Consider the following 227,891-nt stretch of genomic DNA (forward strand, 5'->3'; position numbering starts at 1 on the left):
TCTCCTGCTTCAGCCTGAGTAGCTGGGATTATAGGCTCCTGACACCATGCCTGGTTAGAGTGTGTGTGTGTGTGTGTGTGTGTGTGTGTGTGTGTGTGTGCACACGCACGTGTTTAGTAGAGACAGAGTTTCTCCATATTGGCCAGGCTGGTCTCAAACTCTTGACCTCAGGTGATCCGCCTGCTTAGCCTCCCAAAGTGTTGGGATTACAGATGTGAGCCACTGCCCCCGGCCTTAAAGAATTATTTTTTAAATGTATGAACTATATGCCAACAAATTTGAAAACCTAGAAGAAACGGATAAATTCTTTTATACTGTTTTTAAATAAATATATAATATCACAGGAAAAAACTCTCAAAGATAAATAGAACTTCCATTATGTTCCAAAGGCCATTTTCCACCTATATTTTACTTAAAACATTTTCTGATTATGTAAAGAACAGATTTTTATAATAGAAAATTTGGAAACTACAGAAAACAATTGAAAATAAGTATCTAAAACAAGATATCCAAAATAGCAATTATTAACATTAAGTATTTTCTTTTAAAAAAGTTTGCTTTTTTGCTTTTAAGCACAATGTTCAAGAAGTAAAACTTATTCTGATACTTTATTAGCTAGTAAAATTAAACTTTTTTTCATTTGCCTAAAATCTATTCATTATTGTTTTATTCTGAGTTTGTTTTAGGATTATCAAATAGCATACTTTTTGTTTTTTTAGAATAAACTTTGCCAAAAAATTTATTAACTAACTAATAAGGAAACAAGCAGGATGGTAAATTTGCTTCAAAGGAAAATAAATTGAGGGAAGCATACATAGTAGTTAAAGGAAAGAATATCTGAGTAAGGTTTCCAATTTACAATTCAAAAGAAAACCATAGATTTGAGCTTGTAATCTACTATACTGGACAAAGCCCAGAAACTATTAATATCTCTACAAGAAAAAATTAGTTTGCTTTCTTCGAGTAAAATCCATTTGCATAAATACCAGTTCTCTACAAGATAACATCTATCCCTACAGCATTGTAAAATGCACTAATCGGTACTAAAGAGTAAATCAAAGATATCCACACTTATAAAGAATCAAATAATCATAGATAGGCCTGCTAGATATACCTACCAGACTCTGAAGGAACACACAGTAATTTTTTTCTCTATTATCAATTTTTGAGCATTTTTTTCTAACAGTGGTTCTTGTGATCATAAATAATCTCCAAAGATTATTCTTGGGCACAAAAAAGAGTGACAGTGATGAATGAATGGTACAACTGTTTACAACAGGCATTTCCTGTTATAGAATAAACAAATAGAATAAAACTATATTTTATTATTTTTTTAAGAGATGCAACAAGAGGTTTTTTTTTTTTCTTTTTTATTATTATTATTATTATACTTTAAGTTCTAGGGTACATGTGCATAACGTACAGGTTTGTTACATATGTATACTTGTGCCATGTTGCTGTGCTGCACCCATCAACTCGTCATTTACATCAGGTATAACTCCCAATGCAATCCCTCCCCCCTCCCCCCTCCCCATAATAGGCCCCGGTGTGTGATGTCCCCCTTCCCGAGTCCAAGTGATCTCATTGTTCAGTTCCCACCTGTGAGTGAGAACATGCGGTGTTTGGTTTTCTGTTCTTGTGATAGTTTGCTAAGAATGATGGATTCCAGCTGCATCCATGTCCCTACAAAGGACACAAACTCATCCTTTTTGATGGCTGCATAGTATTCCATGGTGTATATGTGCCACATTTTCTTAATCCAGTCTGTCACTGATGGACATTTGGGTTGATTCCAAGTCTTTGCTATTGTGAATAGTGCTGCAATAAACATACGTGTGCATGTGTCTTTATAGCAGCATGATTTATAATCCTTTGGGTATATACCCAGTAATGGGATGGCTGGGTCATATGGTACTTCTAGTTCTAGATCCTTGAGGAATCGCCATACTGTTTTCCATAATGGTTGAACTAGTTTACAATCCCACCAATAGTGTAAAAGTGTTCCTATTTCTCCACATCCTCTCCAGCACCTGTTGTTTCCTGACTTTTTAATGATTGCCATTCTAACAGGTGTGAGATGGTATCTCATTGTGGTTTTGATTTGCATTTCTCTGATGGCAGGTGATGATGAGCATTTTTTCATGTGTCTGTTGGCTGTATGAATGTCATCTTTGGAGAAATGTCTGTTCATATCCTTTGCCCACTTTTTGATGGAGTTGTTTGTTTTTTTCTTGTAAATTTGTTTGAGTTCTTTGTAGGTTCTGGATATTAGCCCTTTGTCAGATGAGTAGATTGCAAAAATTTTCTCCCATTCTGTAGGTTGCCTGTTCACTCTGATGGTAGTTTCTTTTGCTGTGCAGAAGCTCTTTAGTTTCATTAGATCCCATTTGTCAATTTTGGCTTTTGCTGCTGTTGCTTTTGGTGTTTTAGACATGAAGTCTTTGCCCATGCCTATGTCCTGAATGGTACTACCTAGGTTTTCCTCTAGGATTTTTATGGTATTAGGTCTAACATTTAAGTCTCTAATCCATCTTGAATTAATTTTCGTATAAGGAGTAAGGAAAGGATCCAGTTTCAGCTTTCTACTTATGGCTAGCCAATTTTCCCAGCACCATTTATTAAAAAGGGAATCCTTTCCCCATTTCTTGTTTCTCTCAGGTTTGTCAAAGATCAGATGGCTGTAGATGTGTGGTATTATTTCTGAGGGCTCTGTTCTGTTCCATTGGTCTATATCTCTGTTTTGGTACCAGTACCATGCTGTTTTGGTTACTGTAGCCTTGTAGTATAGTTTGAAGTCAGGTAGCATGATGCCTCCAGCTTTGCTCTTTTGACTTAGGATTGTCTTGGAGATGCGGGCTCTTTTTTGGTTCCATATGAATTTTAAAGCAGTTTTTTTCCAATTCTGTGAAGAAACTCATTGGTAGCTTGATGGGGATGGCATTGAATCTATAAATAACCTTGGGCAGTATGGCCATTTTCACGATATTGATTCTTCCTATCCATGAGCATGGTATGTTCTTCCATTTGTTTGTGTCCTCTTTTATTTCACTGAGCAGTGGTTTGTAGTTCTCCTTGAAAAGGTCCTTTACATCCCTGTCAGTTGGATTCCTAGGTATTTTATTCTCTTTGAAGCAATTGTGAATGGAAGTTCATTCCTGATTTGGCTCTCTGTTTGTCTGTTACTGGTGTATAAGAATGCTTGTGATTTTTGCACATTAATTTTGTATCCAGAGACTTTGCTGAAGTTGCTTATCAGCTTAAGGAGATTTTGGGCTGAGATGATGGGGTTTTCTAAATATACAATCATGTCATCTGCAAAGAGGGACAATTTGACTTCTTCTTTTCCTAACTGAATACCCTTGATTTCTTTCTCTTGCCTGATTGCCCTAGCCAGAACTTCCAACACTACGTTGAATAGGAGTGGTGAGAGAGGGCATCCCTGTCTTGTGCCAGTTTTCAAAGGGAATTTTTTCAGTTTTTGCCCATTCAGTATGATATTGGCTGTGGGTTTGTCATAAATAGCTCTTATTATTTTGAGGTACGTTCCATCAATACCGAATTTATTGAGCATTTTTAGCATGAAGGGCTGTTGAATTTGCAACAAGAGGTTTTAACATATGCATGCCTTTCTGTCTTTATAGAGTTTAGCAACTACTAAGGCCAAAGAATTAACTTCTCTTAGGAATTTTAAAAGTGATATAGGGATGTATTTTAGATAACTTGTCTCACACCAGAGATCTTTTTTATATTATTACTATCATTCTTTGCTCTTTTTCTTTTTCTTTTGAGATTAAGAAGTCTAACCCAACAAGACTGTCTCCACTAGATTTCACTTATACTACTTATAAATAAGGCTGCATATCTCCCTCTCTCTGAGGTCCCACAAAACTGTTAAGTTTCTTGGCCTGGCAGAAAGTGACCTTCCTTACTACATAAAATACAGAGCATAGTAAACCATTAAACTGACACCACTCAATTTTTCTGAGTAGGCTTGGTGGAAATTGTTTCACTGAATAAATATAACTCAATTCCTTTAACTCAATTCCTTTTCATACTTATTGAATAACACATATTCTAAATTTTCTTGTAAAATTGACATAAAGAAAAAATATTTCAGTAGATTAAAATCTCAAACATATACTGTGTGATCAGAGTGTAAATAGATTAAAATAACATCAATAAAGCATCTCCAAAAGCAGTGAATATCCAGAAATGAAACAACTTAATTCTAAACAGCTAATGTGTTAAAGAAGTTACAAAGGATATTTAAAAATACTTAAATTTCAATAATAATGAAAGCACAACTTACCAATTTTGGGGGGAAATATAAATCTATACTTAGAAGAAAATGTATAGCTTTAAAGATGTATATTAAGAAAGAAAAATATTTAAAATCAAGAATACAGGCTTCAATCATTAGAAGCTAAAAAAAGGTAAAAATATTATCAAAATATGTAGAAAGAAAGAATAGATAGGAGTGAAAATAAATTAAATGAAAAAAGAAGACAATATGAATAAAACACTTAAAAAGATGTTTTGTTAAAGTCAGTAGAATTGATAAACCTATATGTAGACTCAGAGAGAAAGAGGGAGAACACAAATTAGCTATATCAGAAATGAGAAAGGGGTCACCACTACATATTGTATAGGTAAGAAGAGAAAAAATACTACATAAATACTTATTCCACAGATAATAGAAATTTTAAAAAAGGAATGTGTATATACAAATACAGGTATATGTATTAGAATTTTACTCCCAAGGATTTGAAAAGTTAGATAAAGTGGAAAAATGCCTTGAAAGAGAAATGTTATCAAATATACCTCAAAAGGAAACAGAAAGTCTTAATAGACTTATATTTAGAAGAACTGAATTTGTAAACAAAAAATTTCTCACAAAGAAAACTTTAAGCCTTGAGGAATTCACATGCAAATTCTATGTAATATTAAATAAAAAACCAATACTAATCTATACAAATTCTTTTAGAAAATAGAAGAACAGATGTTGGCAAGGATGTGAAAAAATAGGAACGCTTCTACACTGTTGGTGGGAGTGTAAATTAGTTCAACCATTGTGGAAGACAGTGTGGCAATTCCTCAAGGATCTAGAACCAAAAATACCATTTGACCCAGCCATCACAAACTCCCTCATGGCCTGTAGGTTTCCATTGAGAACTTGTTTCCAGGTGAACTGGGATTCTTTTATATGTTAGTTGATTCTTTTATCTTGCTGCTTTCAATATCATCTCTTTGTCCTTTACTTTGAGTTTGATTATTGTACACCTTGGGAAAAATCAATGATAAAAATAGATGTGTCGGTTACAAAGCTATAAATATATGTAATTATTTGGAGTTTTATAAATTTTGTCTTTTTGTTTCTTTCTTCCAAAAACTTTATTGTAAGGTGATGGTGCCTCAGATTGGAGGAAATCTAGGCTATCTTGGCTTCTAAATAATTCTGCTAGTATAAAATATCTCACCTAGAGATCTTTTGATAAGTAAATGACTATTTAATTTTAAAAATGTAAGCAAGTTACATGTATTGAAAGCTTCCAGTTTTAGATAGTATACGAGGCTTTATCCGACCAATAATAAACATAATATTTTCTCTGCTTTTGAGGGGCAAACAATATTAGAGGTAGACAAACTAGATATTGTACTAGATTTTGAAATTTATAAAAGGATGTAATAGAGTAAGAAAATGTCTCATATAATTGCATAGAAGAACTAAATTATTCTGCATAATATTTGACAGATGAAATTACATTTTTCATCTGTTTTTGTTTTTAACGATGCATAGGAAAAAATAACCAAGCAGTGGGCAGAAGATAAGAATTTGGGCAGGTATATGGTAAAATGAAACTTCTCTAAAACTTAAATCTTCATTATGAATGGACGATGAATATTACTAACATATGAACATTGAAGAGCTTGTTAGAGCTATATTTTTTTAGGGTTATATACACTATCTTGCTGGGGAGAAACTACTAAAGTTTTAAATGGAAAAGGTGACATGATTATGTCAGAGAGTTAGAGTAATAATTTTGGGCACTTTGCAAAAGTCATTTTTTTTGTTGCTAAAAGCTAAAAAAGCTTTCTGTTGTACGTTAAAGAAAGAGTGGATTGAGAGACTATTGTAATAATCCAGGTGATAAATGGCAAGTTCTTGAAATACAATAATATCCTTGAAGATGCAGGAGAAAGTATAGAATAGAAATCTATTTGGGTAAGTAATAGCTTCTGTACATTTCCGAACAATATTTCTAATGATATTGCTAAAAAACACCAAGACATTACAGTGAATGTTAACGCAAAGAAGAGCAAAATAGTAGGCAACAGGAACAAATGAGTGAAAACAACAAACAAGAAAAGAATATTATGTCAAAGATGGCCAACTAGAAGTCATGGCATTCAGAGGCTCCCAATGAGAAAACCATAATAAGCATGTAAATCTTCACCAGCAACCAAGGTATCCAGGTTCTCTCATCAAAATTGACCGGAAGGCTGCTATGACCCATGGAGAGAAGGAAGAGCAGTGTGATGTGGCAGCCCACCTGAGAGTCACAAGAGGAAGGGGTACCCCCCTACCCCCAGCCAAGGGAGGCAGTAAGTGAGGGTGCTACTAAGCTGGGGAAACTGCTTTTTCCACGGAACCATGCAACCCATGGATCAGAAGATCCCACTCGTGAACCCACGCCACCACCAGGGCGTAGCACCCCAACCCCAGGTGGGTTGCACGGTTCTGTGGAAAAAGTACGGTTTCCCGTGCTGGGTGGCATCCTCACTCACAACCTCCCTTTTCTGGGGGAGGGGGCTTCCCTGCCCTGTGTGCTCTCAGGTGGGCTACTGCACCACACTGTTCTTCCTTCTCTCAGCGGGTCACACCAGCCTCCTAGTCAGTTCTGATGAGAGAACCTGGATATCTTGGTCGCTGGTTAAGGATTCACATGCTTATTATGTTTTTGGTTTTGGTTTTGTTTTTGTTTTCGTTTTTTTTGATGGGAGCCTGCGAACACTGATGCTTCTAGTTGACCATGTTTACTCAACCCTTGAATTATTTTAAGAGAGGGAAAACCCTGTTATTGCCCCAGCCAGTTCCTTGAGAATGGTCTGTGACAGTGAAGCATGAGAGAAAACTAGGGAAGAGCAATGCAGACTCTCTAAGTGGAGGAGGCAAAAATAAAAACTATGTGAGCAGAACTGTAAAAGAGAGTACTGGCAAAGACAGAACGACATGGAAAAAGGGCTCTGGAGATTTGGAAAGGGCTCCCTTAAGTATTTAGCTGAGTATAATTAGTTTATGAGTATTCAAAATCTAAAAGAAGTCAGGGAAAGCTATTGAAAAGTTTTAAAGTTAACCATGCCCATCTGCCCCACAGAGCTGGGATCAGTGTCTGTTAACTTCAGGCTAACAGGACAACAACATGATTCTCAGAGAATGTGATCAAGTGCAAAGAAGGGTACTGCTGCCGATGTGGAAGAGAATTAGCTTTACAAGGAATACCGTTCCAGGCACACCTAACAAAACCAAACTCTGGTCAAGTAAGTGATTCCATCCCCAAACAAAACTCAAGAATAGTTATAAACAAAAATATCCAGCAATCCTCAAGGTAAAATTCAGTGTTTGGCATCCAGTTAAAATTATCAAGGATGCAAAGAAGTAGAAAATACAACTCATAACTAATAGAAATATCATTCAGTTGAAATTGGCTTAGAATGGCACATATATTAGAATTAGCATATCAGTACATTAAAAGATTTATGATAACTGAATTCCATATGTTAAAGAAGTAAAATACAAATATAAAATATACAATAAGAAACAAAACTTCTAGAGCTAATATTTTTGTGCTGTTTAAGTCATTAAGTTTGTTGTAATTTGCTGCAGCGACAATACGAAACAAATACACCCCACCTTCTCATTGCAATTTAGGGTAGATTTCTCCACTATTTGTTTAATTTCATCTCTTTGTACATGCTTCTATCAGAGATTAAAAACATTTTTGTGTCAGTTTTATCCAATTGAATAAACACACACAGGGTATTTTGCTGTATTTTGATCTCTTGAGTAGATTACAAGCTTCTTTAGTTCAAGACTTATGTCTTTCATCTCTATAAACATAGTTACTTTATCTACTTATGCAGTTGGAATTAAATTGCAGCTGAATAACAGATATATGAATTTCTCAAGCCCTCCAACCTGGAAGTTACCTTTCATTCTTCCCTGTCCTTTATTCACTACAACTCATCATCAAATTTATTTCTCTACCATTGAAAAAAAAAACCCTAGAATATGAAAATTTTTAGTTTCTTCACCACTATCACTCTGTTCCAAATCACTATGATCCCTAATTGGACCTCATAACTTGCCAAAACTATTGCAATATCCTCATGATTAGTTTTCTTAACTATCTTCTTACCTCTTTATTGGTTTATTCTTAATCTACTACTCTCAACCCAGAGTACTTTTGTTTAAAAAATTCTGATTATTACATTCCTCTGTTCCAATGCCTCCAATGCTTAAAGTGTCACTTATAATAAAATCAAAAGTCCTTTTGATATATCAGTTGCTACATGATTTAGCCCAGTGATATTTTGATGAACGCATCATCTCCCTTATTCCACTGGATCACTTTGTCTTGCTATCCTGGTCTTGTAAAACCAGCATAATTGTCTCATAGAACTGATGTTTACGGCTTCTTTTGATGACACAAAACAATTGACCCTCCCAGTCTTGAAACTTGAGAAACTCAAATTTGTTTTATCTCAGTTTCTTTCTCAGGAAACCAACCATCAGTCATCCCAGATAGTATCAAGGAACTGAAACTTAGCAGATCACCACATTTGGACAATGAGATGCCATACTCTTCACCCATCATGATTGCCTATTCAACCTCCTGCTTCCTATTGACCACCTCCACTTCCTTACCGCTCCAAAATTCCTGTGTTTTCACATATAGTTACATTTCTTCCTTGCTATATAAACCCCTACATTTAGTAGGTTGAGGAGATGGAATTGAGACTGACTTCCCACTTTCTCAGCTGAGGGACCCAAATAAAGCCTTCTTCCTTGGAAATATTTGTTTTAGTGATTGGCTTTCTCTGTGGTAAGCAACAGGACTTAGACTTTACCCTGGTGTTTCAGTAACACTTGCTATGCAAACAGTTAAGGCACTCTGAGATCCTTAGCACTAAAACTGCCTATTCCTGGAATGCTTTTGCCCATTGTATGCTTTATTCACCTCCTCTTACTTCACTTAAGTCTCTGCTCAACTGTGCCTAATATAATTGTTCCTCTGCGACCACACTATATGTACTCACACATTCCACTTAAATGTATCCATCTTCTACGGATTTATTTTTCTTCCCAACACTTATCGTGACATGATACTTTATATATTTATTTGTATCCTGTGTTTCTTCTCATTATAACATAAGGTCCATGAATGGAGACACATAGTCTACTGTTTTATATACAAGCGCACCCCCTATACCTAAGCTAGTTTTTTAGAAGTGCTTAATAAATGTTTGTTGAATAAAGAAGTAAATTACATTGTACAAAAGCATTTAGAATTACTAAATGCCATCTTATATTGTTGAGTGGAAAAAGCAGACCTTTCAAAAATATTTTTGTGCTATATGTTTATAAATATTTACATCAACCAGAACATGCATCACATTTTTATATAGTTGTTTCCAGTTTCAGATGCAATGTTTCCAGTTTCAGATGCAAAGATGTGTTATATTTGTGTATTGATATTTTATAATTACAAGGTATTAATATAATTGTGTAACTAAAAAGCCTATTAAAGTATGACAAATATAAAATTATAGTGGTCTAATATTTCTGTACATATTCATTATTACTTATAACAAAAATAACCACTTATATACAAAATGTTAACATTAGCATTGTCTTAAAAAACTTTGAAATTGTTTTAATATATTTGATAGTCTCTGTGCATTAAAATAAAAATTAAAGAACAGGGATAAAGTATGACTTCATATGGTATGGACTTGCTTTTTACACTTTGTCATTATATATATAAGCATATTATTATGCAGTACTTGTTGCTAATAGTAGCATGTATACTTTGTTGGAAAAATACTGCCATGGAGGTATTATCCTGAACTGTGCCTAATTTTATCATCTAAATAATCTAAAAACGTATAGCTGAAATTTCAAATTAGTCAATAATAACACATCTAGGGAGATGTCAAAAATGCAAATATAATATTATTCTGAGTATACAGATAGGTAAATGAATCAAGTAAAATAAATCTTTTGTTACTTGTATCTAAATTATTTCAAAGAATCATACACTGTACTCATGAAGACAAAAAGAATCACTTCCCATGTAGTTTTAAACATACCATATGCTTAATATAAATATTGGTAAAAACCGAACATGAGACATGTCCTATAGGCATACTTAGTAAACTGCATATGCTGCCATCAAGGCAGGTGAAACCTCCCTTGCTGTCAAATTAATTTCAGGTATTAAATGTTGTTAATGACTCTAGCAGTCTTGACTGATCTAAAATTGGACTGCTTTTAGATTTAAATTTGTGCCACTGTTTTCTTTGTAGTGTGATACCCTATTATTAACATGAAGTTTCCATAAACACAATTTTGTGTCATCTGATTACTGAAGACACCACTATCTACAAGGTCACACTCTAGTGGAAATGAAAGTAATTATGGAGCTGTGTAATATGATAATTTATCTTTTGGTCAAAGAGGACAAATGTAGAACAGCTGGATTTTCTGTTTTAAAATTCCCATCAGTCAATTATAGTACATTGATCTGAAAACAGATGGCACTGCAGTCAAGCAACATTATCCAGCATTGAGAATTAACATGCAGGAATTTTATTAATAAAAAGTGTTCACTTCATAAAATATATTCTGTATGACATTTACCATTGATATATTACATAATTAAATGGCTTTTTATCTCTTAATAAAATTAACCTGATTTTCTATTATTGAGTGATATGGCATTTTATTAACTAATTCTCTATACTTAGTGGCTACTTTCCCTGGAGAGAAACAATGGCCAAGTCCTCAGTGGCCTTTTTTTGACCAGATGGAAATGAAATGGCAAGGTTTTTAAAAATGAATACTGAAACATCTGTTCTCAGTATTGTTCTGCTCTCAATAATTCAGCTTGTTAGTAGGTGAGGTTCCCCTATCTATGAGATATCTCCCATAGTTAAGTACAGACTTCCAGGATTACATTTTGTAGAAATAAAAGAAATAATTGGTAGCTCTCTTACGGAAAATATATAGATTTATTTTACAAAATGTTCACACCACACTATAGATGTTCATTTAATGCATCTCTTTATATTAAAATAAAATAAATCATTTGAATTCCAACCAAATGTGAATGCCAACATTTAGCATATTGCATTCATCGCAAGCAAATTAATTCTAAAATTGATATGCATCACAGCAGAACCTAAGAAAGCAGGTATACTGATTCTACTACTTAGCAACTACGTTCAATGTAAGAAAATACTCACATATTGAGATAAATATCATTAAGAAAGGAATACTAGCAAAACACGACTCTTTTTTTTTTTTTTTTTTTTGAGACGGAGTCTCGCTCTGTCGCCCAGGCTGGAGTGCAGTGGCGCGATCTCGGCTCACTGCAAGCTCCGCCTCCCGGGTTCACGCCATTCTCCTGCCTCAGCCTCCCGAGTAGCTGGGACTACAGGCGCCCACAACCGCGCCCGGCTAATTTTTTGTATTTTTAGTAGAGACGGGGTTTCACCTGACCTTGTGATCCGCCCGCCTCGGCCTCCCAAAGTGCTGGGATTACAGGCGTGAGCCACCGCGCCCGGCCAAAACACGACTCTTATAAGAAATATAACTCTCAATATTTCAGTGACATAGGTACAAATAAATCAGAAAAACAAAACAAAAACATTTTAAGGAATACTGAAGGATTTCTAGTTCTAGCAAGACAAATTGTTCCTTCCATGTGTCTCCCATGCATAACTAAAACACCCTGGACATAATCAACAAACAAGTATAGGAAGACTATGATGGACTGTAGGAAGAAGGAAGTTAACCTGGGGGCTTCTGAACTTGATGAATGATACAATAGTGAGATCCTTATTGCTTCCCATATATCCCATTAGTATATTTCAGAGCACCTACAACATACTAATAATACTTCTAGATGGTTACAGAGAAGAATATTTTCCTAAGTAGGGTAGACAAAGACTGCTTTCCAAATAGACCACAAAGAAAGTTATTTTTAAAAAATAAATAAAATTTTAAGTAATCAAGAATTAGCATGGAGAATGAAGGGGCTACCTACAAACTTTGAAAAGACATTCATACATCATGCAAGGCATAAATAACATATTCTGAAAAAAATGTATATACAAATATGTTTTTTAAAAATATGTATCTACAGGCCGGACGCGGTGCCTCACGCCTGTAATCCCAGCACTTTGGGAGGCCGAGGTGGGCGGATCATGATGTCAGGAGGAGATCGAAAGCATCCTGGCGGACACGGTGAAACCCCGTCTCTACTGAAAATGCAAAAAAATTAGCCGGACGCGGTGGCGGGCACCTGTAGTCCCAGCTGCTAGGGAGGCTGAGGCAGGAGAATGGCATTAACCCAGGAGGCAGAGCTTGCAGTGAGCAGAGATCGCGCCACTGCACTCCAGCCTGGGCGACAGAGCCAGACTCCGTCTAAAAAAAAAAAAAAAATTAAAAAAAATTAAAAAAAACCAGTATATACACTTTTTAAAAAATGTATAAAAAACAGAGTAAAACTTTGAATAGGTATGTCACAAAAGAAAATATTCAAATAACTAATAAATATATGAAAGGGTGTTCAATCTCATGATACAGAAATGCAAATTAAAACAATGAAATACCACCACATACCCTCCAGAATGATGGATGCAGAGCTGTCACGTTGAAAGTAGTTTTATTGGACTGAACTACATATTTAAATAATAATAAATTGGTTTTTACATGTTATCACTTTTTATCATTATTTATGCCCCAAAATGGGGTTTTAATGAGTTGTGATACAACAGACTTTACTATAGCTAAAAAGAAAAACTTTATTTTGAATTAAACACTTGGTAGAAGTCTTTAAAAACACCAGTATTTTCTTTTCCTAAGGAAATTGCAACTGAATATCTGGAGCTTTCAATTAATAATATAATTTCAAATAATAGAAAATTGATATTACAGATGAATTGTACTGAACTAAAAGTACCAATTGCCTAGTAGGTCTCACTGAACTTTTTTTATGAAGGATGCCATATATAATTACATTTCACAGTCAAAGGAAAAACCCTTTTAAATGCTTGTATTAGCATGATAACTATACATTTTCAAATAGAATACAGTATCAAGCTTTCTAATAACATTTCTGTTTTTCCCACTCAGAATGGCATTGTCAAATTGTAGTTAATGACCCATTTTGAATCCCCGAAATTATAGAGTGAATGATGTGAGTTAATGTGCTCCATTACCTTTTTAACATTTCTTAAGTAGTTTTTCTAAGTTTTTTAAAGAGAAAATACGTTTCAGTCACATTAAAACTTATGTTCAACTTTTCCACATATGAAGAGTTATTTTCTAACTTTATTTTTTATAATAGATTTAGAAGCACAAATAAAGCAATATCCATAAACATATCACTGGATTTCATTCAGGCAAGTGAATTACTTTTAAGAAAAAAATCAAAATAACACATTTCAGAACCAGAATGTTTTATGACAGGAAGTAACATTGGTTTCAAATAGAGATTTTCCCCTGCATTATCCACTCTATTTAACTAAGCAGTATGATTATAATATGACAACACTTTTTTTTTGTCATAGTGACTTCTATTTCCTATAAGTAGGTCTTTCTGTATCTTCTGAACATTATCTGCAACTTGACACAATGATGAAATCATGGGCACTAATTTATATTTAAAGGGAATGCCTTACAGGATAGAAGTTGGCCATATTGTACTTAACTAATAGGAAGTTCTTCATGGAAGTTTCTTCCTGGACGTGCAATGGCAGCTTGTGCGTATAAATTTTAAGAATTACAGCATGATGCCCATATGTATGGGAGGAAGAAGACATTGTTTAATAAATAATAAGTGGAACAGAATATTTTCATCAAGCATTTACAGTTGTAACAGCCACATAATCAGCATAATTATTTTAACCTCTAGGGTCATGGGGAATATACCTATGGTATTCTTTTTCTTTTGTTCAGTAAGTGCTTATTGTCTGCAGTTGCCAAGGACTGAGCTAGGCATTTATATTTACGTGAAGTGATTAAAAAATAAAATATTTTTCAAAGTCTGTAGGTAGAGTTTTAAAATCATGATTTATTACAACTCTTGTTTCCTTTTCTTCTGTAGATTTAAACTGTGAATTGTCTCTTAATGTGAATTGAGTAGAAAACTTTTCTGAACTGCTTAAAGAGATTGAGTTATAGAATATTTTGTGGTTATTGTAAGATGGTGGATTAAAGAAATCTAAATATTTACCTGCCATAAATATTTAGAAATCCTACATAATACCTAACAAATCTATTTTAAATTCAAATCTGCTTTGACCTTAAAGAAAAGTAAGTTTCTAGTTCCAGAAATAATGTGAAAACTGAGACCTACTCAGAAAAGCTGATAAGTTTATCCTGTCATGCCCCAGGTGTCAGGGGATAAGAATACACATTAGAAGGGGATTACATACCCCCAAGACCCAGGAGATTAGTTCTTGTGCCCATCTAGGACATAAGGTAGAAAATAAGATCACTGAATATAAACCAGGAACCCCAAGTGTCTATAAACCTTGAAAAGTAGGTAGACAGTAAGTGCATGGAAACCGTAAGCTGCACTGTACCTGCATAGGCTCTAGGTGAGAACAAGAAAAAGCAGTCTTCTCAGAAAACTCAAAATTTCTGCTCAGCCTTTACTTCTTCAAGTTTGGCCTCGACATGCTTTAAGCACATATAGGCCATGAAATTAACATAAAAATGGTCATTGGCTTTTGAACTCCTAAGATGTCTCATGAAATTAAACCACAATCTACTACGGAGATACACTCCAACTCTCAACCCACACCATCACAGGTTTCTCCCAGATAAAATTTAATAGAAGGACTTCATAAGACAATATTGCAAACATCTAAGATAACAAGGCCACATGAGCAAGAGACATCAGAAACAACTAAGAGTATAATTTTACTTTCAAGTATTGTTATTCTTATATTAATCATTGAGCAATCTGCTAGGAATAACAATATGAATATTTTAAGTACATACATATTAAATAAAGACTTGCAATCAATGAAAAATAAGCAAAGGTATCTGTGAAAGTGAACAAGCATGTTCTGAAACACCTTTCTAAACTTTATATGCTCAAGCTGCCATTGCACTTCTAGGAAGAAACTGCCATGAAGAACTTCATATTAGTTAAGAACAATATGCCCAACTTCCATACTGTAAGGCATTTTTTAAAATATAAATTAGTGCCCATGATTTCGTAATTTTGTCAAGTTTCAGACAATATTGGGAAGACAAAGAAAGACCTACTCATAGGAAATAGAAGTCACTATGACAAAAAAGAAGTCTTGTCTTATTATAGTAGTAATACTCAGTTAAGTTGAGTGGATAACAGAGGGGAGAATCTCAAATGGGACATGAAAAATTTAAGTAAAAAGACAAAAATAGATTAAGGAAAAGATTCAAAAATAAATACTGAATTAAAATACATCTCAAATTACTTTCCAGAATAAAACCGTGAGATAAAGTGATGGAAGATATAAAAATACAGGTTAACAGAAATAGTGGTTAGAATGATAAAATTCTGCTATAGGTGGAATATAGTTTGTTTGTCTCTATCAAATCTCATGTAGAAATTTGGCTTCCTTAGTGTTGAAAGTGGATTTTAATGGAAGGTGTTTAGATCCTGAGGGGACATCCCACATTAATAGAATAAAGCCCTCCCTGAAATAGGGGAAAGGGTCAGTGTGTTCTCACTCTGTCAGTTCCCATGACAGCAGGTTGTTAAAAAGAAACTAGCATATCTTCTCTCTCTGTCTCGCTTCCTCTCTCACTATGTTATCTCTGTACACACTGAATACCCTTTTCCTTCTGCCACAAATGGAAGAAGCCTGAGGCTCTCACCAGATGCAAATGTACAAACTTGAACTTCCCATCCATTTGAAATTATTTGCCAAATAAACCTTTTTTTAAAATGAATTGCCCAGCCTCAGGTGTTCCTTTATAGCATCACAAAATGAAATAAGACAAATCCAAATATATATATTTGATATGTCTTAGTTCAAAAAATATATAGTTATGTATATTAAATTTATTTAACGAAGTAGTTACAGTTTTAGTAAAAAAAAAAAGAACAAAATATTCAGATATAATGACATAGCATTTACCAGAATTGAAGACTTTGCAATGTAAAAAAGCATAACAAGCTACAAGCAGAATGAATTAATAAAAGTCAACATCTGAACGTACTGTTGTGGGACTTTTCCTCAGTTCAGCTAAAGACGGGGTTATTATCAGAGGGACACGAAAGATTAGGCTTGCAGACAATGTGAAGGGTGAGTAAGGCAGGTTTTTATTGGGTAAAAAGGGAAAGAAAGGGGAACAGAGACCGTCCAAAAAGCCAGGTCCCTGCTGGTGTGCTTCCCACTTCACAGTTTGAATCCCAGGTAGCACCTAGAAAGAGGAGGGTCCAGGCTCCTCCCCGCTGCAAACGGTGCAAATTTCTGTGGCTCCACCCCAGTGCACATTCCTCCCAGTGCGCAGGCTAGTTGGAGTTTCTCTGGGGATCCCCTTTCACCTGGCTATCTCATTGCCCTTCTGTAAAGAAGTATATCTAAATGCCCTTAGAATAAGGATAAGTACAAAGACAAATCTTAACTGCTTCCTGCTGACAGGGGGCGCTGTTTTGGGGAAAATAACATTCAGAGCTTCCTCAGAGATCTTTCTAAGGGTACACAGTAGAAGGGGCTATCATCAGAGGCTTTGGTTGCATGACCATTTGGCATTTGATGGCCTGAAGGCAAGAAAAGACAAACGAGGTTATTAGAAAACATGTTATCAAAATGAAACAAGGGAACATGTAAGGACAGCTCAAAAATCTGGAGTCCTTTTACCAGTTTGCAGAGAGAGAGGGAGGCCAAAAGCCTGACTGGTAAAAACAAAACAAAACAAACAAAAAAAAAAACTTTACCCTTTTGGCAGCATGTTGGGCTTCTGGATTTCCTTCGCTGACCCTAATCTTAAGCCAACCAGTTTAACGTTTGGGAAATTAGCTCTTTCCAGTTTGGAGGAGGCATCCGAGGGGAGTGTCCTGTAGTACAGAGACACAATTACCTATCTGTGAAGAGAGAACAGAGGAAGAGAAAGGAAAAATGAGACTGGCCTCATACCTTTGTCTACACAGTCCCTATACAGGGCTCTGATCTGTGGTCAGTAAAGAATGTCACTTTTCAACAAGCTCCAAGTTTATCTTGGGACCTTAAGAGGAGAGAATCACCTAACTCATAGGTATTTGAGGTTACAAACCCATGGCTGGGCTCGCCTTGTAGAACAGAATTCCATGAAAGCCAATCCAAAAGGCCTATATAGAAATAGTTACTCTATTTCTTGCTGCACTTTATGCAAATAATCAAGCCAAGTATAAAATTAAAGTCTATTTTGCAAACAACTTGGTCCTATTATGATTTGTTATTTTAATAAACATAAGGACTGGAGAAAGAGAAATTATATTTCAAACCTTATCATACATTTGTCATTAAATTCTACATGGATTACTTGTTTTTAAGTTTTCTCCTACAATTTAGGCTAATCCTGCTGGTTCCTGTGAACCAACCAGCAGTCTCCGGCTGCAGCTCAGAAAGAACAAAAGGGATGGGTAATGTAGAAATCTGGATCAATATTCTCGTTTTGAGCAATTATTCTGCAAATCCTCCCAGGTGATGGGAATCAGCGAGCCATGGAGACCAACATCGACCTTCCTGACCCTCAGGAGTGATGGGGTGAAGGCATGGTTTCCCCTACCCTCAGAAGTCCAAGGATGAAAAGACTTAGAAGCAAGAGGGAAAAATATTGCTTGGTTTGCAGCTCAGTCACTGCTTCTCGACCCTATGTTGCAACATTTTCTAAAATATTGCAGGACATTTTCTTAGTTCAGCTAAAGATGGGGTCCTTATCACAGGGCCACAAAAAATTAGATTCACAGACAATTTGAAAGGTAAGGCAGGTTTTTATTGGGTGAAAGGGAAAAAAAGGGAAGTAGGGATCCTTCATAAAGCCAGAGTCACTGCTGGTGAGCTTCCTGCCTCAAAGTTTGAATCCCAGATACCACCGAGGAAGAGGAGGGACCAGGCTTCACCCCACTGCAAATGGAACAAACTTCCACGGCATCACCCCAGTTTGCACTCTTAGTGCACAGGCTGGTTGGAGTTTCCCTGGGGACCCTGGCTGTATCAATGTCTTAGTGAAATTTTAGAGTACTAAAAATAAAGATCTTACAAACAATCATAGGTATGAAATAAAAATTAGGTATATGACAAAGTTTCCACGAGCAACTAGAATCCAACTGGATATCTTTAAAGCTCTAGGGGAAAAAAAAGACAAAAATAAATTTTTTTTCTATCAAAATATGTTTATCACTGGTAACTTTCCAATTAAAAAATGTACATGTACTTTAAAAAGTAGAGAATTGGATATAGAGGGAGGAGACTAAAGAAATTCCTAGAGTGTGGAGTGTATAAAGCAATAATAAATATAAAAACATAAAAATTAACACAATGAAAACATTGTATAGCAGCAACATGTAAAATGTTTATCAATGTTCTGATATTGTAAAATGTTTATCAGCTCTAATATTGTTTGGGATGAGGCTATATCTCCTGATTATCTTTATAATTTAAAATTAAGTATATATAAGGAAAATTTAAGAGCAAGCTTTAGTAGAAGAGAAAAAATGTGTAGCTTTAGATCACTAGAATTTAAAATGTCTATCCAATAGAAAACTAAAAATCAGTAACATAGAAGCCAAGAAAAAACATTATGGACCATTTCTGATAGCAAGAATACAGTATATATATCCCTCAAATCCCTGAAAAGAGGGATGGAGACAGAGACAATCAGCATAGCACAGAAAATCCTACCAGCAACATCCTCATTGAAACTTGGTAACAAGACAACTCAACTTATTATATATATTCAGGCAACTCTAGAGTACATCAAGACTAGCCTATATATTGCCACAGCATCAATATTAATATGAAACCATAAAGTGTTAATGGTACAGGATCTTATGAATCACAGAAACCAGAAACCAACAACAAATACCCATAAAAGTCATGCCACCACACTTTGTGAGAATCTGGATAAGTAAACCTGAGAACAACGAGTGAAATTACAAGAATTCTTCTTAGGCTCTAAGTTGTGGATGATTGCAATAAGACCACCACAGTAACCACTATGGGGCCTCAACACATATATACGGTTGGGAAGAACAGTTGTGAGAGACTTTAGAACGTTTTATCGTTATTTAAAAGCTGTAAAAACAAACAAAATAAAGCAGGACAAACCCGACTAACTGTATGAAGCAAATGACTTTTGTCTATAGTCTATTTAACTTCCAAGGTAGAAAAAGTTTTATTACCAATTTTATTTTCTATATCATTGGAACATATTAATTTTCATATGTTTTTATCTTCTTTTTGAATATAGAGCAATTGCTCTTTCTCTATATATATATATTTCATATAATATATATACACAAACATATATAATTCCCTAGTATACCAAACATCCATTTACCAAAAAGCATACTATTCTTCAATTTTTTTTTCTTTTGTCAAAGAGGACTTATAGTTCTGTATGATCCTACAATGTTAGTAAATTGCACCATTTGGCAGTGGTTGCCAAGCAGATTCTATATTCTTGATGTGCTGGAATGTTTTGTTCATTTTAAGTGAAACTATTTCCTATTTTAGTTCTAAAATGTCCCCAGAGACTAAGCGCAGTGAGTCACGACTGTAATTCCAGTACTTTGGGAGGTAGAGGCGGGCGGATCACCTGAGATCGGGAGTTCAAGACCAGTCTGACCAACATGGAGAAACCCCAATCTCTACTAAAAATACAAAAAATTAGCCAGGTGTGGTGGCACACACCTGTAATCCCAGCTACTTGGGAGGCTAGGGCAGGAGAATTGCTTGAACCCAGGAGGTGGAGGGTATAGTGAGCCTAGATTGTGCCATTGCACTCCAGCCTGGGCAACAGAGCAAGAGTCTGTCTCAAAAACAAACAATCAAAAAATGTCCCTAGGTGACAATAATATAAGCAAAATTTTAAGGAAAAAAATACCCTTCTTTTTGTAGAAGTCACAATGATTACATATTATAGTACAAAATGATGTTGTATGATGCACTAGTGGTGTTAAACATCCCTTGACATTTAAGTTGTATTCACACAGGGCTAGTCAATCAAATAAGAACCCAGAACTCATTCTCCTTTCTCCTGAGCTCTGCAAAAATAAGAGTTTTACCCATCTCACAAATAACAATGGAAGAAGAAAAATCTGTTATCATTGTTTGGTCATTAAAATTTTCCTTCCTAATTAATGACCAAAAGCAGGAGAAAAAATAACTCCTTTAGAAAAAGTTAAAAGTGTTGTATGGAAAAGTACTTCTAATGCCCATAAGACAATAGAGAACAATTTAGATCATTAAAAAAACAATAAATGAAAGCTATTTATTTAGATTAAAAATATAGTATAAGTGTAGACAGGGTCAATGTTCTTTTTTAAATTAAATATGTAATGTGATAAAAGGGTCTTTGCCAAAGGATCTTTGTACACTAAAAGGCTCACCTTTGTAATTCCAATCTTCAGAATTCTTTGAACTGTAACTGCTGCTAACCTGATCCTGGAAGTTGAAGTGAGTAAGGTTATACTTTCTTTATAAATTATGTTATCTGGATTTTGATCCTTTATTTCTAATTAGACAAAGATAAATAACAATTTTCTCTTATTCCTTTGATGCCAGGATCGTGCATTGTTCTATTCCCTTTAGTATTATAGGCCCACAAAGTAACAATGTAAGTGAATAGTGCTTTTCTAGCCCCAAACTTTGCTTGTGTCTTCTTTCTGTGTTGGCCAAGCTACTTAGAATTAAAAAAGAACAAAGAAGCATGGGTGACTTACAGTAATAGAATTAAAATATATTAATTACAAGTAGGAATGAATGTCAAGAGAAATTATTTGCAGTAGTCTAATTTTTCGGGTTCACAAATTTCTTAACTTCCCTTAGGATCGCAAACATTATATGAGTAATGTGTCCATATGTTTGTTTCTTATAAACTTATTTTTTGTTAAGGAGATTTATGGGTTCATATAGTTTTTATAACATTTATTATGGTTCCAGTTTTAGAGAATCTCTCAAAGGAAGCTGTGCAATAAAATTGTCCATTACAAATACTTCATTAAATCTTTTTATTTTATAATTTATCATACCATGAGAAAGATATGTCAAAATATATATTTAAAAATAAATGTTCTAAATATTAATTCTTAATTATTAAATCTCATAATTTTTATTTTTGCATATATCTTTTTATAGAGATGTAATCAGAGTGCATGTATGATATGTTTGCTATTTTTTTCATAGATTTAGGCTTTTTCTAAAAACATTTTAAATTGTTGCATAATTTTGTTATTTAATGAGTGCTTAGTTGTTCATTGGTTCTTGATCAAATAAAGAGTATTTCTTTTGTGAGTCTGTATATTTATTTTCCTCCTATTCAGGTATCAGCAGAGCCCCATTTATTGTAATAATAAAAGATGACATATGTAAGTATTAATAAAATGAGCACGTAGGCATTACCATAAATTTATGCTCATTCATGGACTTTGAATATGCATGTGCTCAGATTTTTTTTTTTTTTTTTTTTTTTTTTTTTGCCAAAAGTAGAAAATAAAAGTGTATATTGGGTGCTCACTATATTTGACAAACTAACTTTTGAGGAAGAAAGAGAGAGAGATGACCAGGACCCATTCCAAAAGAAGCTTATAGTCTAGTCAGGGTACAAGGAATACACAATTAATTTAATACAGTGTAAAACATATATCGACTAGTATTTGTACTCATAGTTATCCTTGAAGAAAATTCAACAAGTTATGTATTTCTTGAACATAAATAAGGAGAGAAAGATGGATTAGTATGAGATGAGGTTGGAGAATCAAACCATAGAAGGGCAAGTCAGGATATGCTAGAATCTTATCATTTATTCTGTAAGAGATGAAAAGTATGTAAGTTATGATAATAAGAGAGAGAAAGACTGAATTTGTTTATGTCACTCTCTTCACAAAATGTGCATTATTTTACTGATCTATAATATAGTAGCATAATAAAATATGTATACACTATATAAAAATATAGAGTGTCAGAGAGCTCAATATATTTTTACCAGTGAGGTGAAGATTGAACACGAAGGTATGCAATTAATTAAGTTTGGAGACTACATATTGATTTAGAAGAAGAATTTGAGAAATAGAGATGAAAGAAGGCAGTTATGAGGGTATGGCAAGAATCTGGAGATAATTACAGACTAAACTAAAAGAAAAAAAACGATCACCAGTTGAGTCATCCTGTAGGTCATCCTATGAGGCCTTGGACTCCAGGATCTGTCCTAGATGTCCCTAGCTATGATATAACTTATGACATCTGGTGATTGAGCATCATGTCATGGTCCCTCTGCATTCATGCATTAAACATCATCGCAGCTCTCCATGACTTCAGGTTATTTAGACAATGCATTTTGTGTTCTGCTGTCTCCAAGTCTGTCAGCCCACATAGAGACAGTGTTGTTGCTGCCTTTCTGTGCCCTATGGGCCAGCAGAAATCTGGAGAACTGCCTAGCCCTTTGTTCCTATCAAGTTCATAATGTTGCCACAAGGTTGCAGACAGTAAGCAGGAACAAGTTCTCTCTTCTTATATGTAAATATTTATTTGAAGGTTTTTGTCACTTCCCAGGTTTTGATCTGAGAGGAATGAGGGTGAAATTATCTGAGGGGAGCTCTCTTTAGTACAAGGATGAAGGATGGGTAGAGAAGGAATTGTCAACTGGCAGAGAAAAAGAAAGAAAAGAGAAAGTAATAAAGAAAAAAAGAAAGCATCTAGTGCTCATTTTCAGGGACTCACAATTTCTTAAGTTGGATTCCAATTTCAACTTTAGAAAAACCTGTGACATGTGTGACCTGTGGCCTGTGGCAGTTGTGTCATTGCAGTAACCATAATCATGCAACAAATGACCTTTTAGCCTTTCCATAAACCTTTATGGAGAAATGAAAGTATTCGCTCTAATTTGATAAACAAAGACAATGCTGCACTGTCCAATAACCCAATGAAATCAGAGTCCATCACAAATTTCTCCATCATTGGAAGATTGAACTTGTCAAAATCTTTCAGTAGGTCACAGGGTCCATAATACATCCATAACAGAACCAATTGTTTTATTTCTCAATTTTTCTTTCCTGGTAGTAGTTTTTTAAGGATTTCAAGATGTCATTTGACCATAAGGCCAAAGATATCAAGAGTGTTGTTACTTTTTTTCTGAGTTGTAGATGGTGCATTGGCATTTATATGTTTTAAAATAGAGCTCATCTTGCAATGCACATTTTCTATGAAGTAACAGCAGTAATCAAAGTGCAGTAAAGAAGAGTAGGTTTATTTAGTTAGTGGTAGTATACCTATAGCTTTGAGAAAATATTTCTAAAGTCTATCGGTTACTAATCATTTTCAAAATTGCTTCACACTATAATAATTTCACCAAGCTTAATTATTAATATTAAATTATTTCTAAAAAAGGGAAGTAGAATGGGAAAAATACATTTTTATATTACATTTTTAAGGTATTCTCAATATTTATTATATCCTAAGACAGAAATACCATTAGAGGAGGTTTTGGAAACACAATAATTTATAATTCCCAATCTCTTTTGAAATTTATGCAAAATCAACAATATGATAACTAAGGATTAGCTAGTAAGCTATTTGTTGATTTAACAAATATTTATTGAATGATACTGCATACTCAGCTCTGTTTTCTGGTGCTAAAATACTGCAGCAAATATAGTAGATAAAGTTCTGCCCTCGGTTGTTTAGACAGACAATGATTTGATCAGAGAGTGATATGTTAAACTTTCAAGTTAAAGCTAATGTGAATCACATTGCCTACGATGGGCAGGTTGAAATCATCGGAGCTCTCAACCAATACACAATAATGATATAAAGTATAATTATTCCAAATTGACAATTGAAGAAACTGAGGTACAAATAGATTAAAAATATTACAAGGTTTGTATGTAACTGAGTCAGGGTTAAAACCTTCTTTCTTTCTGTAAGGCTCATGCTCCTTCTCTTAAATGATCCTCATGACTCTATGCTCCAAAATTATGATTTTCTTTAAAAAGTCTAGCTGCCTATTGGATGTGGCAGCTATTTCTGTGTTGTTTTAGGTTGAGGCCTTTGTAAGTGGCCTGTAAAACAAATAAAACTGGTTAGCATTTTTCAGTAGCTATTAGAATTGTCTGTGCAAGATGTTTTGTTAAAAAATACCATAAATTGCAAGAAATGAAACTTCTTTCTCTTTTTGGTCTTTCATTATTACTAAATAACACTCTCATCTGGATGCCAGAAAGAAAACAGGCTAAAAAAATAATAGACTGGCCTCCGGAACGTCATTTGTTTCAGCAAAGGAGTTAAATAGGTGTACCTCCATGATCAAACTACGTCACATCTTAGAATGAGAGTTTGATCAACTACCAGAGTGAATGGTCCCTGGTAAAAACTAAAACTATCTCCTTCCACCAAGCATTGTAAGTGATTTTAATAACCTACTTTATGGAATATTAGTGGATATCTGATTCTATTCTATGAAGTTTACAAAGAAAAGAAAGTTTAACTTCTTTCCTTTTCTTAAACCTCTTTATGAGTCAGATTTTATAAAAATGAGAAAAACATTGCTAACAAGAAGTATGAACATAAGTGATACTGATTGTAGATGAGCAGTGATGACTGAAATATAATTCTGATCCTGTATTCACCATATGTTATATTGCAATGTAACAGCTATAACAGCACATAGAATTTGTAGTAAATAAATGACATATAAGGTAAGTAAATTCAGTAGTTCTATATGATGGCCAAGTTCACTAATAAATAATCTAACCTAATAATAACTAGGTTAAGAAAGCAAATAAACAATGAAAAAAACCAGCCTACCCTGAATACATATGCTATCACCTTCTATCTGCTGCATTTTATAGTAAACAGTCATAGAAAATATGTTTAGAAAAAGCCTGTTAAAAATAACATTTGAATGGTAAGAAAAACAAATAAATATAACATGTTTCAATTTACCTAAACTCAATCTCATTTTTGGATTTTTAAAAAATAGGCTGGACTATAGCATAGACATATGGAATGTCTAGGTCATATGGAAACTGAAGACAATATACAATGAGAAGAGCTTCATTTTGATTAAATTTAGCTTTTTAAACAGAAAGGAAATATACTTTTCCATAGTGATTTATTTAGTTTGCCTAGTCCAGGAATAATTGTATATCTACCAAACAGAAAGAAGAGGAAAAACAGTGCATTAATTTCACATATCTGTTTATTGTAGACTTTAACTGTGTTACAAGACCTTTCAAATCTCAAATAGAAAGAGACAAATAAAACAAGGGTGCTGGGTTCATTAGCATTTAATGAATAACAAATTAGCTTGCCTGGACTAGTAATCTGAATTAGTTTTTCTCCTGAGTTTTCATTTATGTTATCTTCTTTCATGCAAATTAAGGAACTACACAAACACAATTAGAGGTGGCAGCTATCTCTGTAGCAAGTAACGGGAAATACGCTTTACAAAATGAATTATAGATATATTTCTTCTCTTACCAACAACAATCAAACACTTTAGTTCAAGCACATTTTAGACTTCTTTTCATCATCTCCTGTAAGTTAGAGGATAAGGTAATATAAAGTAAATGTTTTAAAGAAAATGAATTTAGTTGTTTTCCCCATTCTATTTTCTCTCATGAATAGTTGATTTCATGAAGTCTTGGGGGAGTAGTACTTTCGAGCATTTCTGCTGAATCCAAGGTTGTACTCACCTAGAATCTACAACTCCCACCAAGCACAGCCCAGTAAGCACAAATGTATGGTTCCCGCTTGCCCACATGATTTGGCTTTATGCCCTTGGCAACAAAAGTTGGGCTCTTCAAATGAAAGTAAAACTTGTTTTCCGTTCTTCAGCAATACACTTTTCAGACATAAATAAAAAGCGGCTGCATCATCACACAATTGGCTCCAGGTGAAACTGTAAAGTAAGCAAAGCTTGTCTATAGCTGTTATAATAGTGTTTCACTTCTGTAAAAATGTTCCAGGCATTAAATTTACTTTACTTGAACAGTGACTCATTTTGCATATGTTAAATAATTTAATTCTCTCCATAACTTTATGAAATATGATTAGCTAAACTAGAAATTTTAATTCAGAAAAGTATGTGGTAACCTATTGCACAGTCAGTAAATGGTAGACCCAGTGCTTAAACATAAATCTGAATAACTCCAAAATATGTGTTCTTGCCTCTTTATCACACTGCCTGCCAGGAAACTGGGCTTTTCACAATTTTTTGAACGTGATTATTTGTAGTGTAGCTTACCTCCTGGGTCCAGTTCTTAACTAGGTTAATACTGTTGGCCCTACTTGTGCCTCTCCTCCTTTAAACCTAGAAGGCCTATGTCAGCCAACATTAAAACCTACTTTACTGTACTGTAGTTGCTGATTTTTAAGCTGCTTCTATAAGCAGGGTGTTATTTTAGCATCAAAGGGCATGGTTTCTGTGCTAAAGTAGTTTGGAGTCTAGAGGGGCAACATATAGATGAAGAACTTCTGGAGACTGTGATTACTATGAAAGTAAAGGTTTTCAGGGAAGGCTGTGGAAGAACAGTCTAATTCTTTCTGGAGATTTCTGCCAATGTCCAGGGAAAAAGTCTACTCCAAGATGGTCATCTCTGGCTCCAACGCCATGACTGTTTCTTTGTTCAGCACCTTGACAACATTATTTTTTTCAGTAACAAAAATACAAAACCCAGGTTTTTTCTTTATATAACTACACACAATAAAATAAAACTGCCATCCTAATCCTGAATGTGTAACATTATAACTAACTAAAGAGAAGAGTTAACTCAAAACAAAATGAGCAATGTTAATCAAGTGTTACACATTTTTGGTCTTAAAGATTCTTCACTGCTCACTGTGTCCTTACTATACCCCACTCTGTCTTTTTTCCCTCTCTTCTTTCCTTAATTTTTCCCGAGCATCCCTTTTTTCCTATTTGTCCTGCCAATTTGAAATCTCATGAGCAGGCCAAGGTGGAAGGATCACTTTAGCCCAGGAGTTAGAGAGCGGCCTGGGCAACATAGGGAGACCTCATCTTTACAAGATTAATTTAAAAATATTAGCCAGACAAAGTTGTGCATGCCTGTAGTCCCAGCTGCTCAAGAAGCTGAAGTGGGAGGATGGCTTGAGCCCAGGAACTCAAGGCTGGTGTGAGGAGCTGATATCCTGCCACTGCACTCTAGCCTGGGTGACAGAGCAGGACCCTATTCCTGAAAAAGAAAGAAAGAAAGAAAGAAAGAAAGAAAGAAAGAAAGAAAGAAAGAAAGAAAGAAAGAAAGAAAGAAAGAAAGAAAGAAAGAAAGAAAGAAAGAGAGAGAGAGAGAGAGAGAGAGAGAGAGAGAAAGAAAGAAAGAAAGAAAGAAAGAAAGAAAGAAAGAAAGAAAGAAAGAAAGAAAGAAAGAAAGAAAGAAAGAAAGAAAGAAAGAAAGAAAGAAAGAAAGAAAAAGAAAAGAAATACAACAATCTAGTTTAGTGTGTTTGTGTGTGTCTCTTCAGGTAGGACATTATACCATCACATTCTCCTAAGCACAAGCTCTTTCTCCCTAATAGAAACTTCGATGATAGCTCTTGAAGCTACATAAGCTATATATATATATAGAGAGAGAGAGAGACAAACAGCAAATTTATAAGAGTGGTCCATGTATGACAGAAAAGGATAAAAATGAGCTTATTGGTGAGTTTCACAGAAGCAAAGAAAAAGAAAAACTTTCAGGGAAGAAGACTGAGTAAACAGTGTCAACTGCTAGAGAGATGAAGGGCAAGAGGGAAAACAGGATGTTGCCTCTGGCAATGTGGCAGGTATAGTTATTGCTGACTTCAGCATAAACAGTTTCAATATCATATGTAATGCTGACAAACTGTTATATAGATTCATCCTAGAGATAAGTACTGTTCACAATGGAAAGGGTTTTTGTTTGTTTGTATGTTTTAAACTCAGGTTAAAATAAAACAGAGCTTGGATAATATCTTAGGTTAAGCACATTATTATTATTAATAATTATTATTTGAGACTGAGTCTCAATTTATCACCCAGGCTGGAGTGCAGTGGCATCATCTTTGCTCACTGCAACCTCCACCTCTTGGGGTTAAAGGGATTCTCCAGCCTTACCCTCCCGAGTAGCTGGGACTACAGGCATATGCCACAATGCCCAGCTAATTTTTGTATTTTTAGTAGAGACAGGGTTTCACCATATTGGTCAGGCTGGTCTTGAACACCTGACCTCAGGTGGTCTGCTCACCTTGTCCTCCAACAGTGCTGGGATTACAGGCCTGAGCCACTGCGACCAGCCTAGTATAATTTTTTAAAAGAACTCCATGTAGATCTATAGCTTTCACAAGACAAGTGCACACAAACAATCCCCTTTATCTTGAATAAAAGGAATAATTTTATTACTGCATACAATTTCAATTGTTATAGTTTTTAGGATTTAAAAATATCTTACCTATAGTTGAAGCATGAAAAAGGTAATAAAGACTCTAATCATAACAATTAATGAAAAAAGAGGGCATTTATATATGTGAAAAATAAATTAGGAACATTATTGACAATATAAGCATAACATTCTTGATTCATTATTATACCTCTTTACTCTTGAGCATAATTGTGGATGATGAAGATGTGGAGATTACAGAAGCTCTGAGAAGCTGTATATATATATAGCCAAATAGACCAATAGAAACGTTTGTAACAGCTCTTGAAACTATATAAGTTGGTAAGGTCTCTCTAAGAACACACAAAAAAAGAAGACAAACAGCAAATTTATAAGAGCGGTCCATGTATGACAGAAAACGATAAAATATATATACATAGTCTCTACATAGACTATGTGTGTATATATACAGCCAAATTTGGTACCCATTTTTATTTGGCACATTGTCTATTCACATAGATTAACTTATATACCTTATTATAATCCCTTCTTAATTCTTCACACATTTTTTAAATTTTAGTTAATTGTTCCTTTTTCTCATCTTTATTTTCCTATGTTAATTAAGGGGCTAATTAACTTTTTCTCTTTTGTTAAAACGAACTTCTGTTTCATGTATTTTAATTTTATTTCCAATGTCTTTCCCTCTCCTAGTGCTGATAATCTAATACATTTCTCTTCCTTCATATTTTTTTCAATCCCTATGAGAGGTGACAACGTGCTGGCAGCCCTCACTCACTCTCGGTGCCTCCTCGGCCTCAGGGATCCACTCTGGCCACGCTTGAGGAGTCCTTCAGCCCGCAGCTGCACTGTGGGAGCCCCTCTCTGGGTTGGCCAAGGCCCGAGCCAGCTCCCTCTGCCTGCCGGGAGGTATGGAGGGAGAAGTGCGGACGGGAAGTGGTGCTGCACGCACGCTTATGGGCCAGTGCAAGTTCCAGGTGGGTGCAGATTTGGTCCACCGGCACTCAGAACAGCAGGCCGGCCAGCGAGGCTGGCCTCCCAGGCAGTGAGGGGTTTAGCACCTGGGCCAGGAGCTGTGGAGAGTGTGCCAGGTCCCCCAGCACTGCCAGCCCAGACGCCATGCTCCAATTCTCACCCAGCCTCAGCCGCCTCCCCATGGCGCAGGGCTGGGAACCTCTAGCCCGCAGTGCCCAAGCCGCCTCCCCCAGCCTGTGGGCTCCTACATGGCCAGAGCCTCCCCTACAGGCACGGTCCCCTGCTCCACTGTGCCCGGTCCCATCAACCACCCAATGACTGAGGAGTGTGGGCACTGGGGTGACTGGGCAGCTCTGGCTGGTACCCCAGCACGTGATCCACAAGGCAAAGCAAGCTAGGCTCCTGAGTTAGGTGGGGACTTGGAGAACTTTCATGTCTAGCTGGAGGATTGTATATGCACCAATCAGCACTCTGTGTCTAGCTCGTGGTTTGTGGATGCACCAATCAGAACTCTGTATCTAGCTAATCTGGTGGGGACTTGGAGAACTTTTCTGTCTAGCTAAAGGATTGTAAACACACCAATCAACACTCTGTGTCTAGCTAAAGGTTTGTAAATGCACCAATCAGCACCCTGTCAAAACGAACCAATCAGCTCTCTGTAAAATGGACCAATCAGCAGGATGTGGGTGGGGTCAGATAAGGGAAGACAGCAGTGGCAACCCGTTCAGGTTCCCTTCCAAGTTGTGGACGCTTTGTTCTTTTGCTCTATATAATAAATCTTGTTGCTGCACTCTTTGGGTCTGTGCCACCTTTATGAGCTATAACATTCACTGTGAAGGTCTGCAGCTTCACTCCTGAAGTCAGTGATACCAGGAACACACCAGAAGGAAGAAACTCCGGACACATCTGAACATCTGAAGGAACAAACTCTGGGCACACCATCTTTAGGAACTGTAACACTCACTGCGAAGGTCTGAAGCTTCATTTTTGAAGTCAGCGAGACCAAGAACCCACCAATTCCGGACAGACCTATCTCCCTGTACTAGTTTGCTAGAGATATTAACACAAAATTACATAGACTGGGTGGCTTAAACAATATAAATTCATTTTCTCGCATTTCTGGAGGCTGGAAGTCCATGATCGAGGTGTCAACATGGTTGATTCCTCTTGAGGCCTTTCTCCTTGGCTTCAAGAGGGCTGCTTTTTCATGTCCTCCTGTAGCCTTTTCCCTGTATAAGTGCACTCCTGGTGTCTCTTTTTCTTTTTAGGACATCAGGCCTATTGGATTAGGACCCCCACCCTTATCACCTCATTTAATCCTAATTGCTACCTCAAAGTTTCTATCTCCAAATAAAGTCATATAATGACTTTAAGTTATGTGCTTTGGGGTATGCAATTTGATCCATAGCATCTTATATATTCCATCTGTGAGATCTTCACGATATTTTTACTTCTGCTATCTCTTACCCTGACTCTGGGGGTAAACTTTGAAATACTTTAATTATCCACTTACTCTTACTTCACTTTTGATGAAATGGCTTAATCCTTTAAAATATCTCTTTGTTTAAGAATCCCTTTTATTTCAAGAATACTTAGCCTTCAACTTCCGCAGAATCTGCTCAGTTACATATACACATTTGTATCTGCAAGGTTCACTGCTCAATACTTCTCCTTTCAATTCAATTGCTCATCTTAAAGGCCTTTGTCTTTTGTTGTTTGGTTAAACCTTTTCTTAGAGTAGCCTTTTTGGTTGTTGTAAATGGGCAATAGATTTACTGAAACCCTTTAAGCAAATGTCTTCCATTATAACCAGTGAATAATGATGTATATCGGTTAATAATCCTCACATTGATGTTTTATTCTCTGGGTAATCTCTACATGTCATTCTACCGTGTTCTGTTTTCTAGTGTGGCAGGATGACAAACTCAATGCCTTTTTTTTTTTTATCTCTTTTAATGGCTAAAGTTATTTCTGTTTGAGGTTTTGTTCACAAAGTTTGTTTTTGTATAACAGTATGTAGTTGCATTGTCAATGAGCAATTTGGGGAATTTCATTCCATTTGCCTCCACAACATTTATTCATGTCTCAGTAATAACTCTTCTTTTCTTTAGATCATCTTCTAAAATTTTGAAAAGTTATAAAATTTTTGAAGTTTTCTAAAACAACGTGTTGATTTGGTGTTTTTGTTAGGCTAGTTGTGTATATTAATCTCCTTAAGGACTCTTGCTATTTTTCCAAAATAGCAGCTCCCAATATATCTGTTTAATTAGAGACCTTTTCTGATAGGTGTGTTCAATGTTCTCTAGGTCACTAGTGAGTGCCTTTTCTGTATCTGCTCATTGGGGTTTAATTTTAGTGGCTACCGTTCTTAAGGTGCAGAAGTTCACAGAGTGATTTGAGGCTCAGTGGACTCTGCTCCTGGGATAGCATTATAGCTGTGGGGAATTCCTCAGTGCCTACTCAATCACCAAGAGACATGTTTACTCCATACTCTCCTCCCACCTTTCTAGCTGCAGGAAGTGAGATAACCCATCACATTTTTTGGCAAATACCCAAGCTTTTGGGAATCAGGGAGAATGAGTACATCTAAAGAAGCCACAGCTGACCTTTCTTAAAGTGTGCAAGACATCTCTGGTCCTAGGAGGATTTAGTACTTTCTTATCCTAGTCCTGTTAATCTTCTACCCTGTTCCCAGTCTCTCATCAGGATCAGAGGTGAAAGTATCCTGCAGCAGCTCTCTTGGTTACATTCCCCAGATTTGACCTGACTACTGGAGACAAGAGTGGAGGATGGCTGAAAGAGAATTTGGGGGAGGAAGGGCAGGTAGGACATACTTAGATTGCCAGTTTCCAGAATCCTTATACCTTTTGAAAGATCTAACTTTTACTACAACATCTACATGACTGCGTTTGTTATTAGCATATATTGAAATTAGGTTATTCATAATTGTTCATTTGTTTATGCTTCATTGTATGCATTATTATTTCACAAGGAAAACACTGCATGTTCAATGATATTCTAGATATTCAGTATTACAAAAAAGAATATTATTGTTATGCTTGTTTCTTTTATGTTTGGCCGAATGCTCACCAAATACCTGCTAACATAACTTGACAGAACCTTAATGAGGATTCTCTCCTTTTCCTAGACCCCTGAACTTTGTCCCATCCTTGAGCTTGAGCACTGAAAGTTAGAACAATGTCCTATTAACGGCCTCTGCTGAGAATCAGCTGACTAGAAAAAAAATTTTCTCTTCAGTTCTTTTGTCATGCCACCTGCTACCCCACTCCTCCATGTGTGGTTCTTTCCTGTCTTGTTATTACTTATCTCTATAAAAGAGGTAAGTCCTTTTCTCCTTTACTTGGAAACACTTTGGGATATTATGGTTACGGCATTCTCCCTTTGTAATAGTCTTTTATGTGGTGTCTTAGCTTATGTAAGTCTAGACTTCTTTTTATTTTGATATATTAAAATTGTTTATATGCTGAGTTGACCTTGAATAAAGTTAGGAGAAACACTTTTGAGAAAATAAGAGATGTTTGTGTTGAAGAGAGATTTCATTACTACACTGAAATCTTTAATTTAAAAAGATGAAGAATTTTAGAATGTAAACTAGCATTTTAATGTTGACAAAAGGCAGCTAAATAATTCAACTAACTATTATTGAGTATCTTCAGTGAGACAGAAAATGTATTTTATGCTTCCAAATACTTTATCACCTTCAGGTTTCCCATTAACTCTATGAAATCTTAGCCCATTTTCTCTAAGAAGAAAATGAAACTCAGAGATACAGTCATAATATGGTTTGACCAAGGTCATACAGCTAGCAGTAATGTGGACAGTTGCCATTTGAATGCAAGTCTCAGGATGACAAGCCAAATGCTGTTTACACACAACAGCTGCAGCACAAAATGTGTATACCAATTGCTTGTAAAAGGGGAGAGGTGAGCTGCTTTGTATAATATTGAAAGTTGAGCACTTTCAAAGTCATCTAGGGATCTACAGGCTCAGAGAATGTTGTCATTAAATGAACAAACAAAACACATTAAGAACACTGAGGAAAGTTTTTCTCCATATACAAAAGATGACCCTACTTGTGGATATTTTGCAGTGTTTCCATTTGCTGGTGGTATTTAAGAGAACCGAGAATCCTATTTTCAGCCTGTGAGGCATTTTGGAAGTTTGCTGCAGAATTATTCTTCCTTTACTTGTGACGATTTTTTGCTTTGTATCCTGCCGTTATTTGAAAAAAAATTATGAAATATTTAAAGTGTTTTGAAAACTGGTGCTGGTTACATCTGATTCTTACTCAAAACTAATTTGTGTAGAAATCAAGGGACTAAAGAAAACCTTTTGTGTGTATGTTAACACCACTTGGTGTTCTTAAGTCTTCCCTACTTTGTAAAAGAAGCAATAAATTATTTAGATCTAGTCAAAGAAAAGGGTAATCATTTATCTTGACAAGATTCTAAATAGGTTGTTTTACATTTCAAGGTCACGGGTGCTGTGGCACAATCAGGCAATTTCTCCAGTCTGTGTTAGACTGAGAGGTAACCCACACGGCTAGATTACAGACCTTGGACTTTGGATCTGTTGCAGTGATCAAGTACAGTTCAAAGAAAAAAAAAATAGCTTCACAAAGACCACTTGTTGAGTAGTGTACTTAGAATAATAAAATCATCTCTCTATTTCTTTCCTCCTCTTTCATTCTTTTATTAATACTTTCCTTATCATTTCCGGTTTGTTTTTAGTAATGTGCACATTCTATTTAAAACAGTTTTACATACGCAAGCCTTAGTTTGAGGAAACATATGGAAATTTTCAAGTGCTAAGGCCGAAGTATTTTCATCGGCTGCACATTTCAATAAATTGATTTTGTGATATATTTAAGTAGAATACTATTTAGTTTTAGAGACTATATCTCTCCTAAGAGGATTCAATTGTTTTCATATTTCTACCCATTTACCATTTCATTGTGTCTTATTCATGTTTTTATTTTATTTCAGTTTTAATGTTTTCCTGAGTCATGTTAGGATGGCATCCTTTAAACTTTTCAGCAATTTCTTATGTCATGGAACAATCAAGGTCATTCATTCATTCACTCAATACATTTTTATTAAGCATTTACTATGTAACAAGAACTGTCATACCCACTAGAAATTAAATAGTGTGTGTGGGGGGCAGATAATGTACCAATTCTCTTGAAGCTTACACTCTCTTAAGGGGAAAAGACAAAAAATGAACAACAAATATATAATGTACTATCAGCTGTAATGAATACTTTGCTGAAAAATATACAGGAGACAGAGATATCATGCTCAGGTGGCAATGAAGAAACAAATCTTTTTAGTTAAGGTAGTTAGGAAAAGCATCTTCAATAGGAAAATATTTGAGCACACACCTAAAGTGACAGAGGTGGAAAAAACAAACGAACAAAAAACAGCAACAAAAAAATGCATTCTAGACAGAGGGAACAGAAAAAGTGGGAAGGTTCTGAGGTGGGAATGTCTTTGGTTTAATCAATGAGTATCAGCCAGACTCGAAAATGCTACAGCAAAGTGAGAAATGAAAAGACTAATGATTTCATAAATAGGTAGTAGCCCACATTAGATCTTTGGTTAGAGTTATACTGATGTTAAGAATATGATCAATGAAAAACATGAACAGAGGACAGAAAGGTGATGAGATTTACTGAATCTAAGCCAGAGTGCTACTGAGGCAGATCTAAAATCAAGAATGTTCCATTAAAAAAATTAAGCATGGACCGGTGCGGTGGCTCACGCCTGTACTCTCAGCACTTTTGGAGGTCGAGGCGGGCAGATCACGAGGTTGAGAGTTCGAGACCAGCCTGGCCAACATGGTGAAACCCCATCTCTAGTAAGAATACAAAATAATTAGCTGGGCATGGTGGCAGGTGCCTATAATCTCAGCTACTCGAGAGGTTGAGGCAGGAGAATCACTTGAACCTGGGAAGTGGAGGTTGTAGTGAGCCAAGACTGCGCCACTGCACTCCAGCCTGGGAGACAGAGCAAGATTCCGTCTCAGGAAAAAATAAAATAAAAATAAAAAAATAAAAAAATTAAGCATGGATTTGCCCTCGCTTTGATTAGGATTTTCGAGGCTTCAATATGATAAAATAAGTAAATATAAATACAAAAGCAGGCCATCTTTGACCATGTGCAAAAGGAGCATCTGAAAGTGTTGCCATAAAAACCCCTTTGTCATCAGAGAAGCAGAAATAAAATGAACAACACTGAGGAGGCAAAGTCTGATTCTTGACAATTTTGAGCAAGAAATGGCCTATGAAAATGTTCCATAAAGTGGAATTGGTTCAGAATACCTTTATTATTTCCATTCAAAACAATAAATGTGTTTAGTTGACCCTAAAAAAATGTGTTTTATTATTATTATATTTTATCCTATTTTTTATTCAAATTATTATGCATTTTACTATATTTAGAGTTATAAATGATTATTTCGATAAAATTTAGGAAAACATAGGAGGTCATATTTTGGCATTTAAATGACATTTCCATGAACCCTTAATTTTCTGCTCTTTCTTATGAAAATGTATCTTAATTAAATAATTGATAAGTGTTTTGGGAGAGCCCAAGGCATCAGGAAATGGGTAGAATGAATTTTCACAAGAATTACTGGGGAAATCACTATAAATACAGAAATATCATGTGTAAGATGAAAACCAGTTGAAACTTAAGATGTTGAACCAAAGTCACAAGCAATTAAGATGATTTTGCATACTAAATTCACATACTAAGTCCAAGGTTGAGGGGCTGCATCTGGTAAGGGCTAGTGAAATTCTCCACAGATTCCTGAGGTGGCACAAGGCATCACAAGACAAGGGGGCTGAGCAGACTGGCTCAGGTCTCTCTCCTCTTATAAAGCCACCAGTGCCCTACCCTATGACCTCATCTAATCCTAGTTACCTCCCAAAGATCCAAGCTCTCAAATACCATAGTTGGATTTCCTCCTCTTTTAATACTATTAACATAGGGATTAAGTTTTAACATGAGTTTCAGAGGGGACAAACATTCAAGCCATAGCAAAATCCAGTATTGGTAATTTAATTAATATTTTCTCCTCTAATAAACTCATGAGTAAATACATATGTGTCTTTTAACCTATCATTTTATTCACTACCCAGTGTTCACAGAGTAGTAGCCAAATAAATCTGTGCATTTGAATCTGGTCTCAGCAGAATCTAACTTCCCATGTCACTCTTCCAATAATTCATATAGTTTAAGCCTCTTCCATTTTTTTCTGTTTCATGACCCAGCAATAGGACCTCACATAGGTGTCTAAGTACTGGTTTAATCAGGCTTGTCTTGGACTTACATAAGAAAGAAATCTTATAATTTACCACAAAACCACGATTCTAAGCCTGTTCTATTACTACCAAGTAAGAATCTAAAATGACTGAAAATATAAAAATAAAAATCCCAAACTGCTTTGAGATGGAAAAGCTATAATAGAGAAACTTCGAGGTTGCAGAGATCAAGCAGAAATTCTGGCAGTGCTTTAAAGTCTTTATACCACCAAAGTAACATAGGAAAATAGTGAGTAGCTGACAAACCCAGGGTTAAAGACTGAAAATTACCTTCTAATATAAAATGTTTTCCTCTAATATTTAGCAATAGAACTCTCCAAGTTTTAGCCAAGCCCATGACTTAAAGATTGTATCTCCCAGCCCCCTTGCAAATCCATTTGGTTATATAATTAATTTATTACCAGTGGAGCACAAGCAATGTATATAATGACTAAGTGTTAACCATTAAGTAATTGAAAGGGTAATCCCTCTCTCTTTACACCTTCCCAAAGCTGCAATATTATAGAATACACTATTGACATAGATTCTAAACTGACTATGAAAATGATGTAACAGATACATAACCCAGCAGAAGGTAGAACTAACTTGGGTATTTAGGTGACCTTGTAGAGCAGAACTACCTGTAAGTATGTATACATGTACCTTCTCAATATCCCTGGCCAGTTAAGCAGAAAGGAAATAAGACACTAACTTGATAAAGACTTAAAGTTTGGAGTTTCAGTGCAGTTAAGATTATGAGGTACTTTAAGTATTACAGAGATGTTTTTGTGTGATAAAGAACAAACACAGGGGCAGAATACCAGCTTCCAATATTTATTTATTTTAAGGTGGTTGGGCATGAAATGCCAAAATAAGCACAAAAAGTATCAAGTCCAGAACATATTTTTCAAAATAAGGGGAAATAATCACATTTAATATTTGCTTCAACTGAGTCAAACAATTTGCAATACCTAGAGACAAAAGTTGCAAAGTAACACCTCGATTAAGTGTTAGGGCCATTCTAATATGTCAGAAGACGTGGGTTGTGGAAGAGATAAAGGAACAACAACAATCTTTACACTTTTTTCAGACATTTACCTCAAATGAAGAGACCTTGGGAAGCAGTAGGAAAGTTAAGACCATGGCACTTGACACAATCATTTAGACTGAAAATTTATGGATTAACTGTAATATATTGTAGTCCTAAGCCCCCATTGTGACTGTATTGGGAGATGGGGCCTTTGGGGGCAGTGGGGGTAATCAGGGTTAGGTAAAATCATGGGAATAGGGTTCTCTTGATAAGATTAGCAGCTTTATAAAAAGAAACTCTCTCTCTTCACCATATGGCAAGACAGTGAAAATGTGGCTGTCTAACTCTTCATAGGAAGTAGGTCCTCATCAGGAGCTAAATTGACATGCATCTTGGTGTTGGACTTCCCAGACTCAAGAACTGTGAGAAATAAATGTCTTTTTTTTTAAGCCACTCAGTCAAGGGTATTTCGCTATAGCAGTCGGAGCAGACCAATACAATAGACCAATGGTCAGACAAAATGCAACAGTAATACATACATTTTTAAGTCAATTTAAAGAAATCAGAGAATTGCTAAGACATCTAAGGCTTGAAGGTCCAAATCTTGGAAGAAAGAAATTCCTTTGAGATGAATCTAATTTTTTTTTTTTTTTGGTACAGTTTTTCTTCAGGAATTCGTTGCCAGCAGACTGCACTAAAAGAAATATTTTTAAATATTTCTCTGGATGGAAAGGTGGGCTGAGCAACCAAGTGAAGGTTGAGGTCAAGGTAACCATGACATAAAAGATCAAGATCTTCACATATCCCCCTACCCAGAAAAGATCCCAATCTGAAAAAGAATGGAGGTAATTAGAGGTAAGGCTGTATGCAGCAGTTTTCCCCTTGACGGTTTTGCTGAATTCTAATCAAGCAGGGCAAGACACAAATAAATCAAGAAGAAAAAACAAAACAAAAATACAGAACAATTTTTGCACTCTTATAATATTAAGAAAGAAAACTGTAGTTTAGAATTCACCAAGAAATAAAGGTGCCAATAAACACTCCAAGTTTGCAGCCAAAATGATTGGAGGCTTATGCCATAGGAATTATTGTTAACAAGAGATAATGTCATGTTTCCAAAGTGAAATCCCACTAGAGTCAGCTTAGACTGTAATTTGGGATAATCTCCCTTGTATAGCTCTTTGATGAAGGACGAAGTAAATGTTTTCTGACAATAAATCAAATAAGTCATAGTCTCTAAAGTTTGACATGGACAATGTTAAAATATTGTTAAAACTATCATTCATATTAACAAAAACAGCAAAAACAAAAAAAGGAAACTAGTTTATAGAAACAAACTCAGAGGTGACACATATTTTGAACTAACTGGTAATAAAATTTTTAAAACTGTGATTAAAACAACGAAGACAATAGTAAGCAATATATAGAATTTTACCAGGGAACTAAAGACTACAAGAATTGAATGGAGATTCTGACATTTTTTTAAAGAATGGAAAATTTAGAATGAATGTATTCAATAACAGATTGGACATAGCAGAAGACAAATTAACTAAATAGAACAGTAGAAAATGATTCACCCAAGAAACAAAGATTTTTAGAAAGGAAAATACAGAAGATATTAAACACATGGGACTTGATTTAAATCTAAATATATATATTATTAGGGTCCCAGAAGAGGAAGAGAATGGAATAGAGAAGCAACCTTCTAAAGAAGGAAAGGATGAGAATCTTCTAAATATAAAGACAAACATCAAAATAAAATCTTATGAAAATCAAGGAAGATAAACATACAGAAAGACAAACTAGTCAAAATGTACAAAAAGCTTCTGAAAATCAAAAGGTATATAGTGAATTTTAAAAGTAACCAAATAAAAGAGATACAGTTGCTCTCTGGTATTCATGGGGGATTGGTTCCAGGACCTCCCAAATATACCAACATCTATGGATGCTCAAATTCCTAATATAAAATGAAGTAGTATTTGCATATCACCTTTGCACATCCTCCTGTATACTTTAAATCACCTCTACATTGCTTATAACACCTAATACAATGCCAATGCTATGTAAATAGTTGTTATACTAATTCATTTAAGGAATAATAAAAAATAAAGTCTGTAGGTGTTCAGTACAGATGCAGATTTTTTGTAGTTTTTCCATTTGCAGTTGATTGAATTCATGGATATAGAACCCACAGATACAGATACAGAAGACCAACTGTATGTCATTTTGAAAGATGAAATAATAAAATTGACAGTTTATTTCTCAAATAATTCCATAAAAGAGAAGAAAATAAATGATACCTTTAAAGTGATGAAGAAAATAACTAGCAAACCTAGAAATAATACTTCCATCAAAAATATCATTTAAAAGTAAAAGCATTTCCATACAAATACAAACAAACAAAAATTGTTTCCAGAAGATTTTACGAAAATAATTATTTTACAAAAGTTCTTCTGACAGAGAAAACACAATCTCAGACAAAAGTAACAATATGCAATAAGAAGTGAAGAATGACAAAAGGGGTGATTTTGTGAGTAAATGTTAATAAATATCTATTGTATAAACAATATCATTGATACATATGGGTTTTTAAAATGTAGAACCATAAATGCATGAAAACAAAACAAAAAATAGGAGAGAAAAATTGATTTAATGAGTTCTAATGTATTATTATCCTGGGAAGCAAAGTAATCAGTTATATTAACCCCTAATGATTCAACTGTGCTTGTAATTTCTAGCAGTAATGAAATGTGTATCTCTCTAGCTAGTAGAATGACAAAACAGAATACTGAAAAACACTAATTAATAAAAAGAAGACTAAAAGAGAAAAGAAAACAAGAACATACAACTGTTGTATCAAGTGGAAAACAAATAGAAAAATAGTAGGTACAAACCCCACTACAGCATTACATTTTTTACGTATAAATAAACAGTATACTGATTTAAAAATGAGTGTGAGAAAATAAAACTACTCTTGATTTCTCAGTGTTCCTGTATAAAGTCCTGGGCTCCCAAGACAAGGAATATTCACAATATAAATATTAGATGTTTGCTTTCATTTCTTCTAGACTACTTTTCACATACCTTCAGAGTTAGATTTATAGCATTTAGCTATTTGTGTACTTAATTATTGTCATTCAAGAAGACCAAACAGTTATAGCCCAGAATAGGTCCCTAGCTTAATCCCTAGACGATAATTTAATTAGATCACTGGCATCCTAGATATTTTCAATTCAAAATGTATGGAATCTACACCTTGGAGGTGGCTCTAGGTCAAAAAGCCAGAACCATTGGATCCACTTGCCCTTTGTAAAGACTCATTTAGATTCCTAACATTAGGCTAATAACTCATGATCCTTTCCATCCCATATCAAAACAAAAACAAAAACAAAAACAAAAATGAGTTCCTTTCTTGTCCTTTTCATTCGCTCTCTCTTTTGGGCAGGAAGGGAATAGTTATTTTTCTCCATCCTTTACCAGTAAAGCTACTCATGTAGGAGAGATTTTCATCATGTTGCCCAGGGATATGGCAATTTCTAGGGCAATTTGGTCTAGGGCAATTTTATGATGAATAAAAAGAAAACACATTTCTATTCTGCATACAAAGGACATCCATTCAATACAAGGACACAGAGGGTTGAAGAAGAAAGAATAGGAAACATTCTCTATATAATACATAATTTTTTAAAAAGCCAAAGGAAGTCATACTAATATATGATCAATTGTATCTAAATTCAAGGAGTGTTACTAGAGATAAAGAGGAACAGATAAAGTCAAAAGGTCAACTCGTAAAGTAGATATAACAATATATTTAAAAACAATGAAAATATAGAATAGAGAATAGACAACTTTACAATTATTGTGGGAGTAACTCATCAAACAGCCAGACAAAAAATTCAGTAATGTGAACCTTGAAAATTTGAGACAGGTCTCAGTTAATTTAGAAAGTTTATTTTGCCAGGGTTGAGGATGCACCTGTGATACAGCCTCAGGAAGTCCTGAGGACATGTGCCCAAGGTGGTCGGGGCACAGGTTGGTTTTATACATTTTAGGGAGACACGAGACATCAATCAATATATGGAAGAAGTACATTGGTTCCATTCAGAAAGTCAGGGACAACTTGAAGCACAGAAGGGGCTTCCAGGACACAGGTAGGTGACAGACAAACAGTTGCATTCTTTTGAGTGTCTGGTAAACCATTCTAAATGAGGCAATCAGAATATGCAACTATGTCAGTGAGCAGAGGGATGACTTAATAGGATGGGAAACAGATTTTCCCTGAGCAGTTCCCATCCTGAATTTTCTCTTTAGCTCAGTGATTTTGGGGGCCCAAGATATTTTCCTTCCACAGTAACTATTTAGAATACCTGAAAAATATTAACAAACTTGACTTAAATTGCATATATAAACAGGGGACTAAGAAGTACATATTCATTTAAAACACATGGTAATTTTACTTCATCGATGGAATACTAGAACACAAAACAATTCTGCACAACTTTCAAAGTATTTAAATCAGGTATAGCACAATTACAAAAAATAATAATATAAATATAACTAGAAAAGCCCCACTGTTTGGAATTTAAGAAAATACACTTATAAATAACCCATATATAAATAAAAATTAGAAAATATTTTTAAGTGAATGGGAAAAGCAATACAACATATACAAATGCTGTTTATAAGAAAATTTATAGAGTTAAACTACATATAAAATATATACATTAGAACAAAAAAGAATGAAATTCATGATTAAAGTGAAAATAAGATAGTTTTGTAATTTTATGAAAAACTGGTAATTAGGGAGATGAAAAGATCTCAAAATTGAGCCAATCTATTAAAGTGTTTAATCAAGTGCTAGTTTCTGCCCTCAGCATAGAATAATCTGTACAGTTTTTAATGCTATTTCCATTTATTTCAGTAATGACATTACTTAATAGGGACAGAAGAATGAACATAATAACAACTAAAAGCCTTTTATTTCCATTGTTCCTTCCTTTTCCTTAAGGATATCTTGTCTAGAATCTTCTAAAAGCTTATTCAAATCAACACTAGTTGTCAACAAGACTAGCAGCAAAGTTTTCATTCTGAGAGCAAACACTATTGCCATTGATTTTTTTTTTCTATCTTCTCTATTGGATTTACTTGCTGCTTTCCTTTCTATTGGATTTCTCATTTCCTCTATCACCTGTATTTTCTTTTCTTAGGTAACCCCACTGTTTTATTAGAGTATATCATTCATTATTCACTGTTAGTTCAGTTAGGCTGCAAACATTTTCAGCAGAAAACACAACACAGGTTTACTTTTCACTCATATTAATTCTGGTATGGATTAGGTGACTCATCAGGGCAGCAGTGACTTAGTGAATTGGGCTAATTTATTTTTGTGACTGTGGCCTCCCTTGCCACTTTGGAGGTAAAGTGGAAAGTGCAGAAATTCCCCATCAACTCTTCCATTCTTAGTCCACAAAGTGGTCCATGTTATTTCCACTCACAGCTCAGAAAACTAGGTTCAGAATTTGTATGGCATCTATGCAACTGCAAGGAGGTAAAAAGTATAGTCCATCTAGGTTCCCAGTAAAAACAAGAGAATCTAATGCTGGTAGACAACTTACATGTTTACAGCAAGAAATTTTTTGAAATTTTTGTATATCTGAAAACAATTTTATTCTACCATCAGTTTTTATTGGTAGTTGATGTTGATATTAAATTCTATGAAATTAATTTAACCAAAATATTGAATACGTTTTTCATTGATTTATTTTTTCCAGTTGATACTCTTGATAAATCCAATATCATCATGATTCTTGGACCCTTGAATTCTATAATTGTGCAAAAACGTGTCTCATGATAGACATTAAAGTTGGCATAAAATATCACCCTGTAGATCAACTTCCTTCGATTCCAGAGATTTTTATTTCTTTGGTTATTGTTCACAACTTTGTATTCTTTCTGTAAATCTTACTATTTATATTAGAGCAATAGATTGAGACCCTATACTAATTAATCAAAATATTTTAAACTTCTGAAAGCCTTAAATGTATCCCTCCCCTAAATGGGTTTCATGTCTGAACACTATTGAAAAAAGAAGTGAAAGATAAAATAAATGTCTTAAATATTATTTATCTTACAGTTGATGAAACATCCATCTTATCTATTTTTCTCCTCTCTCTGAGGCATAAACATCGGTTCTGTCCAAATCTAATTACCTCACTTAACATTTTTGCTTGCATCTTCTAACTCTTTTATACGCTTGTTACTCTGTAAGATGACTTTTGAACTCTACCCCACCTTCCTTAGAAGTTGTATATTTGTTTTTTATTGAGGTACAATTCACATAACATAAAATTAATCATGTTAATATAAACAATTTGGTGGTGTTTAGTATATTTACAATATTGTACAATCACCATATCTGTCTAGTTCCAAAATGTTTTTATCACAAATCCCCCAAATTCATAATACAAATATTCGTTCCCCTCCTCCACTCCCCCATGGTCCCTTCAGCCCCTGGAAACAAACTGCATTCTCTCTGTATGCATTTATTTTAAATACTTTCTATAAATGGAATCACATAATGGTAATAATCATATAACCATAAAAATGACATTTTATGTTTGGTTTATTTTACAAAGCATGTTTTTGAGGTTTATCTATATTATAGCAAGCCTCAGACCTTCATTATTTTATGGCTGATTATTATTGTATCATATGGATATACCACATTTTGTTTGCCCATTTGTCGGTTGATGAACCTGGGTTGTTTCCATCTTTCGGCTATTGTGAATAGTGCTGCTGTTAACATCCATGTACAAGTTTTTGCTTCAGTATCTGTTTTTACTTTTTTTGGTAAATACCTAGGAGTAGAATCCTGGGTTATATAATACTTCCAAATTCAATTTTTTGAGGTACTGACAAACTTTCTCCCACGTGGCTGAATAAATTTACATTCCTTTTAGCAAGGTTTAAGAGTGTCTCTTTCTCTATATCTTCACTAGCATTTGTTATTTTCTGTTTTTTGTTTATTTTTGCTTTGTGTGTAGTTATAGCCATTCTAATGGATATAAGATGGTATCTTATTGTGGTTTCGATTTGCATTAGTCACTACGGTGACTAAAGATGTTGAGCAACTTTTCATGTACTTTGTGGGCATTTGTATATCTTTTGCTCATACTTAAATTGGATTATTTCACTTTTTGTTGCTGAGTGGTGAGAATTATTTATATATTCTGCATATAACACCTTTATCTTACATGTGATTTTCAAATATCCACTCCCATTTTATAGGTTGTATTTTAATTTTCTTGATAATGCCTTTGAAGCAGAAAAGTATTTCAGTTTAATGGGGTTTAATTTATCTGCTTGTTTTAGATTTTGATACTTGCATTTTTGGTGTCATATCTAAGAATCAATTGCCAAACTCAAGGTAATAAAGTTGTAATCATTTTCTTCTAAAAGCTTTATAGTATTAGCTCTTACATTTAGGTTATTTAATTTAGTTAATTTTTGTAAATAGTATAAGGAAGGAGTCCAACTTCAATCTTTTACTTGGGGATACCCAGTGATCTCAATAGCATTTGTTGAAGACAATTTCCTTTCCACGTTGTGTATTCTTTCCACTCTTGTCAGAAATCAGATCAAAATAGATGAATAGATAAAAATGTGACAAATAGATACAACAGATCTTTTTGCCTTAGAAAAAGAGAAGGATCCTGCTATTTGTAACATGGATGAAGTTGGAGGACATTATGCTAAGTAAAAGAAACTCGTCATAAACGGACAAATACTTCATAGTTCCACTTATATGAGATAGTCATAATGGTCAAACTCATAGAAGCAGAGAATATTGATTGCCATGGGCTGGGAAATAGGGGATATGGGAAATTGCCAGTTATAATAGATGAATAATAGATCTTCTGTACAATATAGTACCTATATTTAATATGGTATTGTGCACTTCAAAACTTGTTTAAAAAGGATATCTTGTGTTGTGTCCATATGCTCTCTACAAAAAAATGGACACAAGGTAACTTTAGGAGATATTGGATATGTCTATTATCTTGTTTGTGGTGATGGTACCATGGATGTTCATGTATGTGCAGGTTCATGAAACTGGACACATTAAATTTGAGCAGTTCTTTGTATGTCAATAATACCTCAAAAAAACTGTTAAAATTGTGTGACATATAAGAATAATGAAGATATTAATTTAAATGTCATAGAATACTATCAGTATGTCAGTGTATTAAATAACTTTAAATGCTCATAGCAACTAGAACAGCGCCTACCACATGATCGACACTAAATAATTATCAATTTTCTTCTTTTTCTCTCCTTTCATGTTTTAGTTGGTCAATTTTAAAAACATGCATTAAAGAAGATTGACAGTTGTTGTCATAATTATATTTTCTTTCAATTTTGCTATGAAGTTAAATGTAGAGGACTTATATTTCCTTCCACATTAAGAAGCAGATAATCTATTATTAGATGTCACTGTCATATAAGTACATATTCTTTATTTTTCACAGAATACTGAATCTTATTCTAGTTAAGTATTTGTCTAAATGCTTTTAATTCATGTGACTATATGATTATACTTCATATATTAACTCATGTGACAGAATGAAAAAAGTATTATTTCAACTTTTTTTAAAACATTTTTTCTTACAATAGTTTGCAATTATTGAGAAAAAATGAATATATTATTGTTATATATAAGGACACTGTCATAGAAACTGACCACAATGCACATTAAAACAAATTATTAAAGAAAATAATCATCAACTTCATCACTGTCACCTAACATTTATATTGTACTTATTACACATGATACACTGTTCAAGTCCTTAAGATGTATTGTTATTCAATTCTCTCAATATCCTTATATTAAGTATTTTTCTTTTATAGATGCAAAACCTGAGGCACAAAGAGCTTTTAAAATCTTGCCCAATATTACAGAGCTTGGAAGTGTTAGAACTTACAGCTCAACTCAGACAGTCTTACTTCATTGTTTCTGCTCCTAATCACTTGACTAATAGGTATTTTTCTATTTGTGTCATTATTTAAGTTAATATATTTTACTGATTTGTGAGTGGAATAAAATTTAAATGAGCACATTATTTTTCTAAAGTTGGTACTAATTTTATATTAAAATATACTTTCATTTTTTATAAATTTATGCAATTCTAGATTCTGGGAATTACTAATTGTTTTTGGACCAAATTAATAGAGAGAAAATTATTCTTATATTTTCTAAGGAATAGTTTTGTCAGCAGTTTTTTTTTTTTCTGATTGCTTAAGTGTCATTTTGAGGAATAAACTAGATAATGACTTTAAGGGAAAAGTGAAAGATTGAATTTGCTCTTAAATACTAACAAGTTTAATATGTTAATAAAATAGCATAAAATATTATATTCCAGTGGTAATTAAAAATGACAATACCATTAAAACTGCCATCTTCAAGTGAGATTTTTATATGTTTATTTTTGTTGCATTTTATGTTTTATCTTTCCAATAGTGAATGAATAGTAAAATACCCTAACTAGTGACAGTAGTGTTCTGTTTATGTTATGTGCATTTCAACATCAAATATCTAGAGAGTGACAAAAAGTGGTGATTTTTCAGAGTACACTACAAAAACCAAATTTGCTAAAGGTTAAATAGTGCTAACAAAGAAATATTAACTACAAGGAAAATGACATTTATAAACCTGTCCTAGAATGCACTTTGTGTTAATATTTGTAAATTTATATATTGGTTCCTGAAAGGAGATCAGGGGCTATTTTATTTACATAAAATAAAACAAACTATTACTATTGATATTAATATTTCTAAGTCCTACTTTAATATAGAAAGTGATCATATAGAGTCTGGAAATTATATTTCTAAAATATCACCAGGTATTATCAGCTGGCATAATCCTTACCTGTTCCTTCTTTTGGAGGACAAATTAGGACATGATTGGGGTTCACATGATATGCAATTAACGTCTCTGAGTAATCAGGACTTACAGTACCCTGATTGCTCCTATCTGATTCTTCCTGAAAGAAAATTACCAGGAATGATAAAGAGGTGATCACTTATATGGTTAATTACTTTTAAATTTCCATTTATTTATTTAATCTAATGGAGAAGTCAATATTAAAACTTTTGAAATTGTCCAGTTGGCAATAAGTAATATAAGATGCTTTTCTGTCTTAAACTACAGGTTCCAAAAACTTCTTTGATGTGAATTCCACTACCTCTATCTAAGCAGAGAAATTTGAGAAAAATACTTTGCAATATAAAAAATATTAACATTATTCACTAATATTTTCAACTTGTAAATTTGAATGACAATTATACTGAGTATTTTTTATAGTGAATAGAATTTCTATAAGATGTGTGAGCATTTTTGCTCTTATGAAAACACAATATACATTTAGTTTGGATTGTAAAGACATGGAATTTAGTCAAAAATATGTCTCCTTCTATTCCTAACTAGATTATCACCACTTGTGGCTTCAATAGGAACCTCAAACTTACTGAAGCCATTTTCCAGAGAAGCCAAACCAATAGGATAAATATAGTTATACAATAAGCCCTCACTTAACTTTGTTGATAGGTTCTTGGAAACTTCAACTTTAAGCAAAACAATGTACAGCAGGTCTTCAAATAAGGTTGTTTCCTGCTTCCTTCAATGTTGGTTGTTTCATTATAACATCAATGAGAAGAAAAACATTGGCTTTGTTACACATATTTTTGCTTAAGCTCATATTTTCCAAGAATTTATTAATGATATTAAATGAGAATTTAATGTAGATAAGAGAAGATTTATTAGGAGAATTGAGTCATGCAATTATGGGGGCTGAGAAGTCCCATAACATGCTCTCTGCAAGCTGGAGACTCAGGAAACTTGATGGTATAATTCAGTCTGAGTCCAAAAGCCTGAGAACCAGGGAAGCCAATGATGCCACTCCCAGTTTAAGGCCAAAGGCCTGAGAGCCAGAAAGTGGGAGCAGGCACTGCTGTCCCAGAGACTGAAGGCTGAAGGACCAGGTGCTCTGATGTCTAAGAGCAGAAGATGGATGTTCCAGCTCAAGAAAAGAGAGAAAGCACTAGCACTTTCTCCTTTTGTTCTACACAAATTCTTAATGGGTTTGGTGATGCCCACCAACATTGGTGACAGCAGATCTTCTTTACTCAGTGTACTGATTCAAATACTAGTTTATTCCAAAACCACACTCAGACACACCCAGAAATGTTTTTCCAGCTGTCTGGCATCCCTTAGCCCAGTCACATTGATACAAAAAATTAGACATCACAATTATTATTTATATAATATTCATCAAATTGTTCTCTCTCAAATATGTTTTTACTTAGTATTCACAATATCATGGCAATATTCTTTTCCTAACTAGTGATGTCAAACATCTGCGAATCAAATTATATGAATCTATTTTCCTAATGTCCTCCTTCAAATCTTAATGCAATTTCTTTTTTCCTTTTTTAAAATTTTTTTATTCTATTTTTTATTTTTTTGAGACGGATTCTAGCTGTGTCATCTAGACTGGAGTACGGTGGCGCAATCTTGGCTCACTGCAACCTCCGCCTCCTCGGTTCAAGCTGTTCTCCTGCCTCAGCCTTTCGAGTAATTGGAATTAGAGGTGCACATCACCACACCCAGCTAATTTTTGTATTTTTAGTAGAGACAGGATTTCACCAAGCTGGCCAGGCTAGTCTTGAACTCCTGACCTCAAGTGATCCACCCACCTCAATCTCCCAAAGTTCTGGGATTATAGGAGTGAGCCACTGCTACTGACATTGTTTTCTTTTTGACTTTATTTGCAATAATTTATCTTTAGTGATACACTTTTTAAACACAGATTATCTCCAGCTCTTGTTTTTCAACTTTTATCTCTTTTTCACTTTTCACATTAAGACAAGAGTGTTTTCTTTTTCTAAAATGCAAAACCGAAGTCATATTCCAAGAAAAAAATTATCTAAAATTTCCTGCTGCATATAGACAAAAGATCAAAATTTTCTAGTCTACGATGTAAGACCCACAGGCAAAACATTCTGGCCTGGTCTACTAGCCTCTTTCATTTTATGTTCAAAATGTAATGAATTGTATCAGTTTCTTAGTCATGTCAAGTACTTTCATACGTTATCCTAGGCTAAAGGAAAAGGCCATGTGGCTTTCTAGAAGAGACCTAGATAGATTTTGGAAACAACAACTTTGTGGCCTGTGTTAGGTCCTCGATACTGAAACCTTATTACAGTGACTGACAATCATTTTGTTTCAGGTAATTTCCTAAATACCACTGGGTGATGGGTTTTTATAAGAATCTTAAATCCTACCTTACACCCATTATCACATGTTGATCCAACAATTTATCCTATGTCAAAAGGAACAGGAGGGAACAACTCTAATCTAATCACAGTTAACATTTTCCATTTTCTGATCAACAGAATTCGTCAATAACGCAAACCTGAAGCACCAGATTGATATACTCTGCCCTTCCATAAAATGGGGCTGATTGCAAAAGAGAAAATATTAATTAAAATAAATGTCCCCGGGAGCAGTTATTAACTAGGTTATAGTGTTCCCTACTGAAAAATGGTCAAGAAAATTAGACAAGGTCATTTTGTGACTGTGGTGGAACAAGATAAATGAAAGACCATTTTGTAATCATACCCAAATATTATAGAAAAGAAGGATTCTATACCATCATAAAATGATCAAACCATTTCTTCTTCTGGCTGAAATGAATTACTTCTTTTTCATTATCAATGAGAAATCTAGCTGTAAGTACTTACACCCATCTCTTAGATATAAATTATTTGGAGATCCAGTCATCAAATTGCCCTCACTTTCTGTCAGCACTAAATCCTTGAACTCTCTTCCAATCACCTAATTAACACATTGTAATTTTTTTCTTACCAAGATGCTCCTCTGTATGTAATTCCTCTTGGTATAGATAATTAATATACTTAACTTTGCTTAAACACAGTCAATATATTTGTGGCATTCTTTGCACACTGGAATTAAACAAATCTTCATTCATTTTTCTTCTTTAGTCTTATACCCAATCAATCATAAGTTCTTTCAATTGTTTTTCTTAAATTTCAGATATTTCACTGTTTTCCATCTCCATCATAACCCATTGTAGCCACCTGGTTCATCCCATGTCCATTATTTTCTGATTTATTAATCCCTAAAAGATCTCCCTAAACTCGAGATTTGACCCCTCTGCAATGCAGTGAAAATGAGTGTGATAGCTATTTTTTTTTTTTTTTTTGTCAACTTTACCAGGTTAAGGGATACTGAAAGAACTGGTAAATCATTATTTCTGGGTGTTTCTGTGAGGATATTTCTGGAAAAGATTAATGTTTCAATCAGGTGACTGAGTACAGAATATCTTCCCTCACCAATATAGGCAGGCATCATCCAATCTGTTGAAGACTCAAACAGGAAACAAAATTTGGAGGAAGCGTGAATTTGAAGTAGGAGATGGGACTCAACTCCAAAGGTGGGGCTTGAACACGGGACCAAATTGAAGACTAGCTGAAACAGGTCAGGAGTGGAAGCAGCTTTCCTAAACACATGCCTACCAGTATGCCATGTCAGTTTACCATTGCCATGGCAACACCCAGAAGTTACCACCCCTTTCCATGACAATGACAACAATCTGGAAGTTACCACCCTTTTCCCAGAAATTTCTGTATAAACTGCCCCCTAATTTGCATATAATTAAAATTGGATATAAATATGACTGCAGAACTGCCTCTGAGCTGCTACTCTGGGCACACTGCCTACGGGGTATGCCTGCTCCACAGGGAGCAGTACTTGTGCTGCTGCTGCTGTACACTGCTGCTTCAGTACACTGCTGCTTCAATAAAAGTCGCTTTTTAATACCACTGGCTTGCCCTTGAATTCTTTCCTGGGTTAAAGCAAGAATCCTTCTGGGCTTAGCTGCAATTTGCGGACTTGCCTGTCCTGTAGCAAATTCATTGTCTCTTCTTAAGCTGGAACATTTATCTTCTCTTGCCCTCACCCATGGGCCGTTCTTGATTATCAGGAGTTCAGCCTTAGACTGAGAGTTATCCCACTGATTCCTGTGACTCTCAGACCTTCAGACTTAGACTGAATTATACCATTAGCTTTCCTGGGTCTCCAGCTTGCAGATGGCATATCATGGGGATTCTCAAGCTTCCACAATCACATGAGCCAATACAGTCATGAATTGCTTAACAGCAAGGATACATTGTTAGGGAATTTCATCATTGTGGAAACATTACCAAATGTGCTTACATAAACCTAGGTGGTATAGCATACTACACAGCAATAGATAGAGCCCACTGCTCCCAGGCTACAAATCTACACAGCATGTTACTGTACTGAATATTGTAAGCAATTGTAACACAAAGGTATTTGTGTATCTAAACAGATACAAACATAGAAAAGGTACAATAAAAATACAATATAAAAGTTAAAATGGTACACTTGTATAGGGCACTTACCATGCAGGGATCTTGCAGAGCTGCTTCTGAGTAAGGCAGTGAGTGGTGAAATGAATGTGAAGGCCTAGGACATACTGTACGTTATTGACACTACCATAGACTTTATAAACATTGTATACTTAGGGTACACTAAAATTATTTAAAAATATTTTCTTTCACCTATAATGAGTTAACTTTAGCTTACTGTCATGTTTTTACATTAAAAACTCTTTATTTAACTTTTTTGACTATTTGGTAATAACACGTAGCTTAAAACACAAATACATTGTGTAGTTGTAGAAAATATTTTATGTTGTTATTCTATATGCTTTTTTGATTTTTGTTATTTTATTCTTTGTAAAATTTTTTGTTGAAAACTAAGACACAAACATACACATTAGCCTGGACCTACACAGGATCAGGGTTATTAACATTACTGCCTTCCATCTCCACATCTTGTCCTACTGAAGGTTTGTAGCGGCAAAACCATGTATGGCACTGTTATCTCCTATGATAACAATGCCTTCTGTAAGGTTCTTCTTCCTGAAGAACCTGCCTAAGGCTCTTCTTAAGGAGGTGTCACACTTTTCAAAAACACGTCCATGGTGGTTTGCTTGGTTTGTTTCTTTGTTTCATCATATATTTGCTTCTTGGCACATAATGCACCATTTTTCTCTATTAATAACAACCTTTTGCTTTTGAAGTCCATGTTTTTAAACTTTTCAAGGAGCTTGCTGAGGTCTAAGAAAGCTTCTGCTAAACCATTCACTATGAATTTGGGGGGACTGCTCTTTTTATTTTTCTTCTCTTGCAGTTCTTTTCTTTTGTCTCTTCTTCAGCTATCCATTCCTGTTCCAGTTCCAACAACTCCTCATTAGTCGGTTTCTCAAGAACCGTCTCTAGGAGATCCTCAATTCATCCTCATACACACCCGGGTTAAATTTGTTTGCCATCTCAACCACAGCCTTATTTCTTTTTGCAACCTCATCATCCTTGACAAATCCTTTGAAGTCATGAACAAACTTCTTGTGTGTCTTCTTCCACATGCCATTAATACAATCTTTGGTGACATCATCCTAAACCCAAGCAAGGTTCTCCATTATAGAAGTCCTTCCACAACTGCATTAGTGTCTTCTCAGTGTCTTCCTTAGTTACAGCAATAGTCTGGTTGAAAATCTTCCTCAGGTAGTGATCTTTAAAAGCTGCTATAGCTTGTTAATTCTTTGGTTGGATCAAAGTGATTTCTCCCTCCAAACATCATTTTGATGGTTGGATGAAGAGTACCAATACAAAGAGGATGTTCAGGAGCATTAAAAACAATAAGCAAAATATTGAAAGCTATGTTATTCTCCAAAGAATACTTTTCCATTTTGCTGGCATAGCAATTCAGGGGGGCATCTTAGAAGAGGAGTTGATTCACCTATGTCTTCATATTGCTCCTGTGGTAAACTGTCAGTGAGTGCCTACTGATAAGCTGGAAGGTCTGTTTTTGTTTTGTTTTGTTTTTTAACTGTGCCAAATCATAAAGGACTTCAATTTACAGCCAGCATCATTGCTCCCCAAATAAGACTGCTATTCTGTCCTTAAAAGCCCTGAAACATGGCATTGATTTGGCCTTCTTATAAATGGAAGTCTTTTTAGTCATCCACTTCCAGAACAGATAATTTTCATTCATATTGAAGATCTGGCAGGTAATTTTCCTCCACAATAAGTTTATCTAGTTTCCAAACATTCCTTACCTGCCTTCACATTTGAACTTACAGACTCAACATTCACTTTCAAATTATGTAATTAATAACAATTCTTGAATTGTTTAAACCACCCAGAGCTAAGAATAAATTCAATATCATAGGTGGGTTCAGCTTTTTCTTTCAACATCACAAAGAATCTTTTTGCTTTGGCTATGATTATAAACGTTCTGAGAGAGATACATATCCGGGTCTAGTCTTCAATCCTGGTGATTAGAAGTTTCTCCATATCTGATATAGGCCCTTCTCAAATTGTTGTTACTCCCCTTGTCTTCAGTAAAACAGATTCTTTAACAACTTCTATCATTTTATTCTTGTTCTTCAAGATTATAGCCATGGTGGAAAGGGATGTGCCTGACTTGTAATAATCAGCACTGATTTTTTCACCTTTGTAGTTCTTAATCACTTTTTATTTTCAGGTCAACCACTCAATTGGGCCTCTTACTGGCAACATTAGCAGTGAGTTTTGTATGCTGGGAGGCCATGACAAACAAAACTACATGAGATCAAATCAAACACAAGAGGAAATGATGCAACCAAGAGACACAGAAAACAAGATATGTATGAAGCCACTGCCAATGTAACATGGCATACTGTTTCTCAGTGAACTTGTTTTAATAAGTAAAAGGAGTATACTCTAAAATAGCAATAAAAAGTATAGTATAGTAAATATGTAAACCAGTAACATAGCCATTTATTATCCTTATCATTATCAAGCATTATGTATTTTACATAATTATATATGCTTATATTTTCATATAACTGGCAGTACAGTAGATTTATTTACACTAGCATCACCACAAACACCACCACAAACACATTAGTAATGCATTGAGCTATGACATTGAACTACCATGTCACCAGAAGATAGGAGTTTTTTAGCTTTATTATAATCTTATGGGACCACCACCATATATGCAGTATTTTGTTAAACAAAATGTCATTATGCAGTGCATGACTGTATATATTCTACTGATTCTAACTCCAGAGAATCCTGACTAATACAGTGCATTTCTCTTCAAAATCCTCCTTAAAGTATATTCATGGTTTCTCCCTCCTTTCCAAATCTGATTTACACAAAATGTTAAGATCTGGGCTGTAATCACTTCTCCAACCTTTTTATTGGCCATCCTACCTTGCTCTGTATACTCTAATCTTAATGATTATTTAAATTCTCTGTTTTCCTCATGGTGTTGTTTACCTGTGGTCTATCTCTAAACTGTCCTCTCTCCATACCTTTCCTACCTATTTTTTAGATTTCAGTGTGTATATTACTATCTTTAGAAAGACATTCCAGAGTATATATGGATCCCTCAAAATAATTGCTGTATATCAATACGTTATGTTACGAACTTCTTCCCCAACTCCCCTTTTCCTCAACTCTTGGAATTCTATGAGGGCAAAAACCTTGCTTTTCTTGATCACCTTACTGTTTACATCTGAAAGGATTCTTCTTTTAATGCTTCTAAGTCCTTTGGAAAATGAATTCCACATTTTATTATATTTAATATTAGGTAAAGTGATTAACAATCCTTTGTGTGAAAATAATTGGGTAAATGTCTGAATGTACTTACCTATGGTATAAATTTTCACAAGTCATATAAATGTCATAGGATTCTATTTACTTATCAAAAGAGACGAAAATAACTATCTTGGAGATATTGTTTGAAATATTTAATTTAATATGTTAATTTTTGTATGTGTATAAAAATTTACAGTATATGTAAATTTATGTATGCAGAAATATAAAAGTGAGCTAGCTTAATCCTTTGTTTTTTTCTTATTGATATTCACATGGATTTTTTCCTTTTAGACAATTTGTATATTTTAGATTAATAACTCCTAAATATCTCTTTTAAATCCTGAGATATTTTCAATGAAACTCCTCAATTCTCAAACTTTTTCTTTAAAAGATCCTTCTATTTTCATAAATATTATTGAGGACCGTAAAAGTATTTCAGGGTGTGAGGAGAGAAACAATTAATGGGTACTGGGCTTAATACCTAGGTGATGAAATAATCTGTACAAGAAACCCCCATGACACAAATTTACCTATGTAACAAACCTGCATTTGTACCCCTGCACTTAAAACAAAAGTCAAAAAAGTATTTAATCTGTGTGACCTATATTTACTAATATGTAATGCATTGGAAATACATATTAAACAGTTTAAAAGTATTTACTAATAGTTCATTCAAAAACTAGACTTACTCTTGAACCATATGTGTATAAAAATAACGTTTTTATGAAAATAACTACCATGTGAAAAATAAAGAGGGGCTTTTTAATTTTTTTGAAAACTTTTTGAATATCTGGAGTTGTGAAAGAAAGCTGGAATTTCTATCTGCTGTGCATTCAATCTTTTGCAAATGCATCATTTCATTTAAAATATATCAAGAAAAACAGCCTTTAACAGATAAATAGTAGGTTAAAGAGGAGTATTTCAATAGACTTTTCAGATTATGTGGATACACTTCTTTGATACTACTTCAAAATTAACAAGCAGTGACTTCTTTGAGACACATTTTAAATGAGATATCCGCATCCATATTAATACTACATTAAAATCCATTGATTTGTCTTGCAATTTGAATGGCCCTTTTTCTCACGCATGGTTTTGAAACATTATGCATTGGTCACTTGGGAAATATTGGTTCACTGAATAATAAAAATTTTCCAATTATCAACATATTTTATTACATAAGATAAAACATTACATTCATTAATATCATTATTATTCCCTTCAGTAAAGTCTCTTTAAGTACTGGGAAACTGTGAATGCCATAGTAATGAACATATTTTCCAAAATTTTAATTTTAGCTTAAAAGCTTACATTTTATCATTGGCAAAACAGCTTCATTTTAAAAATGGCAGTCTCACTTCATCTGTGTTTGAGATCTAAATAACCATGGCTTTCCAAATAAAAATCGTGTCAATAAAAAAAAAAAAGTTGTTTAGCTCACAACTCAACAATCAAATACATTCTTCTCCTAGAGACAAATACCATAGTTCTATATGAAGAAACTGGCTTCATTCATATCTTTCATTTTGTCTTTTAGACTATTAGAAATGTCTGTAATCAAGGATCAGTATTTAATAAAATCAATTACTTTTATTGCTTTATCTAGAATGTTCTTAAGTAATATTGACATTTTAAAAATTGCTATGATGTGATAGCAAAAAATACAATCATTATTAACAACTGGGATGTGCAGAGCTTTTCACCTAACTGAATTTGTTGTAGGACTACTACTGAATTTACAGGCAAATTTGAGCCAGTCTACAGTACTGTACTTAGCAGCATAATAGTTGGCAAAGTGTGTTAAGTAGAAAGCCCATGGAAGACGATAGATTAAGAATCAAATAAAATATTTGAAAAAGTGTCAACACAAAGAAAGGCAATAAGACATTAAAAAAACCCCAAATATTCAAAGCAATTGATCAATAATTATAGGTAGCATACTAATGTTGGAAGACCACTTAAAAGTAGAGCTGAAGAGATTCTTTATGTTACTATCTAGAAGCAAGCAGCCACTTATGAAGCAGAGAAGGAATCAATGTTAGTTGCATTGATTCCAGTTTGCCGACACAAAGCAAGTGTGTGGAAATACAAAAGATTTAGAATGTTGAGCATGCTGGCAAGAACATGTTAACAGTGTTGCACCATGGAATCTAGACTACATAAACTGAAATAAAGCAATAAGAAGACTGGTGGGTGGAGGTAGAAGCACTGGTTTAATGAGAAAAAAAAATCATATGAACGTTTATTAACTTTTATAAATTCAGTAAATAACCACATTAATAGGAGTGGAGGAATGAAGCAACAAAAAGAGATAGTCTACAGGAGATTTGCAGGGTGAATAAACGTTGTGACTGAGTACTGGACAAGTAGGTCATTTACATAAATGTTATACTTTTCCAAAATAAAAACTTTACTTGGATTAGAAAGAAAAGCTATTAACTGGGTTCCAAAGCTATTCAATGCTAGTAAACATGGAGGGCAGAAAGCAAACAGGTAACATTAAAAAAAAAAAAAGACAAAGATATAAACAAACATACGTATAAAATGAAGAGAAGTTTTTATATTTATATTAGAGGAATGTAAAGAGTTTGAAACTGATAGTGGGAAATAAGGAGTGTGCAGATACTGGTTCTGTAGCCTAGGAACTGGGGTGAGTGAACAAGATCTACATGAGCATATTTATGAGAAAATGCTGTTCTTCTGGGAGAACCAGGTTTGTTATGGGAAGAAAGAATATATATATCGACTATATATAGGAATATATATAAGAATGAAAGTTGCTTTGTGAAGAATTAATTTGTAGAGGTATTAACCTAGAGAAGGTACAAAAAATGAAATGTCATCTACAGATGAAGAAAAGGGGCATGTAGGAGAATATAGGAGCATATGTAAAATTATGTGATAATATTGACTGGAATTGACTGGAGGAGTTTACATTTTGGAAAGTGGATGATGTTTACACAGATAAGTACGATCATGAATTTACCTGGCCCCAAGATGCATGCAGAGCCCAGGTAGTCAGGTGAGAGTAATGAGTGTTCCAACTACAACACTGGTGAAAATTTTTTTGGAAGCTCTTGAAGAAAACAATTATAGCGTGAAGTGACAAGGACAAACCTGTTCTTACATCATTTTTCTAGGTGTTTGTCAGATGAAATACACTAGCTCCAAGGAAACTCACTGTCCAGGGAATTAGTCACTTAAGTTCATAAGCAATAATAAACTAATGATAAAAAATTACTCAGATGTATTCTTGGTTCTGTTTGTCATCTACTGGTCTCATTTATCTGGCTGTTGAATATGATTCTGAGTTTGGACTATCACTACAAAGATGGTGTTAAAATGAGATGAGGGTATTAGCACATACATGTTAAAATGTATTGACTAGTGATTATTAAGCACGAATTACTGATTAATTCACAAATGGGCACACGATTGGAAAACTGGAAGAAGGAATCCATCAAAAGTGAGACAAAATTATCATTTCAGGGCTTAAAAATAAGGTACTATTTTTAATCACCTTAATCAAATAAAAAAATTCCACTGAGTTAAATAATGAAGTTAAATCTTTGGCCAAGTTAATAAAGTGACCTATAATAGTAGTTATGTAATATGACTGTTACCCAATAAATTATTAACTAAATATTTACTTGTAAATTTCAGAAATGCAATATCAGTATCTAACAGTTTTGTTTTAGCAGAAGTGCTCTCAGTGCTAAGTATATATGTTCCCCTTGCTTATACAACTATTGATATATTATATAAATATTTCTAGATGAATCTGTCCTCCAGGAATTATAAAATAATATTAGCATAGCTTATGAAAGGTCTTAGAGGATTTTCCTCTATACTCCAAAAAATTTCTTGATTTCTTGTCTGTGCACTTTAAGCCATTGCCTATTGATAAATTAGAGTTTATAATAAAAATTAAAATATGTATCTGTAAAAAATTCCCATGGAGTTTACATTTTCATTAACTGTAACATAACATCATTTCTAAGGAACCTCAATAACATTAAATTTGACCACAAACTTTCATAAGGAGAAGAAATAATTCTTTGATGTAATGTTTCTTTTTATTCGAAATCCATTGAGTTATTGCTCAGAGTGAAAAACTAAGTCCTTATCATTAGGAAAATGGTTTCCATAATCAGAATATGAATCAACAACATGGATTACATATTTATAATATAGTCTGAGAGAATAATTTAGTACTTAATTTATGCCCAGATGTCAGAATACTGTAAAATGTAAGAATGTAAATAATTTTTTAAAGTCAGCCTTTATTGTTATACATTCCACTTATTTCATTGTTCTTATGCCAGTTCCAGAACATGACGTTTGACTCCTGGAGGGAGGGCACATTATGAAATCAATGTGTTGTCTGAACAGTCACAATTTAACTTTCTCAGAATATATTATTTTTACTATCACTGTAGGTGATCAAAATTAAATTTCCCCTGGGTATTTTTAACTGCCATATTAGAATATACAAGAGTAGTTTTCTGACAAGAGAGATAACAATAATGATGTCTGAATTTCATTTTGATTATGACAGATGTTTCTGAGACAAAAGAGGAATGCTAAATGAGTCTTTGGGTATTATCATTATAATTTCACCTATTGCAATATTTGAAGTGTCTGTAGTGCAGATACAGAAAGAGAGAATACATATTCACTGCAAATATCTACATAGCTTATTATTGTACTATCTTCCTAAAATGTACTTTACCCATTGCTGGCTTGATTAAGCTTCCTAGTTGGCAACAACAATAAAATAGCCTGGGTAAATATACATTAACATTTTGGTGTCAATTATTTATCAATCAATGTGAATTTATTTATTAATCAATATGAACTTATTAAATCCAATGTAAACAGTTATGTTGTTTTTAATCAAGGCATGGCTTTTAATCTATGATTTGGTACAAGTTTAGAAAGGCAACAACTTGGCTTTTACATTTCTCTGAAGTATTATACAGTAGTCCCCCTTATCTGAGGTTTTGCTTTCCACTGTTTCAGTTACCTGCATTCAACTGTTGTCTGAAAATGGGTAAGTGTAGTAATATAAGATATTTTGAGAGAAGACAAAGACCACATTTACATAACTTTTATTACAGTAAATTGTTATAATTGTTCTTTTTAATTAATATTGTTTTTAATCTCTTAATGTGTCTAATTTATAATTTAAACTTTATTATAGGTGTGTATGTACAAGAAAAAAGAAAACATATTATATATATCGCTCAGCACCATCAATGGTTCCAGGCATCCACTGAGAGTCTTAGAACATATCTCTTGTAGATAACAGGGACTGCTATACTACAAAACTTGGCACTTTCTAAACGAAGTAGGTCTCAAATTTGGTTTATTGTGAATTGTTTATCTTTCTTTCATCAAGAGTGCCTCTAATATAATAATGTTTCAAATTTTCAAAATTATACAGTCTATTAAAATACATTTTAACATGATTCTAATTACATGAATCACCTTTGAAAACAGGTTGCAAAGTGTTTTAGGCCACAGGAAAAAAATTGGAGATAAATCTAAAAAACAGCTGAAATGTTTATCCTTTTACCTCTATTACTGTTGTTGCTTTTATTTGATTTTTTGGGAGGAATTGTTCAAATGTTGCAGCCACAAATAAGACAGATGGCACAAAAACTGGTTTAAACAAGAAATGCAATGATGACTTAGTTTAAATGTAATATGTGTTGGTTATTCATCAAATTCTATTTAAAAAGTACCTGGGTTACAAAAGCATTATCTTTCTAGAACATGTAATAATAGGTAAAGTATTACTAAGACATTCATATGCAATTATTATAGAGTACAATTTTTACATTTAAACTGCTCCCAGCTATAATAGAATACTTTTTGTTACAGGCAAAATACTATTCATTTAAATAGTGTAATTCAACAATTCCCAAGGACCGTCTAGACAATATGGCCCTCTTCCTTAACAGCTTTCAATTTCCAGTGAAGACCTAAAATATACTGATAATTTCCATTTATGTAAACCATTAAGGACACACATGAAATAAAACAAAGTTAGATTTATTTGTTTGCTGAAGGAAGAGAGAATACCTAGCCGTGAAACTGCGTGGTGCCTCTGCAGGGAGCTAAGATGGTCTTGTTATGGGATACGGGCTTGAGCTGAGTGATTCTCAGGAGAGATAAGAAGCTGGAGTCTGTTGTGAATTGGGTGCTATTAGGAAGGGGGACCATCTTCACAGCTTTCCTGAGCAGAAGCATGCTTCTCTTAATGAACTCAAACCTCTAAACTATCACAATGTAAAAGTGCATAGACAGTATGCATTAATTTCACACACTGGTGGTGTGGTTAAGGATGATAGTGACGGTTCCAATCCTATTTCTATCATTGACTACAAAACCTATGCATTGTAACTACAGGGTGCATAGCCCTGTTTAAATCAATTATAGGTTTAGCACATATACCACATTTTGGAAGACAGCACCCACAGGTTGTCATTCATAAGTTGGCCACTTAGCCAAGGCCCTATTACTATACTAAGAGACTAGCTGCATCTGAGTGATTCATGGTATGGAAATAACAGTGGATTGTTTGTTCATATGCCTATTGCACACCTTCTTTGCAATGAAACCGGACATCTCACTGAAGCATGTCATACTGGTTTATTAGGCCATCTGTTAGCCTTTAGACAGTGTGGTGCTGACAGAAGCACTCTAGGCAGAGGACAAAAACTATGTCTGAAATATGTATCAGTTTCGATAAGGACCAAATACAGCCCCATGGAAGGAGATCAAATGTAGTCAAACTGCCATACAATGGCTGGCTAGTTCAAAAAATTTCATTGTTCTAACCAATTCTTTAGTGTATAAGTGTTTTTTTTTTTAATATCAAATTCAATCTCTAGAAAGACCATTATAATTTCCCTTAAATTATAGAGAACTTGATCATATAAAAGTTTTTATTTGTTTGTTTGTTTTATAAATCCTCTTATTATGACTTACACAGACAATTCTTGATATGCCTGGACTCTCTGGTTTGTCCTGTCCTGAACGTCCCTCTTTATTAAATAACCAGTCATTTTATTCTAGGACAAAATTTACCATACAAGATTTTTCTCATACAAAATTAATTATTTTTAAGCTTTCATACCAAAAAATACCTCTTTATTTGTATAACTTTCATTACATCTCTCTTATTTCCTGTTTCCTTTTACCTTGTTGTATGCATAACTTTTAAATAAGCTTTGAATTAGAAAAAAATTCACTCTTTTAAAAGGACACGTTTTTAGAAGGAATATTTTCCTACAGTATATTTTTATTGAAAAATACCTAAATAATGAAATGTCAATTATTTAATTTAATATAACTTTAGATGCTAAATATAACAAGTTTATCCGCAAGTATTTCTCCCATTATACTTACTTATTTTATTTTAATTGTTTACCTAGATTATTCATTAAAACCATGATAATCATAATTTAAAGTTATGAAACTGCCATAACTGAGACAGTGAAAAGATCTGATCTAACCGACTCCATCTTCTTTCTAACTTCCAAGCTGCCCTTTTTCATTCCTGGGAGTTGGCGCAACTAACTTTGGGAGGAACTTAGTTTCTAGTTTACCTCTGAAACAAAGATGATAACAGTCCTTTCCCAAAACAAACTTCCTTCCTGCCTATGGACTAGACTGCCTAAAGCCACAAGATTAGAAATTATGGTGATTTTACTAACTAACTCAAGATGTAGCTATTGTCAGTAAACCAATATCATTGTCTTATATATTTAAAATTACACAAGCAAAAATCATTCTGTTTGGGGCTGAGTTTATAGTTTTATGACCCCTATGCCAAATTTTGACTCCTTATACTATTTGGCAGGGATAAGTATAAAATTTCTTGATAAATAAATGCAAAGTAAAATGTATGTTGGCAATTCTTAAGACACTTCTAATATTACTTTACTAATAATTTTAAAGCAACCTTATTTAATAAAGATTTTACTTAAGACACATAGACTTAAAAAGCATTTGACTAGTCTCCTTTTTTCTGATAAAGTATTTAAGTGCTTTTATTTTTCTTTAAGCAAATTAGAGCTCTTTTATATATTTTTAGTAGTTGTATATACAACACATAAATACATAGACGTATTAGGCATACCCATAGAAGTACATTTTATAGATTTCTAAGACCTCCTTTTCTTTTTTGTTTCCGATCTTAGACTTACAAACTCTTCATAACTGGTTTTATCACCCTGGCAGTTGTCAGCTAAATAGCTCTAAATCTGCATGTTGAAGGAAACAACTCTTAGATGAAAAATCAGGTAACAAAATATGTATCTCAAGGTATGGAGAGAAAACGTCACGTGGTGCTAGAGGGAGACTAAAGATGGATGCCAAATCAAACATAAAATTACAGAAATCTATTATAAGATTGAATAAGGAGACCAATTCTATTTAGCTAGGTACTACCAATCTTTTAACTGGATCTCTGAGCTCTGGGCAGAGATCACCCTGAATCCTGAATCTTCAAAAAGGGAGAATTAAATTTTTATTTTTAAACAAAGACATTTGTAAGTGTCTAAACTACCCACTTCCTTAAAAATCCAAGAGTAGCCCCTTTTGCAATAGCTATTTTAGTCAAAAAATCAGGTAACACAATACAAAAGCGAGCCATTTAAGAGCTAAGACAAGGTTGTCTCTTTACACTATTGGGATTCCATAAGGAAAAATAGAGGTTTCTCCCCAAAAGGGAGCCTGGTGCCTTCTCCATTTTCTTTAAGGAACCTCAGGCTGTCATAAACTATTTTAGGTCCCTCATGCAGCAGAGGGTGCAAGAGAAAGGAGAGACAGCAGAAGTAAATGAAGAAAACAGAATTCATTTAATTGGAAGAAAAAAACTTTTGCTGAAAAAAAGACAAGGTCCTAGGAGACAAAAAGACAACAAACAACAACAAAAACATAAAGGCCTTTCAAACACAAACACACACAGGCGCACATACACACACACACATATCTTGGATGTTAGCTTTTAATTAAGCTGACTTTTAACCATTAAGCTCCTTTAAAAAAAAAAAAACTTTAAAAATTTCATTACCATATTTAAGCAAGGAAAAATTGCTGCTATTTCAGAAGTATCAAGTATCAAACCACAAAGGGCTTGACTTAGGAACTAAACCCAGGCTGTCATGGTGGAAAAAATGAAGGCAGAACCTTAACTGTGGAACTGCAGCCTGGGGCGACTGCCATTGCTCTTTCAGTTTGGCCTGGCTAGCAGAAAGTTAGCCCTGTTCTGTAAATGAAATAAAGCCCTTAACGAGTCAAAAAATATTTTATTTTATTTTATTATTTTAATTTTTATTTTTTTGGCAATTTATCCACATCAGAGGTCTTGTTTCCATAATTTGGAACTTTCCTTCATAATTGTTCAAGTCTGATAAAGTTGGTCAAATGGGAAAAAGACAAAAAGAACAATAAAAACAGAAGCAAACAAACAGCAACAACAACAACAAAAAAAAAACAGTTAAGCAAAACAAACAAATAATCACACAACTTATAGGATTATTGAGCTCTCTAATAGTAAGGAGAACTTAATACCAGCTGATTATTAATCTTCACTTTAGCCAAGACAAACTCCAATTCAGTAACTTACCTAGGGATGGGTCTCAGGCTGAAGGCTGCTCTCTACCATCCTAGAAGCAGGAAAAAACCTCAAACTCTTCTTTCCTGTTGGGAGTTCAAACCCTTAAAGAAGTTAACTGCCTTCTATCATCAGGAAAGCAGGAAAAACTTGCCTTCCTTGTATTGGAAGCAAGTAAAACTCCAAAAAAAACAGAGTTGTACAGCAAAATGAACTTTAGATTTGGAACAAATTTTGGGAGATCAGGGATTCTCTTGAAGGGTTGTGTCCAGACCTCAGCAAACTGTCCTATTGGTTTGAGCCATAAAGACAGCTGAAGCTGGTACCAGCACCTACAGAAGATCTGTCAAAAGTTAGCACTCCTCTCAGAATCCCTTCATGGTTACCAAAATGTAAACCTCAAATATCTGAGATAGATCTCAGTTAACTTAGAAAGATTATGTTGCCAAGGTTAAGGACTCATGCCTGTGACACAGCCTCAGGAGGTCCTGACGACATGTGCCAAAGGTGGTTGGGGCCCAGCTTTGTTTTATACATTTTAGGGAGACATGAGATATCAATCAATATATGTAAGATGTACATTGGTTCTGCCCAGAAAGGTGGGTCAATTTGAAGCAGGAAGGAGGCTTCTAGGTAGGCGAGAGATAAACAGTTGCATTCTTTTGAGTTTCTGGTTAGCCTTTCCAAAGGAGACAATCATATATGCATTTATCTCTGTGAACAGAGGGATAACTTTGAATAGAATGGGAGGCAGGTTTGCCCTAAGCAGTTCCCGGCTTGATTTTCCCATTATCTTAGTGATTTTGGGTCCCCAAGATGTATTTTCCTTTCACAGTATTTATCTTACGTCTATTTCTCCTTCCCTAACAGGGATGGTAAAGCAAACATATTTTTGTTTTGAGAGCACTCAATATCTATTCAACTTTTCCTTATTAGTAGTTTTGCAAGTCTACCAACATAATTTAATTATACATAATTTATTTTTTCTAGATGTGAACAGATAGAATGTATTTAATATAATGTCTTAATATGAGTTCATATTTAAGTGAATTTTTAAATTACCTGATTTAAAAAATTGTTCAATGGAAACTATGTCCTTTTATTGCATTCTTTCTAATAACTCAAAGTGATAGCAAGTGAAAATGTGCTTTCATTCCTATTTAGTTTATTCTCTTTCAAAAAAATCACAGGGGTATTGTTCACAGATTTGCATTTTATTTTCAGATATAAATCTCAAATATGCACGTGGTATGTTTATGTAACTGTGTTTTTTTATGTGGGGCATTAAAATTTACTCTAAACTTAGCATTTACTTCTAGCTTTTTCTCTGGCATGTTGTTTTAAAAATTAATAAATTAGATAGAAAATTTGAGAATTGGTAAAATTTGGGGTTAAGAAATAGAAGGAAGTAGAACAAAGGGGAGTTTTAAAATCAGAGGGGATAATTTGAACAACACGTTAAAATGCATAGGAGTTAGCAAAATTTCAGTGCTTGAATAGAGGGGCAAAATGTTAATAATTCTAGGGAAATACTATATTAAGAAGTGGTTACCACTAACTCTCCAAAATGCATAAATAAAAAGCCCAAATATGAAAAACTCAGAAAAGCAAAGGATAAAGTGTAAACTTGCTGTAATTGTTTCAAACCATAATGAAGGAATAGCCGATACTGCCATGTTAGCAATACTGTTGCAGAAAAGATCATCAGACCTGTAGCTTTGAAATATCATCTATATGCTTCAGTCCGACCCCTTGCCCGAATTTCAATTTCCTGTTTTCAACTTTCCACTCTGCATCCTCAGCTGTATGTCTATTAGACAAGTTAAACTCAGTATGTCTAAAAGTTAAATATACTCTAAATATTTACCATCTATGTGATGGCATAATTTCATTTTTTAGTAGCTCTGACCAGTAGCTAGATATTATTCTTAATTTCTTTATTTCTTTTACACCTTACATCAGATGAATCACAAAATGCATTGATTTTAACTAAACATATACCCAAGATCCTATTACTTCTTCCACCTTCAAAACTATCAGCTTGCTCAGCCACCATCGCCTCTTACTTGGAATAAAAACATAACATCTTAACATTCTTCCCTATGCTGTATTTGCTCCTATTACATTGTATTTTAACAGAAAATAATTTCTAAATATGCCATTTCAATTGCCGCTTCGCTTAAATAAAGCCCCAAATCATTGCCATCTTCTAGATGATATAACCCCCTCCTCAGTCCCTTAGTATAGCACACCCTCACATTCTCTATACTGCCCATGTTGCCTGTTTGAGTACACCAGATATACTACAGCGTTTGTGATTTAGCTTTAGTGGTTTTCCACTATCTGCAACATTCCAGCCTCATATATATGCACAGAAGTCCTTTACTTTTAATTACAGTTTCTCAATAGTCACCATCTCAAAAATTTCTATTCTTATCCCAATAGGTAATGCTATACCCTGCACTATCTCATTCCACACACTCACAAATCTTTTTCGCTGATCTCTTGTTTATTTTCTACCACAAGAGTTATCAATCACCTTATAACATGCTAGCTTATCTTTACTTTTTATTATACGCCTCTCCTTGTTAACCTTTAAGCTCCAGAAATGCAACAGTTTTTGTTTGAATTATTCATTAGTGTATCCTGAGTGACTAAAAGAGTGTCTGGCACATGCAGTATGCACTCAACTAATATTTGTTTTTTTCTCTAATAATCATTTTTATTTCTCTTTAAATTATTATTATACTTTAAGTTCTAGCATACATGTGCATAACATGCAGGTTTGTAACATAGGTATACATGTGCCATGTTGGTTTGCTGCACGCATCAACTTGTCATTTACATTACATATTTCTCCTAATGCTATCTCTTCCCCAGACCCCCTCCCCTCAACAGGCCCTGGTGTGTGATGTTCCCCTACCTGGGTCCACGTGTTCTTGTTGTTCAACTCCCACTTATGAGTGAGAACATGGTGGTGTTTGGTTTTCTGTCCTTGTGATAATTTGCTCAGAATGATGGTTTCCAGCTTCATCCATGTCCCCCGCAAAGGACATGAACTCATCCTTTTTTATGACTGCATAGTATTCCATGGTGTATATGTACCACATTTTCTTTATCCAGTCTATTATTGATGGACATTTAGGTTGGTTCAAAGTCTTTGCTATTGTGAATAGTGCCACAATGAACATATGTGTGCATGTATCTTTATAGTAGCATGACTTATAGTCCTTTGGGTGTATACCCAGTAATGGGATCAGCAGGTCAAATGGTATTTCTAGTTCTAGATCCTTGAGGAATTGCCACACCATCTTCCACAATGGTTGAACTAGTTTACACTCCCACCAACAGTGTAAAAGTGTTCCTATTTCTCCACATCCTCTCCAGCATCTGTTGTTTCCTTTTTAATGATCGCCATTCTAACTGGTATCAGATGGTATTTCGCTGTGATTTTGATTTGTATTTCTCTGATGATCAGTGATGATGAGCATTTTTTCATATGTCTGTTGGCTGCATAAATGTCTTCTTTCGAGAAGCGTCTGTTCATATCCTTTGCCCACTTTTTGATGGCATTATTTGTTTTTTTCTTTTAAAAATGTTTTAAGTTCTTTGTAGTTTCTGGATATTAGCCTTTGTCAGATGGATAGATTGGTAAAATTTTCTCCCATTCTATAGGTTGCCTGTTCATTCTGATGACAGTTTCTTTTTCTGTGCAGAAGTTCTTTCGTTTAATTAGATCCCATTTGTCTATTTTGGCTTTTGTTGCCATTGCTTTTGGTGCTTTAGTCATGAAGTCTTTGCCCATGCCTATGTCCTGAATAGTATTGCCTAGGTTTTCCTCTAGGGTTTTTATGGTTTTAGGTCTTACATTTAAGTGTTGAATCCATCTTGAGTTAATTTTTGTATATGGTATATGGAAGGGATCCAGTTTTAGCTTTCTACATATGGCTAGCCAGTTTTCCCAGCACCATTTATTAAATAGGGAATCCTTTCTCCATTGCTTGTTTATGTCAGGTTTGTCAAATATTAGATAGTTGTAGATGTGTTCTTTCTGAGGCTTCTGTTCTGTTCTATTGGTCTATATCTGTTTTGGTACCAGTACCATGCTGTTTTGTTTACTATAGTCTTGTGATATAGTTTGAAGTCAGGTAGCGTGATGCTTCCAGCTTTGTTCTTTTTGCTTAGGATTGTTTTGACTATGCAAGCTCTTTTTTGGTTCCATTAGAATTGAAGGTGGGTTGTTTTTTTTTTTTTTTTTTTTTCAATTCTGTGAAGAGTCAGTGATAGATTGATGGGAATAGCATTGAATCTATAAATTACCTTGGGCACTATGGCCATTTTCATGATATTTGTTTTTCCTATCCATGAGCATGGAATGTTCTTCCATTTGTTTGTGTCCTCTTTTATTTCATTGAGCAGTGTTTGTAGTTCTCCTTGAGGAGGTCCTTCATATCCCTTGAAAGTTGGACTTCTAGGTATTTTATTCTCTTTGTGGTAATTGTGAATGAGAGTTCACTCATGATTTGGCTCTCTGTTTGTCTGTTATTGGTGTATAGAAATGCTTGTGATTTTTGCACATTGCTTTTGTATCAGGAGGCTGCTGAAGTTGCTTATCAGCTTAAGGAGATTTTGGGCTGAGACGATGGGGTTTTCTAAATATACAATCATGTCATCTGCAAACAGAGACAGTTTGAGTTCTTCTCTTCCTAATTGAATACCCTTTATTTCTTTATCTTGCCTGATTGCCCTGGCCAGAACTTACAATACTATGTTGAATAGGAGTCGTGAGAGAGGGCATCCTTGTCTTGTGCCGGTTTTCAATGAGAATGCTTCCAGTTTTTGCCCATTCAGTATGATATTGGTTATGGGTTTGTAATAAATACTTCTTATTATTTTGAGATGTGTTCCATCAATACCTAGTTTATTGAGAGTTTTTAGCATGATAAGCTGTTGGATTTTGTCGAGGGTCTTTTCTGCTTCTATTGAGACAATCATGTAGTTTTTGTCACTGGTTCTGTTTATGCGATGGATTACGTTTATTGATTTGTGCATGTTGAACTAGCCTTGTATCCCAGGGATGAAGACAACTTGATCATGGTGAATCAGCTTTTTGATGTGCTGCTGGATTCAGTTTGCCAGTATTTTATTGAGGATTTTCACACTGATGTTCATCAGAGATATTGGCCTAAAATTCTCTTTTTTGTTGTTGTTTTTGTATCTCTGCCAGGCTTTGGTATCAGGATGATGCTGGCCTCAAAAAATGAGTTAGGGATGATTCTCTCTTTTTTATTGATTGGAATAGTTTCAGAAGGAATGGTACCAGCTCCTCTTTGTATCTCTGGTAGAATTCATCTACAAATCCATTTGGTCCTGGACTTTTTTTGGTTGATAGGCTATTAATTATTGCCTCAATTTCAGAACCTATTATTGGTCTATTCAGAGATTCAACTTCTTCCTGGTTTAGAGGGTGTATGTGTCCAGGAATGTATCCACTTCTTCCAGATTTTCTAGTTTATTTGTGTAGAGGTGTTTATAGTATTCTCTGATGGTAGTTTGTATTTCTGTGAGATCTGTGGTGATATCTCCTTTATTATTTTTTATTGTGTCTATTTGATTCTTCTCTCTTTTTTTATTTATTAGTCTTCCTAGTGGTCTAACTATTTTGTTGATCTTTTTTTAAAAAAAAACAGCTGGATTCACTGATTTTTTGAAGGGTCTTTTTTGTATCTCTATCTCCTTCAGTTCTGCTCTTATCTTAGCTATTTCTTGTCTTCTGCTAGCTTTTGAATTTGTTTGCTCTTGCTTCACTAGTTTTTTTAATTGTGATGTTAGGATGTCAATTTTAGATCTTTCCTGCTTTCTCTTGTGGGCGTTTAGTGCTATAAATTTCCCTCTACACACTGCTCTAAATGTTTCCCAATTTTCTGGTACATTGTGTCTTTGTTCTCATTGCTTTCAAAGAACATCTTTATTTGTGCCTTCATTTCACCACTTACCCAGGTGTCATTCAGGAGCAGGTTGTTCAGTATCCATGTAGTTGTGCAGTTTTGAGTGAGTTTCTTAATCCTGAGTTCTAATTTGATTGCACTGTGGTCTGAGAGACAGTTTGTTGTGATTTCTGTTCTTTTACATTTGCTAAGGAGTGTTTTGCTTCCAATTATGTGGTCAATTTTATAGTAAGTGCAATGTGGTTTTGAGAAGAATGTATATTCTGTTGATTTGGGGTGGAGAGTTTTGTAGATGTCTATTAGGCCCGCTTGGTCTGAACTGAGTTCAAGTCCTGGGTATCCTTTTTAATTTTCTGTCTCATTGATCAGTCTAATATTAACAGTGGAGTGTTAAAGTCTCCCATTATTATTGTGTGGGAGTCTAAGCCTCTGTGTAGGTCTCTAAGAACTTGCTTTATGAATCTGGGTGCTCCTGTATTGGGTGCATATATATTTAGGATAGTTAGCTCTTCTTGTTGAAATGATTCATTTGCCATTAGGTACTGGCCTTCTTTTTCTCTTTTGATCTTTGTTGGTTTAAAGTCTATTTTATCTACCAACATGTATGGACATTTTATATGACACAGCTATTAAGTATTTATTTGCTTATCATGTTTGCTACACCTTCTATGTCCCAGAGAGAAGACACAATTGTGACCAAGATAGTTATGATCTTTAATGAGGTTCTCCTGCCTCAGCCTCCTGAGTGGCTGGGATTACAGGTGCCTGCCACCATGCCTGGCTAATTTTGTATTTTTAGTGGAGACGGCATTTTGCTGTGTTGGTCAGGCTGGTCTCAGGCTCCTGACCTCAGGTGATCCGCCCGCCCTGGCCTCCCAGGGTGCTGGGATTGCAGGCGTAAGCCACTGCACCTGGCCACCATAAATAAGAAAACAAAAGTAAGATACATTTATTATAGGTAATTGGAAAATACAGAAAAATAAAAATAAAGATCATTTGAAATCTCAAAAATAAAATAAAATAAAATAAAGTCTACTTTATCAGAGACCAGGATTGCAACCCCTGTTTTGTTTTTTTGTTTGTTTGTTTGTTTTTTAGTTTTTTTTTTTTTTTTTTTTTTGCTTTCCATTTGCTTGGTAGCTCTTCCTCCATCTCTTTATTTTGAGCCTATGTGTGTCTTTGAACGTGAGATGGGTTTCCTGAATACAGCACACTGATGGGTCTTGACTCTATCCAACTTGCCAGTCTGTGTCTTTTAATGGGGGCATTTAGCCCATTTACATTTAAGATTAATATTGTTATGTGTGAATTTGATCCTGTCATTATGATGGTAGCTGGATACTTCGCCCATTAATTGATGCAGTTTCTTCATAGCGTTGATGGTCTTTACCATTTGGCATGTTTTTGCAGTGTCTGGTACTAGCTGTTCTTTTCCATGATTAGTGCTTCCTTCAGGAGCTCTTGTAAGGTGGGCCTGGTGATAACAATATCTCTCAGCATTTGCTTGTCTGTAAAGAATTTTATTTCTCCTCCACTTATGAGGCTTACTTTGGCTGGATATGAAATTGTCAGTTGAAAATTATTTTTCTTTAAGAATGTTGAATATTGGCCTCTACTTTCTTCTGGCTTGTATTGTTTCTGCCAAGAGATCTGCTGTTAGTCTAATGGGCTTCCCTTTGTGGGTAACCAGATCTTTCTCTCTGGCTGCCCTTAACATTTTTTCCTTCATTTCAACCTTGGTGAATCTGACGATTACGTGTCGGGGGGTTTCTCTTCTCGAGGAGTATCTCTGTGGTGCTCTCTGTATTTCCTGAATTGGAATGTTGGCCTGCCTTGCTAGGTTGGGGAAGTTCTCCTGCATAATATCTTGAAGAATGTCTTCTAACTTGGTTCCATTCTCACTGTCACTTTCAGGTACACCAATCAAATGTAGATTTGGTCTTTTCACATACTCCCATATTTCTTGGAGGCTTTGTTCATTTCTTTTCACTCTTTTTTCTCTGATTTTTTCTTCTCACTTTATATCTTTAATTTAATCATCAATTACCGATATCCTTTCTTCTGCTTGATCGAATCAGCTATTGAAGCTTGTGTATGCTTCACGAAGTTCTCGTACTGTGGCTTTCAGCTCCATTAGGTCATTTAAAGTCTTCTCTACATTGTTTATTCTACTTAGCCATTCTTCTAACCTTTTTTCAAGGTTTTTAGCTTCCTTGCAATGGGTTAGAACACACTTGTTTAGCTTGGAGAAGTTATTACTGACCTTCTGAAGCTTACTTCTGTCAACTCGTCAAACTCATTCTCCATCCAGTTTTGTTCCCTTGCTAGCGAGGAGTTGTGTTCCTTTGGAGGAGAAGAGGCATTCTGACTTTTGGAATTTTCAGCATTTCTGCTCTGGTTTCTCCCCATCTTTGTGGTTTTGTCTACCTTTGGTCTTTGATGTTGGTGACCTACTGATGGGGTTTTGGTGTGGATGTCCTTTTTGTTGATGTTGATGCTATTCCTTTCTGTTTGTTAGTTTTCCTTCTAACAGGCCCCTCAGCTGCAGGTCTGTTGGAGTTTGCTGGAGGTCCACTCCAGACCCTGTTTGCCTGGGTATCACCAGTGGAGGCTGCAGAACAGCAAACATTGCTGCCTGATTCTTCTTCTAGAAGCTTTGTCCCAGAGGGGCACCCACCTGTATGAGGTGTCTGTCAGCCCTTACTGGGAGGTGTCTCCCAGTCAGACTACATGGGGGTAAGGGAAACACTTGAGGAGGCAGTCTGACCATTATCAGAGTTCGAACACCATGCTGGGAGAACCACTGCTCTCTTAGAGCTGTCAGGCAGGGACGTTTAAGTCTCCAGAAGCTGTCTGCTGCCTTTTGTTGAGATATGCCCTGCCCCCAGAGGTGGAATCTGGAGAGGCAGTAGACCTTGCTGAGCTGCAGTGGGCTCCACCCAGTTCGAGTTTCCCTACCGCTTTGTTTACACTGTGAGCATAGAACTGCTTACTTAAGCCTCAGCAATGGCAGACACCTCTCCTCCCGCCAAGCTCCAGGATCCCAGGTCAATCTCAGACTGCTGTGCATGGGACCCACCAAGCCAGCCATGGGAGGGAATGTCCTGGTCTGCTGGTTGTGAAGACCATGGGAAAAGTGCAGTATTTGGGCACAGTGTACCATTCCTCCAGGTATAGTCTTTCACAGCTTCCCTTGGTTAGGAAAGGGAAATCTCCTGACCACTTGCACTTTCTGGGTGAGGCAATGCCATGCCCTGCTTCAGCTCTCCCTCCATGGGCTGCACCCACTGACCAACCAGTCGCAATGAGATGCACCTGGTGCCTCAGTTGGAAATGCAGAAATCACCTGTCTTTTGTGTCAGTTTTGGTGGGAGCTGTAGACCAGAACTGTTCCTATTTGGACCCAAAATTTGTTTTAAAAATTTAGAAGTAAGTAGTTAGTAGCCATAATGCATATTTAGATGACAAGGATGATTGCAGTATAACAACAGCTCTACGGATCTATACAATAAAAGACCAAATGTTGTAAATAAAGGCTTTGTTAGCAGTTTTATAAGTACACTAGACTATCAACACATGGATTAAGTATGTAGATCAGAAGTGTTACAAAAATTATTAAACAAGAAAAACCATAAACTAAAATTGTGTAGTCATAAACTAAAATTGTGTAGTTATGTATTACTACAGAATTTTCTGATTTTCATGTATATTTCATGTAATTTTCCACTGGTAAGGTCAAAATTGTTTTTAGTTGATTAACTGCATCAGTATCACTTAAAATGCTTATTTACAATGCAAGTTTCTTTGGCCCAAATATAGACATAACAGTATCAGAATTTGAAGGAGTGAAGTGGCTATCACATGGGAATATAATTTTTTTCAACATTTCTTTAAATAATTTTTTGTAAGCCAGTGTTTAATACATTTTTATTTGAGTCTAATGACACAACAACTAAATTCATCTGCCTTCCCTCCTTTTGTTTTAATTAATTCTTCTCATGATGCAACACCATTTATTTGAGATTCATGCATCCTAATTTCTCTTCTAATATGCCGAACCAATTATATCCTGTGTTTTTTCCTCTCATATTCTCTGACGTTTTCCCCATAGAATATAAGCAAGATCAAATCCCACCAGCTCTTTAAAGCAAAAAATCTAAATTATTTGCAATTCCATAAAACTTCCATGGTCTCTGAACTTATATAAAGCACTAAACTGTTAAATCAGACTTACCTGTATCAGACATCTTGTCCAGTGTTAAACTTTACTAAATTTCAAAGATACAGGAAATTAACAGCCACAGATGGAGCAGAGAGTAGCACGGGATTCTTCATACATCTCCCCAGCTCCTGCTTCCCTTTATCAGATGCAGTTTATAAGTGATGTGGGTGGTTTACATCACTTACACAGATGAAACTAACTTAGTTATGAAAAAATATACATTTTATATTCAGATAGTTATATTGCTTATTTGACATTTCACATGGAGATTACCTTTCATAAATCTATACATTTCATGTTTGTTTACCATAAACAATCAGTCCATAGGCAGTTAGACTAAAAACATTCCCTAAATAAGAATTCTTCCAATAACAAAAATAATCAATTTTCCAAGCAATTGTTTATCAACATGTATGTAAGAATATTAGACTGGGTTATCTGTCGTTTTCCCTTCCCAGGAGCATACTCTCCCCTTAGCACAGGAGAGAAATAGTTTGCAAGCCAGCTGCTTCATTCCTTCCTTTTTAGTCTAATTCTTTAAATTTGCATATATTATTTTTTCACTATCATATATTGACCGCTTACCTTTTCTGTTCATTGAATTACTATTTTCAAGAAACAAATATAAATTACTATTCATTTTGATACATAAGATAATTTTTCCATTTTATTTTACAATATTCTCTCGAAGTAAATAAACTTTTTTTCCTCAAAATTTATGCCAAGAAGTGACAAGATCCTAGGAAACAAATTTGCTTTTTACCTTATGAACACTATTATGCTTTTAAGTTTCTGTTTCCATGTTGCTATGCTTTACATATCCGATAAAGTATTCAGTGTAATAATCCCAACCTGGCTTTAAATTGCCTTCTAACTTTCACTAGATTGTTCCATATTCTCATATAACTTATTTTTATTAGTTTAAAAACTTCTCACTGTTTCTAGGTATCCAATAGCTAAGAACAGTTCTCAACTAATAGGTAACAAGAACCTAAGTCATATGGTCATAGGGAAATAAATCTTGCCAACAGGAGAACTTGGAGGGGGACCTTGAGCTTCAGATGCACTGTAGTCCTGGCTCACATGTTTGATTTCAGTCTGGTAAATTCCTAAGCAGAGGAATCAGCAAAATTATATCTGATGACCCTAAACGTGTGTTAAGTGCTAGGTTTATAGTAAGTTGTTACACAGAAATAAAAAACTAACGTAAATTTTGGTGCTAAAAGTGGGATGGTGTTCTAGCAAATACCTAAAAATATTGCAGTGGCTTTGAACTGGCAGTGGGTAGGAGCTGAAAGAATTTTGAGGAGTGTGATAGAAAATGCGTAAATCGTCTTTAAAACACTGTTAAAAATGCTGCTGGTAAGAACCAGAAGGAAGTGAAGAATATGCTACCAGAAACTGGAGAAAGGTGGACACTTGTCATATAGTGACAGTAAGCTTAGTAAAATTGTGTCCTGCAATTATGTGCAAAGCAGAACTTGTAAGTAACAAATTTGATACATTTCTGACTTTTGGCATCTATTACCAGCTAGCGAGGCTGCATATTTCAAAATCACCTAGCCTTGGTGATTGAGTGTGATGCTTATGTATGTGCCTTGGGGTGGTTGTCTTGCATAGTACCTCACCGGAGTTTTCCCCAGAAGCACACTTCTAAGGATATTTTACGTATCTTCATCCACAACTGTGATAAAATGGCCATAGTAGGTGCAGGAGAGACCGAGTAGGTGAGTACTATTTCTCTCTACCAATTGCTAGTAGTAAAGAAGAAGGGGGACATCAGAAATTAGGAATGCGATTAGAGAGTTTCCCAAAAGTCAAAAGATTCCTTCTATAATTTATTTCTCTGTTCCTCAGTACAATTGCAGCAATAGAATCTCTTTTTATCTATCAATAGCTTATGCTTTCCAAAGTTTACAAAGCAATCAGTTTCGTATATACTCTGTTCTCTTGGAAAAACTCTTTGAAAGTTTACCCAAATATATCTGTCTTCTACCTGAGGACATATGTGAAATCAGTAATCCTAAAACACTCTCCTTCTTCAAGAAATATAAAGTTAATGTGAAATCAGAATCCAGATAAACTTATTTCCCAGGTTCTTTTTTTCCTCTAGACATATCACATTCTGTCTACTCCAAAGCCCTTCCTCATAGATCTGAGTTGTACAATCCCCTATCTGTATCTGCAATTTTTAAAATCCGTTAGTCTGTTGCATTATAAGAATTTACAAAACCATAATTTGATTTCTATATAGACTTTTCTAGTATCCTAAAGTTGTGCCAAATTTTAAAAGCCTCATGACATATTTTGGTAAATTATTCAAATTGTGTACTATTTGGTTATTTTATTGCTATTTATCATTCTCCATCAATCTGAAAACCTTACTCTTTTTTTCTGTTGGGAGTTGACATAGCAAGCTTCATTAAACTAAGCTTTTGAATTAAATGGTTATACATTTTCCTGTCCATAATTTTTCTTTCTTTGGCTACTTTACAATAGTTTCTTATTTTAGCCAGCTTTCCTATTAATTTATCTTATCATTTCCTGTAAATGCAAATATCAGTACATAAATATCTGAATACAGTGATATGGACAGAGTTTAGTATTTGTTCAAGTTTTTTGTTTTGTTAGTTAATATAATAGTGACATACAATAAAATGAACAAATCCTAGGTGTACACTGGCTGAGTTTTGATGAATGAATATTCCTAACTCGCATCTTATCAAGATAGAGACAACTATTGTTACCTCAGATATTGCCTTAATCTTACCTCCCACTCAATTCTTATTCACACCCTTTCAAGGGCAATCATTATTATAACTTTTTTTCTGATAAGCATTAGTTTCATCTGTTCTACAAATTCATATAAATGAAATAATTCAGCATACATTCTGGACAAGGCTGCTTTCAACATTTTTAAATATTTTTATATAAAAATATAATATTTTTAAAAATATTTATCCATGCTGTTTTGTATATCACTAATTTGTTCACTTTCATTGCTGAGTAGGAGTACATGGTATGAATTATCACATTTGTTTAACAATTTTCCTTTTGAAGGACACCTAGGCTGTTCACTTTTTTCAGCTATTACTAAAGTTGCTGTGAATATTCATCACACTTCTTTTTTGAAAATAAGTTTTCATTTCTTTTGAATAAAGCCAAGGAAGAGAAGGCTATGTCATGGATTGTTTATTTTTTACTTACAAAGGGGAAAACAACTCCCAGATTTTCTTCTAAAGTGGTTTTAGCATTTTATCTTCAACCATGTATGATAAGACATGTTATTCAATGTTTCTGTCGACATTTGAAGTTGACAGTCTTTTTTGCTGCAGCCATTCTGATGGATGTGTAGCAGTAATTTATTGTAGTTTTAATTTGTGTTTCCCTGATGACTAATGAGGTTGATCTGTGCTGCCTAGACTTGACCTCACGTGGTTGCAGAGTCAGCTAGAGATTTTATCGGAATTTATACATAGAATTCAGAGCTCCTCATCCCTGTATTTTTTAATCTAACATTTCCATTAAAATTTCTTTCATATTTTCTCTGTGCCAGTATCAAATGTATTGGGGCATTTCTCTTGTATCTGCTATAGGCAACTATTCCATCAGTACAACTAGTCTAGCAATCCCGTTCATTTCTGCAACTCTTTTACCTCTCAGTCAAGCAAGAAATTTTAAAGGAGGATAACTGACTCAGGTTGGGAAACTGTAGAAAACAGTATTATGTTTACAATGTACTAAATGTTTGTTGGAGAAATGAACTCCGAACATTGGTTTTGCCTAAGCTTACCACAGCGACTGAATCCTTCCACATGGGTAGGATTAGTGAAATCTTGTATTTTTAATGCTTAAATATAACTTAAACTAGTGTAAGTAAAAAATGAAAAAATATTTACTATATGTTTAGAACATTTTTAAATGTACATGATAATTTTTTTAGATCAAAGGAAGTGGAAACTTTAATTTCAATTTAATTTTAAAATTCAGAATTTAATTCTGGAAGGAGAATGGGGAACAAAATGGGTGCACATAAAATAAGTACAATATGCAAAATGATTTCCATCTGCAAAAAAGAAAAGATTTGAGGAGATACAATATATTTGTACGTATATGGCAACAAGAATAAATGTCTTAAATTTTTATTCAAATTAATATTTTATGAATGTTTAGCCTATGAATCTGTTTAGCCTATGATTAAAATCAATTTCAAAATCATATTTCTTGTTTCCATTTATAAAGTCCATATAAAATGGACTTTATATCTTATGTATTATATCTTATGTATTAATGTTGGCACAGCTAATCCAAGTTTTAGAAATAATATACATTATTTAACTTAAATAATAAATAAATCTTAAACTGTGATTCTTTTACAGGTATATTGCTTTTATTATACATGTAATTATTTTACAAGTATATCATTTTGATTATATATTTTACAAGATTAAATGAAAACAATACAATTATATTTTCAACTTACTCCATGAGTATTTTAATACAATGAAAATCATATTAAACTTAACACCACGGTGGAAAAAGGTCTTTCTGTTTAGCAAAACTGCATCTTCCTTATGGTTCTAATTTCATAAAGCTTTTCCCATATCCTCACTTCATCTGATGATTTCATGACATGTCATTCACTGAGAATTAATTACATGTTATCTTGTGATCTCTCTTTTATTTGTAGTATTATTTCTGTTTTTCATATAGATATGTCCTGTTCCCCTAAATGAACTTAATATTCTCAGAGAGCTTATGTAGTAATTCAAGCTATTCCCACGCAGGAACACATAAGAGACATACACATGTGGTCGGTTGACTGCATATGAAAATGAAACATATCTTTGTTTAAAAACATAAGATACCTCTTCTAATATCATTTTAAGTGCTTAAATAAATTTTCAGCACTTAATTTAAATTCATTAAAATTAAATAAAGTTGAATGTAAAAATGTCAGCTTTTACATTGACAACCAAAAGTTATGTTTTGTCAATGTAAAAGTTGAATTGATAGGAGGCTAAAACAAAGATTTGGTATGAAAGCCAGCCAATGTCAGATTAGGCATGTCACAGGGAAGACAGTCAATATGTTAGTTCTGGGAGAAAAGATTCAAGGAAGGCAAGAACTTCCATATTTTAAACCTGAGATAGATGCTAGTGCTGTTCCAAAGTATTACAGAAAGTTGAAGGCCCAGTAAATATAAATAAGAACAGAGTATAAGGTGATTTTAAGGCTATTGCCTTTTGAATTTCTTACAACCTCAATTATTATTGTTATTATTATTGTTTCAAATGGGGTCTTGCCGTGTTGCTGAGGCTGGACTAGAACTCCTGGGCTCAAGGGATCCTCCTATCTCAGCCTCCTGGATAGCTGGGACTACAGGCACATGCCACCATGCTCAGCCTAACTCAATTTTTATTTCCTGCTTTGGTGCTTATCACAAAAATTAATGATAATTCACAGCAAGAGGTACATAAAATTATATATAGTCATCCACCACATGATGACGTTTTGACCAATAATAAACTACATATATGATGGTAGCCCTTTAAGATTATAATGAAGCTAAAGAAATTCTTATCACCTAGTGATGTTGTAACAATCATAAGTCATATCGCAGCTAATTACTCACATGTTTTTGGTAATGTCAGTGTAAATGAACCTATTGCACTGCCAGTCAAATAAAAGTATAGTACGTACAATTCTGTACAGTACATAATACTTGTCAATGAAAATTAATAACTATGTTACTGGTTTCTGTATTTACTATACTATAATTTTATCATTATTTAAAAGTGTACACTTTGAACTTATAAAATAAATGCGTTAATTGCAAAACAATCTCAGACAGTTCTTTCATGAGGTGTTCTAGAAGAAGGCATTATTACACTAGGAGATGACAGTTTCATGTGAGTGATTGCCCTTAAAGACCTTTCAGTGGGACAATATATGGAGGTGGAAGACAGTGATATTGATGATCCTGATCCTGGGCAGTCCTAGGCTAACATGAATGTTTATGTCTTTGTTTTTAACACAAAAGTTTTACAACAAAAAAATTAAAATGCTAAATATAGAAAAAAGCTTATAGTGTAAACACATAAAGCAAATGTTTTTGTACAGCTGTACAATGTGTTTGGGTTTTAAAAGTGGGCAAAGGATATGAACAGACATTTCTCAAAAGAAGACATTTATGCAGCCAACAGACATATGAAAAAATGCTCATCATCACTGGCCATCAGAGAAATGCAAATCAAAGCCACAATGAGATACCATCTCACACCAGTTAGAATGGCAATCATTAAAAAGTCAGGAAACAACAGGTGCTGGAGAGGATGTGGAGAAATAGGAATACTTTTACACTGTTGGTGGGATTGTAAACTAGTTCAACCATTATGGAAAACAGTATGGCGATTCCTCAAGGATCTAGAACTAGAAGTACCATATGACCCAGCCATCCCATTACTGGGTATATACCCAAAGGATTATAAATCATGCTGCTATAAAGACACATGCACACGTATGTTCATTGCAGCACCATTCATAATAGCAAAGACTTGGAATCAACCCAAATGTCCATCAGTGACAGACTGGATTAAGAAAATGTGGCACATATACACCATGGAATACTATGCAGCCATAAAAAAGGATGAGTTTGTGTCCATTGTAGGGACATGGATGCAGCTGGAAACCATCATTCTCAGCAAACTATCACAAGAACAGAAAACCAAACACTGCATGTTCTCACTCATAGGTGGGAACTGAACAATGAGATCACTTGGACTTGGGAAGGGGAACATCACACACCAGGGCCTATCGTGGGGAGGGAGGAGTGGGGAGGGATTGCATTGGGAGTTATACCTGATGTAAATGACGAGTTGATGGGTGCTGACGAGTTGATGGGTGCAGCACACCAACATGGCACAAGTATACATATGTAACAAACCTGCACGTTATGCACATGCACCCTAGAACTTAAAGTATAATAATAATAATAATGTCAAGAAGTTAAAAAAATTTTCAGTGATTTAAAATCTGTTTTATATGATATAAGAATAACGACTTCTGCTCTTCTTTGTTTCCCATTCAAACATAATTATATAATATATAGAGAGAGAGCTATGCTTTTCCATCCACACAAAAACCTTGTTGATTCTCTAGAATATGTAAAAATAGCACATTAAATTCTGAATTACAAATTTATTTAGTGCTAAGTATATATGGCTTGCTTGTGTTTGAAAGTGCTGTGATGTTTAAATTTAGCTATTATAAAATACAGATGTGTTATAAAAACCCTCGCAGACTATAAGTTTTAATAAAAATATTAAATTATTTCCTCACTATTGCTCATGTCTTCTCATCCTCTCAAATTTGTGAGGGGAATCCCAGCATCCTTGAAGAGCTCTGTAGTCACTTTTTACTGTAGGTCAGAAATTACAATGGTAACTGCTGCAATAAAACAGGAATCTCTAAATGCAATGGGGATAATAGGATCCTAAGTGGCATGGTGCAAGTGGTGGCACTTAATTATTAAACACAAGGCAAGCATGATTACTGTAACAGACAGCAGATGTAAAGCGGTGATCAATAGATTGACTCACAGAGATCTATGATGTTGGCTAGTTGACCATGGCTTCCCTAGAAAAAAATATAGATGGCAGTCTCTTAAATTCTTTTTTGATCTGTGTAAATGAGGAGTTCTGGATCTACCGAACAGAAACGCAACTTGTCACCAAAACGGACTCATGGCCCCTTGTTTCCATTCTTGAGCAGTTTACATACCAAGAATCTCTTGGTTGAAAAGAAGGCTGAGTTCCCTTAAGGCTGGGTCATATTGAGGAAGGACATAATTTTAACATATATATTTTTATTTCAAAAGCTTTTGAGGTACAAGGGGGTCTTGGTTACAGGGATAAATTGTATAGTGATGAAGTCTAAGATTTTAGTGCAGTTTTAATGTAGGTTTTTGCAAAACTCCCACCCTCCTTACTTCTAAGTCTCCAATAGCCATTGTACCACTCCACATGCCTTTGCATACCCAAAGCTTAGTTCTCACTTCTAAGTGAGAACATACAGTATTTGGTTTTCCATTCCCAAGTTACTCCACTTAGGATAATGGCACCCAGCTCTATACAAATTGTGCAATAGATATTATTTTATTCATTTTATGGTTGAGTAATATCCCATATTACATATATATGTAATATATATGCAACATATAATATTTTATATATATATGTTATATATATATCACATCTTCTTTATCCAGTTATCAGCTCTTGGGCACTTAGGTTGGTCCCATATGTTTGCAATTGTGAATTGGGTTGTAATAAATATATGCGTGCAGGCATCTTTCTGATATAATGATGACTTTTCCTTTGGGTAGATACCCAGTAGTAGGATTGCTGGATTGAATGGTAGACCTACTTTTATTTCTTTATAAATCTTCATACTGTTTTTCATAGAAGTTTTACTACTTTACATTCCCAGCATTGTATGAGCAGTCCCTTTTCGCCACATCCATGCCAACATCTATTGTTTTTTTTTTTTTACTTTTTAATCATGGCCATTTTGGCTGTGTTAAGGTGGTATCTCATTGTGGTTTTAAGTTGCATTGAAGAAGGACATAATTTAATGAAGAAGATGCTAGATCCCTTAAAGAAGGATGTAATTATTTTCACATAATTAAGTACCTGCAAAAATAATGGTTACAGTGATTATCAAGGTTATGCAAAATAAAACATGATAAATTAAAAATGAAAGCAAATCTAAAACATGTTCACAATATTTAGACCTATTAGAGGATAGTAAGATCATATTTGAAATGAGGCACCTATGTAAATGAGGACACATGGAATAATTTAATCCATGAATTACAAACATTATCTGAATTTTCTCACTTAAATAAAACAGTATATTTTTTGTATCTTCAAAATCACAGCAAGAAACAATAGTTCTAATGGTCTTTAAAATTTGGCTAGAATTTTGAAAAATTACTGTTTTCAGTATGGAATTCCTAAGCCAAAATGAAAATATTACGAGCACCTTCTATGAGTCAGTAGTTGAAAATAAGTTCACTGCTTTTTGTACAAAGAACTCAAATACATTTAGAAGAAATATTTATAAGTCAACTAAAACCCTTGACACTGTTAACCAGGAGAAGGAGACAGACACCCACTGAAACTTAGTAAATATGACATAAAATAATTACACTAAGTAACATACAACATATTTATGTTAAGTGAAAATGGGTTAATTTATTACATTTAAAAAAACAAAATTTCAAATCACCCACAAAACAAAACCCAACAGTTTTCTGTATGTAGGAAATACATGTAAAACAAAATGATTAAGAAGGTTTTAAAATAGAGAAGTAGGGAATAATGTGACAAACATATGCAAATATTAATATAATAGAAGTCAGTTACTGATATCAGACAAGGGAAAATTCAGAAAGAAAAGCCACAAATAAGGGAGGGAAGAATGCAGCGTTTTGTTTGTTTATAATTTTTTTTTTCTGTAGAATGTCTCCAAAGGTCTTTATTATTCCCACTTTCATTACTTTTGAAACCATACTAAAGATAAAGCATTTCTCAGGCTGTTCACTAATTAGGTGAAAAAATGCAACCAAACAACACCAACAAAAACCCATAACTTGATAAGCAGCTTCCTAAAATAACATTGTGATCCCCTGCAATGTTAATATGAACAACCAGCTGGCAGAAGATGATAAGGATGCAGTAATATTTTTAATTGGTGCTTGTTCTGGATACATATTAGAATAGTTATAATACCAACTACATGAACAATTATTCTAATGTTAACAAAAAACAAATTTCTCTTAATTCATTATAATAAGAATAAAAAGTAAAGAAATTATATAACCACAATTAGAGGCATCCTATTTAAATGAATATTTATTCTTTAAAATTGGAGAATAGTTACATTTTTTGTGGTTATTGCATTTAAAGTAACAAATGTGTTTGCTTAAAAAGCAATCTTAACTCAATGCCAGTTTCAGTTTAATAAATAGAACTGATCCAAAGTTACATGCTTGAACAGTTAGCATTATATTTTCTTAGCTGTATGATTTGATGGAAAACTGATAGAAGACTTGAGTTTTAATACTAAATCTCCCACTAATCTAATTTATAATTTTAGAAGATAATTTCATTTTACTGAGCGCCCGTATTATTGTTTATAAAATTAAAATGTTCAATTCAATGATGTTCCATTGTAACTTCTGTTCTAACATTTTGAAGGGTTTCACATTTTAGAATATTTTATTGACATATAAATACTCATAATCAATCATCTTGTGTCACGTTCAAACTTTCCCTCCTTAAACTCATAATACACACATCACATATTTATATAAGCAAAGTATGTAAATTATACATCTATACTGAAAATAAATTTGCATAAGTTAATATTCTTACTAAATCTGAAAGACACTATTCTGTTCTTTTCTCATTTGCTTTACTTTAAAAAATATTACCCTTGGCATCAGCTTCTCTTCTGCTGAACCTGCCCATTGCTTCCTCACAACTTTCTCTGGTAAATCTCACAAACTTCTCTAGTCTTTCTTTGTCTAAAAAAAAAAAAGGAAATTACACTTGACTCACTCAGTTAATATCACAAGTTACTAATAGTTTGAGATTCTCCATTTAACAAAATAATTTTATCTTCATGCAGATTTGTAATCTCTATACTATGATTAATTTGTGGATACTGGCAGGTTTTATAAGCATCTGTGCATGAAGGCTGAACAATCACAAAATCTTCTTCTGTAAAGTTTGTAACAAATTTATGATTTACATACCATTAAGTAGATAAATGAATGAGAGAAATAGATCAATAGCAAGCCTTACCATATTTTTACTATTCTATAGCTCATGTTCTTAACATTGAACATGAAAACAGCAATTTAGAAGCTAAAAATGTGGGATGCTATCTAAAAGAGGGCAGTGTCAATTAGAAGAATCAATGCTCAGAAATGAATGCCCTCCTTCTCCCAAAAAAAAAAAAGGAAGAAAGGAAGAAAAGAAAACTGGAGATACCCTACTGTAAACACATTGGCAATGTCCATTTAAACAGTGACCCCAAAATAAATAAATAATGTGCTTACTCATTTGCTGAAGTGGCATTTATTTTATATCTACTAATGAGTCCTGTCTACTTAATAGTAATTAGTGGGCACTGTTCTAGTTATTGAAGAGTGCACTGAACAAGAAAGATGAAAATCTTCTTTAAAGATTTTTCATATTGTTGTGATGAGCCAGATAAAACAAGACAGAGAAGTACAATAATACACCAAATTTCACTTTCAGTTAAAAGGGGGACTGAATGCCTACCGACAATTCATATATGCAGAATTTCACCTAAATCGAGTATTTGTTAGCCAAATAATAAAAGTCTCTAAGTTTCAAAACTATTTATCAAAATATTATATTGGCTGAATCAGTGTTTCTGGAATCCCCAAGACCACCTACACCTCTGGTGATTCCTAGGACACATGGAACTCCATATAAAGTTATGTTCACTTCTAAGATTTATTACAGCATAAGAATACACAACAGGATCAGCAAAGGAAGGAGTCTGCAGAAATCCATACACAGTCTTAGGATGTTCTCCTTTTCCTTTTACATGACCACCTAGCATGCTCCTTTCATTGGCAGTGAAAAGTGCAGTAAAGTGTATGCAATGTATCTGCCACAAAGCCCATTAGACACTCAGAGCGTGTATTAGTTTGCTAGGGTTGCCATAACAAACTGCTGCAGGGCGGATGGTTTACATATCAAACATTGATTTTCTCACAATTTTGGAAGCTATCAATTTGAAATTAAGGTGTTAGTAAGTTTTCCCTATGTATACAAATCTCCCCTTGTTGTAACAACACCAGTCATATTGGATTAGAGCCCACCCTTATGACCTCATTTTAACTTAATTGCCATTTAGAAGTCCCTGGCTACAAACACTGTCACATTGTGAGGTACTTGACATTACAATTTCAACATATAAAGTTTGGGAGACATAATTCATCCCATAACAGAGTCCAGGATTTTTATGGGGGCTGATCATGTAAGCACCTGCTTCTAGCACGTGTAAAAATTCCAAACTCCTAGAAACAAGGCAGGCATTCAGCATAAACTGCATTGTTTTTGCAAACCATGCAGGAACAATGAACTAGTGTTATCAGTTTGTGAATGGTTTGATTGCCAAATTCCCAGGTGCCAGCTAAGTGTGAACCTTGCAAACAGGTTTTTCTTTTATTATTATTATTATTATTATTATACATTAAGTTCTGGGATATATGTGCAGAACGTGCAGATTTGTTGCATAGGTATACATGTGCCATGGTGGTTTGCTGCACGCATCAACCTATCATCTAGGTTTTAAGCCTTGCATGCATTAGGTAATTGTCCTAATGCCCTCCCTCCCTTTGCCCCCCACTTCTGACAAGCCCCAGTGTGTGATGTTCCCCTCCCTGTGTCCATGTGTTCTCATTGTTCCACTCCCACTTATGAGTGAGAACATGGAGTGTTTGGTTTCCTGTTACTGTGCTAGTTTGCTGAGACACACATACAGGTATGTTTGTTGCAGCACTATTTACAATAGCAAGGACTTGGAACCAACCCAAATTCCCATCAATGATAGACTAGATAAGGAAAATGTGGCACATATACACCATAGAATGCTATGCATCCATAGAGAAAATGATTTCATGTCCTTTGTAGGGACACGGATGAAGCAAGTAGGTTTTTCTGAAAAATAGTGGTGTCAGGTCTACTGGGTTAAATCTTTTGTGCATAGTTAAGCTGACAAGTAGAAACTTGTTTTCAATTTGTGGTACATTTTTATACCAAATATTATATATAACATATATAATGTGTGTTGTGATTTTTAAACTTTGTTTTGATTTGTAAAAGATACGAAAACTATAAAATTTTACAGTTGAGTCCATAATAAGTAACGTGGTCCATTTTACTCACCACTTTTGGTCTTTTTACACATCACCTAAACTTATATTTTTAAAAATAACAGGCCGGAGCACGGTGGCTCATGTCTGTAATCCCAGTACTTTGGGAGGCCAAGGCGGGCGGATCATGAGGTCAAGAGATTGAGACCATCCTGGCTAACACGGTGAAACCCAGTCTCTACTAAAAATACAAAAATTAGCTGGGTGCAGTGGCAGGGGCCTGTAATCCCAGCTACTCGGGAGACTGAGGCAGGAGAATTGCTTGACCCCAGAAGGCAGAGGTTGCAGTGAGCTGAGATCACACCATTGCACTGTAGCCTGGGCAACAGAGCGAGATTCTGTCTCAAAACAAACAAACAAACAAAAAAAACACCTGAAAACTATCTATGGACTTTGTTGACAAACTACAAGTTTCTTTAACAAAAAATGGAGAGTAAAATTTGGGGGAAAGGAGAGAGGACTCTCTGTTATCTCTGAAACAAAAGAAAATTATATAGAGAAAAAAATCGTTTTAGCTATTAGGTGAAACCACAATCTAAGAAGATGGTCTATCCAGTACAGAAAGAGAACACTAATTGCAGGCACATAGCTTCTCAGATGTTCATTTCCAGGAAGATAAATTATTGTAACCGCTTTGAGGAAAGCATGGCAATACCTCTAAGGAAAAAACCCCATAGAAATGGGGGTATCTTTTAATTCAGCAATCTATCTAAAAGGATGCTTACTGTAGAATATTTGTAATGTAAAAAAATGAACATTCATAAATAGAAGACTAGCTGAATAAATTATGGTAATTACAGCATTAAATAGCACATCCATATGGTTAAAAACTAAATTAAATCCTAGTGTGCTTATATGGAATGATCTTCAAAATATATTGCTCAGTTAAAAATGTACCAAGTGGAACTCTGAAGACTTAATATTTTATAAGATATTTTTGCATGTGTATAATAATATACAAACTACTGCTGTTTGTTTCTGGGTTGAGAGTGTCAGAATCTAGATTTAAAGAGTGAGTTATTTTCCTTTTTACTGTGTAGATTTTTTCTCACATGTGTATTATTTTACCAATATAGAATGTGCCTTTTGTGCCCCTAGGGGCTACCAAAATGATTAAACCAACTGCTAGAAGGATGAAGTTTAAGAAAAGCTATCATATAAATCAACACGTCTTGGAATTTAAAATAACAGAAAGGATCGGATTGATAATTCAGACTCAAGGACTCAGAGATCTTATCCAGTATCAAGTTTTTCTAACAATTTCAAGGTCACATGGAATCATGAGGCACAGGTAAGGAAAGGTGAGGTCAGGATGTCTGTGTTTATTTCAGTTGACTGAGTCCTATCACACAATATCAAAGACATTTCTGGCCCAAGTGAACAGATGAGTTTTCTATGAGGTATGCAGGCACCTCACTTTCATGAAAGGAGACAGATTATAAAACATTTATATTTTCTACAGAAAGAGTTACATATATTATAAAACATTTTCCAAGGAGTCATTATGCATAAGTCCATATATTTCTGTTTGCTTACTATAAATAATTCTAGACAATTAAGAACATTCTACTAAAAGCTTCACATAGGAAAAGACTCTTTTGTTAACAGAAGACCTTTATTGTTATTGTTGTTGTTTTACTGGGAGATTTATCATTAGTATGTCTATAAGAGGATTAGTTCAATTCACTTGCTTTCTTTATATTCCAGGAGCACCTCAGGGAAGGGAGAGAATGTACTGCAGAAATGCAACTTAACTTTTTCCTTTCCAGATGGCATGGATTAGTTTCACAGACATGCTGATCAAATATAATTACAAGATATAATCAAATATATTTACACTAGAATTTATACTAGAATAAGAAATTAGTAATTAGTATTTCATGCACAATGTTGTTAATTTATATTATTCTTTGTTCATTATAGAAGATTGCTAAAATAGATGAAAATAATGATAAATTTTGATAACAAATTGGCAAATGGAATCAGTGGATTATTGAAGTGCATAAAATAGTTTAATGATTGTATTTTTAACATGTGATATAGAATCAAGAAAAGAAATTGTTATCTCAATCCTTTCATAACTTGCCCCTTATGCCTCTGCCAGGCTTTATCAGGGTCATGGTGCAGAGTGTGGATGATGAAGCTCTGCCCATGTGGTGGTTTTAATGTTGGTTTTCCATTCTTTTTTTCTAATTATATACTGATGAAATCCAACATGAGAAGCAAATATCTACATAGTTTTCAAGATTTAAGGTGTAAGAAATAATTTTACTTTAAAAAATGATGAGGAGAAAGGAGAACTATTTGTTGGTTAAGAATGATCCCTTGTAATACAGCTCATTTCAAAGTTTTATGATGACAGGCACATTATTTAGTTTCTTCCAATCCAAAGTTCCTCTTTGAAAAATAGAGATTGTAATAACTGTCTCACAGTGTTAATGAAAGGATCACATACTTTGTCAGCTGACTACAACAATGAATAATAAATTGTAAAGATAGTTATCCACTTCTATAAAATGAATTGTTCTAAAACCTAACCACTCAAAACAGCAAACATTTAGTATCCCACAGTTTTTGCATCTCAGGAGCCTGGGCATAGCCTAGCTGTGTGCATCTGGCTCAAAATGTCTTACAAGGCTGTGAACAAACTGTTGGCCAGGGCTGAGGTCTCATCTGGAGGCTGAACTACGAGAGGATTGGATTCCTAGTCCCATCACCTGAATGTAGGCAGAATTCACTTCCTCAAAGACTGCTGGACAAAGGGCTCATGGTCATCCCTGGTTGTAGGCTAGAGGCCTTTCCCAGTTCCTTGCCATATGGTCTCCTCCTTAGATAGTTTACAACCTGGCAGCTGGCTTCATTCATAGTAAGTGAATGAGAGAGTAGAATAAGGTGGGCAAGATGAAAGCAACATTTCAACAGTCATCACCTTCTCGAACATTTCAAAATCATCACCATATTATATTTGTTAGAAGCTAGTCACTAGGTACAGTTCACTTTTAAGTGTTCGAGGTTACATAAGCGTATAAATATCAAAAGGCAGGGATAATTTGGAACCATTTTAAAGGCTTCCTAACTACAGTAGACTTATTGAGGAGTAAATGGGACATGTTATTATTTGTATTAATATAGTTTTACTGGAAATTAATTATATAACAGTAAATTGCTTACTCTTCACTTATATATAAAGTTAATAAGCAGAAAGACTTTTGTTTTATAATATTTTTGGAAATACGACAAATTGTAAAAACAAACTGCAGCCATTTGATTAATAAAACAAAAATACTCATTTTGCTGGATGATATTTTCTAGCTATTTTTCAAACTTTTTTCCCCCAAACACCTAACATATATAACAGTGACTGAGATTGTAAGAGCAATTTATTCCAATAATTATAAAGAAAAAAAGCTATAGAAAACAGAAAGTCCAGCTCCTCAGCGTCTTTCTGTGATTTTAAGCTACATAACATAACATGGTACAATGATCAGGACTACACAGAGACGGGCAGACTGATCACTCTAAATCATTGTCCCCATTGATGCTACCCAATCAATGATATCATAAGATTTGATATTTTAGAGATGAGGAAACAAGTCAAGAGATGAAATAAATAGGGTTTAAACACAGGCAATCTTACACCTGAGTCTGTGCTATTAAAATTGCACTATATTTTCTTAATGTCTCTTACTACCAAGAAATTTTCTCCATTTATGATGTGGTATATGTCTCACTACCTTACATTTTAAGCTTGAACTGAAAATGTATTTAGCATTACCTTTTATTTTATATTTCGTGTGTGTGTGTGTGTGTGTGTGTGTGTGTGTGTGTGTGCGCGCGCGCGTACGCATAGAGAGACAGAAGAGACAGAGAGAAAATAGATGAATAAGTTTTCCAACCAATATTTAATTTGGGCCCTTTATTTAAGGTGTGAACTACTTAACAGGTTAGAAATCTGTGTTCAGTATCAGTTTTTCTACACCACTAAGATAAATATATTACAAAGCAATGCAAAGTACAATGCAATGTACTTTAAAGAGTGAGATGCTGGCAAAGATATATACCTCATATTATCAAAGGGTACTGTGTGGTTCCTAACTATATTTTTAATATAAGTTTTCATTTTGTCTTTCTTAACAATGATAATTATTTGAAAACTACATAAAACATCATCAAAGGAGTTATTTTCCAAAAATACAAAAAAATAGGTACTCGTAATGAATCAATTAAACGAGTCTTGGTGGTTTCGTTCCATCTGCTCTTCTGCAGATTCTGGAATCCTTTAGAAACTCACATACATCATGAAGATTCTGATATCTATATTTTTGTTATTACTAGACAGACTCTTGAGTCCTCTGTCAAATCGATATCCTTAACAAAGTCTTTAATGACATGCCAATATACCGATCTTACCTCATCAGCAAGATGTTCTCTCACCCTTTGTCCTTAAATGGATCCTCATAAAATTCATGTACACTCAGAACCTCAAAATGTGAAGTTATTTGGAAATAGAATATTTAGATATGTAATCTGGCCAAAATAAGGCCATACAGGATTAATATGGGCTCTAATCCTATGATTGGTATCCCTGTAAGAGAAGATAAATGTGGACACATGGATACACACAGACAGAAGCAGCCATGTGCAGACAGAAGCAGAGATTAGAGTGACATAAGAAATGCCAAGGATTGCCAGCAATCACCAAAAGCAGGGAAGAAATAAGAAAAGATTCTTCAAGAGAGCCTTCAGAGAGACCATGGCCTTGTCAACACCTGGATTTTTGGACTTCTAATCTCCAGAACTGTGAGGAAATAAATTTCAGTTATTTTCAGATACCCAGCTTGTGGTACTTTGTTACAGGAGCTCTAAGAAACTAATACACTCTTCTAATGTGGTGTTTACATTTCTGTGATGGAATTTATATTACTATGCCCTTTACTGTATCTGCATATACCAACTTTATAGCATTGAACCTTAATCTAGTTAATGTTCAGCCTTAATTATTATAGATTTATATATCTATTCTTCTTTTCCTATTTATTTCTCAGGCTTTTTTTTTTTTTTTTAGATTTTACATTGTAATCATTACTGTACATTTCTGGAAAAAATCCTTTAAAACCTTTGAAACTTTCTGTCATTTTAGAATGTTAATGTCAATTCCTCAAGTTTCTTAGTTTCAGTCTATTCTGCTATAAGTAATTCTATTACATTACAATATACTAGCTACTATTACTAGCAATTTTAGATATGCTTTATGTGCAGACTGCCTTTTTAACTGTTAAATGAATTATGATCACTACAAGGTAATATCAAAAACATTTTATTATGTCTACTTTCTGATGAATGTATTAATATTAATTATTTTAAGCTGTCAGGTTAAATTATTGAACCTGGACAATATAAGATAAAGTAGACAAGTAATTTTAAACAAAAGTTTACTTTTTATTTTTAATTTAAAAATACCTTGCTTAGAAAAAAGAGATAAGGTTATTGTGAGATATCAGTCAACCAAATATTAATTAAAAGGTGGCATTATTAAGAATATATGTCAAATATTAGATGAAAGCAAAAATAATCAAATGGACCCTTAAGCATTCAAGAAATTAAGAAAGTATATATAACTACATATGGTATACATAACTATGTATAGTATATATAACTACATATAGTATATATAACTACATACAAATTAAAATAAATGGAAAAGTTTATGGCTAGATTGAATCAACATAATAGTTCATTAATTAAATATTGTGTTTTAAGGAGTATAACTTAAATTGGAATGCTTTTTCTAAATTAAAACGATTATTTCTATTTTTTGGATTCAGAAATTAGCTCCGGTTAATGAAATAGACAGAAAATGGAGATCTGTGAGGTTTAATTCTACATATCATTGTGGCTGAGATCCAGCACCCAGATATTTGGTCTAACATTTGGAATATTTCTATGAGGGTGTTTTCTGGATGAGACTAACATTTAAAACAGTGGACACTGAGTCAAGTAGATTGCCCTTCACAATATGAGTGGGTCTCATCCAATCAGTTGCAGGACTTAACATAACAAGTACTAATTTTCCCCAACCAAGGAGAAATTCTGCCAACAGACTGCCTTTGGGTTCAAACAGCAATTCTTTCTCAGCTTGCTGGGCTACTGGCATATGTAGACAGCTCTCAGTATATAGAGAGAGGAATATACACACACACAGACACATAAACACATATCCCCTGTTGGTTCTGTTTTTCTTGAAAATCCTGACCAACAGAGGATCCGAAAGATCTTGTATTTTATTTCTCAGTTAGACATAAGGAGGTGGTAAAACCCAAACATTTAAATATTCTGCTTATATAGTTACATTAAGAAATGATAAATAAAAATGAGGAAAACCTGGGAGTACAGTGATTATTATATAAGCTAGGACTTTGGGTTGAAAGTAATAGAAAACCAGCCTGGCTAACCTAAAGAGAAAATATTTGAGAAAGCTCAGAGGATATTTAAGAAGGTCTGAAATAATCCAAGTTGAGGAAAATGGAAACACAACATAAAGCCACAGATGTAGTTGGATTAAAATGTTTTTGCTTGTGCTGTAACCAGACATTAACCCTGACTTCATGGTCCTTAGCTGTACAAGAGTCTTTGAATTAATTCCTTTTCAGACAAAGTCACATGCCCTTGACCCTCCTCCAAGGCATGCCAAATGAAAATATGTGCCCCATCTTAATTTCAGTAAAAAGTGGATTGAACATCTACTAACATTCATATATGCAGGATTTTCTCCAAATAAAATAATTATTAGCTAAAGAATTAAAAACTCTACACTGATTATCACAAGCAAAATTGAGTTGTATTTCCTCTCAAGACAGAGTACCATGGAGAAGATATGCCCTGAAACATCTAAAAACAAACAAAATATATGAAGCAATAATTTTCAAGACACTAGATCAGAGAATGGTCAATGATCTCTGAAAAACAATAAACAAAAGAGGTGAGGCATATTGATAAAACTTGAGAGAACTTTCAAACCACAGCATAAGGAGGGAGAATCCAGATGGAGCTCATCTGACTCCCTGAGTTCAGGAGACAGAACCCAGAGCCCAGGAAGGCAGATATAATTAGAGTATGCAAAAGCAAAGTAGAGAGAGGACAGCTGCATGGAACAAGAACTTTCAAGATGTGTGGAGAATTGTCGTTGAGTATTTCCTGCCTATTTGTCAGAACACTGTGAGAAAACTACCATATGCCATGGAAAATAATCACTCAAAAGAGATAGTACTGGGCTTTCACCAACAGCTGTAAACATTACCTGTTCCCACCAGCTAGGCTGGAAAAGCTTCGATGGGATGAGTCATTGGGTGGAGTGTGGAGAATAAAGCAATAATTAATCCTAAACTGAGGTCTCTTCTGGTCTTCTCTAACAGTTCTCAAAAGTAAGACCCAAAAGGAGAAAATTTTCTCCTATAACTTTGAAGGAGCTGATTCCAGCTATTAGTCTTCAAGTCTGTCAGCTGAAGTTCCAAACATCATAGAACAGAGAGCAACTGTCTCCTCTGTGCCTCATCTGAATCTCCAAACCCAAAGAGAAACCACTAGACACAATAAGTAATTAATGTTGCTTTAAGCCTAAGGTTTTGGAGAAATTGGTTTTTCATATATAGATTATTAACCCAACTTGTTTTTTAGTTCATAGGTCTTTGAATTCATACAGGCAGTATTCAAATAGCTGTCCATGGACATAATTGTAGATTACAAAACACTAAATTTTTAAGCCTAATCACATTACTGAATGAGACTCTTGGTAGTCTTAGGAGAGGTAAGTGTGTTTTGAATATAGAAGGAATGTGAATCATTTGATCAGAGAGTGATCTTTGGTAGATTTCTGAGGCAATGAGCCCTATGAATGGGAGCCTTAGTGTATCCATGTCTTTATGTAGCTAGTTTCCTTCTATGTCGGACAATAACAAACGTGATGTGAGTAAATACTTCAGAAGCACATAAGCACATTAATGTTTATTCAGTCTTGATGCTGGAAGTCTTGAAACTAAAATGTAAAACCATATTGCCTAACTTCCTGGAGAATGAAAAGAATACATGTAGACAGTGATCCAGCCATCTCAATCATTCCAGCCTGTTTGTTTTTGTCTGAGAGCCCAGACATGTGAGTGAAGCCATCCTAGATGATCCAGCCCTAGCTAAGCAAACGCAAACCCAAACAGCACCAGCAAACCCAAACAACACCAGCAAACCCAGAGAACTGTGAGAAGTAATAAATCATTGTTTAAAGTTACTAAATTTTGGAAACGGTTTGTTATGTAGAAAAGGACAATAAAGTCTCCGAAAATACCCCAATGTTCATAAAACCTCAGTTTTATGAACTGAGTTCATAATGAACAATGTTCATAATACTCCTCTAACTTTTCCAAGAATACAACAAATTCTCCTTTACATATAAATGTCATAGATATTTTATCTACACTGTAGACTTCTTCTTTTCCATTTGCTTTCCTTATAAATAGAACTCACCTATTTGATGTGGATTTTTCTTTCATTTTTTTGAGAATTCATTTTTTCTGGCTTACCTATTTCCTCTGGAAATTCAAGCTTGTCATCCACCACCGTCAGCTTCTCACAGCAATGATTCCCACCAACTCTGTTCCTTTAAAAGTAGGTGAGATGAGGAAGAGCTCAAAGTTTTGAAAGTTTTCTTCTTAAAATTTTCTCAAATCCATTCTCTGCATGTCTACAAATCATGAAGTCTCCCAGATCTTTATTCTCATCCCCATAAATCCACCTTCAAAATTGTTGCCAGGGTGTTCTTCTAGAACAATAATTAGCTTAAAAGTTTTCAGTGGGTTCTCATTCATGTCTGACTAGGTCAGGAAACAAAATTTTACTTAGTGCTCACTAAGTGCTTGCTCAGCACTATGCTAGGTGCTGTGCATACAAGTCGAATAAGCCAACCCCTGCCCTAAAGGAATTTATATTCTAGTAAAGGGAGACTGACAGGTAAACAGATATTCTTGCTGTAATGTGGAAATGTTAAGATGGAAGAAAGCACAGAGAGAGAGAATTTGTCAAAAGCTTAGAAAGTCAGAAAAACTTCCTGGAGGTGTAACACTTGAGTTGTTTTAAAGGCTGATTGAAATTAGCCAAGCAGTGAATTGAAAGGGGCTGTCAGACAGAGGGGACGGCATAAACAAAGATGCAGAATCATGCATGAATAAGCAGGCCCCATGTAGAGAACTAACCACAAACAGTTTGGTGTCTTTTGAGGTTCAATTCTGAGAGGTAGTATAGGGGAGTTATGTCTCAGAAACGGACAAAAACAGGGCTGTGCAAGGTAGTATAATAGTACCCCAAAGATGTCTATGTCTTCATTTCCAAGACTGAGTATGTGACTATTTCATAGCAAGGAGGAATTAAGATTGCTAATGGAATTAAGGTTGCTGATCAGCTGATATTAAGATAGATAAATTAGCATGGATAACCTAGATGGACCCTATGTAATCACAAAGATTCTTTAATTGTATAGAAGAGAAGGAGGCAGAGGTCTGAGTCAGAGAGAGATTTGAAGATGCTACATTGCCAGATTTAACCTGTGAGGAAGAGGCAGCTTCTAGAAGCTGGAAAGGTCAAGAACATAGGCTGTGATCTAGAGCTTCCAGAAAAAACACAGCACTTCCAATACACTGGTTTCAGCCCAGTGAGATTCACTTTGGACTACTAACCTCCATCACTGTAAGATAATATATTTGTGGTAATTTAAGCCACTAAGTTTGTGGTGATTTGCTAGCAATAAGAAACTGATAAAGACACCAAGTAACAGAGGCTATTACACACTTTGTGCTGAGGGCAGTTGGGAGTTTAAAGTGAGGAAGATAAATGGTCAGTTTGCCATCAAAAATCAAATTGATATAAGATGGATTGCTGGGATAGAGGGTGGCAGGGAGATGTTATAAGGCTGTGGCAATGGTGCAAATAAGCAAAGAATGATTAGCAGCTTAACCAAGAGAGTAAAGTAGGAGTAGATAGAATGAGGCAAATTAATTTTAGTGATAAAATTAGTGGGACTTAGGGACCAACTAAACATGGTAGAAAAGGGGAAAAAGGAGTATGTGGAAGCATTCCTTAGTTTGGCTTGGGTAGACTTTGGTATTGTCACTGAGATGGGAAATGCAGGAAGAAGCCTTTGCTTTTTTCCTGGTTTGGTGAAGGGTGTGTGTGTGTTGAGATCTGAGTAGACTGAATTTAAGATGACTGTGGGATATCCATATGGAAGCTGGCAATAGACTATATCCCAAGCTTAGATTTCAAATTTAAGAGTCCTAAGCACATGTGTGAAATTACAACAAAGAGAGAAGAGTGCACTGATTAAGAAAACAGTCTCAGGAGCCACCATTTAAAAGCAATTGTCAGTCTTCCTCAATCTTTGAAAAATAAAGGGTAATTATTGATAAGGCTATTACAATAAATAAATGTTTAAAAGGGTGTTTAGCACAGTATATGTAAGCTAGTAGATTCTCAAGAAATGGTAACTGTTATTACTAGTCGGGCCAGAAATAAAAGAGAACAGCAGTGGCCCAAAGAAAGTATGAAGCTAAGTCTAAACAACAGGTGGGTTAGACATACTGTCTCTGCCCTCAGAATACTCCCAGTCTAGTTAGCTTCTTACAGGCAGGGGCCATATTTTACTCACGGCTGTGTCCTACCCAGTGCCTAGCTCAATGACTGGCCCAGAAGGCTCAAGCACTTTATAAATTTCGGCTGGATGGTTGAGGAGAAAGAGTTAAATAGGATCAAGCGGCAGGAGCAGAGAGGAGGCAGTGGGAGAGTGGTAAAGAGCGCTAGAAAGGAGAAGGAAACCTAGGGGACAGAGGAGGCAGGAGGAAGGCAATGAACTCCTGAAGCCAACGCGTCTGCCTTGTGGACCTGGTGTGGGAAGAAGTTGTGGGAGCCTGGGGTTGGGGTGTGGCCCCTATGGGGGAAGATGTAGAAAGGGCGAAAACAATCACTCGGGAATTTTTATTGAACGGAACAGGACTCCTCGGAGGCCAGAGGAAATGAACCAGTTACCCACCAACAAAGCTTATACTTTTTCGTTAGGATTGGCTAAGGGATGATGGTTTCAGAGAAAGATGAAGTTTCAACTGTGCTCCTCTCAGATCCGGCCTCTAGGACGGACTTTCCCAGCTCAGAGGGCGCTCTAGGCACTGGCGCGAGCCGCCCCTCAGGAGGCCACCGCCCTTCTGGGGCCGCTACCATTGGAAGCCTGGAACGCGGGGGGCGGGGCTGCGGTCGTTGGGTTCTGGCCATTCTTGGTCAGGTCGGGACAGAGGGACAACGGGGTGCGAGAGAAGGAGAGCGGGACGGGTGAGGAAGAGGCTGAGGGGGCCCGTGCCGGCCATGGAACTGTACCTCGGCGCCTGCTCCAAGCCTGCCAATATCGCCGTCACCAAGACGGTCGCCAGCGTCCTGGCTGCGGACACCCAGCAGTGCGGAGACGTGAGTGGCCGCAAGCTGGGCGGCGTCGCCCTCTGGCGGCCGCAGGCCTGCTGGGGAGCGGGGCAGGGGTCGCCACACGCGGGTCGCGAGGCTCCCAACTGTCCCCCTTCAGGAGACTGCCCTCTTGCGGCGCCCGGGGACGGTGGTGGTGGCTCGGACTGTACTGGCCGCAACTGGCAGGCGCGGGACGCCAGGAGAGCTGGTGACCAGGGAAAATGGGAGGACTTCAGAATGCCCCGAACCCTGATTGTGTAATTCTTCGGAGTCTTTGGTTGCAGTGGAAGTAGATTGGTCTAAACTAAACGAATACTGTCTAAAAGGAAAGACAAAACTCTCCAATTGTGTCTGACAGGGCGTGCACAAAACCCACTTTGCAGGGGTTGGACCGGCTCAGCTACTGGACCTACCTCTCGGGGTCAAGCTGCCTGTGATCCCAGGAAGCCATGCTGTATTCTATACTACGAATTTCGGTGAAAAGGTGAACAAGTTTTTATCATCTTTCTTTCCTTTACCCTTTACTACTTGCTATTCAATTCAGAGGCTGCATCATACAAAATCCATTAAAGGAATTTGCATCAACATTTACAGGAAAAAACAAATCCTACATCTGACCAAAGGTATTGTTTAGAATGCATATGAAGCACTTTCATCTAATATGGTTTGGACATAATAATATTCCAGAAAGTTTAGATTCTTAGTCCTTAATTTACAATTCACGGTATGATATTAATATTCCTTATAATAAAACTTCATATATACCTATATAGTAAGTTTTGATGTACTTAGAAACATGTTTAGAAGGTGAAAGGTTATTAGTGCTAGCTGCCATTTAATTATGTGTTACGATTTTAACTGACAGTATCTTGGACCAAACTCCCTTTACGGGAAACATTATTTTGTTTTGAGTTGAATTCTATTTTACACATAGAGAAAAATAAAAAAAAACCGAAACAGTGGGACTTAAAATGAGTTAATGTGTTTAGTACTTTAACCTTACTTTCATGAAAGAAAGCCCTGCCTCAATAAGGAAGAGACTCCATAATTTGCCCCAGCCTTTCCATACAGTATTGTTTCCAACTAGAGAGGCTCAGCTTCTTCAAGTTGAGTCTTTCACACCTACCCATAAATACCGTGCTAATACTTATGTATTTTGTCAACTTTGCCCCCAAACCTGGCATACCTTGTCTTCTTCTCCCCAGTCTATGAATCTGAGCTATCAAGACTCTCTGAACTGTGATAGCCCGCCATTAACTTATTTTTGTTTAGAGTTCACATTGCCCTTGATTTGTATGATCTCACTTATACAAACCATACTTAATCATACTGGATTATAGTGTATACTTCCCTTAAGCCTTTTCATGTTTTTAGTCCTCAACACCACACCTACCCCCAAACCTCCCCAGCCTTTGACTAAGTAGTCAATGCTGAAGGAGGTTTAGTACATTCTTGTTGACTGGTTGCTTTTATCAGTTTTGCAAAAAGTTCTACAGGAAAGAATTCTAAGTGGCCCACTTACCCTTATAATGTCTATGATGTCATCAGAAATAAGTAGAACCCCTTGGTATTTGATACTTGCATAATGTCTTATTCAGTTCAGGCTGTTATAACAATGTACCATAGACTGGGTGGCTTAGAAATAACTTATTTATCATTGTTCTGGAGCTGGAAGTCCAAGATCAGAACAACAGCATGGTCAGATTCTGGTGGGGGCCCTTTGTAGTCCTTTCATTATTACCTCCCTGCATGGTAGAAAGAAGGATAGAGAGTTTCCTGTGGTCTCTTTTATAGGAACATTATCTCTCTTGATGAGGACTCCACCCTTATGACTTAATTATCCCCCAAGGCCCCAGTTCCTAAGGCCATCACATTGAAGGTTAGGATTATATATGAATTTTGGGGGCATACTGTCAATCTAACACACTAAATAAACATGATTTCTTAAAACAAGTTTTGTTTCTGAAAAAAGTATAATTGCCCTTAAAAAAAACCTAATCTATTCTACTAGATTAGAGCAAGTGAACTACAAATATACCAACTTCACACAATTTGAGTCACAAACACAAACTAACTTTGCAAAAACGTGCTTGAAATTTATTCCATTACAGGTGATATAATTCCTCTTTAGCGTATAAACTTAGAACTGCGACTTTTGTCTCCTCCCTCAAATATATTCTTTTTACTCTATTGCCATTTTCTCTGTCGACCATTAATTCACTTGTCTACTGCTTTTCAAAAAGATGTTCTCTCTATTGTTTATTACATTAATTCTCCCTAAATTTATTCATTTAATGATAATTGGGCACCATACTAGTTTCTCTGAAGAATTTTCTCTTTCAGTGTACTCTCCTTCATGAGGTAATGGTTAATACTGACATTTTAAGAGCAACCAGTTATTTTAATTGTCAATAGAAAGGTTACTCTGGCTGAAATGAGTGGATTTGTTTAAAGGCGTTCTTAGTTTACAGGTCAGTAGCTCAGGTTTGGTCTTGAGAAACATATGCTAAAAGTCACAGCTAAAAGGTAACATTTTTAAAAAGTTTACAGCTAAATGTCAACATCTGAAAGAAATATTCAATCCACTCCTTGACTTATTATTATTGATTATTTCCCTTCCAGGAAAGATCTGGGCTTTGTATGTGGAGTCACTTAATTTAAGACTTTCCCCTTTATGAGTTCTTTCTTTGCCTTCTCAGTGGAGCATTGGTAATCAGGTAATCTAGTTTTCTGATTAGGCTCCTTGGAAGGAATTAAAGTTTAATGTTAAACAAGAGGTCAGAAACTTAAAGAAACTTTTAAATGCAAAGGAAGAGCTAGTATCTTATTTTGTTCCTCTCATCTACCTTTTACCCATATGCAAAGCATTCTCCTACCTACCTTTCGAGAGTTCTTATTAGGGTCCAACCCAGTCAGACGCCATAGTGTTCAGGAGTTGGACTGCATCTGTGGTTACAGCTAGACTGGAAACAGAGGTCACAAATTGGTGCCTCCAGACATGTCGGGATTGGTGCTTAGTGTTGTAGTGGTAGTATAAATTGAATTTCATACCGGAAAACAGGGCAGATGCTCTCTGGTTTCCCATATTACTCACATACTCCAATTATCTGTCTCCTGAGCCAATTCCTGATTTAACATTATTTTGAACTATTATAAAACTTATGTTTTTCTGGCCCAGCAAACTTAAAACAGAAAGGGATGTAAAAACATTAACACAATTTCCTACTCTAATTCTCTACTTTTTCTATTTCAGAGGTCCCCCAATAAGCCATTATCACCATCCTGCTATTGAAAAACTAACAGAACTCAAACCAAAAACTCACTTTGCTAATTCATGGTGAGATTGAATAACTCAGCTGTTTTCTCTAATGCAGCAGATGTAAAAACATGACTAGTAACTGATTATCTTTTCCTCCTTTTATATGTTAATGACTATTGCCTAAAGGCGTATTTGGTCTTCACACAAATAGAAAAACTTCAATTTCTATCAATATTCTTTAAAATTGGTTATTTAATATGGTGAACTGCATAATATAGACCTTAGGTATTCTTCTTACTCTAGCACTCAGAGATTGTTGGTTTCTTTCATTAAAAGCCCCAAGAGGCAATGACTCTTTAACTCAAAATCGTTAACATCTAAGTTTTGCTTCTACTATTTGTTAAAGTTATTTTCATAAATTTTGATGAAACATTTTCTGTTTTTTTGTTCATTTTAAGGTGATTGAAATATAATCATACTTACTATTAATCCTTTTATGTTTTGAATAGAATATTTTGATTTGAGAGAGGGAGGAGGAGAAGAGAATCCTAGTGTTGGCTTTGTACCTTAAAACAAACTGTATGAAAAGAAATATATTCCCTTTCTTTTCCTCTGCTCTTTTCTTATTTGGCTGAGAGTCAGGGGCTGAAGAGGATTAGAGGAGGAACTGATTAGGTGAAGGTGAGTCTTTGGGATAATTTATGCAGGTAAGGAGAGAGGAAGGGAAAGGCAGGAAAACATGCCCAACTCCAATTTTTCTGTGGCTCTTTTTCCCCACTTCAGATTCTTCTGACACATTTTATTTTCAATGAATGTTCTAATCATTTTGATAGATTATTTAAAGTGAAAATACATTAATTTTACGTATTTTTGAATCTGTGTTTGCAGCTTTTTCGACCTTCTTATGGTTTTAACCTGACTGATCCCTATTGTCGACTTTTGGAAACCCAATATAAAAGCCTCCATGATCCACATTTAAAAGCATACTATAAGCGCAAAGATATTTTGAAGAGATTAAAGAAAGGTGGCTACATCACCAGCAATAATAAAGTGGGTTGAAAATCACTTCTTTTTTTAATCAATTAAACACTTTAAAACATGATATAAACTTGTTTCTATACCTCACTTGGGGGGCCTGTGTCACTTTTAACTTGGTCATGAGACAATATTTAATAGGCAGTTCTATCAATTTCTCCATATTTGAATCAAGAGAAATCAGATAACAGTTGTTGCTAAATGAACGTACTTCTTCCTTCACGTTTTTTCTTTGTAATGCCAGAAGATTATTGACAAATAACTTGAGAACACAAAGATATATTAATTTTCCCACATGTATTATAGCCTTCTTTCTCTGTCTTTAACGGCACTGTATACTTGTCAAGAATTATGTTCCATATATTTTTAAAATCTTGAGATGAAATAGAAACTTAGCAAAATTCAGTCTGTTAGAACCTTCATAGAGTATATCCTTATTGGAGTTGAACAATGCTATTACACTTAAAATTATAATCCAGTTACAGCTAATTGAAATTATTACTGTGATAACTCTAATTGTATGGACTAAACTCCTTTTACAATATAAGTAATGTTAATAAAGCAATATGTACATATTTTTTAGAGACAGGTTCTCACTTTGTTGCCTACACAGGAGTGCAATGGTGCAATCATGGCTCACTGGTGCCTGGACCTCCTGGGCTAAAGCTGTGTTCCTGCATCAGCATCCTGAGTAGCTGGGACTACAGACACAGGCCGTCCGAGCTGGTTAATTTTTTTTTTTTTTTTAGAGATGGGGTCTTGCTATGTTGCCCAGGCTCATCTCAAACTCCTGACCTTAAGAGATACTCCTGCCTCAGCCTAAGTAATGTTTTTGGATAGAAATTTCTTGCTGATTAACAAATGCTGAGAGATACTACTTACAAGATTGTTAGCAGTTTATTACTCTTTATGCCAAAATGTCATTGAATTTTATGTCACTGCTATTAAAGTGATTTTTAAATCAATTTAATGATTTAAAGAATATATTTAAAATATTTATATATTATTAACATACTTAACATTTTTTAAAATATCCATGTGTTTTCATTTTTGTTTGTAGGTTGTATGTACCTTGAGAGAATTGAATAAGTACAGGCAATATCTTACCAGTTTAAAATTAGACTTTGAGAGAAACTATCTAAGAGAACAAGTAAGTTCAATACTTAAATTTGGTTTATTTACAGAGAGTTTGGAAGAAATTCTTGTTTATATGTAGAGTGTTCTTTTAATCATATTTTGACCCTTTATTATTGACAAAATAATTGACTATTTTTTCCAAGTGAAAATTTAGAGTAGGAATAAACAATATTTGAATTTTGCTATATTTGGCCAAGAATTGGAAAGGGACTGGGTCATCTATCAACACACCAGTGGTAGCTGGCATAATTCAATAATTAAATTGCTAGTCAGATGTATTGTTTCCCCCAGAGCTAAGGCCAATAATAAACATCTCTTGTGGCAGAAAGATTCTTAAGTTGAAAGCTAAAATAGTTTGAGCTATAGGAAAAGAACAATAAATACCTGTAGTGTTCTACAGTGATTCAAGAATATGTACACTCTGTGTTTGTATTCATACATGAGCACCTGTATTCATTCAGTAAAAATGTTGTTCTTGAATGTGAAATAGAATGACTGGGTGTAGAGTGAATGGTTATGGATAGTGACTTCCTTTAGATTTTTGACTCAAAGATGTGTGTATGTGTGTGTGTGTGTGTGCGCGCGCTTGTGTGAATTCAGATTTTAGGGTCAAGAGGTTTGGATCGAAATGAGAAAAGTGTATTTATATGAGTGTTTGCAAATGTATGTCCTAAAGATAAAAGGGTTAAATACAAACGAGAAAGACTTCACTATATTTCTAAGTATTCTGTATTTTCCCCACTTCATTCTGTACCCAGTGTTTCTTCTCTGCTTCCTGCATATTTTTATTTACCTTATTTAGAATAGGTGGACAAATAAACTGAAATGTTTACCTTTTATTTTCAGAGAGATAAATCTTAATTTTGGTTAACTTGTCTGTGTCTTTAATGGATTCAAAATAGATGTAAATACAATTAAACAGAAATAAGCATTTATAAAATATAGGAATTTAAATGGTTTTATTTCGGGGAAACATAAAAAAAATTATATATATGTAATACACACATTTCTTAAATAGAGAATACTTGCAAAACAACTACATAACGTACCGGAAAACAATCAAATCCCTCAACATTGTGATGTTGCACAAGTCCAAAACTGGTTGTTAAAGGAGGGCAGCGAATCTATTAAGGACCAGGAGCGGCTAATGAGGCATAGGTAAGATTAAAGTTGATGCACATTTTATGTGTATGTTGTGGAACCAAATAAGCTGGAAAATGCTAGAAAGAATTGAAGACAATTTTTTAAGTACTAGACACCACTCTCCTGGATCCCTCAGAGTGGAGAGGAAGTAAGTGAAACCAAGAGGTGGAAGAATTTTCTACCAGAGGAGTTAGGGTTGCTGGAAGCCCAAGGGATAAGCCAAACTGGTTATTGAAAGAAAAATTAGATTCAAAATCTTTCTATATTAGAAGAGGAAGAGAAAGGATCTTTAACACATGCCTCAAACAATAACCGTTTTTTAAGATTCATCTTTAAGAACTGATAGCATTTTTTGAGGAAGTTAGTGCAAAGTCAAAAAAAGTAAGTTTGGAATAACTGATGCCAATATATAAATATGTGTTGTCTATAAAAAGGATTGTAAGCTCATTTAGATATGACTCAGTCATATTCAATCATGGCCATTCCATGGACAAGCCCATTTCTTAGGAAGTAAAGGATGTTATAGTTCTTTTTCCTGCACTAAGGATGGGGTAAGGAATTGGGCTGACTTTTATTACCTGACTTTTATATTCATTCCACAGTTTCATTATGTGGTATTGTTGCCATATTACATATTGATGTACCAGAGATCCAGACTACAGATGAGAGATTTGTTCAAGGACTTGTAAATTACAAGGAACCCAGTGCCCGCTTTTTCTTAGAGAAATCAAATGTACTTTTTTTTTTTTTTTTCCACATTTGAAGTTACTGTTTCAGTTATTTCAGCCTTTTTTGCAAGGTCATACTCTTAAATCTACTGAGTTATGAATGCTCACTTTGCAGAATGTCTTGAGTAACTTTGCTCTGCTTTTTACCATTATCTTTGCAATTATATCAGATAATTGTGTAGTGGAGAGACCTTATAATAAGTAAAACATGGTGAGATGGTGGGTTTGGCTGTTTTAAAAGTTTATAAACAGTACTGATAGAAAAACAGTAAAATTCCTATAATTCAAGAAATGAAAGGCAAGCAAGGAAGTGGTTTGGGAATGGCATAGCAGATGATGCCATCGTGAAAGAAACAGCCAATTCACCTTTAGTAATATTTACACTCTTACTCAGATATTTGGATATGATAAGTAGAAAACTAGAACAACTTGAACGCACAGCAGAAGAACAACGCCTATTCCTAATGGATAGAGAAGAAAGACGACAGCGAGAGCATACAAGAAGAAAACTTACTCTTCGTAGAAAAATAGAAGAGGTGAGACATAACTTTAAAACATTAAGAGAAAAGTTGTGTACAGTTGTTGCATTTGTAAATAATTTTAACTGTACATTGTACTGCTTGAAGTCATTTCAGTTCAAAATAATTTGTTACCATTAAATTTCCTTCATAGCTATAATATACAAGTTGTTACATAAAATAATGAGGTGGATACCACAAAGTATGTATATGAGCCAATTTCTGCTCTTAAAGAACAGTGAGAAGGTTAACTAGACACTATTTAACTCTCTTAATGCCCTTATTGTGGAGACAAAATTTTTTTTTAATTTAGCTTTAGTAAAAAATTATCATATTTGCATTCCTAATAAGAGTACAGTAAGAAAAGTATATTCTAAACCCAATGTATGCCTTTCATTATGCTTAACCTGATTTCTATTAGGCTCTGACTTGTTTAATATACTTTTTGGTGGGACAAAATACAAAGATATCCTTGTGAAAGGAACACACACCAAGTGCAGTAACAATGTGATTTCTAGGAATGGAAGACAAAAGAGATGTTACTTCTGACAAGGATGGCAGAAGATGTTAAAAGAGAAGAGAAGATAGAAGAACAACGGCATAGAAACAGAGAAGAGAGTGACAGGAAGGTAGTGTGAGCTTTAACCTCTAACTTGAGCTGTTTGAAGAGAAGATTTTGTTTTGGTTTTTTGAAGTACAAATCACTTTGTGAGATGACTGTTGCCCAGTTACTCCAAATGATATGCATGATATAAAACTGAAAGCTATGGAAATTTTTAGTATATTTGACTATAGTATAAAAACTACTGCTCTGTTATGTGATATAACTATTTTTGGCTTTATTTTTACACTATAAACTGTACTTGTAATTACTATGAAAAAATTAAATGACTAACTTTTTTTAGAACCAGCAATTCTTTGTAGGATTTCTCAATTTTTCCTCACTGGTTAATTTTATTTAGCTTAACTTTTCATCTTCAATAATATATAAGATTTTGTGATTTAGAGTGTAAATTAATATAAAGAGAAAAATCCTACCACCACCACCCTATCAACATTTTAGTTTCACACATATACACATACACCCCCCCACAATGTTTCCAATAATATTTATTTATTCCAATTAATAATTAAAAACATGTTATTATACCTCGCAAGCTGTTCTGTAGACTGTTTTTTTCATTTAACAAAATGTCATTGTCAACTTAGCATGTTGATAAATGTTGATCTAAAATTCTAAATAGCAATAGGTAGGCTACTGTTAACAAACCTAGGTGTGAGTGTAAGATTTGCACAATTTGATTTGTATTGATATATACTGTTACACAGCAATTTTGTAAAAATATTGAACGTTTAAATATGTATGCTTAACTTTCATTCTGTTTGTTACCTGTATCTTTCAGTACCCTCAGAGACTCACTGCTCATTTTGCAGGTTCAACTTATTCCAATTTACCATGATTATTTTTCTTCTTTCTTTTTTGTTTTTCTTTCTTTTTTATTTATATTTATTTATTTATTTATTTATTTATTGTAGAGATGGGTTTTTGCTATGTTGCCCAGGCTGCTCTCGAACTCCTGAGCTCAAACGATTCTCCCACCTTGGCCTCCTGAAGGGCTAGGATTACAGGTGTCAGCCACCACACCCAGTCATAATTATTAATAATATAATCTAATACTCAGTTTTTCACTGTTTTTCAATGAGAAGTCTCACCAAGTTGTCTTCTTCGTTTTGCTCTAAAACTGCACATCTCTGAAAGTATCTTTGTTTTCCAGAAGCAATTGAATGCACTAGATTCTTCTCCTTTTGCCTAATGTCAATTACTACCCAAAGAATGTTGGTCAGTTTTAGTGAAGACTAACACAACTGATCAAAATCGGCCTGGGAGGAGTGACCATTAGATGTGGTCACTGACTGTAAGCATGATAACACCACAGGCTGCCTAAACTGTGCTAATGGTAGAGCCATTTGAACATTGATATTTCCAATGGAGTTATTTTACAATTGTCTTTTGTGAATCTTGTTTTACTATAAGAAATTTTGAATTCCTTTGTATTTCATAATATTTTTATGTCATGATTTTCAGATTTGACATAATTTTTCACTGCAAATTATCTTGTTATATTATAGTTTAGATTTTGCTCTTAATATCTTTGTCAAAAATTATTTGTGTGGGTCTATTTTTGGACTCTCTTCTATTCTTTGACCTATTTGTTTGATTATTGTACCTTTAATAATTCTTTGAATCTGTCGTGCCAGGCTTACACGTTTATTTTTCTATTTCAGTTGTTTTAGTTAATCCCAAGCCCTTTGTATTTCCATATAAATTATAGCATCAGCTTATTAATTTCTACCAAAACGTCTTGCTGAGTTTTTAAATTCGATTTGCGTTAACTCTATAGGTCACTTTGGGCACAATTTACCTCTTGATAATATTGAGTCTTTCAACTCGTGAACGACATATGTCACTCCATTTATTTAAGTCTTCTTAATTTCTCCTAACAGTGCTATGTAGCTTGCAGTGTACTGTTCTTATGTATCTTTTCATAGATTCATCCCTAGGTATTTCATATATTTTATGCTATTGTAATTTATATTTCTGAAATTTCAAACTTTGAATACCTAATGCTAGCATTTAGAAAAACATCTGATTTATTTATATTCATCTTGTATCTTGCATTGTTAAAAATCAATAATCAGTTCTAGTAGTTCCTTTTTCTAGATGCCAATTAATAGTCTACATAGATGATCATTTCTGTGAATAAAAGGAGTGTTATTTCTTCTGATGAGTTCCTTTAATTTTTTTTTTTCTTGCTTGATCACACTGCCTGAAACCTTCAGTATAATGTTGAATAGAAGCAGACATACTAGCTATTTTTGACTGGTGATTTGCTTGTTAGTGACTCTCTTTGCTAGTGATCTCAAAGGGAAAGGATTAAGTCTGTCACCATTAATTATAGGGTTAGCTGTGGGTTTTTTTACAGGTGTCATTCATCAGGTTGAGGAAATTTTCTTATATTTCTAGTTTGCTGAACATTTCTATCAGAAAGGGATGTAAGATTTTGTCAAACATTTTCTTCTGTGGTTTTATTGAATTCATATGTAGGTTTTCTTTTGTGATTCATTGCATAGTAGATAACATAAATTGATTTTTGAATGTTGAATGAATCCTGAACAAAAGATACTTAAAGCAACATACTTGATCTGATTTACATATTGTTGTATTAAGTTTGCCACCATTTTGTTTAGAATTTTGCCCTACAGATGTTAGTGCAAAATGTAGTTTTCTTGCACTGCTCTTCTCTGATTTTGGTATCAGGGTAATGCTGGCCTCATACCATAAATCTCTATGTATTCCATCTTCAGATTTCTGAAACCATTATTTTAGAATTGGTATTGTTTATTTTTTATATATTTTATGGAATTTATCAGTGAAGACATTTGGGTATGAGGCTTATTTGTGGGAAGATACATAACTACATACCTATTCAAAACATTATTTTTAAAAGTTTTGATAGTGTATTCTAGTAATTTTTTCATTTCATTTGAATTGTGGGATTTATTTACAAAGTTGTTTATAACATCCCTTTGTTATCCTTTGCGTATTTCTAGACCCTGGTGATGTCACCCACTCTCCTTGCTTATATGGTAATTTGTAACTTCTTTTTTTCCTTATCAGTCCTGGCTAGAGTTGCTTTTTCTTTTTCTTCTTATTTCTCTTTTTCTGATTTTCTCAAACTGCTAGTTTTTAGTTTTAATGAATTTCTCTGTTTTTTTTCCTATTTTGTTTATTTTTGTTCTGATATTTTTGTTAAATACCTTTCTCTCTTTAGGTGGAAGTTATTAATTCAAGACCTTTCCTCTTTTCTAATACAGAAATTTAGTACTCTAAGTTCTTCCCTAACACTGGTCTATCAAGAGTCTCCATATTTTTTTTTATATACAGTGTTTTTATATTTATTCAATTCAAAATAGTTGAATTTCCCTTTTATTTTTATGTTTGATTCATTAGTTATTTAAAAGTGTGTCATTTAGCTTCTAAATATTTGGAGTGTGTCCAAGATCTTTCTGTTATTGATTTCAAATTTACTTTTATTGTGGTCAGAGAAAACTTTTATTTCCCAAATCTTTTTAAATACATTGAGACTTATTTTATCTTCCCAAACTCTGGTCATTTTTGGTAAAATACAAATGTATACCTGAAAAAAAACTTCTTTCTACTGTTGTTGGGTGAGGTATTTTATAAGTGTTCTCTAGATATCAAGTTCATTGATAGAATTGTTCAAATCTAAATCCTAGCTCAATTTCTGTCTACTTGTTCTCTCAATTATTGAAGGAGTTATTAAATCTCTGACTATATTTTTGGATTTGTCTAGTATCTCAGTTTTTGTTTTATTTGAAGCTCAGTATTAGGTTAAAAAATGGCTAGAATTGTTATGTCTGTTGGTGATTTGATTTTTTTTATTGTTTTGAAAACATTTTATTTTCCTCTGTTATTATTCTTTGTTCTAATATTACAGGTAATATTAACATTGCCACTGCAGCTTTATTCTGATTACTGTTAGCATGGCATATTATTTTCTTGTGTTTCACTTTTAAGACCAAATTTGGGTCTTTATTTTTCTGTGTGTGTGTGTGTATGTGTGTGTGTGTGGCTACTATTCATATAGATGGGCTTTGGTTTCATATCAAATCTGATGACTGCCTATAATTAAGGTGTTTGTAGCATATACATTTAGTGTGATTATTAAAGTGATTAGTTTTATGTCTGTCATCTCATTATTTGTTTTTAATTTGTCTCATCTATGTTCTTTTCTTCATTTTCTGCCTTTTTCTTTGGATTTTTAATGATCCCTTTGTATCTATTTGGTATATTGTTTCTTTGTTTTAAATTTACCAGTTGCTTTAAGGATTATAGTATATGTCTTTAACTTATTAGGTAGATCTTAAAGTGCTTTTATACTATATTATACTATTTCAAATATAGTATAAGAGCCTTACAATATTATGCTTTATTTTTCTCCCTGTGGCCTTTATGCTATTTTGGTCATTCATTTTATTTATATACATATACGTAATAAATCTGACAATACAACATTGCTGAGTTTGTCTAAGCAATCATTTATCTTTTATCATGATGTAAATAAGTCATATATTTGGCCATATACTTAAAATTTTTTATGTTCTTCATTCTTCTATTTTTGTATACCCATATTTTCATCTGCTATCATTTTTTTTTCTGTCTGAAGGACTTTCTTTAACATTGATCCAAGTACAACTTAATTTTGTATGTCTGCAAAATACTTATACCTTTATTTTTGAAAACTTTTTTTTTTTTGAGTGTGTATTGGTTAACATCAACTGGGTGTAGAATTCACCATTGACTATTTTTTATTTTATTTTAGTACTTTAAAGATGCTCTTTCACTTTCTTCTCTACATTGATTTCAAGAGGAAATCTGCTGTTTTTAAACTTTATTTTTCTCTATGTAACATAATTTGTTTTTCTGGTAACTTAAAAAAATTTTTTTTATCCCTAGTTTTGAGAAATTTGATTATTATGACTTGGTGAGATTTTTCTTGTTTTCTATGCATTGGTATTTTGGGCTTCTTGGACCTGTGGATTTATGGTTTTCATCAAATTTAAAACATTTTAGGATATTATTATCTAATATTTATTTTATCTTTTCTCTCCTCTCTTCAGGCATATTAGGCTGCTTGAAGTTGTCCCATATCTTACTGAAATACTTTCATTTATTCACCTGTCTGTGTTTTCTTTTGGATGGTTTCTCTTGCTGAATTCCCATTATCTAATCTTCTGCAATGTCTATGCTGCCATTAATACATCCATGGTATTACTCATTTTACATATTTGGAAATTGCTTTCAGACCTTGTTATATCTTCCATATCTCTTCTTCACTTTGTTTATATACAAATTGCAATTATGTTACTGTATTGTTTCTGTCTTTAATTCCAACATTTGTGTCATTTTTGAGTCAATTTCAATTGATCAATCTACTTCTTTTATAAGTTATATTCCCCTGCTTCTTCACGTGCCTAGTATTCTTTGATTGGATGCCAGACATGAATTTTAGTTTGTATACTGAATATTTTTATGTTCTTATAAATATTCTTTAGCTTTTTTGATGTAGATAATTTATTTGGAAACAATTTGATTGTACAGGTCTTGCCTTTTATGATTTGCTGGTAGGGTGAGAGCCATGTTTTATCTGGCTTTTCCTACTACTTTCCTAGTAGTTATTTCCTACTACTGAGTTAAGATCCATCTTAGTACTCTACTCAATGCCCTATGACTCATGAGGTTTTTTCAGTATAGCTTTCCAGTGAAATATTTCTAGGGGGAATAGGCATGTTTTCTATCCCTAGATAGCTTCCAGTGACTGTTTTCTCCAATCCTTTAGGAAGATCTTTACTGTCGTCTTGGGTGGTTTTTTTTTTTTTTACGTAAGCTAATCCATTTTCTTGCTAAATACTGCAAGAACCCTCTAAGAATCTCTGGGGTTCTTTCTGTATGGATTTATCTTCTTTCTAGTACATTCATTACAGGCCCAGAAATTCACAAAGGCAAGCACATTTTATGTACTATATTATGTTTATCTCTGGTAGACCTGAGTGATATTTGGTTAAACCCTCAGTAATCTTCCAATTGAAGATGATTGAGAAATTACTTAAACTCACCAGGACAGCTATGGATAAGATACGCTGTCTGATCAGAAACTGGATTAGTTCTCTAATGGTATGTAGAGAGGTAAATTGCATACATGTTAAATACATTCTTCGTGTTTGATCACAAATGGAAATTTACCCCTTACTACTCTCTTATTTTTGTAACATTACAAATCAAGACATGACTGATTATCCATTTTCAATATATTGTCACATTTTAAATAATTTGTTTTACGTTTCTTTTTTTTTTTTTTTTTTTGAGGACAAGCTATTCTTTTTAATAAAAGGTTCCGGGACAATTAGATATGACATTTTTTAAAAAAGAAGGCTTGATTAGTACTTCATACTGTGCATATAAATCAATTACACATGGATTGTAGAACTAACTGCAAAAAATAAAACCAGACAACATGTTGAATATAATATAGGAAAATATCTTCATGAGTTTGGGATAGGAAAAGACTTCTTCCCTGGGACCATCTCCACCCCCTACAAAAGAAAAAAAAAAAAAAAACTTTAAAAGATTTGATAAGATTGTCTTTAATAAAATGAATAATTTCTGTTTGTCAAAAAGTCCATTAATAAAGTGAGCATGAGAGCCATAGATGGGAAGAATTTGCTTACAATACAAAGAACTTGTATCTGGGGTAAATAAATCTGTAAGACTAAGAAAGACAACCCAAGACAAAACTGGGCAAGAGACTTGTTCCCATCACATCTAAACACAGGTGCCACAAAGCCACAGTCTTTGTCACCTCTCACTGCTTCTGTAGGTCACAAAGTCGGCAGTGGCCCTGCCAGGCAGCTCCGACGTGGGGTCTGTCCCAAGGCCACCTTCAGATGGTGGCTGGCATTGGGCCCTCTCAGAGGGGTCTTCCCCACTATTCTAGTGCTTGCTATGAAACAGCTGGGCCACCCTGGCATCTCTCTTTATCTCCAAAAGGCACGCACCTGGTCCCGACACACAGAGTGCTGCGCGGAAGCCACACCACATTTCCTATCTACTCACCGAGGCTGCCACAAAGTCTAACCCAGATTCAGGGGACAGCTGTACCCCACCCCTGTGAGAGAATAAGTAAAACCATTGCAGATGACCTTCTGCCACAGGTGATTTACACTCTTCTCCATACAAAGCACACTTGCTTCCAACGCAGCACGGGCCACCGTTCTCCTGGCATTGAGCTCAGGGATGAGATCCCGGAACCCACCGTGTGCGTGCCTGATGACCTCCTGGGGTGTGGTTCCTGGAGGGTGGCACCTCGAGGAGAGTGTCTGTCTGAAGACCTGAGAACTGAAGAGACAAGGTGTCATCACACACCCTCATGCAGTCCTGGGCAGACACAGGTCAGTGTGGTGGGTGCCATCTTTCCAAATGGAGAATTGGAGAGATCGCGGCCACCAGGCCACAGAAACTCAGGAATCCACGTGGGCACCTGCAGTCAAGGCGTTGACAAAGTTTCATTCCTCCTGCCCAAGAAAGCCACTCATGGCTGCAGGCTCTGCCCCCTGGACTCCGGGCTCTGTCCTCTGAGACTTCATTTTCCACAAGAAACAGCCAGCGCATGCCTCCATCTCTTCAGTGGCTACACCTGTCTCTTCAGGGGGCTTCTCTCACCCAGGGGTTTCGAGGTACAAAGGCCTCTTTTGATTTTTTTTTTTTTTTTACTGTTTTTCGTCCTTTTAGTCCACATTGATATAATTTTTTTTTTTTTTTTATGGTAAACAGTGTGGCGATTCCTCAAGGATCTAGAACTAGATGTACCATATGACCCAGCCATCCCATTACTGGGTATATACCCAAAGGATTATAAATCATGCTGCTATAAAGACACATGCACACGTATGTTTATTGCGGCACTATTCACAATAGCAAAGACTTGGAATCAACCCAAATGTCCATCAGTGGCAGACTGGATTAAGAAAATGTGGCACATATACACCATGGAATACTATGCAGCCATAAAAAAGGATGAGTTGGTGTCCTTTGTAGGGACATGGATGCAGCTGGAAACCATCATTCTTAGCAAACTATCACAAGAACAGAAAACCAAACACCGCATGTTCTCACTTATAGGTGGAAACTGAACAATGAGATCACTTGGACTCGGGAAGGGGAACATCACACACCAGGGCCTATCATGGGGAGGGGGGAGGGGGGAGGGATTGCATTGGGAGTTATACCTGATGTAAATGACGAGTTGATGGGTGCTGACGAGTTGATGGGTGCAGCACAGCAACATGGCACAAGTATACATATGTAACAAACCTGCACGTTATGCACATGTACCCTAGAACTTAATAATAATTAAAATATATATATATATATATATATATATAGAACAGAATTATGTTGGCCAGGTGCAGTAGCTCAGGCCTGTAATCCCAGCACTTTGGGAGGCCGAGGCAGGCGGATCACGAGGTCGAGATCAAGACCATCCTATCCAACATGGTGAAAGCCCGCCTCTAATAAAAATACAAAAATTAGCTGCGTGTGGTGGCACGAACCTGTAGGCCCAGCTACTTGGGAGTCTGAGGGAGCGGAATCACTTGAACCTGGGAGGTGGAGGTTGCAGTGAGCTGAAATCGTGCCACTGTACTCCAGCCAGGCAGTAGAGCAAGACTCCATCTCAAAAAAAAAAAAAAAAAAAAAAAAATTGTTTTACATTTCTAAATGGCAAGTTAATATTAACCAGTATATTTTCTTTAATATTGTAGAAACAAGATCTTCTAGAGAAAAAAATGGCTTATCATTTACAAAAAATGCAAGATACTGGCTTTAAAGGAGAAGATATGGGAAAAAATACATCTAAATACAGAAGTCAAGATGGAACACGTGGTGAATGTGAGAACATTAAAAGATGATGTAGCTAAGTAGGAAATGCGTATCTATGTAAAAATCCTTGTGTAATACTCTGTGTACTTACACTTGCTACTCCTTTTGTGCCAGACACTGTTCTAGGTATTTCTATGTTACAGTTCAAGTTAAAAAGTAGGCATATATGTAACAATGATAACAAATTGTAACAATCTCATCAATTGGCTGAGGAGACACACTTGCCTATACTGCATTTGTAACTAACCTCCCTATATTTAAAATAACTACTAAAATGATACAAACTTATATCTAAGATACTGCTATTATATACCAACATGGTGTTCTATTATGTTGCCAACCAGTAAGAATGGGAAGCGATACAGAATTAGGAAAAAAAGAAGGAAGAAATAAATGAAGAAAGAAAAAATGAAGAAAGTTTAAAAGGAGGAATGGCTTTGCTTTGCCCAGCCTCTACCAGCTTCCTTTATTTATAACATTATAAAATTACAATGGGTTTTTGTTTTCTGATACTAGATAAAATTTCATGGCCAGAATGCAAAATGTAGACTTGTTTTAACTATCTTTGACTGTGTAGTATCAGGAAAGAAACTGATTATTTTCCATGCAGCTATCATCATAGTATCTCATCAATCCCATTTCTAGGTCAGAGCTTTCCTGTGTCACTCCAGTAGATTACCAACTAGCCTCTGTTAAGTCTTCTTTTTACCTGCCTCAAATCCATTTTGTACCCTTGCTTGTTACATTTAAAACTCTTTTCTGATGGTTTCTTCCTCTACCCTTAAAACTATTATCGATTAAATGAAGCTCAGGCTGCTTCAGCACGCATTTATCAGCATCTGGAATTCAGTCTTTACCTGACTTTTAAACTTTATTTTACACTACATCCTTGAAGATGGCAGCTATGATCTAGTGGTGATATGCACAGGCTCTGAAACTGGATTGTAGAAGTCCAATCCTGTTTTATCATTTTCTAGCAATGTTATGGCTTGTAAATTACTTAACTTCCCTAAGCCAGTTTTGTTATCTGAAAACAAAGATAATACTCCTAGATAATTCCTATAAAGAGTGTAAAAATTCTAGTATATAGTAAGAACTTAATTTATTTTGTTGTTTAGTCAAATTAGACTACTGATCATTCCTAAAACACATGTTACTTTTCTGACTTCTCTGCCTCTCTGTATCCAATTTTTCTCAATTTAGAGTGATCTGATTACTATCTCCATTTATCAAAATCCTACAGTTACTTAAGCCGCACTGTAAATTACATGCCAAAAAGTCATTGTTGATAACCCTAACTGGAAGGTTATCGCTCAAGTAGTTTGCACCACTTTTAATTCACTTATTACATACTTACCGCTGTCTTAATCGTTTATAATAGTAAACTCCCACCTTTGTATTCAATAGAACATCATTCAAAGCATATACACTAAGTACATGTTTGCTAAATTGATTAATTCGATCTACTTAGTTCATTGAGGCAATGACAGCAATATCATGCCTCATATATGAAATCACTTCAGTAACTATAAAAATTCCTACCTCTTCATTAACTTTCTCATATGGTAGGAAAAATTTAAGTAGCTTAAACATTTGTTATTTAAATACACTGTTGAAGAAGTAGTATGTAAATGAGTTTAGTTTATATTATCAAAGTGATGGAATAGAAAGAATATCTATGGCACAAATTAAATTGAATTATACCACTATTGTAATGTTGTTATCTTCCAACAAGTAGACAACTTTTAGTGGGACAAAGTAAAAGAAAGGTAATATCAGAAGAATTTGCTCAGTGATCAGTGAATGGGGAAACAGATCACTCTCATAGTTTACATCTCTAACAACAGCCCCTTGAGCACACATGCGGTGAGTAACTTTTGCCACCCTAATAGTTAGGAAAGCAAAACTATAATTACATTTATCACAAAGAAGGGAATATATATGTGCATTTGCTTATGCCAGGCAGCAAGGCATATCCAAGAATTACAACAGTCACTGTGGACTACTGAGTCTTCAGCCCAGCCACTATGTTGTTATGCACCCAGATGGATATTGACATGTTTCAATTGAGCCAGGTGCAGATTTCCTTTTCTGCTAGAAAAACATTCTATCCTTCCAAGTGTATCTTTTAATATTAAGGGATAATATGTCAATAATTGTCTTTTCTCCCATTTCATATCTCTCTATCTTCTCCAATTTCTCTCACAATCCCACATACAGACTAGCATATAGTTCAGCTCCTCTTGGGCATAAAAGGATCAGTAGTCTATCTTGGGTAATTCTGTCATCATCATAAGTAAAAATAAATATTTTATTATGTTTCTTTAAGCTTCTCCAAAGAATAAAAAGAAGACTTCTGAAGATATAATATTAGTTTATCCTGCTGGAGACCAGAATAGAGAAACACGTGGTAAGTGAATATTGTGACAAGAAACACTAGATACTAAACAATAATTTGGGGTAAGACAGTTTTTTTTTAACAACTTCTTTCATTTAAATGCAGACAAATCCTCTGTTTTCTTTTTGTCAAATGACTGATTTTGAGTGATGCTTATCAAGAGCTATGTTGCCTTTATTAGTTTTAGAATTTGATAACTAGATAATTGATTTACTGTTTTGAACCTGACATTATATTATTATTTTAGAAAATTAAATGAAGGTTCTGTTACTATTAAATATATAATACAGCATGCCTACCAACTTATAGAAAATATATTTGCTCAAAATAATCTCAGAAAACGCTGAAATATGTCAGAAATTAAGTACATTTACTCTAGATTCACTGTGGCTTTTACTGTAACATCACTTTCTTATCTTTTAACTTATGTCTCTTCATGTTGTTCATTAGAGCTCACTGAAAGACTATAAGCCCAAATTACAATATAAAAATCCTCCAAAAATATATTACCAGAGTATGACTGTTCAAAAGTTGAACAGTATAACTAATCTCCCATTATTAAATTTCAAAGAAAAATTAACATATAAATGTTAAATTTCTTGGCCTTATTGGTTAAAAAATAAAAGAAATACTGTTTAAAATCTTTTCTTCCCGAGTATGCAATTTGCTTAGTTTTCATCAAGAATCAGAAATGTTGGATGTCTTAGCCTAGGATGTCTTTCTGCCTCAGAATCACTGAGGTTCAGTTAATTTAACTCCAAAGTTCATGGGTACCATTTTTAAAGTTCAGCTTTTACAACATACCAAAGGATTATTTACAACTGGCAAATTTATGGCAATACCAGCTCTACATCTTATACTGCATATAGACAACAAACTGAATTATTAATTTCTAAAGCAGTTATCTCAAGCAAAGTGATCCTGTAAAAATCTAGTGTTGAATGCATCCCAGATTGATCTTACTGTTGTCAAAGAATCTCAGTGACATTTCAGGAAAGGATGGTCAATGGAAAATACAGTTTTTAGCCTCACTGCGATACCAGTTTATTGTGACAATTGTCTGGAGAACAGACCTGTAAATTTAATTAAGCATGGTTGGGAGAAATATCCTATTAAAAGATGAAATGTAAAGTAATGTGATTCATATCAGAATTGGGTGGAGCAGGTTATGTATATCTACTCTCCAGCCTCAGTGAAGGGTATGTGAGTCATTGTAGTCTTTTTGTGAATTTTAAAAATACACAGTAGTGCCATCACAGGTCATCATATGTTTTTAGAGGTGCTCCTCTTTCCCATTCACCATAATCAGGTCTTCCTGGTTTCCATTTCATCATTGAGTCATGAGTGTAAACTCTGTGCAGTGTCACATGCTCTATACTCTTATGAGAAATTTGCCCCACGCGGTTTTGGAGCTGGTGATTCTCCAAGCAGAGTTCAAAGTGAATTTCCTGCTCCAGCTTCTTAGCTTGTCTGTGTATTTTTTTCATTCCTAGAAAAGATCTCAAGGCATTTATTTTGGTTTTTAAATTACCCTAAAGCAAAATGGAACATTTTTACAATTACATGTATAAACACATGTGCAGATTTGTGTAACCACTGTCACAATCACATGTAGAACAGTCCAGCATTCCAAAAATCTCCCTCATGTTGTTTATTTGTTTATTTGCAGTCACACCCTCCTTCCTCCAACTAATACTCCCAAATTACCTCTGGTATTATTAGTTATGTTACCTCTGGGATTATTATCAAATAGTAATATGTTCTCCTGACTATAGTTCATTTTCTGTTGGAGAATGTCATATAAATGGAATCATACATTATGTAACTTTATAAAAATATCTTCTTTTACTCAGCATAATACCTCTGAAATTCATTCAAGTTATAGCATGTGTCAATGGTTTGTTCCTTTCCATTGTATGGATGCACCAGAGTTCGTTTTTTTCATTCTTCAATTGAAAGAAATTTGAAATTTTGGATTGTTTCCATGTTTGGGTGATTATGTATAGAATGACTAGAAGTACAGTTAATGTTTGAACATCAAGGGGTGAGAGTTGAAGCACGGACCCACTGCACAGTAAAAAAAATTACATTTAACTTTTGACTCCCCAGAAACTTACTAACAGCCCACCGTTGACCTTACTGAAAACATAAACTGTCGAGTAACACATATTATGTATGTTATCTGTATTATATACTGTAATCTTACAATAAACTATAGTGTTATTAAATTGAAAAAGTCATAGGAAGAGAAAATGTAATGTATTTACTATTTATTAAGTGAAAATGGATCATGGTTTAGGTCTTCATCTTCATTGTCTTCATGTTGTAACACCTCTGGCCAGTGGAAGCGCCTTTGTTATAACTCTAGAGGTATTTTTGGCATAACCCTAGTGGTTGTTGATAGCTTCCTTGCTACCCGAGAAGACAGGAAGATCCTAGCTTATCTTGTACAAATCTAGTTGCTTTGGCAACTTTGGAAATATAAAGTGATCATCAATAGCTGGGCCTATTTCTAAACATTCTCTTCCATTCTACTGATGTATTTATCTGTCTTTATGCAAATACCTCAATTTTCTTCATTATTGTGGCTTTATAATAAGTTTTGAAATTCAGTAGTTTGAGTTATCCAATGTTAGTTGTTATACTAGGTTGACTTGGTTATTCCAGAGCCTTTGCATTTCTATACAGATTTTAAAAACAGCTTGCCAACTTTTACAAAATACCTTGCTGCGATTTTGTTGGGATTCACTTTTCCTTTATTTCTCTCTGTCCAGTACAATGTTGAACAGCAATAGTGATTGTGTATATCTTAATATTGTTCTAAAACATAAGGGAAGCTGATACATATGAATTAGGATATTAGCTCTAGACATTTAAACATAGCCTTTGTTAGAAAAAGACATCCCCTTTTTTCTTAGTTCACTAAGTTTTATCATGAATGGGTGTTGAATTGTATCATATTTTTTCTGTGTCTTTGACATAATCACATGAATCTGCTCCTTTTTTCTCTTTATATTATATATTACTTTGATTTTTGAATGAATCAAATTACTTTTGATTTTCTTCATTCCTTGGATAAACCCTACTTATTCATAATGCATTATCTTTATTACATATTATAATATGTAATATTATTAACATAATATTTTAACATACTTATATTTATTAAAATTATATTATGCATAAATATATATTCACATATATTTATATTACTTTATAGTATATGATATATAAGATATTTATAATTATAGTTATAAAAATTATAATTTACTATATTATATAATTAGGATTACTATAATATTAACCTAATGGTCAGTATATTATTAATAATATTGTTATATATTATATTATATATTATTCACGATATTTATTATTTGTTTTGTTTGTAATTTTTGCATGTTTGCTCATGGGGGAGTTGAACAAATTTTTAATTTATTATAATGCCTTGTAATGATATTTTGTATCAAAGTGATTCTGATGTCAAAGTATAAGATAGAAAATGTTCACTCTTCTTCAATTTCCTGGGGGAGTTTGTGTAGAATTAGCATAATTTCTTGCTTAAATATTTAGCACAATTCACAGGTGAAGTCTCTTGAGTCTGGAGCTTTTTTGTGGAAAAGTTTAAATCTCGTATTCAATTTCTTTGCTACAGGACTCTTCATATTATCTATTTATTTGTGATGAGACATGATCATTTGGATTTTTCAGATAATTTGTTCCTTGTATATATTTTCAAATTTATTGGCATACATTTTTCATGTAGTTCTTTATTATTTCATTTAGTAATTATTTGTAGATTCTATTTTGCTGATTTGTGGCCTTATTTGTTTTCAGCTTATTATTTACTAAATATCTTAATGAGCCAGTTTTTTATTTCATTCTTTCTCTCTTTTTTTGTTTTTTAAAAATTTTACTTTGATCTTCATTTTTCTGCTTACTAAGTTTTGGCAAGGATGTGAAAGAACTGAAACTCTGATGCACTGCTGATTGATATGTAAAATGGTACAACCACTTTGAAAAACTGGTTTGGCTTTTTATTTAAGTTAAACCTGTTTTTACCATGTGACCAGTCATTCAGCTACTAGGTATTTACCCAGTAAAAATGAAAAAAATGTGTTCACACACGACCTGTACGTGAAAGTTCATAGAAATTTATTATTTATAAATTTTATTTATAATAAAATAAAATTTATATTTATTTATAATAAAATAATACAAACAAGTAAAATAAATAAATATTTTATTTATTTATAAAAACTGGAAACAATCCAAATGTCCATCAACAGGTAAGTGGATAAAAAATTATAGCATAGCCATACAATAGAATTCTTCTCAGAAATAAAAAAGAAAAACAATACCACTGATATATGCAACAATGTTGTGATAAGTGAAAGCAGCCAGGGAAATATGAAATTCTAGAAAGTGCAAACTAATCTAGAGTTAGTGGTATATATCAGTGTTATTGGAGTATGAGAACAGAGAAATGGATAGATTACAAAGTTTCATGAGAAAACTTCCACGGATAATAGAAATGTTATCTTGAATGCAGTGATGGTTTCACGGTTGGATACGTATTTCAAAGTCAACTAGATAATTAAATAAGTACAATTTATTGTACTTTGATTGTACTTCCCTAAAGTTGCTAAAAAAACAACTATAGAGTTTCTCTCTCTTTTTTTACTTTTAGGACATACAGCAAATGCTGCTCATCAAAATAGTTCAAATAATTTTACGAAAAAAAACTCAACTTCTGTTGTTTATCAGGCAGATGTACAGGATAATGGTATAAATCAAAAGGTATACAATTATGCTTTACAGTTTGGTGTTGTATTTATTAATTTATCTACTTAACTTTTATTTCTATGAACTCTCTCCTTCAGCAGCATAGTACTGATTGTTCAGGGATATTGAGTTTTATTCATGAAACCTGATCCATTTTCCTGGCTTTAAAGTGTTGAGTTAGCTTCGTGCTAAATGCACTATGGATTTTAGCAGAAAATAACCCAGACAAATATTTGGCAGTAATATTAATAATGACAGCTTGCATTTATTGATCATATACTATTGACCAGGTGTTGTACTAAGCTAGAATGAAGGAAAACAATAATTGGGTAATGTAAGATAAATACAAGAAGTTGGGTAATACAAGATAAAAAGAAGAATAAGACATAATTGCTCCTCTAAAAGACTCATTGCCTAGTGAGGCAACAGACACAGAAAAATACTATTCCAATAAAATTATCCTGGAATGATGAATTTTAGTTTGATTCTAAACAGTGTTTTTAATAAGCATTACACTGGTTTGGACTGGGTGTGAATCGATTAGATTGGATTTTTCTGAGACAAACTGAATGAGTCTAAAGTTTTTAGAACCAACCATACATGTATTACCATGCCTTTAGGCAAAATAGGGAAGATTGGGGAAGTAGGTTTATACATTACTACATATTGAACTCAATTTTGGACTAGTTAAATTTGAGATTATATGAAAGATATCCTAGGAGGTTGACGATATGTATTGTACCTAAACAGTTTTTATGAGTTACAAGATAAAAGAGGGAAAACATCTGTGTTCGTTGGTTAATTGATAGAAGGCAGAGTCTTTTTGGAAGTACAGTTACTAATGTAATTTTTTCTCTTTAATGTGGTACCATGTAGAGAGATGGGATGGTATCTAAAAACTCAATTATTTTCGATGATAAAGGTAAGAAAATACACAATAGTTATAATTTTTCTGTTATTAAGTATGCAGTTACAGTTTTATTATATATTTTAAGTTGTTTTATCTGACTATAAAATATGCTTATTCTAAAAAATTAAGGCTGATATAAATTTTTTATGAATAACAGATATTGTAATTAGCCCATATATTTGAGTGATTGCTGGATGAGTGTGCCTTTTGGAATTTGCAAAGTGTGGAAAAGATAGGGTCCCTGCTGTGGCCATTTGTACTTACAGATAAAGATGCTGGCATACTGGCTTCAGGAGACTAGAATACAGAGAACTGTCCCCAAGATTGTTTCCATATTTCACTGCCATTAATTTCTAACAAATGATACATTTTGTTTCCCATTTCTCTTTAAATGAAATATTCATTACCCAATATCTGTGTGCCTTGTTATGTTTATGCAAGTCACTAAATATACTCACATGCATATCTGACATATGCATATGGAAAACATGAGACATCTTCCTCCAGTGGCTAAGGATCACCTCAAATTTAATACGAAGCTCAATAATCATCCTTTTCCTGACCCTTTTATTTCACCCAGGCACAAAATCTAAGTTGCCTTGGACTCTTCCTCTTATATTTTGCACCTGAAAGTTCACACTTTCTGTCTACTCTACTTCCTTAATTTATTTTGATCTTCACTTTTTTCCATTTCCGTTGCTCCTACCCTTGTTTTCTCCATTCTTCACTATTGCAGTAACCTTCCTCCAATTTTATCTTCCTCTTGTTAACCCACTATACATTTTTCTATGAAACAATCTTCCTAAATCACAGCTTTGTTTATTTCACTATCCAAATGATTTTTCATTGCCTAATTACTGAAATGCAAACAGTTAATTCTAGCAGTGGGCTGTGGTTATAGCAGAAGATTAAGCTGGCATAAAGCATTACATAAGGATTTCAGGCTTGTCTTTGAAGGCAATGGGAACCACTGGAAATTTGTAGGCAGTAAACATCAAAAAAGTCATGTTATTTTTGGAGAATTTCCTTGACTCAAATAAATCCCTGATTGTGTCAATTCTAGTCACTGTGGCAGCTGAGCAGGGAGAATGTTGGAGTAATGCCGTAATTAATATTAACCCTTGTCCCAGCAGTATCAGCTTCTCATATTTAAAGTTATCTCTTCTTTCTCTAGGAGGTATAAATATTTCAGGCCAAGGTTCAATTATTTCAGCTCAGATATCACCCACAAGAAATTTTTCCAGAGTTTCACAGGCATTTTTGGATCCTTCAAAAGAAGAGGTATGTAACAGTTCTTTTACCTCAAATACAAACACAATAAAAGGGATATGATCTTATGGTCATAACTGGTATAAAATGTCATGATTTATGTAACCATACAAAACAACTTTATTCCCTGAAATTAGTCGTACAGTAATAACATTTTAATAGCCCTTGAACGGTCTGCTTAAATGTAAGCTACAAGATGTTAGTTCATGGTACATATCTGCAGCTTTTAGAGGAGGTATAAAGTTGGACTTCGTTGACTGGGCTTGTACAGTAATGATTTAGTACTTTTTGACCAGAGATCAGTTACCTGCTGTTTGAGAGATACCAGCAAAGATTCTGGGTATAGGTTTTGTACATGAAATAGATTTTCTCTGTGGGTTGCCAACTTGTTATAGGAATCAAATATGTATCCTTTGTTTAATTATTAGTATAGTACTAACTAGCTCAACTGCCCTAGGGAGTTAATGTGGTTTGAAATAGATTTCAATAAACTAGAAATTTACTAAATTATTTTTAAAAGAATTCTTCATAACTAGGGTAGAAAGTGACATCATTTTCCATCTCCTAGAATGCATAATAATTGGGACACTAAATTATGTATAACTCCTAAAATGTAGTATGTTTACCACAATGGGCTTTTCTGTAGTGAAGTTTTATAATAAACATTTGACAAATGTACATCAGGCTTAGTTCACTGTTTTACTATATCAATAGCCACATTAAATATGCTAAGAGTCACAAAACTTTTAACAGCTTTGACATTGGGCATCATATTGGCCAAAATATTATAAAGACTATGCCCTTAACTTAAAAAAAACTCCTTTAAAAACAGTATCTAAATTTTATTACTGGCCTTTTTAGGGTAACATGTGCACTAATGACATTGCCATCCATATTAAATCTTAGATTACCATCAGTATTAAATCTTAGATGTGTTAGATGAAAGTACAACTATATGCTAAATCCCAAAGTCTCAGCAAATTACCAAATGTGTAGGTGGTTTTAAGTACAACTTTTGATACAACTATGAGCTTTGAATTCTATAAATAATACCTGTAATATAATACATGTTAATAACATATTAATACATATTATACATATAGTACATATTAATACCTATTAATAACATAATAAAAACGTGCATTTCTTATAAATTGACATTAAAGAGAAATTCTCAAAATCTTAAATTTCTGTACTATAAATATAGAAATAATAGTTGATGTTTGAGTCCTAAAAATTTTTTTTATGGATCTATTTGTTTTGCTGTTGTGAATTATGTAGAAGGAGACAAATGCTGATTGGGATGGAAGACCAACCAAGAGATCAAGCTATCTCTGCGAATCAGGTAAATATCAGCAGTAATTATTGAGTAAATCTTGCATTCTATTTGTTCTTTCAACTAACATTTATTGAGTTTTTGCTTCATGTTAGATATGGTGCTAGGTTTTAACCATTCAAGGAAAAATGGCACAATTTTTGCTCAGGGCTCTTACAGTATACTTAGAAAGATGGTCATGGCCCAGTGTGATAAGACCAACAAAGGAAGTGGGTATGTGTATAAGCTGGGAAAGTTATGAGAAAGAGAATGCATAGGCCTATCTAGGGTAATCACAGAAGCCTTTATAATTTAGAAAGACTGTGTTGAGACATGAAGGATCAGAAGGAATTTCCTATTTTCTTTTTGTTATTTTTATTGTTAGTACTAATGTTAACAACCAAAATTTGAAAAAAAAATTGAAGTCATTGTACTCATATCCTTATACTTACTGTTTTCTGCTTTTACAGCAGCTTCTCTCCCACACCACGACTTTATTAAGGTATAGTGGATAATTTAAAATTGTATATATTGACGGTACAGATGGTCCCTAACTTGTAATGGTTCAATTTAGGGTTTTTCAACTTTACTGTCTGTTTATTGGGGTATTAAATGCATTCTCAGCTTACAATATTTTTGACTCACAATTGGCTAATCAAGAGGTAACACCATCCTAAGACAAAGAGAATCATATACAACTTGACATGTGTATATACAGTGAAATATTCACCACAAGCAAGCTAATTAACATATCCTCACTTCATATAGTTACTATTTGTGTGTGGTGGTGGAAGAACACTTACGAGCTACTATCTTAGTTTTTAGTGACACAATATTGTTAACTATAGTCACATTGTTGTACATTAGATCTTCCACACTTATTTATCTTATGTATCCTCCTCCCCATAACTCCTGGTAACCACCATTCTATTCCCTGTTCCTATGACCCTGACATTTTTATATTACACATATAAATCATGCCGTTTTTGTCTTTCTGCATTTGGCTTATTCCACTTAGCATGATGTTCTCCAAGTTCTTTGATGTTGTCACAAATGGCAGGATTTCCTTTGTCTGAAAGGCTAAATAGTGTTGTATCTTTCTATCTGTCTGTCTGTGTATCTGTGTTTATTTATATATCTACTTAGACAGACAGATAGATCTGTCTCTTGGTATATATCAGATCTTCTTTATCCCCTCATCTGTTGATATACATTTGTTTCTATATATTAGCTATTGTGAATAATGCTGCAGTAAACACAGGAGTGCAGATATCTCTTCAACATACTGATTTCATTTCCTTTGGATATGTACCCAGAAGTCGAATTGCTAGATCATAAGGTAATTGTTGAGGAACCTTCATACTGTTTTCCACAATGTCTGTACAAATTTATGTTTCTACCAACAATATGCAAGGATTTGTTTTTCTTCATAATCTTGCCAACGCTTGTTGTCTTTTACATTTTTGATAATAGACATTCTAAGAGATGTGAAGTGGTATATCATTGTGGTTTTGATTGTATTTCCCTGAGATTAGTCATGTTGAGCGTCCTTTCATATACTTTTTGTTTATTTCCATGCCTTTGTTTGATAAATGTATTTAAGTCTGTTCATGTATTTTGCTCATTATTTTTAATATATATTATTTTACTATTGAGTTGTTTCAGTTTTTTATATACTTGGGATAACAACGCCTTATCAGATATGTGGTTTACAGATATTTTATACAATTCTGTAGGTTGCTTTCTCACTCTGTTGATTGTTTTACAGCAATGCAAAAACTTTTACATTTGATGCAATCTCGTTTTTCTATTTTTGCTTTTATTGCCTATGCTTTTAGTGCCATATCCAAACATTTATTGCCTAGATCAACATCAAGAAGATTTTTTGTTTTCTCTTATAGTTTTATGCCTTAAGGCCTTACATTTATATCTTTAATTCATTTTTTGTTGTTTTTTGTATATGATGTGAGGTAAGGGTCCAATTTAATTCTTCTGCCTGTGAACATACCGTTTTCTCAACAATATTTATTGAAAAAAATTATCTTTCCCTATTGTTTCATTTTTATGTTATTTTTAATTGGCATACAGTTGTTTTCTATGTTTATGTTGTTTTATTTTATTTTTAATGGGCAAATAGTTATTTTCTTTATTAAGAAAATCTTTTATTTTAGGCTGAGTGGTACATGTGCAGGTTTGTTTTACAGATAAACTTAGGTCATGAGGGTTTGTTGTACAGATCATTTCATCACCCTGGTACTAAGCCTAGTACTAGTACTCAATCATTATTTTTTCTGATCCTCTCCCTCCTCCCACCCTCTACCACAGTGTGGCCTCAGTGTCCTTGTTCCCCTCTTTGTGTCCATGTGTTCTCATCATTTAGTTTCCACTTATAAGTGATAACATGTGGATTTTGTTTTCTGTTCCTGTGTTAGTTTGCTAAGGAAAATGGCCTCCAGCTCCATCCATGTTCCTGCAAAAGACATGATTTAATTCTTTTCTGTGGCTGCATAGTATTCCATGGTGTATATGTGCCATATTTTAAAAAATCTAGTCTACCATTAATGAACATTTAGGCTGATTCCATGCCTTTGCTATTGTGAGTAATGTGCTGCAATGAACATACACATGCATGTGTCTTTATGATAGAATGGTGTATGTTCCTTTGGATATATAGCCAGTAATGGGATTGCAGGGTCAAATAGTAGTTTTGTTTTTAGCTCTTTGATGAATCATCACACTACTTTCCACAGTGATTGAATTAATTTACAATCCCACCAACAATGTATAAATGTTCCCTTTTCTCTGCAACCTTGCCAGCATCTGTTATTTTTTCTTTTTAATACTAACCATCCTGACTGGTGCAAGATGGTATCTCATTGTGATTTTGATTTGCATTTATCTAATGATCAGTGATATTGAGCTTTTAAAATATGCTGCTGACTGCATGTTTATCTTCTTTTGAAAAGTGTCTGTTCATATCCTTTGCCCTCTTTTTAATGGGATCGGTTTTTTTTTTCTTGTAAATTTGTTTAAGTTACTTACAAATGCTGAATATTAGACTCTTGCCACATGCATAGTTTGCAAATATTTTTTCCCATTTTGTAGGTTGTTTGTTTACTGTGCTACTAGTTTCTTTTGCTGTGCAGAAGCTCTTTAGTTTCAGTAGACCCCATTTGTCAATTTTTGCCTTTGTTGCAATTGGTTTTGGCATCTTCCTCATGAAACCTTCGCCAGTTCCTGTGTTCAGAATGGTATTGCCTCCATTGTCTTCCATGGTTTTAATAAATCGGGTTTTACATTTCAGTCTTTAATCCATCTTGTGCTGATTTCTGTATAGGAGGGACCCAGTTTCGATCTGCATACGGCTAGCCAGTTATTCCAGAACCATTTATTGAATAGGGAATCCTTTCCCCATTGCTTGTTTTTGTCAGCTTTGTTGAAGATCAGATGGTTGCAGGCCTATGTATCTATTTTTGTACCAATACCATGCTGATTTGGTTACTGTAGACCTGTAGTATAGTTTGAAGTCAGGTAGCTTGATGCCTCCTGCTTTGTTCTTTTTGTTTAAGATTGCCTTGGCTATTCAGGCTCTCTTTTTTTTTTTTTTGGTTCCATATAAATTTTAAAATAATGTTTTCTTGTTCTGTGAAGAATGCCATTGGTAGTTTGATAGGAATGGCATTGAATCTGTAAATTGCTTTGGGCAGCGTGGTCATTTTGACAATATTAATTCTTCCTATCTATGAGCATAGTATCTTTTTCTATTTGTTTGTATCATCTCTGGTTTCTTTGAGCAGTGTTTTGTAATTCTCAGTGAAGAGATCTTGCACCTCCCTGGTTAGTGGTATTTCTTCAGTATCCTCATTCATTTTGTGGCTGTTGTGAATGACATTGCATTCCTGATTTGACTTCTGACAGGCTATATATGCATGGTACCAGCATTGCTTCTGCTGAGGGCCTCAGGAAGCTTCCACTCATGGCTGAAGGTGAAGGGGAAGCAGGCTTACCACATGGTGAGAAAGCAGCAGTGGGTGGGTGCCACACTTTTAATCTGAACTCAGAGTGAGAACTCACTGTTTATTATGAAGTGGGCACAAAGTCATTTATGGGGAATCCATTCCCATGACCAAAACACCTCCCATCAGGCCCCACCTCCAATATCAGGGATTATACTTCAACATGAAATATTGAGGGGACAAAACATCCAAACCATGTCATTCTGCCACTGGCCACCAAATCTCATGTATGTTTTATATTGCAAAATACAATCATCCCTTCCCAATAGTCCCCCCAAATCTTAACTTATTCCAGCATTAATTCAATAAAAAGTCCAAGGTCCAAAATTTAATTTGAGACTTAAGGTATGTTGCCTTCACTTATGAGCTTGTGAGTTCAAAAACATGTTATTACTCCCAAGATACTACGGTGGTACAGGCATTGGGTGTAGACATTTCCATTCCAAGAGGGAGAAAACAGCCAAAATAAAGGGGCGACGTGCCCCATGCAAATCTAAAACCTAGCAGTGTCAACATTAAATCTCAAAGCTCCAAAATAATCTCCCTTGATTCCATCTCTCTCATCCTGGGCACACTAATAAAAGGGGGTGGGGTCCCAAGGCATTAGTCATCCCCACTACTGTGGCTTTTCAGGGTGGAGCCCCCATGGCTTCTGTCACTGATTTGAGTCTAATGCCTGCTGCTTTTCCATGCTGAGGTGTCAAGCTGTTGGTGGCTGTACCATGCTGGGATCTGGAGCGCAGTGGTCCTAGTCCCACAGTTCCACTAGGTAGTGCCCAGTGAGGACTCAGTGTGAGTGCTTCAATCCCACATTTCCCATTGGCACTGCCCTACTAGAGTCTCTCTGCAGGGGCTTCAGTCCTGCAGCAGGTTTCTGCCTGGGCACCCTGTCTTTCTCATACATACTCTGAAATCTATGTGGAGCAGCCAAGCCTCCTTCACTCTTGTATTCCGTAAGCCTGCAGACTAAACAGCACATAGAACCTGGCAAGGCTTATGCCTTGCAATGTCCACAGTGACATCCCAAACTGTACCTGGGGCCTTTGAGCTGAGGCTGGAGCTGGAGTGGCCAGGATGTGAGCAGCAGCGTCTTGAGGCTGAGCAGAGGAGCAGGTTCCTGGGTCTGGCCTCTAAAACCATTCTTTCCTCCCAGATCTCTGGGCCTGTGATGGGAGGGTCTTTCCCAAAGATTTCTGAAATGGCTTCAAGGGCTTTTTTCCATTGTCTTGGTTGTTAACACTTGGCCCCCTTTTAGTCATGCTAATCTCTCTAGTAAGTGATTGGTCCACAACCTGCTTGTATTTCTGTCTTGAAAACACCCTTTCCTTTTCTATCACAAAGACAGTTTGTGAATTTTACAAATTTTTACACTTTGCTTCTTTTTTAAATATAAGTTCCACCTTTAACTCATTTCTTTGCCCCAATATCTGATTATAGGTTGTTAGAAGTAGCCACATCATTTCTTGAATGCTTTGTTGCTTAGAAATTTGTTCTGCCAAATACTCTAAGACATCACTTTTTAAGTTCAACCTTCCATAAATGCCCAGGGCATGGACACAATGCAGTCAAGCTCTTTGCTAAGGCATTGCTTCTAATGAGAGCTTCAGAAAGCTTCCACTCATGGCAGACGGTGAAGTGGGGGAGCAGGCATATCATTTGGTAAGAAAACAGAACTCTTTTAAACAGCCAGTTCTCATGTGAACTCAGCACAAGAACTTATTCATTAATGCTGTAAGGAGGGCACCAAGTCATTCATGAGGGATCTGCACCCATGATCCAAACACTTCTTACCAGGCCTCACCTTCAACACTGGGGGATTACATTTCAAACTGATATTTGAAGGGATAAAACATCCAAACCATATCAGTGAGTTTGTACTTTTGTGTGTTTTCATAATGGTGACTATCACTTGAGTTTTGAATTTTTTTGAGCTTATCTTTTATTCCCTCCCTTCCCCTCCACTTCCCTCCTCTCCTCTCCTCTTCTCTTTTTCTTTTCCTTTCTTTTCTTTTCTTTTTGTTTTTTTCCTTTTCTTTTTCAGATCCAGCTCTGTCACCCAGGCTAGAGTGCAGTGGCATGACCTCAGCTCACTGTAATCTCCACATCCTTAACTCAAGCCATCTTCCCACCTCAGCTTCCCAAAAAGCTGAGACTACAGACACATGCCACCACACCAGCGAGTTTTTGTATTTTTTTTGTATACAGATTGGGTTTTGTCATGTTGCCCAGGCTGTTCTCAAACTCCTGGGCTCAAAGCAATCCATCTTCCTCAACCTCCCAAAGTGCTGGGATTACAAGCATGATCCAACATGCCAGGCCCAAAGCATTTCTTATAGGACCAGTTTAGTGGTGATGAATTCCCTCGGTATTTGCTTGTTTGGGAAAAACTTTATTTCTCCTTAATTTGTGAAGCTTAATCTTGTTAAATATAGAATTTTTGGCCTGTAGAATTTCTATATTTCTATATTATATATATGTACACACTATATATGTATGTATGTATGTATGTATGTATATATTTTCTTTCAAAACTTTGAATATTTTATATCATTCTTTTCTGGCCTGTAAGGTTTCTGCTGAGAAATCTGCTGTTATTCTAATGAGATTTTCTTTGTAAGTGACTAGATGCTTTTCTCTAGCTGATTTTATAATTTATTCTTTCACTTTGACTGTAGTCTGGGACCCCAATTTTAACATATATTAGATCACCTGATACTTTCCTGCAGGTTACTGAGGCTCTCTTAACTACTTATAAATCTTTAAAAAATACACATGCTTCAGTTTGTATAATTTCTAATGCTATGTCTTTGAGATTATTTTATTTGTCTGTAGTGTCAAATCACACCAGTAAGTTTTTAATCTCAGAAAATGAGTTATTTTACAAGTTCTGTTGGCCCTTTTTATATCTTAACATCTCTCCCCCTCATTAAATGTTTCTAAGGTCTATCCTGTTAATTCTGTCATCTCTACTATTTCTCAATCTATTTCTGTTGACTAATATTTTTCCTAGTTATGTCTCTTCTTTTCTTGTTTCTGTCCATGGCTGACATATTTTATTGCATACCAGACAGTTTTATTGCTATGCTATTGTCGAGTTTTGTCTGCTTTCAAAAATTGGAGAATTTTGTTTTAACAGGTTTATGTATGATTGTGATTTTTAAGGCTTATATTTAAATGTTGTTATGGGACGTATAATGTCAATTTTACTTTATGGATCCTTCAGTTCTCCTAAATGGAGATTAATTTTCTGGAGTCTCTATAAGATGTGCTAGACATTCTACCAAGTCCCTCCTCTCTTACTAGTCAGTTAGGAAATATTTTCCAGTCTTGTGTGAAATTGAGACTTATTCTTTTCACACCTCCACAGTAATATTTTTTTCTACAAGAAGTTGTCGTTTGCCTGGGAATCATACTAGATTGTGCAACTTAATGTAGAGCTAAAATCTCAACAGGGTGCCATTTTAGAAGCATGGACTTCTTCCTGTATATAATGCCATATTTTCCTGGTACTATTCTCCATAGTTTGTAGCTGTCTTAGCTTTTTTAAATCTCTGTATAATTTCTAACTCCTCAAATTAGTTAAGTCACCATAGTATGTTATTGCTTGGAAAGTGTCTTTAGTTAATAATATGTGGTAATTTCAAACTTCACTTTATCTTTATCCCTTTGTGCAGAGAGTACATTATTGTGATTCCTGTTCTCCATCTGTAAAAAGATTATTCATATAGTCTAATTTTCTGATTGATTATGGTAAGAAGGCTGGTCAAGTGTCAGTTATTCTATTATGACTGCAAACCATCAAGCAGGATTTTTAACTACTGAAGGAGCTATTATATATGTATTTTTTAACTACATGGTTCAAATTTTTCTGCAATTGTCTCATTTAAGATGTTTTTATTTATAAGTAGGCTTGATCTCTTCTTTATCATTCTTTTTCCTGTTTGAAAATAAAGTTGTACTAATTTTGTAAAGAGAATGAGAAAATTTCCACCATTTTATTCCCCAGAATGTTCAATGTAACATTTAATAATCTGTTCTTTAAAGTTTATGTAAAATGTAGCAGTTAATATTTGCATCCTATTAACTGTTTCTCCTTTGCATTTTTATGGTGATTACCCTTTCAAGTTTGCCATCTTTCCTTAGTCAATTTTGTTAGATTGTATTTTGCTAGGAAATTATGAATTAGACTCATTGGCCTAGAGATTCATGTAGTTATTATTTCAATAATTCTAATTTCTCCTAATTTTGTATTTACATTATCTAACACTAACTAGTCTTTTCTTTCTTATTTCCCTTATTAGCAGTTTCAGAAGCAGCTTTCTTCTTCCTTAGCATTTTCAGTTCAGATTTTTAATTCACTATTTGCTTGGGTTTCTTTTTTTTAAATTTTAATGTCTATTTTAGTCCTTTTAAATTATGTTCTCATTCTTTTAACATTTCTTTGAATGAATACACTCTTGAAAAGATTGCACAAATTTGGGTATTTGAAAGGACTCACAAGACTATATTGAGCATACCAACATAAACTATATAGCAAAAGATATTGTGTGACTAGAGAAAGAAAGGACAAGCAAGCATTAAGGGCCCAAGAATCATACAGGCACAACCTCCTCAGAACCTTTATTCACACATGGACACATTTCATTTGTGGATCTATATGAAAAAAAAAAAAATTGTTTTCTGGAAAGCTCTCAATGTAGTAATTCTTAGTAGGGTGTCTTTATGCCCCTCTGGTTACATAGCCAAGCCATGTTGTGTATTTGATTAATCTGAGTGAAAACCATTAGTAAACAAAGCTTACTCTGAGGTTCTTCAGGGACGTTTGGGATCTTAAATTTCAAATCATAAATTGCATGGTCCTAGCTTGTGCAAAAATGAAAAATCAGTTATCTAAACTTCCACAGAGTTAAGGATAGAACACTCCCAGACCATCTGTTAACTCTATCTTCCAAAATTGTGGTTTTTTTGTTTTGTTTTGTTTTTTTTCTTGGAGCCTCATTCTCTCACCCAAGCTGGAGTACAGTGGTGCAATCTCGGCTCGCTGCAACCTCTGCCTCCTGGGTTCAAGAGATTCTCCTGCCTCAGCCTCCCGAGTAGCTGGGATTACAGGTGTGTGCCACCATACTCCACTAATTTTTGTATTTTTAGTAGAGATGGAGTTTCTCCATGTTGGCCAGGCTAGTGTCGAATTCCTGACCTCAGGTGATCCACCCACCTCTGCCTCCTAAAGTGTTGGGATTGCAGGCATGAGCCACCTCACCTGGCCGGGTTTTTGTTTTATTTAAAAATTACATTGTGCCGGGTGCAGTGGTTCATGCCTGTAAACCCAGCACTCTGGGAGGCTGAGACGGGTTCACTGCTTGAGCTCAGCAGTTTGAAACCAGCCTGGGCAAAATGGTGGTACCCTGTCTCTACCAAAAATACAAAAACTTAGCCAGGCATATTGGCACACATCTGTGATCCCAGCTACTTGGAAAGCTGAGGTGGGATAATGACTTGACCTGGGAGGCAGAGGTTGCAGTGAGCCACGATCACGCCAGGGCACTCCAGCCTGGGTGACAGAGTGAGACACAATCTCAAAAATTAAATAAAATAAGAAAAAATAGAAATTATATAATAATAATAGCTTTCATACTCTATATTTTACTATGAATGTACAACTCAACACTGTACATTTTGATGTCAGTTGTCCTGCTTTTCATTCGTTTATATGTAATTTTTAACTTTCCCTCTTAGCATCCCTTTCAGTGTAACAGTTACCTGGGTGAATATTGCTTTCATTTCTAATTTTGATAACATTCTTATTATTTATTTTTAATTCATTTGAATTGATATCAAAAAATTAAATCTCTGTTGACATTGCTAATTTTGATAACATTTCTATTATTTCTTTTTAATTTATTTGAATTCATATCAAAAAACATAGGCTTTAAATCTCTTTTCATTGATGTTAAATTTTCTTTATAGCTAAATATGTGATATGATATATGACATTTTTAAGTGTTTTATGAATATACAAAATACGTCTATTTTCTATCTGAGGGATGCAAGATTTTTATTACTATTGTTGTTGTTATTATTATTATTATTATTATTATTATTATTTTGAGACAGAGTCTCACTCTGTTGCCCAGGCTGGAGTGCAGTGGTGCAATCTCGGCTCACCGCAACCTCCACCTCCCGGGTTCAAGTGACTCCCCTGCCTCAGCCACCTGAGTAGTTGGGATTACATGTACCCACCACCATACCCAACTAATTTTTGTATTTTTAGTACAGACCAGGTTTCGCTATGTTGGTCAGGCTGATCTTGGACTCCTCACCTCAGGTGATCTGCTCACCTCAGCCTCCCAAAGTGCTGTGATTACAGGCGTGAGCCACCGCGCCTGGCCGGGATGCAAGATTCTAATCCACATGTTGGCCAGGCATATGGTCTCTGTTGCAGCTACTCACTCTATCCTAAGGAAATCAGCCAGAGATAATACATAATGAATAGGCGTGGCTATAAATTTTCCATCAGTTTTGCTTCCGAGGATGACCATAACCTCCTCCCTGAAAATAACAGAGTGCTGTAAAGTACAGCTGGAGGAGGTTAGGGGTAGAGAGACCCTCTTTTATTTCTCAGCAGAGGGCTTAATATTTACTAATATATTAATCCTGTCCCCATAACAGAGAAATAACTGTGTTTTTAAAAAAAATCAAATGATATCTTCTGCAAATAATAAAATTTAGTTACTTCGTTTGCAATTCTTATAATTGTAGTTTTCTTTGCACTCTTCCCTTTCCTAAGACCTGAAGTGCAATGATTAATAAAGTGGTAAAAGTGGGCTCCTTGTCTTCTTTCTTAGTAAAAAAAAATGTTTAAATAATTTCTCATTAAGTATGATATGTACTGTGATCTTTTGGTAGATAATGATGTTAGGCTAAGAAAGTATCTTTCTACTTCTAATATGCAAAACTTTAGTGGTGAATTTTGACTTTTTAAAATATATTTTATGTGTCTGTTAAGGCTATCATATTTTATTGTTAAAACAGCCACACACCCTTGATTAAATCAGTTTTATATATCATGTGTTTTTCTTCTTATACATGTGTAGATTAAATTTACTAGTAATTTGTTTAGGATTTTAGCATCTAGGTTCTTGAGAGAGGTTGGGTTGTAATTTTCCTTTCTCATAGTATCCTGATACGGTTTTCATGTCAAGATTATACTAGCTCCATGAGTTAATTATGTTGGCTGCTTTTACTGTTTTATAAACATTTAAAAAGTTGAAATTATATATTCTTTGAATGTTTAGTAGAAGTCACTGTTAAAATAAATAACCTAGTCTTTGTTCTTTTAGTGAGAAAAAGCTAAATTATGAATTCAATTACTTAGTGATTCAAAATTATTTTTCTTCTTTTTGAGTGTTTTCAGCAAGTAACTTTTTTTCTAAATTTATTTAATTCATATACATTTTCAGATATACTTGCATAAAGTTATAATATATCGTATTTATTTAGATGAGATTATTGAAAGGCAGTATGACATAGTCACTAAGAGAATGTACTCAGATAGATAGGTTTAATCCACACTCCAGAACTTAAAATGCATGTTAGTTTGGCCAAGTTATTTAATGTCTCTGTTCTTTAGATTTTCCAACTATAAAATAAATATAATAGTAGTAATACATACGATTGTTATGGGAATTCAATGAGTTTATATTTTAAACTTTTTAGAACAGTATGTGAAACTTAGTTGGTGATATGTAACTATGAAAATATAAAATGTATCAAAAAACTTGCCTTATAATACTTCATTTTTTTCTAAATCATGTTTAATATTCAATTTTGTTTATTAGTTTGTACTCATGAGTTAGTTATTAAATTTCATACTCCTGGGTTAGTTACTCTAAATTTACTTTATTTTTGTTGGTGGTCATTTATAATTTAATTGCATTGTAGACTAAGAGTATGATCTTCATGATACCAACCATAAAGAGGAATCTAGAGCATACTTTCTGGCTTAGCAAACATGATTAATATTTAATAGGTTCTGTGTGGTTGAAAACAATGAATATTGTTCAATTTGGGATGTAATGTTCTAAATATGTCCATTCAATCAAGATAGTGAATTGTGTATTTCAAATATGTAGCTTATTATATATTCAAATACACATATATACTTATTTTTACTCCTTGTTCTAAAAATTATTGAAAATAAATTGAGTGGGTTTGAAAACTCGTTAATGTAGCTCTGACCATTTTAAAAATATTTTTGATCTAGTGATTAGACATATCCAAATTTTAGAATCATCATATCTTCCAGGTGAATTGAATATTCCTATCATCATGCAGTGACCTTTACCATAAGTTATGTTTTTTGGCTTAAATTAAATGTGTCTATTATTAATATAGAGACATCAGCTTCTAATCTTATTGTCTTTATTTGTTTAGATGCCTCTTGTAGACAGTCTACAGCTGGATTTTGCTTTATTTTTAATGTCTTAGCATTTCTGAATTTTAACTGAACCCAATCAATTTGTATTTATGTAAATTACAAATCTTTGGAAGTTTTTTACTGCCTTATTTGTGGTTTCTCTTTGTTCTACTTTTTAATATATTATTATTTATTCTTTATTGCATTCTCTTAGAGTGCTAAATTTAGTTTTTAATCTAGGTTTTTTTTTTCTGTTTTACAAATTGCGTAACATATGTATGTTTCTTTTGGCAATTACCCTAACATTTTGTTTAAATTTTCATGGATACATAAAAGTCAGACATATTTCTGGGGTACATAAGTATTTTGATATAAGCATACAATATATAGTGATAAATCTGGTTAATTGGGAGATCTGTCACTCAAACATTTGTTATTTCTTTGTGTTGAACACTGTAAATTTACTCTTCTAGTTCTATTGAAGTATATTTAAAATAAAAGTTAAAGTTGGATAATTTACTTCTAATCATCACTTTGTATCATACTTATTATTGTCCAATAGTTTAAATTTTGACATTTTAAAGGTTTTATCAGTCAAATTACTTTCTTATTACTGTTTTATACAGATTTTATTTATATTTGCCCACCTGTTTACCAGCTTATTTTGTTCTCCACTCATTCCTTCTTGCATTTAATACTTCTTGGGATTATTGCCATTTGTCCTAAAGTACTGCATTCTTTAGAAAGGTCTTTAGTGAACGTATTTTGGGAGTAAATTCTCAGATTTTATTTGATAAAATTGTCTTTATCCTTGTATTAGAATATCATTATGTCCAATGATATGAGTAAGTTTCAGGGGATGGTTATTTTTTTTTTCTTAGCACTTTAAATATAACAGATTTTTAGGCTGAGGCACAAGAATAACTTGAACCTGGGAGGCAGAGGTTGCAGTGAGCCAAGAACGTGCCACTGCACTCCAGCCTGGGTGACAGAGCGACACTCTGTCTCAAAAAAAAAAAAAAAAAAAAAAAAATTGTTTTGTGTGATTCTTTTACTTTTTATTCTGTGTAATTATTCCTTTGTAAGTGATTCTTCTGTCCCCCACCTCGGGCTGTTTTTAAGATGTTTTCTTTGTTTTTTCTTTAGTATTATTATTAGGAGCAGTTCTGTACAAGTTTCAGCCATTTTCTCTATCTATATTGCCTCTCTTCATTTTCATTACTATCTTCTTCTGAGTATTAGACTACCTTCTTGTCTCATGTACTTTAACAACTGTATTTTCCATTTCTCTCACTGCATTTCTGTTAATTTCTTCAAATATGTTCTCCAGTTCACTAATTCTCTCTTTATTTAGTTTTTCTATATAATTTATTATTTCATAAATTAATTGCTTTGTAAAATTGATTGAACTATGGTATATTATATATATATAATACAATTTCTAAATAGTTATTTTTAAATTGGGCTGGACTTCTTATAGGCTGTTTTTCTATTCTTACCCTTTCAAATCCCTTCTTTATATATTTAAACATATAAAGTCCTCTTATTTTATATTTTATATCTGCTAATTCAAATATTTGAAATCTTTGGGGTCTAATTTTAATATATTGTTTTTGTTTCTGTTAAAAGCCATGATTTCTTGTTTTTCTTTTTTTATATTTCTGTGGGGAGTGGGAGGTTGTTATTGACAGAAATTTATTATTGGGGATTCAATAATATTTGGATAGACTATAATTCTCTAAAAGAAATTTACGTATGCTGCTGCCAGTTATCTGTAAGAGCTGTGAACACTGATTCATCTTAAATTAAATTCTCACATGGAGTTTTAGGGACAATACAGTTTCTGTGGATTTGAAACTCAAGGTCATAGAAAACATAATCTGTGATTATGACTTCTTAGCAAATGCTTTTATCTTCTCCTCCTCCTTCTCCACCCACAGCCAAAAGCCAAGACGTAATTTGTCTGCTTCCTCTGTGGCATGAATTTTTTTTTTTTTTTTTTTTTTTTTTTTGTAGATGACTAATTGAAGACGTAGCTCATTGGGATCCTAAACAGATGACCTCCCCACTTACAGTGGTTGGACTTAAGATTTTTTTTTTTTTTTAATTTATTTATTATTATTATACTTTAAGTTGTAAGGTACATGTGCATAACGTGCAGGTTTGTTACATATGTATACTTGTGCCATGTTGCTGTGCTGCACCCATCAACTCGTCATTTACATCAGGTATAACTCGCAATGCAATCCCTCCCCCCTCCCCCCTCCCCATGATAGGCCCCGGTGTGTGATGTTCCCCTTCCTGAGTCCGAGTGATCTCATTGTTCAGTTCCCACCTATGAGTGAGAACATGCGGTGTTTGGTTTTCTGTTCTTGTGATAGTTTGCTAAGAATGATGGATTCCAGCTGCATCCAAGTCCCTACAAAGGACACAAACTCATCCTTTTTTATGGCTGCATAGTATTCCATGGTGTATATGTGCCACTTTTTCTTAATCCAATCTGTCACTGATGGACATTTGGGTTGATTCCAAGTCTTTGCTATTGTGAATAGTGCTGCAATAAACATACGTGTGCATGTGTCTTTATAGCAGCATAATTTATAATCCTTTGGGTATATACCCAGTAATGGGATGGCTGGGTCATATGGTACTTCTAGTTCTAGATCCTTGAGGAATCGCCATACTGTTTTCCATAATGGTTGAACTAGTTTACAATCCCACCAACAGTGTAAAAGTGTTCCTATTTCTCCACATCCTCTCCAGCACCTGTTGTTTCCTGACTTTTTAATGATTGCCATTCTAACTGGTGTGAGATGGTATCTCATTGTGGTTTTGATTTGCATTTCTCTGATGGCCAGTGATGATGAGCATTTTTTCATGTGTCTGTTGGCTGTATGAATGTCTTCTTTTGAGAAATGTCTGCTCATATCCTTTGCCCACTTTTTGATGGGGTTGTTTGTTTTTTTCTTGTAAATTTGTTTGAGTTCTTTGTAGGTTCTGGATATTAGCCCTTTGTCAGATGAGTAGATTGCAAAAATTTTCTCCCATTCTGTAGGTTGCCTGTTCACTCTGATGGTAGTGTCTTTTGCTGTGCAGAAGCTCTTTAGTTTAATGAGATCCCATTTGTCAATTTTGGCTTTTGCTGCCATTGCTTTTGGTGTTTTAGACATGAAATCTTTGCCCATGCCTATGTCCTGAATGGTACTACCTAGGTTTTCCTCTAGGATTTTTATGGTATTAGGTCTAACATTTAAGTCTCTAATCCATCTTGAATTAATTTTCGTATAAGGAGTAAGGAAAGGATCCAGTTTCAGCTTTCTACTTATGGCTAGCCAATTTTCCCAGCACCATTTATTAAATAGGGAATCCTTTCCCCATTTCTTGTTTCTCTCAGGTTTGTCAAAGATCAAATGGCTGTAGATGTGTGGTATTATTTCTGAGGACTCTGTTCCGTTCCATTGGTCTATATCTCTGTTTTGGTACCAGTACCATGCTGTTTTGGTTACTGTAGCCTTGTAGTATAGTTTGAAGTCAGGTAGCGTGATGCCTCCAGCTTTGTTCTTTTGACTTAGGATTGTCTTGGAGATGCGGGCTCTTTTTTGGTTCCATATGAACTTTAAAGCAGTTTTTTCCAATTCTGTGAAGAAACTCATTGGTAGCTTGATGGGGATGGCATTGAATCTATAAATTACCTTGGGCAGTATGGCCATTTTCACGATATTGATTCTTCCTATCCATGAGCATGGTATGTTCTTCCATTTGTTTGTGTCCTCTTTGATTTCACTGAGCAGTGGTTTGTAGTTCTCCTTAAAGAGGTCCTTTACATCCCTTGTAAGTTGGATTCCTAGGTATTTTATTCTCTTTGAAGCAATTGTGAATGGAAGTTCATTCCTGATTTGGCTCTCTGTTTGTCTGTTACTGGTGTATAAGAATGCTTGTGATTTTTGCACATTAATTTTGTATCCTGAGACTTTGCTGAAGTTGCTTATCAGCTTAAGGAGATTTTGGGCTGAGACAATGGGGTTTTCTAAATATACAATCATGTCATCTGCAAACAGGGACAATTTGACTTCTTCTTTTCCTAACTGAATACCCTTGATTTCTTTCTCTTGCCTGATTGCCCTAGCCAGAACTTCCAACACTATGTTGAATAGGAGTGGTGAGAGAGGGCATCCCTGTCTTGTGCCAGTTTTCAAAGGGAATTTTTCCAGCTTTTGCCCATTCAGTATGATATTGGCTGTGGGTTTGTCATAGATAGCTCTTATTATTTTGAGGTACGTTCCATCAATACCGAATTTATTGAGCGTTTTTAGCATGAAGGGCTGTTGAATTTTGTCAAAAGCCTTTTCTGCATCTATTGAGATAATCATGTGGTTCTTGTCTTTGGTTCTGTTTATATGCTGGATTATGTTTATTGATTTGTGAATGTTGAACCAGCCTTGCATCCCAGGGATGAAACCCACTTGATCATGGTGGATAAGCTTTTTGATGTGTTGCTGAATGCGGTTTGCCAGTATTTTATTGAGGATTTTTGCATCGATGTTCATCAGGGATATTGGTCTAAAATTCTCTTTTTTTGTTGTGTCTCTGCCAGGCTTTGGTATCAGGATGATATTGGCCTCATAAAATGAGTTAGGGAGGATTCCCTCTTTTTCTATTGATTGGAATAGTTTCAGAAGGAATGGTACCAACTCCTCCTTGTACCTCTGGTAGAATTCAGCTGTGAATCCATCTGGTCCTGGACTTTTTTTGGTTGGTAGGCTATTAATTGTTGCCTCAATTTCAGAGCCTGCTATTGGTCTATTCAGGGATTCAACTTCTTCCTGGTTTAGTCTTGGAAGAGTGTAAGTGTCCAGGAAATTATCCATTTCTTCTAGATTTTCCAGTTTATTTGCGTAGAGGTGTTTATAGTATTCTCTGATGGTAGTTTGTATTTCTGTGGGGTCGGTGGTGATATCCCCTTTATCATTTTTAATTGCGTCGATTTGATTCTTCTCTCTTTTCTTCTTTATTAGTCTGGCTAGTGGTCTGTCAATTTTGTTGATCTTTTCAAAAAACCAACTCCTGGATTCATTGATTTTTTGGAGGGTTTTTTGTGTCTCTATCTCCTTCAGTTCTGCTCTGATCTTAGTTATTTCTTGCCTTCTGCTAGCTTTCGAATGTGTTTGCTCTTGCTTCTCTAGTTCTTTTCATTGCGATGTTAGAGTGTCAATTTTAGATCTTTCCTGCTTTCTCTTGTGGGCATTTAGTGCTATTTTGTGTAAAAGCGATAAACATTCAATAGACACTGTATTTTAAGTACCTATACAACCATTCTGTTTTTTACTTTCAGTATAGCATTCAATAAATTATATAAGATATTCAACACTTTATTATAAAGTAGGCTTTGTGTTAGCTGATTTTGCCCAACTGTAAGCTAATGTAAGTGTTCGGACCAAATTTAAAGTAGGCTAAGTAAAGCTATTATGTTCAGCAGGTTAGGTCTACTAAATGCATTTCCAACTTATTTTCAACTTATGATGGGTTTATTGTGATATCAACCGCATTGTTAAGTCAAGGAGCATCTGTATATTTTAGGAGCTCTTAGTTTTAATTCCCCATCTTTTGGGGGGCCCAATGTCATGTTTTAAATGCTCTGACCAGACACTAAATTTCCAGATGTGGCCACTGTCCCTAGGGCAGGTATCAGCTTCAGCATTTGTTTACCTCTATAGATTTGTGTTCTCCCATTTGTTTTACCTTCAGAAAGTTCTCCTATCTCTCTGAAAGTTTAGCTCTTTTCAACAGTATGGCTTTAATGCTCTATACTGAATTCTAGGCAAAATTAAAGATACTTATTTAGCATATTGTGGGAAACCACAGAAGAGATTTTTTGTATTAAAAACAGTGTTGTCTTCACATTTAATTTTCGGATATGGGCTCCGCCTCTCAGGTTCACACCATTCTCCTGCCTCAGCCTTCCCAGCAGCCGGGACTACAGGCGCACGCTGCCATGCTCTGCTAATTTTTTTTGTATTTTTAGTAGAGACGGGGTTTCACCATGTTGGCCAGGATGGTCTTGATCTCCTGACCTCATGATCCGCCCTCCTGGGCTTCCCAAAGTGCTGGGATTGTCAGTTCCTTTCTTTCTAAAATTGATCACACACCAAAACATGTTAAGTACTGAGGATATATGTGGGAAGTCATAATCAGGTGTACACAAGAGTAAACATAATTACTGTGTAGGCATGATGAGTTTTATAATATAAACATGTTTAGAGTGTTTTGAGAGCACTGGGAAGGGTATTTGTTCAGGAAGGTATCAAGGAAGGCTGTCAGGAGTTAACATAAGCTGAATGAGCCCTAAAAGATGAGAAGTTAAAATACAGCACAGGGTGTTTTAGACAAAAGAAACTGCAAAACCACAGTCCACAGAGGCATGAGAAACATGATATATTTAGGGAACTGCAAAATATTCTGTCTCTGGACCATAGCTTAAGTATGAAAGACTAGTCAGAGAAGACACTGAAGAGGTAGATAAGGACATCAGATCTTACAATACAGGTCCTTGCTAAGGACTTTGGACTTCACTGTGGAGAGTCCCTGAAAGCCTGTAAACAAGGCAGTGATAACAGAGAATAAATGGTCCTCCTACTGGAGGATTACCATTTAGCAAATTGCTGAGGATGGACACAAACTATGTAATTTTATCTTTCTGATAAATAGGACCTCAGGCTCATGCTACAGACCCGGGTATATTTTCTTCTCCTGTTTGCACAAATAGGTAAGTACCTAAGGAATTATATGTAATCATAAATAATTTTAATAATTATATAAGAGTGCTGCTCATAAGCAAATTATTCCATGGAATCCTCCATTTTTATAGTTCTACTTGGATTTAGTGAAACTTAGTCTTTTGCAGACTTTCAATACTAAGCTTAAGTTGTAGACAAAGTGAATCATTGTCCTTTCCTTTCTCCTTCTCCTTACCTGTAATCCGCCTATAGTCAGGACCTCCATGCCATTTTCAAGTGTATCCACATCATAGCCTTCTTTTGGTAGCTTCTCATGATCTGGCTTTATTTGTTTCCTTTTCTCTTCTTTGAAACAGCTACCATCTCTTATGCTTTTTGAGATTACTGGCTGTCTAAGACTGGTAAAATAGTTCATAGTACAAATGACTTAATCAGTTATTCCCACACCCCAAAGGCTATTTTGCAGTTTAATTAAAAAAAAAAAAATCTCTAGTAGTGGAAATTATGGCACTTACAAGAGATAATTGTTAAGCCCAGGGACATTTCATTCTTCAAACCTTAGTGACCACCTATTTTGTTGATGTTTATATCTGTTTTCCTCAACTCAAGAAAGGAGAGAGAGGAAAACATGAATCTAAGTAATGGCAGTGAGCTTTGTATTATTTTACACCCAATGCCATCATCTTTTTAAAAAATCAACAAACCAAATGAAGTCTAGGATAAACTTTACAAACCCCAAATTCCTATGAAGATGATTGAGTAAAATAAGTGGTGCGTGACAGCAAATGGTATTGACATGTTCAGACAAGGTTTCCTGAAATAATAATTTTTATTTTAAGACTGATAAATATCAGTTTGTTTGACTTATTGAGTATTCATATGATACATAATACTGTAAAAGATGCAGAAGGAAGGAAACTGACTTGTCTAGTTCAAAGCAATAAAACTTGATGACCATGTGTAGACCATATGTAAAATAACATTGTTTATTTTATTTATTGGATACAAACATTTTTATTTATTGGAAATATAAATACCTACCTCTTTAAAGAAAAGGTTAGAAGAGGCTCATAATATAGTTGTAATAACTGCAATTTTTATCTTCTCCTATCCAAGAATGTAGAACTACAAAAATCACTTGAATCTTTCATAGCAAGCATTTTGTATGTTCTTTCATTAAAAATCCTACCTTAGTGAAAAATAAAGAACTCTATACCTTACCTGGAGTTTCTTCACCACTGCCCCAAGAGCATACACACAGATCCAAATAAAGAGCAAAGACACATATGTCACATTCCTCTTGTTCAGGTTTAACTCCAGGTTTTATAGGAGTTTGCTGTGGAAGCCTCACATCTATTCTATTTCTTTTCTCACTTATTGCTTAGTTTTCTTGTCCCTGATCATTTGTTTAATGTTAAAAATGATTTATAAAATAGAGATGAAAATTCAGTACCAAGGGAATGAAAATAAATATGACTGCAGTGGGAGTAAAGTTGCAATAATTAAGCATTGCACTTAGGTGATAAGTAACTTTGTATTACAGGGAAGGTATAAGGAGTAACAGAATGAAGAAGGCATAAATCTATTACCCTGAAGATTGTGGTTAAAACTTGTAGTTTATTTATTGTGTAATAGTCTGATGGTTTTTAGTGGGGGTGTAATGGTCAAATTAGCATACACAATGAATAACTTTGACACCAATATATAGGAAAAATTGAAAGAAAGAAACTCAGAACCAGTTCCCAAAAGTTATCTGTGGCCTGCAAAGACTTCATTTGGGATGAGAGAGAAGTAGGCACTGATCCAAAAGACTTTAAATAGGAATTTATTTATCAAACATTTATTGAGAACCTACTATGTTCAAAATATAATGCTAGATTTTGGGCAGATACCAAAATAAAACTATGTTGCTGTGATTTCAGGGTATTATTTTTCAAGGATATTATGAAGCTGGAGAGAGGGGATGAAAATAAGACAAGTTAAAACACCAAAACTCAATGCTATTACCTAGATTCATTGTTTTTCCTAAATAAGTGCTCTCTGGAATGCTGCAAGCCTTTGATAATTTTCTAGAGCCCCAGAAACTATAATTCTCATCATTGTTCTTTTGCCAGTTTACTTGTTACTTTTTTGGAGGAATGAATTTCTGAAGATACCCTGACGTTTCTGCTGATGCCATGCTTTATCTGGTTAATAAAATTGTTTTCTAATAGTCACCAATGAAGCTTTTTCAGTTTCCTGACTAATTTTACCTGTAGGCCTTTGCACTTTGTTTGGTTCTGTGTGTATGCTTTTGGAGCAGAAAGTCTGTTGGGAACTGCTGTCAATGAATACATACAACTCCTTGAGTTATGTTTCGTGCCAATGATATAACATGAAGAAAACAGAAAAGTGAATCTGAATGCATTAGGTTGCAGAATATCTAAGAGAAAAACCTGTGGAAACTTGGGTTGACCTAAGAAACCAGATCCTAGAAAAACAAATTAGGACAAATGACAACAGTGTCACTGACATCAGCTTTCATGATCCTAATTGCATACTGCCAAAAGGTACTAGTCTAAGGATAGACTGTTGTCATGAAGCCCATTTTATGAACTGAACCCAGTGAAGTTTGTTTGTTTTTTTTCTGCCAAAATATAGGATATAGTTTTCAGTCTGGCTGTTTCTCAAAATTGAATTATATCCCTTGGGGGAAATGTAAATTTGATCATGTGGAGTACAGGTCTGGAAAGGAGTGCCAATTTTCTTAAGAAAGTAGAAAGAAGAAAAGAAACAGTTCAAATCAGCAAAAAAAAAAAAAAAATAAGAAAATAAATCAGACTTCAGATGTAGATCTTGTTTTAATAAATATTTATTTTCTATTATTTTTATGATTGAGCTATTTTTTTTGTAATTCAGAAAACTATGTTTTTATTTCATTAGTGTGTGATGGTAAATCTAATAACACATGATAGAATATTGTCATACACAGAAAAGGAATGCATCTAAATCGGTATTAAATATAGCTAGAAACTTATTTTATTTTAACCCATAGTTACTGAATAATCATTCACATATTTTCTTCCTACTGTGGAATATGGGGAGGGGACAGTGGAACTGTGGCATTTGAACTAACAAATAAAGGATTTTCAGAAAGTTCTGGTCAGATGCCTTGCTACTCCATCAGGCCTTTTAGCAGTCACAAGGGACTCATCTGCCCCCTTCCTGCAAATCCTATATCCATTTTCAGAGAAACACAATGTAGGCATGGCTAAGGTGTGTTAGAAGTATAAGGATCAGAGAGGGACACTGTTTATGCAGCAGCCATACTCCTGTTCCCCTGGGTAATAAAGCACATTTCTAAAACTAGAGGCCGGTCTAAGGAGGAAGTGAAATAGGGGGGTTGGAAAAAGTACTGTGTTCTTCATTTTGAATTTCTATAGAAAAACTCTTAGAAACAACAAAATGATTCTATAATTAGAAATTTTGGGAAAAGTTTTATAAATTTTTGACTCTGTGTAATAACTAAATGATCAACCTTTCTTTACAGGCAACAAAACATCCTGAAAAATTGCTTGCAAGAAAAAGTATGTATCATAAAATCCATTGATAAAGCAACATATTAGTCATAGTTTCTGAGGCGTCATAATAGAAAATATTTTGTTAACTAATAAGAATCATCCATTGATATTTGTTAGGCTTCCTTTTTGCCCTTTCTTTCTTCTTTGAAGTTTACTTTCAGTTCATTCTTATACTTTTCTGTGGTCCAAAATTGTTATCAAAAGATAATACTGACCCTTCAAGACAAGGTCTCATGGGTATAGAATGGTGAGATATTAACGGACCTAACCATCATAGGAAGAGAATCAAATACCACAAGCCTATTATATCATGGTAAGCCATTAATAAGGCCTTTCAGATCTTGCTGGAGAACTCAGTAGTAGGTGAGTTGAGATGCTTGGATCTGTCTTCAGCAGTTTTGTGAACAGGGACCTGGTCACCTGTGAGCTGAGACTTGGAACAGGCAAAGATAAGATAGTGTGTTTTTATGAGGCCTAACTCTGGATCTAGACTGAACGGTCAGGAAAGAGAAAGGATTTGAGGAACAACACATACTCTGACACACTATTTAACATGGAAACTTGCTCAGTTCACAGAATATGCAGCAAATACAAAAGCTTTGACCCAAGGGAATTTTTTTCAGTTTAATGTTGTAATAGAAAGCAATTAAAAACTAGGATTCTATCTATCATATTTCACTACAAAGAAAAAGTTAGAAATATATCCCTCTTTTGTATATTGAGGTTGGAATCTCTTTGCCACAACTAACTTAAGAGTAATAATGTAGGTTATTATTCATCATCTCTAGTATTAAGAAAAATGATGTATATTGAATTCTTAGTTTATAATTGGTATGTGTTGTAGTTGATTTAGAATAATTATCTTCTCTATAAACATTTAGGTATTGTTCTTAAATATTTGATTTAGAGTAAATTTATTTAAGACACGTATTTTACAACATAGACTGTCATCTCAAAATATGTGTTTAATACCACTAACCCATTGTTCATACAATAAGTTAAAAATATGTTTGTGTATTTGGGGATTACAGCTGAATAAAATGGCCTTTCCTGGGGTGCTCCTCAAATGCTTTCAAGTGAGTCAGAAGAGAGTGTGCTGCATATATGTTAACTTTTCTTTGAATGTTTCTCAGAAATATGGATAATTTCAGACTAATTTAGGCAATATTTTGGGTGTGAGAAGCCTAGTTACAGGAATCATATTTACGCTGAGACCTACACATCAGTCTTCTAAGCTTTTCTGCCAATTACTTGTGTTTACAAGCTGTATGTTTTAAGAGTTTTAACAATTTAAAAAGAGTACTACTTTATTATATGTAAGATGAGTTTTGTAAGCACAAAATATATTTGCAGTTACTTAGTAGAGGTTTATAGAATTCTACAGATGCATTTATTTCTACCCATGGTACAGTTCAAATCTATGACAGCAACACTGGTCACTAAGGAAATGGTTATTCAAATCTGGTTCTTGGTTCCAGCTCAAACAAATTAATAGTCTAACTTTCTTAACCTTGTTCAGCCCTCCCTACTCTTTGATTCATGAATCTAGTTTGGCTTTTATTTTCTCTCTAAATTAATTTGTTACCTTACTTTAGTATCTGTTCTTAGCTTTCCTATCTAGGAAAATTTGTATTTATACTTTTTTGTTGGATACAAAGCCCATCAATCTATATAAAGCATTAGTTTTTATTTTTGCCTATCAAATAATTCTTAACAATTAACTTTAGTCATTCCTATATTTATAGATCACAGGCTCACCCTTTCAGCAGGGACTGGGAGAGAAAATGGTTTATGTTCCTTCCCCAAATCTCAGCTAGACAGATGTTTCTGAAAGCATCCAAATATTTTTGTTTTGAGAAATCATCCAAATGATCTGTTTTGAGAAATATTTTGTTACAAATATTTAATGTATCTTTAAAAATTAGCTGGATCATAAACATCACATATTTTCTTTCCAAAATATTTGCATGTTGTGTGCCTAGACAGCAATTTAGTGATATTTTTCACAAAAAAAATCATTTATCCTTATAATAAATGCCAGGGGAAAAAGAAACTTCAGAGAGACGGTGAATAAAATAAATCTTACTCAAAAAAGTACTTCACGGTAGTGCAGAATAAACCAACTAGAAATTCATCTTAAATTCTAAATTTCTAAACTGATATTTCTTTACTATTTTCTTTCATAAACCATAATGGTATTCCACCAATACATTGATATAAAAACTAAATGTTACCTTCTATCTCCAAAACGTGTTGTTAAAACGTAAGTTGTTACATGACTTTATTTTCATCTCTGCTTACCTCCTTTCCAGGTAACTTCTGAAGAACTGAATATTATAATTCAGAATATAATGACCTGGGTTGTGGCTACAGTGACCAGTATATTGTACCCAGCCATCACAAAGTATGAAGAAAGATTGCAAAATAATACATACCCAGTAACTGATGATTCCATCCTCTCTTCAGATAGTTCAAGTTTCTGTAGTACATGCAGTGAAGACTTTACATATAGAAGCTACACATCTGCAACAACGAAAACATTTCAGGCAGAACCCTGTGCATTTGTAGTTGACATGTCAGTAAGGAGACCAACCACGCCTATAAAACCTCCTCATGCACATGTGGAAAAAACAGTTGTGGGGAAAACATATCACGTAAAAGGACAATCTATAACCTCTAAACTTAAATATAATAAAACCAACTTGCTATATTCATACCCTAAGCTCAGAAGTTGTAAATCAGATAGTCATCTTTTAGCATCATTTGAAACAGGCACAAAAAAATCTAAGGATGCTACCACTGAAACAGATAGCTTAGGGAGTTCATCGCGTTGTGATAAAACAGCAAAAGCCATGGATGAAATGAAGAATTTAAAAAATGTTTTTGTTAACTTTAAATGTTACTTGAAAAGGGAAACTGAAGTGATTTTAGAAAGCATTTTGCGAGAAATAATGTCTGATTTAACCCAGGCCATTCCCTCTCTCTCTTCTGTTACTGCTGAAGTTTTTGTTGAACAATGTGAATGTGTAAAAGAAGTCTTGCTTTCCAATGTTGGTATTTCCTCAGTTGCTTCTGAGATTGTGGAAAATATGCTTGAGAAGTTAGAGTCTGCAGTTGAGAAAAAATGTGTTGAGATGTTTTCACAAGATTTGTCAGTCGACATTAAACCAAGTTTAGCAGCCAGTGATGAACTTCTCACATCATCTAATGGAAAACCTTTGAAAAACTCAAAGCTTCATACTTTGGACCCAATGTGTGATATTGCAGAGGACATGGTGCATGCCATTTTAGAAAAACTAACGACTCTTGTATCTTCTAAGCAAAATGAATTTCTTCATCTTAAAGACACAACTAAGCTTTCCTGCCAGCAACATAAGACAGACTCAATATGTATGTTCCTTCAAAGAGCTGCCAAAAATAAATCTAGTCTTGAATCTGATGAAGCTAGTTTAATTGTCAATGAAGAAGTACAAAATTTAATATCAAATATTTTTTCCCAGTCCTCTTTGGTTGGTTATATAGAGGAAGCAATCAGTGCTATACTAGGTTATATACAAACTGAACTAAATAATGAGAGAATTATTGCATCTGAAGAAACAGTAGTATTCCTTCAGCTACTTGATGACATCCTTGTTCAGCTCCATCAGGAACCAGTAAATGAAAGTTTTCAAAAAAGTAAGCAACGGCAACCCAGAATAAGTAGTCCTTCTGACACCAAAGAAAAGTACAGACTCACTGGCACTAGACTGTCAAATAGTCCTAGGTCTGGAAGACGATTTCCACCTATAAATGTTCCAGGCATGGTTCTTTATTCTGATGATGAAAATGAGGAAATAGAAAACATTGTAAAAAATGTGCTTGATTCAACTTTCAAAGACGAAAAAGTAAAATCACAAGAAGAGATACCTAATCGTTGGTTTACAAAGGGAAACACTTGTTTTGAATACAAAAGAAATATCAAACCACCTACAAAGCCTGTTTCTAGAAACAAAGCTGCATTTCATGATTGGGAATTAAAGACTGAGCCACCATCTACTAATCATGAAGATATTTTAAAGAAAAACCTTTGTTTGAATAAAGACATTTCAACTTTCAGCCAAGATCAAAAGCATCAAATACAACAGGCTTCAGAAAACATAGTCACAAGTATTTTAAAAGAAATGCTCGAGGACATATCTTCTGTTCCTTTTGGTCACTTAGATAGCAAAACTAGCAATGAAGCTTCAGTTCTTGTTTCAGAAAAGCCTCAAGGACTGTCACATCAAGAATGGATAGACCAGATGTTTTCTGTTTCAGAAATCAGTACAGTGGCTCAAGAAATAACAGATTCTGTGTTAAACATACTTCATAAGGCATCAAACTACATTTCCAATACCACTAAAAGTTTCATTTCATCATCAGTTCATCAGACTTCCTTACATAATTCTGACACTGAACACGTAGTCAAAGAAGCACCAAATAAATGCCCATTAAAGACATGGTTTGACAGTGAAAAGAAAATGAAATATTTATCTTTATTTGATATTGATCCTGAAAAGCCTTCCTGGTTAAAATCTGGAAAAAGTGAACCTAAACCTGTAGATGACATTAATGATAAGATCATTCGTACAATTTTTAAAAGATTGAAGTCATTTATTTACCCAAAATTGCATATGGGCTTCAAATCTTCATTACAATCTCAACTTAGTAAGTATACAGCTAAAATAGTAAACATTGTTTTATGTGCTATCCAGAATGAACTGGAACTTCACAAGGAAAACCTAAATCTTAGGGAGATTGACCATACAAACTCCCTTACAGATAAAGGATTTTTTGCTAGTACTGATAAAAAATTAGAATCTCTTGTCACGAGTATTGATGATAACATTTTGGCAAGTCCATTATTAACCTGTATTTATGATATATTATCAAGTGAAAATGCACATCAAAGAAGCATTTCATTCTCTTCTCGTAAGCCAAAGTCTGCAACTGACAGTGTTGATGTACAAAGCATTTTGCCACATAGGCAGGATAAAAAATCTTTTCACAAATATTTGGCTACTCCTTGTACTCTCCACAGTGTCATTGATGGAAAACATATTAAAGAGAATGCAAAATTGCAAGTATTAGAAAGAATTGGGGAAACACTACATGAAATGTTAAGGAAGCTCCTGGGGACCCATCTTCATTCTCAGCCATCTTGTAGTCAACAAAGCAGAGATATGACAAATACGAATCAGAAAATGGTTGCTGCATTGCAGTCTAATATTCAGTTAATTTCTAAAGCCATTTTGGATTATATCCTTGCAAAATTATGTGGTGTTGACATGGATACTCGTTTTGCAAATTGTGGATTAAAAGCTGTCTCAGAGTCTCTTGACATTGACAACCCATCATTTGCTTCAATTATTGAGAAAATGGCCAAATCCACCAAAATAATCTCCAGCATAGTTTCCAGAAGGGTTCAGGAGGACGATAAAGAAGGGACTAAAAACGAGGCAAAGCCTGTTGCCCCTGTGTCTTCCAAAACACCGAGCACAAAAGAAATGCATCCAAATAAACTGAAAGCTGTAGCTTCAGATATTCTTAATATGGTTTTTGCTAAACTGGAAGGGTTTGCCAATGGACATTTAGAAATTTTGGGTGCTATTAATGATGGAGATAAGAAAAGCAATATGATGGACTGGGAATGTGAAAGCACCAATATTTCCAGAGACACACATGAAGCATCATTTCTGTCTGCTTTATATATGCATGCAAAGAAGGTATCAAGTGCTATTTTGAAGGCTATTCAAACAGAATTAAATGTGACCTCATCAGATTTGAAGACTAATGAAAAAAACCCACCACCTGAGACTCAAATTCTTAAGGATGTAGTCAAGTTAATTTTAGATGCAGTATCTTCTGATATGTTTAATGAAACAGAATCTGAAGGGGGAGGCATTGAAACTTATCGATACAGGCCAACATATGGAAAACTTCCTGGAGGAGCTGAATCAAATTCATTTCTAGATGATGATACACATACAGATAAAAAAATTATTGATGAGAGATCACCACAAAGAGAAGAAATGAGAACACATTCTCTTAAACAATGGGCTCTAGAAAAAACCTTAAACAAAATTGAAGTAAAACTCAAAGAACCACATATATCTCCAATTGCTCCCATTATAAGAAATATTTTGAATGAAATTTTTCAAAGTACTTTAATCAATCAATTAAATGTCCTTTCTCTCTCCCACTCTAATTTTAATGGCATGCCTCACAATGTTGATGAGACAACTCCCCAAACATCTGTTCAATTTATGGATAAAATGATGGATCCTTTACTGTCTGAAGCAGATATAACCATAGTAACAGATAATATTGTTAGGACGGTATTTCACAAACTTTATTCAGCTGCCATTACAGAAAGAAATATAAGGGAAAACAGGTATAAAACTATCACTTTTTCAGCAAATGTTTCTCTTCATGAACACACCTATGAAGGAAAGTCCTCTGTCACTGTGTTGGATGAAAATCCATGTACTTTTCAGTCTAGATTCAGTGTTGCTGACAAAGAAGCAAAGGTAAATCTAGCTGAAGATATTGTACAGGCAATATTAACAAATTTAGAAACTTTTGCTACTTCCAAAGTAAAATCTCTCTTTCGTTCCAAAGTCAACTTTACAATTCCAGTGGCTTTACCTATTCAGCAAGATCACAGTACATTGAGCAAAGCATTATCAGCCAAAGATTCATATTCTGACGAGCAATTTTCCTGTTTCTCAGTAGATCATACTAAGTCAGGAAAGACCAACTTGTGCCAACTGTCTTTTTCTAAATTAAATACTTATGCACTACAAGTGGCTAGAAAAAATTTGCAAGGAATCAAACATGAATTAGATAAAGAAAGGGAAAATCCTTTTTTAACTCATGACATTGGGATTTCTGAAAGTATTGCAAGTCAAATTGTTAACGCATTGTTAGACATTATATCACGTAAAGGCAAATGTGACAAAAACAGTGCTGACAAAGAGATCGATTTAGATAAGCAAAAAGGTGTAATTGAAAACCTGCTCAGTAAGACCGAATATCAAAAAGTACTTCAACTTCAAATACAAGATACCATTGAAGGTATCCTATGTGATATTTATGAAAAAACCCTGTATCAGAATAATCTCTCATTTGCCGCACCCACTGTGAAATGTAGCATAGCTGATAAACATTCAGAAGAAAATTCTGAAATGTTCATGGAGGGTGCAAATAAGATTATCCCTAAGCTTTCAGTTCCTAAATCAGATGTCATTTTGATATCTAATGATATAGTGAATATTGTTCTTCATAATCTCAGTTCTGCTGTCACACTTGTCATAAATGCAAAGAATCCTACTTCTGCAAGATTGCCCCTGACATTCTGTGATATGTTTCCAAAAACAGACTGTCAACAGCCTCTTAAGGGGTCAAAAACTGAAAGGAAAACAGAGTGTTTTTCATATTCAAAAAATCAGAAATCAGCTTATGCTGATAATAATCAGATAACTGTAGTAGAGAAAGAAGACACCCAGGAATCTGCCACTGACTCATGTGAGGAAAATGCTAACTTCATTACTAAAACTATTCTTAATCGTTTAGAATCTTTTGCCACAGAAAGAATAGATTCATTAATTACCCTTGCTTTCCAACATAAAGAAAAGTCATTTGTTATCCCAGAATTGGAAAATTGTAAACAAAATGACCGCATCCTTTATGATTCAAGCCAAATGGAATCAGATGTAAATGTCCTGAAAATATCAGCAACTGAAACCATTCTCAGCCAAGAGCTTACAGATTTCACTTTTGTCAGTCACAGAAAAAAACTTGGATCCACAATTCACCTATCACAAGCTAGCCTTAAGACATATGCTGACATCATTGCCAGTGCCATTTTGAAGCTTATTAAAAATGACTTAGATGTAGAAATCCAAAAGATATATCCATATCAAAACAATATTTTGTTCCAAGAAAACATCATTGTGAGTGAATTTGTTGAGAGTATGTTAAAGATGTTAGATGATAAAAGATCTGTAAAGGAAATTGGTTTTAATTCAAAAGAGAATTCTAACTTTTCACAATTAACTTTATCCAATGAAATATTGTTGGGGTACAAAGAGAAGGAAAGAAGTACCAATCAATCTCTATTTACAAAGTATCCATTAGAACAAAACAAAATGATATTGGAAAACAAAAGGCAGATAATTGTTTTGGAAGAAATATTTATGAGAAATGGAGAACCAAAAAACAAAGAAAAAGGTGAACTGCTCAGTGCAGTGGAAGAACTTTTGAATAAGTTGTATCAAAGAGTAATGGAAGTCATAGGCCATTTGCCTCCCCTTAATGAAACTTCCAACTTTATATCTAATTTTAAAATTAAAACATCAGACACAACACAGAAAAACAGTTTTCTATCACATATTAACAGTGTAGCAAATGACATAGTTGAAAGTGTTTTGGGGAAAATGTACTTGGTAGTTGTGACATCATTATATGAAAATAATAAAAGTAGGAGAGAAGTTGAAACGTCTGACCACAATGATTCCTTACCAATGAAACCATTAAGGTTTAGAGAAACTAAACAAGCAGGAAAAATAAGTAATTCCCCTAGATATGTGATACCACAGGCTTATTCTTATGTAGACAGTCAAAATATCTCTGTGATGGAAAACACCTTTTTGCCATATTTACCATTGCAAGTGAAGAAAGACTTAATTCAAATGGTTCTCAATAAGATCTCAAATTTTGTCTCACTTCATCTAGAAGAGAGTTTGTCCCCTGAGTATTGTGCTGATAAGTTGCAACTTTTAAGGCCACACACTTTAAAGGTCAGCCCTAAGGACAGCCCTAAGCCATGCTTTAAAGCAAATTTAAAAGAAAGGTCAAAAATGACTACTTTGCCTAAATTTACAAAAAAACCACACTTAGGACTGAGTGCTGCTAAGGCCAAAAGCAAAACCAAGTTAGGTCCTGGAGAGAAGACCCCAAAAGACAGCCGATCCAAGACTGCCATTGGGTTGTCACACATCATGTCAGCTGGAGATGCCAAAAATTTACTGGACACAAAATTGCCCACTTCAGAACTAAAAATATATGCCAATGATATAATAATTAATATACTGGAAACAATTGTGAAGGAATTTGGAAAGGTAAAGCAAACCAAAGCTTTACCATCTGATAAAATCACAGCTGCAAGTAAAATAGTTGATAGAGTTTTGCAAGAATTGTATGTTACAAATAACTGCAATTTGTCTTACCCGATCAAATCCTCACATCTCAAACTTTCACAGGGGAATATAGGCACAGGATCCCTTCCTAAACAACAAGCATGTTTTTACTTGGAGAATGTTTCTTCACAGCTAGAGCACATTTTTCCTAGAGAAGGTATATTTAAAAAAATGTTTGACAAGTGGCAAACAGAATCAAATGACAAGGAAAATGAAAAATGTAAGCTATTGATGATAACTGAAAATGTTTTGACTGAAATTTCAATAAAAGCAAAAGAATTAGAATCTTCTCTTTCACTTTTAAATTTGCCACCTCTTGAGAACTGTGAAAGCAGGTTTTATAATCATTTTAAAGGAGCTTCTACTAGAGCTGAGGATACTAAAGCACAAATTAATAAGTTTGGAAGGGAAATTGTTGAAATGCTATTTGAAAAATTACAGCTATGCTTTCTGTCCCAAATTCCCACTCCAGATAGTGAAGAAACTCTATCAAACAGTAAAGAACACATTACTGCTAAAAGTAAATATGGTTTTCCAAACAAGCACAGCCTCAGCAGTTTACCAATCTATAACACAAAAACGAAAGACCAAATTTCTATGAGCTCTAGCAACCAAATTGTTCAAGAGATTGTAGAAACAGTTTTAAACATGTTAGAGTCATTTGTGGACTTGCAGTTTAAACATATCTCCAAATATGAGTTTTCTGAAATTGTGAAAATGCCTATAGAAAACCTTTCTTCTGTCCAACAGAAACTGTTAAACAAAAAAATGTTGCCAAAATTACAACCACTGAAAATGTTTTCTGATGAATCCGAGTCAAATACTATTAATTTCAAGGAAAACACAAAGAACATCCTTCTACGGGTTCATTCATTCCATTCACAATTACTTACATATGCTGTTAATATCATTAGTGACATGCTTGCTGTAATTAAGAACAAGCTAGACAAGGAAATAAGCCAAATGGAACCATCTTCAATTAGCATATTGAAAGAGAACATTGTAGCAAGTGAGATCATTGGCACACTAATGGACCAGTGTACTTATTTCAATGAGTCTTTGATACAAAAGCTTTCAAGGGAAAGTTTGCTACAAGGAGCTGAAAATGCCTACACTGTTAATCAGGTTGAATTAGCAACTAATATGAAAACGTTTACAACAAAGTTAAAGGAAGGTAGTTTGGGGATTAATCCTTCACAAGTGAGTAAAACTGGGTTTGCATTTTGTTCAGATGAAGATATGAAAGAAAAGTACAGGATTTCATCAGATTTACCCACCTCTGTTAGATCCTTTGTAGAAGACACAGTTAAAAACTCAGAGCCAATGAAAAGGCCTGATTCAGAAACTATGCCATCGTATTCTAGAAACAAAGTACAAGACCACAGACCAAGGGAATTTAACTTTGGTAGTTTTGATGAGACCAAGAAAGGAAATAGCTACCTCCCTGAAGGCAGTATCTTACAAAAGCTGCTTAGGAAAGCAAATGACTCCACAGAAGCAGCATTAAAGCAAGTCTTATCATTCATAGAAATGGGAAAACGTGAAAATCTAAGAGTATTTCATTATGAGAACCTAAAACCAGTTGTTGAACCAAACCAAATTCAGACAACCATTTCTCCACTCAAAATATGTTTAGCTGCAGAAAATATTGTCAATACTGTGCTATCCAGCTGTGGCTTTCCGAGTCAACCACATGCTAATGAGAACAGGGAAATAATGAAGCCATTTTTCATATCAACACAAAGTTATTTATCTGAAGTATCTGGAGGACAAAAGGATAAGGAAAAAAGTTTGCTTAGAATGCAGGATAAAAAAACCAACTATATACCTGAGAAAGAAAACAAAAACCTTAAAGCCAGCAGGGAAGATTCTTCTTTATTGCAAAAATTGAAAAATAAGGAGTACCCAAAGATAGAGACTCTGAAGGAAGTTGAGTCCTTTACTTTTGCTGATCATGAAATGGGTTCCAGTGAAGTTCATTTGATAGCAAGACATGTCACCACATCTGTGGTCACATATTTGAAGAACTTTGAAACTACAGGTAAGCAAGAAAGAACATACACTAAAAATTTGCATGATTTAGGAAGAAAAGCAGTAAAAGACATGTTTAAAAGATCTCCTGTCTAAAAAGCTGTATTCACTATTTTTCTGAAAATAGCCTGGGAAGTAGATGACTACTGAGTTACATTTTAATTTTATTTTAAATTTATTATTTTATTTTATTTAGAAATAGTGTCTCTGTCACTGAGGCTAGAGTACAGTGGCATGATCATTGCTTCCTGCAGCCTTGAACTCCTGGACTGAAGAGATCCTCCCATCTCAGCCTTCCCCCAAAATAGCTGGGACCACAGGCATGCCACTGCACTCTAAATTTTAAAAATCTTTTTGTAGAGACAGGATTTTGCTATGTTGCACAGGCTGCTCTCAAACTCCTGGCCTCATGTGATCCTTCTTTCTTGGCCCCTCAAAGTGTTGGGATTACTGCCATGAGCCACCATGCTCAACCTCAGTTGCTTTCTAATTCATCATAATACAAAAATAAATAAATAAATAAATAACTGTTTGCAGGATTTGAATTTGAAGAGTGTGTTGCTCAGTTTTCTCTATCTATACATGAGAGAAAATGAGATCATTTTAAAGCAGGAGATTTTCATTGAGCATGAGGCGAAAATGTGAAAGTGTTTTAAAAATTCTTATGCATAACTTCTTTATAATCATATGGGATGTGCAGTTAACTGATTAAAAGTCATTTAATTTTTGTATTCTTGAAGGCTTTGTTACTATTATACAAAGTTTAAAAGAACAGTAGAATTAAATATCTTGTTTTATTTGCATTCCAGTATTCTGACTTAAATTCCTTTTAGGTATAATACTCCAACTGTATCATTACAGGGATTAAATTTGCATTACCTTTCTAAGTATGTTCATGTTTATATATTCGGTTAAGCAACATGTAATAGTCATTTTGTATATCAAAAACTGTTGATTATTGACAATTAATAAAATTCAGTTTAATATTACTATAATACCCCAGAACTAGGACAGTAGTTTCAGTTACCAATAATTACTTGCTACATCACCAGCCCAGATACATCACTCACACATCATTCTAATTGGAGATATTAGCAGTTCTACCCACCTGCACAAGGAGGTTATTTTCCACCCTTAAAACCAGTATTCTCCCAAGGTGGACGGTAATGTAGCTACAACTACACATTCTTTTTTTTTTTTTTTTTTTTTTTCTGAGTCGGAGTCTCGCTCTGTCGCCCAGGCTGGAGTCAGTGGCCGGATCTCAGCTCACTGCAAGCTCCGCCTCCCGAGTTCACGCCATTCTCCTGCCTCAGCCTCCTGAGTAGCTGGAACTACAGACGCCCGCCACCTCGCCTGGATTTTTTAGTAGAGACGGGGTTTCACCTTGTTAGCCAGAATGGTCTCGATCTCCTGACCTCGTGATCTGCCTGTCTTGGCCTCCCGAAGTGCTGGGATGACAGGCTTGAGCCACCGCGCCCAGCCTACAGCTACACATTCTTAAATAGACTTACTCCAGGCATGACTTAATTGATTTTAGAAAAATAAACAAAAGCAAAACAAGCAAGAGAAGATCCATGATTTCATCACATTGATACTTGGCTCTATCAATTCTATTCCTATTCTCAGACATCTCCAAGGTCTTCCAGTGACTTCGCTCATCTTCCTTCTTCCGCTAGGAATACCTTTTCCTCACTCCCTTTATCTTGACATGGCCAAAACCTGTGTAGTAGTCAAAGCTCAGCCTAAAGTCTTCTATCTGCATAGAGTCTTGCCTGACAACACATGAAGATATGTAATATGTAATTAGGTTCTGAGGAAAATAACTGTGTTGTTCTTAGCTGCCACACCCAGAAGTGGCCATTGCAAGTAGGTAATGATTTGTAACAAATACAATTTTGGACATAACAAATATAGAGTTCTTCACCTGGCTGGGCCAACCTTCCTTCTTTGTGACAAACTATAATCTAGGGGTTAAAGTACTACTGCTATTGCAATCTATTACTAGCTTTTCTGGAGTTGCCACATTTTTATTTTAGTCAACTTGATACTGCAACACAACTCCTTAATGTCCTAAAAGTAAAACATAGCATAACATTAAATGTTTTGTCTAAAGATATTTTAAAATAATTATATGGCACCTCTAGATATCACTGGAGACATGGTAGGATGCATCGCTAAACCTGGAAATTATTTCTCTGCCCCAAGCTTTCCAACTTCTTAGAGTTCATAACCATCCAACCAAGGCAGACATCAGCATTTGACCTAAAGGATTGAATTTTGGGGTGCTATTTTCTTAACTTACTGGCTAAAATTAAGATTCTACAGGTGATAAATAAATGTTTAAGGAAAATCTAATTTCTTTTTTTTTTCTAGATTTTTCTTTAGTGAGTTGCTCAAAGGGTGAAATATATATGTAAATAATAATTACAAATACATCAAATTTTCTATCTTTAATCCATGCTAAAATTACAATGTTTTCTTTTTTAAGTTTTTAGTGAAGAAGAGATGTCTGCTGTTTCTACATGGTCAAGGAAAAAATATGAATCAAAACAGCTCCTAAGAAACATATACAATGATTCTTCAATTTATCAATGTTGTGAACATCTCACTGAGTCAGTACTTTACCATTTAACTTCAAGCATTTCTGATGGCACCAAAAAGGGTAGAGAAAAAGAGAAAGCATGGGAAATTCAAGAAGCAACATTTAGCAAGATTATTTCAATTCATTCTCAAGTATTTGAGAGTAGGTCAATTTCCATTGGAGAACTTGCTTTATGTATTTCTGAAATCATTATTAAAATTCTTTTTAATAATAAAATTATACAGGCTGACATTGCACAGAAAATGGTTTCCATACCAACAAAATACATTTACTGTCCAGGAATAGTTTCTGGTGGCTTTGATGACCTCTTTCAGGATCTCTTAGTAGGAGTGATTCATGTACTGTCCAAAGAAATAGAAATAGATTATCACTTTGAAAGCAATGAAAGAAACAAATCATTTTCTATGCATAGCAATAATAGTGTATCCGTTTGCAACAAAATCAATAGACAGGAAGGCCCCAGAGACTGGCAATTCTCTACTCAACAAATTGATCAACCTTTTCAAAAAAATAAATTAAGTTATCTTACATATAAGTTAAACAGCCTGGTTGGTAACCTAAAAACAAGTGAATCCAAAGAAGTAGTCAATAAAGTTTTTAATATTGTTTCAGATTTATTTTCACCAGATGAATGCCTAGATAGGGGTATGGATTCTGGTAAAATACAAAGAACATTTTTCTACTCCTCAAATAATGAACAACCTACTAGCATACTTAGCAATAACCTACAGCTCTCCTCAAAATCAGTTTTTCTTCTCAATGTTGTATGTGAGAAACTTATCAGAATGCTTTTGGAAGAATGCACAAGCACTGCTTTTCTTGATAAAGGGTCTGTTTCAGAGGAAACATCAGAAGAAGAATGTCAACTTTTAAAAATGCTTCAAAGTGTAGAAGATGGAAAATCTGATTATCATAAGGGAGGAATGGACCATGAATGCCTTCAAGTAGATTACATGTCAGAACTTTTGGAGAATATGGCAGAAATTGATCAAGACTTATTGTCATCAGACTCTATGCTTACTATTATTTCCCACAGCTTGGTTAAATCATTGATGGACAAGTTATCTCACAGTATACAACAAGCTCCGGAAAGTCTACCTTTTGCAAATGAGTATCTGAACTATAGAACAAGAGAAATACAGTCCAGTTTCACAAAAGCAAGAAAGCCAGAATTAATAGAATTAGGACAAAATGAAAGTTCTTTAGGACTCGGTAGCTATGACAATAATTCTTTGACAGTATCCATGAATAATCCCAGTGTGGTTAGCTCCAAAATACAAGCACCATTTGACAAGCATTGTGCAGTAAAATCCTCTTCTGTGTCACCTCTTGAAAAACAGAGAACAAAGGAAATGGATAAGGTAGCCATTCATAATAAGCTACATCAGGAAGGTATATATGCTGGTGTTTATTCAGCCACATTTTTGGAAGGAATAATTTCAGAATTGTTTTTTAATCTCTCTATGTCATTGTGGGGCAAAAATAAAAACATCACTGTGTCCTGGCTCAATGAGATGAATATATTACTTGTCAACAGTGTAGTGAATGAATTTAATAATGCTCAAGTCACCGTTCTACGGAATGCTGAAGAAAGGCTGTGTTTTCCAACAGTTCATACAGAAACAGTTAGCAAAATTGTTGACTCAGTTTATTATGATGTTTTACAGCAGTATGAATTAAAAATGATCTGTGGTAATAATCTGGTGTACGACAATGCCTCAGTAGCAGAACAAATAACAAATGGCATATTGTTAGAGATTTTAGACTACAAACTGCCATCTTGCTTCAGGGAATATCTCATACCCCATTCATATTACCCTCTCAAACCTGAAATTATATTGCAAAAGCTTCAAAGTAACCTAACAGAATTTACTTCTCTACCCAGGTCTTCATCAGACTATAGTACCATGTTATCACATTCATTTTTAGAAGATGTCATAAGAAGGCTTTTATCTCAGCTAATTCCTCCACCCATTACATGTTCCTCTTTAGGAAAAAAATATTTAATGAGTTCTGATTTTAATGAAATGTCCACTTGTATAATAGATAAGGTTATGTCAGCCATTTCAAAACATAAAATCTGTTTCACTATATATGATAAACAATATCTATATACTGGAAAAAACCTCCAAAAGATGGTGGATTCTGTTTATTGTAATATTTTACAAATGTCTGACTCTCTTGTTTCAATACAAAAAAGTATGGTAAGCCGAAGCCCAATTATGGTTGACCAAATAGCCAGCTGTATCATCCAAGAGATTATCGAAAATCATCTTCAACCATTTTTGAGTGGAGAGGTTTTATGTCATCCAGGGACTCCACTGGATCCAGTGTCTACTATTGTTAAACAGGTTCTGAGTGAAGTGATAGAGTCACACAGACCTCAGAAGCAATCACCCTTAGATATTCACCCTGATTCATTTGTAAGGGAGATTGTTGCCAGACTTTTGTCAAAGATTTTCAGCCCAAAACATAACACTGAAATTGAGTTGAAAAACATGACCCAAAGAATAGTAAACTCCATAAATAAGCATTTCAATAGAGCTAAAATTCACATTCTTTATGATGACAAAGAACAGTCTTTCTCTTCTTTCAATACAGATATTGTGGATGAACTTGTCACCACAGTTTATAGAAATGCTTTAAAGCAGCATGGGCTAGACTTTGCTGTTGATAAAGAGTCTGAAGATAGTGGCACTTTTGTGGAAAATATTACCAATTTAATTGTAGCAGCTATTTCAGATTACCTTCTTCATCCACTGTTTTCTGGGGATTTGTCAGCTTCTACCTATTCCAATTCAGTGGCTGAGAATATTGCTCAGGACATCCTTAGTAATATCAGTAAATCTACTGAGCCAAGCCAGAGTGTACCTCTATATAACACCTTGCTGCCCTACACATTTTTAGAAGATATGATCAGAGTACTATTATCTAAATTATTTTCTTCTGCATCTAGCCTGGTTCTAAACAGAGAAACCCAAAAAGATATATCAAGAGTGAATTTCAATGACATTGCTTCAAACCTAATTAGTGATATTAGGATGAAAATTTCCCAACATGAAATTCGATTTTCAAAAGAGGAAGAAGAAACCAAGTTTATTTATTCAGAAGATGATATTCAGCACCTTGTTGATTCAGTATTTGAAAATGTTGTGCAAACCTCTGGTTCTCAAGAATCAGCTGTGCAAAATATCGTAAGCAGTAATGATGTTCTTATCGATAGAATAGCAGGTTTCATCATTAAACATATCTGTCAAAAACATCTTCAGCCATTTGTGAATGGAAAATCATTATCTTCATCAGACACATATTTTGATGATGAGAGAAGGAAGTTATTTTATACCAGTGTTTACTCTTCAACATTCTTGGAAGATGTAATCTCTGGGGTTTTAAGAAAAATATTCCACAGGTTAGTAGGCATTGTACAAACAAAATCCACAAGAGATTCAGAAGATGAACTGTTTGAGAAAGCTGAAGAACTCATACATTTGATTATAGGGGAATTCTCAAAAGCCCAAGTTAGCATTATAGATAATACTGAGGAAAGATTGTGTTTACCTCCAGTGGAGAGGGATGTAGTCAAAACAATTGTTGACATGGTGTATAGCAAAGTTTTGCAAGAATATGAAATGGAAGTAGTGCCCAATAAAGATTTTCTAAATGACACAAAGACATTGGCTGCAAGAATAACTAATGTCATCCTGGCTGAAATTTTTGATTTCCAAATTCACCCAGATCTTATAGCAAATCTACCTTTTAAGTCATATTCCAAACTCAGTGCAAATGTTTTAATAAAAAGAGTTCAGTATGATATAAGTAAATCAAGATTCAAAAGACAAGCTTCAACAATGTATACCACCATGTTATCACATAGTCATTTGGAAAAAATAGTTACTCAGCTTACATCTCAGATCAGTCCATTGAACACCAGTGCAGAGCAGTCAGATACTACTAAATCAGACTTAAGCAATACAGTGATAAAACTGATAAATGAAATTATGTCAATAATTTCAAAACATGAAATATGTATTATTAAATATGGGAATAAAAAACAGAGTATGATTTCAGCAAAAGATATCCAGTCTATGGTGGATTCCATTTATGCTGATCTTTCTCATTCAAATATATACCAGTCCATTACAAAAGACAAGAAGAGCATAAGTGACATACCTGTTCCAAAAATAGCAAGTTTTATAATAAAAGAAATCTTTAACCATCATATTCAATCATTTTTATCTGAAGATGAAACTCTCCTTTTGGCTGCAGTTGATCAAACTTATAAATCGAAAGCAATAGATCCTAAACAAAGAGAATTATCTTTTATTGTCAACTCATCTGTCTTTTTGGAGGAAGTAATTTCTGAGCTCTTATGCAAAATTCTTTATGCATTTTCACGTAATATGTTGGTTACTGAAAACCCAGATAGAGCAAAACCAAAACTTGCCAGGATTGTTACAACATTGGTAAATTCAATTGTTCAGGAGTTCACCACATCAGAGATTTTAGTTGCAGATAACTTTGATGAAAATTTGTGTTTCTCAGAAAGATATAGAGAAATGGTTCAAAAAATAGTCAACTCTGTATATGGAAAAGTATTAGATCAATATAAGTCTCTGATTCAAATACATAGGGTTATACAAAGTGACACAATATGTTTTGGTAGGAAAATATATTATTTGCTATTGGAAGAAATATATGATTATCAAGTGCAGTCATTAGTTGCAGGAGAATTAGAGTCTTCTTCTTATTCATACCCCCAAGCTGATAATATCATCAGAAATGTGCTTAACATAATCACAAAGGATAGCCATGCCTTGCCATCATATATTACTGTGTTGCCTCGTTCTCTTTTAGAAGATATGATTTACAGGCTTCTAGCGCATGTCAACCCTTCAACTCACACTGAAAATGAACTAAAAGAGAAAGAGCTTCCACCAGATGATGAATTTGTGAACATAGCTTCAAAATTGACTGATGAAATTATAAAAGAAATTTCTGAACATGAGATTCGACTTTCCATGGCAGAAGATAATGCAGAAAGTATGAAGTTAGAACCTACTGAAAATTTCGTTGACTCCATATGTAATAATATTTTGAAAACATCTGAATTCCAAGCTGAAGTACAAAAAGATGCAGACAAAAAAGGACGCTCATTCCTCAGTAAATTAGCTGGTTTTATTATGAAAGAAATCATGTATCATCATTTACATCCATTTTTACATGGTGAAGAATCATCTTTCAGTGACTTATCTGATTATGACCATGTCTCCAAACTTGCTAAATCTGGTAAAGAAAAGACACAGCCTTCTCTATATTCAGCTACATTTTTGGAAGACATAATCGTTGACCTTGTTCACAAATTTTGTTCTCTCCCCATTATTACTGAAGATTCTAAGAAAAATGAAATAACAGAGCTAGATATTACGGGCTTGGCTCTAAAACTTGCAAATTCTCTGATAAGGGAATTTATGAAAAATGAAATTAAAGTTTTACCAAATGCTGAAAAAATATTTTCTTTTCCAGCAATTGATAAAGAGACAGTTGATAAAATATCCAATTTTGTATATGATCAGTTCATAGAAAAATGCACATCTAATGGTATTCAAAAAGGTGATGAAAGTAACATTGCTATAGGGATGATTGCTGCTCTAACCCAGAAGGCAATGTCTGCATTCAAGATTCAACCACTTTTTTCAGGAGACTGGTCTTCCACCTTCTTTTCATTTCTAAATCCAGATAATATCACCCAAAGGGTTCAACACCTACTACAAAACACCTTTACACAAATAAGCAGATGTGCAAAAGAGAACCAACTTTCTTTACCAGATCAATCATATAAAGATACTTCTTCCACCTCAGACTGCAGAAACACGATGAACACTTTGGAAATAAATAGAGGCACAGTGAGTAGAAAGAAAAGTTTTAAAACCAAGGACACATCAATGAAAAAAGGTGACATCCAAAATCCAGTACTTAGCTCTATAAATGCAATTATGAAAAGCAGCATAATTAACCTGACATCAGGGTTGGCTACAAGTGTGACAAATGAAAAGAAAGTGGATGAAAATAAAGTGGGAATTTGTACTCAGAAACACAGTGAGAATGTATCAAAAGTTACTTCTTCAACTACCACTGTGAAAAGTAAAGATACTCAGGAGCTAAATTTGAGTGAAACATTTAATAAAGAAATTGAGAAGGAAATAAATTTAATTCCAAGAGATAAAAAAGGGAAAGATCATGAGGTACACACACATTTTTCATTAATAATTGATGATACAGAATATGAGAAGGAAGTACTTGAATCAGATTCTGAAATAGGCTATAAAAAGAAGATTGACAATGCAAGAGAACGATCATTCAAAAAAGATGACAAGCTCTTTCAGTTACCCTCCTCGAAGTCCAAGAGAAATCTAGGGACTAAAACAGAGACTTTGGAAATAAGAACTCAAACATCAATCAGTGAGGGGAGAAGAGACTCTCCAACACAAACAGGTAGGGATGAGGAACACCACTCAGATTATGAATATGTTCAAAATGTCACTGATAATATTTATGAAGATGTTTTAGAACTATCTTCTTCTCCAGAACCAGCATATTATTCAAAACTCAGTTACGACCGAAGGCCCCCAGGTGATAATGTATTAAATGTAATTCAAGAGATTGGCAGGGATTCAGCACAGTCTGTTACAACAAAAGAATTATCCTCCTCAACTAACGAAAATGTCCCTGCCAAAGAAAAAGAAGAGGAAGAGAGAGAAAAAGAGAAAGTAAGAGAGGAGATTAAAAGTGAACCCAGTAAACCAGACAATTCTCAAAACCAACCAGAGAGTAAACCTGGAATTTTTCCCGCTAAGTTTTTAGAAGATGTTATTACTGAGATGGTGAAAAAATTGATCTTTTCTTCTATACCAGAAACACAAATACAAGATAGATGTCAAAAAGTTAGTGATAAGCAAAATCAAGCTAAACTCTATGACACTGCTATGAAACTCATCAATTCACTGTTAAAGGAGTTTTCAGATGCTCAAATTAAGGTTTTCAGGCCAGATAAGGGAAATCAGTTCCCTGTGCGTAAAGTGTCTTCAGTTCCTCAAGTACCTCCCAGGTATAAAGAGACAACTACAGATGAAGCACCATCCAGCATTAAGATAAAATCTGCAGATAAAATGCCACCTATGCATAAAATGACAAGAAAACCTTCTTCAGATAAGATACCATCAACTGACAAAACATTGGTCAATAAAGTTGTTCACTCTTCTGTTTGTAATATTTTAAATGAATATGGATCTCAAGACTCTATTTGTAAGAATATAAACAGTAATGGAGAAAATTTAGCAAGAAGACTAACTGGTGCAGTGATAAATGAAATTTTCCAGCATCAGGTTAACTTGATATTTTGTGATGAGGTTTCAGTTTCAGCATGTTTGCCTCTGGAATCTAAGGATGTTGTTAAAGAGGTCCAAAAGTTGGCCCAAACAGCCAGCAAAGAATGTCAAACTTCATCACCATATACAATAATGTTACCTCATAAATTTTTAGAGAATGTGATTTCTGCTCTTTTATCCAAAATTTTCTCAACAATATCCAGCACTAAAACAAAAGAACCTGAGGACAATTTGTTCACAGAACTAAATTTCCTTCAAGTGAAGTTAGTAAGTGCAGTTGCAACAGAGATCTCCCAAGATAAATATATGACTATACAATATGTAGAAACCTTACAATCTGATGATGATGAAATTATTCAATTAGTTGTTCAGTCTGTTTATAATAATCTCTTGCCACAGTTTGGATCACAAGAGATTATACAAAATTGTGTAATCAGTGGATGCAAAATCCTTTCAGAAAACATAGTTGACTTGGTTCTACAAGAAGTGGCTAGCAATCAGTTGCAGAGCTATTTTTGTGGAGAGCTAACTCCACATCAGTGTGTGGAAGTCGAAAACATTGTTGAAAAGATCCTTAAAGATGTTTTCCAAACTACTGATGTGCCCCTACCTAAACCATCACATGCTCATAAGCTGTCTTACAACATAATAGAAGAAATTGCTGTGAAATTTTTATCAAAGCTTTTATCTATATTTCCAAAAGTGCATAAAGAAAGAACCAAATCTCTAGAAACTGATATGCAAAAAATAACTTCAAAAGTACTAAATTCAGTCCAAGAATTTATCTCCAAAAGTAAGATTAAACTTGTACCACCCACCAAGAAATCACCTACTGTGCCTGTAGCTGATAATGCAACTATTGAAAACATAGTTAATTATATTTATACCAGTGTTTTAAAGCACTCTGGCTCTTATACTTCTATATTTAAAGATTTAATGGGTAAAAGCAATGTCCTCTCTGATACAATAGGCTTTTTAATGGTGAATGCAATTTCCAATTCTGAATTTCAACCTCAAGTAGAGGAAGAAGTATCAAATTCAGAATTAGTTCTGGAAGCTGTCAAAATTATGGAAAAAGTGATCAAAATTATTGATGAACTTAAGTCTAAGGAAAAGTCTTCACCTAGAAAAGGTTTGACATTAGATGCCAAACTTTTAGAAGAGGTGTTGGCCTTGTTCTTGGCTAAACTAGTAAGATTGCCAGGTTCCTCAAGCAAAGATGAAAAGAACTTATCAAAGCCTGAGTTAAATAAAATTGCATCTCAACTATCAAAATCGGTAACAACTGAAATTTCCAGAAATAGCATTAGTCTAATAACTTCTGATCCTGAAGAGCACTGTTTAAAGCCAGAAAGTAGAGAAATGATTTATCAGGTTGTTGATTCTGTTTATAGCAACATACTGCAACAATCAGGAACCAACAAACAGCTTTATTATGATATAAAAGATACAAACACAGCCTTTCCTAAAAAAGTGGCTAGTTTAATTATTGATGGAGTTTCAAATTTTCCGTTAGATACAATTAGCTCAACAATTTCAAATGCTGATCTCTCTGGAGAGCTAGACATTAATAGAATTGTTCGAAAGGCCCAAGAACATGCTTTTAATGTGATTCCTGAATTAGAGCAAGAAAAGTTAGATCAAAATTTATCTGAAGAGGAATCTTCAATTAAAATAGTTCCACATGTTGGAAAAAAACCAGTCAAAATAGATCCAAAAATTATTTCAGAACACTTAGCAGTTATTTCTATAAAAACTCAACCTCTTGAGAAGCTTAAGCAGGAGTGTTTGCAAGTAACTGGACGTAGCATAGCAGAACTGAGAAGAGCATCAATAAGTGGGAGAAATTACTCCTCAGAAGCACCTAATTTAGAAAAGAGAAAGAGAGAAAGACGTCCCTCATTGGATAAGACTGGAAGACTGGATGTAAAACCATTAGAGGTAAGTGCAAAAGCAATGGCATGAAAATGAGTGAATAGTGAGACATGGTTCTTCTGTGATTTCTTTCCTCAAATAAGTATATGAAAATGCATTCATTGTTGTTGCTGTTGCTCAGCCCAATAGGAGAATTGGTTGCATCAGTTCATCCATACAGTCATATTATTCACTAGGATTTGTCATGTTAGTTCTGTGGCTCACTCTAAAAGTCTCAAACTAGTTTTCCTAAGACAATCCTTTTGAATTTTTCTTTTTAAGAATGAGATTATAAGCACATACCCTTCACAGTAAAACCAGACTGAAAGAAGTTATAATTGTCATTTAAATATTTAAAAGCAGCAAACTTGTGTAGTTCCTTAGTTCGTTATGGATATCTAAAGGTGTTCAAGCAGGTCAGTTAAAAGAAGATCAGGATATATGGAACAATCTAAAATAGTTTTAATTTTCAAATTTAAAGCACCAGAGTAGTACTCATTTTCTTTTAGTAACATTCATCGGCAGACATTAGACTGCAGACTCTTAGATTACATTTGTTCTATTTTACTTCAATTATGTTAGCCTTTCCCATTTGCCCTGGCCTCTCAAGATGTATCCATTTTCTTTCCACTTACACACTTGTATTTTCTAAACCCAGCTGTAGTATTGCTGCTATTTTTATGAGCCTCTCTCCTATTGCTCTAGACCTAACTCTGTCCTGTCACCCCATACGCAGTCCCCAAATATTTTAACTGGGAATTTAAAATGCCAAAAATAATGTCCTTATTACAAGGAAACTACTACTGAGGACAAAAGATTTGTCTCGCCAACAGAAAGGTTGCACTGATCTATCAGACATTTTGATTTTTATTAAAATCCCTTTAACTGATGGTATGCATTTGTGAGAGTGCGGAGTATGCTTAGGCATGTAGTCCATAGCCTGGAAAATTACCAAAATTTTATAGAACCATGCTTCCTGGAGCATAAGCTTAGAGTAAATTTTTTCAGCACTCTTCTGCAACCCACTAAACTGAATCTCAAGGCTAGTAAATATGTTAATTAATGCTTTAAGTTTTCACACCCTGATATAGTTTGATATTTATCCCTGCCCAAATCTCGTGTTGGATTGTAATCTCCAATGCTGGAGGTGGATCCTGGTGGAAGGTGTCTGGGTCATGGGGACAGACCCTTCATGGCTTAGTGCTGTCTTTGCAGCAGTGAGTTCTTGCAAGATCTGGTCATTTAAAAGTGTGTGGCACACCCCTGCACCCTGCCCAACACATACACATGATTTTCCTCCTGCCTTCATCATGTGATGTGTCTGCTCTTATTTTGCTTTCAATCATGATCGGAAGCTTCCTCAGGCCTTCCCAAAAACAGATGCCACTATGCTTCCTGTAAAGCATACAGAACCATGAGCCAGTTAAACCTCTTTTTTAAATAAATTACCTACTCTTAGGAATTTCTTTATAGCAGTGGAAGAATGGCCTTACACAGAAAATTGGTACTAAGGAGTGGGGCATTACTGTAAAACATAGCTGCAGATATGGAAGCAACTTTGGAACTGGTTAACAGACAATGGACAATGAAGTCCAGGCTGATGAGGTCTCAGATGGAAATGAGGAATTTACTGGAAACTAGAGCAAAGGTCACTTTTGTTATGCCTTAGCAAAAAACTTGGGTGCATTGTGTCCATGCCCTAGAGTTCTGTGGAGTTTGAACATGTGAGTGATGACCTAGGATAGCTGGCAGAAGAAATTTCTCATAAATGAAACATTCAAGATGTGATCTGGCTGCTTCTAACAGCATATTCTCAGATGCAGGAGGAAATAAATGACTTAAATTCGGAATTTATATTTAAAAGGGAAGCAGAGCATAAAAGTTTGGAAAATTGGCTGAGCGTGGTGGCTCACACGTGTTATCCCAGCACTTTGGGAGGCCGAGGTGGGTGGGGCACTTGAGGTCAGGAGTTTGAGATGAGTCTGGCCAACATGATCTCCAACTCCATCTCCACTAAAAATACAAAAATTACCTGTGCATGATGGCACACACTTGTAGTCCCAGCTACTTCAGAGGCTGAGGCATGAGAATCACTTGAACCTGGGAGGCAGAGGTTGCAGTGAGCCGAGATCATGCCACTGCACTCTTGCTGGACTCCAGCAAGACTCCACCTCAAAAAATAAAAATAAAAATAAAAATAAATCAGCCTGGCCATGTGGCAGAGAAAAAAAAAAAGATTTTTTGTTTGTTTGTTTGTTTGTTTTTTGAGAGAGAAATTCAAGATGGCTGTAAAACTACCAGTTGTTAGAGAAATTTCCAAAACTGAAAGCTAAGTGCTAATATTCAAGACAATGGAGAAAAGACTTCAAAGGCATTTCAGAGATCCTCACTGCAATCTGTTTGATTTCAGTTCCAGAGGCCTAGGCGGGAAGAATGGTTTCATGGGCTCTGCAACCTCAGAACAACATTCCTCACATCCCCACAGCTACTTTTCCAGCTGTGGCTCAAAGGGGCCCAGTTACAGCTTGGGCTGCAAGCCATAGCCTTGGTGGTTTCTATGTGGTGTTAAGCCTATAGGCACACAGAATCCAAGAGTAAATGAGGCTTCTCAGCCTCTGCCTAGATTTCAGAGGGTGTGCAGAAAAACCTGCATGCCCAGGCAGAAGCCTGCTGCAGGAGTGGAGCCCTTACAGAGAACTTCTACTAGGGCGTGCAGAGGGGGCATGTTAAGGTTGGAGATCCCACACAGAGTCTCCACTGGGGCACTGCTTCGTTCAGTTGTTGGAAGTGAGTCTGCATTCTGCAGACCTCAGAGTGGTAGATCCACTGGCATCTTGCACCCTCAGCGTGGAAAAGCCTCAGGCACTCAGCAACCTCTAAGAGTATCCACCAGTGCTGCAAAAACCACAGGGGCAGGACTGCCCAAGGCCTTGAGAGTCCTACCTCTTCCATCACGGTGCCCTAGATGTGGGACATACAGTCTAAGGAAATTATTTTGGAGCTTTAAAATATAATGATTGCACTACTAGGTTTTGGATTTGCATGAGGCCTGTAGCCCCTTCTATCAGGCGAATTTCTCCCTTTTCAAACATGAATGTTTGCCCAATGCCTATACCCCCATTGTATCCTAAAAATAAGCCATCCTAAAAATAAAACAATAAAGAACAAGACATGGGGAACTCAGTTAAGGCATGTAATTGGCACCAATCTGGCTACCAATGTTATCTATCTTCAACAAAAGGACACAGCAGTGAAGAGAAAGAAAGATAGGTTAGAAACCCTAGACTCTTGTTGGTTCTGCCTCAAGACTTAATTCTCTGTTTTAAGGTACCATAGATTCTTCACACACCAGACATATGCATACTAAAACCATTTGTAGTAATATATCCCAAAGCCATATAAAATGATTTTGGATTTTCTAAACCACTGTTTTCCTCCAATAGCACAGATAATCAAAATTGATTTTTAAAAATGTTTTAAAGAGGTTCTTCTGGTATTTTGTTTCTATGGATATTCCTTTGAGGCACCATTATCTGAAAAACTGGTTTATGCTATTACAAAGGGAGGTTGAGAGCTAATATTATTAACTTAATTTTGAGATTCTGTGGAGTGGTCAAAAGCTAGAGAAATGGGAAAATTCTGTCATTTAATTGTAATTGTCTTTTCTTTGATCTGTCTTTAACATTGACAGTGGAAACTGAGATTTAACTGAGGAAGTGAGAAGAAATGAAGATTTATATTTTGAAGAATCTTTTGGAAAATATGCCCAAAAGATAAAAAGTGGAGGAATAGGGAGTAAAAATTTTAAAACCATTATTTGGGTTATTCATTACTTTTGAAAATCAAGAGCAGTGAATATGTTGCCCTTTTTTTTCTTGAAAATATGTATATTTAGATTTCTCTATAATTCCTTACTTAGGATTTTGGAAAATAGGTTATCCTGTCTACTTCTGTCACAAAACTTTCAAGATAAATGATAAAGAGGAAGTAATTAAATTAATTATGCTAGACCTTGCTCTGACTTTTGGAAAGTTATATTAGATTAAGGTATGTAATAAATACCTTAATAAGAAAAATGGCGTGCCAACAAATATGTTTTGTTATGTGTCTTTATTTATTTTAAAAATATTGCTAATATATAATTAAGCGATATTTGAAGATATTACTTAAATCGAAACTAGAAATTATAAGAAAATAGCTACATCATAATCGAACTACAGGAAAGTGATTTAGGCATTTATTTTTAATATTTGCTATACTTTTAATTTCAGGCCGTTGCCAGAAATTCATTTCAGAATATAAGAAAGCCTGATATTACAAAGGTGGAGCTCTTAAGAGATGTTCAAAGTAAAAATGATCTTATTGTTCGATTAGTAGCTCATGATATTGATCAAATGTATTTGGAAAATCACGTAAAAGAGGAACCAGATTCTGATGAAGAGGAAGTTGTTTTAGGAGAGACTTTTGCAAAAGAAGAAGGCATTGAAGTATTTGAAGATCAAGTGAAAGAAGTCAAGAAGCCAGTACAAAGCAAAGTTTCTCCTAAGTCAACACTAAGCACGGGCAGCCTGAAAAAATTTTTGTCACTAAGTAAATGTTGTCAGACCACAGCCAGTGCAAATATTGAAAGTACTGAAGTAATCTCAAATCAGGTAATAGAATCCAAGGAGATGCATGTTAAAAGAGCTGTTGCTGAGCTTGACATGGCCACACCAAAGACAATGCCTGAAACAGCCTCTTCATCTTGGAAGGAAAAACCCCAGTGTAAGGTAAGTGAGAAGCATGACTGTTAGTGACTAGAAAGGAGAGACAGCTTCATAAATCTGGTCCAAGAATGTACCTTGATTAGTCAGAAAAGAATGCTAAAATGAATTCAATCTCAAGCCCGGTGATATTTACAAAATAAGGGAAATTATTACCAGATGCAGCTATGAAACTCAACTGTGGGAAAGCAGATAATAGGGGAAAAACCAGATTAATTAGAACCCCAAAGAAAAGAGAAAATGGAAACCAGTTAAGAAAAATGTAAGTTAATTATTAAAAACAGTTGGTTTCCACCCTTTTGTATTTTGGTTGGTAAATACTCATTGAACATTTTGTGTGGAGAGCCCAATGCTACTAAAATAGCACCAGAAGACTGGCTGAGGTAGGAGGAAGAAAATAAGATGCATGGAAATTCAGATTGTTTGGGTTTGAATCCCAACTCTTAGTAGCTAGGTGACCTTTTGGTAAGTTATATAACCAACTTATCCAACCTTAACAAGTTAATTCATGTATTTTAAATATCACCCTTATATTTAGCACATAAACTCTGCTATCAGCATGGTGAACATCTCTTGTTGCTGGCTCCAAACTCTCAAATGATGGTCTGAGTCTCAGTGACCTTTTAAGTTTGGTCCTGCAGTATAATCTACATTTTAATGGAAAAATGTTTCAGAGATTAGTTGAAAGATGGATGAGCCCTGTAATTCTAATTAATTTTAGAATTAAGTTTAATTAATTTCATCTCCTGGGTACATGAAATTCTATACCATAACATGTTTTTGGAGAATGTACAACTTTTGATTTTCTGATGAGGCCATTCTCTTGATTATCCATTTGGTGTGATTCTAAGGTTAACACAAAAGCTTAGATGAACCACAGAAAATAACATAAATATAACTGCTCCATTCAGAAGCCGCATGACTTTGCGACAAATGGATCAAAGTATGTGCTAAGATGATTGACCTGGCAAGGTACCTGATTGACCAGAGTTGTATCTGTGTTCTTCCTCTTTTTGAACTCAGTAATATATGACTTAAAATATTTTTAAAGTTTAGAAGAAAATTTGACTCTTTAAACATTGTTTAAACATAGGTTTATGTTTAAAATTTGTTCAAAATCTAATGTCATAATTTAGGTAATCTTCACTGAACTATTTCAAGTTAATTATATTGGAAGACACTTTTTAATTAGAATTATAGGCCTCACCCATCTTTTAACTAATCTCTGGAACTTTTTTCCATTAAAATGTAGATTATACTGCAAAAAAATACCATAAGGTAAGAAAGTATATTTCAAACTCCATTTAGTGTAATAGTTGATTTGTCCTTTTCCAGAAAGAAGAAAAGAATCTTGTTACTGAACCAACACATTACTTCATACACAGAATTATGAGTTCATCTTCATACAACCAAGAAGATCTCATTTCATCTACTGGGTATATGAAATGAAAGCAGTAGAAATATAGAAATCTGATAAAGTAGAGCTTATGAGTAGAATGGGGCCCCTGGCAAAACTGTAATTGAGCAAGTATTTAGCTTCAGACCTTCCCCCACTGCTTCCCTTCCCTGGCACCCTACTGTGAATAATTCCAAAGCCACTTCTTGCTATCTGCTCCTCCATTTTTAGATACCTGGCCTCTATGTCCTAGTTTTGAAACCAGTTTCTAGTGTATCAGTGTCTTATATAAACTATTTGCTAATGTATTAGGGTATTTTCTAACCTGAGAGAGAGATAATGGCCCAGAAATGAAATATGCAGTATGACTACAAAAGTGTTCATGCTTAGCTCTCTTAAGAAAGCTATTGTCATTGCCTATAAGAAAAATCCAAAGGAATGAGAAAGAAATATAAGTTTTAGCATTCAGAGATAAATCGTAGAAAGCACTGGAGTTTGACATGGCTCTTTAAGAATGGATAGCATTTAAACAAGTGAAAGACAATCCAAGTTTGGATGACACTAAAGGCAAAGTATGGACTGTAAAAGTGATAGGGGACAGAGAGGAACAAAGTGCACTATAGACTTGAAATCTCACAACTCCATCAAGAATAGTGAAAATATCTAAATCTGTGCTTGCATTTATAAAATTATACACAACTTGGAAGAGAGAACTTTGTTTTTAATCTTGGGAGAAGTACTCATGTTATACACAGAAAAATCTAGTGACTTTTTTTTCACTCAGCATGCTGGAATTGTATTTTTTTTTTTTTTGACATGGCCTTATTTTGGGACATCTGTTTTTGGCCCACCATTGTCTCTTTTCTCCTGCATAATAGGTTATTTTTAACATACATAGCTAGAAATGTTGGAACCTCTCTATTGGTTATTTTAGTGAAGTAAAAAACAGGCATAAATAATACTAAATAAAAATGATTTTAGAGCAAGATAATACCAGGAAGCTCAAGGTTCTGATTTCCCCATGGAAACAAAACATAAGCAACTACAATCTGACTAACACAACTTTATAACAGCTCTGGACAACAGTCTGCAGCAACCAAATGAATACTCAATCAAGAAAAAGCTGGCTGCTCATGGTGGCTTATGCCTGTAATCCCACCACTTTGGGAGGCCGAGGCATGAAGATTGCTTGAGGCCAGGAGTTTGAAGTCAGGTTGGGCAGCATAGCAAGACCCTAACTCTACTAAAATAAAATAAAATAATAAAAAATTAGCTGGCATGGTCATATGCACCTAGTCCTAGCTACTCAGGAGGCTGAGGTGATAGAATTGCTTGAGCTCATGAGTTCAAAGTTACAGTGAGCTATGATTTTGCCACTGCACTTTAGCCTAGGCAACAGAGCAAGACTCTGACACACAGAGAGAGAAGACAAAAGAAAGAAAAAGAAAAGAGAGATAAAGGAAAAAGAGTATAAGAGAAAGAGAGAGGAGAAAGAAACAAAAGGAAGAAGGAAAGCAAAAAATGAAAGAAAGGGAAGGAAGGGAGGGAGAGAGGGGTGAAGAAAGGGAAGGAGGAACGGAGAGCAAAAGGGAAAAAACACATTCAAAATAGTTTAAAAAAATCTGTGAAGTTTAACTTGCTCTTGCATCCAACTTCCTCCCAGCATGGTGTAACACAGTCAAGAGAAAGAAGCCCAATTTCCAGTTTCCTCCTTTTGGTGGAAAGAACAGAATAGATCTTGTTCTGACCTATCTATGGGCTTTCTTAAGAAATTATTTTTGTTTCACTTGACTAGGAACTTAGATAGGCAATGGTGTCATAGTTTGGTTCTAAGCCCGGAAACCACAGAAAGTAGTGGATAGGTGCCATAATGCATGAAAACTACAGAGGGACTGCAGAACCATAAACACCTTGGGCAAGAAATTATGGGAAGAGAGAGATACAACAGAACATCTAAGTTCCTAAGAAGGAGTAGGAAGTGACTCTTTGGGAAATTAAATCATTTACAAGCGGCCCAGAAAAACTGAGTTTGGGGATGCACAAACATAGACTTGAAAACTACAATCTCAGAAAAGATCTGAAAAAAACCTAAATCTTTACTTTGGACTGTTTCCAAGGCTCAAAGTCTCATTAATTAGTAAATATTTTCCACATCCAATCAGCAAAAGCTAGAATAGGTGGCTTCTTTATTATTTCAAGTACTCATATTTGAACAAAAGATTACTAAGCATACAAAAAATGGGGAAATTCAAATGGAAAGAATAAAATCCCAGAAAATGTTCCTGAAGAAGCATATCAGTTGGACCTACATGGCAAAGACTTCAAGACAACTATCCTAAATATGTTCAAGAATTGTAGGTAGACAAAGAACTAAGGAAATTAGTAAAAATATGTATGAACAAAATTAAAATATTAATAGGAAAATTATAAAAAAGAACCAGACAGTAATTCTGGTTTTGGTAGTGCATTAGGGTAACTACAGTTAACAACAATTTATTGTATATTCTAAAATAACTAAAAGAGAGGAATTGGACTATTCCTAATACATAACACAAAAAACAATAAATGTTTGAGGTGATAGATACCCCAATTACCCTGACTTAATCATTGCACATTGTATACCTCTATCAAAACATCACATGTAACCCATAAACATGTGCAAGTATTATGTACTCATAAAAATTAAAAATTAATTCTGGAGCTGAAAAATATAATAACTGAATTGAAAAATTCATTGGAGAAGTTCAACAGCAAACTTGGACAGACAGAAGAAACAATCAGTGAACTTGAATGCAAGTCATTTGAAGTTGCCAAGTCTAAAGACCAAAAGGAAAAATGATTGAAAAAAAATAAGCAATGCCTAAAGATTTTTGAAACACCATCAAGCAGAATAATATACACATTATGTAAATTCCAGAAGAAGACATTGAGAAAGAAACAGAGAGATAATTTGAGGAAACAAGGGCTGAAACTTCCTAAATTTGAAGAAAGACATACATACACAAATAAAAGAAGCTTAACAAACTACAAGCAGAATAAACACAAAAATATCATATTAAGACACATAATGATCAAACTGTCAGAAGACAACCTTTAAAGTAGACAAAGGAAAGTGATTCATTGTGTACAAATAACCCTCATAATACTATTAGTGATTTTCTCATTAGTAACCTTACAAGCAAGCCAAGAGGCAGTGAGATGATATACTTAAAGGAATGAAAGAAAAAAACATACTGTCAAACAAGAATTCTACATCCAGCAAAAAATGTTCTTCAAAAATGAGGAGAAATTAAGACATTCCAAGACAAGGAAAAGCGGAGGGAGTTCATTAACACTAGACCTACCTGACAGGAAATGCTAAAGAAAGTTCTTCAAGTTAAAAAGATAAATGAAATGATGCTAGACAGTAACTCAGAGCCATATGAAACTATGTAATTTTTAACAAGTGTAAATACATGAACAAATATAAAAATAGTATTATCATAATTTAGCTCATATATCCACTTTTTATTTTCTAAAGAATTTAAAAGACGAATAAAACAGATTATAAGTTTATGCTAATGGGTACAGAATATAAAAAGGTAATTTTTGGGACCTCAATAACATAAAGTGGGTAGGGGGCAAATGTGTTAAAAAGTAGAGTTTTTGTATGCAATTAAATTTACTTGGTATCAATTAAAAATTAGAATAATAATTTTAGGATGTTACACATAATCCTTGTAATAACAACAAAGAAAATATTCCTAAAATATACATAAAAGAAAATGAGAACTGAATTAAAATGTGTCACTAAAAAGTTCATCTAAATACAAAGGAAGACAGTAATGGAAGAAATGAAGGACAAAACAACTGTAAGATGCAGAAAACAACAAAATGGCAAAAGAATGTTATTCTCTATTACTGATTACTTAAAGTATAAATGTGTTAAACACTTTAATCAAAAGAGATAGAATGACAAAATGGATTTTAAAAACAGAATCCAACTGTATGTTATTCGTAAGATATTCTCTTTAGGTCTAAGAATACATGTAGGTTGAAAGTGAAAGAATTGAAAAATATACCCCATGCAAATAGAAACCAAAAGAGAGGGGAAAAAAGGACATTGTATGATGATAACAGCATCAATTTACCAGGAAGAGATAATAATTAAAAACATATACAAATGGTCTCCAGCTTAGTGAAAATTTGACTTACAATTTTTTAACTTTATGACAGTGTGAAAGGAATACATATTCAGTACCATATTCAATATATTATATGATAGTTTTAATACTTTGTGTTAGATGATCTTGCCAAACTCTAGGCTAATGTATGTGTTCTCAGCACATTTAAGGTAGATTAGGCTAAGTTATGATGTTTGGTAGCTTAGATGTGTTAAATACATATTCAATGTATGATATTTTCCATTTAAAATGGGTTCATTGAGACGTAACCCCATTGTAAGTTGAGAAGCATCTGTATGCACCAAACATCAGAGCTCTAAAATATACTAAACAAATACTAACAGAATTGAAGAGGAAATAAACAGCTCTACAATAATAGTAAAGGACTTCAATATGCCATTTTCAATCATGGAGAGACAACTAAACAAAATAAGGAAATAGAGGATGTTGATATGTTTGGGCTGTGCCTCCACCAAAATCTCATCTTGAATTGTTGTTCCCATAATCCCCACATGTTGTGAGAAGGACCAGGTGGAAGGTAATTGAATCATTGAGGTGATTACTCCTATGCTGCTTTTCTCATGATAGTGAGTGAGTTCTCATAAGATCTGATGGTTCTATAAGGGGCTTTTCCCCCTTTTGCTTGGCACTTCTCCTTCCTGCCACCAGGGGAAGAAGGATATGTTTGCTTTCACTCCACCATGATTGTAAGTTTCCTGAGGCCTCCCTAGGTACACAGAACTGTGAGTCAATTAAATCTCTTTCCTTTATAAATTACCCAGTCTCAGGCAGACCTTTATAGCAACATGAGAACAGACTAATACAGATGTGAATAAAACTATAGATTTATTCAACCTGTCATATATATATAGTTAAATATATATGTGTATGTGTGTGTGTGTTTGTATATATGTATAAAACAATAGCAAAATACACAGTTTTCTCAAATGCACATAGCACACTCTCCAGGATAAATTATATCTTAGGCCACAAAATGAGTCTTAATAAATTTTAAAAGTTTGAATACATACAAAATATATTTTCAAATTGCAGTGGGATAAAGCTAGAAATCAATAGCAGAAGGAAAAACCAAAACACCCTTAAAAATGTGAAAATTAAACAATATAGTATCAGCTTATGGGTCAAAGAAGAAATAATAAGGGAACTTACCAAACTCACCAAAATTTAAGGAATACAACAAAAACAATGTTAAGAAGAAAATTTATAGTCATAAATAAATCAAATAAGAAAGATCTTATACCAACAACTTTATACCTTAAGCAACTAGAGAAAGAACAAACTGAAAGGTATTAAGTGGAAGAAAATAATAAAGATTAGACCAGGAATAAAATAGACAATAAAAAAAGTAGAGAAAATCAAGAAAACTAAGAGTTGGTTCATTTAAAAAAAAAAAAAATCAATGAAATTGACAAGTCTTCAGCTAGATTACCTAAGGAAAGAAAGAGAAGACTCAGTTAAAATCATAAATGAAACAGGTAAAATAGCAACTGAGTTTATAGAAATAAAAGGATTAAAAGAGGGTACTATGAATAATTGTATGCCAACAAATTGGATAATCTAGATGAAATGGATAAATTCCTAGAAATATACAGCTTGTAAAGACTGAATTATGCTAAATTAGAGTGAACAAATTTAGAAATAGTAAAGAAATTGAATCAGTAACTGAAAAACCTCCTAAGAAAGAAAAGCTCATGACCAGATAGATACTTTCATTGGTGGATGTCACAAATTTCAAAGAATTAACTCTAACCCCCCTCAGACTTTTCAAAACAATTGAAAAGAGGAAACACTTCCAAAGTCATGATGCCAGCATTACATTATTGCCAAGACCAAAGACAGCAATAAAACACTACAGAACAATATTACTGATGAATATTGATGCAAAAATCTTCAACACGGTATTAGCTAACCAAATTCATCAGTATATTAAAAGGTTTATAGATCATGACCAAGTCGGTTTTATCCCAGGAATGCAAACAAGTTTCAACACAAAAAACCAATCAATAGGCCAGGCACAGTGACTCACGCCTGTAATCCCAGCACTTTGAGAAGTTAAGATGGGCAGATTTCTCAAGCCCGACAATTTGAGACCAACCTGGGCAACATGGCGAAACCCCATCTCTCCAAAAAAAATACAAAAAATAGCCAGACATGGTGGTGTGCACCTGTGGTCCCAGCTACGAAGGAGGCTGAAGCAGGTGGATTTATTGAGAATAGGAAGTTGAGGTAGGCTGCAGTGAGCTGTGATCACACCACTTCGCTCCAGCCTGGGTGACAGAATGAGACCCTGTCTCAAAAACAACAACAACAACAACAACAACAACAACAACAAAAATCAATGTAATACATCACATTAACAGAATGAAAGGGAAACACACACGTACACACACACACACCTGTCAATCTCAAATGATGCAGGAAAACCGTTTGACAAAAGTTAAATCTTTTACATGGATAAAAGGACTCAGCACAGCAGGAAGAGAAGGAAATTACTTCAGCATTGTTAAGGTCATAAATGAAACATCTACAGCTAATATTGTAGATATTAGCTGTATCTAATATCTATCTCAGTGGTGAAGAAATGAAGTATTTTCTCTGAGATCAGGGACAAACAAAAAACAATGACTACTTTTGCCACTTCTATTTAACACAGTACTGAAAATGCTAGTCAGAAAAATTAGGCAAGAAGAAAGGGAAAGGCATTCTAATTGGATGAGCAGAAAAATTATTGTTTATAGATGACATGGTCATAATGTAGAAACCCCTGAAGAACACATAAAAAATGTTGTAATAATGAATTAATTCAGCAAAGTTACCAGATATAAAATCAACACAGAAAAGATAGCTGCATTCTGTATAATTACAATGAGCAATCTAAAAATAATTAAGGAGAAAACAATTTAAATTGAGGGGAAAACAAATTTAAAAATAATTTAAGGGGAAAATCCATTTATATTAATAACAAACAGAATAAAATACTTAGGGATACCTTTAACCAAGGAACTGAAAGACTTGTACTTTCAATATTGCTATAAGAAATTAAAGAGAACGCAAATAAGTAGAAAGACACCTCATGTTTATAGATTAGAAGACAATATTGTTAAAATGTTAATTCTACTCAAAGTAATCCATAGAATCAATGGAATCCTTATCAAAATACCAATAATTTTTTTTTGCAGAAATACAAAATTTATCCTAAAGTTCATTGGTTTCTCAAGAGACCCTTAATAGGCAAAAAATCTTAATATAGAACAAAGATGCAGATGTCTTATTTACTGATTTCAAATCTTACTACAAAGCTACCGTAATCAAACAGTGTGATACTTACATAAAGACAGACTTATAAAGCAAAGAAATGGAATAAAGAACCCAGAAATAAACCCTTCCATATATGGTCAAATGATTTTTACCAAGGGTACGAAGACAATTTAATGAGGGAAGGGATGGCCTTTTCCACAGGTGGTGATGGAAATAGATACTCACATGCAAAAAACAAACAAAAATGAAGGTGAACCCTTACCTTACGCCACATACAAAAATTAACTCAAAATGAGTCAGAGATCTAAACATAAGAGCTAGAAAAACTTTTGTCAGAAGACATGGGAGAAAGGCCTCATGACATTGGATTTAACAGTGTTTGTTGTTGTTGTTGTTGTTGTTATGAAATCAAAGCACAGGAAAGAAAAAGAAAAATAGGTATATTGTGCTTCATTATGATTAAAACTTTTGTGCTTCAAAGGACACCATCAATGAAGTGAAAAGTCAACCCATGGAATGGGAGAAAATATTTGCAAATTATATATATAGTAAATAATTAAGATTCAGAATATGTAAATAATTCCTGTGACTCAACAATGATAAAACAACCCAATTAAAAATGTGCAAAGGACTTAGACAGTTCTCTAAGAAAATATACAAATGGCTAAGAGGCACATAAAATGATTTTCAATCATTTCCCTAATCATTAGGGAAATGCAAATCACAATCACAAGATTCCACTTTCAACACATTAAGATAACTAAAGAAGGGAGGGAGGGACGGAAGGAGGGAGGGAAAAAAGAAGTAAAGGCAAAGAAAACAAGTACTGGTAAGGATGTCAAGAATTGAAACCCTTATGCATCAATGGTGGAAATTTCAATGGTGTAGACACTGTGGAAAACAGTATTGGGCGGGTTCTCAAAAATTAAATATAGACTTACCCTACGATCAAGCAATTCTCCTTCTGTGTACATACTCAAAATACTTAAAAGCAGGGACCAAAACAGATATTTCTACACCGTTATTCACCATAGACAAATGGTGGAAGCAATCCCAATGTCTATCGATAGATGAATAAACAAGCAAAATGTGTTATAAATATTCAATGGAATGCTATTCAGCCTTAAAAAAGAAAGATATTATGGCACATACTACTGGATGTATGAACTTTCAAATATATTTTGCTAATTGGGATAGGTCAGCACAAAAGGACATTTCATGATTCTCATATGAAGTCCCTAGCATAGTCAAAATCATAGAGACAGAAAGTAGAATAGTGGTTCCCAGGGGATGGGGAGAGATGGAAATTAGGTTTTAATGTTTAATTGGTATAGAGTTTCAGTTGAGAAAGATGAAAAAAGTTCTGGAGCTGGATGGTTGTGATGGTTGCACAACACTGCAAATGTACTTAATGCTATAGAACTGTACACTTAAAATGGTTAAAATTGTAAATTTAATGTATGTATAACCACAATTTTAAAAGTAGGGGAAAAAGTCAATCAGAAATCATTTTTATTTGATTTGGAATCTCAGAGAATAGTATATTATTTAAGCTTTCTTTCCATATGAAGACTAACTGTTCTTTTGCTTAATCAGTAACTTCTTCATTTATCAAATTCACCCTAAATGATGTTCTTTTTCTTTTATTTTAGTGAGGATGAAGATTGTTGCCCAGACCCAAGTGCTAAAATATTAGAAGGTTGGACTCTTTTTTCTTAAATTAGGAAGTGTTCAAAGATAAATGTCTACTATTTTGATGTGTGTGTGGTTTTTTTTTTTTAGTTATCAAACTTGAAGTTAATACAGGCTTTATTTTTTCTATGAGTTTATCTACTTTAGAAAATGATCCAGTATTACCTCATTCAGGTGTTAAAATGAGTTAAATACTTTGCCTTGCCTAAATTACCGTTAAGATTTTATCACTGATTGTGGTATCAAGTATACGGAGTGACATGAATTCACATTTACCATACTCCTGTGAAATATCTACAAAATAGAGAGTATTGTAACAGCAGTTTCTATCTGAGCCAGAATCCATGCTACTAGAATTTAATTATTTCTTTGAAGGATTATGCCTCTTTTTAAAGCTAAATTTATTCCCTCATATTAAAATCTGGCTAGGATGTACCTCACTTTTTTTTTTCATTTTTCTATTTTTTTTTTTATTCAATCCTTAATAGTACTGGCTCCTTAGAAAATTTGTAACGACTTTTAGGTTCTCTAATTGTCAAGACTTTAGAGGGAGGATCAATATGGTTCTAACAATAATAGCATATATAAGATGTAGAGTGTCATGTTTGCTATAAAGTCACATTGAAAGTCAAACCACAAGTTTATCATTACTATTTCAAACATGCAACCAATTCAACATATTCTCCCAATTTGAAAGTGAAAATCATTTTTATTAAGATAATCCATAAAATAACATTAAGTATGCCAGAATTCAGTGACCATATCATAGATTTCACAAAAACCACTCCTATAATGTCTGAATTGTGGAATTATACTTTGCTAGATGCCAACAGAAACTGTTTCATACAACCATACTCATTTCATAGATGAGGAAACTCAAGCTGAGGGTGAGGCAGTGACCCATCCGACATTCCTCTGAGTCAAAAACAGAGTCCAAAACAGACCAATGTAACAGACGTGGCACACCAAAAGGGAGGAGGGGGGTGACTGCTGAAAAATTACCTATTGGGTATAATATTCACTATTCAGGTGATAGGTCACTAAAAGCCCAACCTCACCATTATGCAATATATCCAAGTAATAATCCTGCACATGTATCCGGTGAATCTCTATATAAACAAAAGTTCCATCTGCATCCCACGTCTCCTGCCTCTAAATTCAGTGTTTTAATATGCTTTTTCCAACTTCATTTTGGTGATCTTGCTTAGTACTTATATCCTTTAGTAATATCACAGATGTTCAACTAAATCATTTACTTACTCATTCATCCAAAGATTTGCTGAGTGTTTTCTTTGTATCCTGAGATTCCATGTCTGAACAAGACTGACAAAGGTTTTGCTCTCATGGAATTTACACTTTAACTCGGAGTAGGAAGTCCCATCCCAGGAGTAAAGACTTAAACAAGATAATTCCAGACATTAATAAGTAAAGTCATGTGTCACATAGTGATGTTTTGGCCAATGATGGACCAGTATAAAATAGTGGTCCCATATGATTATAATACTGTATTTCTACTGTACTTTGTCTATGTTTAGATACACAAATACTTACCATTGTGTTACAGTTGCCTCCAGTATACAGTGTCATAACATTCTGTACAGGTTTAGCCTAGAAGACATACCACACCATATAGCTTAGGTGTATAGTAGGCTATAGCATCTAGGTTTGTGTAAGTACATCCTATGATGTTCACACAATGATGCAATCACCTAACGAGGCATTTCTCAGAATGTAACCATGTTAAGCAATGCATGACTGTACTTCCCATCTCATTTAGAACAAAATCTCAAGTCATCACAATGGCTTACAAACCCCTACATCATCTGGGCATCACCCTAACATCTTATTCCCCCTCTAAGGTACTCCTCTTTTTCTTTCTGGCTCAATTCATTCCAATCACACTAACCTCCTTGCTGTTCCTCAAACACTTTATATATTAATGGCCCTTGGATTTGCTGATCCTCCTGTACTCTTTCCCCTATATCTGCATTGCTCATTCCTTACTTTCAGATCTTGGCCCAAATGTCACTTTCTCAGGTCTTCTCTGGCCACACTCTGAAACTGCAACTTAATTCTGATCAGTGCACTACCTATCCCAGTTCTTTGCTTTACTGGATAGCACTTTCTGTTATAGTGTGTATTTTAATTGTTTTTTTGACTGTCTCTCTAGAATGTAAGCTTCATAAAGGTGGAGATTTCTGTCTGTTAACAGCTGTATCACCAAGAGCCTAAAACACTACTTTGTTTATAGTAGATACAGGGATTTAATGAGATAGGAGAGACTATTGGATCAACCAAAGGTGAAGGAGGAGTACAAGAATTCTTTCTTTTGGTTACGTTAAGATTGAGGTATCCTTTAGACATTCAAGTTGAGATGTCACATAAGCAATTGGATATTTAAGTCTGAAATTAAGTGGAAAGATCAAGGCCAGATATATTCATTCCTAATTCATATATACAATAAAATCTCAAATAACTTAAATCCAAAAATTGGGGCCCCATAAATATCAGGAAATTTTTTATGCCTCTTCATCAAAACAACTTCCTAGTTTTTCTGGGGAGTTGGAAGCCCATATGCCTTAGAAACTTAAAAACTTGTGTTTGGAATCATTGCCCTTGTAGTAAACCCAAATGTTCTCATTCATTTAAAATAAAATCTGTTCAATTATGTGCAATATATATTTAGGTGCTTTTTAGGAAGATTATCAACCAACAATGAAATCTAACCAATTTTGTCAGATATTTTAATCACTTCTCATATTTGAGCTGATTGAGATTTTACTGTTACTTTTTTTTAGAACCCATATTGGCCCAAAGGGTACTTTAGATAGTTATTGCTTGTGTTGGCTCGTGATGAGTGTAGCTATATAAAATGCATAGTTTTTTCTTATATGATATCTATAGCCAAGGAAGACAGTCTCATTCACGTACTATGTATGAGAAAACAGAGTCAGAGAAGTTAGATGTTCAGTGTTCACACAGCTTTAAGCAATGAAGCTAAGATTTAAATACAGGGTTTCTGCCTTCTTAGCAGGTTAGCTGCTTCCCTTGCAGTGGGTTCTTGAGAAGCTTCTCTCACAGTGTCATTTCTACCTCCTTGCCTGAATTTATTTCACTAATATATTGACCTCCCCTGGAACTCAGACAACTTTTGGTTCTATAGACTCCACCAAATTTCCTCTGAGCATTACCTCGAAGCTCTCCTGATTCTCCCAGAAGTTACTATTTAATAATACCCGTACTCTCCTCTTTATTCTAATAAGCTGCTTTTAAGTAGGTATGTAAAGAAAGTGGTAGACCTGGAAGGGCTTTTAAGAATCATCTATAGAGTAATCCCTCATTTCACAGGTAAACAAACAGGCTTATAGGGATTGAATAGTTGCGCATAGATGTATAGCTACTAAGTTACAGAGCTTGCCTCTCCCACTATGTTACATTTCATCTTTCATAATTTCTAAATTTCTAACTGAAGGGCTAAGACATGCCCCAACATTCTAGGGCTCTCACTTACTTCAGTGTTGTTCCCAATTGCTTATACATTTAAAATAACAACTTCTTCGACCTGCTTAAATTATATGATTCTTTGGTGAAAAATAAGTAATATGATCAGATTTGTGTCAACAAATATATATGCCTCAGAAAGAGACTATTTTACTTTTTTTTAATCTCTACAGAAAGTTCTCAGGAACAAAAGCCAGAGCATGCAAGCAGTGTTAAGGTAAGTATTTTTAATTAGCCTTAATTGGTATATATTAGGATCTAGTTAAGAACAACTCAGTTTTCATAGTTCAGTCAGGGACTGTGTGGTATGATTTGAAGGATATCAGAAAGCATTCTCCTATTCACAATTTCTTACACCCTCTCCCTCTTCCTAGTTGAGGCCTGTCCCTGGTATACTAAAATATGTTGACAAAATCCTTTGGGTTAAGTCATCATTTCTTGTTTAGGTGCACAAAGTAATATACTGGTTCTCCCTAGCATCTAAGTACAATTCTGTTTATTAGCTCTGTTAGTACAGTCTCTAGCAAAACACTAGAGGGAGTGAATTACTCGGCCCTACCTAGGATGAGTAGACTCAAGTGAGAAACTTGGGGAGGTGGGGAGAAAACAGAAGCTTCAAACATGGGAGGGGCATGGCTTGCAGGAAGTGAGTGCTAATTCTATTTTTCTGTATTCCTAAACATTACTTCTTTACCGGCAACTTTCCACAAAGCCCACCTACTCCCCAGTGTGAGCCAAGAAAATTTCCTCTTTATAAATCTTTCTTATAAAGTTTCCAATGAGAAATGAAGCTACACATCTTCGTCTGTGTTTTTTAATCAGATTGTTTCTTTCTTGGTTCAGTTTAATCACCCTTCAAGTGGGTCCTTCCACCCCCACATACAACATAAGCTATCAATTATGGAGTTACTTCTCATATCGCAATATAGTACAATTTTCAGAACCAACTTTTAAAATCTTATAACTTACACTTAAGATATATTTTTTTAAATGTTCAAAGATACTGGATTTATCACCCACTGAAGCTAATCCTCATTTGTGAATATAAGTATTTATTTAACTACCTCAGGCTCCATTTTGGCCACACTTTACATATAACTTGCATATATGTAAATTTACAGTATAATTTACAGTAAAATTATATGGCAACAGAAGGGAAATGCTGAAGCTCTAATCTAAGAACCTGTTGACACTCAGTGTGTCAAGTGGAATTTCTGGCTAATCTGGACTCCTTCTGCTTTTGTTCCTTCCCTCTTTGCTACCTTTTCCATGGTAAAATTATGGGTAAAGTTGTTATCTAATCCAGTTCTGGGTAAGGTGGAGTAGGCAGGCTCCATCTTACCTCTCTCAGTGATTACAACTAAACACTGTGGGTAACTACCGAGGATTCTGAAAAATAAATAACAAGAGTTAGGCAGGGGAATCAAAACTCAAAGAATGGCCGATGCCATTGTGAGTTTCCTGGGTTTTGTTATTTTATTTGCACATCCTCTAAGACTCAGGGAAACTCAAATCCTGGAATTGCATAGATCAACTGGATAGAATATAGCTCCTAGAGAAACCATTGTTTTCTTACCGCTTAGGAGATTCCCGTGACATGGAGAATCTGGGGAGAATCCCCACTTTCTCTCCCTCCTTGGTCCTGCCTCAAGGCAAGGTCCCCTCGTGAAGCTGCATGGCAGTAGCAGCAGAGGCCGCTGAGGTACCACTTAAAACTCTGAAAGAAAATTCTTCTCTGACCAATAGGGAAAGGGTCCTCAGTAGACTAAGGAGTATTGATTGAGCCTGTTGTGCTTTTCTCTGCTTTCTCTTGTCACTTTACTCTTAGTGGTAGATGCAGATATAAACTAGAAACAGCACATACACAGAGGCTAAAGCCACAGCATTTTAGCCATAGAACTAGAAAAGGGGGCTAATGAGAGACAGGCATTGAGGAAAATCACAAAAAGGGGAACCTCAAAAATCTGTTTATAATGCCCCCTCTGAATTGTACATATTTGGAAATTACCTGAAGTTACAAAGACAAAAGTCTTCGAGAACTTGAACTGCATTCTTAACAGTAGTGCATACATAAGGATACTCAAAGCTACAAAAATTTTGAAAACAGAAATTAAATTGAAACCACAGCCATGAGAGGCAGGCTAGGATGTGTGATCTGAACATAATGAGTCAATTACCTACCAAAATAAAAAAACACGCGCACACACACACACATCCTCTACAGGATTTTGAAAGGACCAAAAATCTGACTACTTACATATAATGTGCAGGATACATTCCAAAATGATTCAACATACAAAAAACAAAGACAATATCTACAGCTTTCAAGGAAAAGGTCAAAAGATGCCAACTCCGACATAGCCAAGGTTTTGAAATTTTTAGATTAAAAACTTTAAAGTCATGATTTTAACAATGCTCCATTAAGTAAGGGTAAGCACTCTTGTATCTAACAAACAGATACACGTTTTCAGCATAACTTAAGTACTGTCATCCCCTCATAGCTGTAGGGGATTGATTCCAGGAATCCCAAAAGATATCAAAATTCAGGGGTACTCAAGGTCCTTATATAAAATGGTATATTTGCATATAACCTACACACATCCTCCCATATATTCTAAATTATTTCTAGATTACTTATCATACCTGACACAATGTAAATATTATGTAAATAGTTCTTATGCTATATTATTTAGGGAATAATGACAAGAACAATAAGTCTATACATATTCAGTATACATACAGCTGTCCATTATTTTTCATTTATTTTTTATCTTTAGTTGGTTAAACTTATGGATACACAACTGAGAATCAGCACTTTACATTGTCTCTGCCCCATTTTATTCCTCAGTTATCTTGTTTCCAATAGCTTAATATGTGAGCACCCTTAAGTCGTCTTGGAGGAACTATGGTAAAACTCTTGTAATAGTATCTGTTGCTTTTTACCTGATATAGACACTGCGCATTCCTCTTATGTTACATGTATTTAAGCCTTGTTTTATTGATTTTTAACAGATGACATTTTAGAATAGCTACAGAATTCTGGTACCCTTCAAATCTACCATTTTAGAATAGTTTCAGAATAGCTGAAACCCCACCACCTGTCCCAGGCTACTTTATGCCTCTCTGGGACAATTGCTGCTCTTGCATTCAAAATTGATAAAGGTCTACAGAGTAAAGCTAGTACTGGAGACACAATCCCAGCACAACCAGGTCCACAGAGTCACTTTATTGCTCCAGACTCTGCAGTGGCTAAGATTTCAATAAAAGAAAATTTGGGGTTACAAAGTGAACATCCTTTTTTCTCCCCTTACTATTACATCTTTTTTCAGAAAAGAATTTTTAACTTTTTTCAATTCAGTCAAAGGATAGAGGAGGCAGATAGAGCTGAGATTTTTCATGAGTTAATATGGCTGAACCATTGACCCTCATTTAGTGCTAGCCAAAGCCTGCATTCATAACAAGTGTCAATCTTAGGCATCTTACTTTCCAAAAATTATGAGCCTCAGCCTTATTGAACAATTCTTTGAGATTGCAGAGCACAGATATATTTTATGTAAGATACTGTAATGGTATTTATAGGTATATCTAGTGGATTTGAGGATTTATGGGTATATTTAGTGTTTAGTTTCCAGTGAAAGACTCAGTTTGTATTTCAATTTACCTTGGCAGTTTATCACCATCTTTGAAAGATCCAAGGATGTTCTTGGCAGTGCAAATCCCTCAAAGGAAGTCACTTCAGGTACAAAATGTACTATTTTAACAACTGGTGTAATTAAACTCTCAACTGCATCATTTTGAGTTTAGAATTTTTTATTACTGTCTGGAAATGAGTGACTCTCCCCTTGCATATTATCAAAATGGGATTGAAATAATATTCTTACTGTTTGTATAAATACCAATTTTCAGTTAATTATGTAGTTCTCTATCTTTACACCAAAGGGACAATAGATAATATAACTAAAATATATCAGGCCCTAGCTATTCCCATTTTATTTAAAGAAAAAAAGTGAGAATCATTAAAAAGAAAAATGACAATACGTTATCCCAGGTTATCCCACAGCTAACAAGCAGCAGAGCTACGTTTCAAATCCCAATCTCATGCAACATCATCACTGTCTACACACTCAAATGGTTATAAGAGCAAGGTAGGTACCATAAACAACAGCAGCAGGTTGAGAAGGGGTGTGTGACTCATGGGAGATGGCATGCTGTCTTTGAAGGAGGCAGCTGCTACTCAGCTACAATCATTGGCATGCTAGATTGTTCCTAGTTCTTCCATTTTTTCAAAAGAAGCTGGGAATTAAAGTTTTATATTAAAATTTATAACTTTTGAGTGTCATGTACTACAATCAAGAAAATACAGGATTTTAGTAGCCCTATCACAACTTATGAAGTATCAGAAAAGCACATAAATGATTATTTCTTTACATATACAATTATTTCTTTATGTATAAAATAATAATTTTGTTAAACTGAGATGATTATATTCTTTAAAACCTCATGCTGAATAAATGGTGCAAAAAAATCCAAATAGGAACTCTCTCATTACCTACACAATCCTATTTTCCATGACATAAATAATCACTTGGGGTCAGTCAATGGAAAATTTAAAGTAGGTGAGAATTTATAGTATTTTTAATGTGCTTCTACTTTCTCTTGAGCATTCTGAAATAGGTGTCCACACTGTGTATAGTTGAAAGTTACTTTCGCATTTAACTCATTAGACATTTTCAGAGAGTGTTCTGCTGAGAAAAGAGAAATGGACTTTTGCATACTTGACTAAAGAAGTCTTATAGTACAGTAGGCATAATGATGTCATGAGAGTCAGAAAATCTGGACCCTATTACCAGCTGGGCCACCTTTTACTCATATGACCTTAGGCAAGGTATTTGACCTCAGCATCCAAAAATAAAGATATCATTCTTCTTGTTTACTTTGTCCACAGAAACTCCCAAGTCTGATGTCTCCAAACAAGGATCTAAAATGCTGACAAAAATGTCTTCAGCTTTGTCAAAGGTGTTTTCTCTATGTAACACCAGTAATCCCACATCTTCCTCACCAGCTCACAAGGATGAACACTGAAGCTTTTGTACCTGATATAAGTATGCTTACTTCTCTTAGAAAATAAAGTGGTTTTTAAAGCATAGTATAGTGTCTTATAAGATGATTCATATACTACTGAAAATAAAAGCAAAAGGAAGCATAAAAGGGACCAGGTAAAAGAAGGGTTTAACAAATGCTTTGGATAAGCATTTTGATGTAAGAAATGCTAATAATTAGTATTACCTGTGTGCCATGAGAGTTAAATGACTAAACATATAATTATTAAACTAGACAACTCACAGTACCCACCAGGAAATGCACATTGATTTCTCCTGTTAAATTTTATAGGATGTTGTTACTGGGATAGTTATTAAATTGAGATGAAAACCAAGCTGAACATGAAACTATGTAAGGGACAAGTTTATTGTTAAAGGCATATTTAGATACTCAAATAAAAGGATTTATACCAGATAAATTTTTCCCACCTGTAAGTAAAGTTAGTTTAGTTTATGTCTCCCAGGCAAAATGATCCAACTGTAGATAAAGCATCATTTGAAAGTAAGCGATAACTGTATAAATTCCATATATGCATAAAATGGCCGCTGTGATTTAAAAAATCCTTACAAGTAAGGTACTTCTTATGGATAAAATATCAATCAAGAAATCATTGGTCAATAAAGTTATTAAATAATTTTCAGGAATATTATACTCAAATATAGAGATCAAGATCCATTTGTAAAAACAAAAAGTAATGGGAAAAATTTAATAAGGTGGCTAGCTAGTGCAGTGATAAATTTTTCAAAATTAGCTGAACTTGCAACTTTGTGATATAGTTTCAACGTCAGCATATTTGCCTCTGGAATCCAAGGAGGTTTTATAAAGAGATTCAACAGATGGACCAAGCAGCCAGGAAAGAATGTCAAATATTGTCACCCAAAAATGGTGACTAATGAATTTTTAGAGAATGTGGATTCTATTTTATCTAAAATTTTCTTGACAATTGCCAGTAATAAAGCAGAAATTTCTGAAACAGTTTTGTTTTAAAACACCAAACTTCCTTTAATGAAGTTGACTGGTGCAGTAATGACAGGAGAGAAAAAAGTGATTATCTAGTTAAATATTTACATATAAATAATAAATTATTTAACTGGAGGTTTAGTCTACTTATAATAATCTCTTAAAAATAGATTAATCCCAAAGATCATACAAAATTGCCTAACTTGTAGATGCAGACCTTCTAAAAAATTATGGTTGGTGAGAAATAGCTGGAAATTCATTTCTGAATTATTTTCAGAAGAGCTCACTCTACATCAGTTTGCATTAGTTGACAGTGTTGTTGAAAGCATTCTTACAGATGTCATCCAAACCAATGATGTTTCCCAAACTTAGATATTATGTGTTTATAAGTTGTCTTTCAACATAACATAAGATTTCACTGTAAAAATTTAAAGTACTCTAATTCACATACTTATCAATTGAATAATATATAAATGTAAGATACTCTGATTTAAGAGAGTTTTTAATGGTGAAGGAAATTTCCCGTTTTCTCTGACTCAATTAGAGGAAAGAACGTCAAGTTCAGAATTAGTCCTTGAAGTTGACAAACTTTAGTAAGGAATGGTTAATATTATTGAGAAATTTAAGTCCTAGGAAAAACCATCCAGAAATACTTTTGTGTTAGACATGTATAAGAAACATTGTCTTTATTTTCAACTGAACTAGTAGGGTAAATGTGCTAAAAGTATCAAACACTGAATTGAAAAAAAAATATATTATTACCTGATAAAACCTGTAGTAGCTGAAATTTCTAAAAGTAACATTAGTCTTCTAGCTAATGACTAATGCTAAAGCAGAAGAAAGCTTTCAAGATTCATAAAATTGAAATTATTTCTTAGGTTGTTGATTATGTGTTTTACTAAAACGAACTGGAAAACATTTTGTGTGAAAGACTAGAAAATAGACATTTTAGGTTTGTAGATTCTCTGTCAAATCTACTCCATTATGCTATTGTAGCATAAAACCAACCATATACAACACATAAGCAAATAGATGTGGATGTGATTCAATAAAACTTTCTTTATAAACACTGAAATTTGAATCTCATTTAATGTTACATGTCATAACATAGTATTTTTATTTTGATTTTTTCAATAATTTAAAAATATAAAAATTATTCTTAGGTTGATTAAAGACAAGTGACAGGACAGATTTAGTCTGTGCTGATTTCTGTACTATAATAATTTGGAACCCATGAATAAGCTTAATTTTTTTTTTTTTTTTTTTTTTTTTTTTTTTTTGAGACAAGAGTCTCGCTTAGTCGCCCAGGCTGGAGTGCAATGGCGCGATCTCGGCTCACTGCAAGCTCCGCCTCCCGGGTTCATGCCATTCTCCTGCCTCAGCCTCCCGAGTAGCTGGGACTACAGGCACCCGCCGCCTCGCCCGGCTAATTTTTTGCATTTTTAGTAGAGACGGGGTTTCACCGTGTTAGCCAGGATGGTCTCGATCTCCTGACCTCGTGATCCGCCCGCCTCGGCCTCCCAAAGTGCTGGGATTACAGGCGTGAGCCACCGCGCCCGGCTTAAGCTTAATATTATATGAAGGGTACAGATTATTGCCTTAAAATAATACTAGTGAAGGTTCAAATTCTGTTGTGGGAATTCAGGGACCCTGAATGGAGGGACTGGCTGGAGCCATGGCAGATGAACATAAATTGTGAAGATTTCATTTTAATATGGACATTTATCAGTTCCCAAATAATACTTTTATAATTCCTTACATCTGTCTTTACTTTAATCTCTTAATCCTGTTATCTTCGTAAGCTGAGGATGTACATCACCTCAGGACCACTGTGATAATTGTGTTAACTGTACAAATTGATTGTAAAATATGTGTTTGAACAATATGAAATCAGTGCACCTTGAAAAAGAACAGAATGACAGCGATTTTTAGGGAACAAGAGAAGACAACCATAAGGTCTGATTGCCTGTGGGGTTGGGCAAAAAGAACCACATTTTTCTGCTTACAGAGAGCTATAAACAGACGTGCAAGTAGGAGAGATATCTTTAAATTCTTTTTCTAGCAAGGAATATGAATATTAATACCCTGGGAAAGGAATACATTCTTGGGGGGAGGTCTATAAATGGTTGCTCTGGGAGTGTCTGTCTGATGTGGTTGAGATAAGGATTGAGATATGCCCTGGTCTCCTGCAGTACCTTCAGGCTTACTAGGATGGGGAAAAACTCCGCCCTGGTAAATTTATGGTCAGACTGCTTCTCTGCTCTCAAATCCTGTTTTCTGTAGTTTAAGATGTTTATCAAGACAATACATGCACCGCTGAACATAGACCCTTATCAGTAGTTCTCCTTTTTGCCCTTGAAGCATGTGATCTACTCCCTGTTCTTACACCCCCTAAACCCTTAATAAAAAAACTTTCTGGTTTCAGGCTCAGGCGGGCATCATGGGCCTACCAATATGTGATGTCACCCCCGGTGGCCCAGCTGTAACATTCCTTTCTTTGTAGTCTTTATCTTTATTTCTCAGCTGGCCAACATTTATGGAAAATAGAAAGAACCTACGTTGAAATATTGGGAGCGGGTTCCCCCGATAAAATTCCATTACAAAAATTAGTTTGTGTAGTTCAAATGTTGATTTCTTTAGTGATTTACTTATTGAATATATTGTTGAAAAGCCACATGAGCATTCTGCTAAAATATACTTAGAGTTAGAAAAAGAAGAGTTAGGGCTGGGCACGGTGACTCATGCCTGTAATCCCAGCACTTTGGGAAGCCAAGGAGGACAGATCACTTGAGGTCAGTAGATCAAGACCAGCCTGGCCAACATGGTGAAACTCCATCTCTACTAACAATACAAAAAAAATCAGCTGCACATGTTGGTGGGTGCCTGTAATCCCAGCTGCTCAGGAGGATGAGGCAGGAGAATCAGTTGAACCCAGGAGGCAAAGGTTGCAGAGGGCAGAGATCACACCACTGCACTCCAACCTGGGGACTCCATCTTAAAAAAAAATAAAGAAAAAGAAAAGATAAAGAAGAGTTAGATCAAGATTTAATTTGTAGGTAAATTTCTAGTTCAAAATTCTTTCTTACTTTGAGAGTAGCCAATCAAAATGGATGTAGACATAAAATCAGAAGACTTGGTAGTCATTTTTGTAAAAGAAATAAACTAAAACCTCAGTTTATAGTGCTGCATAATGGTGGAGCAGGCAGCTCCAAGCTCTTATCATCCCACAGAAATATTGACAAATAAGAAAAAAAATGTCAGAAGCAACTTTTTCAGAACTCTGGAAAACGGTCAAAAGTTTACAGCAATTAATCAAATACTGAATCAAGAAACATAGGAAAGATTTGTGATATATTTACTTGCCCTTGCCCAAACCCTTTTCTCAACCCAGTAGCAGTCTTGAACAAAGGAGTCTACATTCCAGTGCTGGGCCTTTTTGAGAGAGCACAGCAGATCTTATTCTACAATTACTGTGTACGTCTGTTCTCAACTTTCTGTGTGCCACATGAACAGCTGAAGCAAGGTACTTGTTTCTGTTTTGTCTAACTGGGAACTCAGACTGGAAAAGCAGTGAACATTGCTCAAAAACACTGCAAACCAAGTAACAACCTGGAGATGCCTGAGGCATAAAATAACCAAAGAACCGGGAAACAAAAATAAAAACAAAACAAAACAAAAAAACAACCTGGGGAGAAAATCTTCTAAGAAATCAAGATGCCCACATCTTCTATGTGGGGGAACTTAGAAAGCCATACACATGTATAGGGGAAGACCTACCTTCAGAAAAGTACAAAAATAACCTAAGATTTTTACCTCAGGTTTTTCCTTTGGCTCTGTGCAAACCTAGCTAAGAACTGAAGGAGTTTCCTAGCACAGATCCAATAAGCACAGACTGGGAGATGTATTTTCAGTTGTTTCGTTGTTTGCTTGTTTGTTTTGTTTCTGTTCTTTAAATACTGGAGTTCAAGGAAATCTCTGTGAAAACTCTAACTGAATACCAGGAATGGATACTTCAGTGATCACACAAGGAAGAGTCTTTACAAAAATACATGGTCAAATACGCTGTCAAGACACTAAACAAATAGACCACTAAAGCCTTCAGCAGTCAAAAAACAACTCCAGGAAAAGGGGACTATCTGATTTCCATAGTTACCACATAATATTATTATGCCCAGTTTTCAACAACAACTACAAAAATCACAAGAAATACAAAGAAGCAGGAAAGTACAGCTCATTTAAAGGAACAAAATAAATAACTAGAAGCCATGCCTAAGGAAGTTTATACTTTGGATTAATTATATGAAGACTATAAAACAACTATTTAAAAAATACTAAAATAGCTTAAAAAATGCATAGACAAAGAATAAAATAAATCAAGAAAATAATACAAATATTAATAAAGAGATAAAATGATAAAAAAGTATCATTGAATGAAATGAAAGTATCATTGAATGAAATGAAATAAAAGTAAACATTCACTGTGGAAAAGTTTGGAGGTTCCTCAAAAAAATTAAACATGGAATGACTACATAATCTATTATTTTATCTTCTCAGTATACACCCAAAATAATCAAATGCAGGGGTTTAAACATATAATAGTACACCAATGTTTATAGCAACATTTTTCACAAAGCTAAATGTGAAAGAAACCCAAATTTTTTATCAGTAGAGGAATAGATAAAATATTTGTGTGTATGTGTGTGTGGGGGGGGGGGGGGGGAGAGAGAGACCCAACAGAGTCTTAAATTCAGTCTTAAAAAGCAATGAAATTCTGATACATTTTACAAAAAGGAAGAAGCTGGAAAACATTATGCTAAGTGAAAAGGAGACACAAAAGAGAAAATGTTGTTCCACTTCCATGGAGTACATAGAGTAGACAAATTTATAGAAAAAGAAAGGAGAAATAAAAAGTAGAAAAGAAAAAAGTAGGAAAAACTAGAAAGTACAGTTGGAGAGAGGGAGGAATGGGAAGTTATTGTGTAATGAGCACAGTGTTTCTCTTTGGAATGATAAGTTCTGGTAATCAATAGAAATGATAATCACAAAACAGGTGAAAGTACTTAATATTAGGGAACTATACACTTAAAATCATTAAAATGATAAAAATGGAAAATTTTATGTAATGTATATGTTACCACAGTAGTAGAAAGGAAATCACATAGAAATTCTGAGGCTGAAATATACCATAACTAAAAGAAAGAATTACTAGAGGGATCCAATAGCAGAGTCTGAACACACAGAAGAAATAATCAGTGAACTTGAAGACAAAACAATTGGAATTATTTATTCTGAGAAATAGAAAGAAAAAATAATGAAGAAAAATAAACAGAGCCTAAAGGACCTAAGAAAAACCATCAAGAGACCAAAGTGTGTAAGGAGGAAAAATAATATAGGAAGAAATAATTTTAAAAACTTATAAATTTGCCAAAAGACGTAAATCTGTAAATCCAAAAAGCTCCCAGAACTCAACTAGAATAAACTCAAAGATACTCACACCAAGACACACTATAATCAGAATGTCAAAAGCCAAAGACAAGATTCTGGAAAATAGGTAGAGTAGAAAGCAGAAGAAGTCTCTCACCTCACCTAAACAACAATTTTACTGGTAGAATATGGCTGATGTAACTATTTTGGAACTCTGGCATTGACTGAAAGCTGATATATTTTAGAATAAGGCATGGATGCTAAATTGCAGTTAATTTCAATTTCTTAGCACAGTAGAAGCTACCTATTTGAATTCCCATCCTGGTGGCAGGAAGCTGTGCTCATGTTCTTGGAGGAGTCTGCACACAACTTGTGGGAGCACAGGTTCACAAGGAGGACCATTTCCTCCAAGTTTTATGAGTGTCATCTCTAATCACTGATTACTGAATCTCATTAAAGAGGTACAGACAGAGGTGGGTGGTAATTGTTGCTGCTTCTTGCATTGTGAAAATGACTTCACTTCCAGTTGAAGTGATTTCCAAGATGGTTTGAAGGACTGATGTCTCTTTCATCTCCTTAAATTTTTCTCCCTTTTTGGGAGCTAGACACTAAACACTAGACATTAGAAAGCAATGCATATACAAAGAAAAAATAAAGTGATCACACACGCTCAGGAAAGGGTGCAGTCTCAGAAAAGACCTGAGAAGACCTTAAGTTTACATCTCAGGCAGATCCTTGGGATACAAAAAGCCACAATTTAAAAAAATAACTAAAAACAGCAAACCAGGAAGGGGATAATGTGATTTCCAGAACTACCACATTTCTTAGATTCAAATGTCCAGTTCCAATGAAAATTCACAAGATATACAAAGAAACTTGAAAGTGTGGCTCATTCAAAGGAAAAAAAAAAAATAAACAAAAATTGTTATATAAAAAGGCCTGACAGAAAATATACTAGAAAAACACTTAAAAACAACATTATTAAAGATGCTCAAAGATATAAAGTTAAAACTGATGTATGAAAAAAATCAAAATATGAATAAAAGACATAGAAAGCTTAACAGAAAACAAAAATTCTAGAGGCAAAAATTACAATAACCTAAATAAGACATTTACTAGAGAGATTCAAAAATGGGTTTGAGCAGGCAGAAGAAAAAAACCTCAAACTTGAAGATGGAACAGTGAAAATTAATTAGTCTGAGGAATAGATTTAAAAAATTAAAGTGAAGTGAACCTAAGGAACCTGTAGGTCACCACCAAGTGGATCAATTCATTTTGTGAGTCCCAAATAGAAAAGACAGGGAAAGGGGGAGAAGGAATATTTGAAGAATGTCTGAAAACTTCCCACATATGATGACGGATGTGAATATAAACATCCAAGGTCAATAAACTCTAAGTAAGATGATCTCAAAGAGAACCACACTGAGGCATGTTATATTTTCAAAAGATAATGAGAATTTTGAAAGCAGTAAGAGAGTAGTGACATGTCACAGGAATTCTCAATAAGACTGTCAGCAGATTTATCTTTTTTTAAAAAAATTATACTTTAAGTTCTGAGGTACATGTGCATAAAGTGCACATTTGTTACACAGATATGCATGTGCCATGGTGGTTTTCTGCACCCATCAACACAACATCTACATTAGGTATTTCTCCTAATGCTATCCCTCCCCTAGTCCCCCATCCCCCGACAGGCCTAGTGTGTGATGTTCCCTTCCCTGTGTCCAAGTGTTCTCATTGTTCAACTCCCACTTAAGAGGGAGAACATGTGGTGTTTGTCTAACTGGGAACTCAGACTGGAAAAGCAGTGGACATTGCTCAAAAATGTCCTTGTGTTCTTGTGTTAGTTGGCTGAGAATGATGGTTTCCAGTTTCATCCATGTCCCTGCAAAGGACATGAACTCATCCTTCTTTATGGCTGCTTAGTATTCCGTAGTATATATGTGCCACATTTTCTTTATTCAGTCTATCATTAATAGGCATTTGGGTTGGTTCCAAGTCTTTGCTATTGTCAACAGTATTACAGTAAACATACAGGTGTATGTGTCTTTATATTAGAGTGACTTATAATCCTTTGGGTATATACTCAGTGAGGAGATTGCTGGGTCAAATGATATTTCTAGTTCTAGATCCTTGAGGAATCTCCACACTGTCTTCCACAATGGTTGAACTAATTTTAACTCCCACCAACAGTGTAAAAGTGTTCCCACTTCTCCACATCCTCTCCAGCATCTGTTATTTCCTGACTTTTTAATGATCACCATTATGACAAGTGTGAGATGGTATCTCGATGTGGTTTTGATTTGCATTTCTCTAATGGCCGGTGATGATGAGCCTTTTGTCATATGTCTGTTGGCTGCATTAATGTCTTCTTTTGAGAAGTGTCTGTTCATATCCTTCACCCACTTTTTGATGAGGGTGCTTGTTTTTTTCTTGTAAATTTAAGTTCTTTGTAGATTCTAGATATTAGCCCTTTGTTCAATGAATGGATTGCAAAAAATTTCTCCCATTCTGTAGGCTACCTCTTCACTGCAATGATAGTTTCTTTTGTTGTGCAGAAGCTCTTTAGTTTAATTAGATCCCATTTATCTATTTTGGCATTTGTTGCCATTGCTTTCAGTGTTTTAGTCATGAAGTCTTTGCCCATGCCTATGTCCTGAATGGTATTGCCTTTCTTCTAGGGTTTTTATGGTTTTAGGTCTTACATTTAAGTCTTTGATCCATCTTGAGTTAATTTTTGTATAAGGTATAAGGAAGGGATCCAGTTTCACCTTTCTGCATATGGCTAACCAGTTTTCCCAACACCACTTATTATATAGGGAATCTTTTCCCCGTTGCTTGTGTTTGTCAGGTTTGTTAATGATCAGATGGTTGTAGATGTGTGGTGTTATTTCTGAGGTCTCTGTTCTGTTCCATTGGTCTATATCTCTGTTTTGGTACCAGTACCATGCTGTTTTGGTTACTGTAGCCTTGTAGTATAGTTAGAAGTCAGGTAGCGTGATGTCTCCAGCTTTGTTCTTTTTGCTTAGGATTGTCTTGACTATGTGGGCTCTTCTTTGGCTCCATATGAAATTTAAAGTGTTTTTTTCCAATTCTGTGAAGAAAGTCAGTGGTAGCTTGATGGGGATAACATTTAGTCTATAAATTACTTAGGGCAGTATGGCCAAAATAATTTATAGACATTCATGATGTTGCTTCTTCCTATCCATGAGCATGGAATGCTTTTCCATTTGTTTGTGTCCTCTCATATTTCCTTGAGCAGTGGTTTGTAATTCTCCTTGAAGAAGTCCTTCATATCCCTTGTAAGTTCTATCTCTAGGTAATTTTTTGTCTTTGTAGCAAACATCAGAGCAAAACTGAGGGAGATAGAGACACAAAAAGCCCTTCAAAAAATCAATGAATCCAGGAGATTTTTTTTTTTAAAGATCAACAAATAGATAGACCACTAGCCAGACTAATAGAGAAAAAAAGAGAGAATAATCAATAGATACAGTAAAAAATGATAAAGGGGATATCATCACTGATCCCACAGAAATACATACTGCCATCAGAGAATACTATAAACAACTCTATGCAAATAAACTGGAAAATCTAGAAGAAATGGATAAATTCCTGGACACATACACCCTCCCAAGACTAAACCAGGAAGAAGTTGAATCCCTGAATAGACCAATAACAAGTTCTGAAATTGAGGCAATGATTAATAGCCTACCCATCCCTCATGGCATTTCCCAAAATTGGGTTCCCATCTTTATCAAACTTAGAGTAACACCGATTACCCCAATGTTTTCCTTTTTTACATTTTGGACATATTTCAGGATCAGCAGCTTTCTTTTTTTGCCTCTCTGGCAGCCTGACTGTCAGATTTTTTTCTACATTCTTTTTTAGTATGACCATGTTTCCCACAGTCAAAACAATCTCCAGGAAATGGAGTATTTCCTTTATCCACTCTCAGTCCTGCCATTGCCTGTGCCAACAAAGTAGCTTTATGCAGATTACCTCCAATATCATCACAGGCCTTGACATAATCAACTAAATGTGCTTTCCTTCTGATAGGTCACAGAGCTGCCTGGCAATTGGGATTAGCATTGTCAAAAGCTAATAACTGCAACACTATATCCTGAGCAGCCCAATCTGCAATCATCTTTTTAAGAGACTCCTGTAACCAAGCTATAAAATCAATGTATGCTTCTTTAGATCCCTGCTTTATAGCACTAAAGGAAGGGTATTGTTCTCCACCTGAAGTGATTTTTACCTAAGCTCTAATGCACACTCCTCTAAGCTGTTCTATGGCATCATCCTGCATGACCAGTTGTGCATCTAAACCAGCCCAGCTGCCAACCCCCAAAACTTGGTCTGCAGTTATATTAATTTGAGGTTGGGCCTGGGAATTGTGAGCAACTTGAATCGAAGCTTCATCTGCCCACCAAGTTTTAAATTGTAAGAACTGAGCAGGAGTTAGACAAGCTTGAGTAAGAGCATCCCAGTCAGTAGGAATCATCTGACTGGAAACAGCAACATTCTTTAACAGTCCCCTTACAAAAGGAGAACCTGGTCCATACTGATTAATAGCTTGTTTAAATTATTTGAGTAATTTAAAAGGAAAAGGCTCAAATGTAGCTATAATATTTCGCTGTTGGGGTGTATTCTAACAGGCAACTGCCAGGCCTCTAAATCACCCTCTTGTCTAGCTTGCTGAATTCCTGCCGGAATAGAACTAAGAGCAGTTACTCAAGGCACTGCTCTAACAGTCACTGGGGCAACAACCTTTTGCCCAGTGTCCTCCAGAAAAGAAAGATCTAGAGAGTCAGGCCACTCTTTTTCTTCAAAATAATAATGAGAGGGTGCAGAAGGGTAGGGATGAACCTCTCCTTCCTTTGCCATTTTAGCTTTAGCTGGCAAATAAACCTGCTCTGTAGCCTCTTCTGTTACTTTGTTATACTCTCCTTCCTCCTCATCATCAGTGTGAAAAAGTTCCAAGGTGGAACGAACCAGAGCCCACACTTGTCCCATTGTTACCCTGATGCTTCTGAGCTCCCCTTCTTACTCACCACGGGGATTGCTTTAAGAGTACTCGGGTGTCCTCCAGCTAGTTCCACTTTCTCCAACCATTGCTCCGGCGACCCTTTGACCTGGATTTGCCGAGATCAGCTCAATCAGGGAGACCCTAACCCAGCAGCACCAGAGGAATTAAAGACACACACACAGAAATATAGAGGTGTGTTATTAATGAATAACCTTAACTTTACATGTTGAGGTAGAAAAAGAAGAGCAAAATAAATTCAAAGCTATTCAAAAGAATGAAATAATAGGATTAAAGTATAGATAAACAAAGTAGAGAATAGACAAATAATAAAATCAATGAAGTAGAAAATTGTGTTTTTGAAAAGATCAACACAATTGACAAACCTTTAACTAGACTGATGAAATGTTGAGAAAACTTTATCACTATAGAATATCATGCTGGAATTTTTTGGAATTTTTATAAATCTCCTTTATTATAGTGATGAAGTTTCTTTATTTTTCTAGTCTCCTAATGGTCCCTGTCATGAAAGAGTAGTAGTTCTTGTCAAATGCCTTTTCTGCCTCAATTGAGATGACCATGTTGTTTTTCCTCTTAATTGTATTAATGTGGCGTGTATTAGTTTCCTAGGGCTATTATAACAAAGTACCACAAATTAAATGGGTGAAATAATATAAATCTCTTATATCCCAGTTCTAGAGACAAGAATGCTGAGATCAAAGTGCTGGTATGATTGTGCTCACTCTGGAGGCACTAGGAAAGTATATGTTCCAGGCTTCTCTCCAAGCTTATGGTAGCTGCTTGTCTTGGCACAACTATTCACATGGTGTTTTCCTTGGGTGTGTGTTATTCTCTTCACATGACATTCCTTTTTAATAAGAACATCAGTTATATTGTTTTAGGGACCCACCAATTCCAGTGTGACTTCATCTTAACTAGAAATTACATCAACAAGGACTCTATTTCCAAATAAAGCCACATTCTAAGTTACTGGGGACTGAAACTTTAACTATTTTGAGGGAATGCTATTAAATCACTACCATGGTGTGTTAAACTGATTGGTTTTCTTAATGTGAACAACCCTTGCATTTCTGGGATAAACCCCACTAAGTCATAGTTTAAAATATTTTTATTATGCTGTTAAATTTAGTTTGATAGCATTTTTGTTAGTTTTCTTCCTATCTGTATTCACAGGAAATATCACTGTTTAATTTTGGTTTCTTGTAATGTTTTTATTTGGCTTTAATACCTAGGTAATGCTGGCTTCCTAGAATGAGTTAAGAAGTGTTCTTTCCTCTTTTATTTTCTTAAGATTTTGAGATGAATTGGTGTTAATTTTTTCTTAAATGTTTGGTATAGTTCACCAGTGAAGCCATGTCTTCCTGGACTTTTCTTTGTTGGAAAGTTTTAATGTTTCGCCACAGCTATTCAACAACATATTGCAAATATCAACCAGAACAATTAGACATATACAAAAATGAAATGAATCAAAATTGGAGAGGAAGAAGTCAAACTCTGTCTATTTACAGATGAGAAGAAAAATTCTGTGTATACAGCAAATCCAAAAGAATCCACAAAAAGGCTAAAAGAGCTAACAAATGAATTCAACAAATGTCTATTATGCAAGATACACACACACACACACACACACACACACACACAAATTATGTTTCTATGGACCGGAAATAAATATGTTTTAATGTAAGAAAGTATATTAGTCCATTTTGCATTGTTATAAAAGATACTGGGTAATTTATAAAGAAGAGAGGTTTATTTGACTCAAGGTTCTGCAGGCTGTACAGGCATGGCACCAGCATCTACTCAGCTTCTGGTGAGTTCTCAGGAAGTTTTTACTCATAGTAGAAGGCAAAGGGAGAGCAGGCGTGCCCACAGCATAAAAGGGAATGAGACATGCCAGCCTCGTATAAACAACAAAATCTCACATAAACTCATTACTGTGGGGAAGGCATCAAGCCTTCATGAGGAATTCACCTCCATAACCCAAACACCTCCCACCAGGCCCTACTATATCCAACATGGGAAATCAAATGTCAATATGAGGTTTGGAGGAGACAAACATCCAAACTATACTAGAAAGTAATTCCATTTAAAATAGCATCTAACAAAATAAAATACATGGGAATAAATTTAAAGAGATGAAAGGCACTACAAAGAATACAGCATTGCTGAAAGAAATTAAAGAAGAGCTAAATAAATGGAAAGACCTCCTTAGTTCATGGGTAGGAAGATTCAATATTGCTAAGATGTCAATATTACTCAAAGTGATCTACAGGTTCAACATAATTCCTAGCAAAATTCCAACAGTTTTTTTATGCAGAAATAAAAAACCTAATGCTAACATTCATAGGCAACTATACAGGGTCACAAACACCCAGACCTTGAAAAAGAAGGGCATTGTCAGAGGAATCACACTTCCCACTCTCAAACCTTTTTACAAAGCTACAGTAATCAAAACTGTATAGTAATGGTGTATCAAAGAACAATATCAAAAGATTGAAAAGACAATTTACAGAATGGGTGAAAATATTTTCAAATGATACATCTGATAAAAGTATAAAATCTAAAATATATTGTAAAAACTCCTACAACTCAACAACAAAAAGGAAAAAAACAACTGGGCAAAGGAGATGAACAGACATTTTTCCAGAGGAAACATACAAATGAGAAAAAGCACATGCTATGATGTTCAACACTATTGGGAAATTCAAATCAAAATCACAATGAGTTACCACTTCATACAGACTAGAATGACTAGTAGGAATAAATAAAGAAATAAAATAAAAATAAAAACAGAAAGTAAGTTTTGTCAAGCATGTAGAGAGATTGGAACACATACACTGCTAAATGCAGAATTATTACATGACCTAGCAATTCCACTTCTAGGCATATACCAAAAAGAAGTGAAAATATAAACTCAATCAAGTATTTATACATTAATTCTCATTGGAGTATTATTTGCAATAGCCAAAAGGTGAAAACAACCCAAAAATCTATCATCAATGGACAAAAAAAAGTCATATATACATACAATGGAATATTATTTAGCCATCAAAAGCAATGAAGCCCTAATACATACTACAACATAGATGAATCTTCAGAACATTATGCTAAGTAAAAGCCAGATGTAAATGATAAATATATAATTTCATTTAAATGAGATATCTAAAATAGCAAACTTGTAGACAGAAAGTTGATGAGAGGTTACCATGGGCTAGGTTTGAGGGTAAGAACAGAAAGTTACTGCTTGATAGATGGAGTTTCTGTTTGGAATGATGAAAAAGTTTTGGAAGTGTTGATTCTGCACAACACTATGAACATAACGCTACTCAATTTTACAATTAAAAATGGTTAAAATGGCAAGTATTACCACAATAAAAATTTTTTTTTAATCCTCAACTTCTTGGGAAACTGAAGACAGTTGTATTTATTAAGAGCAGGACATAACACAATTGAATCGAGAAGAGCATCAGTAAGTGGAAAGAGTTACTTATTAGGCTGGGTAATGCTGGTCTCCTAGAATGAATTAAGAAGAAAAGAAAACAAAAGACCTATCTCCTTGAGTAATCTAGATAATTGGATGTAAAATTCTTAGAGGTAAATGAGAAAAGTAGTGATGAGAATAAATGAATGTGTAGTGAGACATTATCGACTGCCTTCCTTACACTGGGTTCTGGTAATGGGAATACAGTAAAACTGTTTTGACATTTTAATCCTCATTGGCTGTTTAGAAGAAATGTGATCTCTTAGTTTCTATAGCTCTTTGTCATGAAACTTATTATTATAGCACACTAGGAGTGCAAAGGTGCCAGTAATCAGAATATCAGACAAATGAATATTTACTGTAGTTTTAAATCCTCAAAGTTAATGTTCCACAGTAATATTGTTCATATTTTAACATTAATTAGACTTTAAACTTTAGACTTCTTTCACTCTATCTTATTTTGCTTTTATTATATAAGCCCTACATTTTCACATCCCCATTATGTACCCTATTTCTTTCCCCTATTACCTTGCCCCAAACTCAGCTATCCAAACGCCAATTTCTTGCACAAGTTTATCTCATACTCTATTTTTGAAAAGCACAGATTCCATGACCAATTCCAAAGTGCAGTTTCTTCCTGCAACATGGCCAGAAATGCTGTTAGATAGAAATACAAGTAAATTCTATGCTGTTTTCCTAGATAATACCAGATTCTACTTTGTCTAATACTGGACTTGTATTTATTTCCAAAAGAAGACGACGTATTACTGAACCAACACGTTGCTTTATACACAGAACTGTGAATTCATCTTCATTTATCCATGAGGATCTGATTTGATCTGCTAGTTACATTCAGTTAAAGTAATTTAAAAATATAAATCTAAGATGTTAAGTTATACATATGACAAGACAGAGGTCTTGATTACACCTTTAGGAAACCATTGTTCAGTCCCTCAATCTCTGCTGACTACTTTCCCATTTCTCCATTCCCTGACTCCCTACTATGGTCACTACTTATACCTCACCTTTTCATCTCCTCCCCATTGCTGTTTACCTGATTTGTACTTATTTTCTTGATACCTATTTCTCTATGCATCAAATTTCTGTGAATGTGTTGGATTCTTTATTTTTATTTTTTATTTTTATTTTATTTATTTATTTATTTATTTATTTATTTATTTATTTATTTATTTTTGAGACAGAGTCTCGCTCTGTCGCCCAGGCTGAAGTGCAGTGGCCGGATCTCAGCTCATTGCAAGCTCCGCCTCCCGGGTTCCCGCCATTCTCCTGCCTCAGCCTCCCGAGTAGCTGGGACTACAGATGCCCGCCACCTCGCCCGGCTAGTTTTTTTTTGTATTTTTTAGTACAGACGGGGTTTCACCGTGTTAGCCGGGATGGTCTCGATCTCCTGACCTCGTGATCCACCCGTCTCGGCCTCTCAAAGTGCTGGGATTACAGGCTTGAGCCACCGCGCCCGGCCGTGTTGGATTCTTTAATTGGGAGACAAGTGTTGGTTGAGTCAACTATACTACTGTGCTTGCACTACTGGCCCCCAAATTCCCTGATTTATAGCTTATATTTTGTCTTTAGTATTCAACTCATTCATTTTATAAATCTAAGTTCACTCAAACTTGTAAACATAATTTACAATCTGGTATGGTCACTTGTAAATATACTAATTTGTGTTACAAGTGCTTACTTTTACTTGTATTCTTTGTTTAATGCTCAATTACCTTATCATTTGGACAATGGAAAACTGCCTTAAACATTTACCATGGTTTAACAATGTTATTAATTCCTTAAAATGTTTCAGACTACATGAAAAAATTAGTCTGTTTTTCTCAAGAATTCAATACATCTACGTCTCAATCTAGTCAACATATGCTTCCTAACATTTACTAAACTCTTAAATCTAATATATGAGACTCTTAAATTTTAAAAATCATATAGCATAAAGTTTCCAAAAAAAATAATAATTACAAATTAGCAATGCTAGGGATTTTGATAAACCTGCACTCTTTTAAATGCACCTACACAAATATTAATATATACACATAAACATTATTACGACTATAAGACAGCTTTAAGCTTTGTGACCAAACCCAAAGATTTGGGTGAAGGATTTCATTGGTGGTTACCATTAGGGTGTCTAAAATTATTAAAATTTACCAGACACAACCCAGCGGTCACCATTGTGAGAACTAGACCAATCTAGGAGCTATAATCTTGGAAGACACCCAATTGACTTTATATTTATTTAAATCAATAGGAATGTCTCCAAAAGACGATTTGCCTTCTGATGAGTTTTTTAACTGTGTGAATATATAACTAAAGAGACTATTTAAACAAGAAGAACCTAAAATGTGGTGAATTAAGAAATTTATTTTCCCATGAGCAGAGTGAGAGCCCATGAGAGGTCAAGGGAAATATTAGAACACCTAAAGAAAGACAAAGAGACCGGTGTTTTCTCTCTGAGTGCCAGAGTACTGTCTAAGTAAATTTACAAAGACTGTGGATAGATTCTTTACTAGAGCTTGCAGGAGTTTAATGAATCTTCTTCCCCCAAACAAGTATAAAACTGAACAAAATTATCAGAACAAATCCTATCAAGGATCTGGAAATAGACAAAGAGAAAACAAGGAAGCGAGAAGGGATTATTCATGATAACTGCCAGAGCATCAGGTAAGAATAACATCTGTTTTGTGTGAAGCTGCTTTCTTCCTTCTCTCTCTTGATCTTTGTCAGGTGGAAGGACAGTTTTCCCAGGTTATAGCTAACCACCACAACCAGAAGCTTTGCTGTCAAAAAGGGCACACTTTATTTGGGGCAAAATGCAGAAACCCACGGTGATTTTTTTTTTTTTTTTAATCAATAATAGCAAACTTAGTAGGAGATAAAGGTGAGAACCTACAACTCTGCTAGGATTAGTTTGCAGTCATAATTGGTGCACAGAAAGGACTAGTCACAAATTTATTTATTTATTTATTTATTTTTAATTTATTTATTATTATTATTATACTTTAAGTTCTAGGATACATGTGCATAACGTGCAGGTTTGTTACATATGTATACTTGTGCCATGTTGCTGTGCTGCACCCATCAACTCGTCAGCACCCATCAACTCGTCATTTACATCAGGTATAACTCCCAATGCAATCCCTCCCCCCTCCCCCCTCCCCATGATAGGCCCCAGTGTGTGATGTTCCACTTCCCGAGTCCAAGTGATGTCATTGTTCAGTTCCCACCTATGAGTGAGAACATGCAATGTTTGGTTTTCTGTTCTTGTGATAGTTTGCTAAGAATGATGGTTTCCAGCTGCATCCATGTCCCTACAAAGGACACAAACTCATCCTTTTTTATAGCTGCATAGTATTCCATGGTGTATATGTGCCACATTTTCTTTTTTTCTTTTTTTTTTATTTTTTATATATTTATTTTTATTTTATTTTATTATTATACTTTGAGTTCTAGGGTACATGTGCATAACGTGCAGGTTTGTTACATATGTATACTTGTGCCATGTTGCTGTGCTGCACCCATCAACTCGTCAGCACCCATCAACTCGTCATTTACATCAGGTATAACTCCCAATGCAATCCCTCCCCGCTTCCCCCTCCCCATGATAGGCCCCGGTGTGTGATGTTCCCCTTCCCGAGTCCAAGTGATCTCATTGTTCAGTTCCTACCTATGAGTGAGAACATGCGGTGTTTGGTTTTCTGTTCTTGTGATAGTTTGCTAAGAATGATGGTTTCCAGCTGCATCCATGTCCCTACAAAGGACACAAACTCATCCTTTTTTATGGCTGCATAGTATTCCATGTTGTATATGTGCCACATTTTCTTAATCCAGTCTGTCACTGATGGACATTTGGGTTGATTCCAAGTCTTTGGATCCAGAACCTACAAAGAACTCAAACAAATTTACAAGAAAAAAACAAACAACCCCATCAAAAAGTGGGCAAATGATATGAACAGACATTTCTCAAAAGAAGACATTCATACAGCCAATAGACACATGAAAAAAATGCTCATCATCACTGGCCATCAGAGAAATGCAAATCAAAACCACAATGAGATACCATCTCACACCAGTTAGAATGGCGATCATTAAAAAGTCAGGAAACAACAGGTGCTGGAGAGGATGTGGAGAAATAGGAACACTTTTACACTGTTGGTGGGATTGTAAACTAGTTCAACCATGATGGAAAACAGTATGGCGATTCCTCAAGGATCTAGAACTAGATGTACCATATGACCCAGCCATCCCATTACTGGGTATATACCCAAAGGATTATAAATCATGCTGCTATAAAGACACGTGCCACATTTTCTTAATCCAGTCTGTCACTGATGGACATTTGGGTTGGTCCCAAGTCTTTGCTATTGTGAATAGTGCCGCAATAAACATACGTGTCAGATAAGTAGATTGCAAAAATTTTCTCCCATTCTGTAGGTTGCCTGTTCACTCTGATGGTAGTTTCTTTTGCTGTGCAGAAGCTCTTTAGTTTAATGAGATCCCATTTGTCAATTTTGGCTTTTGCTGCCGTTGCTTTTGGTGTTTTAGACATGAAGTCTTTGCCCATGCCTATGTCCTGAATGGTACTACCTAGGTTTTCCTCTAGGGTTTTTATGGTATTAGGTCTATATCGTGAAAATGGCCATACTGTCCAAGGTTATTTATAGATTCAATGCCATCCCCATCAAGCTACCAATGAGTTTCTTCACAGAATTGGAAAAAACTGCTTTAAAGTTCATATGGAACCAAAAAAGAGTCCGCATCTCCAAGACAATCCTAAGTCAAAAGAACAAAGCTGGAGGCATCACGCTACCTGACTTCAAACTATACTACAAGGCTACAGTAACCAAAACAGCATGGTACTGGTACCAAAACAGAGATATAGACCAATGGAACGGAACAGAGTCCTCAGAAATAATACCACACATCTACAGCCATCTGATCTTTGACAAACCTGAGAGAAACAAGAAATGGGGAAAGGATTCCCTATTTAATAAATGGTGCTGGGAAAATTGGCTAGCCATAAGTAGAAAGCTGAAACTGGATCCTTTCCTTACTCCTTATACGAAAATTAATTCAAGATGGATTAGAGACTAGTCACAAATTTAAAAGGAGATCCTAGATATTGGAAAGTGAACTCTTTCTCCATGTTCAGATGATATCTAGTTGTTTAAAAGTGTGTGGCACTTCCCCAACTCCCCAACATTGTCTCCTTCTCTCTCTTGCTCCTTATTTCACCGTGACGTACAGGCTCCCACTTCACCTTCTACCATGAGTCAAAGATCCCTGACACCTCCCCAGAAGCCAAGTAATGTAGGCACCTACAGAATCATCAGTCAGTTAAACCCCTTTTCTTTATAAATTACCCAGTCTCCGGTATTTCTTCATAGCAGTGTGAGAATAGCCTAACACATCAGGGATAAATTTCACTAGTTCGTAGCATGTAATACTTGTTTGTAGTATGTAACAATGTCCTACTGAATTTGGTTTGCTAGTATTTTATTGAGGATTTTTACATCTATGTTCATTAGCGATATTGGCCTGTAATTTCCAAGCATCTTTGCTGATGACAATGAAATAAAACTAAAATGATAACAACAGTAAGAAATTGGGTAAATTCATAAACACATAGAAACTAAGCAAAACAATCAATAGGTCCAAAGAAGAAGTCAAAAAGGAATTTCAAATTACCTTGAGACAGATGAAAACAAACACAATATCCCAGAAATAATGAAATGTAGGAAAAGTATCTCTTAATTACTTGGAGGGAAGTGTATAGACATAAATGCCTACATTAAAAATGAAGAAAGGTATTTTTTTTTTCCTTAGTCTCCTCCCTCCAGGAAAGTTCTTGTAATTTCTTATACCTCAAGAAATTAGAAAAAAAAAAAAAAAAACAAACAAAACTAAATCCAATGTTAGCAAGAGGAATAAAATAATTAAGATCAGAGTAGAAATAAACCAAATAGAGAATAGAAAAGCTTTAGAAGAACATTATAAAACTAAGAGTTTTTGAAAAAATAAACACAATCAACAAATTCTTACCTATACTAAGAAAACAGAGAGAGGATTCAAATAAACAAAATCAGAGACAAAACAGGCAACATTACAACAGATGCCAAAGAAAAAAAATAATCATAAGGAACTATTAGGAACACTCATATACAAACAAATTAGATAACCTATAAAAAAATGAATAAATTCCCAGAAGCATACAACCTACCAAAACTGAATTAAGATGAACTAGAAAGCCAAAACAGACAATAACGATTGAATTTTAATTATTAACTAACGACCTCCCAACAACAAAAAAAGCTCAGGACCTATGGCTTTATGGATGAATCCTACAAAACATTCAAATAATGATTAACAACAATCCTTCTTAAACTCTTTTTAAACTAGTAGAAGCACGAACACTTCCAAGCTCATTTTATGAGGCAGTATCAACCTGCTAGCCAAAGACAAAGTCATCTTTTAAAAATTGTTTCCAAATGTTTACATTGAAATATCATGGAAGTATTTGTGTCAAAGTCACTAATCTCTTCAAACTTCTCATCATTTTAATAATATCTGAGACTTTATTTGCAACAAACTAATTTAAATTGGTCATATGAAGTTTTTCTACATAAATTATCAATTTTCCAGTATTATTTTAAAAATCTTGTTCTCTTAATTACATGTATTTATGCTGTTGCCCTTATAGGAATGCTAATTACACTTCCAAAAGTTCAAAATTATAGTGAAATCAATTTTTGTGAGGGAGATTGTTTATGATAATCCATAAGATAACTATCTTCTTTACTCTGGTGAAATAAAATCAACACATTTGGAATTTCTAAGAGACATTTCCAAAGTTCTTACTGAAATTTTAAGAAAGTGACAGCAGATAGGTGATTTGGGGAGGATATAAGAGGTACACTGGTTAAATGATTTAACGTGTATAAACCATTTAGGAAAACCTGATACAAAGTAATCTTAAAATTGATCAAATAAAAGCATGACCTAAATTTCCATGCAACCTCACATGTCTCACTTCTCCTCTGGAGAATTAAAATAACCCATAATGTCACATTGAAAAAAAAATGAGGGTTCATGGGGGTTCATCTAAGACACCCAAGTCTTTTTAGATCAATAGGAGAATTAACAGATATGCAATTTTACATTCAAAAGCACTTAATGGTAGCTAAGGGAACTACTGCAGTAAAGTCTTATGATCTTTTCATGTGAAGTGAAACCTCAAATTTGGAGACTTGTAAGAGTTTTGGTGATAAAAGAAATGATAAATAAATACACTTAGGGAAAGGTCATATCAGTTACATTTTGTTAATCCTTTATGTCAGTTTATACATAGCTAAAAGATTTAAATTCATCAGAAAATGAAAGGTTTTTTTTTGTTGTTGTTTATTTTGTCTTTGTGGTGTTCTTTTTTCCTCCAAAAAACATAGAAAAGGGTTATGTTGATGGAATAAGTTACTCCTAGTGGGAACAGTGGCTTCCTTAAAGAATACTACCGTTTGCACCTAGAAGGATCAGATGTGAGAGAGATAAGAGAGTGGTAATGACTTTTTAACTACAGTACTTAAGAACTACAAGTGCTATGCTTATGATCTCAAAAACTAAGTTAAAAGCTAAATGGAATCCCACATAGGATTTTGGACTTACATTATAATGCTATTTAATGTGCTGAAGGAGATTATGTGAAATATTTACTGAGCTTCTACTATGTCTCAGGCACTGTGCACAGTGAGGTGATACAAGAATAAGTTGAATACTTGTAGCTTTGGCTCACTATAATACACAAGAAAGACACATTAACAGATAATCACAATACTTTGTAAAAAGTGATATGACTAATGTAAGCAACGCATAATAGAAAAGTACCTTAAAAGCATATCTAATGTACCAAACTACATAATTTTAAAATATAAAACCAGTTCTGTAGAAATTACAATAACAAATTCTCAGAAAATGAAATATAAATGTTATATCTTTTATAATAAAAATATGGCTAAATACTAATGAAAATCAGAACATAAATGACCATTATATCAACACTGTTAAAAAGAATCTGGAGGCCACATATTAAGATATAAAGAAACATTTATAAATTTGCATGAAGTCTGAAATGAATTATGGAGAATCAGAACAATTATGTTAACTCTGAGTATCACTTATTTTTTCTTTTTTAAAGCATTTATGTTTCTAAAATTAATAAATAAAATTAAATTTTTGATAGAATGGAAATCATCATTTCTTATTTATCATTTATTTTCATATGGTTTTTAATGTTAAATAGTATGATTTTTAATGTTAAATAATATGTTTTAATGGCAAAACTTTCAAACATCGTTAACCACAGAAATGCTTGAAATTATGGTAAATTTAACAATTTTACTAAAAGAATTATATAACAATGCATACTTGCAAGTTGCATGTCTTTCAGTACATCAAATGCATTTGAGTAGGTAAATTCTGAAACAGGAATTTCATTTGTATTTCTAGCTTACACAGCTTTCTAGCTTCTTAGTTGTAATACTGCCTCAAACAATAGGTTATACAATCACATAAAGTGGGAAAAATTTAGGAGCTTTTTTTATACGTTTCTGGATTTACAGTCAGAATTTTATAAATACCTTTTTTCCAAGTGAAGTAAACACCACAAAGACAAAATAAACAACAACAAAAAAAACCTTTCATTTTCTGATGAATTTATTGGAGAGTCTAGGTATCTTTCATCAAATTGTCACATTCTAAACTGATTTGTGAACTGCTAAAGGTTATGCTTATATGCTATGTTTTGAATAAACTGGAAGTCCATCTTTAATTATTAATACAGCATATTAGGTGATAAGCGCATTGCTGATGTTTACTATAGCACAATAATCAATATGGTTAACTCATTTACACAAACTAATTAAAATTTAATTGCATTTCACTGAAAGTAAGATTATTAATATTTAAACTAAAAATTCTATGTAAGAACAAAAAGACAATGTTAATAATTTATCCTCAGTTTCAAGATTTCATAGGTGCAAATCATGCTTCAAAACTCTCTTCTAATGAATTCATAATAAATATTCAAAGCCAACACATTTAAAAACCCTGTGTCAAGTTAGAGTCTAATAAAATGTGAGATCTGTTAGCAACATATTCTCATCCAAGTTAGTCCATAAGCATTACATGAAGTAAGCACTAAATCAATAAAGGATAAATTCTGTTACTGTTAGCATATGATAGCTGTTACAATTTTAAGTTATCATATCAAGCCAAAAATAGATTAATATAAATGAAAATATAAATCTGTATGACTAGTAGAAACTTTTAAAAATAGTATTTATGAAAGCTTTTTATAATACTGAATATGAAAGACTAGGAAAAGATGTTAAGGAAGATTTGAAAATTTCCTGAATAATTTATCAGGAAGAGGTTATATACCAAATCTAGAAAAGAAGGCAATTGTGGCTAACTTGAATAGAGTTGTGAGTGAGAAAAAGAAACACCACTCTCACACCGTTTTGGAAGTGTTTAGAGCAAAGATGAAGTAAAAGAATACAAACACAAGGCTGCCTAACTGAGTTAATTTGGAGAGAATGTTTTGGGGAGCGGGAGTCAGCCACTACATTATTATTCTGTGGTAATGGGAAGAAAAAATCTCAAAATTTGGAAGTCCTTTATTTGGAGCTACATTTGCCACTACATAGTTCAATACACTTCATAGTTCAATAGCTCATAGTTCAAATATCACAGGCTTTCAATCCCTGAGCAGTTTGCATGTTGGTGACAGCATAGTTCAATAGTAGTCAGATATTTAATTAAGTCCACAGACAAGTTGAGATAGTTAGCTAGTCATATATAGAAAACAAATAAATCGATACCACAAAATTTATTCTTAAATTTATTCATATAAATATCCATATGGCCAAAATAATCTGAATACCAACTCTTATCTTACATAACATATAAAACTTTACTCAAAATGGATCATAGATCTGAATGTAAAAGCTAAAACTAGAAAATTTCTGGAAAAATATTAGAGAAATTCTCTGTCATCTAGTGTAAGAGAAGCTTTCTTAGAAGTAGGCAAAATATCTTAACAGACACTTTGCAAATAAAAGATTCATGAATGGCCAACAAGCATATAATAAAAGGTTTCGCAGGAAAATGGGTTTAAAATGATGGTATGTGTCACATTTTCTTAATCCAATCTGTCACTGATGGACATTTGGGTTGATTCCAAGTCTTTGCTATTGTGAATAGTGCTGCAATAAACATACGTGTGCATGTGTCTTTATAGCAGCATAATTTATAATCCTTTGGGTATATACCCAGTAATGGGATGGCTGGGTCATATGGTACATCTAGTTCTAGATCCTTGAGGAATCACCATACTGTTTTCCATAATGGTTGAACTAGTTTACAATCCCACCAACAGTGTAAAAGTGTTCCTATTTCTCCACATCCTCTCCAGCACCTGTTGTTTCCTGACTTGGAGTTATACCTGCTGTAAATGACGAGTTGATGGGTGCAGCACACCAACATGGCACAAGTATACATATGTAACAAACCTGCACGTTATGCACATGTACCCTACAACTTAAAGTATAATAATAATAAATAAATTTTAAAAAATAAAATAAAATAAAATGATGGTATGTCTATGTGATGATACATGATACAACAATAAAAAGGAAATGAACTACTACTAATAAGTGTAACAACATGGATGAATTTCTAAATTATTTTCTTGTGTGAAATGAAATAGACAAAAGTAGTGCATACTCCATGATTTCACTTATATAAAAATCCAGAAAATTAAAACATACATAGTGACAAGAGGCTTATGTGCAGCCAGGAGCAGAGAAAGAAATAGGTTGCAAAGGTGTACAAGGAATGTTTGGCATGATAGAGATGTTTGTTGTAATTGTGGTAATGGTTCCACAGTCATATTATCACTCAGACTTCATAAAATTTTATCTTGTCCATGGTTTAAGTTTATACAAATTATGCCTCTAAAACTTAGTAAGACAAATACATAAAGAATGTATATACAAGAATGTGTATCATGTTACAGTTTTAAATAGAAAACGATTAATATATAATTTCCAATATATGAGTTTAAATAAATTATAATCCAGTTGCATGTCAGTTTCACTGAAAACTAAACCATTAAAATTGTTATATATTGTATATATATAATTATATTTCTATGGTTAGCCTTTTATTCATTTAATAATATAGCATGATTAAAATATGAATATTATGAGCATAGGTTTATAATATATAAGAATATGAAGAGTATTATTATACAAAAAAGAAACATAAAGATATCATATATTTTAATGACAGATCTGGAGAATTATTATTGTAAGGGCTCTAGTAACAAAGTTACTTAGGTTTTGAGTAGGCTTCTAAATCTATTTCCTCTAAAACACCTGTTAGTTTTAGTGCATGCTTTTGCAGAAAGCAAGGTTTCTGAGGAAAATATATAATTGGCAAAAATTATACATTAATTATACATTATAATTATAGTCTAATTATATCTTTTCAGAATGCTGTTTTTTAAAAGCCAATGAGATATTTAAGACAGATGTGTAATTTGGTGTTAAGCTTTTGATCTAAAATTGATATGCATAAAAAGTTCAGAGACAGGAGAAACCAATGAATAAGAAAAAATTGTTCTGGTTCAAGATAGCTGACTGTAAGAAGCTCGTGGGTACACTCTCACAGAGAGGAATCAAATGAACAAGGAAATATTAACACTTCAAGTTGATTTTTTTTTTTAATTTATTTATTATTATTATACTTTAAGTTGTAGGGTACATGTGCATAACGTGCAGGTTTGTTACATATGTATACTTGTGCCATGTTGGTGTGCTGCACCCATCAACTCATCATTTACATCAGGTATAACTCCCAATGCAATCCCTCCCCCCTCCCCCCTCCCCATGATAGGCCCCTGTGTGTGATGTTCCCCTTCCTGAGTCCAAGTGATCTTATTGTTCAGTTCCCACCTATGAATGAGAACATGCGGTGTTTGGTTTTCTGTTCTTGTGATAGTTTGCTAAGAATGATGGTTTCCAGCTGCATCCATGTCCCTACAAAGGACGCAAACTCATCCTTTTTGATGGCTGCATAGTATTCCATGGTGTATATGTGCCACATTTTCTTAATCCAGTCTGTCACTGATGGACATTTGGGTTGATTCCAAGTCTTTGCTATTGTGAATAGTGCTGCAATAAACATACGTGTGCATGTGTCTTTATAGCAGCATAATTTATAATCCTTTGGGTATATACCCAGTAATGGGATGGCCAAGACAATCCTAAGTCAAAAGAACAAAGCTGGAGGCATCACGCTACCTGACTTCAAACTATACTACAAGGCTACAGTAACCAAAACAGCATGGTACTGGTACCAAAACAGAGATATACACCAATGGAACAGAACAGAGTCCTCAGAAATAATACCACACATCTACAGCCATGTGATCTTTGACAAACCTGAGAGAAACAAGAAATGGGGAAAGGATTCCCTATTTAATAAATGGTGCTGGGAAAATTGGCTAGCCATAAGTAGAAAGCTGAAACTGGATCCTTTCCTTACCCCTTATACGAAAATTAATTCAAGATGGATTAGAGACTTAAATGTTAGACCTAATACCATAAAAATCCTAGAGGAAAACCTAGGTAGTACCATTCAGGACATAGGCATGGGCAAAGACTTCATGTCTAAAACACCAAAAGCAACGGCAGCAAAAGCCAAAATTGACAAATGGGATCTCATTAAATTAAAGAGCTTCTGCACAGCAAAAGAAACTACCATCAGAGTGAACAGGCAACCTACAGAATGGGAGAAAATTTTTGCAATCTACTCATCTGACAAAGGGCTAATATCCAGAACCTACAAAGAACTCAAACAAATTTACAAGAAAAAAACAAACAACCCCATCAAAAAGTGGGCAAAGGATATGAACAGACATTTCTCAAAAGAAGACATTCATACAGCCAACAGACACATGAAAAAATGCTCAACATCACTGGCCATCAGAGAAATGCAAATCAAAACCACAATGAGATACCATCTCACACCAGTTAGAATGGCGATCATTAAAAAGTCAGGAAACAACAGGTGCTGGAGAGGATGTGGAGAAATAGGAACACTTTTACACTGTTGGTGGGATTGTAAACTAGTTCAACCATGATGGAAAACAGCATGGCGATTCCTCAAGGATCTAGAACTAGATGTACTTCAAGTTGATTTTCTAAGAGAGAAAACTGGAATTCATCAAAGAAGCAACAGAAATCATGGGAAGCGGAGAAAAGTGAAGCTAAGCAGCGCACTGAGTTGGAACCAATATTGAGCTAGGAGAGGCTCCCTGACACAGGGAAGGGCTGAATAAATGAGAGATTCCTGAGGCTCCACACTCCGGCCAAAGACCTTTACAATTGTAGCTATGGGAGAGCCCCTTCTATCCCCATGGGCCTCCAGACTAACATAGGAAGTTGTCCAGATACTGTGCAGAGGCATTGCTCAAGCCCACGAGAAATGCCACAGGCTTCGACCACAGCAGTTGCATCCTAGTGCCAGCTGCAGCTGCCCTACCAGGAAGAGAACTGGTCCCAAACTATTCTTTGTGTGTGGAATCTAGGAATTGTTTGACTTACTGCTTTCTAATGTTCTTTCCTTAGTGTTCAATGGTATCTTTTCATGCATACATAGAACTGTACAGATCAGTACCCAGCTGGTCAAAGAGTCAAGGGGATCTCTCTGCAGATCTTTAGAATTCTCTCTCTCAATCTCTCCCAATCCCAGCTCTCTGGCACTCTGCTACTTAAACACCAAGCTCTGTTTCCTTAACTCAGTGATGTGTCAGGCTTTATTTGCATTCCCTTTCTTGCGCTGCAGTGAGAAAACTGATTTCAGGTAATAATTCGAAAGAATTTACAGGACTTACCTTTGTTTTACTCTTCTCAAAGAATCATCGTCCTAAATTGCATTTTGTTCAATGTCTGAAGATAATTATTTCACATATATTTTTTCTGTCTTTTGATCTTACTTTTGCATAAGGAGGGAAGGTAAATTTAACCCATTACTCTGTCATAGATAGAAGGGGAAGAGGTATTATATACTTTTCTTGTGTGCATAAATTCCCTTTGAGCTGGAGCCCACTAAACCTAAACATACCAGACCTTAGAAAACAACTGAAATGATGTATATAAATAAACAAACAAAACAAAATAAACATGTATGAGTTTAGTTTTTTAATGACTTGAGAAGTGAAGTTTAGATAAATCACTTTTTGATATTCCTGACTGGTTCATCATATAAACAGCAACCATCATATTTTATGTTCTCAAGTTTCCAGTCACTACTATGTGCCAGGCTTGATACAATTACGTATGCTTAAATAAATTTTACATCAGATCATCTTTTGTAGATGACTACAAATAAAGTTCCAAAATTGACAATCTTCAACTTTCTTTAAAAGTTTGAAATATGAGTATTTTGTTTGTCTTTAACGAAAATAACAAATGTTTCAAAGTAATATAACACAATTAGGATAATTAATCATTATCAGCATATCTTGATTTAAATTATATATTTAATTCTTGAAAATTGTAGATTTCTAACTTGCTGACAGCCAATTTTAAACAGTTGATAAACTATTTATTCTCTAATGTATTTCTCCTATGATTTATCTTTGATTGTGATATAAGAAAAAAAAAGCAGCTGCATTCTCCAGCTGTGATAAAGTGTTTCAATAAATGAGACAAGCAACCTCAGTAATAAATAAAGCAATTTACTTCTTTACAAAAATTACTATCAGTATTTAAAATCAAAATTGTAGCTATTGGTAGAGCCTAGCAGCTGGTATGGCTAAAGTGAATACTCTCTGGGAAATTAGGTTGCCACCGTATTAGCTATATTATACTGAGAAGGGTGTACTAAGATATCTGTGGAAAACATTTAAGAGCTTTGC

The 227,891-nt window shown here is 34.6% G+C and overlaps 1 protein-coding gene, 1 long non-coding RNA gene and 1 other non-coding gene across 5 annotated transcripts; 2 read left to right on the forward strand and 1 right to left on the reverse strand.

The window, feature by feature from the left end:
• Positions 1 to 16,584: 16,584 nt before the first annotated feature.
• On the reverse strand, positions 16,585 to 97,572 carry LOC144333318 (uncharacterized). Of its 3 annotated transcripts, none has more exons than XR_013401894.1 (3): positions 97,287 to 97,572; positions 17,226 to 17,372; positions 16,585 to 17,048 (listed from the first exon to the last, which is right to left on the reverse strand). It is a non-coding gene; the product is annotated as an uncharacterized LOC144333318 (long non-coding RNA). The 3 variants fall into 3 exon arrangements; XR_013401893.1 differs by lacking the exon at positions 97,287 to 97,572 and adding an exon at positions 65,580 to 65,688; XR_013401892.1 differs by lacking the exon at positions 97,287 to 97,572 and adding an exon at positions 26,181 to 26,871.
• Positions 48,091 to 48,223, forward strand: LOC114671600 (U8 small nucleolar RNA). The gene has a single exon (XR_003721634.2). It is a non-coding gene; the product is annotated as a U8 small nucleolar RNA (small nucleolar RNA).
• A 2,441-nt stretch (positions 97,573 to 100,013) lies between the features above and the next one.
• Positions 100,014 to 197,969, forward strand: FSIP2 (fibrous sheath interacting protein 2). The gene is made up of 24 exons (XM_077957301.1): positions 100,014 to 100,209; positions 100,562 to 100,687; positions 104,351 to 104,512; positions 105,558 to 105,647; positions 106,653 to 106,792; positions 107,900 to 108,041; positions 108,542 to 108,652; positions 117,426 to 117,546; positions 119,873 to 119,953; positions 124,629 to 124,738; positions 125,600 to 125,645; positions 126,808 to 126,914; positions 128,184 to 128,247; positions 147,355 to 147,412; positions 150,913 to 150,949; positions 153,256 to 159,691; positions 159,755 to 162,202; positions 164,681 to 174,120; positions 178,365 to 178,862; positions 180,192 to 180,292; positions 189,347 to 189,393; positions 193,061 to 193,104; positions 196,557 to 196,626; positions 197,833 to 197,969. The coding sequence occupies exons 1-24, from the start codon at positions 100,111 to 100,113 to the stop codon at positions 197,967 to 197,969; spliced, it is 20,715 nt and encodes a 6,904-aa protein (XP_077813427.1). The 5' UTR covers positions 100,014 to 100,110.
• Positions 197,970 to 227,891: the final 29,922 nt, after the last annotated feature.

Source organism: Macaca mulatta, chromosome 12 (assembly GCF_049350105.2).
Source record: "Macaca mulatta isolate MMU2019108-1 chromosome 12, T2T-MMU8v2.0, whole genome shotgun sequence".
Lineage (NCBI taxonomy): Eukaryota > Metazoa > Chordata > Mammalia > Primates > Cercopithecidae > Macaca > Macaca mulatta.

What these genes read in the sequence shown, in the direction of transcription:
- FSIP2 (XM_077957301.1), top strand. Translation starts at nt 100,111, where the DNA reads ATGGAACTGTACCTCGGCGCCTGCTCCAAGCCTGCCAATATCGCCGTC. An exon ending in AATTATTTTCGATGATAAAG is followed by an intron (nt 125,646 to 126,807) that starts GTAAGAAAATAC and finishes TTCTTTCTCTAG; the next exon opens with GAGGTATAAATATTTCAGGC. An exon ending in GATCTCATTTCATCTACTGG is followed by an intron (nt 180,293 to 189,346) that starts GTATATGAAATG and finishes CTTTTATTTTAG; the next exon opens with TGAGGATGAAGATTGTTGCC.